The sequence below is a fragment of the Panthera pardus genome, unplaced genomic scaffold (assembly GCF_024362965.1).
Source record: "Panthera pardus isolate Hobbes unplaced genomic scaffold, ASM2436296v1 HiC_scaffold_12, whole genome shotgun sequence".
Taxonomy (NCBI): Eukaryota; Metazoa; Chordata; class Mammalia; order Carnivora; family Felidae; genus Panthera; species Panthera pardus.
Genome location: NW_026526677.1, coordinates 10,889,302 through 11,166,804, shown reverse-complemented (window position 1 = coordinate 11,166,804; position 277,503 = coordinate 10,889,302). Strand labels below are relative to the sequence as shown.

The 277,503-nt window shown below is 41.5% G+C and overlaps 8 protein-coding genes across 20 annotated transcripts; 5 read left to right on the top strand and 3 right to left on the bottom strand.

The window, feature by feature from the left end:
• Positions 1–745: 745 nt before the first annotated feature.
• Positions 746–20,129, bottom strand: LOC109246975 (membrane-spanning 4-domains subfamily A member 3-like). Its single transcript, XM_019415330.2, has 7 exons — positions 20,044–20,129; positions 11,850–12,006; positions 11,331–11,462; positions 10,496–10,552; positions 9,743–9,886; positions 5,748–5,849; positions 746–2,548 (listed from the first exon to the last, which is right to left on the bottom strand). Exons 1-7 carry the CDS (start codon positions 20,127–20,129, stop codon positions 2,429–2,431), a joined length of 798 nt encoding a protein of 265 aa, XP_019270875.2. The 3' UTR covers positions 746–2,428.
• A 22,595-nt stretch (positions 20,130–42,724) lies between these two features.
• On the top strand, positions 42,725–45,770 carry LOC109246504 (membrane-spanning 4-domains subfamily A member 4A-like). 2 transcript variants are annotated; one of them, XR_002071369.2, is made up of 6 exons: positions 42,725–42,894; positions 43,396–43,527; positions 43,722–43,778; positions 44,179–44,310; positions 45,079–45,177; positions 45,612–45,770. XR_002071369.2 is itself a non-coding variant. In XM_053899194.1 (5 exons), exons 1-5 carry the CDS (start codon positions 43,378–43,380, stop codon positions 45,684–45,686), a joined length of 513 nt encoding a protein of 170 aa, XP_053755169.1. In that variant the 5' UTR covers positions 42,725–43,377; the 3' UTR covers positions 45,687–45,770. The 2 variants fall into 2 exon arrangements, 1 of the variants encoding a protein (XP_053755169.1); XM_053899194.1 differs by having other exon boundaries at positions 42,725–43,527.
• Positions 45,771–57,701: 11,931 nt separating this feature from the next.
• On the bottom strand, positions 57,702–82,062 carry LOC109246507 (membrane-spanning 4-domains subfamily A member 6D-like). 6 transcript variants are annotated; one of them, XR_008421124.1, is made up of 15 exons: positions 81,887–82,062; positions 80,361–80,523; positions 78,692–78,826; positions 78,298–78,354; positions 75,426–75,635; positions 73,243–73,344; positions 72,261–72,457; positions 71,317–71,364; positions 66,173–66,278; positions 63,466–63,991; positions 62,883–63,014; positions 61,951–62,007; positions 60,894–61,037; positions 59,615–59,716; positions 57,702–58,363 (listed from the first exon to the last, which is right to left on the bottom strand). XR_008421124.1 is itself a non-coding variant. In XM_053899668.1 (7 exons), the coding sequence occupies exons 2-7, from the start codon at positions 80,505–80,507 to the stop codon at positions 72,362–72,364; spliced, it is 747 nt and encodes a 248-aa protein (XP_053755643.1). In that variant the 5' UTR covers positions 80,508–80,523; positions 81,887–82,062; the 3' UTR covers positions 71,871–72,361. The 6 variants fall into 6 exon arrangements, 1 of the variants encoding a protein (XP_053755643.1); XR_008421125.1 differs by having other exon boundaries at positions 61,951–63,014; positions 63,466–64,078; XR_008421126.1 differs by having other exon boundaries at positions 61,951–63,014; positions 63,433–63,991.
• Positions 82,063–96,294: 14,232 nt separating this feature from the next.
• On the bottom strand, positions 96,295–264,375 carry LOC109246511 (membrane-spanning 4-domains subfamily A member 4A-like). Of its 5 annotated transcripts, none has more exons than XM_019414523.2 (9): positions 263,954–264,375; positions 194,738–194,941; positions 163,130–163,231; positions 108,541–108,700; positions 107,312–107,440; positions 105,302–105,358; positions 103,946–104,104; positions 99,515–99,616; positions 96,295–96,593 (listed from the first exon to the last, which is right to left on the bottom strand). In XM_019414523.2, the coding sequence occupies exons 3-9, from the start codon at positions 163,204–163,206 to the stop codon at positions 96,522–96,524; spliced, it is 756 nt and encodes a 251-aa protein (XP_019270068.1). In that variant the 5' UTR covers positions 163,207–163,231; positions 194,738–194,941; positions 263,954–264,375; the 3' UTR covers positions 96,295–96,521. The 5 variants fall into 5 exon arrangements, with proteins under 5 accessions (XP_019270068.1, XP_019270069.1, XP_019270070.1 ...); XM_019414524.2 differs by having other exon boundaries at positions 264,150–264,375; XM_019414525.2 differs by lacking the exon at positions 263,954–264,375 and adding an exon at positions 236,650–236,785.
• MS4A7 (membrane spanning 4-domains A7) lies at positions 148,794–172,927 on the top strand. 2 transcript variants are annotated; one of them, XM_019414529.2, is made up of 7 exons: positions 148,794–148,912; positions 157,677–157,836; positions 162,717–162,851; positions 164,559–164,615; positions 166,340–166,546; positions 170,031–170,132; positions 171,230–172,927. In XM_019414529.2, exons 2-7 carry the CDS (start codon positions 157,690–157,692, stop codon positions 171,275–171,277), a joined length of 696 nt encoding a protein of 231 aa, XP_019270074.2. In that variant the 5' UTR covers positions 148,794–148,912; positions 157,677–157,689; the 3' UTR covers positions 171,278–172,927. The 2 variants fall into 2 exon arrangements, with proteins under 2 accessions (XP_019270074.2, XP_019270073.2); XM_019414528.2 differs by having other exon boundaries at positions 148,906–149,020.
• MS4A14 (membrane spanning 4-domains A14) lies at positions 178,712–200,576 on the top strand. Its single transcript, XM_019414519.2, has 6 exons — positions 178,712–178,985; positions 180,296–180,424; positions 186,371–186,421; positions 188,236–188,385; positions 190,972–191,070; positions 198,169–200,576. The coding sequence occupies exons 1-6, from the start codon at positions 178,851–178,853 to the stop codon at positions 200,386–200,388; spliced, it is 2,784 nt and encodes a 927-aa protein (XP_019270064.2). The 5' UTR covers positions 178,712–178,850; the 3' UTR covers positions 200,389–200,576.
• MS4A5 (membrane spanning 4-domains A5) lies at positions 218,094–237,614 on the top strand. 2 transcript variants are annotated; one of them, XM_019414530.2, is made up of 5 exons: positions 218,095–218,355; positions 222,275–222,403; positions 224,854–224,910; positions 226,120–226,272; positions 237,302–237,614. In XM_019414530.2, exons 1-5 carry the CDS (start codon positions 218,203–218,205, stop codon positions 237,401–237,403), a joined length of 594 nt encoding a protein of 197 aa, XP_019270075.2. In that variant the 5' UTR covers positions 218,095–218,202; the 3' UTR covers positions 237,404–237,614. The 2 variants fall into 2 exon arrangements, with proteins under 2 accessions (XP_019270076.2, XP_019270075.2); XM_019414531.2 differs by lacking the exon at positions 224,854–224,910 and having other exon boundaries at positions 218,094–218,355.
• On the top strand, positions 242,420–256,033 carry LOC109246509 (B-lymphocyte antigen CD20). Its single transcript, XM_019414521.2, has 7 exons — positions 242,420–242,596; positions 248,735–248,909; positions 249,329–249,448; positions 250,630–250,686; positions 252,192–252,431; positions 253,209–253,310; positions 254,198–256,033. Exons 2-7 carry the CDS (start codon positions 248,751–248,753, stop codon positions 254,414–254,416), a joined length of 897 nt encoding a protein of 298 aa, XP_019270066.2. The 5' UTR covers positions 242,420–242,596; positions 248,735–248,750; the 3' UTR covers positions 254,417–256,033.
• Positions 264,376–277,503: the final 13,128 nt, after the last annotated feature.

Genomic DNA, 277,503 nt, shown 5'->3' with positions numbered 1-277,503 from the left:
CCTTAGGCACCAGCACAGCCTGAGCAAGCCATCTAAGAATCTAAGAGAAAAGCCACCATATGTAAGAAAATAGGAGAAACACATACCTGTGTCCCCAAACATCATTCAATCTTAACTAGATGTTAGTGCAAGACTAGGGAACATCATTTTATGATAATCTATTTCTAAACCTTTCCCAGGAGGTTCCCTGAACACAGCAAGCGAATGTATGAGCTGATCCCTCCCAGGTACTTTATTTTTTTTAATGTGTATTTATTTTGAAGGGGGAGGGGTAGAAAGAGAAGGAGAGAGACTCCCAAGCAGGCATGGAGCTCGACATGGGGCTTGAACCCACAACCCTGGGATCACGACCTGAGCCGAAACCAAGAGTTGGATACTTAACTGACTGATCCACCCAGGCACTCCACATAATTGATTTGTAGTTTATTTATTTATTTATTTTTTAATTTTTTTTTATTTTTTAATTTTTTTTTAAATTTTTTATTTTTAAAAAAAAAATTTTTTTTTCAACGTTTTTTATTTATTGTTGGGACAGAGAGAGACAGAGCATGAACGGGGGAGGGGCAGAGAGAGAGGGAGACACAGAATCGGAAGCAGGCTCCAGGCTCCGAGCCATCAGCCCAGAGCCTGACACGGGGCTCGAACTCACGGACCGCGAGATCGTGACCTGGCTGAAGTCGGACGCTTAACCGACTGAGCCACCCAGGCGCCCCTATTTTTTAATTTTTAATGTTTATTTGAGAGAGAGAGAGAGAGACAGAATATGAGCAGGGGAGGGGCAGAGAGAGAGAGGGAGACACAATCTGAAGCAGGCTCTAGGCTCTGAGCTGTCAGCACAGAGCCTGATGTGGGGCTCAAACTCACAAGCTGTGAGATCATGACCTGAGCTGAAGTTGGACTCTTAACCGACTGAGCCACCCAGGTGCCCCAGATCTGTAGTTTAAACATACAGTTTTTTTATAGGTCAATTACACATTAGTAGAGTGGTGGTAAGCATCTGAGCTCTTGTTTTTTATTTCTATAAAGGTAAAAAGTGTATGACTTCAAAAAGGAAAATGCTAGATTTTCCCTCCAATTTAGATATATAATTGGGCAGATACATATATTGTCCTTCCCTTGAAGTGTGCCATAGGGAATCGAACCCTCACTGTAGTGCTGAGAGTTCAGTGAAGACTATTGCAAAAAAGAGTTGTAGGATGTGTCGTATGGAAGCATTGAATCACTAAATTCTACACCTGAAACTAACATTACACTGTGTGTTAACTAACTGGAATTTAAATAAAATCTTAAAAAGAAAGAGTGAAAAGATGAAAAGGTTCTGAGGGTCTGATATAAACCATGGCGACTATAGTTAATAATAGTGAATTATATACTTGAAATTTGGTAACAGAGTAGATCTTAAGCATTCACACACACACACACACACACACACACACACACACACAGCAACTATGTGGAGTGATAGATGTAGAGTTGACTTGATTGTGAAAATCATTTCACCATATATACATATATCAAATCATCATATGTACACTTTAAAAATACTACAGTTTTGTCAATTATACCTCAACAAAGCCAGGTTGGGGGGGAAGACTTAGAAGAAAAGGAACTTTGGGGTGCCTGGGTGGCTCAGTGGGTTAAGTGTCCAACTTCAGCTCAGGTCATGATCTCATGGTTTATGAGTTCGAGCCCCACTTCGGGCTCTGTGCTGACAACTCAGAGCCTGGATCCTGCTTCGGATTCTGTGTCTCCCTCTCTCTCTGCCTCTCCCCCACTCACGCTTTGTCTCTCTCTCTCCTTCAAAACTAAATAAACATTAAAAAAAATTTTAAAAGAGAAAAAGGAATTTTAAAAATTATATTGAGGAGGCTTTTGTAAGAGAGACTTGTGCTCTGGCCTCTTTATCCCAAGAAAAATAATCACCATAAATGTTTGATCAAAACAATACGTTACTAGTCTTTTACATTTGAGAAGCTGCCTATGATATTGGTAATGGCTGTAATGTTTAGCCAGACTTATCTCCATGAAAAGAGAATGAGAAATCCTTTATTGATTAGAAGCTCGATTGGTTAGAGATGATACCAACGATGGCCCGTGATGTAAACCTGTCTCTCACCTGTACTCAAGCCTCTACTGAATTGTAGCTAAACCCTTCAGTCTGTGTCGGTTTAATATGACTGTAATTGGCAGGGGTGGCTGTGACCTAATAGGTCACATGGAACATGCAGCTAATACGGTTAAGTTATGATAAGCACAGGTGTTTCAGGGATGAAATCTTATTACAGCATCATGGCCTATGCTGACTGATACAATAGTAGTCAACAAAGGAGGATCCAAAGAAGGTTTTGGCCTTATCTCATTTTATTCTTCCAGTTCCCATCTCCATGACTGCAGGTGGCAGAAGCATACTCTCACATCGGTACTTGTCTCAGGTGTTATAGTATAACAATGTGTCCTTCCTCTCAAGATTTTGGTAGAAGGAAGGCTGATTCAACAAGCCTTGATAAGGACTTTCGGAAGCCGATTTCAGGCAAGATAATGCAGAAACCTGTGAATAAGCCAAAGCATCATTCAGAATAGTTTCACCTAAATCCTCCGAGTTTTATTCCAGTCCTCTTCCGTAAGGTATACCCTGGACTCCAAGGCTACCCCATGTTACTCTGAGCTGCTGTGATTTAATACATATTCCCCAGGGAGGGCACAGTAGAGGTCAAGGTCAGTCACCACCGACACTGCCAAGTTACCCAGTGTCAGGATGTGTGTGAACGTTTTTCAGCTTATTTCCCTACATCCGTGAGATTTGTAGGAGGTAACGGAAAAAGAAAATTGACTGATATCCAGGATGACACAAACTAGGGAGAGATAGGAGATCGTTGCTTTCCTTTTCTGTCTTTAATGTGGAAAAGGCAGCCTGGATATTTCTGGGAACGCTAAATATTTACGAAGGCCTAGAAAATTAATCTGCGCCTGTTATATATATATATGTGTGTGTGTGTGTGTGTGTGTGTGTGTGTGTGTATGATTTTTATGTCTGCCTATATATACATGTGTAAAGATTTCATGAGAGAATATATATAAGATTTTCTATATGTATGAGGGATGATCATTGTGTTTTCCAAAAATGTATTTGGTACTTTTTAAAAGACACTTGTATGAGGTTAAAGCTACATTTTCTCTTATTTCCTTAAAAAAAAACATTTGCATTTATCTGAGCAAACGGCTACTGATTTGTGAGTTTAATTTTAAGGCTGTTTTCATCTCAGTATGGCCAGATTCTAAGACCTGGCCAAGTGGATGTAAGAAAAATTACTGTGAACCACTCTTGACTGGCACACTTAAAATACAGTGTGTGTGCTTCTTTTCTTTTCCTGCTGGCTAGAATACACATACAAGGGATGGAACTGAGAGAGCGCTCATGGATACAGACCTGAAATTCACCATTAAAGAGAACAAGGCTGGGGGCGCCTGGGTGGCTCAGTCGGTTGGGCGTCCGACTTCAGCTCAGGTCATGATCTCACGGTCCGTGCGTTCCAGCCCCGGGTCGGGCTCTGTGCGGACAGCTCGGAGCCTGGACCCTGCTCTTAGATTCTGGGTCTCCCTCTCTCTCTGCCCCAGCCCCGCTTGTGCTCTCTCTCAAAAATAAATATTAAAAAGAAAATTTTTTTAAAGTTGCCTCTTAGTAGTAAAAAATAAAAACATTCCCACCCACTCCTTAACATTAAACAGTTCTGGGGGCCCCTGGGTGGCTCAGTAGGTTGGGCGTCTGACTTCAGCTCAGGTCATGATCTCACGGTCGGAGCGTTCCAGCCCCACGTCCGGCTCTGTGTTTACAGCTCAGATCCTGGAGCCTGCTTCAGATTCTGTGTCTCCCTCTCTCTCTCTGCCCCTCCCCACTCACACTCTGTCTTTCTCTCTCTCAAAAATAAGTAAACATTAAAAAAAATTAAAAAAAAAAAAAGAGAACAAGGCTGTTCTACCATTCCTGATGGTTTAAAGATATTTTCTTTTCACAAGCTCAAAGGCCTACCTTGCAAAAACTTGGAACTATTTGGCATCTGAAACAATCCCCAGATCCCCTGCACCATCAGAACGTGGGGTGCAAAAATCAAGCAACCCCCAAAGAGGGCAAACTAATAATAATAAAGGTCTATTTAATAAATGAGAAGAGGAGAAAGCCATATCCTTGTTTGGGCTTCTCAACTCCTGCCTAAGCGAATCATAATTCCTATGGATGGGTAACATTAAGGTTATCAATGACTTGTTTTTCAAAGTGGGGATTTGTGTGATTTTTAATCCTCCTAATCAGCTATTATTTTTGGCTCTGAGTGGAAGCGAGGGCAGATAACAAGACTTCTACTCAGTAGCTTCTTAAGTAACAAGTAAGCAGTTCCAGAATTATAGGGGAAAACGGCAAATCACTCAGAAATCCTGTACTTTGAGCCAATTATAACAAATGCATGAGACTTTGGATTTTCCACCTTGATGATTTTCCAAAGTGAATGGGTGGTGCATTCACTTTGGGGGAGGGAAGTTGAATAGGGCATTCGGGTGGTCAGCGAACAGAGCGTGATAGGAAATTGTTTGTCTACCAGTTTTCAGTATTATCTGCATCCTCAAATAGCACACCTCGGAGGTTTAAACTACACAAACAACTGCCCAGCTTGTGGCTAAATTATGCAACAGCTTTTGCAATTCGGTGTGGCCATATGGCAAAGATCCGGCTGACGAAGGAAGGCCTCAGAGCAGCAACTTCTACAGGGAAAGAGAAGCCACACAACGAAGAAGCTAAAGCTATACCTCCAGATGTGGTCCGCTGACTTCTGAGCTGTTACAGGAAAGGAGAATAAAATTACAACTTTCAGGTACTTTGGAGATAGTCTGAGTTTCTACAGCACAATACCACGACAGTATAAGTTACCCCTTCGTGGGGTGTTGTTCCTAATTATGCTTTGAATTATTCAAGCGGAGGACTTATTTTTGTATCTTTTCCATGCCACATGGTGCAGTCCACCAGTAGATGTTCTGTGTATGATACATACATGAATCAATGAACCAATAAGCTAACAAAAAAATGGAATTACTCAGTGTCAACATGGTTGAAAGTTTCTGATTGTCTTAGGCATTAATCAGTGTGCTGGAAATATGGTTAGCATATAAAGAGTGGTTCTCATGGGGCTCCTGGGTGTCTCGGTTGGTTAAGTGTCCAGCTTTTGATCGTGGCTTAGGTTTATGGGTTCGTGGGTTCTCACGGTTCATGGGTTCCGAGCCCCTAGTTGAGCTCTGCACTGACAGTGTGGAGCCTGCTTGGGATTCTCTCTCTCCCTACCCCTCTCTCTCTCTCTCGAAATAAATAAGTAAACTCTTTTAAAAAATTAAAAGGGGTACCTCAGTGGCTCAGTTGGTTAAGCGACCGACTTTGGCTCAGGTCATGATCTCATGGCTGGTGAGTTTGACCCCCGCATCGGGCTCTGTGCTGACAGCTCAGAGCTTGGAGGTCTACTTCCGATTCTGAGCCTCTGCCTCTCTCTGCCCCCCACCCCTGACCGCTCACAATCTCTCTTTCTCTCTCTCTTTCTCAAAGATAATTAAACATTAAAAAAATGAAAAAAAGAAACGAGTGGTTCTCAGAAATTCTACACCACCCGTTTTGTCTTTGTTTCTCTCAAAAATTATGCAAATAATCATAGCCCACATCACTAAATAAAACAATCAGCTGCACCCTCATTCTCTCAAGAACTGCTACTTACCCAGTCAATTCTCTTGCCATCCACACTGTAGGTGAGCATGGACAGAGCAAGTGTAATTAAAAATTGCAGACAGTTCAGGATCATCAGTATAACCACAAGACCCTGTTAAAGAGAATGAAATTCCGTTGCATTGGATTTTCCTCCCATGGCCCTATGAAAACCCATATCCCAGAGCTTCACCTCAGGCCCATTGTGGGGAGCACCTTAGCATTATATAAAATGGTGATACCAGGTTGAATCAGAATTTAAAAATATATGTGGCGCTTTTGACAAACTGGATTTCAGAAGAAAAAAAGTCAACTGAATTTTAACACAACAGTGACTGCATTAAAAAAATAGCCTTGGTTACTTTCCTTTCCACAGTGATCACTTTATGTTGTTAATATTATAATATTGTTCATTCTCAGCTAGCAGAAAAGATGCAGTGTCTATAGGAGCAAGTCTTTTCAATGGATTTGGGGATTCAAGGAGAAACGGATCCAATCCCCCTCCTGAACCTGGTCTCCTAACCAAAACCAGAAGTCTCCTAGAGGTTGAAGTTTCTTTTATAGTAATTCATCAGAAAGATGGTTGAAATTGTCTACAGGGCCAAGTTGGTACTGGTTCTCATACATGATGTCAGTCCCTTTTAGCAGATGTGTGGTAATAGGTAATTGTGATGTTTAAAAAAATTTTTTTTAATGTTTATTTATTTCAGAAAGAGAGAGAGAGACATTGAGCAAGCAGGGGAGGGGCAGACAGAGGGAGACAGAGAATCCGAAGCAGGCTCCAGGCTCTGAGCTGTCAGCACACAGCCCGATGCGGGGCTTGAACCCACAAACTATGAGATCATGACCTGGGCTGAAATTGGACACTTAACCAACTGAGCCACCCAGGTGCCCAGTAATTGTGATCTTAATCTGTGTTTTCTTAATGACTAGTGGCATCTTTCCAGGTGCTTATTTGCCGTCTGTGTATCTTTTTTTGAAGTGCCTACTCTACCTTTTTCCCATTTTTTTCAACTTTTATATGGAAATAATTATAGGAAGTTACAGGCAGTTGCTAAGAGAGCACAAGGTGGTCCCATTTACCCTTATCCACTGTCTCCCTATGGTTATATCATATGTGTCTATGGTGCAATATCGAACCAGGACATTAACGTCGGAATAATGTGTGTGTGATTCCGTGAGATTTCATGATGTGCGTAGATTTGTGTAACCACCACCACAGTTAAGACAGTATTATTCCATCTCCACAGAGATATACCTCATGCTGCTCTCCTATAGACACACATACTTCCTTTCCTTCCACCATCGCTAACCCCTGTTAACCACTGATCTGTTCTCTGTCTCTATAATATCGTCATTCTGAGAATACTGTGTAAGTGGAATCATACAATTGGTGATATTTTGAGATTCGGTTTTTCACTCAGCATGATGCTCTTTAGATCCAGAGAAGCTGTTTTGTGAATCAATCATTCACTCCTTCTATCTGCTGAGTGGTATTCTGTTGTGTGTATGTATCATAGCTGAGTCATCATTTATCTGCGGTAGGACCCTTGGTTGTTACCAGTTTTTGTGTGTGACATAAAAAGTTTCTGTGAACAACCAAGCACAGGTTTTGTGTGGAATTCAGTTTTTATTTCTCTGAGACTAATGCCCAGGAGTGAGATTGCTAGGTTGCATGTTAAGTGTATCTTTAGTGTTTTAGGAAATTGACAAACTACTTTCCTGAGGGATACTTTCCAGAGTACCATTTTACATTCCCACCAGCAATGCAGAACACATCCCGTTTTTCTGCATCCTTGACAGCATTCTGTATTGCCACTATTTTTTAAATGATGCATATTGTGTTAGGTAGGTCGTCATACCTTGTAATGCTCTTAATTTATATTTACCTAAAGGGACGCCTGGGTGGCTCAGTCGGTTAAGTGTCCGACTTCGGCTCAGGTCGTGATCTCACAGTCCATGAGTTCGAGCCCTGTGTCAGGCTCTGTGCTGACAGCTCAGAGCCTGGAGCCTGCTTCAGATTCTGTGTTGCCCTCTCTCTCTGCCCTTCCCCTGCTCATACTCTGTCTCTCTCTGTCTCAAAAATAAACAAAAACATTAAAAACAAATTTATATTCACCGAAAGGCTAGTCTAGTCATATTAAATGCCTTTTCGTGTGTCCATTTGCCATATGCACATATTTTCTTCAGCAGAGTCTCTTCATATCTTTTGCCCATTTTTAAAATTGAGTTGTTGGTGTTTCATTGTTGAGAGTTCTTTATATATTCCAGAAATGTATCCTAGGTGCCAGTCCTTTGACAGACATGTGTTGTGCAAATATTATCTCCCAGTCTGGCTTCTCTTTTCATTCTTATTTTATGAATTCAATGACTATCTCGTTAATTTTTTCCAAAAAATCACCTTATCATTATAAATGACGTTTTTCACCCCTAGTTGTATACCTTGCTCTGAAACCTACTTTAAGGGGTGCCTGGGTGACTCAGTCAGTTAAGTGTCCGACTTTGGTTCAGGTCATGATCTCACAGTTCGTGAGTTTGAGCCCCACATCGGGCTCTGTGCTGACAGCTCAGAGCCTGGAGCCTGCTTCGATCCTGTGTCTCCCTCTCTCTCTGCCACCTCCCCCCCACCACACCCGACTTGCACTCTGTCTCTCTCTCTCTCAAAAAGAAATGAGCATTAAAAAACTAAAAAGAAAAAGACTGTCTTTCAATCATTGGTTTTGAGAAATTTCACTATGATGTGCCCTGATACAGTTGTTTTTTTGTTTTCTTATGCTTTATTCATCTTCTTGGATTCTGTGAGTATACAAGTATTACCAAATTTGGGGAAAGATTCACCCAATTGATTCAAATATTTTTTTTCTGTCCTACATTCGCTTTCTGCGGGGACTCCAGTTACATGTCTCTTCAATAATTTGAAGTTATTTCGTTGGTCACTGATGCTCTTTTAATATTTTCACGTGTATTTTGTGCCTCTGTTTTTTCCTTTGGATGGTTTTTAGTATTATTTCCTCAAGTTCGTTAGTATTTTATTTTCCTGAATGTTTAATTCTGTCATTAATCTTATCGGCCAGTTTTTCTTCTCAAACATGGTAGTTTTCTTCTCTAGAAGTTTAATGTGGGACTTTAAAACATATATCTTCCATGTCTGCACGTAACTTGAAAGGATGGAACACAGAATAAAGTAACTCTTAAGGTCATTGTCTGCTACTTCTAACATCTGTGTCTTTTCTGAGACTGTTTCAATTGATTCACCTTGTTATGGAACATATTATTTTGCTTCTTTGTATGTCTGGTCATTTTTTATTATGTGTGAGACATTGTAATGTTATCTTGTCAGTTACAAGACATTTTTACAGGCTGGCAGATGGAAACAGACTCTATACCTGGCCTTAGGTGAATGTTGTGTACTGTTCCCTCTAATCATTTGGGGTGATCCTTCCTCTGCCCTCAGGTATTTTTTCACGCACATGCACTGATAAGTACTGTAATTAATATTTAAAGGGACCTAGGTATAGATCTGGAATTATCTGTTTGCAGATCTCTCTTCTCAAGTGTGCTCTCCCACAAACTCGAGATGCCTTGGTTTCTCCTGACTCTCAGCTCCCTGCTCTCCTCAAATCAGAGAGTTTTCCTGGTTTTACCTGGATTCTAATTGTATACAGAATGCATATTTACTGTAGAAAATTTGTAGGAACATTAAAATATAAAGCAGACAATAGAAATCACCCCAATCACGGACCAAGAAGTAAATAACGTTGGTACATTTGTTTGCAACTTTTCGTGAAGGTATCAAATTGGCATAAAGGGATTTTGGGTTCCCTGCCCTTGTTCGTATTGAATGCAAATATTTTGTCTCTTGTTAAAACGACATCGGACTTACCTAGAAATTATGGATCCATTCAAATGAAGGAACCTTTTTTAGACTTGTGCCTATCATCTCTTATCTCCTGATCCTGGGCCTCATACGTAGGCAGGCTTTTCAGCATTCAGAAGAAAAATACTTACAGTTACAATTGATGTGACACCAGGACATAAATCTTCCATGTCACAGTTCATGAAGGTGATTTTTACTAAGTTGTGTGAAAGAATAAGAATTCCGATACTCGAAACAACTGTGCTGAGAGTGTTAGCTCTCAGATTTCCTCTTAGCTGCAATACAGAAAAAGTTCATTCACCGAAAATATTCAGGACCCTTAACTTCTGATTTCTTACAGGCCTCCATAAACCTTTCCCAGGAGAGATATTCACAAATAATTCTTAATACCTCTTCTGGGTACTAATTAACTGTGTCGCAGTTAAATTAAATGGAAACCCACAATTGAGCAAAGGAAAGCTGGAGGCAGCTGACAGCTGAATAAAATATGCCACAGGAAAAAGCATCAGTTGTGAGCTTTTATTCTTTCCCTTCCCTGATATGGATGAGCCCAAATAAATGTCTACCCTGTTCAAGCCTAAAGGGATTCATGTCTCTATATCAACGTTACTCCTGGCCATAAAGTCTGTCTCAAATTTTACTCATGGAGATTTGTGTTCTGAAAACCCAAGGGAATAGATCTTATCTAAACCTGAGGAGGCTTCTGATTGTATCCAGACCCAGAGTGATCAGATGAATTCGTGGAAAGAAAAGACATTTGTACTTGTCCTCAAATGTACTGGAAAACAAGGAACTTCTGGCTTATTGGGCCTTCTATAGGATATCAGAGTGTTACAAGGCCACACACTATTTATAAATGAAATATGAATTAACTGATACATTACCAGAGCTTTGGTTTGCTTCTTTGCAGACACAACTGTCATAGATCCAGAAATGATAAACTGCTCATGAGAGAGAAATGAGCTTATTAGCACTTCTTCCTGCACATTAACTGGCCATGTCTAAAGGATCAATTACCCTTAGTGTGTATTTTCTTTTCCTATGAAAATCCCTTCAAAACTTTGAGTAGGGCAGATTATTGAACTACATACAGTGCGTGACTAAATTTTCATGGCTGTCTTCGCGTCCTTATGAAAATAATTGACAATCCTTATCTAAAGGTGAAAATCCTTATCTAAAGCAGAGGGGATGAAATCAAAGGAATCCAGTGAATGTTTCCATGGAAGGTAGAGAAAAATTTAAAAAGAGAGCTAAATTTATCTTGAGTTTCAGAGAAGGGACTAAGTGCACTCATATCCCATGATTCTCATCTCAGTAGCTTTGGCCAGGAAAAAAGACAAGTTCAAAGGAAGAGTTGTTCACTACATGACCATCATCTTCAACACTTCAATATTCTATGCATATTTGAAGAGAACTCTGTGGGTGAACCAGGAATTATCTAATAACCCAACCCAATACAGTCTCTTAAAGGAAACGAGCAGGATTTTACTGTATGGCTGTATGCTACCTAGAATTTAATGAATAATCACCAACACATAGACCTTAAGGCTCCTATGACAATAGAAGGTCTAGAATGGCTGAGATTAAATATTGAACCTTAGATCGGCAAGTTTGAAAACTCTGCAGCCTTTGCAGGTGGCCAGCGCGCAATTTGATGGATGACTGAATGAAGAGTTAATTGACTATCAGTTATTTTAGGTATAAGTCAGATGTACTCACAGGTAAAGCTGCCCATATCGGGAAGCCTATCTGAAACAAGAAGAAACCGGCGTTGGGTGTTGCGTAATGGAGAACTGAAATTCCAATGATCCCATAGATGATGAATTTCACACTAATCATAATCTGAGCCACCTGGATAAAAGACAGAGTAGAATAAAATACAGACGTCGGTGAACATTCCAAGAGAGAAGAATTCTCTGTTCAAACACAGAGGCCACCCGTGGATTGGACCGTCAGACGTCACTAAGAAGAGCTCCTGAGTAGAGCTGGGTACCGTGGTATCTGCTCCCTGTACTGGCAACAGCTAAAATCACATCACTGTGACAGCTTGCCTGTCTCTTGCCTGGAGTCACCCCTACAGGTATACACCCTGGTGTCCTTCAAGGCCTCCTCCATGGGATTCCCAGCACTCTACTATCTCCCAAACTATCCAACCCCTCCCACCCCCCCACCCAAGATTAAACAAAAACCTTCTAGTTTCTCTTCACTAAAACTTCCACCTGGCTGAGGCTCACCTACCCCCAGGAGTTTGAGATGTTCCTTCAGGAATCTCTGCAGCTTGTTTGGTGTGTGTCCTGAGGTGTCAGGTGTTACAGCCTTCCCTAACCGGACACCGTGGTTTTGATTTGAGGAAACATCCACAGCTATCCCACTGGAAGCCACAATTTCTCTCATTCTGTGAAGAAACCAGCCGTTAACAGCATCAGATTCACTATTCACTACTCACTAGGCACAGTACTCTGTGCTCTTCTGTAAGAAGTTATCAGTAGGAAAGTAGACACTCGTGTTTCTGTTTCTGTAGACTTTATAGCTCATAAAGGAGACTTAGGCCAAGTCATGTTTGTCTACGATTGTAGATCCCAATACTGTGCCCACAGCAGGCCCTTCATAGCAAAAGTAGGAAAAAGAAAGGAAAAAGAAAATGATGGAGCCTTACAAAAGTCACTTAACAGGTGTCTGGGAAATTTTCTAGGTTATAGAAATATGTCACTCTGTGTCTGGGTTTCAACACGAGTTCTATGTGGATTAGGTGGCAAGATGGCCCAGGAAGAACTGCTCCATATTGTAGCATGGGCATTGCTTCCTTCTTTTTTTTTTTTTTTTATGACCATGGAGTATCCCATTGTAAGAATATATTACATTTTGTCTATCTGTCCATCAGTTGATGGGCATTTTGGTTGCTTCCACTTTTTGGCTATTATGAAAAATCCTGCTGTAAACAACGATGTGCAAAGTTCTGTGTGTACTTATGTTTTTAATTCTCTCGGGTGTAGACGTGGCGTAGAACGGCTGTGTCATCGGATAATTCTGTGTTTCACCATTTGAGGAACTGTCAAACTGTTTTCCGGGGTGGATCCACCATTTTCCATTCCTACCAGTAGTGTGTGACAGTCCCAGTTTCTCCACATCCTTGCCGACACTGGTTATTGACTGACCTTTTGGTTATAACCATTCTAGTGAATATGAACTGGTACCGCATTGTGGCTTTGATTTGCATTTCCCTATAACTAATGATTTTGAGCATCTTTTCGTGTGTTAATGGCATTTGCATATCTTCTTTGGAGAAATGTCTATTCCAATCCTTTGTACATTTAAAAATTGTGTCATTGGTCTTCGTATTGAGTTAAAAGACTTCCTTATTTTTTTCCATACAAGTCCCTTATCTCACATACGATTTGCAAATACTTTTTTTCTCATTCTGTGGGTGACTTTTCACTCTCTTGATGGTCTCCTCTGAAGACCAGCATTACTTGTGATGAAGTCCACTTGATCTGTTTCTCTTCTGTGTCTCATATTTTCAGTCTCATCTCTAAGAATCTATTGTTAAACCCAAGGTCATGAAGATCGAGACCTTCTAGAGAAAGAAATCTCTTAGATTTTTTTTAAGAGTCTTTTCTAAGAGTCGAATTTTAGCTTCTAAATTTAGATTTTAATCCATTTTGGGTTAATTTGCGTTTATGGTATAAGCTAAGGGTCTGACTTCATCATTTCATACATGGCTGTCCAACAACACTATTTGTTGGAAAGACCTTCTTCCCATATTGAATGGTTTGGGAACTCTTGTCACAGATCAGTTGAGTATAAACAGATAGATGAACTCATTTCTGGACTCTCAATTTAATTCTATTGATCTGTATGTCTATCCTTATACTGGTATCACCCTGTCCTGATTATTACTGCTTTGTATTGTTGCTCTGAAACTGAAAGTGTGAGTCATCCACTTTGTTCTTTTACAAAAACATTTTGCTATTCTGGGTCCCCTGCAATTCCATATGAATTTTAAATTTTTTTTTTAAACGTTTATTTATTTTTAAGACAGAGAGAGACAGAGCATGAACAGGGGAGGGGCAGAGAGAGAGCGAGACACAGAATCTGAAACAGGCTCCAGGCTCTGAGCTGTCAGCACAGAGCCCGACGCGGGGCTCGAACCCACGGACCGTGAGATCACGACATGAGCCGAAGTCGGACGCTTAACCGACCGAGCCACCCAGGCGCCCCCCATATGAATTTTAGAATCAGTGTATCAAGTTTTTAAAAAGTAGCTGGCTGGGATTGTAAGAGAGAGAATACTGAATCTCTATAGGTCACTTGGTGCCTATTGCCACTGTAAGAGCATTAAATATTCTAATCCATAAGATTTCTTTTCATTTAACTACACCTTATTTATTTGAATAATGTTTCTGTAGCGTTGAATTTTATGCTTCTTGTACGAAACGCATTCCTAAGTATTTTATTCTTTTGGATGTTTGTAAATAGTGTTGTCTTACTAATTTCATTTTCAGCTTGTTCACTGCAAGTGTATAGAATTACAGGGATGTTTGTATATTGATCTTGTACCCTGTACCTTCCTGAACTAGTTTATTAGTTCTAATGGATTTTAAGTGGAGTCCTTCGGATTTCCTACCTACACAACGATGTTATGTGCCAATAGAGACAGTTTTGCTTCTTCCTTTCTCATTTGAATGCTTCTCATTTTATTTCATTTTCTAATTGCTGAGCTAGAACGTCCTGCATAATGTTGACAACAGGAGGGGTGGCAACAGGCAACCTCGTCTTATCCCTACTCTTGGCAAGAAAGCTTCCAATCTTTCACTGTTAAGTATTGTGTTAGCTGCGGGATTTTCATAGATGCCTTTATTGGGTTAAGAAAGCTCCCTCTTATTCCTAGTTGTTGAGTGTTTTTATAACGAAAGGGTATGAGATCTTGTCAAATGCTTTTTCTGCATCTGTTGAGATAATCATGTGAAGTTTTTCTTTTTGATGGCGCACTTTTCTAGGTGACGGTGCAGTACATTAATTGATTTTCAGACTTTAAATCTACCTCACATTCCTGGGATACATCCCACGTAGTCATGGTATATCATTCTTCTACGAAAAAAACTTTTTTAACGTTTATTTATTTCTGAGAGACAGAGAGAGTGCAAGCAGGGAAGGGGGCAGAGAGAGAGGGAGACACAGAATCTGAAGCAGGCTCCAGGCTCTGAGCCATCAGCACAGAGCCCCCCACATGGGGCTGAAGTCATGAAATCATGACCTGAGCCAAAGTCGGATGCTCAACCGACTGAACCACCCAGGCGACCTTATCATTCTTTTATATATTTCAGGATTCAGTTTGCTAGTGATTTGTTGAGGATTTTTGCATCTAGATACCTAAGAGATATTAGTCTGTAGCTTTCCTTTATGGTAATATAGTTTCTTGTCTGGCTATCAGGGGAAGACGGGGCATATAGAATGAATTTGTAGGTGTTCCCTCCTCTTCTACTTTTTTGGAAGAGTTTATGAAAATTTGGTAGTAACTCTTCTTTAAATGCTTGGTAGAATTCACCCATGAGGCCATCTGGGCCTGGGATTTTTCTCTGTGGGCAATTACTTTTATTAAGAAGCCAATCAGTGTCTTTACTCTTTAGGGGCACTCAGATTGCTTTTTCTTGAGACTTTTCAGTAGTTTGTGTCTTTTAGAAACTCATCCATTTAAGCTAAGAAATCTAATTCATTTACATATAATTGCTTATAGTATACGGTTATAATCCTTATTTCTGTAGGATCGGTAGCAATGTTCCCTCTGTCCTTCTTAATTTTTAAGACTTCTACCTGTTTTTCTCGTTCAATGTGGCTAAAGATATGTCAATTTTGCTGGTCTTTTCAAAGAGCCAGCTTTTAGTTTCATTGCTTTTTCTGTATTTATTTTTGTTCTGTATTTCATTAATTTCTGCTCTGATATTTCTGCTTGCTTCAAAAAGAATTTTTTTAATGTTTATTTTATTTTTGAGAGAAAGAGCATGAGCAGGGGAGGGGCAGAGAGAGAGGGACACACAGAATCCAAAGCAGGCTCCAGGCTCTGAGCTGTCAGCACAGAGCCTGACACGGGGCTTGAACCCACAAACCATGAGATGATGACCTGAGCCCAAGTCACACGCTTAACCCACGGAGCCACCCAGGAGCCCCAAGATTGTTCCTCTTTTTTAAATAGGTATTTTCAGGTAGCAATTTCTCTCTGAACACTGCTTTAGCTGCATTTCATAAGTATATGTCATTTATCATGAATGCATTTCCTAATCTCCCTTTTGCTTTCTCCCTGACCCCCTGCTTTTTAGGAGTGTGCTACTTAGTGTGTGTGTGTGTGTGTGTGTGTGTGTGTGAGTTTCTCGAATTCCCTTCTATTATTAACCATTAACTTCATTCCTGGTGTGGTCAGAAAACATACTCTGTATTATTTCTATCCTTGTAAATATATTGAGGTTTGCTTTATGGCCTAGTTGATAGTCTATTATGGAGACTAATCTATGTTCACTGGAGAAGAAAGCCTTTCTGTTGTTGGATGGAATGTTCTCCATAAGTCTATCAGGTCTGGTTGGTGTATAGCTTGTTCAAGCCTCCTATATCAGTTTTGACCTTATGCCTAACTGTTCGATCCATTATTGGATTGAGGCATTGAGTCTCTAACAGTGATTGTTGAGTTATCTATTTCTCCCTCAACGTCTGGTTTTGCTACCGATAACACCATAACTTGGTGTTCCATTGTTAGCTGCATGTATGTTTGTAATTGTGTCTTCCTGGTGAAACTGACCCCTTTAGCATTATAAAAAGCTTCTCTTTATCTATGCTAATGTGTTTCTGCTTCTTTGCATGTCTTGTAATTTTTTGCTAGAGAATGGACATTTTAGGTAATATACTGTAGCATTTCTGGGAATTGTACCCCTCCTCGGCTTGCTATTTTTATTTCTTTGTTTACGTTTATATTCCCTGGCAGGACTATTTTAGTAAGCTTATTTCTCCCCACCCAGTATGAAGCCTCTGATGTTTCTCTCCAGGGAACAGAGCCGTGGGTGTGCCCGCAGTCACCCTGGGATGACCTTGGTTTTCTCAGGGCTTGCTTTGACTGCTTCTTTCCCTGCCCTCAAGCAGTGATTAATCTCCACTAATTGTAGGCTGACTGCTCTACTCTTTTCAACAGTGCCCTTTCAGTGCATTTTGAATGACTCCACAAAGGTATGCAATCAAAATCAAGCTCCCTTAAAATCTTTTTAATGTTTATTTTTGACAGAGAGAGAGAGAGAGAGCATGAGTGGGTGAGAGGCAGAGAGAGAGGCAGACACAGAATCCAAAGCAGGCTCCAGGCTCCGAGCTGTCAGCACAGAGCCCGATGCGGGACTCAAACTCACAAACTGTGAGATCATGACCTGAGTCAAAGTCGGATGTTTAACTGACTGAGCCACCCAGGTGACCACCACCCCCCCCCCCCCCCCCCCCGCCCCCAACACACACACATCAAGCTCTTTAAAGAGGTAGTTCTAGATGCTCTACATCACTCATCATCAGGGAAATACAAATCAAAACCACAATGAGATAGCACCTCACACCTGTCAGAATGCCTAAATTAACAGCTCAGGAAACTACAGGTATTGGCCAGGATGCGGAGAGAGGGGAACGTTTTCGCACTGTTGGTGGGAATGCAAACTGGTGCAGCCACTCTGGAGAACAGTACGGAGGTTTCTCAGAAAAACGAAAATAGAACTACCCTATGACCCAAAGGATACAAAAATGCTGATTTGAGGGGGCATATGCACCCCAATGTTTATAAGCAGCACTATCAACAATATTATGGAAGTGTTATGTCATGGAAAGAACCCAAATGTCTATTGACTGACAAATGGGTAAAGAAGATGTGGTATATATATATATATATATATATATATATATACACAAGGGAATATTACTCGTTGATCAAAGACAATGAAATCTTGCCATTTGCAACAACGTGGATGGAACGAGTGTATTATGCTAAGCCAAATCAGTCAGATAGAGATAAATACCATATGATTTCACTTATATGTGGAATTTAAGAAATGAAACAGATGAACATAGGAAAAGGGAAGGAAAAATAAAAACAGAGAGGGAGGCAAACCTTAAGAGGCTCTTAAAGACAGAGAACAAACTGAGGGTTGCTGGAGGGGAGGTGGGTGAGGGGATGGGCTAAATGGGTGATGGGCATTAAGGAAGGCACTTGTCGGGATGGACATTGGGTGTTATAGGTAAGTGATGAATCACTAAATTCTACTCCTGAAACCATTATTACACTATGGGTTAACTAAATTAAAAAAAATAAAAAAAGAAAGAAAAGAGTTCCAAGTCAGTGTTTGAAACTTGTTCCGGCCCCAGGCAGGCCTTATTCCATTTTCCCCTGTGAAGCTTGCCAGTGTATGATTTAGCATATATCTTCAGTTAATCTACTGATGTGTTTTCAATTGCCTTTCATTACCATCTACACTGTTTTTGAGAGAACATTTAGGCTTCACTTTCACACTCTATTTCAAATGAAGTTGCTTCCTCTACTAGGTATTTATCCAAGGGATACAGGGGTGCTGTTTCGAAGGGGCACATGCACCCCCATGTTTATAGCAGCACTATCGACAATAGCCAAAGTATGGAAAGAGCCCAAATGTCCATCGACGGATGAATGGATAAAGAAGATGTGGGATATCTATACAATGGAGTATTACTCGGCAATCAAAAAGAATGAAATCTTGCCATTTGCAACTACGTGGATGGAACTAGAGGGTATGATGCTAACAGAAATTAGTCAGAGAAAGACAAAGATCATATGACTTCACTCGTATGAGGAATTTAAGAGACAAAACAGATGAACATGAGGGAAGGGAAGCAAAAAGAATATGAAAACAGGGAGGAGGACAAAACACAAGAGACTCTTAAATATAGAGAACAAACAGAGGATTACTGGAGGGGTGGTGGGAGGGGGGAGGGGCTAAATGGGTCAGGGGCACTAAGGAATCTACTTCTGAAATCATCGTTGCACCACATGCTAAGTTGGATGTAAGTTAAACAATAAATTAATTAAAAAAAGAAAAATGAAAATAGAAAAAAAACAAAGTTGCTTCCTTTGGGGAGTGATTTGGAGACCTCTGTTCCATGGTCTACTACTCCCTACCCCCAGGCAAAAACAAACAAAAGTAAATCATAGCTCTAGTGCTGGGGTATAGGAATAATGACATACTTCTCTATGAATGACACCACTACTTTAGGAGCCACGTGCTCAGTGGGGTAGGGTAACAGACCCAGGTCCCCTCAGCTTGCCTCTCACAGTATGGAACGCAACTCATGCGTTGGAGTGGGGCAGTCAGGACCCAGTATTCTCAGCCATGCTGTGCCCAAGGAAGAGCCTTCATCCTCAAGCAGGGGGTCGAGAAGAAAAGAAGGAGCCTCACGTCTCAGGTACACTCACCTGGAGCTTAGCCTCACAACAGGTAGTGGGGGGCAGGCTGCCAAATGTCGAGGTCCTGCCCCCGGGTCAGGAAGATGGCCGTCTGAGTGGGAGCTGGGAGGGGTCACAGAGGGAGTGAGTCTAGATTCAAATACCACAGATTCTTGCTTTCTGTCCCTGTGTTTTCGTTGATTTGTCTTCAGTAAATAGTATTCATTTGCTCTCTGACCATTTGTAGACACATTAAATGCTTCTTAAGAATTTTTACCAGTTTGCCTGAGGAGAGCTCTGTAAACCTCCTCACACTTCCTGCTGGAAGGAGAACCCCTAAACCACTTTTTAAGTACGATTTTACCTCGTTTATGTGTTTTATTGGTCTTGTGTTTATACCGTGGCAATGTTTGTGAAACACTACCAACGCACCACCCAGCATCCCTATCTTGTCCATTCTGTACCCCACAGTAATTAAACTAATATTAAAGGATTCAGAGGCTAGTTTTGCCCCCTCTTTCCCCCTGCGTGGGAAAGGATGCTCACATGATCCAAACACGAATTCTCCTCGATTTGAGGTCCAAAAATATGTTACTGGAGGCATCCCACCATCTTCTGTACAATTATGCAAAGCCTATTTCCTACTCGATGAAAGAAAAACTTTCCCCTAATCACCTTGATAACAAACAACACTCCTGCACGGGTCCCCTGGGAAACACAACCAGAGGAAAGCTTATTTACCATAAAGGCAATTCCCTCAGGAAAGCGTAAGTGAGGATACAGGGAAGGGAGGCAGGACAGTAGGGAGACGAAATACCACGTAGCCCCTCTCAGAGCTGCCATTTTCCCGGGGAAGCAGACGCCTTGCACCAGAGCCCCAGCCCTTCCCCGGGCTCTGTTTGTCTCCAGAGTCAGGGTCCTGTCTCCACATCCCGGAATTTACCCAAGAAGCCCCTCAGGTGCCCTTCAGAATCGTGAAGAAGAGTGAAGAGCGGTGCATACCTGGTGTGTTCCAGAACACAGAGGTGGGGGCCTGGCGTCTCCTGAGGTGTTGGCTTCTCTTCCGTGTCTGGCACAGACTGAGTCATCACGTGGGGGCTCAGATCTCCACTCTGATCTCTGTGAGGCGCCTCGTTGGCTGCGCTCCCACATCCAGTACTCTCCAGATAAGTGGCTGTGATGTGCTGATACTTCTCAAAGTTCACTGCTCAGAATTAGGAGCATTCTAGCCTATTCCTTTACTAGCCACCCCTCAGATTCCACATTCTTCCAGTCTGCTGACTAAAAACTCTATTCATTGCCCCATCATCAATAAGTTAAAATGAGTCCTTCATCGGCAGCCTCAGCCTCAAGTCCATGCCTCATCTGGAGCATCTCCTCAGACACACCTTTGAAGGAGCATTGCCAGTAGTTGTCAGGCTGGTACCACGTCTCCTTTCTCTTGTTCAGAAGGAACTGACAGAAGTAAATGTGGGCAGACGGGATTTTAGAAACTTGGTGAAGCAGGTTTTGTGCTGAGAACTTTAGGAACATCATCTCCTCAAATCCCTCCAGGAGGACACTGAAGGGCAGTTGGCTCTTCAACAGGTTTGAACCATGGGGGTCCAGTTGTACACAGATTTTATTTTTATTTTTTTAATTATTTTTAAAAATATAATTTATTGTCAAATTGGCTTGTGTACAACACCCAGTGCTCATCCCAACAAGTGCCCTCCTCAATGCCCATCATCTATTTTCCTCTCTCCTCCATCCCCCCTCCCACCATCAACCCTCAGTTTGGTCTCTGTATTTAAGAGTCTCTGATGGTTTGCCTCTCTCCCTCTCTGTTTGTAACTATTTTTTTCTCCTTCTCTTCCCCCACAGTCTTCTGTTAAGTTTCTCAAGATCCACATATGAGTGAAAACATGATATCTGTCCTTCTCTGACTGACTTATTTCACTTGGCATAATACCTTCCAGTTCCATCCACGTTGTTGCAAATGGCATGATTTCATTCTTTCTCATTGCCAAGTAGTATTCCATCGTATATATAAACCACATCTTCTTTATCCATTTGTCAGTTGATGGACATTTAGGCTCTTTCCACAATTTGGCTATTGTTGAAAGTGCTCCTATAAACATTGGGGTACATGTGGCCCTATGCATCAGCCCTCCTGTATCCCTTGGATAAATTCCTAGTAGTGCTATTGCTGGGTCATAGGGTAGATCTATTTTTAATTTTTTGAGGAACCTCCACACTGTTTTCCAGAGTGGCTGCACCAGTTTGCATTCCCACCAACAGTGCACGGGGGTTCCCGTTTCTCCACATCCTCGCCAGCACACAGATTTGTTTTTTTACAAATACAGTACAGTACTAAAAATTCATTTTCTGTTCTTTATGATTTTCTGAACATTTTCTTCTCTTGAGCTTACTTTACTGTAAGAATACCAGTTATAATACAAATAAGATACAAAATATGTCGTAACTGTTTATGTTATCAGTAGGGCTTCTGGTCAACTGTAGCCTATTAGTAGTTAAATTTGGGGGGAATCAAAAGTTATACTTGGATTTTTTACTGTGTGGGGGGTCGATGCCCCTAACTTCTGTGGGGTCCAAGGGTCAACTATATTATTTTCCTTATTCTTGAGAGTGCTGGCAAGAGAAAAGTGGTTTCCCTTTTCAGAGCACAGAGTTACTAATGATTGGTCTTTGGGCTCAACTCAATCAGTTTCTATGATCTTTTTTTATTTTTTAAAACTAACCATGAGTTACATCTTCTCTTCCTTCCTTCCTTCCTTCCTTCCTTCTCTCCTTCCTTCCTTCCTTCTCTCCTTCCTTCCACCCATCATTCTCTCCTCCTCCTTCTTTTCTCCACCCCCTCTCATTTTTTGCATGCATAGGAATTTTTAGTTTAAAACTGGACATCATAGTTTTCTGTATTCTGTATTCTGTGCTGTTCTCAAGACTGCTGGCTTCTGGTGGTAGATAACAACACAATGATAAGGATTCAAATGTTGGACACCGTCTTTTCTGTAATATGCAGAAGCTTATATTTATTCTCTCCATTTCCCCCTGGCTACCGTAAGGGTCTTTTCTCCATACTCCAGTGGTCAACCAACCGCTTGGAAAGGGAGTATAAATTCAGCTAAAGCTGCATGAAGCTTGAAAAATTCACCCAGTAGAAGAATCCTCAATATAACAATCCTTACCAGAAGCAGTTCTGCCTTTCAATGATAGGCACCCTTTCAATATTGCCTTAGATCTTCTGATAACATGTCTATTTTTGAAGGAATACTCATCAGGTATAGTCCCCTCAGTACTTCATAAATTCCCATTTTTTTTTCCTTGCCTAGTGTGTATTTTCTAACGTGAAATTTGTTACCATCCATCTCTTTGTTTGTTTGTACACATTTCCCCCCCTCTGGCAACTCTAGAGATATTCTGATTTTTGGTTTTCAAAAAATTAATTAGCATATGCCTTAACAGGGTCATCTTTTCATTTATCTTCCTTAGGATATCTTGCATTGAGTCATTGGGCCCCCGATTTCCACCAAATTTACAAAGTTTTCTGCCATAGTTTTTTTAGTGTTTTTCTGTTCTTTGCCCTCATTCTGTCTTCTTCTTTTTTAAAAAATATTTTTAATGTTTATTTGTTTATTTATTTAATATGAAATTTATTGTCAGATTGGTTTCCATACAACACCCAGTGCTCATCCCAACAGGTACCGTCCTCAATGCCCATCACCCACCCTCCCCTCCCTCCCACCCCCCATCAACCCTCAGTTTGTTCTCAGTTTTTAAGAGTCTCTTATGGTTTGGCTCCCTCCCTCTCTAACCTTTTTTTTTTTTCCTTCCCCTCCCCCTTGGTCTTCTGTTAAGTTTCTCAGGATCCACAGAGTGAAAACATATGGTATCTGTCTTTCTCTGTATGACTTATTTCACTTAGCATAATACCCTCCAGTTCCATCCACATTGCTACAAAAGGCCATATTTCATTCTTTCTCATTGCCATGTAGTATTTCATTGTGCATATAAACCACAATTTCTTTATCCATTCATCAGTTGATGGACATTTAGGCTCTTTCCATCATTTGGCTATTGTTGAAAGTGCTGCTATAAACATTGGGGTACAAGTGCCCCTATGCATCAGCACTCCTGTATCCCTTGGGAAAATTCTTAGCAGTGCTATTTCTGGGTAATAGGGTAGATCTATTTTTAATTTTTTGAGGAAACTCCACACTGTTTTCCAGAGTGGCTGCACCAGTTTGCATTCCCACCAACAGTGCACAGGGGTTCCCGTTTCTCCACATCCTCACCAGCATCTATAGTCTCCTGATTTGTTCATTTTAGCCACTCTGACCGGCGTGAGGTGATATCTGAGTGTGGTTTTGATTTGTATTTCCCTGATGAGGACAGACACATAGACCAATGGAATAGAATAGAGACTCCAGAATTAGATCCACAAAATATGGCCAACCTATCTTCGACAAAGCAGGAAAGAATATCCAATGGAAAAAAGACAGTCTCTTTAACAAATGGTGCTGGGAGAACTGGACAGCAACATGCAGAAGGATGAAACTAGACCACTTTCTTACACCATTCACAAAAATAAACTTGAAATGGATAAAGGACCTGAATGTGAGACAGGAAACCATCAAAACCTTAGAGGAGAAAGCAGGAAAAAACCTCTCTGACCTCAGCCACAGCAATTTCTTACTTGACACATCTCCAAAGGCAAGGGAATTAAAAGCAAAAATGAACTATTGGGACCTCATGAAGATAAAAAGCTTCTGCACTACAAAGGAAACAATCAACAAAACTAAAAGGCAACCGATGGAATGGGAAAAGATATTTGCAAATGACATATCGGACAAAGGGCTAGTATCCAAAATCTATAAAGGACTCACCAAACTCCACACCCAAAAAACAATCCAGTGAAGAAATGGGCAGAAAACATGAATAGGCACTTCTCTAAAGAAGACATCCAGATGGCCAACAGGCCTCATTCTGTCTTCTTATGTGACCCCATTTATACATGTGTTAAATTTCTTGGTGTTCTTCTACAAATTACTGTAGTGCTGATTATTTATTTTAAGGCATTGTCTCTTTATGCTTCAGTTTGTATATTGTCTGTTTTTATGCCATCACGTTCACTGACCTTTTCCTCTGCTATATGTAATCTGCTCTTAACCCCATCCAGAGAAATTCGCATTTCAGAGAGTGTATGTTTTATCTCTCAAGGTTTCATTTCTTAAAAAATATATATTTCATTTCAATATACCTTATAGTCATGCTTATGTTAATCTTTGAGGATATTTATATTATTTATAATAGCTATTTGAAGACTTTGTCACGTAATTGCATTAACTCTTTCATTTATGGGTCTATTCCAGTTCATTGCTTTCCTGGCTGTAGGTCACAATTTCCATCTTAGTGTTAGGTCTGGAAAATTTGAATTTTTGTGTGGATAGTGCATATTGTGCATGCTACTTGGAGTGACTGTATTTTGTTTCTTCTTTTACGTAATGCTGGTCTTCATTGCCTTGGGCACTTCTCTTATGTACAGATCAGTTTGATGTTTTCACGGTTTGTTTTTATACTTTGTTAGTATGGGTCCTAAGTAGCCTTACCTTGGCAAACTTTATCCCTTTTACTCAGGCATGATCTTTTTGTGGTCTCTGCTGAATGTGCTGAGTGATTACCAAGGACTCTCCACACCAGCCCGAGCATCCTTCCCCATTAGACAAACTCTGGGAATCACTGGGCTTACTGGGCTCAACTTCTCCTTTGTCCAGGTTTGTGGAGTTTTGCCCTGTACCTCGTGATTTACTGTAAAGCAGACTCAGGGACTCCTAAGCAGATTTGCAGAGTGCCTTTTCCACCTAGCCTCCTCTTCCGAACTCCCCGTTCAATTTCTAAATCACACAAGCCTCCCTGAACTAAGGTCTCTGTCTTTTCAAATCAATAAAACAACTATGCCCCCATTTGATCTTGCTTTCTTCTCTGGGAGTTGGACTATTCCTCCGGGCAGAGATCCTGAATGTAGGGCTCATCGGGTTTGTTTTCATCCCCTCAGAAATGAAATCCCTGTGCTCCCTCTGTTACAGTTTCTGGAAATAATCCTTTCATAGATTGCCCCCATTTTTCTATTTTTTTCTATGAGGAGAGCAGTTCAGGTCTTTACCAAGGCTGGTTGCATGTTGGTTTTACTTCTTGTTTTCCAGTGAGGTAGAGTATCTATTTTTCATGTGTTTATTGGACACTTAAACTTTTGGTAGTGTCTATTGAAGTGTCATCTGTTTTTCCCATTGTTTTGTCTCCTTGACTTACTGATTTGTAGGAGGTGCTGATGCATGTGGAAATAAGCCTTTTATTGATTATACTTGTGCCAGATACCTTCTGTCATATAGTAGATAGCTTTTTACATAACTTCATGATATCTTTGATGAAGAATTTTGTATCTAATCCAGGCAATTCACACTGATACTGTGATACCATCTAATTCCCAGAACTACTCCAAAAATACTTTCCTTTATAGCAAATTTAGTTCCCTATCTCTTTGGTCCCCTTAGTCTAGAAGAGTTTTGTATTTTCTTTGCTATGATTTGGAATGGTTTTGGAGATTCCAAGCTAGCTGTTTTATAGACTGTTTCTTAGTGTGGACTTGTCTGGTGCTTCACCATGATAGAATGAGTGTATGTGCATTTGGGGTGGGGATATTACAGAAGGGTGGTGGGGTTTTCCTATTCCATCTTTTGGGTGGTGCGTGATTTTGATTCGTCACTTTACTGATGATGCTCTGATATTTCCCTTAATGATTACTTCAATACATACCTTGATGATATTACCACGGGACAGTAAATTTTACGTACTTATGTATTTATTTATTTAGAACATGTGAGCGGGGGAACGGGGTAGAGGGAGAAAGAATCTCAAGCAAACTCTACCCCAAGCACAGTGCCCTACATAGGACTCGATCCCACAACTGTGAGATCATGACCTGAGTCAAGATGAAGAGTTGGACACTTGACCAACTGAGCCACCTAGGCGCCCCTACTTCAAAAGGTAGGATGCAACCTTTTACAAGCGGGTGCTTTCAAATGTTATGCCAGCTAATCTTCTGCAGAGATTCAGATGGGGAAAACAGGTGGGTTTGGCAGGCCTACCTAAAAACAGCAGATGTTCATGCCAAATGGAACATACCTTCTGGAGCAATAGCAGTTTCCCACATCTAAAAATCTTTTGGGGCTCTATGCACATAGTCACCGGCAAGAAATCTGAATTTGAGTGGGTTCTTGATCAGAAGAGCCATTAAAATATTTATAGGGAGCAATCGTGTAGACATTCCTCCCCTGTCCTTATGATCCAACTGCTGGGATAATACTGGAGATATATCTGCAACCCGAACACAGAGTGGGACCTTGAGAAAAAAATCAAACAGGTCTACCCAGAGAAGGCGTTCTGAGTTTGGGTCTCAAAAACTGCCTGAGGCAGGGTCACCTGGGTGACTTAGTCAATGAAGGGTCTGACTCTTGGTTTTGGCTCGGGTCATGATCTCACAGTTCATGGGTTCAAGCCCCACATCAGGCTTTGTGCTGACAGTGCAGAGTCTGGGATTCTCTCTCCCCTCTCTCTCTGCCCTTACCGCACTCATGCACTCTCTCCTTCTCTCTCAAAAAGAAATAAACAGTAAATTTTTTTTTAATTTAAAAAATCTGCCTGAGGCAATTTCTTCTTGGAATCCATTTGAGAGACAGCTGGTTTGTCACTGAGTTGATTACAGCTGCTTCTGCAAGCAAAGGGTAGAAATATTTGGTGATTTCGGACAGATCTTCTGGGAGGAAGCGGCACAGAAAGACTCATTCATCGTGTGTGGTGGTATCTTCAAAGGCACACTGCGATCTGGTTGCTTCATAAAATAGGGAAGGGAGGAGCCCTCTGAGAACCTCCTTGTCCCACTGCTGGGATCTGAATCCTAATATTCTCTCCTGCTGAAGGTGAAAAAGTTCCCATAGTTTACTGTTGGGAATTCCTGGGTTAATGACTACATTGCTCTCTGGAAGGCAATAAAAATCTAGATGGAGTGAGACAGAGTAACTCAGAGTTGATAGCAATGTATTTAGCTGTGGAAGAAGAGTCTGACTCAGGCCTCACAGGAGGGTAAGATTAACACATACATGCATGTTGTGGAGGTGACGTTAGCCAACAAGCTTTCTAGATGATCAGGAGTATTGGCCCTAGATAACCGAACAAGAAGGATCATCGCCATGTGAGGTACTCTGTTACCGAAATCTACGTAGAAATTTAGAGGAAGAATTAATTTGGCTCCTCTTGGTGCCTCCCAAAGAAAAGAGAACAGAACAACAATAAAAGCACCTGCTGGCTCAGGAGATTAGAATATGGGGGTTGATGCCTTAGCTGACACTTCGATTCAGGAAATGAAAAGGCATATGGGTGCTCAGCCATGGGCCAACAGCCAGAGAGGTAATACATTCCCTTTAGTGTCATGGAAAGGCAAGTGCATGGAGTTAGAAGACCCCTCCTAGTAGTCTCTGAGAGTGAAGAATGGGTATTAACTAGGACTGACACTTATTCTATTCTTGACTTCCCTGTCCTGTAAAAGAAACAACCTGAAAAAGTAGAATTCATGAGTGGGAACAACGAATTCTTGGTCACTTTGGATCCTGTGGGTATATTGATGCTGGCCAGGTACATATTTTAATGCTACCTACGAAAAATGATTGGCAACATGGTTCAATGTTACGCTGACCAACTGTGCTCATTACCCTCGGAGCAGTGTTGTCCTGTGAAATTTGAATGAACAGTTGAAACATCTGTTATGCACAATGTTTTCTTTCTCTTCTACTTTTGTGGACAGGTTTTCATGGTTGGGAGAAGATCTTGTTTTCAATTATATTTCCCCAACAGGAGTAACCCTCCTGATATCATGCCCTCCTGGTAACAGCAGGAAAGATAAGAACAGAGACAGAGACAAATGACAGGTCATTGCCAGCCATGGTTTTCTCTCTCAGGTGCATTGGTGTTCCTTATCTGTAGATTCTTCTCCAGAAGAATAATTGGGGGTTTTGAGAAGATTGCAAGGAAGTATGTTTTTGGGGTTTTTTTAAAATATATTTTTTAATGTTAATTCACTTATTTTTGAAGGAGAGAGTGTGAGTGGGGGAGGGACAGAGAGAGACACACAGAATCTGAAACAGGCTCTAGGCTCTGGGTTGTCAACACAGAGCCCGATGTGAGGCTTGAACCCATGAACCATGAGATCATAACCTGAGCTGAAGTCGGTTGCTTAGGTGACTGAGTCACCCAGGCGCCCTTAGTTGTTGTTATTTTTAACTTATTTGTTTATTTTGAGACAGAGAGTGTGCATGCATGCATGAGCGGGGGAGGGGCAGAGAGAGAGGGTGAGAGAATCCGAAGCAGGCTCTGCACTGTCAGCACAGAGCTAAAGGCAGGGCTTGATCCCATGAAATGTGAGATCATAACCTGAGCCAAAATCAAGAGTTGGGCCCTTAACCAACTGAGCCACCCAGGCACCCTTATGTCATTATTTATGAGGTCAAAATTGAGTTCTAAAAAGCAGAGAATTCCCAAGAGAATGTAACTTCCACAGGGAATATTCCCTACCTTCTTCTCATGTCATGATTGTTCTGTGGACAAAGTGGTTTCTGATTCTCAAAATGTCAAGTTTTCCAATGCTGATAATTCCCTCACATAACCCACTATTGACTTCTTGGACAACTGGTAGACCAAAGAGGAAAATGTGTGTCAGGCTCTGGGAATCAACATTTGTAGGTTGTGATAAAGGTCTGAATGTTTCAAAATAAAAGCTAAAAGGCTATCTCGCAGAGACTCCACATCTTAACCCATCTTAATACCCTCTCTGGAGGACGTAGAGGCTAGAGGGTGCCTGTGTTGCATAATTATTTTCTTACACAACAGGGGAATTCAGTTTTGTTGAAGAGAAAACCTAGCATAAATGAGAGAAATGCCCAGCTACTTCACCACATTGTACCCCCCAAAGAGCCCAGTATACTGCTTCCTAGGGAAAGCTCTGTGCTACACCGATGCCTTACAGAGGTATCATCCTATGGCCCTGGTGGAACAGAATGATGTTTATGGGCCAAGTCACTACACATATGGCAAATCCTCTCCATTTGATAGAAAATAAGTTTGGCCCCAGGCCAATTTCTGGGGCTTATCCAAATTCTCTTTTTTGAGCTTCAGTTTTGAAATTTTGTCCAATAGGGGATACATCTTAGGAACAGATTATTCCTTTAAAGAAAGTTTACTGTGCTGAGAGTAATTCACTGAGAAGGCCAAACCCCTTTCTGAAACATTTCTCATTTTGGAGAAAACACTAATATTATTACCTTGCCACAGATTTAACGTTGCAAGTTCCAAACTACAAAGAATTCTTCTAGACCATGTTTTTAAAAGATCTCAGTTACTTATTTCCAATTAGCATTAGACCTTATCCATCAATATAATAGAAAACTGGCCAAGATATTTGCCTCGTAGCTATTTAGGGAACCAATATAAGCATCCCAGGGAATCATCTTGAGACAAGTATGAATCCTAGGAGTGCTCACATTGGTTAGCTAATGTGTGATTTTCCCTTTTACAGTCTCCCTCAATATTTGTAGAAAGATAATTAGTTTAGAATTCTTGTACTGATTTAAGACATTTCATCTAAGAGGGAGGCTGAGTTCAAGAATCAGTTTCGCTATATTTTCACTATCCTTGTTATAGAAGAAGATTGTCCTAATAATTGTGTTTAGCAATTGTGGAATTAGTGCAAAGAACAAAAAGAATACAAACTTTACACTCAGAAATCTCTGGTCAGGTTCTATAAAAGGGAACAGTGACATCATGTCTGTTGTCTCATCGTTGAACTGTAAGTGAGGAGCTCTAAATACGAAGATCAAGGCAACTGGAAGGCTGTGAATTGGGGTGTTTCACGAGAGAATGGTGATGATCTAACACAGGTAAGTACAATGTCTTCAAGATGTTTTGTTCAAGAATACAAAACCGAAGCAAGAACTCAAAAGCTGAGTATACAATTGGATGTGTAGCAGCTCAGTAGCAAGGATAGGAGCAAAGACAGAATATCGGTATATAACTGCTCCTGACTGCCATTACAACCTGCTGAACATTTGGAGAAAACTGTAGGTAACCAAGAGGATTACTTTCAAACCAAATGTATAGGCTTGCAGTTTTATCAGTGTAGGAAAGGAAAAAATTCTTTCTCTACCCTTCAAGTTCTTCCGGTGGACTTACACTTGATCTTAGCCAAAAGGCTGAGAAGCGATTTTCCGGTGGACTTAGAATGCAATCTACATGAGACATATTCATAGGAGAAAAAAAGCTCCAAAGTTTTACTACATGCCTATGGAAGCCCGAGAATAAAATTGAGACCTAAAGAAATGATCAAGACAGGAAATTTTTATACTTTTAGACAGACAATAAATCAGTGAGGAATTGACAGGACGAAGACAACTTAACTTTGGGAGCTTCAATTAGTAAGGAACTCTAAACAGAATTTGAGCTGGGGCAGTAAATTAGTAAAAAGTAACAAATGTCGTTTATACAGCCTCTTGGATCTAAATTTTCTATCTCTGGTGAAAAGGATATCTCTGTCCCTCCTGCTGTGAAAGGGTATCTTTCACAAGGGAGATTTCTTTCCTGATTTCAGGGGAGACAGAGGAGGGGCTGAGTGTCCTTCTTGTGCAGGCTGTCTCGTAAGTAACTTTTATTTAAAATAGTATGTTGGAAAAAATAAAATGATAAAATAAAATAAAATAAAATAAAATAAAATAAAATAAAATAGTATGTTTGGGCACTTGGGTGCTCAGTTGGTGAAGCGTCCGACTTCGGCTCGGATCATAATCTCACAGTGCGGGGGTTCGAGCCCTATGTCAGGCTCTGTGCCAACAGCTCAGAGCCTGGAGCCCGCTTCAGATTCTGTGTCTCCCTCTCTCTGTGCTGCTCCCCTGCTTGCACTCTGTCTGTCTGTCTCTCTCAAAAATAAAATAAAAACATAAAAAAATTAAAATGCTATGTGAAAGTGGCAGTCTATTTAGCCTCTATATCTGCTATGAGGTGGTGCACAGTAGATAAAGTCACTGATGAGGTGATACACACTAGATAAAGACGCTTATCATGTTGATAAGGAAAAAGGACATTAGTAGAACAATTGTTTTTGCCTTAGCTGGAAAGCGACAGCCTTAAGAACTTATGATCTTTATCTCTCAGCCAGATTAATGGCAACTGTAGGGTTCAGAACTAACTAATCACCTCAAGATATCCACTCTGGCATGCAGACTATTTCAAGCTGAAAACAAACAAGGTCCAAACCACTCAGGAAGAAACTTTGATCTTCCCCTTAACTGCCTAAAAGAATTTAGACAGAGGACCTTCTCCAGGAAGAGAGTTATCACCATAGATAACTACAGTGTAATATGAGCTAGGGGTGGTAGACAGAGAGAAATTTAGCAAAGTCTGTTTGTTTAAGTGCCTGTAAAACCTATAGATCTTTCTGCTTTCCAAACTACTTCTGTCCTTTAAGCCCCCTGAATAGTCTTAATAACTCTAACCCTGTTAGGTCTTATTAGGCCAAGATATTCTCTGTAAATGGGTTATCACCATTTTCTATGGCTCAGGTGGATTATCTGTAGATATCCCAGGGTGTGTATCAGAACAAGGGGTATATTTCTGTTTTGGATCTCCCAGCTCTAGATTCTAGATTGCTTATTGCAATTTTGTCTGATCTACTAGAAATGTCCTTATTATATTATGAATTAGAAGAAACACTGATGCGGACTATTGAACCCTTAAAAGTTACCACGGATCCTAAAAACCGACCAACCAACCACAAAATGTGATTCCTTCAGTAACCCGAAACAAGAAGCCACATCTGGTTTAGAATGAATTGTGCAGGATCTAAAACAAAGAAGGTTGAACATATCTTAGAGAAGCCTGTTTAAGAGTGGACAGGGGTCCACTAGCAAAGACACTTCGTGGAATAAGCTATGCTTGTTCAGGATCTCAGAGCTGTGAATAAAATGATCTCTTGCATTTTAACAAATGATTTCCAATCAGAAAATTGTTCTTTTCTTCCTCTACTTCAGATTCTGTTCATTTCATGGTAGTAGAGCTCCATTCTACTTCCATCATAATTCCTGGATGTGAAAAGTTTGCTGTCACTTAGGAAAAGCAAAAATCTACTCACACAGCCATACCTCAGGTTGTGTTACCCACACATGGCTCTCAGGTTGTAAATCAAGATGAATGGATAAAGAAGATGTGAGATAATATATAATATATAATATATATTATATATAATTATACTTATATAAGTATTATATTATATATAAAGTATATAATAATATATTAATATTATATATAATATAGTATATATAATATAATAATATAATATAAAGTATATAATACTTATTATATTATATATAATACTTATATACTTATAATATTTATATATAATACTTCTATATTTTTATATATATACTTCTATATTTTTATATATACTTATTTTATATGTACTTACTCAGCGATCAAAAAGAATGAAATCTTGCCATTTACAACAACGTGGGTAGACCTAGAGTGGATTATGCTAAGTGAAATAAGTCAGAGAAAGACAAATACCATGATTTCACTTATACTTGGAACTTAAGAAACAAAACAGATGGGGGCGCCTGGGTGGCTCAGTCGGTTGAGCGTCCGACTTCAGCTCAGGTCATGATCTCCCGGTCTGTGAGTTCCAGCCCTGCGTCAGGCTCTGTGCTGACAGCTCAGAGCCTGGAGCCTGCTTCGGATTCTGTGTCTCCCTCTCTCTCTCTCTCTGCCCCTCCCCTGTTCATGCTCTGTCTCTCTCTCTGTCCAAAATAAATAAACATTAAAAAAAATTAAAAAAAAAAAACAAAAACAAAACAGATGAACATAGGGGAAGGGAAGGAAAAATAAAATAAGATAAAAACAGACAGCGAGGCAAACCATAAGAGACTCTTAAATAGAACAAACTGAGGGTTGGTGGAGGGGCGGTGGGTGAGGGGATGGGCTAAATGGGTGATGAACATTAAGGAGGGCACTTGTTGGGATGAGCACTGGGTGTTATATTTAAGATATGAATCACTAAATTCTACTCTTGAAACCAGCACTACACTATATATATTAACTAACTTGAATTTAAATACAATCTTGGAAAAAAAAAAAAAAAGACTTGAACCATCATTTGAAGTAAATCCTACTCTTTTCCAATATATGGATGATTGAATCCTTTGCTTATCCTCTAGAAAACTGTCACTAAAAGACTCTCTTTTTAAAAAAATTTTTTTTTTTTTTTAACGTTTATTTATTTTTGAGACAGAGAGAGACAGAGCATGAACGGGGCAGGGGCAGAGAGAGAGGGAGGCACATAATCGGAAGCAGGCTCCAGGCTCTGAGCCATCAGCCCAGAGCCTGACGCGGGGCTCGAACTCACGGACCGCAAGATCGTGACCTGAGCTGAAGTCGGACACTTAACCGACTGAGCCACCCAGGCGCCCCAAGACTCTCTTTATCACCCTCAAAAAATTGCCTTAAAATCTTACCCTGATTCCACTATACAACTTTTCTAATATTAGACTTATTTGGGGTGTAGCATCTCTAAGACAATCAGATATCAACAGACCATTAATGGGGCATCTACTTTTTCTCAACCAACTTCCAAGAAACAACATGGGATTGTTTGGATGGTGGTAAGATATGGTCATCCTTAGGTCCCGCATTTCTTCTCTGAAGTAGCCTCCAGACTATTCCCTGACCAGAATTGAGGTGTTCAGTCCTTAAGGATTCCACTCCTGATGCTACCTCTCTGCCTAAAGGAATAGACTTTCCTTCCTAAGCCACCACTTTGGGGCTTCGGCAATACTGTAATGGTGAATAAAAACATTTAGAACTTTCCCTGTTGCCAAATGGAAATAGACCTCTCTCTTCCCCTCTCCCATCTCCTTTTTAAACCGTTTCTTTGAGAAACCTAGTATTTGTGAATCTTCTTCTGTCCCTTTGGTATGTATGTAAATGTTTTTTTAAAGGCTAAATAGACCTCTTGCCCAAATTACAACGCAGGAATATTTTTCTTACGGGCTTTAGAGCCATCTCTTTGAAATGTAAACAATAAGAAAGATAGTATCACCATTTCCTTGCCACTATGAGTGTTTGGCTTAGTGCCTTGCTCCAGACTGTAACCATCTGCCTGTCATAGAGATACCAGATTCTTGTTATTCCTTCACACAAAGACAGTTAGCTAGTACAGACGGCTATTCCGATGGCTAGATAAATTTAGTATGAAATAGAAAAGAATGTATGTGCTACCAAGTCCTCTTCCAGGAGTTCAGTGGTCTTTATTCCTGGGAACATGTCTCTAAAGGATCGTATCTGCTTAACTGTATAAAAATCCCGTCGGTGGATTAACTATGACTTGCTGGGGAAATATGATGAAAAATAAAATCTGCTCCCAACCCAGAAAATCTTTCCACAAAGGAGAAAGAGAAAAAAACCCATTTCATTAGTGAATAAACATCAAGCCAGAATGTGATGTGACGAACAAGTTTCTACTGAGTTCCTGTCGATTATATCAGTCACGTCACATTTACTGACAATGTAGACCCTTCAACAATTTTTACATTTCCCCCAATAATGTTTCTGAGATGTATGACACAAAGACATCCACGTATGACCATTGTGCAGGCTATCAGGAAGCAGCTTTGCAACCTAGTGAGAGCTGCCTCTTGGAGATGGACTCCTACCCTCCACAGGAACCAGGAGTTAAGGGCACTGTCTTGACGACGATTTTTCAAAGAGATGGTTCCCAGGTGCTTGAGAAAGACATTCCTGAGTCTTAAAACTGTCAAGAGACATATTTGCCTTTTCAAGACGATGCTGGCAGGCCGGATCTGGAGACCTAGAGGGGGTCCCGCGAGACCAGCCAAGAGGGTTCTTGGCTTCAAGAAGGATGGAAATCAAGCGTGAGCCAGGAGGAGGTGACAGAGTTTATTGAAGATTTAGACAGAAGAGATACAGATGGGCCATCCAGGAGACTCAAAGGAAAGGAGCATGAGCCTCGTCTTTGATCAGGGTCTGGGGGATTTATGGAGGAAGGAGGTCTGGTGTATGTGTCCTCTCAGGTATCCAGGAACCTGTTAGAACACAGATGAGGGCCCAGGTGTCATTTCTTGGAGCTAGGGGGCCTTGGCATCGAGATGTCTAGCGTCAGTGGTCTGGAATACACATACGATGGCTTTGTGTCCCGTCATTCTCTCACCTGGTCCTTCCTTAGATGTAATTTATTCTAGAGAAATCATTAACTCCTTGTCCCTTTCGAGGAGGACACACTTCTTCGCGTTCTGAGGCATGTGTAGAGTGAGGTAAGGGTGCAGGTCCTAGCGAGAATAGAAGCAGGAAAAGGAGCAAAGAGATTTTTATAGAGTCTTTCAGTTTTCCTGTCTCAAAAAGATGTACATACATTTCCATAAGACAGAGGAGGAACTTACTAGTTTTCTAAGGTAAATATCCCAAGGCGGGGTGGGGGGGAGACTTTTCCCTTATTGTCGCCAAGGCAAATTAATCCTTCTATTTCTAACTTGTATTTGCTCTTACAGATGCACTGGGTACACTGGCATATATGCTTGTTCAAAGTCAAACTGGAAAATGGTGAAGGGGGTGGGAGGTCCAGGCTTCCAGTTCTGGCCTGAATAAGTCACAGGAGTGAAAGGCCCAGCACAGAGAACATAGTCCGTGGTGCTGTAATCACCTGTGGTGACAGGTGTTAGCTAAACTTGTGGTGAGCACAGCCTAACATTGTAGGGGCCAAGGGCAGGCCACCCCCAAATGTACCGCAATGGCATATTGATTGTATTGAATGAAAGCTACTTGGGGAACAGTCACTGCCAGGACACTCAGACCCTCCTCTGTCCCTCTGAAAGCAGGAAACAAATCTCCTGTATGGAAAGGTACCCTTCCCGTACTAAGAAGAAAAAAAGACACCCTAGGCCTCCTGGGTGGCTCAGTTGGTTAAGTGTCCAACTTCGGCTCAGGTCATGATCTCACGGTTTCTGAGCTTGAGCCCCACTTTGGGCTCTATGCTGACAGTACGTGGGATTCTCTCTCTCTCTCCCTCTGTCTCTCTCTCTCTCTGCCCTTCACTCGCACCCTCCCTCTCTCAACAATACATTTAGAATTTTTTTTAAAGTAAAAGAGGGTTAGAAAAAAAAGAAAAGAAAAAAGACACTCTATCACCCGAGAAAGGGACTTTCACATTGAGAAAGGTGTAGAAATAAACCACGTTACTTTTTTTCCTAACCTTCTACCTCAGCCCAAATTCCACTTAGAATTCCTTACTCATTAAAGCTCCTATGTATCTATTTTCCTTCTCCTATAAATTCCTCCCAAATGGATCGCCCCTTTGTTTAAATATCTAAAAACTGCCTGCCTTGGTCATTTCTTCGGGCCTCAATTTCATCATCGGACCCCTGTGCACACATAATAAAACTGTTTTTTTCCCCCTCTTGTTAATCTGTCTCATGTAAATTGAATTCTTAGTCCAGCTGGAAGAACTTGAAAGGCAGAGGAAGATTCCTCTCCCCCACTGCAATGTGCAGACATGTCTTATCAGTATATTATACACCTAAGGTATGGTAACATTGTGTGTCAATTTGACTCATTTTCTTTTATGGGCAAAATTTGTGGATATTGTAGACTTGGAAATACAACTATAAATAAATTCAGTGGCATTAAAAAGAAAAGTAAAACTTGGGCACCTGGGTGGCTCAGTCAGTTAAACATCTGACTCTTGACTTCGGTTCAGGTCATGATCTCATGATTCTTGAGTTCGAGTCCCACGTCGGGCTCTGTGCTGACACTGCAGAGCCTGCTTGGGATTCCCTCTCTTTCCGGCTCTCTCTCCCTCTCTCTCTCTAAGAATAAATAAATAAACTTAAAAAAAAGTAAAGTTGTTTCCTGTATTTTCTGCTGTGGAGAACAAAGGCAAAAGGAAATATAGATAAAGCTAAATTTCCTTATAACTTGCAGCTCATTGGCAAATACTTGAGACAGGGGAGTTTGACATTCCTCCAGGAACTCCCTGCTGTCTTAATGGTAATACCTTGCTAGAAGGCAAAAACAACCTTCACTTGACAACAATCCTGGAAGTCTTCTTTAACATACGAAAATCCTTTTGGAAACTTCCTTTGTCTCTACTCCTCCCAAATTAAAAGTGTGTAATCAGTCACTCCTCCCAACCCCAGTGAAGCTCTTTCTGCCCACGGGAGCTATCCCTGTGCTTTAATAAAACCGACTTTTTCGCACCCATAAAACATCTTAAGAATTCTTTCTTGACCGTTCCCTCATGCACCCCGCATCAAACCACATCATTTCCCACATTTTGTGGAGAGGATTCTGAGTTGGCAGGATTTAAAATTTCCTTTCGCTCTCAAACCTGCTCTCTTTATCCAGACATTTGTCTCAGGACACACACATTCAGCTTTATTGGAAACTGCTAGTCAGTTTTCAAAAGAGGTGGCACAATTTTAGGATTAAAAGGCAAGAAGGAGGAAGGGGTGAATGGACAGGATAAGAATTGGCTGTTGGGATTGATGTGAGGTCACTGAGAACAGTGGTCAGGAAAGAACTCTGGATATGTCTCCGGTGCAAAAGGTGTTTTAGTATGCCCTGGGACGGGACCCTTGGGCAGAAAGAGCTGCATTATGATTGTGAGGTGCGACTGATGATATATTTTTAAGTAGGGGTGCGTAGAGATGATGAAAGTCTCTAAAGGGATTTCCTTATGTTAAAGAAGACTTCCAGGATCCTGGGGTTCTGGCTGTTGTCAGGATAAGGTTGCTTTTAGTCTCCGGCAAAGTATTAACATTAAGGAAGCTGGGAGTTCCTTGAGGAATGTTACATTGTGCATGTCTCGGGTATTAGTAGGTTGCCCGTTGTAAGGAAATTTCATTTTATCTCCATTTCTCTGGACTCGGTTCTCCTCATGAGGACAACCCATCTTTTTGGGATTCAGGAAAAACAGACCAAGGCAGATTGATAGGGAGCACTAGGTGCACGAAATTAGTTGAAGATCCCATTACCTGCTTATTGTTAGTGCCCCTGCTTAAAGCCTGATGTCTGAAAGAATAGGAGGTGATAGGTTTACTATCTGTAGCCTTCTGCCTCCATGACCTCCTGAGAAGAGTTTTATTTACTCAGAAATTGCTCGGTTAAAATCACTTCCACTCAAAAACTGTATGTATAGCAGAAACTAGGGCCAAAGGGATAGGAAATCCCCAGAGAATAGTGTGTAAGAATTAGGACACTTTCTGGAAAGATCAGCAGAAGGGCAGATCATTATTGACACGGATTATTAACATCACAATAAGGAGACAGATTACTAACTCTAGATACTACTGAGTAGAAAGGAATGTTTGGGGTGCATGATTGATCCCTAAGTGGAAGCACATTTTGAGCTCCAGATATTGTGACTTAACCTGTCACAGTGGGTAAAGGCCTGGATCCAACAGAGTTGCCCTCAGAGGAGAGTTCTTATGCATCAGTGTTGATGAGGGAGCATAAGGCAGGCAGAGGGCAAAGTACAAGCTAGCGCACCCCACCTCCCCAGGTGGGATATGTGTGATATCTCTGGGACAGTCCCGACTACCCCAAAACAGGAAAGGACAAAAAACCAAGTGGTTAACTGATAAAAGTCTCCAACAGTTTACAAGAAAAAGGCAATCCCATCAATAGCCTAAAGCCCAGGAACCCCCTGCTATCTTAATGTTAATGCTTTGCTAGAGGGAAAAACAACCTTAGCTTGACAATAGACAGGCCTTCAGTAAGTCTTTAGCATATGAAAGTCTCTTTGGAAACTTCCCTTTTGACTTTACCACTTCTGGCCCCAGAGTATATAATGAGCCACTCTTCACAAGCCCAGTGCAGCTCTTTCTGCCCACGGGTCCTGTCCCTGTGCTTGAATAAAATCACCTTTTTGCACCAAAGACGTCTTTAAGAGTGCTTTCTTGGCTTCAGCTCCAAACCCCATGAACCCCTCATCACCCAAAAACCTCATCAGGTATAGTGTAAGCCCTGACGTTTTTGTTTTTGTTTTTGGTAATGCACGCGCCTGCCAACCTAAGCTTTGATTTGGAGAGAGGCGTTCTTTCAAACAGGGATCCACTTCCCAGACAACCATCTAGAATAAACACACTGCCAGCCATCTGGTAAAGAGTCATAACACCTCTGGCACTGACCCCTTTATTTTAGAGATCTTTGGCGATTTCCCTAACTGATACCTTGGGCCGCTTGTTTTTTCTCTTCCCATGCTTGAAATTCCTACTCTTGTGTTTTAAATTCACCGGCAAGGAGTGAGTCCCCCAGACCCTAGCCCCCCACCTTGTCCCCAATAAGAGCAGAACCCCAGGCCCCTGCTCTCTCTTTTCCCCCCACCCTTGACTTCACATTGTGACCACGGTGTGCTGTGTGATTTCCTGGTCTTGTAACAAATCTTTATTTTTTCAGAGTTTCCTGATGAAGGCTTCCGAAGGGTGTCTTGCAATCATAGTAACCACAAAAGTTGGTCCATCCCTAACATTGGTTTGGAAAGGGGAGACATCTGTGGGAAGCTCACAGGGGCCCAGCTGAGTGTCTCCAGACATTTCTAGCCAATTGCAATACTATTAGATGGGCTGAGACCATACAAACCCCTGGAACTTCGTGGCGATAACAAGATTCACACCATGTAGGAGGGATTTGTCAGTATGAGGCCCAGAACAAAACACCTTTTCCAAGAGAGTAGGATTCTTGGGGGACTGCCGCGTAGGTTGTAGCCTAAGACCAAAACTGTGGCCTAAAGGCACCTTATCATATTGAAAAGGACCTGCTAGCCTAAATACGGACAGTAGAGAGAGCACTTTTTCAGGGGAGTGGTTATGGCTGGAAGTCCACCTACAAGGACCTCAGAGCTGTAGGGGAATTCGAGAGTTATTCTAACACATAAGCATCACCATCACGGGGCTTTTGCTATTATTCAGGAAATACTGTTGGATATTGGTTATGGAAGGTGATGCCTTCGAGAATCAGTGCATCAGCCTGTAGGAGGACAGGCTAACAGGAGAAAGAAGGAATTTGGGAGACAGATACCATCTGCATAAATGCTCACTGTTTCTCACAGGCACACATGTCACGGATAACTCGGAGATACTTCTTCCTCGTGGCGCATCCGGCTAGAATCGGGCAGAAGAACAACACCGCTTTCATTTTGTGAAGTGGGTTACAAGAGGTTACCATGGACAAGTCCAGAAAAAATCGACTTGTGATAAAGATTTCCCGTACAACCCAAAGTTTAATATGGAAAGTGTCTTGTGGAGTTGAAAATGTTATGTAATAAAATCAACTTCATTGCTCATATAAAGTAACATAAAATAGAATTAACTAAAACAGAGGCTGATGAAGCTTTGGGGTGATGGTGAGTGGTCTGGAGCCAACGGCCAAGAAAGAATTCTTGAAGAAGTCTTTGGTGCAACAAGGTGATTTTGTTAAAGCAAGGGGACAGGACCCATGGGCAGGAAGAGCTGCACTGGGGTCCTGATGGGTAACTCATTATATATCCTCAGGGAGAGGGTCAGGGATAGAGTAAGTCTCCAAAGAATTTTGGAAGTGAGGCTTCCAGGACACTGAGGGGTTAGCTGTTGCTAAGAAAACACCACTTATCACTGTTTAATAAAATCTCAATCATGAGACCCCTCAGATGCATCTCAGGGCGGGGGGCCGGGGGTGGGGGGGGGGTGTCGGGCATAAGTTTGGAGCATGATTGCCAGCATATATCCTGGGGCAGTTGAGATAAAGGAAGTAGACTTACAGGATCCTCGAGGTTGGGACAATGGTAAGCCAAGGTTCTCTTTTGCCCCCAGCAAAGCGTCATCCTTGAGGCAGCTGAGCTCCTGGAGGGAGGTCACTCTGTCGTCTCGAGGACTTGGCAATGGGCTATAGGCAGTAGGGAATTTAATTTGTCATTTACCTTAGTTTCCCACATCACCACGGCAAGCATTTAAACCCCTTTCCTTTGTTCTTGGGTAGCCAGGAGTGTCCGAGGAATATCAGACATATTCCACCTGGTCGGGGCTGGGGCGGGGGGGGGGGGGGGGGGGTGGAGGGTAGGCCAGCCTGTATTTGGCCCTCAGCTGGCCCCAAGCTCCCTCATCAGAGGCTTCAGCAAAGCCTTTATTTATGAAAACTCATCATTTGCATCCAGCTTCTACTACATCAAGCCAGGATAGTGTGTGATGTGGGAAACAGAGGCAGAAAGAAATGGCAGATAAAATTCAATTTCCTGATAACCTGCAGCCCGTTGACAAATACTTGAAGCAGGCAGAGCATAACATTCCTCCAGGAACTCCCCACCGTCTTAATGTTGATGCTTTGCTAGGGGGAAAGACAACCTGAGCCGGACAGTAGCTGGGCCTCCAGGATCCTGTGTCTTTAGCATATGAAAATCACTTTGGAAACTTCCTCTTGACTTTACCTCCCCCAACTCCAGTCTCTTCTCATGGTTCGATCCTGGGGCAGCTCTTTCTGCCCGCCGGTCCTGTCCCCGTGCTTTGATAAAATCACCTTTTTTGCACCAAAGATATCTCAACAATTCTTTCTCGGCCGACAGCTCTGAAACCCCACCACTCCAACAGCCCATCAGTGTGGGTCCCAGTCGTTGAGGATCTGGGCAAACACAGACTTCTGCCTAGTCCCGAAGAGGAGCACAGCAGTGGGGAGGAGCTGGTGTTGAGAACACGTGTGCCCTTTGATATAGTCTTCATGTGTGAGAAGTGGAGCTCGATTATTATCTTAGCTGAAGCACATCACAGATACTCATCTGGGAAGGTTGAGATAAGTCACAGGAAACAAATGGCCAACCCGGGACCCCGAGCAGAGTCTTCTTCACGCATCATACATCAGAGCAGGTCACTGTCTTTGAACGCTGTGAATTCGAGACCACGCCGCAGAAGGCACAACCACCCATTTGTGTGTTTGCTGAGGCGATGCATAGGTAGGAAGAAATCTTTTCTCATCTTTACCCCATGCTTTGTCTCCGAGAAGGCGTCTAGGTGGGAGGCATACAAGTGTCTGGACTATGGGGCATTCCGTAAGTTGAGCTAGAGAAAATTTGTGAATGGAAAAATCTTGCTTGAAATCTTGCTGTGAGCGGGCAGTTGCTGTTGCTTCTGGAATATGAGCGGAAGGTAAATATCTGGCTTTCAGTCTTACAAGGTTTAGAGTCTCTGCTTTAGGATCAATAACTGTGTGCACATTGCCAAGGAGAGGCAGCTGGAACGCAGTCTAGATTATTCTGAGCTGACTGCTTGGGTAGGTATGGGAACCGGGATAGAAGGAAAACTCTGGGTTATGCCAGAGACACCAAATCCCCTGTCCCTGGATTTTGCTGAGGAACAAGGAAGATATTTAAAAGTGAAATGCTGAGGGGGCGCCTGGGTGGCTCAGTCGATTGAACGGCTGACTTTGGCTCAGGTCATCAATCTTGCAGTTTGTGGGTTTGAGCCCCGCGTGGAGATGGCCGCTGTCAGGGCGGGGCCTGTTTTGGATCCTCTGTCCTTCCCCCCCACCCCCCCGCCCGTTCCTCCCCCACTTGCTTTCTCTCTCTCTCTCTCAAAAATAAATAAACCTTTAAAAAAAGTGAATCCATGCTGAGAAGTGTTTTCTTTCCTGGTATCAACAGAAACACAGGGACATTTGAGGCAGAGACAGCCCGGGACTACACGATAAACCTTCCTGAGAGTGAGAGTATAACCCAACCACACTGGCCAGGTACCTGGGTTTTGCCCTCGCAGCAGCAGAGTCTGCTGCTCTTCCTGAAGGGGCAGCCCCAGGTCTTAGGGGTGAGTGGGCCCGAGATCAGAGTGCAGGCTGTGGGGAGGGGCAGGCTTCCTGACACAAGACGGGTTTCCTCGCAATACCCCCATTCTCTAGATCATCGACGGTGGTCGTGAGCTGAACGGAACCATCCTGAACGGCACAGACCTTACAGATTCAGGAAGTGGAAAGAAATGGTGGAAAGCTGTCCACCACTGGAATTTAAAAAAAAAAAAAAAATTCTACTTACGTAGTAATTATATGAATAAATACTTTCAGACTAACGTCAGTGTCCTGCATTGGACAAGGAAAAAGATTCGCTCTGTAGACTGTCACCTTCCTGGGACCTTCTCAGGCTTGGGGTCTCAGCGGTGGGAAGAAGTTAACAGGCACTGATCTGAGAGAGAATCTTCCTCCTGAGAAGCTGCCCCTCATAGGATGTCTCTTACCTTCCAGGTGGCTCAGATCCTGATTGGGCTGATAATACTGTGCCTGGGTGTGACAATCAGTCCTTTCCCCCTATATGACTATGATTCTCAATTTTGCATTACCACTGAACTACGCTATCACCTATGGGGACCCTTCTCTGTGAGTATCAGTGATTGTTCCAGTGTTTCAAATTTTTCAAGGGTCTTCAAGACCTTCATCCTTGTCTCTCAAAAACCCATGCACTGCTGTTTAGGTCCTAATCGTGGGCTGACTGGGTAGATAACACTGGCAGGGGAGCGGGGGAGATCAGGTGGATGGGACAAGCTCTGAGTGGGTTTTCTCTCTCTGGTCAGTTCTTCATATCTGGAGCGCTGTCCATTGCTGCTGGAAGGAAAGTAACCAAGGGTTTGGTAAGTGTTTCCTTGCCAAGGCTCGGATAGGTCTAGTGAAGTAAGGAGCTGTTCAGCTACAAGGCTAAGGCACCTACAACTTGCTGGTTCTCTAGAGAAGGACCCTAGAAGTGGTTCCAGGGGGGTCCCTAGAAGTGCTTCCTTCGTGGCACTTAGGCAAGAATGATGGGCTTAGCTCTGTGCTCTGTGAGGTTCCACGTGCCCACGTGCTTGCTATACGAGAGCGCCTGAGGGAGTCAAAACCACAACTTTACCAGAAGTTCCTTTTTAAACTGGGGAAGATCTCCAAGTAAACTCCCAGACTCAGCTCAGATGAGCTGAATGTCCCCGACTGGCACATCTAACCTGGGAAGAACACGAGAAAGGTTCGCAACAACTCTTCTCTCTTATTCTCCTTCAGATCCAAGGCAGCCTGGGAATGAATACAGTCAGTGCCACCGTAGCAGGCATTGGCATAATTGTGATAATTCTTGAAGAAATAATCATGTATGACACAGTGATGTGGAGGTTTTCCTATGCAGTTGCATTTCTAGTAAGTATATCCGCTCCCAGTCATGGAAACCTGTTAACTGGTTTTGTTTGAATTTTTCTCTTAATTCTCACCATGGAATTGGCAGCCGTTGCTTACTTAGATTCTGGACACTCTCCTGAAGGCTAAGGGACCTAGCCTTTTGCGTCTTGCTGGGAGTACTGAGCAAAAAAAAAAAGTTAGCTTTTTAGTACCATTCGTGTCTGAAGGCCCCGATGTGTGGTCGGTGAGTGGAAAATTCCGCAAGAACTCAGTTTTCCCTGGGGCACTTTTCTCTTGATTTGAAAAGCCATCTGAAGAGAAAAAAAGAAAAACTGGTGTTCCCAGTGCTCCATGAACAACCACCTGATATGACTGGGGAGGGTGTGTTGGTATTTGAATTGCATGGTGTAACCAGAGTGAGGGAGAATTTCAGAGGGTTAACTGTAGGCTGTCGTGTGTCATAAGGAACAATGGCAGACGGACCAAAGGAGACGTGTAAGGCCCAAAAGTCAACACTGGTCATGAAAGGTGGGTAGCAATCAGGCAAACAAACCACCAGAAATCAGTATGGATACGCCCAGACTTACCTGACATTCTAGACCCTGTGAGTAAGAGTAGAATTCCAACAATCCATTTTCAAGTTGTTTGAATTGGGAGAAAATTCAGGAATCCCTCCTAAGGAAAGGGGTTCCTAGTGCCAGATGTGAAATTTTGCCAACAATTTTCTCTCTTAAAATACCTGCTTTTCTGTCTTCTATAGCCCGTGGGGGTTTTCCATGTGTTTTCCAGGGCATGCTAACCGGACTGCTGCTCTTGTCTCTGGCGGAAGGCTGCATTGCTCTGGCTCTCTCCATATTCGTGTGCAGGGCGGCCTGTTCCGTCAACAAGGTGAGTGTTCTGGGTCTTTATGGGGTCTCTCTCTCTCCCTCTCTCTCTACTCTGCTTCGTTCTCTGTGTGTGTCCTCTATTCTTTTTGTGGGGAAGATTAGGAAGAGGGAAAGTGCTGCTCCATGTATAAAGTCTTTATCATCTTTGAAGGAAGTAACACAGGGGGAGACACAGGGAAATAGCCAACCACACTCAGCCAAAGAACTATCCCTAGACACTGAAGAGTCCTCTTTTTCTCGAATGAAGGTCACTTCTGGCATTGTTGAAGAGGTGTAGGGAAAGGAAGGTTAAGGCAAGAATGGGAACCTAGACTTGCAAAGTATCAGGATTCAGAAGGAAGGTGCTCAGTGACCATACGGTTTCTAAAGCAAATGAGATGGTTTCTTTCTCCCTATTGTCGACTACAAGAATCTAATGTTCTGATTTTTCCACAGGTGGTGGTTTTCTTGCCAAATAATGACAACAGCCCCTCTCCTGACCATTTGTATGACGAGGTCGCATTTCAATAGATCCCTGTGGTGTGGCATTTCCAGTCAGTTTGACCTATTGAATCTCCCTCAGTTGGCTGTTTACCACATGGGACTAAGACTGAGAGTACATCTGTCTGACTGTTCTTAAGTTTACATAAATGGAATCTTGCTGTGACAAAACACAGGATAATAAAGACTGCTTTTATTTGCTGATGAGGATTATTCTTTTGATTCCCCACCGTACGATCTACCAGCTTTTCAAGGAATCAGGAAACAGTGTCATTTTAAGGTCTCCAAATCTGTGTAAATGGAAATAAGCTTCTTGATTCAGATTTTCTTGTATCAGTCCATGTCGTGCCGAATCTTTCACCAGAGGAAAGAAGTCCATGTTGGTTACTTCTTATTCCAACAGCTCCATATGTCCCTAGTTTTTTTTAGATTCTGCCCCTCTGGATGAAGATCCAGGACATTTCTACTGCCAATGATTTCTTAGCTAGCGTCAAGCAGAATATAACCTATATTTTTCTTCCTATGTTCCTTGTTAACACTCTCAGACAAGGGCAGTGTGGTACTCAGAAAAATCAGTCCTCAAAGCTCTTTAGATCCTGATTCCCAGAACCATTAAATATGTTACATGGCAAACAGGAGTCAAACATTGCAAAAAGAATTAAGAAGATTACTAATCCTGGATTGTCTTTCTGGCCCAATAGAATCACACAGGTTCTTAAAAGTAGATAAATTTTCTGGTTGTGGTCATGGAGAGTGATGTGACAATCAAAGAGTCACAGATGCAGTGTGAGAAGGGCCTGGCCTCCCACTGCTGGCTTCGAAGGGGCTCGAGCCAAGGACTGCGACTATATTGGGCCCAAGAGATAATTCAGGAGAATGTCCCCCCCTTTTTTTTTTAGAGAGAGAGAGGGCACAAGTGAGTGAGGGGCAGAGACAGAGAGAGAGAGAGAATTCCATGGTGAACAGAGAGAGAGAAAGAGAGAGAGAGAAAAGCAGGGCTCACCTGAAGCAGGGCTCGAGCTCATCCCATGTGGTATTTGAACTCACAAGCCATTAGATCATGACCGGAGCCAAAGTCAGATGTTTAATGACCACCCAGGCACCCAGGAATCTACATATTTTAAAGCAAGATGTAAACAACCCTTTACTAAGCAATCCTTACTTGTCCTGTTTGAGGAGACACTGGTTTATCTTCCAGTTAATAAACGATGGGTGATCCAGATGTACATTGTGGGGAAAATCCATGATGCTGGACCACTAATCTTAAGTGATCTTAAGGGGGAAAAAAGGTAAAATTGGACTCATAACTCACATCATTAAAAAAAGGCAATTCCACATGAATAATGGATTAATTTAGAAAAGAAAACCACTACAAAGTCTATAAGGCAGTGTAGAAGGATATATTATTATGCTGAGGCACAGAAAAATTTGTCAAACAAGATGCATAAAAGTTGCCCGAAGTATGTTTTATACAGTCCGTGAAAAATTAATTTTTCAATTAAAAAGAAATATAGAGTGAAAAATCAAGAAGTAACTTTCTAGAGTATAATTGTAACACACAAACCATCGACAGGATTAATGTGCAGAGTCTTTACAGATGGCCCCAAACCAATTTAAAAAGCAAACATAGAAAAGGGCAAAAAATATTAACAGGGACTTCATAGATGTGGACATGCAAATAAAAAAGAAACACAAGAAAATTCCCCTCATCAGTCTCCAGAGAAATGTCGGTTAAGTCCATAATGGGGCACAACTTCCCACTGACTAGGGAACCTGGTAACTCCAGCTGTTGGCGAACATGCAGACCAATGTGAATATTTGCTCTTATTTTGAAGGAGACATTTGATTTAAAAAAAGCACTTCGGAAAACCACTTTAAGTTTTCTCCTAAAGTTGCATACTGCATTTCCTAAGAACCAGTTCTTGCACTCCTAGGTATAGACCCAAGAGTACACTTGTACTCATGTAGACTGGGAGTCAGGCACCGCAAGGTATCTTAAAGGAAGGATAGCAAACAATTGAAACAATGCAAACATCCATCTATAGCATGGTGGAATATATATATATATATATATATATATATATATATACACACACACACACAAATACAAATGAAAAATTTGTCAAACAAGATGTCAAAAAAATTTTATTCATTTGTTTTTATATTTATGTATTTGAACAAATAAATGGACACACACACGCACGAGAGAGGAGAATATGTACACACTTAGGACCATTATAAAGCAGTGAAAATTAATGAACCACAACTCCATGTGGCAACCTCAGTAGGTCTATGATGGATGAAGCGAGGAAGGGGCCCTAAGTAGAACGAGGAGGGACACATCAGAGGAAGCAGAGTAACGGCGCATACGGTCTATCCTCACGGGGAGATGCCCAGACCACGGAGAGAGAGGATTCTGATTATTTTTGAAAATGATAATTAAGCCTACCCAATGATTCATGTTAGAGATTTCCTCATTATTTTCTTTTCTTTTTGTTTTGTTTCATATCCTTCAGTTAATCCAGTTATGAGAATCATTCTGTAAACCACCAGGCCATGATCTTTATGAGAATGTGCGTATTTGCAATACCAGCTCCTTAAATGCCTCAACTCACATTTCTTTGGCATAAAGCATGCCAAAGGGGGTTCTCTATTTCCTATGAAAAGCTAGTGTTGTTTTCTAAAGAATAGTGCATGAATAGATTCCCCCACAATAGATAGACTCGGGCATGAGCTATAGTCAAACTACTTATGAATGGCGTGACTTTCACCAGTGGTTTTTTCTTTTAAGTTTATTTATTTATTTTGAGAGAGGCAGAGAAAGAGCAGGGAGGGGCAAAGGGAGAGGGAAAGAGAGAGAATCCAAAGCAGGCTTCGCGCTAGTAGTGTGGAGCCCGACACGGGGCTCAAACTCAAGCATTGTGAGACCGTGACCTAAGCCAAACCCTAAAAGTCATCCAACTCAGTCAACTGGCTGAGCCACCCAGGCACCCCTTATAGGAGTAGATCTTATCTTTGCTAAATCTGAATTCTCCCATCTATAGAACAGGGGTAACTATTAGGCGGTGTGGTATGGCTGGAGGGTTGCTTTCTCTTCCAAGGGTGTTTCCTTCCTGGGGAAGGGAGCTCCACCAGAGCAACATTTCTGGCCTTTTTCTTATCCATCACTTCCTACTTCCACAGAAAGGAGGAAGCAGTCTGTTACACCAGGGAGGAGGAACCTGGCATCATGTAGAGAGTTACTGCTCCCTATGGAAGAATGGGCTGCTGCCCGTGACGGTGTGCTAACCCTGTGTGGGGCCAGCCTTGCCATGACTTTGCATGGTTGTGTCATTCTGAGACCCACTCTTGGGAAATCGAGCAGCCACCAGTTATAAGCCACATCTACCATTGTCAGACCTTTTGATCTTCTTCTGTTTTACTTCATTATTTTTCAAGAGGGTAGAAAGATGATGAAGGAAGATAAATAATATTTATCGGGTATTTCTCAAATCTCAGTACTTGGTGCTTAAGTCCGGACCACTCGAAAGAGAACAAAACTACTATTTTGGGTAGAATAATGCACACAGATGGTAACCTCCTGCAGGGACGTTACCTTTTTGGAGGAATTACCTTTTTGCTGCCCTGTAGAAGGGCCATGCAGGGTTTCTTCTAAGATAGCCATTGAGAGTATAATATCACGGTCCCTTGGTGGCTAGTTATATCTATAAACTATAATAGAACCAATAAGGGATATCTATAACTATTTCTGTATCTGTCTATGTATCCATGTATCTATCCATCTATCAATCAAGAGAGGAGAGAGAGATTTATTTCAAAGAACTGGCTCACACAATTATCAAGGCTCGCAAGTCCAAAACCTGCAGGGTAGCCCAGTAGTTTGGAGATCCAGCCCAGGGAAGAAAAGATGTTGCATTTTGAGTCCAAAGGCAGTCTGCTGCTTTCTTTTGGAAAGTCAGTCTTCTTTCTGCTAAGACTTTCAACTGCTTGGACAAGGCCCACCCACATTACCAAGGGTAATCTGTCTTACTCAAGTCCACCAACTTAAATGTGAATCTCCTCTAAAAAATGCCTTCACAGAAACATCTAGAATAATGGTTTGATCAAATACTTGGGGACTGTGGCCCAACCAAGTGGACATAACATTAACCATCACAGTAAACACTCGGGAGGAGTTTCTCAGTAAAGAAACTAGCTAAACCTGCCAAAGAAGACAGTAGGCTATCGGCTGTTGCAGGAAGAAAAGCGTTCCCTAGTAGTCTTTCACACATCACAGAGGAGAAAATTATTTTATCCTGCAGCTCAGGAGAGTCTTCTGTGTTTTCTGAAGCACTTGTGAGCTTGTAATTCAAATGGGCAGTCTGGTCTGGGAAGGCACCCAAGAAGAACGTGCACTGAGAAGCAAACAGAATAGGGCAATCTACTGAATTTGAACCCCCCAGGCTTGTACAGAGGTTCAAAAGTCATACTCAAAGATTATAACTGGGGGCGCCTGGGTGGCTCAGTGCGTTGAGCGTCTGACTCTTTATTTTGGCTCAGGTCATGATCCCAGGGTTGGGGAATTGAGCCCTGTGTCAGGCTCTGTGCTGAGCACGGAGCCTGCTTGGGATTCTCTCTCTCTCTCTCTCTCTCTCTGCCCCCTTCTCCCTCTTGTGCACTCTCTTTCTCTCTAAAATAAGATTTAAAAAAAGATTACGTCTGTGCATTTCTAAAGAGTATACCACTTTTAGATAGGCTGATAGACATTTACTATTTCCTGAGGTAATATGCAGGAGAAAGGTCAATGTTAAGCCTCTAAGGGAAGGCCTTCAGATGAAAACATCCTGCTAGCCTCTCTGTGTCAGAGAAGGAAGGCACAACTCAAGCGCCTGATAAAAGGTGCTTCTACAAAGGAGATGAATTAAGATACACACAAATTGCTACAGCATATGCCTCTGTGGACAGAGATGGGGGAAGGAAATGCTTCTCAAAACCTGGGGCATTCACGAGTTAAGAAAGGTAATGTCTTGGGGCGCCTAGGTGGCTCAGTTGGTTAAGCATCTGACTCTTAATTTCGGCTCAGGTCATGATCTCGTGGCTCGTGAGTTCCTGAGCCCCATGTGCTGGGGCTGACAGTGCAGGGGTTGCTTAAGATTCTCCCTCTCTTGCTCTCTCTGCTCCCCCTCCCCGTTCTCTCTCAAAAATAAATAAAATTAGAAGAGGGGCGCCTGGGTGGCGCAGTCGGTTGGGCGTCCGACTTCGGCCAGGTCACGATCTCGCGGTCCGTGAGTTCGAGCCCCGCGTCAGGCTCTGGGCTGATGGCTCGGAGCCTGGAGCCTGTTTCCGATTCTGTGTCTCCCTCTCTCTCTGCCCCTCCCCCGTTCATGCTCTGTCTCTCTCTGTCCCAAAAATAAATAAAAAACGTTGAAAAAAAAATTTAAATAAAATTAGAAGAAAGAAAGAAAAAAGAAAGACAGTGGCTTGAAAAACTCACGGTAGAAGCGTCAGGGACTTACTGGGGCCTTGAGCCAAATATGAAACAGGGGTTTCAGTGTAGGAATTTGGCGAGGGTGATTCTCCAGCAGAAACAAATGATGTGGTCAGGAAGCCACCGTCCAGGTAGGCAGGTTTCATGGGCTTAAATAATCCCTGGTTAGGAAACGGAAGCATTTATTGTGGTATAAAATTAAAAATGGCCAGAGAGGCCCTGCCAAGACACAGAATGCAAAGACAACACAGATGTGGTGGAAGAATGAGAAATCACTGCATTAACCTGGGTCTTCCCTCACTTCCTGTTTTCATCCAGACTTCCTGCTGAAAAAAGAAAAATTCCCGGAGGCGGAGCTAACCACTTTGGTCTTTGGATGGCATGAAGGGGACCGTATTAGACACTGAGCCTGGGTCAGGGAGAAGCATGCCAGACAAAATTTCAAATCCCCAAGGGTGACAGCGGAGACAAGATCGGGAGTTCAAGGTAGCAAGGGTGAAATGGCAAAACCAAGGAATTCATACTGGGAGAAACGAGAGGCACAGATGCGAGCAGTGCCCCGGTGCGTTCTTATGCTGGTGCAGTGCAGTGATGTGTGAGCCTGTAGGCATGGCTTCGGATGCTTGGACTCCCGCGGAGGACGAAGGGCCACCTTCTGGGAAGGGGTGGTCGGCCATCAACGTCTCCTTTCATATCTTCTCCAATGGCAAATCCAAGAGCGACTTGTAACTAAGCCCATACTGTATTTTTTTTTCAATTTATTGAAGTGAAAGTCACATAACATAAACATTTCTCCCCCATTTCTCCCCTCCCTCAGGCCCTGACAACCACCAGTCCACACGCTGTCTATGTGGGTTTACCCATTCTGCATATTTCCTATGCGTGGAATCATACAACATGTCTGGCTTCTTACACTTAGCATAATGTTGCAGCTCATACGTATTTTAATAGGAATTTAAATAAAGCACAGAATAAGGCAAAATAGAGAGCTAGTATCAGGCCTGATAGAATATTGGCTAATACTCACTGAGATTTTAGCATATGCCCGGCTTTGTAGATGTATAAAGCACCTTGCAGACAAAATGTACTTTGTAGAAAAAAATCTCATTTTTCCTCAAAACAGCCTTCTGATACAGGTCTACTATTGTCCTCTTTTAGAGACCATGGAGATAATAAGTAATTTTGCAAGATCACAGGCTAACGGCACTAGCATCTGATTCCAGGGCGCATTCTTTTAAAACTCATTCTTCACTTCAGTGGGTGTACCTTTAATTGCAGAACTTAAGAGAAAGTCAGTCTTGAATAAAAGTGGAGGAAGGAAAATGAGATTAGTTACAGGAGAGCACTCTTTGCTTCCAGATTGCCTTTGCATATTCAACTGGCCCATTCTCATCTCTACATGTATCTAATGTGTATAGATAGATTATCGGTTTTTTATATTCTCATAAGGCAGGTGACGGGTCCTTTTTCTCTCAGAGCAAATCGTTCCTGAGATCAATATGTACCTGTGCCTGTTATTTGTTTCCTGTAATAGGATCAGAGTCAGAGTGACTGGGTTTATATCCAGCCCACACTTAAGCCAGGGCCCTAGGAGACGATGGACTAGAAGCACATTCCACACTGACGCAGGCTCTCTACAGTCAACCTTGTTCACTGACAACATAGGGAACGGTCATGACACTGGCCCTACAGAGTTCCATTATTCTTGTAGACCAAGGACGTCTGCATGTTTCCCATTCCTCCCTTTTTGGAACTGTCGTTTCCCACCCTTGACTATACACGAATTAGAGTAGGGGGTGATGGAAAATAAACGGATTTGTTGTTGGTGTGCTGTTTTTTAATTCAGAGGTCTCTGACTGTGAGGAATAACAACTGGAACAGATGAAGCAGACTACATACACCCAAAGGTTCCGGTTCTCAGGACGAGTACGTTGACTGGGTGGAGTTGTTTCCTTTGATGAGAAGAGTGAGTATGTTTTGAGATGGGAAAATGCCAGTGGGTAATTTTGCCAACAGAATTAGAGGTGGTGGAGAAAACTTGCTCTTGCTCAGAGTCTATTTTGCCGTCCATTCTAGACACAGAGTTAACTACATTTTAGCATCCTCTGCAGGCAGTTCTATACTAAGACCTCATTCTGGAACATTACTGACAGGTCTGGAGCATGGACTCCCATGGTGACCTCCTCTGTTGTGCCTTCCTTACGGTTTACTACACATACGTATAGGGTTCTAAGGAATGGTGAAGGCCAGATGGATGAGGTCAGGGTCACTGGGTCACAACCTGGGGAAGAGCTGCTTCTGGCTAGGGGTGCTCAATGTGAATTATTGTGTGCCTGAGAAATGAATTTCTATTATGTGTAAGGAGTTAGACTTCCATATGTCTGTTTCAGGGTCTACCCTCATCACACCATTTTCTACTTCCTGCATACCATGTGTAAGGCACTTAACTTCTCTAGATTTCTTGTTCCTAACTGGTAAAAGCATTGTTTATAGGCACTGTCGTTGGATAAGAGTTGTGAGCATTGATTCATTTAATAGATTTGAACTCCTTAGGACAAATTTGGTCCTCAATATTATTCATTATTTCTTAAGGAAACTCCATTTGATTTCCAGAATGCTATGTCTTCAGAAATACCCCTTTGCCTTTGTTTTGTTTTGTTTTGACTTTTTTCCTCTAGTACTTTTCATTTTGCAAACATTTCCCATTTAATTTAAAAAAAAATTTTTTTTAACATTTATTTATTTTTGAGACAGAGACAGAGCATGAATGGGGGAGGGTCAGAGAGAGGGAGACACAGAATCTGAAACAGGCTCCAGGCTCTGAGCTGTCAGCACAGAGCCCGACGCGGGGCTCGAACTCACGGACCGCAAAATCATGACCTGAGCCGAAGTCGGCTGCTTAACCGACTGAGCCACCCAGGCGCCCCAACATTTCCCATTTTAGATAGATAGCTGTAACTGGGACCTCTGATTAATGGTTTGTTTTACTCTTAATTGAGTTGTTGTATCTTTCAAACTCTATAAACGATCAAGGCTGCAAGAAGGCCTGGTTCAAGGGACAGTCCAAAGATAGAAGATATCTAAGAAGATTAGTATGCCCTGTTTACTTGGTTGTGAAATATTCTGTAGCTGATGGATGGCATGATTTGCTCACGAGAGTTAATAATCTTATATATACATCTGACACTCACAATCAGATTAGGCCCTAAAAGGGGAACCTTCCAGCGTACCTCATCTGCACTAAGGAACACAGAAGATTTAAAAGTAGCATTTGTCATCTCTTGGTTGCAGGACCGGGGAAAGAATCAAGCTAATTTCCACTTCTCGCTCTCTTAGAGAGTCAATAACATGCTTGGTGGAGACCCACCCTGAGTGAGTAGTCCTGGGGCAGAGATAGCTCCTCCCTGTTGTCTGGATATTTGGAGAAGAGCTGTTTTCCTCTAGCAGGAGATGAGTTTAGGGAACTAAAGCGAGGTGTGATAAGATCTCACCCTCTAGATAGGGGGAGTGGATGGGTTGTGTGTAACCTGATATAACCTAATCTCCATTATGGAAAGCTAGAAACAAAGGACTGAGCAATCGGGGTCTAGTAATATGAGGAAGACTTGGAGCCTGAATCCAAACTTTTTGAAGCTACCCAACCAGATGGTAATGGTGTCTCACCTGCCAGGAAAGAGCATGTTCTTAGTTTTACCAGTGACAAGGGGTGATTTCTGAATTTCTGTAAAGAGAGCACTGATTCTCATGAGAGTAAAGGCAGCTAGAAAAGTTGTCTGAAGAACTGTCTTCATCTTAGCCATCTATCTAACTTCCGGCTTCTGCTTCCTGGAGGAAGAGTCCTCTGGCCTGTGAATAATGTCTTAAAAACAGAACAAAACTCTTTATTGAGGTACAACTGGTGTATAAAACACCATCATTGTTTTAAGACTACCATGCGAAAAGTTTTGACTTATATACACAACCATGAACCATCATCACAATGAAGATAATGAACAGAAACATCACTCCCCCCAAATTTCCTGCCCCTCCTCACCCCATCCCCATTACCATAAATTATTGATCTGCTTTCTGTTGCTATTTTATATAAATGGAATCATACAGCATGTACTTTTCCTGTCTTCTTTCACTTGGTGTAATTATATTGAGATTCATCCATGTTGCATTGTCTACGGATGGTTCATTCCTTTTTATTGCTTGGTGGTAGCATTCCTCTGTTTGGATACGTTACAATCTGTGTATTCACTTACTTGTTAACAGACACTTGGAGTGTTTCCGGTTGAAAGCTATTACGAATAAAGCTGCTATGAACGTTTGTGTACATATGCCTTTGTGTTAACATATACTTTTATTTCTCTTGGGTATTTACCCAAGAGTGGAATATCTGGGTCATCGGTATGTGTTCAGATTTTTAAGAAACTGCCAGAATGTTTTCCATTTCACATTCCCACCAGCTGCGTATGAAGGTTTCTATTCTCCACATTCTTGCCAATACTTGTTATGATCAGTCTTTTTCATTTTAGCCATTCTGATAGGAGTATAAAAGAATCTCATGGTCTTAATTCGCATTTCTTAACAACCTGTGATCTTGAGTACCTTGTCACGTGCTTATTTCTAATTGCTACATCTTCTCTGGTGAAGTGAAGATTCAGCACATCCAATTATTTTTCACATGTATTACTTGGGTTGTTTGCTATTTTGTTATTGAGTTTGGAGAGTTCTTTATGTATCCTGGATACATGACTATTATCAAATATATGTTTTATAAATATTTTCCCCCAGTCAGTGGCCTCTGTTTCCATTGTCCCAAGAGTGTCCTTTGATGAACAGAAGTTCTTAATTTCTTCCTGTTAGAATGCCAGAATGACTTCTTAAATATACTGCAAGACTCTGTCATACTCTGGGGAGTTGGGGCTTTGTCCTTTACACGGCTATATGTATCTCTGAGCCAGTGGCTATTATGTATTGTTATAACCCTAATGGATAGAATACGGTGACCCCTCTCAAGAAATATCCCAGTGATCCATTTGTAAAGTTTATGCTTTTCCCGGAAGTTTATTCTCTGCTGAAGTAGAGTGTTGGTTCCTATGAGGCAGGGGTGAGGCATTTATCAGGTACACCGTAAGGGTTCCACCAAAACTAGTAACAGTGAGTCATTTTGGAATCTTCAAACCAGTGAATCAGAAGAAAATGAAAGAAGGTACTCTATAGAACTCACTTTCTTCGAGGAATTAGTATTGCTCTTAAGTGACAGGGGTGTAAAGGATTATGTCAGGAACTCATGGGATTCACCAGGATGCCTCCTGATGTTTCCATGTCTCGTAATAACCACAAATAGGTAAATGGAACAACCATGGCCTGGAGGAGGCATGAAACCAGAGGCTCAGACCTCTCAAAGGAGAATGTCTGGGCTGTCCTAATGGAGAAGAAATTGAGACAATCAGAAGTACTGAGTGAGGGTGCGTGGAATCTAAAATGGAGCTTAAAAGAAGGAATTGATGGATACTATTGAAGCTTCAGAACAACTGTAGCTGTGGGTACCATTGTTTGTTCCTCTATTGCAATATTTTTTTTTTTTTTTGAGAAGTTTTCATGTGAAAGAAGGCTCTAGCGTAGGAAATGAGTGTAGTTGAGCAGGACATGATTTGGCCAACACTGGTCACTGACCAACCCATGTCCCACAGGCCTTGTTTCTAGAGCACACTCTTGATTCTTTGCCTGAGGACTTTCTCCAACCCCAGAGAGGTAGGTCCTACATATGTACATGGCAGGAAGATATTGCCAGGGAATTAATAATTCCTGAGAACAGCTTTTAAATAGTGACAGCTAGGAGTTGATATATAAATATAGTTCCTAGATTTTTCCTTCTAAACTAAGATCCACTTCGTATACAGTTGGAACTGGCTTGCTAAGGTATATTTTACTGGTTGCATTTTCTTGTTATGGGCTGAATTGTGTCCTCCTAAAGTGTATATGTTGAAGTTCTGATGCTCAATACCTCAGAAGGGGATTGTATTTGAAGATAGTGTCTTTTAAAGAGCTAATTAAGATAAAATGAAGCCATATTTTATGCAATCCAATTGTCACCGGTGTCCTTATCACAGGAGGGTTAGGACACAGACACATGCACAGGAAAGACCATGTGAGGACACAGCAAGAAGGCAGCCATCTACAAACAAGGAAAAGAGGCTTCAGGGAAAGCAACCCAGCTGATACCTTGATCTTGGACTTCCAGCCTCCTGAGCTATGAGTAAATAAATTTCCGTTGTTGATTCTGTGGTATTCTTTTATGGCAGCCTGAGCAGGCTACCCCTGCTATCTTCATTTGACTATCTTCTATCTTCTCTTCCTCCCTACTGATGTTTTTCTTCGCTTCTTAAAAAATAGACACACAAATCCTAATTCAAAAAATTTGCCTTTGATAAACCAAACCCTGGATAGTGCCTTATAAAACAAAAACAAAAACAAAAACAAAAACAAAAAAAACACCATGATACCCAGTCACCAAGAAGAAAGCAACATCATTAAAAAAAAAAAAAAGATTGAGCGGTAGGTTGATTAAATCAGCATTCAGGTAATAATGAGGTTGCATTAGATTTTTACTATGTGTCATACATTAGAGTGTGCATTTTGTATCGCATTACATTTTGTCAAGTTCACCTTGACACAAGCAAGGGAGACCTAGTACATTCAACAGTCAAAGAAACTTAGATTGGACCCAGTGTCAGATGGTATGCCACTACTCACCCAAACTATTTGCACAAAGATTTTTCACTTGAATAAACTGTCAACCCAGAGGGAAGTACAGTTTCTAGGAAGGAGTAAGTGGGTAACAACAAATTCCTCTCTGAGGCCTAAGAACTGAAATTGGCTCAAAAATGGTAATACCGTCCCAATGAAAAGAGGTCTATTAGGCCACGGAATGCTAATATTAGTATTTGCTGGTCACCTGTCAAAGTAAGCACATATCCGTGCTAATTGTGTCTGTGTATGTGAAAGTGCGTAATAAAAGACATGGGGAGCAGGGGATTTGTAGAAGATTCCTAGCAGATCTGTCTTTGGTTGCCATCATGGATCCAAGATGCCCTGGTGTGGTAAAAAATGTTTCGATGGTGTCTCATGGATGAGAGTGAACCTGGTCTATGTCTTGAAGCACTAAATCTTCATAAGTTTCAGGTTGAGTCAGTAAGTCTTGATAAGGATCTTCAGAATGTGATCTGATCAAGCAACTTAGTGCAGAAGCCTAGAAATAGGACATCACAACAACTACAATTACTTCAACCAGATTTTCAGTGATTTTTATTTGATCTTGTAAGTTTTTTGCTGCAGTGCTCTGTATAGCCCACTGATCCTCAACTGGTGGTACCTTTACCCTCCAGGGGATATTTAGCAATGTCTGAAGACATTTTGGTTGCCAAAATTGGGGGTGGGAGAAATTTTTGACATCGAGCAGGTAGAGGCCAGGGATGCTGCTAAACAGATCATGTCCCCTCCTCCCACCCCCCCCCCCCACCCCTCAACACGTAATTATTCATTCCAAAATGTCTACAATGCCAAAGCTGAAACACCCTGGCCGGCCAATGTTTTCACAACAGCCTAGGCAGAGATAGGGCAATTCTAGCCATGTCTGGAACCACCGTAAAATACATTTTTTTCGGTGATCTTGTCAGGTATTTATGTAGCCGACAGTCCGTGCCAGCATCTACAGGGATTTGAGTAGTAGCAAGAGAGACAGTCATTCCATAAAAAATGATAAAATGCTATCCGTGAACACAATGAGATATGTCCCCCTGACTTTTGTCCTAGGGACATGGAAACAGAAATATCAGTATGACATTTTGCATGTAGCAAAGGCCAACCATTTACGAGGGCTTTGCAGAATAAATATGGAGGAACGCACATGTGGTGATGTGGGAGACTACATATACACGTATGAATACGTCTGTGCGTGTGAGCACATTGACATGTTGGGGTGTGTATGACTGATGGGATTCCATGAAAAATTATGAGGTATGGAATTAATATCAAAATCACACTTATGTGTTCCTAGAGCTATTGTATCTCTTACTTGGCTGCTACTTTTTTCCTTAAGTATTTATTCGATCTATTATGACATCCACTTGTTAAAGATATGGGAAAAGCCACTGTTTCCCCATCTCCCAACACAGTAAATGTAATACATGTTCAGTATACTTTAGATGGATGAGTAAGAAATACATGTGTGAGTGAATGAGGGAAACTGACTATGAATGAAGTATCTGTGCAAAGGAATATTTCGAAAATGGAGTGGCTGGTGAATGTAACATGTAACTGTTGTTCTCTAACCTCCCATCTCCCATCTTGCCATTAAGAGGGTTTTGGGGGGGTGTTTGCTGTTGTTGTTGTTTTTGCCAATTCTCTATACAACCAGAGATTGAAGTTAACTATTAACACATCTGATTCTTTGTGATGCTTTAAATGCTTCCTCACCTTCTCAATAAAAAAGGCTACTCACCCAGCTGATCTCATTGCCATCCACGGTATAAGTGAGCCCACAGAGTGAGAACGAAATAAAAATCTGCACACAAGTCAGTATCATTTGAAGGATCACAATATTCTACAGAAGAGAAGGGCAAGAATTAAGATTTCCCCAACCAGCTTTAGTCTGCAATGTGCTCATCCTGGTTGTCCGGGGGGGGGGGGGGGGGGGGGGCAAGGGGCCAGGGTTAGTGGATATTTTGAGGACAATGCACTTCCTATCTAAGATATGCCCGTTCCATTGAGACACAATATTGGATCTGGCACAAACCTTGTCTCAGCGAGCAACCATAAATAAACTCCTACAGAAACAAATATGAGTTATAGGAATTCTAAATGGCAGAGCTCTGCAAAAGAACTCCCTTAACATTCTAGAGTTAGTTACTCCTATTTCAGCCATTTTTTTCACACGCATTGGTCAAACACTGAATACACCAGGACTTTTCTCTCTCTCTCTCTCTCTCTCTCTCTCTCTCTCTCTCCCTCTCTCTCTCTCTCTCTCTCTCTCACACACACACACACACACACACACACATTCATACACATACACACATCATGTGACTCAACTTTACTCACAGAAAGGATGGATTTACTAACATTCCATTGGTCTTTTATTTTTTTATTTATTTTTTAATTTTTTTATTTTAGAGAGATAGAGAGAGAGCATGGGGAGAGAGGCAGAGGAAGAGAGAGAGAGAATCCCAAGCAGGCTCCACACTCAGTGCAGAGCCCGATGCAGGGCTCAATCCCATGAGCCTGGGATCATGACCTGAGCTGAAATCAAGACTCAGATGCTCAACTGACTGAGCCACCCAGGCGCCCCTCCATTGATCTTTTAAATTAACATTAAAATGACTCAGACCAGCTCCCAAATTTTGTATCATTTTCACTACCAGAAATCCATAGGCCAGTCCTCAATGTTCCAGATCAGGTCCCTCCTCTCTGGGCACACTGATCTGTGAGCAGTCTTTTTATCATTTTTTTTTAGAACAGCCCATGTTCATCAGAGAAAATCTGGAATAATAAGAATACGTGTTCTTAAAATGACACACAGAAATGCACACACATAATTCTGCAATTCTGAAATCAGGTTGTTTCACTTTTTTTTTAAAACAAATGTCATGTTTATATTTATTTGTTTTCCTATCACTTTTCAACGTTTAGAAACTTCATCATAGGCTTTTAGTCGCTGAGGGCTGAGGTAGCTGAAAACAAACATCACGTGTGAAGACACCATCCAACAAATTAGTACTTACAGTTATAAAAGATTTAACCAACGAACATGCCGGTAACTCCCAGCATTCAAGTAAGACTATGTCAACTAAATTCACGGAGAGAAGAATTATCCCAGTGCTTGAAAGTAGTGTGCTGATAATGTTAGCTCCAATAGTGACTTCGATCTGGAAGAGAATAAAGCCTTTAATGGAAATACTCAGGGCCTTTTGTATTTCCAGACACATCTTCTGCAGTACCCTGGAGGCATGCCCTGGCTCTATGGGCTAAGGTAAGGGATCCTTCATGAGGAATTCAATTTCCTGTTTTACTGAAGCAGTTTTCTGGCAAGCCACTCTACATCATGGGAGAGAAGGGAAGAAGTGATCCTCCAGAAATGAAAGCCCATGGAGCCAACATCATGGGGGTTCTGTTTGTTCTGATATCACTGGTAGGAGTGATTTTCCATATGTCCACCCTGAACTAGAAGCTCCCTGATACAAACACAAACATGCACCCCTCTCCATCTTAGCCTTCCAAAATGCGTCTCTTCAACCATTGAAACAAGGATCTATCTGTAAAGACCCCCCTCTTTTGCTTCTTACTAGGCTAAAATTCAGACAGTTGGATACTTTCTCCTCTTTTTTTAATTTTAATTTTTATTTATTTTGAGAGAGAGATAGAAAGCAAGTGGGGGAGGGAGGGAGGAAGAGAGAGAGAGAGAGAGAGAGAGCGAGCGAATCCCAAGCAGGCTCTGCACTGTCAACACAGAGCCTGACACAGGGTTTGAATGCATAACCCATGAGATCATGACCTGAGCTGATGTCAAGAGTCAGATGCTTAGCCAACTAAGCCACCCAGGCACCCCTGGATAATTTCTTCTCTTAAAAAAGCTAAGTGTATGTCTCATTTTCTAAAGAATTAACAGATGATTGAAGAAAAAGTTGCAAGCCAATGAAATAGATCATTGAAGAAAAAGTTGCAAGTGAACGAAATAGACTGGAATATCCAAATCTTGTTTTGGTTTGGCCTCCTGTAGAGAGTCAGAGTCAACTGTTCTTGTTAACTCATTAAATGAGCAAAAGGGAAACTGATACTCACCAGAAATTTTGTTTGTTTTCTTGTACATGAGATGGTCAAAGATCCAGATATGATGAACTGTTCATAAGACAGGAAAGACATTAATGGGGGAGAATGCTTTCCTATCCACATCACCCACCTCCACCTTGGATGACTTAACCTGAACCCCACATCTCTCCCAGTCCAAAAGAATATTCCTAAAGAACAACGCATTGAATCGAACCAAGTTGAATGTGTGTCCATTTGGGGCATGTGGATGGAAGAATATTGACGTGGAGAGAAAGTGAGGCAAGAACTCAAGGTAGATGCCATTGACCGTGATAGAGTTGGATAGGATGGATGATTCTGCCCTACACACCCCCATCCTACCCCCATCCTGACCTATCCCAATTTATTCCAACCTGAAAGTTCATTTGCTTTCTTTAATTTTTTTAAACGTTTATTTATTATTAAGAGACAGAGAGAGACAGAGCATGAGCAGGGGAGGGGCAGAGAGAGGAGGAGACACAGAATCCGAAGCAGGCTCCAGGCTCTGAGCAGTCAGCACAGAGCCCGGCACGGGGCTCGAACTCACAAACCGTGAGATCATGACCTGAGCCGGAGTCGGATGCTTAACCGACTGAGCCACCCAGGTGCCCCTCATTTGCTATCTAAAGTACACCTGGATCCTCTCAAGTAGGAATGATCTCTCCCTTCAAAGGAGGGAGCATGGGACTCAGGAGCATTTTTTTTTTTCTCCAAACACTTACAATTGGTCCTGAGGCTGCTTCGTCACTTTCTCTCCTAACAAATTCCCTATCTACTTGGCACAGTGCCTCTAACAGAGTCTAAAAAGGAGTCTCAGCTATTGTCTACAAAAAGCGAGGATAAACTAATTACATATATTTTTCCTTTATTTACAAGTTCTAAATAACTTCTTTGATTCCCAAAGTAGTTCAAACAGATATACTCACAGATGCTGCAGCCCAGAACGGGTAACCAATATAAAAGCAGAATAAAAGATTCCTGAAGTCAGAGTGCCAGTAAAGAAAAATCTCAATGATCCCAAATAAGAAACATTTCAGGCCAATCATTATCTGAGCTACCTGGAGGAACAAAAATAGAATACAGGGGGGAAGTGGAAAAACTCTCTACATTCCAGACTTTTCTCCCTCGATCCCAAGGCCACATATGAATCGCATTTTTATCTTTTCCACCTTCACTGGGTCTTAAAAATAATCCTCGGAAGAGTGAAATCCAAAAAAAAAAAAAAAAAAAAAAAAAAAAAAAAAAGGTGTTGGTTTCCCAGGCCCTGTGGATGGATATTACCTCATGGGGCTATTATATTTGGGCACAAACATCCCATTTGAACTCTGGGAGCCTGAAACACCTTCAAAGCAAAACATCTGACCTAAGTGTACTCCCAGATATATTTTCCTACCCACTTTTTACCCAGTCTTATGAGCTGGCATAAAATAATTCACCCCCAATAAAGTTGTAGACCATTTAATTTTCCATACTCACCCCCTAACGTCTACAGGGCTAAAGGTAACTTACACCCAGGGATTGCAGATTCTTTTTAAGGAAATCACGCAGCTTGCTGTGTACACGTTGAGCTAAATCGGGTGCGTCTGCTCGTCCCACCTGCGCACTTTGAATTTCATTTGTTGAAATGCCCCCAGCAGTCCCCTCGGTAGCAACGGCATCACTCATTCTGTAAGAGACCTGTACTTGACGCCTGGATGCGGGGGGGGAGGGGGGAGGCGGTTCTGCAGCCCTCCAGGATGGAATCAATGGAATATGGAATTCTGGAGCACAGCAGTGGGAGACAGGCAGGGATGGGAAAATAGTACCACGGGGGCTTGGACAGCTTCCTTACACTTTCTAGAAGCCCAAGATGTTCACCACTGTAGAGCGGACGCCTCCGTTGTTTCTGACATATCTGCAAAAAAGAGCTGTGGATTGGACTGGAAGAATGCATACCTTAAGGTCAGGCACACCCTTGCGTGAATCGCGACTTCCTGTTATTTGCTCGGTGGCTTTGGACAATTCAGGTACATTCTCCGAGTTTCTATTTCTTCAGCTGTGATTTAGGAATAGCAACGTTTCTGTGACCTCATAAGGATTTTCTCACGTCATGTTAGACAATTCATCGAAGTTATTTAATAATCTGCAACGTGATGCACGTTTCCAGTTCGTTTCTTTTCTCCTCAGAAAAGAGCAATTTAAGCTTTCCTATGAATTCTTTGTATCATTGCCTAAAATTTCCATATGATGAATTTTTAGAATAGAACAGAATGGATCTCACTCGATTGGTCTTTTCCTCTAAGCCTACATTACTTTTTTTCTTCACAAAGCCATACTATTTTTCTGTATTTAACATAATGACTGCATTATAAGATTTTGAAAAAACAGAGAAAAGTTCACATAAAGGTACATTAACCACACACAACTAGCAATATTTGCCTTCATTCCAAGTCTTTGCTGATACACATAAATGGTTTTTGAGAGTTTAATTATGGTTTATGTGCACCTTTGTCTCTAAATGTTTTACATTTCACATTATATATTAAAAATCTATCCAAGTGTCTGTTAATTATCACTTTTCTGTTTGCACAATATTTTAAAAAAGAATAATGGTATGATCTATTAAGCATTTTCAAGATGCCATATATGTATATTTTCAAATTTTATTTATTTATTTTTGAGAGAGAGAGAACACAAGCCAGGAAGGGGCAGAGAGACAGGGAGACACAGAACCCAAAGCAGACTCCAGGCTCTGAGCTGTCAGCACGAGCCCGATGCAGGGCTCGAACCCACAAATCGTGGGATCATGACCTGGGCCAAAGTCAGATGCTTAACGGACTGAGCCACCCAGGTGCCCCCAGATGCCATATATGTTTTAAGTGACCTATTTTTGTTACTGTAAATAAGTATCCCTTTAACATTCATATTAATAAATTCCCTTTTGTGGGATTATTGGATCAAAGCATAAGGATAAGAGCAAGTCTTACACATCCTAAATTCCATGCCAAAAGGTTTTATCTATTTACAATGTCATTAGAAATACCTGGATTATCGGGTTATGACACCCTCAGTGAAACACCTCTCTTCTAACGATGAAATGAACTGCAGAATATTTCAAGTGAAATATAAAAAGTAGTAGCAAAATGTTTCATTTTCTGGCTGACATCCTAGTATACCAGGTTTTCTTGATCTCTGTTTCTTCAGCATCTAGAACAATCGCTCGGCATCTAATGGGAGAACATCCTTTACTTTTTAAATGAATTAATGGTAAACAATGAAAGGAAGATTGGAATCTATTGCTGACCTTGTAAAACAGAAACAAGTAACACTTTAATGGGTAAATTATGAATTCCAATGCAAAGGACGGACAGAAATTAAGGGTGGTACATGTTGCTCTAAAAGCTTCCTGAATTACTTCCATCACACACTTGCCTCCGTGTAAACCTTTCTGTGTATCTCAAGAGTTAAAAAAAAAAAAAGTCATATTCAGCCTCTGATGAAGAAGATAATCTTATTTTTCAAAACTCTAATTGTAAGGGGCGCCTGGGTGGCTCAGTCGGTTAAGCGTCCGACTTCAGCTCAGGTCACGATCTCGCGGTCCGTGAGTTCGAGTCCCGCGTTGGGCTCTGTGCTGGCAGCTCCAAGCCTGGAGCCTGTTTCAGATTCTGTGTCTCCCTCTCTCTGACCCTCCCCCGTTCATGCTCTGTCTCTCTCTGTCTCAAAAATAAATAAACGTTAAAAAAAGTAAATAAAACCTTGTCCTCTCATGTGTATGAACATGCATATACCTACATGTGGTAAAAGTCTTACATGGATGGGAAGGGAAAAATAATGATTGTCTCTGAGTTCAGAAGGAAGGAAAATGAGCTGGCGGCTCAGGGCTGAGGCTCCAACTCTGCCTACAAAGTTTTATTAATTTTTTTTTAATTTTATAACATTGAAGCAAATGAAGCAAAAAGCTGACCCTGGGCAATAGATAACGTATTTGTAATCATATTATCTGTGCATATATCCTTAGTAAAACAAATGACAGTAAGAGAAAATACTGCCACAGAGCCACTGCCAAGCTGGCAGAGAAAGACTTTTCTGCTGTCTCCTCCCCTCCCTGGATCCTCACTCTTCCAGCTTGGATCTGCTCCCAATCCAGGGATTTTGCCTATCCCCAGCCCAGACTCAAGCCCGGAATCATTGCCAAATTCAGCCAGAATATATACAACCAAAAATGAGCTGCACCTACCTTGATGTGTATCCCAGGCTGCCGGTGGGTTTTAAGTAGCAAGCTGTTCTGGTTTGCAACCTTGTGTTTCATATCTTTCATGGAGTTGCCCCCTGCCCTTGGCCCTCTGTGGAGAAGGATTGTTATGGTAGAATTGTTACTCTAGGCTTCTTTATTTCCAACTTTAGGTTAGATATAAGGGCGGTAAAGATAAGCTAGCCTTAATATTATCAGAAGATAATCAACAATCTACCACGCTCAGAAACAGAGATAACAGCTTTCTGAACTCTTCTGATGGTGCATATTCCACTGTATCGGTTTCCACTTGATTCTTTTATTTAGACCCAAACTCCCTGATTCGCGTTTATATTAATAGTTCTGTTTAATTCTAGTTCCGTTCTAAAGTGCCCCTACCAAAAAAGATGCCTGCAAACGCTGGCCTCTCCTCTGCCAAATGCTTTTTCTTCTTGCTGAGAGTATGCCTTTGAAAGGCTAAAATGTTTCCTTTTCCTTATCTCAGACATCTGAGTGTGATACCTATAGATCCAACGTTTATCAGAGGTATAGTGAATAGTGCTCAGAATTTCTTTTTCAGTCCTTACATGACAGACACAAGGATCTGCTTATTATCTATATATTAGAATTTAAAAAAAAAAAAAAAAGGAAGCTGAGAATTGATCCAAGATCACACAAGGAGTAATTAGTCAAACCAAGTCTGTCCAAACCCATGCCTGTGCTGTTGGGGTTAATTTCAGCAAGCCTGAAATAGACCTGAGAGGTTTTTCGGGAGTACCTGTGGGGCACTGACCCTTAGTCAAGGCATGGACACATGGATTCATTGTGTTGCTCTGTAACCAGGGGTCTGAGGAGTTTCTGGGTGGCTTGTGCCAGCTTGTCAGCATTATTTATTGATAACAGTGTGACTAGTGATGTGTATGTGGCTTCAGCGAGACCACAGAATGGTATGTTATTGGGGCTGGTTGCAATAACATGCCCATGTGACAAGCCAAGTATAAGAAGCCCCCAAACCAATACAATCTGGTCCTGGTCCTGAGGTTTTCTGTTGGGATTCCTTATCAAAAACAAACGTGCATCACAGGGGGAAAGGGAGGGCAATTGGAACACAAGCCCGTCATTATGGACCCCTTGCAATGAGGCAGTCATTAGCTGGAATGCACATTTTTAGTTTAACGCTGTTGCTATATCGTGTCCTAGTCCTGCAAAATAGATCTTAAAGTGGGACGCATAGTCCATTTGGATCCTATGAGTCTTCTTTAGAAATTAAAACCCGGGGCGCCTGGGTGGCTCAGTCAGTTGAGCGTCCGACTTCCGCTCAGGTCATGATCTTGCAGTTCCTGGTTTTGAGCCCCGCATCAGGCTCTGTGCTGACCTCTTGCTCAGAGCCTGGAGCCTGCTTCAGATTCTGTGTCTCCTTCTCTCTCTGCCCTTCCCCTGCTCACGCTTTGTCTCACTCTGTTTCTCAAAAATAAATAAATGTAAAAAATTTTTAAAAAAAATAAAAAGAAATTAAACCCTAACTGCTACCACTGGAACATTGGGCATCAGAAGTGACATTGCATTGAAGACCCAGATTCATCTTTAACTAAAAATATTGCTAAAGATTTATTTATAAGTAAAAAGGGTGGTTTTGATAAAGGGAATGCCTAGGTGGTTACTGAACCCCTTCGGTTTGAGGTGGCACAGGCTTTAAAATCAGTTGCTGATAATAGGACTTCCCGGTATAATATGGAAATGATAGAAACCTGACCTGAGGATCTAGCAAAATGGATGAGTAAGGAACTGCAAAAGAATGGCAAGTCAGCTGAACATTCCTTTTTAGTGTTCCTGCTTAACAAGACCAAGAGTGAGCTTTTCCCTCTTTGGCCAGTAGGAGGAGCGCCAGCCAAAGGAACCGGGACAAATCACACCGATCAATTGTCTACATCTATAAAAACGGCTCCTAAGAATTTAGTGTATAATGGACTAACGAAGAAGTGCATCATTTACACTCAAAAGAGGGCAAATGCTCTACTGTCCTTCCTTTGCCTTGTGATGGTCAACGCCTACTGAAGCCATGGAAATACCTCAAAAGCTGGCGGCTTCAGAATGGCTGTACAAAGACTCTATGAAACAAGCCCCCCAGGTGAGATGCCTCTTGCCTGGGTTATGACTGACACTGTGATAAAAGAGGTATCACCAGAATGGGCATCTTATTTGACTTTGCCCTTGTGACCTCAGGAGAATGGGAAAAAAATGGCAGTCTTGAGGCACATTATTCTGTAGCTTTCCTTTCTTCTAATGTCTTTGTCTGGCTTTGGCTCATGGAATGAGCTGAGACCGTCCCCTCCTTTCATTCTTTTTTTTTTTTTTTAATTTTTTTTTTAACGTTTATTTATTAATGAGAGACAGGAGAGACAGAGCGTGAGCAGGGGAAGGACAGAGGGAGAGGGAGACAGAATCTGAAGCAGGCTCGGGGCTCTAAGCTGTTAGCACAGAGCCCGACGCGGGGCTCGAACTCACGTACCAATGAGATCATGACCTGAGCGGAAGTCGGACGCTCAACCGACTGAGCCACCCAGGCACCCCCCGCCTCCTTTCTTTTGTGAAGAAGTTTATAATGGATTGTTATTATTTTTCTTTAAGTATCTGATATATTCCAGTGAAGCTATTTGGGTCTGAGCTTTTCTTGGTGGCAAAGTGTTTGAATATTATTTCAATTTCTTCACTTGCTATAGATACATCCATATATTTCTAATTCTTTTTGGATCAGTTTTGGTAATTTATGTCTATCTCACAGTTTCATTTATTTGTGTAAGTTGCTGGCATAAAATTGTTCGGAATTATATATAAGGGCTTTATAATGCTTTTAATTTTTGTAGAGTTGGTGATGGGTCTCCTCTTCCATAACTGATTTTGATAATGTGTGTCTTCTCTCTCCTTTCTGTTTGGTCTGTGTAGCTGAAGTTTGTTAATTTTCCTGGCATTTTCAAAGGACTAACTTTGCTTTCCTTAGTCTTTCTTCATTATTTTTCTGTGCTCTAGCCTTAATTATTTCCTTATTTCTCCTTCCTTTGGATTTAGTTTTCTCTCTCTTTTTCCTGTTTCATGGGAGGGGGCTTAAGGTTATGGATTTGGGACATTTTTGCTTCTGATATAAGCACTGAAAGCTATAAATTTTCCTCTAGGTCCAGGATTAGTTGTCTCCCATACATTTGATGTTTTCTTTTTTATTCAATTTAAAATATTTTCCAATTTCTTTTTTTTTTAATTTCTTTGACCCATAGTCAATTGAGAAATGAGTGATTTAAATTTACAGCTATATGGGGATTCCACAAAGTCTCTCTGCTATTGATTTCTTGTTTAATTCTGTTTTGTTCAGAGAACTTTATATTATTTCAATCTTATAAAATTTATTGTCTTAAGTTCCAGCATATGATCTATATTTGTTTTCTATTGTTGTATAACAAATGCATTACTACAAATAATATATATTATAGTATGTTAAGATTTTTAAAAATATTTATTTATTTTTGGGAGAGAGACAGAGCATGAGCAGGGGAGGGGCAGAGAGAGAGGGAGACACAGAATCTGAAGCAGGCTCCAGGCTCTGAGCTGTCAGCACAGAGCCTGATGGGGGCTCGAACCCACGAACTGTGAGATCACGACCTGAGACGAAGTCAGACGCTTAACCGACTGAGCCACCCAGGTGCCCCTATATTAAGATTTATCTTATATATATATGTGCATCAAGTTAAGTTGGTTAATAGTGTTCAAGTCTTTTATTTCCTTCTTGATTTTCTGTCTAGCTTTCGTATCAATGATTGAGAATAAAATATTGAAACCCACTTGCAGTTGCTGAATTCTTTCAATTCTGTCAGTTTTGGCTTCCTATATTTGGGGGTCTCTGCTGTTAATTACACCTTCATTTACCCTTGTTTCTTCCTGCTCTGTTGACCCTTTTATCATGATAAAATATCCCTCTTTCTCTCTAATAATGTCTCATATTAAGGCCTATTTTATTTCATAAGAATATAGGTATTCTAATATGTTTTCACTCTTATGTGGATCCTGAGAAACTTAACAGAAACCCATGGAGGAGGGGAAGGAAAAAAAAAAAAAGAGGTTAGAGTGGGAGAGAGCCAAAGCATAAGAGACTCTTAAAAATTGAGAACAAACTGAGGGTTGATGGGGGGTGGGAGGGAGGGGAGGGTGGGTGATGGGTATTGAGGAGGGCACCTTTTGGGATGAGCACTGGGTGTTGTATGGAAACCAATTTGACAATAAACTTCATATATTGAAAAAAACAAGAATATAGGTATTCTAGCTTCTTATAGTAATGGTTCGTGTCTTTTTGAAGATACAAATAATAAATTATTTCCAAAAGATGCATTGTCCCCTCTCACTGATGACATATGCAGACAAAGTTTGCAGGTGTGATTTTATACTGTCATATTAGCTGCCCACAGGGAAATTCTCCATGGACACTGAATTATTACCCTGGCTTGCCTTTTCTATTTATCTGGGGGGCTCGGGGGCGGGGCGGGGGGGGGGGGGGAGGGAAAGCATTTCTCTTTATCACCACTGGATGTCAGTAGAGTCACCTGTGCAGAAACTCTGAAAAATGCCTTTAATTCTAAAATCTTCCTTGGCAGCAAAGGGAAGAGAAAATAAATTGCTGCAGTCTGAGATTCTCTGTTTAGAGCCCTGTACAGACACTCTTGGAGGAATGAAAGATCTTAGGAGATTAATCAGTTTCAAAATCCAGAGGCAGACAGAGATTCAAATTGTTTAGAGAATCAAGTTGGCATAAGGGAAAAAGTTGGTGGGGCGGGGGGAGGGGGGGGGCAGTGGTGGAAGAAAACTGAAAATAAAACTCAACGGAGCATTTTCTATGTGAAACACACGTGTTTTCAATACATCTTCAGATCTCAAGGTAGACGCCAATCTCATTTCACTCAGGCTGGAGGGGCGTGGCCATAAAAGACACAGGTGGTTAACATGCTGGTTATGTTGAACCAATGGTAAGAAGTGACTTTGAGTGTTGCCTAAAGGGCTGACTGCCTTTTCTGAGAAAGGAGTCAAAGCTAAGAGAAGTCTAGCTTTGGGAAAAGCCCTCAGGGAACCCAAGGATAGGTTGGGGACCCTCCCCAAGCAGAGAAACCCACCTTATGATTGATGAGAGGATTGGAACTTTCAGTCCACCCCCCTGGCCTCTGGAAAGAAGATAGGGAAGAGAGGGGGTAAAAATTGAGTTTTATCACCAATGGGCAGTGATTTAATCAATCATGGGTATGTAACAAAGCCTCCATAAAACTCCAGAACAGGATTGGGATAGCTTCTTGGTAAAAACAAAGAGATTCGGGAAGAGTGGTCCTCCACAGCCTTTCCCATTCCTTGCCCTCTGTATCTCTTCCCTATAGATTTTCTAGAGTTATATCCTTTTATAATAAACTGGTAATAGTAAGTGAAACATTTCTCTGAGTTCTGTGAGCCACTCTAGCAAATTAGTTGAACTAAGGAGGGGGCTTGGGAAACTCCACCTATAGCCCGTGGGCCAGAAGCTCAGGTGACAATCTGGGCCTGCTACTGGCATCTGAAGTGGGAAGAGGGTGGTAGGGTCACAGTCTAATAGGACTGAGCCCTTAACCTGTAGTGTTAGATGCTATCTCCAGGTAGAATTGAGTTAATTGTTTGGTGGTATTGATAAAATACACATCACAGAAATCAAATAAAGATTTTATTTTGAAGCCAATTACTTACAGAGCTCCTGAGGTTTAATTGTAGGGGGCTTGTCTACATGTAGTGATGAGTAAAATCCTGTGAGGGAACACTACTGTCTACTATGAAAGAGTCAGAACACCACCGTAAGTCAGTTAACTCCTGTTGGCGATTAAGGGGGACAGGAAAGAGTTGTCTCCTTTACTTCGGCATGATCACTAAATCACACAATCCTATCTAGGTTTTTGGTAAATGTCTGACTATTTGGCGGTCTAGTCGATGGTAACTTACACATCTGTGCTTTTACCTAATGCCAAACCAAGACCCCCCCTATTGAGCACATATATTCAGCAACAAGAAAACAAACATATACATTTCCAGTGCTCATTACCTAAACGCTACATTTCAGGGAACTCAAACTTTGCTTTCTTGAGTTTCTCTGGCTGGTCTTCATACAGTATCATAAAGCCAAATTTCTGATGACTATTTCCCCTAAGAAGTTACTAGTTCTTCGTATCCAGGGTCACCAAATGCCTTTGAGGGTGTGCTGGATTTATTCTTGCAACTCTGAGGCAGGAAAAGCACACGCTAAAAGAAACAAAATATGTTAGTTCTTCAGACTTCACTAAGGTTCAGCTTAATATATACATCTCTTGATGTCATTTCCTCCAATCTGTGTGTGTGTGTGTGTGTGTGTGTGTGCATGTGTGTTATACAAGATGAGTGTAGCATGTCATTAAGCTCTTTAAATAAGTGCTGCTCATCAGCTCAGTATTCATCCTGCTTTCTGTAATAAAATTTTGGATAAATCAAGGCTTTTTAATTTGGTTAAATGAAGCTGTGAGTCTATGGTGGTGGGAGGGTGCTGTCCCATGGAATTTGAAACAAGTTTTTAAAAGTATCTTTTAGGTGAAAAAAGAATTTGAAGATCACAGGAAGGTGAAGCCAGAGCAAAGGACATTTGCCAAATGCAGTCATGTGCAAATATCTTTCACTGAGTCAAGACTGTTAAGGAGACTGGGGCTGTCTAGGGAAGACACAAGCCAAGTTCTAGGGACCCAAGCACAGCACGGACTCACACACAATGCCAGGCAGGCCACTTAACTTCCAGGTTTCTGCATTTACAAGACAGGAGACCGAACCGGTCCATTTTTCAGGTTCAACCATTCCATTTGGTTGACCCTCGGCCAGTCAGCTCCCCAGTCGTTATCTGCTTTCCTCATCTGTCTTCCATCCCCATCAAACCAGCTCCGATGTGTATCTCATGACCGACAACTGCCAGCCCGTCAGTCACCCTAGCTGACATCAGTCAACACAACCCTGAACCTGATATACACCTGGCAGGACTCGGGAAGGCCGGCCAGCACACTCACCCCGGGGAAGTCAGAGTGAGCCTCTTTCCACCAAATCACGGCAGAGAGCGCAGCCAGGCAGAACTCCAGCGCCGTATAAATCAGCATCACAGACAGAGTTCCCTGCAGCGGAGGAAATACAAGATTGGCGGTGCTTGAGTCAACTGAAGCCCTCATCCCTTGTTGGGCGGCGACTGTGGGGATGAAGGCCTCAACCATCACAGAGTGAAGAGCACACTGCTCCTGCCCAGCCTAGCAACTGGCTTAGTTTAACCCCTTTGCTTACTTAGACCCTTGAGAGGGAGGATGAACTGTAATTACATCAGCTACACATAATCCACTTTGTGCACCGTACGTCTCACTCGGAGACATAGCTGTATCTGATTACATCGTTGACGCAGCTAGTGGTATAATAACTCCCAGGGCTGGGAAAGGCCAGCTCCCATTCTTGCCTCAGCCTCACCTGTACCGCTTAAGCAGCTGAGTGAGCCCGAAGTCTCTACTTCTCTAGCTTGTTTCCTCATTTATCAAATGTGCACCATGATACTTCCTTCTCAGGGGGATCTGAGAACCAATGAAGTTTTGACCTCATTGGTGTAAGTCCTTTGTGAAAGTCAATATTAACACCCCCTCTGGATGGGCTTTCTTAGCCTTTCTTTCTTTTTTTTTTTTTTTTTAATTTTTTTTTCAACGTTTTTTATTTATTTTTGGGACAGAGAGAGACAGAGCATGAACGGGGGAGGGGCAGAGAGAGAGGGAGACACAGAATCGGAAACAGGCTCCAGGCTCCGAGCCATCAGCCCAGAGCCTGACGCGGGGCTCGAACTCACGGACCGTGAGATCGTGACCTGGCTGAAGTCGGACGCTTAACCGACTGCGCCACCCAGGCGCCCCTTTCTTAGCCTTTCTTGATGTCTGTGAGGGTTAGAAAGAACAATCAAGGCAATAAACACAGCATAAACAAAGCCGCCACCCTCACTGACAAAGCCAACCAACTCAAAAAAGATGCTCCACCAAGAGACTAGGTTCTACCATTTCTGTCCTGAGGCAGCCTTCATGCAGACCCCGCGAGATGATAGGACAGGAGAGCAAATGTGACTGCACGGACTTCTCGTCTATTTACACACAGTGGAAGAGGAAACGCAACTCGTGGACGTTAACGAGAAATTGTCCTAGCAAGCAAGCTCACCATAGTCCCTTTATTTATAAAGCAAAATTATCCCTCACCAATTCAGACTTTATTCATTATACAAATCCCTCCTCAACTTCTCTCCAGGATGATTCTCACCATGAGCTGATGATCATATCACGAACCTGGAGAGAAGCAAGTTCCTTGGGCCAGCTCCATAAGGAGTGGTGTGCAAGCACGTGCTTGACCAGCTCTGGCCAGCCTCCAGCTGTGTCCTTGACATCACCCACTTTTGTGACTGCAGGACAACAGATATTCTGGAGCCCCTTTATTCGCGTCTTTCTCAGGGTTTTCTGACCACACACATACCCTTCAATGCTCCAACCTAAGACATTATTTCTATTAGCTAAACTTCATTGCTTTCTTTTCCCTAACAGTGGCAATTTGTTATCAGTTGCCATTCTCCATCCTCCTATATATATTTCTCAATTTAATAAATTCCACCTCTGTAAGTTATAACAAAGAGCAATGATGCTGCTTTCTCACTCGATCAATACTGTTCATCACTGCGGTCACCGGAAGGAGAAGCCCTCACCTCCAGGGTCACACTTCCTACCCTCGACTTCTCAGTGCTCGGCCTGATGTCTGCTCAGGCCAAGTTAACACCCTAGTACACATACTTTCCATGCTTCCTGATCACTTACATCTTCCTGCTGTCTTTGCCTTTCTGAATTTACCTTTCCACGTGCCAAGATTTTTGGTTTGGCAAACTCCTATTTTATGACTCTAACAACAGAATTACTTTGATTATTAAGAAACCCTATCAAGGTAAGTTTTAGCTTTTCCTTATCACCTTTATTTGTCATTGCCTGTTCTACTCCATTTCACTGCCCCAGAGCCTACCCTGTCATCTCAGTCGGGCAGTGCCCCCCTCTTTGGGAAGACGGAGCCTTGGCCTTCCCCCAGATGCCCAACCCGGAAAGAGTTAGACAGATTCTCAAAAGAAGGGGTAATGACAAGTCAAGGCTTTCAGAAACCTCATATGACTGGAACAACCCATCTAAAAAATACTTACAGTCAGAGTGGTTTTGGCCGTGATGCATTCTTTGTCCATATATGGGTTAATATAATAGTTAAATGTAGTCCGTTCAGGTTTTCTTTGCTCTTTGTTGAAGGTACACTTCCGAAAGGCAGGATCCACAGCATCCAACGTGACAGAGAGGAGAATGAAACCCACCAGAGCACAAAGAGAGCTCAGAATGTTTGCAACCACGCTGCTCTGAACCTGACAGACAAATGCTGAGTTAAGAATCACTTCCGATGAGCAACCAGTGTTCTACCATCCCTCTCTGCCAATGCGTTGCAGAACCTTACTTTCTAATCTGTGTCCTTCAGGAAGTCTAGCGTGGGTAGACTTAAACCTGTATGTCTCCCCAGCACTTAGCAACATCTCTGAACCTAGAAGGTACATCTTGGCTAGGTGAATGAATAAATGAAATGTTTCTCCCCACGTAGGACTTCAGTAGGTGACAGAGAATATTCCTCTCCTGAATTCTTTACCCAGGACTGATGGCGGGGCTTCCTGAGGCCGTGTCTACAGAATCCCCTAAAAGGAATGACCAAAGGCAGATGTGATTTCTTTCTCCCCCAACTCATCCAGAAACCCCTGGTGGAAGCATCAGCCACAGAGAGGAGGCAGACAAAGCAAGGTGCTCCTCCTTGCACCCCACCTTCTTCAACGCCCACCCACCCAGATAGGAATATGGGGACATAGTGCAGTCAGGCTTAGGTGAGCCCTGGAGTGGACAGACAGACCTGGAGTGGACAGACCTGGAGTGGACAGAGTGACAGACCCAGGGCTCTGTATGAATGAGTGGTCACACCCAGAGCTCTGTATGAAGGAGTATATAGAGAGAGTTCTAGTCTTAGGCCCGAGGATGGTGTAGCACGTGAGTGGCAGGGTGAGGCAGAAGGTCAGACTGGATGTTAGGAAGCTGACATCATGGTAGTAGCTTTGCCTACGACCCTCTCAGTTTTCCTGAGTGCTCCGTTCCCCAGTTCCATTTTCCACTCTGGGTCTCGTTTCCACATGTACGAAGTGAGTGAGGGCAACAAATACACTGAGCTCAGAGATGTGGTCTCTTCTACCCCAACTCACAGGAAAGGGGACTCGAGCGAGGATGATCCTGAAAGCTATATTTATAGGTGAGTGTGGTCCAGGGAACTCCCAGTAGCCACAAATTAGAATATCACATAATCCTGTCTAGGTTCCTCTTCCTTTAGGGGCTCAGCAGTTGGAGATTTGGGGCACAGTAGAGAATAGGCAGGACATTTTTCTCCTCCTAACCCCCATTCCCTAAAATAATGACTAAGGTGCACGCTCCTGGGCCTCCCGATAACCTGATTTCCAGAGTATAGGTTTCTTAGAATAATTTAGGTTTGTTCTGGGACAGCACTCTCCCTCCACCTCAGAAAGGGCTGGTATAATGTGTGAACACAGTAGAATTCACTACAAGATTCATGACTCTGGTGAGCCTGAGTGCACCCAAAGCCCACACCCCCATGGCCTTGAGTTTGCTGCTCTGTTCACTCTGGTGTTGCTCTTCTCTGGGGTAAGGGTCCCATAAGCTTCCCCGATAATCTAGAAACATTAGTCTTTAAAAAAAAATATTTATTTATTTTGAGAGAGAGGGAGAGTGAGCAAGCATGTGCATGTGTGGGAGGGGCAGAAGGAAATGAGAGAGAGAATCCCAAGCAGGCTCTGCACTGTCGGCACAGAGCCCAGTGTGGGGCTTGATCCCACGAACCATGAGATCATGACCTGAGGCGAGGTCAAGAGTTGGATGCTTAACCGACTCAGCCCTCCGGGCGCCCCTAGAAACATTATCCAATACGGTTGTCACTAGCCACATGGACTACTTATATTTAAAGTAAACTGTAATAAAATTTGAAGTTCAGTTTGTCTATTTCACTGGCCACATTTCCTGTTCTCAGTTGCAACATGTGACTGGCAGTGTGATTGCTTCATCTCTGCTATTCCAGTAAATTCTATAGGACAGCACTGATCTAGCAGCTTGGGGGCTAGGTAAGGGTTCCGAGTAATCAACCTCTAAAGTCTGATGAGAGAGAGAGTGAGAGAGAGAGAGAGAGAAAGAGAGAGAGAGGGGGGGATTGGCATTGTCCTGAGCACTCACTCTAATTTCCTGATGCCTTCAGGAGATTTTTTTTTTAAGCAGAGCTTCCAAATGGAGTTTCTCTGTTCTATGGCATTCTCACATGTGACCCCCAACATCAAACTACTTGAGGGACCTAGGATTGAGTGAAGATTTAGTGAAACTTTACAGATTAGAAACCTCCCTACAATCATCTTTCCTCTCCCTGCCACTCCCAATCCTGGCTTTCCTGGAAGAGTTAAATGCAGGAAAATTTGTTTGTTTTTTTTTATCCAATACCAATAATTAATGACACCTTTTAGGACTCGAGAGTTTATACTCAGATCCACCAAAAGTATTGAGTTTTAGATCAGATAGATAAAAGAATGAGAGAGAATTCCCCACATAACAATTTTGACTGGCTTTTCTCAAGGGTTTGGACAGAATCCACAACACATAGACCTCTTTGTAACACTGTCACCGTCTTCGTCACTGAAGACTTAAATTTAAAGTCCAGTCACCATCAAAAGGGCATTATAAGGAGGCAGACTTTTTCTAGAATAGATTCCTGGGCACTGATCTAGAGTATAAGACAGTACCCTGAATGAAGTCTGTGACTGAGCGTGCAGTGACCGGAGGAGGGTGCACTGGACAGGAATATGGATAATCCAGACTCAGTTCCTGACTCTGATAAATATCTGCTCTGAACCTGCAAGGTGGAGACATTGACCTTGGAGAGTTCTCCCTAAATTTCATTTCGATCCATGAGTAGTGGGTCGGAGTTCTTATACTCACCAAAGGCTTAGTTGACTTTTTCTCCATGATGACTGACAGAGTTCCAGAAATGACAAACTACTCAGAAAGGAGAGACAACGGTGAGGTCAGTTTCTACGTATACACGAAGACGCAATGTTAGCCACTTGTGAAATCATCAAGGTGATGAGATGAAAAATAAGGTGATCTTCAGAAGAAATGATTATTTGAGCCAACCAAGACATAGATGTAGAATCAGGTGACTCCTGCTATCCCACCCGACTCAACTCTTCCCTGGGCTATACACGCAGGGAAACATGTTCTACCATTGACCCCTTGCTCCCGGCAGACAGTGAGCTGACAGGTGCACAGCCTGCCCTCCTGGCATCTTCTTCCCACTTCCACCCCACTTGTCCTCCTAAGGATCTCTACTCACACACAAGCCTCCCATGAATGGGTAAGCAGCCTTCAAAAGGGTGGAAAACACCGGGGTAAAGGATGGAGAGGACGGAACAGATACCAAAATGATCCCCAAACTCAACACCAACACCCCGCACAGGATCTGAATAGCCTGTTGGAAGAAGAAGAAGGGAGACAGAGGATTAAAGTCAGTATTTGGAGAGGCAAAGCCTCTTTATCTCTCCCAGGGTCCTCGCACATCATCAGGATCCTAGCAAGGATACAGACACTGTAAAAGGTCTGGGGTGGGGGCTCCGCGAAGATGTTGGAGGAGATGTTGCTGTGTCACAGAAAACTATAGTCTCGGGCCATCTGGCAGGTGCTCAGCAAGCCTTCGAGCATCTCTGCCTCTCTGGCTCATGGCCCTTGCTCCCGGCTCAGTGTTGGACTGTTTTCCCTGGCTCTCTCATTCTGTTACTACCAACTCTCCTGTCTCTTATGGAAACAGGGGAGATCTGAGAGCCCTCACACCGCCTTGGCACTGGTGATGTGGAAGTCCCTCCCCTCATCTCCCATACCCTGCTGGACACAACAGAGAACCTGACCCTCCGGTCGGCTCCTTGACCCCTCCAGTCCACGTCCCTACAGCTGTGGATCTTGGCTTCCAAGTGGCCAAGGTTGCCTCCTTGACACCCGCCGCAGATATTTCCAGCCCTGTGAATATTTGCCAAGCAGTTTTCCAAACATTATGTCCCACGAACCTCGTAGTACCCCACAGGATCATGTATTTGAGGCAAGGCAATGGGTCCCCCTAGGTTCTGCAGCCTTAGATCATATAACTGCAGAGATAATTCCAGTCCTACATATATCCCTCCCAGCTCTCCTCCCTTCAGTCCGCAGAGCTCTAGCAAATCATGCATGAGAGGAGAGAAGCTAACAAAAGACACATATCATCCCTGTTCTCAGAAGGGAAGGATAAAAGAGGGGAGAGAAGTTTATTTTTCTCATGATTTGTGGTGAGGGAAAAATTCCCTTCAAAAACATCAGTCAGGTTGCCTAAGCATGCAATTGGTGAACACATAGAAAAAAACATACATAAAATATGGAATTATTTATCACCATTACTCTGGTAAAACATGTAGACATATGGCTTTTTGTACTCTGATTACACTTCAAGAGAGTGATTTTGGGGGCTCCCGGGTGACTCAGTCAGTTGAGCGTCTGACTTCGGCTCAGGCCACAATCTTGTGGTTCATGAGTTCGAGCCCTGCATCAGGCTCAGTGCTGACAGCTCAGGGCCTGGAGCCTGCTTCAGATTTTGTGTCTCACTCTCTCTCTGCCCCTACCCTGCCCATACTCTCTCTCTCTCTCTCTCTCTCTACTAAAAATAAATGAAACATTAAAAACAATAAAAAAAGAAAGTGATTTTTTATAAAAAGAGGAGTGTGCTATTGCAAAACTATGGAAACATCAACAAAGACTCAATTGCTAGTATTCAGAAGAGGGGAAAAACATTTTTAATATCATCTTACGTCTGGGGAAGGTTTGGATGGCTCTACAAGTGGCTTCCATTGGACTACTCACGAACCCAGAGTCCCTCTGGCAAAACTTAAGAGCCACCATGGCGTAGTCTAAAGACTACGGTTTCTTTCCTGTACCCCGCCCCCCTCCCCATCCCATTCCAGCACGTTCCGAATTGGGCTTACCCCAAGAACTTTGACCTCTGCCTTTAGTTGTTTCTTGAGGTTGTATTGCCTCTGGTTGGTGGGTTTAGGCTCCCCTGTTTGGGGGAAGCTGATGCCATTTGGTGTCAGAACTGCAATGGCCTCATTGGTCATGGACCGTGATAGCATGATTGTGCCACGAACCCTGGAAGAGAAAATAAACACATTCAGTTCTTAAAAAGTATAGAGCTCTCAGGCCTCCCAAAATTGGAAGCCAGTATTTGCCCATTAGTCTGGACTTGACCTATTCTTTTAGGTAAGGAAATTTATACAGCATGCAGCGGTGAAAACCACAAATACTTGGCGTCATGAATATTTGTTTCCCAACGGCGTTTGGCACACCAATCTCGAAAGGCAGATGGTCACACAAAACTTGCAATACGTCGAAATCTCTCCCCTGGTTCTACCCACAACAACTGAATAGCCAAATATTCCAAGAGTGTCACCCTCAAACGTCCCTACCAGTTATGAGATGCAGGAAGGGTTCTATTCATCAGCGTTTTCCTATTTGGGTTCTGTACTTCTCATGCTACCTAACTGTTCATTTTTTAGCCCAATAATAATACTTATTAGGATTAATCCCAAGTATTTTTAAGTTGTCTTTTATTAGACATTATCCTCTAGTGCCTTTTTTTTAAAAGTAATCTCTATACCCAAAATGGGGCTTGAACTCATGACCCCACGATCAAGAGTCACATGCTCTATGGACTGAGCCAGCCGGGTGCCCCCACCCTATAATGCCTTTTTAATCCTTACAACAACCCTGTAGGTTAGTTGGTTCTTTACTTACCAAAACCATGCCGTAGTGAGGGAAACTCAGAATCAAAAAGCTTGTTGTGAAGGGAAATAAAACCCACTTTGCACACATGCGTGGCAAAGAGTTAATGCCGAAGAGAGATTTGCAGTTATGATGATTACTCAGGCATGTTCACATAACTGGAGAGCTGTAGAGCTGGGACTGGACCCCAGCTCCCCCTGAGTATGCAGCCTTTGCACAATTCACTAGATCGTGTGACCCCTTCATCCTTTCCACCTGGCAACAGCAGCCTGTGCCTGTGTTGACTCATTCTGGAGAGGCAGCAGCATGTAGAAATACGGTAACAGGACCAGAGTCATGAAAGCCGGGTTCCAGGCCCGAGCCTTCCACTTGCCAGCCTCAAGTGACAAAACTGCCTGCAGTATTAGTGACGAGCTCAGCCGGCATCTCTGCTCATAGCACCGTTCTCAGCCCCTGGACTGTCCAGTTTGTACAAGGCCCAAGAACAGTTGAAGGGGCCAGAGCTGTGCTCTCACTGATCACGTGACCTCAGGCAAGGGACTCACTGAGATCACACAGTTAGAAAACAGCAGCAAGAGTTAATCCAGAACTCCTTCCCTCTGCCTGCTCTATTTCCAAAATAATCTGGTGCCTCTTAACTTCTCTCCAGGAGCTTCCAATCCGATATCCCCTCTAAGGGAGGCACAGCAGGGGAGTCAGAAGTTGAAAACAGTCTCTGGACATTGCCTACCTGTGCCCGTGGACCAGCCTGTTGGTTGCAGCTGAGGTCTCTCAAGCTCCCAGGAGACTCTCGGTTCTCACACAGTCCTGTAGAATTTTCTACTGGTCTTCACCTTTTGAAAATCACCAGCCCTTCCTCAGTCCAGAGTTTATAGCCACACAGGATGTGATACTTACAGATTGTGGATTTGTGAAATGTGCTTGCACTTCCTTTTTTCCCCAAACTCCTAGCATCTTCAGCAAAGTCTCCAGTAGAAAACCTAAAGATTGGGAGAACGTGAGATTCCCTGAGCTCTGTGTGTGCATTGCCACCCCAACACTTCCTAGCTCTGTGTTATCAGACAAGTCGGTGTTCTTCTCTGCCTCAGTTTTCAAGTCTCTTAAACAGGGCAACAGTACCAACACTGGAGATTTGTTATGAATCAGTTTAGAGAAAATATTTATAGAAGGCCTTTACTGTTTCCAAGAGGCATTCAATAATAGTAACATTGATCGTGATAGTGATATTGATAAATAATAATATTAAATAACATATAGCTAACTATAGTCATAATAATAGTGATAATGACTGTGCTGATTTCAAGAGGCATTCAATAACATATAGCTAATAACAGTAATAATAGAATATAGAAAAAATGTTTTTGTTACTTATGTAAATTTTTCTTTTTCCAGTTCCTTAGGCTCTGGACAGGCTGAACCAGCCTCTCAGCACCCACTGCCTAGATGCTGCTTGCTATAGGGTGGTCTTTCTTTTCTGGTTTCTCTCTCTCTAGCAATGGATCTCTGTGTCCCAGAAAGGTTGGACACTTCTAGGAAGTGGTGAAACCAGATGGGGGCGTAGCTGGGGAAGGACCTGCACAGATTTAACAAACTCAGACTTGGGATGCTTTTGTGAAGCAGAGGGGTCCTATGCACCCTCAAGCATCCAGATGGACGTTCTTTGGAAGCCAACTTTGATATATCAGGGTGCTGGCTCAGGATGCCAGCACTGGAGCCAGTCATAGAGGCTGAACAGCCCCATTCCACAAGCTTCCTCTTTCCCTTGGGGGAGAGCCAGAAGGAACCCTGGGAACACAGTTGCAACCCATCACTGTCACCTCAAGGGATTCTGGGTTCTGCACTTAACTCCACACATTAAAGAGTTAAGAAACACCATTAAGGTTAGCTTAGTTCCCAGGACTAGATGGCACAGATTACTAATGCAATTATCTTGTTAAACTCGAGAGATGAGTCTGAGAGAAGGAACAGACTCTTGCTAATAACCAATGAATTCTATCAACCAAGCAAAGACTCCCTCTACAGTCTGTCTTCCTCTCTATACAATTATAGCTTCAAATAATCACAGAGGAGTTACAGGATTGCATGAAACAACACGTGCAAGGTGCTTAGTACCGGACCATACAGAGTGGTAGTCCAAAGGGCTTTATCTCCTGTCTTCCCTCCAATATCCACACCATTCAAACACCCGATTCCAATCTCCCTCCCTGCCTCCCTCTACCCCCTGCATTCTCCTCCTCCTTTTTCTTTTGGGCTTCAGTAATATCTGAACAAGAGACTCCTCTCTCTGTTTTCTCGACTTAGACCCATCCCACCTTGACCATCTCTCGTTTCCAGAGTCTGGACTCCACCAATCCAACTTGGAGGGAAAGGACTGACAGAGCAGTAACACCTGTGATTAATAATTTAGGACATCTCTTCTCCGGAGAAGCACTAATGACATTTTGGGTTGGATAATTCTTTTTTGCAGGGCAGGGGAGTCCTGCACTCTCTAGATGCCAATAACACTGCCTACCCCAGATGTGATAACTAGAAATGTCACCAGATATTGCCAAACGTCCCCCAGTGGAGAGGAGACAAAAATCGCCTCATTGAGAAACCATTGATCTAGAAGCAAAAAGTTTTTTTTCTGTGACTTCTGTGCAAAGGCAAGTATTCAAGAGACGAATCATTGTTGCTATTTAACTCATTGATTTAATTTTTAATTTTTAAAATTTTTATTATTTTTATTTATTTTCAAAATTGCATTAGATTATTTATTTATCTTATTGTATAGTATTTATTTGAGTGGAGGGCAGAGTGAGAGAGAGAATCGTAAGCAGGCTCCACACCCAGTGCAGGGCCCAATGCGGGGCTCGATCCCTGATCCTGGGACCATGACCTGAGCCGAAATCAAGAGGACACTCAACCAACTGAGCCACCCAGGCACTCCATTTAGTTTTTATATTTTATCTATATTTATATTTATAATTATATTTATATTTATATAACCACATAAAATTTACAGTTCACTAGTGTTAAGTACATTCACATTGTCATGCAACAGATGTCTAGAACGTTTTTCTGTAAAACGGAAGCTCTATACCTATTGAATGACAACTTCCCATTTCCTCCACCCTCAGCCCCTGGCAACTATCATTCAGCTTTCTGTTTCTATGAATTTGATTACTTTAGAGTCCTCACAGCCATAGAATCGTACAACGTTTGTCCTCTTTTGACCGGCATATTTCACGTAGCATGATGTCCTCAAGCTTCATCCACATTGTAGCGTGTGATAGAATCTCCTTCTTGTTTAATGCTGCATAATATTCCACTGTATGCATGTGCCACTTCTGGTTTATCCATTCACCTGCCAGTGGGTATTCGGGTTGTTTCCACCTCTTTGCTATTGGGAATAATGATGCAATAAATAATGAGTGTGGAATCTTTTTGAGATAAAGTAACCCATAGACCTTCTTTTCTTTAGGGTCAGTTTCTAAAGATTTACTTTGGTTTGGTTGGGCCATGCTTTCCTGTTCCTCTCTTTGCTTTGTGATCTGTTTTGAGATTTGGACATTAAAAACAAAAGCCACCTCCTCCAGTCTTTCAAACTGGCTTCATAACGGGGAAGACCTTTGCCAATCAGCATGGCTAGAGATTCTGGGGACCCCTCCAACCTTTTCTGAGATGCGTCTTCTCTGGGCTTGTACATGTAGACCCCCCAGTTAAAGAGGTTTGCCCACTTCTTCTTTGGAGCCCATACATCTTCTTCCCCTGATGTCTGTCTGAGGTACTACAGTCACTCTGCCGCTATGACAAGCCGCAGTGGTTGCCTTTGTTCTTAGTGACCCTCAACCTTGCAGCCAAACTGCCAGTTTCCATCGGCACTCTGAATCCAGTGAGACAGAAACCAATCCCTCTGGAAGCCCCTTGAAAATCCAGAGTACTAGATACATACTCTGCCTCCACTGTTCCTTCCCTCCTGAGGAAAGAGCTGGAGGAGAGTTTTCTCCCCATCATACCACACTGTGCCAGGGTGGGTAATATATCACATGCTTTTTCACACACTTAGATGCATCTTTCCTTGGCTTCGTGCTTGCCTGAGATGCTGTGACTTAACTGGTTTCCAGAAAGCTCACGAGGCACTTTGGCCCGTATATAGTTAATTTGGTGTCTTCATGGAAGAATGGGGGCCTGAGGCTTCCTATTCTACCATCTTGCTGCCACTCAAGTTAATTTCTTGTTATCTTATTCTGCTAAGAGGTGGGAAGTCTCCCTTCTGCCTGTGGCAGAGCTCGCAAAGCAGGCGTGTGTAAGTGACGAAGAGTTGGACTGGCGGGTAATTTTGGTGTTCATCTATCAAAGCAGGTCATTGTGATAAGGATCTCTACTTGGCAAATAAGAAGGCCCAAACTCTTCGGACCCCAGACAGCCATCTGGAGCTTGGTTGTTTTATCCAGGTCCCATCTGCCTTCTCAGCTTTCATCACCAAGCATTTGCCCCCTGTCTTCTTCAGGACAACAGGAATCTTCTTCAAGTCCCTAGGGACATCTGTTATTCTCTTTATCATGACTACTCCTTCCATTCCATTTCTCTTCGTGTACCCAAACACTGGGAACTTGTCTCTTTCTGAGCACTTATCATAACCTCTTTAGCGGTATCTTATTCTTTGGACTTTTGGAAAACAAAAGTTATAAACTAGGAGACACAATAGTCTTTTCCTTCCTCCATTTATACATATTCCTGTACTTCCCCCGCTATTTCCTCATCTCTAATTAGTAGGTTATCTTGAGGAAAAAGCTAAGAAAGTCCTAAATGCTTGGACTGGGAAAGAAAAAAAAACAAATATTATCTTGCAAGAATTTTAGTCTTGCTCACAGGCTGGGGATAAATGGCTTTTGGGCAACAAGAAGTCTGCTGATGAAAACACAGCCTGACCACCTGCTCTACCCTTCAAGGGATTTGGAGAAGGAAGGGCAAGAGCCCAGCACAAGCTAGTTCATGGCAAAGACTGAGACAATCCTACATAAGTGAAGAGTTTCTTCACATAATGAAGAAGAAGCAGGTAGTAGACAGTAAGAAAGGGGAAAACGGTCCTCCAACCGAGAATTAAGTGGACTAAAGTGTGTAGGATCTTTGTGATTTGAAGAAATGGTCCCCTGGCTCTGATCTCTGTGGGCAACAGGGCATATCTAATAGGATAAAACCTTGTTCGTTTTAGCTAAGGAATAGTCTCAGATCATTTGCTTTCTCTTTGTATTCCACATATATGGAAGTCTGTTGCATTTCTGTCCACTAATAATGAAGTAGCAGAAAGAGAATTTAAAAAGTGATCCCATTGTTTACAATTGCACCAAAAATAATAAAATACCTAGTAATAAACTTAACAAGGGAGGCAAAAAAAAAAACCCCTATACTGTGAAAACTATAAAACACTCATGACAGAAATTGAAGATAGCACAAACCAATGGAAAGATATTCCATGCTCCTGGGTTAGGAGAACAAATATTGTTAAAATGTCCATACTACCCAAAGCAATCCATAGATTTAATACAATCCTTATCAAAAAACCAACAGCATGTTTCACAGGACTAGAACAAATAATCCTCAACCTTGTACAGGACCACAAAAGACCCTGAATAGCCAAAGCAATCTTGAAAGTGAAGAAAAAAGCTGGAGACATCACAATTCCAGATTTCAAAATACACTACAAAGTAGTAATCAAAACAGTATGGTACTGGCACAGAAACAGACACATACATCAATGGAACAGGAGAGAGAATCCAGAAGCAAACCCATGACTGTATGGTCAATTAATCTTTAACACAGGAGGCAAGAATATGCAATGGGAAACAGTCTCTTCAACAAATGGTGCTGGGAAAACAGAACAGCAACATGCAAAAGAATGAAACTGGACCATTTTCTTACATCATACAGAGAAATAAACTAAAAATGGATTAAAGACCTAAATGTGAGAACTGAAGCCATAAAAATCTTAGAAGAGAGCACAGGCAGTAATTTCTCTGATATTGGCTACAGTAAGATTTTCGTAGATTGTCTCCTAAGACAAGGGAAACAAAAGCAAAAATAAACTATTGGGACTACATAAAAATAAAAAGCTTTTACACAGCAAAGGAAACTGTCAACTAAACAAAAAGACAATCTACTGGATGGAAGAAGATATTTAGAAATGACATAGCCAATAAAAGGTTAGTATCCAAAATATATAAAGAATTTATTGGGGCGCCTGGGTGGCTCAGTCAGTTAAGTGGCCGACTTGGGCTCAGGTCATGATCTCGCGGTCCGTGAGTTCAAGCCCCGCGTTGGGCTCTGTGCTGACAGCTCAGAGCCTGGAGCCTGTTTCGGATTCTGTGTCTCCCTCTCTCTGACCCTCCCCCGTTCACGCTCTGTCTCCCTCTGTCTCAAAAATAAATAAACGTTAAAAAAAAATTAAAAAAAAAAAAGAATTTATTCAACTCAACACCAACCAACCAACCAACCAACAAACAATCCAATTACAAAATTGGCAGGACACGAACAGACGTTTCTCTAGAGAAGACATACAGATGGCCAACAGACACAGGAAAAGATGTTCGACAGCACTACTCATCAGGCAAATGCAGTTCAAAGCCAGAATGAGCTATCACCTCACACCTTTCAGAATGACTAAAGTCAAAAACAGAAGAAACAAGTATTGATGAGGATATGGAGAAAACGGAGCATTCTTGCACTGTTGGTGGGAACGAAAACTGGTACAGCCACTGTGGAAAACAGGATAGAGGTTTCCGAAAAAATTAAAAATAGGATTACCATATGATCCAGTAATTCCACTAGTATTTACCCAAAGAATATGAAAATACTAATTTGAAAAGATATATACACCCTTATGTTTATTGCAGCATTACTCATGATAGGCAAATTATGGAAGCAGCCTAAGTCTTCAATGATAGATGAGTGGATAAAGAAGATGTGGTATATGTATATACGTGTGTGTATGTATGTATGTATATATATATATATATATATATATATATATATGGAAAATATATAGTGGAATATTGCTCAGCCATAAAAAAGAATGAGATATCTGTGTCCCACATATATTATTGGTATTCGTTTAATGGCTTATATCTGAAAATGTTTTGAAATATTTCCCTTCAAATTTAATGTGGCCCAACTGATAAAGACAGCAGTTTTATGGGCATGCCAAGGTTTATGGCTCTCTGAATAAGTCAATATCTGCATTCAACTTCCCAGCTTCTTGGGGAAACATTGCTCTACCTGAAATATATAAATGGGCTAAACTGTGCCATGACTGACTAACACAAGATCTAGGCTAATGTTTTCATGAAATAATAAACATTAAAACATAATTAGGATTAATTTATTTAAGAGAATTTGTTACAGTTATGCCTTCCCAAGAAAGATACAACATTTATAGCTTGATCTTAGAGTTTCTGAGGAACTACATACTGGATTATTATATTAATAAATTTTGGGATATAATTATAGTGGTAAGGTTATATAGGAGAATTTTAGGCTTAGATATGCCCTGGGTATTTAGGGACAAACTATCATGATGTCGAACACTTACTTCCAAATGGTTCAGCAGTATATGCATATATGTGTATATCTGTAAAACGGTTCTGACCATCAGTTCCAATGTGTGTGTTGTGGGGCGGGTAGGGTTTATAGGAACTAAGAACCATCTAATCAGAGGAAGAGGTGGAATTATTTTAGGATTTGAGGAAAGGTGGTATTTAGGTAAACTTTAAATGTAGTATTTTGATTGGCTTAAATCAAAGCAGAGCTATATATAAAGGGGTTACTGCTAAGTTTGGGCTAGAAGTAGATTCAGAGTCCTATGTCCTTGGAAACCAGAAAGTTAAGAAAAAAATGTGGAATGCTGAATCCCCCAAACCCTTATGTGGGTGACTGCTGTTTGCTTGTTTGTTTTCCTTCCTTTTAAACCGGGAATGAAAATTTCAATGCTGGTGCAAATTTTTGTCCCTGCATAGACAGCCTGAAGAAACTGATTAACACAAAGACAAATTTATGTGTATAGTACATATTAGGTAAATCTCTTCATATGTAATCTGTTTGCATTGAGGATGCAGAACCCTTATTTTTAAAATTAACTTTATTTTAATTAAAAATTTTTAATGTTTATTTTTGAAAGAGAGAGAGAGAGAGAGAGACAGAGACAGAGAGACAGAGTGTGAATGGGGGAGGGGCAGTGAGAGAGGGAGACACACAATCTGAAGCAGTCGCCAGGCTCCGAACTGTCAGCACAGAGCCTGACGCAGGGCTTGAACTCACCAACCGTGAGGTCATGACCTGAGCCGAAGTCGGACACCCAACTGACTGAGCCACCCAGGCGTCTCTAAAATTAACTTTTAATGGTCTCAGCCCAAGTTCTCCCTAAAACAGAGCTGGAGACAGGGATTTAATGTTGATATTTTAGTTAGAGGACTATCAAAAGTGCATAAATCATAATAGTCCAGCAAATCACCATGAAGGGAATACACCTACATTACCCTCTCCTAGATCAAAAATTAGACAAGTGCCAATGCTCAGAGGCACATGGCCCTTGAGCTCTCCTCCAGCCATTACATCCCCAAAGGTAACCACCATATTGATTTCTAATATCAGTGATTTGTTTTTCCTGGTTTTGATATTTCAATAAATAGAATCATATAGCATGTATTCTTTTGTGTTTGCCCTGGTAAAGGAGAAAACCACGGGCCCCTAATGGAATCACTTGTGTTAAAAATCCCCACATCAGCAAACCCAGACTTAACACCTAACCAATAATGTAACCTCTAACCAGTCAACATGGAATTTCCTGGTCAGCTCTAGGAAATTTACTGATAGACCCCTCCCATCCCCCCTCAGGATCATGACCTTGTCTAAAACAATGCATTCTTTGCTAACAATTTCCTTTTTCTGCTCCCTCTCGGCCTTTGAAAGCCTTTCCTTTTCTGTATGTAGCTTGATGGAGCACCTTTCTCTTTGTTGGAACGTGTGCTGCTTGATTCATGAACTGTTCAATAAAGCCAATTGGATCTTTTAAACTACTTGGTTGAATTTTGCTATTTAACAGCCTTCTCTTCAATGTTATCGTGTCATATCACTGGGTAACACATAACCTCAGGACGGAGGCATTAAATTAAATGTGTATTAACTCCCCTGAGTTTGCGGGTCAGAGGGGTTTTAGTATGGAGAAGGGAAGTTAATTATAATGGGGAAAATGAAGTTTAGAGATGATGTCAATTTTCCGTGGTCACTTTTAACTGAGAATTCTCCATTGAATGTGTTAAAACTGTAACTTTGGAAATAACTAGAATGTCAGCTCTGTGAGGTCTCAGACAGCTTGAGGAGTTCATTGCCACATGCTTGGCAGGTGGTGGGTGCTCAATAAATATTTGTTGAAGAAAGATGTTATAGAGATGGAGTTAATTTGCAGCCGTGCTGGGAAACCTCAATCTTTATCCCTGGGGATTCCTGAATGTCTGAATGAATGTCTGGATTTTGACTCCTGGTTGAGACAAGAACATTGGGGTTTACGATGTGCTGTTTAGAATCCCAAACTACCTTGGCGACCAGCCCCCCGCCACCATATCAGTTTCTTGACTAATAGTTTGCAACTAGCCTAACTGCTTTAATAAGCCTTGCCTGGACTACTTAAGGAGATACTGAGAGATTCTTGCACAAATCTGGGCAGTTCAAGCCAGAGCTAGCATGGTTCATGTATCTGGTTGGGTCAATGAGGAGCATTGGAATGTCTCCAACGCTAGCCTGCACTGACTCTTGCTGCACAGTACCTTTTGTCTTCAGATAAAAGTCTCATGGGAGACATTCTAGGCAGTCTGGTGAGTCCTTTCAAATGTGCAAACTGGTGAAGCAAGACTGATTTGGGAAATCTAAGAATAGAGAAGCAATAATACTTGCTAACAAACACTTCGAACCGATGTTCTTTTGGGCCAGATGTCTTCCAAACAGAAAAATAAAAAAAAAAAATTTGAAATATGAAACCCCCATTGGCTAGGTGAACTAAAACTAAAACAAATTTCTCATAAAACTTCTACAGAATTAAACTGAAAGGAGAATACTTGGGTTGTACGCACATGACGGATTTGAATGCAAATTTGTATCATTTGTATCCCAAGTTCATCCCTTGTTCCAAAATAAATTTAAGTAGAATGATATTCTAATTAACAAATTGTCGACTTTGAAGAGGTTCCAAAGGAAGCCAAACACATTGTCAGCTTTGTTTAGACCACATCTCAAATTTAGAAGTCATATTTTTCTCTATCCACCAAGAAATCAAAAGAAGGTGGCAATTTAACCAAGTGTTAAATAACAAAATTTTGTAGTCCAGATATAATTTTCATCTGGTAAAGATAGCCTTTGTCAACAAAAAAGGACTCTGATCTTATACCCAGACCTTGCCATGACTTCATAACTTAAAAAAAAATATATACACATATATAGTGTATACTTAAAATTTATGTGTGTGTGTGTGTGTGTATATATATATATAACATATATATTATACACATGTATATATGCAATATGCAATATACTTCATTTAAGAACCTTGTTATGGGCACAGCCTCTGTGGTTTCAGAACTAGAGGTAAAGTGGGAAAATTTTTATTGCTCTACATCATCTTTAATCAAATTTGGGAGGGAAGGAATACTTAGAAGAAAAAACAACTTAAAAAAAATATCAATTTTCAAAGGTAGTCAATATGGACTGAGGCACTCTGGTCTGGTAGCTGAAGGAGAACAGCCTGGATGATAGCTGGGCTGCAAAGCTCTGAGAGGTGCGTGACCCTCAGCCAGACTGTGACTCTCCTCCTCTTGACCGTCAGCCCACCTGGCCCAGCTGAAGAAGTCCATTCAAGAAGTGGGTGATTCTGTGCTGACTTCGCTGGGAACCTTCTTGGGATTCTCTCTCTCCCTCTCTCTCTGCCCTTCCTCCACTCATGCTCTGTCTCTCTCAAAATAAATAAACTTTAAAAAAAAAAAAAGAAGGGGGTGGTTCTGGTGAAGCTGTATGTGGTAACTGAGAAGAATTGGACCAAGATGTTTGACCTTTTCTCTGTGGGAAAATACCACACTTTGCTAACATTCACGATGAAAATGGGAACATCCACATCTGTAGGTGATCAGGGGGCAACCACAGGGACTTTCAGAACTTTCTCTGCCTGATGTCCATACTTATTGGACATGAAAAAAAATGTCTAAATTTTAGCCCTACAGGTTAATCAAAATTAGTTAAGTTCCTGGGAATCACATGAACTGTAGCAATCCCACCAAATATCAGACAGTAAAAAACAAAGTGTTGACCTTGAAGAAGTTCCAGAGGAAGCCAAACACACTGTCAGCTTTGTTTAGACCATACCTCTAATTTAAGAGTCATATTTTCCCCCATCCACCACGAAATCAGAAGCAAGTGACTTCATATATCTTTTCTGTGTTTATCATATAGCTATTTAAAAAATCAAACCAAGGAAATTTTGATTAATTCAAAAATTTAAATATTTGTCCAGAAATTTGTATAGTTTAGTCTCATTATGTTACCACCATTTGTGTTGGTTGAAAACAAAAACTTTTGAACATGGATCAAAACTGTCCAGATATTACTATATGAAGACATTGGAAAATATCAGAACTTAAATATAAAATAACAACTGAAAAGTGCAAGTGTCTTTCATGAGTTCATTCCTTTTTTTTTAATGTTTATTTATTTGTTTTGGGAGAGAAAGAGCATGAGCAGGGCAGGGTCAGATAGAGAAGGAGAGACAGAATCCCAAGCAGGCTCCATACTCAGCGTGGGTCCTGACATGGGGCTCAATCTCATGACTCTGAGATCATGACCTGAGCTGAAATCAACAGTGGGATGCTCAACTGACTGAGCCACTCAGGTACCTCTATGAGTTAGTTCTTAAGGAATCTAAATAGGGTGGCTTAAGAAAATGAGCATATGAAAATTGTTACACTTGAGCTCTATGGTTGAAGATTTTAGATGATCAGATGAGTATTGATTTAATGATATTACCAATTTAGACACCCTGAAATGAATTTTAAATATTGGAAAACAAAATAAAAAAAATACAACAACTATGTTTATAGAGATCCTTTTATAATTGAAGGAAAAAAAATCAATTCTTCCTGTCATCATGGCACCTGACTTCTTCTGCAGACTACTCTGTACAATTAGAAAACTGAAACAATTCTAAACAACTACTTTCAGACATTTGACAGAAGTCAATGCAGGGCTTTCAACATCTAGCAAAAGGTAACAAATGTGAATATAACAATTGTGGTCTGGTTTTCTGCATGAAGAAACTGTTTAGACCATGGCCGGGGAGATGGTTCCCTGCTGATCTTGCTATATTGAGAAGGCAGAATTCAGAGGTTGAGGGAGTGAGGGAGCTAGAATTAGTGAGTGGAGAACCATAAAGGAGGCAGCTGGGCAGAGATCAGAGTTCCCCAAACATGCAAGAAAATCCCCTTGAATTTGTTGTCAGATACTGAGCTGACATTTATGAGTTGAAATTGCAAAAGTCCAATCAAAGAATAACAGGTAGATAGTAGTTGCAAGCTTAGTGATTACCAGAACTCACACAGAACTGGGAGACATTCAAGTTCCTATAACTTGGAATGTAGAGTCTTCTATGAACACTTAAAATGTAAGGACCTCCAGAAAAGTTAAGCCTTAATAATAAATCTATGGGGCGCTTGGGTGGCTCAGTCAGGTAAGGGTCCCACTTCAGCTCAGGTCATGATCTCATGGTCCATGAGTTTGAGCCCCACGTCGGGCCCTGTGCTGACGGCTCGGAGCCTGGAGCCTGCTTCCGATTCTGTGTCTCCCTCTCTCTTTCCGCCCCTCCCCCGCTCATGCTCTGTCTCTCTCTCAAAAATAAACATTAAAAAAAATAATAATAATAAATGTAAACTGGCCTAAAATAATGACTCTAAAGCCTCCCTCTAAAGACTTTTAAAAAGATTAAAATATAGGCTTAGAAATGCCATATAAACCCAAAGCTATTTTTTTAATTTTTACATACATATATGTATATATGTAAATACATTAGCAAGTTAACAATGTTTATCTCTAATGGTAGGATTATTGGTGAGCTTTGTTTCATACATTCCTAGATTTTCTGTTTTTTTCTGTAGTGAACTAGTATTATAATTAGAAGAAAGGTAAAGGAAAAATATCACAAATCATACTTTACTTTCCTTATAAATTTTAGGACTTATAAGGACTTACAAGTTACAGTGTTCTGCTACAATAAAAACCTAGATTAGAGAAAAAAATGCCTCAAAAGAATCAGACTGGTCTACAAGTTTAACTGCCTCCCCAAAATGAAGTGTAATACTCCGAAAAAAGAAAGTTTGAGCACTCAACCACATAAAAATGACCGCATCTAGCATCCAATCAAAAGTTATTTTACATGCCAAGAAGCAGAAAAATGACAATAACCAGGAGAAAAACGAATCAATAGAAACAGACCTGTAGGTTACTGAGAAGTTTAAAATGATATGATGCGAAATGCGGCAGTCTTCTCTAAAAGTTAGAACCAAAACATCTTCCTCTAATAGGCTGGAATGTTCATACAAACTTTTTACAACTGAAAATGCACTACTCTTAGAGTGCTTATGTGAATATAAATATAAAAAGGTTTATGTATGCAAACATTCTTACCAAAGACACTCTCTGGCCATTTAATATGAACTCAAAGCAACATCTCAGCAAATATGAGTATAGGGTATTTTATAAAATCCAAAAACCAGCAAAGAATCAAGTGATTTAGGGTCTTGTAGGACTTAGTAAGAGCTTTGCTTTTCATGTTCAGTTATTTTTGAGGGAAAGAGAGACAGAGTGTGAGTGGAGGGGCATCAGAGAGAGAGGGAGACATGGAATCTGAAGCAGGCTCCAGGCTCTGAGCTGTCAGCACAGAGCTTGATGTGGGGCTTGAACTCATGAACTGTGAGATCATGACCTGAGCCAAAGTCGGATGCTTAACCGACTGAGCCTTCTAGGCACCCCAAGAGCTTTGGCTTTTATTCTGAATTAGAGAAGAAGCCATAGGAGGATTTTGTGTGGTTACTGCAGTACTCGAACAGATCTATTTTAATTTCTTTATATGTCTAAAACTTCAGGGATTGGCTTGACTCCAGAAGTTGGCCCAATTCCAGGGACACCTTGAATCAGAAATTTGAAGGACTTGTTAGGGACTAATCTTTCACTTGGAAACTCTCAGTGTTGCTCTCTTCTGTAAGCACTTGCCTCTGTTAGGACTCATACAGTAGCATGATGACTGCTAACAGCATCAGATTTCTATCGGCACAGCTCCAAGCCCAACAGGAAAGAGAAAAGAGGAAGACTCTCTTTCCTGGTCCGTGGGAAGCAAAAATGCTGGGATTAGCTTTGATCGGAAATGTGTCGTTTATACAATTGGTTTTTCTTAGGTCACTAACCTACTACAGAAACAGCCACTTTAGTAGGGCTGATGTAATTCTGCCATTGCCCATATCTGGGAGAAGTTGGGGGTAGAGTAAGCTTCACCCTGTGCATGAACTGGGAGTAAGGGAATGGTGGTTCTTTAGAGGAAATTCAGGTCATGATATCAGAACAAATGGGAATAAATGCTGTGCACCAAAAACTGTACAGTGTAAATGAAATATTGGAGAAAAAATGATGAGTGAGGGAGGGAGCTGTCATTTAAAAAATCAACACACATATGGGGTGCCTAGTGGCTTGGTCAGTTAAGCACCTAACTCTTGGTTTCAGCTCAGGTCATGCATGATCTCACTGTTCGTGAGTTCAAGCCCCACCTGGGGCTCGGAACCTGATTGGGATTCTTGCTCTCCCTCTCTCTCTGCCCCTCCCTGCTCGTGCTCTCACTCAAAATAAATAAATAAATAAATAAACATTGAAAAAAAAAACCCACCTTGCACTTCCAAAGGCAGGAGAAGAAAGTTAAATCAGAAGGAGGAGTGTTGGCCAGGGAAGCAGAAAAATGTAGTCTTCAGGGAGTCCTCATTTCAGCAATATCTTTTTGACCTTCTGCTGAATCTAACTTACCAACTTAATGTCCTTATCTAAAGTTTTGAAGATGGATAAAAACTTTCAAGCACCAGTGACTCATTAAATGCATGATTTATTTATTTAATTTCTGCTATTGTTGATAAAGAGCCAGTAAATGAGTTGTTGAGGTCTTGGGGGAAAATGAGAACATGATTCTGAAATATATATATATATGTATATATATATATATCAGAGTTGGATTCTGGTACTTCCCCAAGTGGTGTCCTTGCCCAACTGGCAGGATAGGTTTTCTGGAACATTTTGCTGTTGATCTGTTGGTGACATCAGACCTCTGTAAATGGTGTGGGAGATGCTGTTTCCGCCACATGAGGATTTGATGGCAGAATCAACACAACCTGTGAAATCAATCAGAATGGTGCAGGTGAGTGAGTCAAACAAGTAGCCATATCATCATCAGACCCTACTCTCTCTTCTCTGGATTCGATCTCTAGATCAACTTGGTGGGGCTTCTCTGGCATTCTGGAGATCAGACTGGATCTTGGAAAAATATGCATTGATAGCTCTTGGCATGAGATGCTGACAGTGACCCTGTAAGTGGATGATGCTGCCCAGAAAGTGGAGTAAACCAAGGTGTTAAGGGAAATTTAGTGCTCTTCTTCCAAATTAGGTTCTTTATGTATGATGGCAACAACACACCCAAATCCTGATTTGCTGGCCATGACTCAATCATTTCAAAAACTACGCCGACTCAGAATGGAAGGAATCATCAGGAAACGGAGGAAAATGCTGGTCTTTCTTCCACAAACTCAGTGTGAAATTGTGTGGGGGTGTAGGGGTGCGGGATGGGATGGAACCGGGAAGAGACGAAACTTAGGCATCACATGCCTCAAAGACCTTGCTCCTCCGGATCCACACCAAGAGAATTGTGGGAGCAGCATTTCCAGCTCTGGAACTCCAGGGGCAGAAGGGAGCTCAGGTCTAGACATTACGACACTAAAGCATTTGCTCCCTTGTGCAAATGCTTTGGTCAATGAAAATAAGACGCTTCACCTAATGAAATTGCAGTCATTACGAATTGCTGAAAACCCTAACTTCTAGGGCCTTGACATGCAGACGTCCACTAATAGAGTTAGTCCATCTCTCTTCTGTGGGGCAGGAGATGTGGTGAAGCATGGAAACCCCAAAAGAAAGTAAAAAGGCACAAAATGGGGGAGAAGAGCAAGAGAGAAATAATCTCTCCAAGTGATTACTGTCTTATGATTTGCCTTTGGGTAATCAAATTAATGAGCAGCTCCTGGCATTTTGATTCAGTTCATGGAAGGGATCCTTCTCCTTTTCTTCCTGGTGCCTCTTGGTCTTTTCTCTCTCTCTTCCCATGTACCAATCCTCTCTCTACGTGATGTTCTTTCTGCTCAGTGGCCAGGAAGATCTGCTGCCAGTCTCAGGGTAAGAGATGGGCAGATGTGTGCACATTGGTAGAAAAGTTTGAAAGCCTGACTTTCTGCAGTAGCCCAGGGAAGGTTGCTATGATAGGGGTAATGGGTCGAAACCTGGCACTCTCTGGGGTCCTCTCCATTGTGAAGTACTCTCTGATCTGGACTAAGAGAGGAGGCCCTTTGTGGGAGCGAGGATGGAGGAAATGAGCTTTTCTTTATTCACTGTGGTAGGCAAGATGCTAAGATGACACCCAGTGACCCATGCCCTCGTGTGACTCCCTCTCCTTGTGTATGGGTGGGACCTGTGTATAATGGGATGTCACTCCTGTGAGTAGGTAACCAATCAGTTGACTTTGAGTTTATCCAAGAGGATATTACTCTTTGGACATTTTGCCAAAGAAGACATACAGATAGCCCGTAGGAAAAGACGCTTAACGTCACTAAGTATCAGGAGAATGCAAGTCAAAACCACAATGAGATATCACCTAAAAACCTGTCAGAATGGCTAGAATGAAAAACGACAGGAATTAAGTGTTGACAAGGATGTGGAGAAAGGAGAACCCTTGTACGCTGTTGGTGGGAACGTAAATCGGTGCAGCCACTGTGGAAAATAGTATGGTGGTTCCTCAAAAAATTAAACATAGAACTACCATATCATCCGGTAATTCCACTATTGGGTATTTACCCAGAGAACAAGAAAACACGAATTTGTAAAGGTATGTGTTTACTGCAACATTATTTGCAATAGCCAAGACACAGAAGCAACCCAAGCGTCCACTGATAAATAAAAGGATAAACAAGATGGGTACGTATGTGTATATGGATGGAACACAGCTCAGCCATAAGAAAAGGATGCTGTCCTGCCATCTGCAGCAACACGGATGGTTACGCGAAGTGAAATAAGGCAGAGAAAGACAAAGACCATACGATTTCCCTTCCACGTGGAATCTAAAACACAACACAAAACCAGATTCTTAAACACAGAGAACAAACTTGTAGTTGCCAGAGGGGAGGAGGGTGGGAAGACGGGCAAAATAGACAAAGGGGATTAAGGGGTACCAACTTCCAGTTATAAAATAAATCAGTCATGAAGATGCAGAGTTAGGGAATATATCCATTATATTGTAAGAACCTTGTATGGTGACAGATGGTGACCACACTTCCTGTGGTGGGCACTGAGTAATGAATAGAACTGTCAAATCACTAAGCTGTACATCTGAAACTAACATAACACTGTATGTTAATTATACACCAGGGGTACCTGGGGGGCTCAGTCAGTTAAGCATCCAACTCTTGATTTCGGCTCAGGTCATGATCTCAAGGTTCGTGGGTTTGAGCCCTGCATTGGGCTCTTAGTTGACAGTGGGGAGCCTACTTGGGATATTCTCTCTCTCTCTCTCTCTCTCTCTCTCCTTCTCTCTGCTTCTCCCCCACTTGCTCTGTCTCTCTCAAAATAAATTAACTTAAAAAAAACTAAAAAAAATTATTCTTCAATTAAAAGAAGGACATTATTCTGGATAGACTTGACCTTATCATGTGAACTTTTTAAAAGGAACTGAAGGCATCAGAGGTTTTCACTCTCTTGCTGGCCTCAAAGTGGAAGTGAGTTGTGAGTTCCACCGCTGAGAGGAAATAAACTGTGTCATGGGAGCATGGAAGAGGACGGGAGGGGTCTGCTGAGACTGCAGCCCTAGCCCGCTTGTTGACTACAGGCTTGTCAGACCCAGAGCAGGGGGGCCAGCTGAGGTGTGCCCAGGCTCGTCACCCATGGAACCTGAGAAGTAATAAATGTGGGCTGTTTAAGCCTCTACGTTTCTGTAATGTATTACACAGCAACAGGAAACTAATACAGACAGCTTCAAGGGAAGCCTAATACTCACCCCGCCAGGATGACAACAGGTGACTTTGCATCCAAAGACAGATAGGGTCAGAGCAACGAAGAATTCTAGCACGGTTAAAAGGAGCGCCACAGCATCCAGACTCTAGGAACAGATGCATAGCCAAGAACCGTGAGGAACAGAGATGACAAGTTTAAAACACTGACCATCTGGGGTACCTGAGTGCCTCAGTTGGTTAAGCGTCAGACTCTTGGTTTTGGCTCAGGTCATGATTTCACAGTTTGTAGGTTCGAGCCCAGCATCAGACTTGGCACTGACAGTGTGGAGCCTGCTTGGGATTCTCTCTCTCTCCCCCTTTATCTCTGCCCTCCCTAGCTCGCACGCACTCTCTCTCTCTCTCAAAATAAATAAATAAACTTAAAGAAAAGAAAATAAATCAAGCGCTGACCATCTGATTACAATGCCAAAAGAGAAGCACTGGCCTGAGGTCAGAAAAACTGGCTCCTAATTGCAGCCATACCCTTGGCCAATTCTTGGCCTGTTGAGTACCACTCATGCTTCCAGTGTTTCCATTAATAAAATAATCACTTCTCCCTACACTCTACCTTCCACTGCTATTGTAGGTACAGAATGTGAAAACTATTTAAAGGGGCGGGGGAGGGGTTAGGGGCATAAAGATAACTTAGTTCTTTCAAGCACCAGAAGTTCCATAGAGTTGACACAACGGTATCATCTCCCGTCTTGGTAGTTATAGGCAGAGTCATAATTGTGGACAGAATATCGATAGACCAAAGAGGTCCACATCTTCTATGTCTCGTTACATAGCCAAGCAGAATTAACTTTGCAGATGAAATGAAGGTTGGTTATTAATTGACCTTGAGATGGAGGGATTATTCTGAGATTATCTGGGTGGGCCCCAAATAGTTAGAGAATCCTTCTAAGTGGAAGTGGGAGGCAAAAGAGTCAAAGTCCAAGAGACATTTGAAGATGCTGCACTGCTGGCTTCGAAGATAGGATTTGACCACAAGCCACAGAATGTAGGCAGCCTCGAGCAGCCAGCAAAGGCAAGGAAACAGATTCTCCCTCGCAGCTTCCAGAGAGGAATGTAGTCCTGCCAGCACTTTGATTTTCACCCAGTGAGAACCATTCCAAACTTCTGACTTCCAGAATTGTATGATGGTAAATTTATGTTGTCTCAGGTCACTAACTGGCAGTAGTTTGTTACAGCGACAAGAAGAAACTAACCTAACAATGAACACCCCGTTAGTCAGTCTGTGACCCATCTCCCCAGAGAACTGGCTTTGGGCTTATCTTCAGCCAATACATATGGTCAGATTTGAGAAACACTAGGTAGTCCTCTTACTACCCTAAAAATCTGAATTGGATGCCTGGAATTCTTTGCTCTAAATATTCTTTTTCTCTCCATGGATAGGGATCGTACCTATCTTCTGGTGGAAAAGTCAATAGACCCAAGAGTCCAGACACAGTGACACAGTGTGACACAGACGCAGCTGAGCCTTGAGAATATTTGCATTTGTCATTTCCTTATCTATTTACTCATCTCTTCAACATATTGTAGCCTCTATGTTTCAGGAATTGTCATAGGCACAGAAGACAGAACAGCAAATAAATAGATGATTTCCCTAACCTCGAGGATGCTACAATCTGGTAGGGTAGACCAGGAATTGACAAACTTTCTACAAGGGGCCAGCTAACACATATTTTAGGTTTTACAGCCCATAAGGTCTCTGTCACAAATACTCAATTCTCCAGTTATAGTACAAAAGCAGCCACAGATAATATGCAATCAAATGGATGTGGCTATGTTCCAATAAAACTTTATATTCAAAAAAAGAGTCAGGCTGGACTTCCAACAAAAAGTAGCTAAAATATATATAATACATGAGTTTGAGCCATATAAAGCCGCTGTCTTTCTAGATCAAGCAGAGTTGATCATTGGCAATTTCATACTGTTCTGCCTAATGACTCCAGATAGTGTGTGCTCTACTCTTTCCTACAAAGAGCTCACTTTTTCACTCTTCTTAGAATCACATTCAAAAGTAAGCCCTTGGGCCTTCATCAACCTCTAGCTGCTTTCCAATGTTTATTTCTTTTAAAAACATTTTTTAATGTTTATTTATTTTGAGAGAGAGAGGATCCCCCAAGCAGTCTCTGCGCTGTCAGAACAGAGCCTGACACGGGGTTCAAACTCACGAACTGTGAGATCATGACCTGAGCTGAAATCAAGAGTCAGATGTTTGGGGCGCCTGGGTGGCTCAGTCGGTTGGGCGTCCGACTTCGGCTCAGGTCACGATCTCACGGCCCGTGAGTTCAAGCCCCGCATCAGGCTCTGTGCTGACAGCTCAGAGCCTGGAGCCTGCCTTGGATTCTGTGTCTCCCTCTCTCTCTGACCCTCCCCTCTTCATGCTCCATCTCTCTCTGTCTCAAAAATAAACATTAAAAAAAAATTAAAAAAAAAAAGAGTCAGATGTTTGACCGACTGAGCCACCCAGGAGCTCTGTGCTCTCCAGTATTTCTATATTTTCCTCCAAGGAGCTTCCTACTGGTAGGAGCCTGGTCCCCTTCTTTCATCTCCCAGAGTGCCATCTGTAGGACCCACCATAAAATATGGGCTCACAGGTCTGTGGAATGACTGTGCAGGTGCCCCGGTAAGAACAGACCAGATACTTCAGATTCCAGGAACCCTTATGGATTTGCTCTGCTGTAAAGCCAGGCAGAAAAAGTGTTCACGCAATAGGGATACGTGACAGCCTCTAGGAGAAGGTGATTGAGAAGAAGGTGGAACCAGCTACTTTATTTATAGGGCCTCTTGTTCAAAAATTATTAAGAACTTTACGACGGCAACAGTAGAGCAGTAAACCAGGTGTATCACTCTTCTAACTGGTAAGCCCCCTGTGCCTGCGCGGGTCCCACACCCAGGCAGCCAGCCCCACGCAGCTGGTCCATTCCAGATTTTGTCCTCGTCTACTGTGCCCTTGTAGACCTCAAGTGGAGAGAACTGCAGAAACTGGAAGTAGGCTTCTTCTTCAGGAGGAGGAGAGAGGACACTTGAATATAAATACAAACAGAGGCATCAGAGGCAGGAAGGCACAGAATCTCATCTTGCCCTTGTCAACTTCTCACCATCTGATCTTAGGGGGGAAGCATCTAAGTTCTCGGAAGAAACCCTCTGATTCTGAGGAAGTGGCAGGAAATAAACTTGCGCTCCATAAGAGCTGTTAGAAATCTTAAGAGGAGTAGAAATTAGTTTAGCAGAGACACTCAAGAGATTATTTTGGTGTGACTGGATGGCACTCAGGATATATCTAGGACTAGAGGAGGCAGTGCAACTGATCTGCATTCGGGATAAGTTCGGAAGAATGCGGAGGTTCCACGTGTGGGTGAAGACAAGGGTCAGTGAGGGAGAGACGAGGCAGCACAGTGAAAGGCCGGAAGGTCTCATGCAGGAGAGACAAAAGGAATTCAGTGGTCCTGAGAATGGATACTAGACCTAAAAAAATTTTTTTTAAGTTTATTTATTTATTGAGAGAGAGAGACAGAAAGGCAGAGGGATAGAGACAGAGACAGAGATAGAGATAGAGACAGAGACAGAGATAGAGACAGAGATAGAGATAGAGGGGGGGAGAGAGAGAGAGAGAGAAAGAGAGAGAGAGAGAGGGGGTGGGGGAGAGAGAGAGAGAGAATATCCCAAGCAGGCTCTGCACTGTCAGCCTGGAGCCCCACACCGCGCTTGAGCTCCCAAACTGCATGATCATGACCTGAGCAGAAATCAAGATCTGGACGCTTAATTGATTGAGCCACCCAGGTGCCCCTAGACTTTTTAATAATAAAGATTCTATTGCATTTTGGTCACAGCTGTGCCACAATAGCGCCCCCCTCCCCGTGCTTACCCAGTGGCCCACAGCTTCACAACCCGCACACTCTGGTGGAAGCGGCAATTTGGAGAACAGAGCCATTACGATAATACCTAAGTGAGGGCAGGTGCTACAGCCAAGTAGTGAAATACAGAGTGGAAATTGAGAATTTGCCAGGAGTGGGATATTGAGGCTCAAAGGGCTTCATCTTTCAAGAGCATCCAGAGAGGTGGGGAGGGGTACTAGGTCATTCACCACTCATTGGATAATGTTCAAGACAATTTTACTCTATTATTAGAGAACCAGGTAACTCCATCAGGGAGCCCTGGGGACACAGATATATTGACATCTGGGCTCCCTTTTTACAGTGGATTGCAGAATTGGTGATTTCGAATTAAACAGAAAGGAACAACAACAACAAAAAGATGAGATGTGGGCCTGCCTTCTGAATAAAAGATGGCCCTATTCTTCAGTCATTTCCAATTTCCCAAAGTGAGTCATTTATCAGTTAGGGAATACAGTGTGGTACTTTTGCCAGGGCCAGGGCTCCTGTGCCTGGCTTCCCCTACAGTATCGCAGGAAGAGAGGAAGTGCTCACCATTATAATGGCCATGGCCATGGAACAACTCTCCAACCTTTGATAAAAGATGCAGGCAGAGACACCTGCTCGAAAGTCTTCCAAGGAGGAGATAGCGAAGGGGACCCCTACTCCGGCCAAGACAGAACTGAAGATGTTTAATCCTAGGCTAGTTTGAATCTAGAAAGAAAGGAAAATCAAGTCAACAATCCAACAGTATCCACGGGGGTGTTTCCATTAGCCACGTTGCACACATCACTTCTTGCCCGCCCCCCACCCCCGCCACCCCCCCCGCACCGGTCCCCCTTCTCTATCTTGATGACTGGACTGTCTCCTCACTTGTTTCTTCCCTGAAACACAAGCCCTTTCAGGTTGTCTCCTGCCCAAACACAAATATGATTCTGTTGTTCCCAAGCTTGAATCCTTCAGACAACCCCTAGGCCCAGGAGATAAACTCTTTTTCACATGCCAGCTGGACAGATCTGTCTGCGCCCAACTCCCACGGCCCTCTAGGTCAGGTGCCTGGCTGCACATTCTTTTCCAGATGCTGCTTGCCTCTGACGCCTCTGCGCTTTCTGTGGACGACCTCCCTCTGCTCTGCATTCCTTTTTCTACATTCTCTTCTCTTGGTGAAGTTGTGGAAGCTTCTTAGAACAACCAAACTTCTCCAAGAAAGCATGAGAGGCTTAATGTGGCTGTAGCGTGAGGGAGATTTTAACAGTTACAGCTGGACAAGATGCTAGGGAGACAGACCGAGGTCAGATTTGGAAAAACCATACAGATCATGCTCCATCGTCTGATCTTTATCCTTTGAGCAAAGAAAACTCAAATATGGTCTCTAGCCAGCAAAAACATTGGTTGAGATCTAGGCCTTTGCCTTTTACTGGCTTTGTGAAAGGCATATTGGCATGAGAGTTATGTTTGAAATTTGTTTTTCCTTACTGAACAGACTTAACGTGAATTCCTTCCCCTACCAACCAAAAGAAAATCCTTTCTGTACACAGTCAGAATACACATTTTAATCAATAAGTCAATAAATATTTTGCCACACCAGCACGTGGTGCCACTGTTATGGGCTGAGTCTCAAGGTGCAGGCTCTGTTTGACGGGTCCCATTTTGACATTCCTTTTTAGGAATTCTCTTTATTTTCATAAAGAGTTTCTCAGCAACTGCCTTCCCGTATCAGAAATTTTATGATCAGCCATTTTTTTATTATAATTTCTGGAAGACCAATGCAGCTATGTAAAACTTATAATCTCTCTTGATTTTTAAAAAACAAACTCTATTTTCTACTCGGGCAGAATACATACTTGGTTAATCCCTCTTTTGGAACAAAAACACACACACAAACAAATGAAGAAAGGAAATATTACTCACCAGACCTTTTGTAGTTCTAATTCCTGCTACAACTGACAAGGACCCTGAAATAATAAACTAGTAACAAGAGAAAAAAAATGCAGTTAAAAAACCTTTAAACAAAAATTTGAAATCCCAACTTACTAACACTTACCCCTAACTGGGATAAATATGTTAAACAGACCAATTATATTGGAAGAAACACCAGAGATTGCAAATAAGTCTCCTCTTTTCCCAGAAACAACAGAGAAATTTTACCAGATGGATTCACCGGAGAGTTTATCAAGGCTTTCAAAAAAAGTGTCTCTGCAATGGTATTTAAACTGAGGGCCTTGAAACATAGTGAAAGTTTCTAAATTCCTGACATGAAGGAACCCTAATATGGTACCAGAACTTAATGAAATATTATAAAACAAGAGAAACTAAAGTTTCTGTCTTAAAATATGACTATTAAAAGTTGTAAATAAAATAGTAGCAAAGAAAGTTTTTCAATTACATATTAGATGTTGATTATATTATTCCGTGGGGCTCCATCATTCGGGTAATTATTTTCCATATAGCTAAAACAGCTGGAATCAAGTTGATTAGACCTGCTGTCTTAAACTATTTGACTGTTGAATTTCTGGGTTTGCTTTCCAAATTTGATTTCAGGAGTTTCAAAAATTGTATCTTAAACGTTTTTTTTTTTTAATGTTTATTTATTTTTGAGAGAGAGAGAGAGAGAGAGGGAGAGAGCAGGGGAGGGGCAGAGAGAGAGGGAGACACAGAATCTGAAGCAGGCTCCAGGCTCTGAGCTGTCAGCACAGAGCCCAACGCGGGGCTTGAACTCACGACCGTGAGATCATGACCTGAGCCAAAGTCACAGGCTTAACCGACTGAGCCACCTAGGTGCTCCGAAAAATTGTATCTTAATACCAGAAAAAAGACTGATCTAATGAAACAGTTTGGTAGATTTCTTCAAACATTTCTCAGTACCAAGACATGGAAATGGTTAGGGTAAACTAAGTCACTTCTGGAAAAAAAAAAAAGCAGGGAGAATCATCCATCATATTATATGAGATGCATCATGACTATGTGGGGTATTCTTTCAAATGTCCAGATTTTTTAATATTGCATATTATTACAATTTACAAACACAGATTTGAGGAGAAAATTCACATGCTAATTGTTATTTATGTTTACAACGTGAAGACATTTTATATCATTCAACATTCTTATTGACTTAACCATTATTTATAAAACATGAAGAGCTTCATTTGCTGTAACATGATGGAACATTTGTCTCTAATATTAGACGTCTTTATCATGCTAACAGGGAAACACTAGGGCCATCTCTATGAGAGTCAAAATGAAGATAACGATGTAGATGGTTATGTATTACTCTCCTTAGTATATTAACCAAAATAACTACATAAGAGAGATATTTGAGGAGAATGTTTACAATTACTGTTAGTTAAATATGAATATGTTATACTGCAGACCTCCAAGAGTATCAATTAAAAACAACTATAAATGCTAGGAAAATTCGTTAAGGCACATGGGAAGAACATTATAAACAGAAATTATACACAAATATGCATGTATTTGTGTGTTTAAAGATAAAATTTAATAAGAGAACCTCATTTAGCATAGCAAAAATATATGAAGTTTCTGAGAGAAAAAAACTTAACAAGGAATGTGAACAATACAGATGAGTAAAACTTTACAGTGTTCCAAAAACCCACCAAAGTCTACTGGGTTTCTTGTTGTGAAATAATCAGTGCTTTCAGTGTTTAATCTATTCTGGTTTGGGTCTTTTGCTACATGCTGCTGTGATATCCTAATACATATTAAATATTTAATCTGCCTGGCTCTACGAGTCTTATGTTAGTATTCCTACCCGAAATATGAGAAAATGCAGTCAAAAGAAGATTAGATATCTTTTTCAAAGTTAGAGAACTACAAAATAGGGTTAGGATATAATTCCAAAGCTCAGGATGTTAGCAACTATGTTATGCTGTCTCCAACTATATCAAAAGGTACTCTACTCACCATCACTGGCCTCCCAATTATGTACACGTCCAGCCCTGAAACAGAATGTGTGTCAGAAAGTGGCAATATGGCGCTCATCTTTATTATTTGCAGGCTGAGGTTCGTCATGGCAATCAGGATCTGCACGACCTAGAAATGATGAAGCAAGTAAAAACTGATTAGCTACCACTCCCTTTCCGACCACCAGGTCACCCCTCTTCTCCGTCTTCTGAAACAGTCAGACGGTCATGATATTTCCCTGTCACTTTGCTTTCCTATAAAAAACTACGGATATGTTAATTCACTCAAGTAGTTTCTGGGGATGTCTATCCCAGTTGCCTCGGTCATTTTCAAGGTAAAAAGAATGTACCAGGACCTACCCAGAGGTGCTTTACTGACCCCCGGGGCTGCTAGTCCACCATAGCTGTTGATCTCCTTTACATACTACACTCTCAGACGGCAGTGACCCAGGAATCAGGAAGCAATTAAAAATTATTCGAGCAAGGGAAAATAATGTGAAGGAAGGAGTGTACAGGAGAAGAAAAAGAGAAGTGCAACGTGATACTTTCTCGGTGTCTAGGGCCTGAGGACACGACTGAGTCCAGGGCTCTAAAAATCAAAGTGCTGGAGTACGGTCATCCCACGGCATAAAAAGGAGCCAAAGTGTGTTGTGATGATTCTGTGTCCTTGGTTTAAAGCTGGGGCTAGAGATAAACCCCTGTACTCACTGTCCTTCCACCTGCACTAACCTGTGTCTTTTTCCTTAAACTCTCCATTTCTTTTAGGCACACCGCCCCGCCCCCAGACTCCAGACAGAAATGCAGAGGGAGCTGAAGAATTTTCATCCTCTGAGGAGCAGGTTAAGAAAATTCCCCAGAGATAGTAACAATGTGGGGCAATCACCTATCAGGAAGACGTGCTGGGTGGACACCAGCTGGCGGACATGTGGCCTTTTTTTTTCTTTTTTTTTTTTTTGCTGCCTCTCTCTGCTGAAGCTAAAGTTATCACAGATGACGCACCACCCTAGAATCCATCCCAAGCCACTATATTCTAAATACAACTAAATTAGAAGCAAGATATAACAGAATATCATATCATTTTTGAGTGATAGGGCCTGAACACCATATACCCAGGCCCCTAGGGCTGGCTGATGTATTGTGAGGCTAACGGGACAGAATATTTGGCATTAAAACTCATCGGCTATGAGTTTACAACCCGACTGGCCTCTCCCAGATCTGTAACTGACTTACCCCAAGGACTTTGGGCTCCCCCTTCAAAAACTTCTCTGGCATCCTTTTCCACAGATGTGACTGGATAACAGGGGGTTGCTCCAGCTGGTACCCACCAGGACCAGCCTCTGATATGGTCCCTTCCATTCCTTGTATGGTTGCCATGGCGGCAGAAAAGGGGCTGCGGTAAGAAATGTAATTTAGGATGAGGTCCTGGAAATGACAGGATAACCTGGGGTCTACATTCCCTTCCTGCATTATACAGCTATTAGAACATCTTTACAAAATGTTGTTCTTTTTTTTTTAATGCTTATTTATTTATTTTACAAAGGACTTTTTTTTTAATGTTTTTTACATTTATTTTTGAGAGAGAGAGAGAGAGAAAACGCAAGTGGGGGAAGGGCAGAAAGAGAGGAGGACAGAGGATCCAAAGCGGGCCCTGCGCTGACAGGGAGAGCCCAAAGTGGGGCTCAAACTCACGATCTGTTAGATCATGACCTGAGCTGAAGTGGGACGCTTAACCGACTGAGCCACCCAGGTACTCCAAATGCTTATTTATCTTTGAGAGAGAGAGAGACAGAGGCAGAGACACACTGCAAAGGGGGCAGAGGCAGAGGGAGAGGGAGACACAGAATCTGAAGCAGGCTCCAGGCTCTGAGCTGCCAGCACAGAGCCCAGCGCAGGGCTTGAATTCATGAACCACAAGATCATGACCTGAGCCAAAAATCGGATGCTTAACCAACTATGTCACCCAGGCGTCCTTGCAAAATGTAGCTCTTGCAAGAGCCAGCCAGGAAAGAGGAACAAGAAGCACCTTAAGGACAGAAACAGAGAGAGAGAGAGAGAGAGAGAGAGAGAGAGAGAGAGAGAGAGAGAGAGAAATGCCATGTGTCATCAAGATACCAGAAAGCACTGAAGAGAGGGAAATCCAGAGAGAACTGAAGTGAATACGCGGGCCCCTCAAATACATGGAGTCCGCACTTATTATCTCTGTCCCTGTTATTGTATATCCCCTTGATGTCAGCCATTTCTCCTTCGAAAGGTAAATTTTATGATAGGAATAAACTGTGTTCCTGTGTATTGTAAAATCTCCCTTTTTGACTCAGAGCACAGTTACGTTCTCTGAGCTGGAAACTTTCTCCAGTTTCATCTTTACTAAATATGATTTATTTAATCTTGGATCCTACTTTATAAACTCTGGACTTTGAGGAGAGAATTTACAATCCCAAATCACAGCCTTGGCACTGAGAATTTAAATCTCTTGCCCCCATTAAAATGTTTTAAATCCTGATTTGCTAATGCATAGCAAGGGCACATAAAATTATTTTTCTGAGACTCAGAGCACAAACATAACACTCTTATGCTGCTTCCTCTCCTCAATAAAGTAATCCCAGTCAGATTATGTGGCAATACATTTAAACCACCTGAATACTTTATTCATTTGCATCCGTATTCAGATGTCGCATGGCTCACATCCATAAATTTTGAGGGAAGTGAAACTTAAGTCTTTGCAAAGCCACCATCAATTTTGATACCATTTATGCTTCCCTGAAGCTCCATAAAAGTCTCAAGTTTGGACATGTGTGCTCTTTCATTTGTAGCACAAAGTCAAAGAGTGAACATTTTCTCTGGAAAGCATTATTAACCTTATTTACACATGCTAGGCCAAAGGAAATACATTATTAGTGATCTAGCAAAAAACCTGGTGGAAATAAGAAAAACAAATGAGTTCATTTCAGAAACAGGGGAAAAAAAGTCCAAATGAAAATAAAGATTAATCACTTAAAATATTAAGTTAGTTTTAGTGACATATGTTCAAAGTCTGGAAAGCAGTAAAATGAACAATACAAAAGAGTAAATCAGAAAATAGTAAGCAAAGTAAAAACCTTAAAAATAAGATGACAGAAACAAATAATTAATTAACTCATAAGGAATACGTAATATGAAGGAGAATAAAACAGAGGATATAACCCAAAAGTCATTGTTTCTTCTTCTGTTCTAGAAGATTTCCAAAAGTACTACAGAGAAAGAAAATCAGAACTCCATTTTGAAACTGGGACACAACTAAAATGATCATAACTCAGACGAAGTAATTGTCAAAAACAGTGAAGGTTGCACGAGGATGAGTTTGGGGCAAATGCAGAAAGAATATCAAAGCAGGAAGACACCACGCCTCGGATTTCAGAGTACACTTCTCAAAGACAAGAAGCCCGCTGAGGTATAAAACACACACTCTTGTTTAGCATCCTGAGAATGAATGCCACCTGCGGACAGCTGCAGCTTCCCTGGGCAAGCATAGTGCTGAGAAGTCAAAGTTGGGAACACCAGAGAAAACACATCAAAAGGCCACTTTTGTAGACAGCCATCGGTGTCTGAATAATTCTTACACAGGAGTCCTCAAAGAAGGAAGCAAGTATTCTTGATGGAAATCTCCAAGAAATCCTACAGATTAGATTCATCTGAGCGTATCATCAGAATCAAAGACCCGCCAAGTGCACAAAGACCAAGAGATTTTGGTGAGGAGAAACACCAAGTGCCTCAGATATTATGATAGTCAGATACAGAAGATGTAATAACTATGGATGAAATAGTCAAATAAGAACAGAGTCACAAAAATGAGAAAGCACAGATAAAGTGCAAAAGTGATGTGACAAATTCAAATGGGAAGAAAACAATGTTGATGTTAAACAAAACAAAACAAAACAAAACCAACTTGGTAAATGTGTTACACAGCAATGGACCACTGAAAACAGAATAAGTGAACTAGAAGATAAATCTGGAAAAATGACCCAGGAGCCACAGAGACAAGGAAATGGCCATAATAGAAGAGATGTGAAAGATTAGAGGTACAGAATTACAAGGATGTTGCACGATACGAGAAGGAATGGTTAACAAAGAAACTGGTAAACATGCATGGACACATATTGTTTGTACAAAAATAAGAACTACAATACCTAACTCATTAGGCTAAACAAAGGACAAAATATAAAATACTGGACCCCCCAAAAAATCAAAACTTGGGACTGGCATGATGACAATTGGTCTTCTAACATCCTTGTTTTATTTGGGTGATGGGTGAAGATAGTAACTTTAGATTTCAAGTAAGGGTAAAAAAATCAAGAGTTACCAATAAAGATAAGAAGTGGGTTGTGTAATTTTTTCAATAAAGAATGGAAAATATTATGACAAAAGTGAATGATAAAAGATAAATGTGCTCTAATCAGCTAAAAAGGCAAGAAGGGAGATAAAATAAACAAATAAAAACAAGACCAACAGAAAGCAAAAATATGGTAGAGGGACAATTGCCTCCAGAATTTCCCATTGAGGACATCTGAAAACCTACTCTTCTCTAAAAGCACTCAGATCCCCCCGGAAAAATGTTGAAAATCAACTTTTTCAGAACTCTAGACATTGAACAAGATCTTGCAACAATCTAAAAAGCATTTATCCAAGGAGAGTGGTTGAAATTTTGGTTAGCATATTGAACTCTGTCATTTTTCCTTTGTGGTAAAATATTCACAGGATATAATTTGCCATTTAAACCAGTTTTAAGTGTATAGTAGCTTTAAGTGCACTCACAGGATTGTGCAAGAATTATCACCATCCATCGCCAGAACTTTTTCTACTTGAAGCTGAAACTGTGTACCTACTAAAGTAACTCCCTGTGTCCACCTATCCCCAGCCCCTGGCAAAGATTACTCTACTTCCTGTGTCTAGGAACTGAATTATTGTAAAAATCTCATTTAAGTGGAATCATGCAACGTTGTTCTTTTGTTACTGGCTTGTTTCACCTAACAAGATGTCTTGGTCTCACCTATGTTGCAGCCATGCGTCAAAATTTGTTTTCTTTTTAAGGCTGAATAATATTCCATTGTATGTGTAAACCACACTTTCTTTATCTGAGTATTGCGTTGGTTCTATTCAATATTTACATCTTAGCAGTACTAAGTCTTCCAGTCCATGAACATCGAATGTCTTTCCATTTATTTGTGTTATCTTCGATTTCCTTTAGCAATATTTGATAGTTTTCAGTGTTGCATGTCTCATCTCCTTGGTTAAGTTTAAGCTTAAATCTTTTATTATTTCAATGCTTTCATAAACTGAATTATTTTTCTAACTTCCTTTTCATATTGTCCATGGTTAGTGTATAGAAATGCAGTTGATTTTTGTGTGTTGATTCTGTGTCCTGCAACTTTCCTGAATTTATTAGTTCTAACAGTTGTGTGTGTGTGTGTGTGTGTGTGTGTGTGTGTGTGTGTGTGTGATTGTTAGGGTTTTCTACATATAAAAACATGTCATCTGTGAAGAGAGATCATTTCACTTCTTCCTTTCCAATTTGGATGCCTTTTATTTCTTTATCTTGCCGAATTGCTCTGACCGGGACTTCAATTTCTATGCTGAATAAAAGTGGCAAAAGCAGGCATCCTTGCCTTGTTCCTGATCTTAGAGGAAAAGGTTTCATTCTTTTACCATTGAGTATCATGTTGGCTGTGGATTTTTTATATCTGGCTTTTATTATGTTGAGGTAGTTTCCTTCTATTTCTAGCTTTCTGAATTTTTTTTTATCATGAAAGGATGTTGAACTTTGTCAAATGCTTTTTCTGCATCAATTGAGATGATCACATGTGATTATTTATATCATTTTGTTAATGTGGCATATTAATTGATCCATTCTTATATGTTGGACTATCCTTACATACTAGGTATAAGTCTGACCTGGTCATGGTATATAATCCTTTTAATATGCTGTTGAATTTGGTTAGTTCTTTGTTGAGGATATCTGTATCAATAATTATAAGGGATAGGGGTCTGCAGTTTTCTTGTCATGTCTTTATCTGGCTTTGGTATCAGGGTATTTCTGACCTTGTGGATTGACTTACAGGGTGTTCCCTCCTCTTGAATGTTTTGGAAAAGTTTGATAAGGATCGGTGTTAATTGTTCTTTAAATGTTTAGCAGATTTTACCAGTGAAGCTATCTGGTCCTTGGCTTTTCTTTGTTGAGAGGTTTTCAATGATTCATTCAATCTTCTTTCTAGTAATAGATCTCTTCAGATTTTCTGTTTCTTTATGAGTAAGTCTAGATAGACTGTGTGTTTCCAGGAATTTATCCATTTCATTTAGGCTATCCAAGTTTTGGGGAACCAATTGTTCATTGTACTCTCTTACAATCCTTTTATTATTTCTATAAAATTGGTAGTAATGTCCTCTTTCATTTATAACTTTAGTTATTTGCCTCATCTTTTTGTTTTAGTTACTGTAGCTAAAAGTTTGTCAATTTTGTTGATCTTTTCACAAAACCAACTCTTGGTTTCATTGATTCTATTGTTTTGTTTTGTTTTGTTTTGTTTAGCTTTGTCATGTTTTAACTTTTCCTTTTCCCATTATCCTCTCACAACTGTGTTGCCCTGAAAATTAAAAGTCTTAGAACCATGGCAGCTATAGAAACCAGTCACTTAAGATCCTGTGGATGAGCTAGAACAAAATTGGAAATCCTTAAAAAGCCCCATCTCCAGAGAACTGTCACTGTTTGACCTGTTTGGAAGACATCTGGAAAAGCTCCACTTAAAGATCTTTACTTGAGTGACTCAAGGCTCATTCAGTGACAGAAGCCCTAGCCTCAAGGTGTTTGTTAAAAGCAATCATCAGAAATAGTTTAATTCACAGCTTCTTGAGGCAGTGATACAGTTGGAATAAAGAAAAATCTGGTTAAAAAAATAATTAAAGGAAATAAACAGGAATGATATTTTTGCAGGGATCTTTGAAAAATTCCTAATAAATCCCTGGGAATCTAGAAGGCCATGCACATACGTATGTTGTATGTGTGCCCAGAAAAGACCTGAGGATTCCCTAATTCCTCAACTAAGACTTATTTTGAGGCTCTGTGCAAACAAGAAGGAAAGGCTAAGTTAGAGTTATAAATTAGTGGAGCATTAAAATTGCCCAGTGTGTGCACACGCAGAAATAAGTGACATATAGAATTAAAAAACAATAGAAGAGATTAACCAAATTAAGAATTGGTTCTTTGAAAACATAAACAAAATTGACAAACCCTTAGCTAGACTAATCAAGGAAAAAAGAGAAAAACCCAAATCAACAAAATTATGAATGAAAAAGGAGACATTATAACTGATACTGCAGAAATTCAAAGGATCATAAGAGGCTTCTACACCGACAAACTGAACAACCTAGAAGACATGACAAAATTCTTGGAAACCTACAACTTACCAAGACTGAATCAGGAAGAAATAGAAAATCTGAATAGACCAGCTACTAGTAAGGAAATACAATCACTAATAAAAAAAAAATCTCCGACAAAGAAAAGCCCAGCGCCAAATGGCTTCTCTGGTAAATTTTACCAAAAATTCAATTAACACCAATTCTCCTCAAACTCTGTCAAAAAATCAAAAAGGGGGAAACCTCCCAACTTCATTTTATGAGGCCAGCATTAGTCTGATCCCCAAACCAGAAAAAGACACTACCAGTGAAGAAACCAGGGACCAATATCCCTGAATGATCCACAATTTCTCATTAAAATACGAGGAAACCGAATTCAGCATTGAAAGCATTGAAAAGCATTATTCACCATGATCGAGTGGAATTTATTCTTGAGATGCAAGGATGGTTCAACAGATGCAAATCAATCAGTGATACATCATAGTAACAGAATGAAGGAAAAGAATCACGTTCATCTCAATAAGATACAGAAACAACATTTGACAAAATTCAACATCCATTCACGATAAAAACTGTTAACATAATAGGCATAGAAGGAACATATCTCAACCTAATAAAGGCCATATGTAACAAGTCTATAGCTAACAACATATTCAAAGATGAAAGGTTGAAGGCTTTTCTTTTAAGATCAGGGACAAGACAAAGTTGCCCATTTTCACCACTTTTATTCAACATGGTACTAGAGGTTCTAGCTGGAGCAATCAGGAAAGAAACAGAAATACAAGATACCAGAATTGGAAAGGAAGGAGTCAAATTGCCCCTATTTGCAGATGACATGATTTTATATATAGGAAATCTTAAAGATTCAACCAAAAAATCATTAGATATAATCAATGAATTTATATAGTTACAGGATACAAAACTAATATATACAGAAATCAGTACTGTTTCTATAAACCAACCATGGAATTTATGAAGAAGAAATGAAAAAATTGATCACATTTACAATAGCATCTAACTAACTAGACTTAAAATAAAAATGTGACAAAAAAGACAATAGCATCAAAAACAACAAAATACTTATGAATAAATTTAACTAAGAAGATTAAAGATCCTTATGCTGAAAACTGCAAGACATTGATGAAGGAAATTAAAGACACATATAAGTGGAAAAGTATTCCATGTTCATGGATTGGAAAAATTAATACTGTTAAAATGGCAACACTACCAAAAGCCATAGTGCATTCCCTATCACGAGGCTAATGGCATTTTTTTTTTTTTTTACAGAAGTGGAAAACTCCTAAAATTTATATGGAATCACAGAAAATTCTAACTAGCCAAAGGAAAACTGAAACAAAGAACAAAACAGAAGGGATCACACTTCTGATTTCACACTTCCGATTTCAAGCTATACTATAAAGCTATAGTAATCTGTCAGAAAAACAGACAAACAGTCCAACAGAACAGAATTGAGAGCCCAGAAATAAACTCAAGCTTATATGGTCAACTACTGTTGGACAAGGGAGCCAAGAATACTCAATGGAGAAAGGACAGTCTCTTCAACAAACGGTGCTGCGATAATGGACGTTTACATGTTAAAGAATTACACTGGACCTATATGTTACACCACTCACAAAAATTAACTCAAAATATATAAAGACCTCAATGTAAGACCTCAACCCATAAAACTTCGAAAAGGAAACACAGGAATAAAGCTCTTTGACATGGGTCTTGATAATGAACTTTTTGACATGACATCTAGGGCACAAGCAGCACAACAATGAACAAGTGGGACTACACTAAACCAAAAGCTTCTACATATCAGAAGAAATCATCAACAATGTGAAAAGACAACCTATAGAATGGGGAAAAATATTTGCAAACCAATATATCTGATACGGGGTTAATGTCCAAAATACGTAAAGAACTCATATAATTCGATTGAAAAAAAAAATAACCCAGTTAAAAAATGGGCAAAGGATCTGCAAAGGCATTTCTCCAAAGAAAGGACACAAAAGGCCAATAGGTACATGCAAAGATGCTCAACATCACTAGTCATTAGGGAAAGGTAAATTGAAATCACAATGAGATATCACCTGACACTCGTTAGATGGCCATCATCGAAAAGACATGAGAACAAAGCTGGTGTGGATGTGGAGAAAAAGAAACCCTTGTGCACTGCTGGTGGAATGTAAATTGGTGCAGCCACTATGGAAAACAGTATGGAGGATCCTCAAAATATTAAAAAATAGAATGACCATATCATCCAGCAATTCCACTTTTCCTCTTCTGGGAATATATCCAAAGGAAACAAAAACACTAATTTGAAAAGGTATCTCTACCTTCATGTTCATGGCAGCATCACACACACACACACACACACACACACACACACTGGATTACTCAGCCCTAAAAAAAAAAAAGGAAATCCTACCATTTGCAACAAAATAGATAGACCTTGAAGACATTATGCTAAGCGAAATATGTCAGAGACAAATTCTGTATGATCTCACTTACGTGTGGAATCTTATTTAAAAAAACAAAACAAAACAAAACAAAAAACCCCAAACTCACAGAAAGAGATCAGAATTGTGGTTACCAGAGACAAAGTGTGAGGGAGGGGAGAAATGGAGGAAGGTGGTAAAAAGATGCAAACTTCCAGCTAACATGGCTACGTGAGTAGAGGAAAGGTGTTAAGAGAGTAAATTCTAAGAATCCTCATCACAAGGAGAAATTGTCTTTTTCCTTTTTCTTTTTTCTTTTTATTGTATCTATATGAGAAGATGGATGTGAGGTGAACCTCTTTTGGTAATCACTTCACAATATATAAATCAAACCATCATGCTGTCCTCCTTAAACTTATACAGTGATGTATGTCAATTATTTTTTAATAAAGCTGGAAAAAAGAAAACATGTCAGTTATTTCCTTCTTACATCAGAGAGGCCAAAAGTATTGTAAAGGTAACTACTGATAATTCTTCTTAGTCCAGCTGAATGGGTACTTTGGTGTACTTCTTTTTAATGCAAATAAACGTCTGCATTGATCTCTCAGACATACCTTCAGACTGAGGATTTAGGAAATGTAGATCGTGTCTTGTCTAACATCCGTGGTGGTTCTTCCTCTATATCTCATAAGACTGTGAGCTTCCCTGAGCAGACACTATATTAAAATAATGCTTTCAAATGACTCTAACGGTCTTTCCATCTTTCTGTAGTAACATACATCCTGGTTACTCGGGGCTGATGCTCTGGTCTTTCTAAAGAACTCTGCCTATAAATTTTGTATAACTGCCTACTATCTTCTTACCACAAAAATCCATGTGCTAATTACTTAGGGAAGGAAAATGCCCTAAGGACAAAGTGTGTTTACCCCAGGGGATTCAATTTCCCTATATTCAAATATGAAGGAAGCCCAAACAACAGAGAAATTTCAGGTAGGTAGTCTTTTCCTCCGGATTGAGGAAGATTCCAAACCACAGTCTCACCATATCATTTGTGACACACATTGGGCTATTGACAATTACAGCATCTTTCTGTTGTTGTTCCTGTTATAGGTGTGGAGAAACCTAACAAACTCCCCACTCTTCTACTGATACCAAATCTCCTTGTGGGTGAGCACGAACACCCGTCTCTTGTTTCCTAACATTTATCACCATTTTTCTCCTGGGTCATAACTGCCAAGGAGGGAACATGACAACGGAGGTCTGAAGGGGCCACCTCTCCTTCTTTGTTACACGTATAAAATAGAAGAGAGGTCCAAAAGGAGCCCTGAACTTGGACAGTTGGTTGGGGATGATAATGGGGTAGTAGAAACAGGAACCTGGGTAAGGAAAAAGTCTGGACTAGGAATCAAGACATCTGGGTTCCAGTCCTGAATCTTTTACTAACTAGTGTGACTCTGGATAAATCATTTCCCTTCTCTGGGTTTCACTGACCTCATCTGAGGAAAGTGCATTGGGCATAATTGCCTCCAGCTTCTTTCTGATCTCAGGGATGTCAAGAATCTACAAATACTCTTTCCTTAGTGGACTTCCTCGGTTTATGGCTTGGTGTCTCACGAACGGTGCCCAACAGGGTTGGGGAACTAGGTCAGGCCACAGCCTACCCCAGGGCTGGAGTGAAACTAGCCACCCACCTTTGCCTGACAGCATCTCCACCAAATTCTGCGTGAGGCAGAGCTTTTCCGAAGCTGAATTATAAAAATGACGTCAGAGACAGAGAATAAAGACCAGGAAGAAGGGGCCTTGTCAAGAGTACATGAAATATCTAGTGAAAGGCATGAACCACTGCTTTCAGCTTCCTAAGAGCACAGGGATGGAGAGGTCAAAAGTAACTGTGAAACCACCTCATCTAGCATCAGCCTTTTGGAGCCTGTCCTTACCCCCACCCTCTGCAGCAAAAAAAATGCTCCTCAGCCCTGCTCCCCAAACACACATTTGAAGGCGCACTACATGCACCCCAACCCAGGATACCAGCTCGTGCTGTGAGAAGGGACCTGATCCTCTCTCATTCAGCTCCCAGGGATCCTAGAACCAGCCGATGAGAAAACCATCAGCCCCAGAGCCCAGGAAGGCAGGTGCCTACCTTTCTTCAAGACCGCAATATCTACAGCGCGTCTTATGAGTGCCGGAGACTCTGGGCAAGTGCCTTCAGTCCACACACAATGCTTGCACCCGCTACACACCTCAGTCGGGTCAAATCTGCATTCCTCTCCTGCAGGTTTTCTGAAGCCCAAAGGCAGTGCTGAGTATTTCTGAGATGCACAGCTGGTTCCTTTTTTTTTTTTTCTCGGAAGCACTAACTGATTCAGTGTCCCTAAAATGGGTGTGGATGTCTTTTGTGAAATTTGCTGAACAAGCAGTGACTGCTTCATACGGTCTTTTATAGGAAAATAATAGCATGCGTGAAACTGTGTCTATAGTCTACAGTGTATTATTAGTATCTTATAGCAGGGGAAATCAGTGCTTGATGATTGACTGTGGGTCAGACTGCTCGAAGGTCTTTACATACACAAACTAATTTAATGGCATTTAAAACTCATTTCAAAAGCTCCTCTTCACAATTTCACACATTTTCACCTGTTCTCATCTCCCTAGAAAACTGCATGTTACCATTCTATACACAATTTAAATATATTATTTACATGAAAATCCAACATTAGGGATGAATGTCTGTAAGATGGCAACAAGTTCATTGCACAGCAATTAATAAGACACATTTCTAAATCGAAGAGGCATCCGATATCATAGAAAGAGCCTGGTATTTGACTAAGACAAAGCCGGTTCCAACCATTTATTCATGGCCTTATTATTTCTCTGAACATAAGACTCCTCATTTGCAATATGAACTCAATATTTTATATGGAGGAGAAAGCTAGTGGTGTTCAGTTCTTATTCATTAAACATTTTCTTAAAGAAAAATTACTTTGAGTCATCAGTGTGCTATGTACTGAAGATAAAATGGTGAAAAAAAGGGGTGCCTGGGTGGCTCAGTCAGTTAAGTGTCCAACTTCGGCTCAAGTCATGATCATGCGGTTGCTGAGTTCCAGCCCTGCGTCAGGCTCTGTACTGACAACTCCGAGCCTGGAACCTGCTTTGGATTCTGTGTCTCCCTCCCTCCCTCTCCCTCTCTCTCTCTCTCTCTCTCTGACCGTCTCCCATTCGTGCTCTGTCTCTCTTGCTCTTAAAAATAAATAAACATTAAAATTTTTTTTTAAATGGTGAAAAATGATAGACACAGTCCTGCCCCCGGGTAGCTTACAGACTACCAGGCATACAAACAAGTAAATACGCCACCATAATCCAGGATGACCAGTTCCCTGCAAAGTAGAGTAGAATAGTCTAAGAGAGCTAATAGAATTGGATTAATTAACCCAACTCTGGACATGCAGAAGAGACTTCCTGATGAATGAGCAGGAGAATGGAAGCAGAGTTAGGGGATGAAGGGCCTTCCAACACCATCAGTAAAATGAAGAAAAACCAAAGGGCAAGAGAGATCATGGGGCAGTCAAGAAACTGAAAAAGCTTCATAATCACTGAAGAGCAGAACAGGAGCAGACAGTAAGAATAGTCAGATAACCCAGGGCTTTACATCACCTTCAGGACTTTGGAATTTATTCTAGTAATGAGAATTTATAAAGTCTTCATGTTAACGAATGCGGTTAAATTTATATTTAAAATTGATGAGATATTTACTATGCATTAGGCCATATGCTTAAGATGTATGTCTACTTTGGTTTTCACGGAAGCTGAAATTGAACATCAGAGAGATGCATAGAATTGGTGCAGGTATGATTGAAATACAGTCCTAATTCAAAAGACTCTTGTTTGGAATCCGCTGGAGTTATCACTCTCCAAATGAAAAAAAAAAAAGAAAAAAAAGAGTTTTTCAGAAATATTGTCCTGGGCACCATGTAGAGAAACAATAGGAAGAAATAATACTGAAGTCACGGAGGTAGACTCATGAAAGCTACAGTTATACATGGAACAGATGATAGTTACTTGAACCGCCACTGGGGCTAATGAAGTTGGAGAGAAGCAAATGCATTTGAAAGATGATTGGGGAGTAGAAATGGTCGTACTTGGTGGTAGGATGGATGCGTAGGACAAAGATAAGGACAGGAAAGAACGACACTCAGATTCTGTTTTAGGGAGCTGAATGAGTGATAGGACCATTCACTAGGATAACAGACAAGGGCAGGGACAAAATTACAGGTACAAATAGTAAAATTTTGAGTGTGTATAGTTTGAACTTTGTCAAGACCTTCAAAGAGGGTTGGCAGTTAGGAGTTGGCTACCTGGAGGGAGCCAGGGAGTGAGAGCAGGCAGCTGTATCAGGCAGAAGGATGAAATCACCCAGACACAGAAATCACAGAGAAGACCAAACCCTTTGAGGGAAGATAAAACCAGTATTAGCAGAAGTAGAAGTTCTCAGAGGATAGAAAAAGGGAGCTAGGAAGGTATTAGGAAAGCTAGGAAAATGTGCCATCACAGATGCCAGAGGCGACAGAGAGTTTCATGACTTCAAAAGAGGCTGGGATGCCAGACTGATGGCAAGGGTCAGTCTCCTCTCCCACTCCAGATTGCATGAAATGCCAAAAAAGTTAGAGACAGCAGTAGCTGCCAAGTGATTTTGAAGAATTATGGAAACACAGTGAGGAGTAGAAATGACTTGACAGAGAAGCATGCATAGAATCTCTCTACCCCAAAGTAAGCACAGAAGAAAACTTCCATAGAAATAAGAGCAAACACAGAGTTCAAGTTCAGTGTCAGAAACTATAAATAACAGGGGGGTGGGGCCGAGCTCGGGGCAGTTGTTTAGGTCACTGATTTTTAAAATAATGTTGGAAAGATCTGGGTCAGTTGTCCCTTCATCCCTCACCCAGGCACTGCACAGCAATGTGGTTTAGCCCCAAGGTTGAGAACTGTTTCCCAAGCAAAATTACAGTTCTGCTCCACGCAAATACACAGGATGGGAGAAGCAGAACAGAGGCAGGAATAACTTCAAACCTCTAAAATAACAGGGGAAGAAGAGAAAGTAGGGAGGAGGGTCTTATGGAATTGGCGTGCACATGAAAGTCCTGACTATAATTATACCCTCTAGAGCTAGGATTCTGATGAAGGAGGCTCAGAGGGCACCTTGGTCTAGAGAAGCAGGGTGCTCTCCCACTTAAGTCACAATCTACCTGCACACATGACCAGGCTCAGGGCCTACTCCTCCCTCATGGTCATCAGATGTAGGCTGTGGTGAGCAGAATGTATATTCACTGACATGAAAAAAGCTATTACCAAGTTAAAGTGTGAATAGACACAGACAATTTAAGGAAATCAGTACCATAAAAGAGAGTAAATAGATTAAACACATGAACGAACACAAAGTGGTTTTTATTTTTTTGGCAACTGCTCTGTATTCTCTTATCTCCTCTTTATTGTATTATTTTCAATATGAGTATTTTTTCAGTATTTTTTAAATTATTGTATTTCTCCCTTCCATTAGTCTGACAATTGTATAGTCTTTGACTATGTGTTTACTTATAACTCTAAAAATCACAGCATGTATATCTGATTTATCTAATTCCGGTAAGAATTAAAACTTTTACTTTTCTTCCAGGAAAGACAATAGTAAGACTGTACATTTAATTCCAAATATATGAGTAAACGTATTATGTGTAATAAGTGACAAAGGTTTCAAACCAAATAAAAAAGCCAAAACTTAATTACTTACTATTTTAAAGGTAAATCTTAATAAATACAACATAGTAAAAAGTAAAAGAATGAGAACAGATGTATCAGGCAAATCCTAAACCAAAGGCTTATTAATATCAGACAAATTTAACCTTATAAGTTATATATAGTATATAAATATATAGATATAATATTTATATCTATATAGTATAAATTATATAATCTATATAAATTATTATAGTCAAAATCTCCAGGAAGATGGAACAACTTTAAATGTGTATATACTTAAAAGCAGAACCTCTAAAAATATAAAGCAAAACTTGACAATCCACTGAATATTAGATGACATTTTAAATATACATAATCAAGAAAGGATATACAACCATAACATAGAAAGAACTCATGTAAGTATCAGCTAGAAAAGAGACAACCCAGCAGAAAATTGTTCAAGGGACTTGTCCAGGCATATCACACAAAGAGAATACCCAAATGGCTATAAAATATATGAAAACATGTTTAATTTCATTAGTAATCAATAAAATGAAAAGTAAAACCAGAGTTAGACACCACTGGACATGCACCAGAATCAGCAAATGTCCTTGAATAAAAAGCATCCCAAATATCAGGCTCCCTTCTCTAAGTTTCCTTATTATTTCCAGTCATTAATGAAAAGTCCCCAGAGATGATGAGCCACCCTTGGCTCTATAAATTCTTCCACCTATCTCTCCTCCTGTTCTTCAATTCCTGCCACTGGTGAAGCCCAACCAGATGGCAGAGGTCACCTCGACTACGACCACTTGGTTCCAAGATGGATTATTCTGGTATTTCCAAAAGCGTTTCAACTGAAAACTGGTCTCTTGAGATACTTTGAAGGGTAAAATAGGAACGGGCAGATTCCATGGATCATTAAGGTTAGAAGGTGCAGAAACTTCACTACCTTCTGGAAGGACACAATGAACAGTAACTCTAAGAAGTCCTACAAAATATTAACACGCAAAAGCAAGGACAAAAAACGTATTATCTAAGAAACATCTGGACACAGAAGGCCACCTCAGAGTTGCTTTGAATTATTAAAGGATATAATCCAGCAAAAAGCTAGTATGAAATAATAAAACAACATGAAATAGCATTGAACATATAAAGCAATAAGACATTGAAGCGTAAGTGCTTTTTCATGTAAAATATAACATATACAACAACTAGAACTCAAAAACTGCATGATCCCAACATAAGAAATAGAAGGAGTGAGTATGGTATCCTAATACACCATTTGCAATTATGGAGGGGAACTTCTCTTTCTTTCTTTCTTTTTTTTTTAAGTTTTATTTATTTATTTACTTAGAGAGAGAGAGAGAGAGAGAGAGCGTGCACAAGTGGGGGAGGGGCAGAGAGAGGGGGAGAGAGAGAGAATCCTAAGCAGGCTCCACAGTGTCACTATAGAGCGCGATGTGGGGCTTGAACTCATGAACCTCGAGGTCATGACCTTAACCAAAGTTGGATGCGTAACTGACTGAGCACCCAGGAGCCCCATGGAGGGGTATTTCTAAGAGGAGAAAATCTGGATATGTTTTCAGAAAAAGTAGAAAATGATGCTGGTCAAGTCATAGCCACATGTCCACTCTTTTCCATTCCTTGAACATCTAGTTCATAGACCTACAACTATCAAAAGCTTTATTCATCATTAATCTATCTCTTCTTTTTAAAAATATGCACATCTAATATAATGTAACTATCCCCCAGAGAAACAAAAATGCCTTTTTCCCTCCCCAAGGGGAGATAAAGCATAGACAGATTCATCATTGCATGTAGTCTCATTATTCTTACCCAATGGTAAATTTCAACACCTTAACACATTCCACATATCACAGACGGGGAAAGGAAGACAAAACCGAAGACAACATGAAAACAACAGGAGGCAGATTGTGATTTTTCCTATTGGCCCTGGATTTATTTGAAACAAAAATCAGAAAATAACAAGTACCTCCAAATTAAAGACAGCTTTGGGTCCATTTCTCCAGAACTTAAAAAAGTTAGCAAAACTACTTAATGACCATCATACCCAACAACCCTTTTCAGAAAATCCTAGAGATTCATCATCAAGAAGGAGGATTTTTGAAGGGAATTTAAAGGAGTGTAGAAGTTTTTGGCATGTCTCATATTAGCCCTCACAAAAAGACAAGTGCATGGTCAGCGAGGGAACTCTCTGAAAGTTTTGGAGGAAGGGGTTGTCAGAAGGCAAGTGCGGAATTTTACTTACTGAGGTTCAGAAAACCGTAAGTCAGCCTCAAGCTGCCACCAGAGCAGAGCATAAGCAAGGTCGTGTGTTAACTGGCACATGACCATTTGAGTTGCAATGGCTTAGAGATTCTTGCCTAACTTGGCCCGGAAGATGTCTGAAGACAGGACACTGACACATTGCTGCCTATGGCAGAGGGAGCTAAAGAGTGGGGCAAACTACATTGGGATGCGTGGAATTCATATGGGCCAAGAGGATGCTGTAGGAGGTGGCCAGGTTAGTGTTATTAAAAAAATAATCATGGAAATAAATTCACATGGCAATTTTGAGAATCAAATTATCCTTAAAGGAAGAGAAAGGGCCAGAGTACTAGGAATCATGAGTGTAGAGTCTGGAATCACACAGAGCTAGGTTTGAATCCCATTCCTTGTGTGAGCTGGGGCTAATAAACTCTCTGAACTTCAGTTTTTTCATCTGTAAAATGTAGATAATATGTCATATGATTCTTAAGAAGATTATCTTAGATAATATACATAAATTGCTTAACACTGTTAACACAGGAAGAAATATTTCCAGTAATACTAAAGAATTCAGAGAAGCAAAACAACAACAAAATGTTCATTGGATTTAGCCTGAAGGAGGTCATTAGTGTCCCCTTACCCTGGTCTCAACTAATTTCCTTTGTCTAGAAGCAAGTATTTAAATTTTTAGTTGTTCTCTTTTTGTGTGTACTTCCATATTTCTAATGTATTAGAATTCAATGTATTTAATACTATTTTTAATTTTGGGCTTGTATAACTAACTCCCCACTATTAAAGACAATGGACTAACCCCTACACCCCCCCTCCGTTACTCTGGAAGCCCCCCCCATAACACTTTCTTTTCCCTCAATCTCCCAATAGAGTTTTATCATAATTTTTAGTTGGATCAATATATAGTGTCTTAGTCATTAGCGGCTAAATTACTACACATAATTGTATCTTCTTTCAACCATTTCTCTTCCCTGGAGTTAATAACTGCCTCACATTTCATACGCTTGGTTTTTCATATACCTAAAAGCAATTAATTCCCAAACATTCCACCATGAATGCAAAACTCTCAATGTCTACAGACTCAAAGGGCAATTCATCAGTTTCATTTTTTTCTGGAGACGTTCCTCTGGAGCCCCGTATTCTGCTGTTCCAGTTAGAACTGGTTACCCTCTAGGCCTGCTAAGATCTTAATTCATTCTTCTTAGTGAGTTTACTTAATTTACTGTATTCACTAACTTCTTAGAACCATCAATGCACCATGTCCAGTGACACATCCAACTGGGGGCACTCCCAACTCTTGAGTCTTACTGACTTCTACCAATGGGGATCACTCCTTTTCCAGGCTTCTAGCTCCTGCAGTCAGATTTATACTTTGTGTGCTGCTAAGTTATTGGCTACATACCCATCTGCTTACTGACATCTAAAAGAAAATGTGACACCATTTTCTCCCATAGTTTTTGGATTTGTAGATCTATAACTTTCTTCCTACCTCTTGCTATCATTTTTGTTAGGTTTCATGGGAGAACAGAATTAGATGTGTTTAATCCACCAAGAATAGCCATCAGTTTAAAATGATATTGTATCGGGGCACCTGGGTGCCTCAGTCGGATGTCGGCTTAGGTCATGATTTCGGGGTTCATGAGTTCGAGCCCCGTGTAGGGCTCTGTGTTGACAGCTCAGAGCTCGGTGCCTGCTTCAGATTCTGTGTCTCCCTCTCCCTCTGCCTCTCCCCTGCTTGCATTGTCTCTCTCTCACAAATAAATAAACATTAAAGCCAACTAAATTAAACTAAAAGGAAATTATATTGTATCTGTTTTCTTCCCAGTCTATTATACCTTTGAAGGTGTATCTTATTTATTTTTCTGATTTCACTTAGCGGTGCCTGATATCACATGGGGACGTTTCTATTGGACGTTATGTGGGTAAAACAGAGTCAAATAGAGGCCGTGGATGCAGGTGGTGCGTTAGGAGGCAGTTGAGGTAGCTGAGATATATCATCAGAGGAAATTATATTTCAACCTCAGCAAAAGAGAAAGGAAAAGCCTCAGACGTCTGCTATTAAATAGTAGAGCAAACAAAAAATGTGAGAGAAAATATATTAGAAACTGGGGGTCATGTAAAGTTGAGGTGATATATTTAAGCCCTGCTCTGCATTATTTTGAATCTAGGAAGGATATTGCCATGCTATCTCTCAAGAAAAGATTTTTTTCCCCAGTGTTTGTATAATTCCAAGTTAAAAACACAAACATAGCATATTTTTCTGTGTGGGCTTCCTCCATTATTATGGACAGAACAGTTTTGCAAAGAGTGGATATGCAGCAAAGAAAGGTACCTTTCTTAAGGAATCACTCTTGGGGCGCCTGGGTGGCTCAGTCGGTTAAGCGTCCAACTTCGGCTCAGGTCACGATCTCGCGGTGTGTGAGTTCGAGCCCCGCGTCGGGCTCTGTGCTGACTGCTCAGAGCCTGGAGCCTGTTTCGGCTTCTGTGTCTCCCTCTCTCTCTGACCCTCCCCCGTTCATGCTCTGTCTCTCTTTGTCTCAAAAATAAATAAATGTTAAAAAAAAAAAAAGAAATCACTCTTAACATGCTTAACATATAATCCCAGACACCTGTGCCTATACGTTACTAACACATAAAATAATTGTTAGAGATGCATAAGGACAGGGTCTGTTCAGTGACAATAGCCCAACGAACCCCTGCCCGCATCAAAGCAATGTACACATATCACAGTCTTCCTTACCATTGTCAGCTCACTCAACTGCGCTCATTTACTGCCCTGCAATCATTTTGCCGATTCAGCAAACTAGGTTTTTATCTCAACTTCTTAGAGAATGGATTTCAGACGAGTCAAACCACTGAAACTGAACAAATGTATATGTTTTAAAAGGAAACACAAGCATTGTTTCTTATTTTTTTCAAAAGATGAATTCTAAAGGCCTACAATTTTTTTTTCGATGTTTATTTTTGAGAGAGAGTGAGAGACAGAGCGTGAGCGGGTGAGGGGCTGAGAGAGGGAGACACAGAATCAGAAGCAGGCTCCAGGCTCCTAGCTGTCAGCACAGAGCCTGACACAGGGTTTGAACCCACAAACCATGAGATCACGACCTGGGCTGAAGTCGGAAGCTTAACCCACTGAACCACCCAGGCGCCCCCCCCCCCCCTTTTAAGTTTATTTATTCATTTTGAGAGAGAGAGAGAGAGCAGAGCAGGGGCAGAGAGGGAGACAGAATCCCAAGCAGGCTCTGTGTGCTCTCAGTGAGCACAGCAGGATGCGGGGCTTGAACCCATGACACCATGAGATCATGACCTGAGCCAAAATCAAGAGTCAGAAGTTAACCAACTGAGCCACCCAGGCGCCCCTAAAGGCCTACAACTTGAGGGAAATTTAATCTCCCTTTCTTTGAACACCGAATTCAGAGAAAATAATAATCACCAACAGTCTACGGCAAATAATTCTCCCCACACTTCCGTTTTATCAAGAGCGATAAAGACATTATTTTTGGTACATTGGATTTTATCTTGTGACTTTGCAGCAGGAAAAAATAAATTCCCAAAAAGCTAAATAAAATATCTTAGCACTTCTCCAAATCCATCTTCAGTGGCTTGATACAGTATTTCTCACAGTGTCATTTCCTCTGGCCCCTGAACTTGGAATGATCAGCTATCTCAAGCTTCCTAAAGTAGATTCATTAATCCAAAGAAATGCTACTCTCCAGCAACCATTCATTATAATTTGTTTTAATACATAAAATAGTAGGTGACTTAAAAGTATATACAATTTCTTTTTTTTTTTAAAGCTCAAGGGACTGGGGCTGTGAGTTCTGCCCCTGGATGTGCCATTGCAGTAACAGAAGTTGACTCAGGGTATCCGAATCTGAGAACTAGCTGCTGTTTATCGAGGGGCTCATCTGAGCAGGGCGCGAGACGAGATGCTTTACAGACATATCTCTGTTTAATTTCCTCAACAGCTCTACAAGGAAGGTTATCATTAGCTCCAAGTTAGAGCTGAGGCTCAGAGAAGTTAGGACACCAAGCTAGGATCACACAGCAAGGAAGTGCGAAGTCCAGATTTGAAATCAGATGGGTCTCTGAAGAACCCCCACTCTTCATGGGGGAGGACCTCTGCCTCTATGCCAAGCTCAGAGGGCAAGCCCTAAGAGTTCTTCACAGCCCCAGCACATGGCAATTTATCTGCCCTCCGCTTGAGCTCTGGCAAGGGAGGATCCTGTCTGTGATAAACTGAGACAAAGAACATCCAAGTGTTTTGTAAACTGTGGAGTGATATTCAAATGCAAACAGATTGAAACTTGTCTGCCCATTCCCGCCCCGCCCCTGCCCCCAGCACAAGAACTCTTTCAATTGAATTAGGACGTTGGATTTCTATATTTGATACTTCTTTTTTGAGAGATCGTTGACATAGGGCGTTATATGAGTTTCAGGTGTACAGGAGAATGATTCAACGTTTGCATGGATTGCAACAGGATCACCACAATGTCTGGTTTACGTCCCTTACTGCACACAGTTAAAACAGTTGTTTTCTTATCATGAGAACTTTGAAGATCTACTCTATATGGAAACATTTTGAGGGGCCAATGAAGCCTGAAAGCCTGATTCAATAAGATTTTAGCTCTTGCGGATGGCTTTTAGGAAAAGGGTATGAAAACCGTAGGAGCAGGAGCTAACAGGGGGCAGAGATGCGCAGTAGTAGCCAGAGAAAACCAGAACACAGAGAATCCGCTGGACTCTACCCCAGAACTCGTTTCTGTGAAGACTGAGGAGCAAGGGGGCCAAAGATGAGAAGGTACAGAACTGGGAGTGAGATGGCCCCAATTCTCATCTCTGCTCAGCGGCTACACTCAAAGCGACGTTGAGGTTTTTGTTTCTTCATCCTCCAAGTGAGGAACCGAAAGAGACACGTTCTAAGGACCAGCCCCCCGGCCCCCAGTGCTTCCACATTTGGTTAGCTGCCACATAGATTCTTGCTCCTTCCCATCTGACCATCTCTTTGTCAGTATGAACCAGCTGATTGGAACACCTCCTCCCCTGCCGTCTATACCACCTTCCACACAGTATCTCATGACTACTCCTTCTGCAGACCTGAGCCTCTCGAGCCATAAAGCCCAGGCCTTGATACACCCTGGGGCCAGCTGAACTCTTCAACTGGGAGAGCTCGAGCTTAGCTATCTGCAAACACAGTAGCATTTGCACACAGGACTCCAGGAGGTGAGGCCGACATCTTATCTAGTCGTGTGTCTCCTGTAACAAAGAGTAGATGGTGTCTAAGCCAGAAGCACCAGGACATTCTTCTCTGGTCTTTACCCTGTGAACCTGGTGGGGCTCCTGGAGGTAAACGGCACACAAGTGTGCCCCTCCCGCACTCTAAGTGAGCCACAGCCTTGACCCTCTAGAAGGTGACTCTAGACACAAGAACGACTACATAAAACATCAGCAATAGCAATGGAGACACCGAAGTTGGTTTTTAGACTCACTGCCACCTCTTTTTTTCTCCCTGGAGGGGCAGGAAAGGAGCGAGGGGATACCCTGTCTTCCCATCCACCCGTACTGCCGATTTCCACATTCATTAGCCCCGTGAGCCAAGGCCAAGTTTCATCTCATCATTTCTCCCAGGGTGGGACCCCATGTGGTACAATAGAAAAGTCCCAGGGCAGCAGATGTGAGCTCTAGACGTAATCTGGCCACTCGCCAATTGTGCCCCTGGCAAAATCTCAAATCTCCTATAAATTTGGGATAATAAAGGAAACCATGTGGCGTTGTTTGGAGAATTAGGGGCAAAGCATTTCTTCCCCTATGCTCTCCCTGCACCGGCACAGCCTCTGCTGTAGCTGTGCCCTTCACAGTTAGCCTGCAGACCATCTCCTCTTCCCCGACTCCTGCTCTCATTGGACTCCAGTAATGTGGTCGTCCTCTCCTGCCTTCAGCCTGAGAGGGGGTGCAGCTTTGCCATTTCTCATCTTGGGTGCCTTCCACCCCTTCTAAGTTTCCCTAATGGCCTTCATCAAAGCCCCTTCAAATGAATCCTGTGGGATGAATTGTTTCCTGGGGAGACCCTGGCTGATAACTGGGTATCCGATAAGGCTGAACGTGGGGAGGCGGAGGGGAAGAAAGAGAAGTGCCTAACCAGCCTCCCCAGGTTTGTTCTGAGCTGCCTCACTGTGGTCTGAACGACCACCCTCTCTCCTGGGCCACTACATAGCCTCCTGACCGTTCTCCCCACATCTCCTCTTGCCTGCCTGTGGTCTGTTTTCAACACAGCATGGTGGCAGAGTGATCCTGAGAACCCACAAGTCAGATCCTGTCTCTCCTTGGCTCAGAATCCCCTGACGCCTCCCATGTCACTCGGAATGAAAGCTCGAGTCCTCAGTATCTTTTTATGATCTGGCCCCCAGCCAGGGCAGATGGGCAGACAACATTGCCCTGTCCCCTTCCACCCCCTGGCCCTCCACTTCAGACTCACCACCTCCCCAGAAACACCAGGCACACACTGGCCTCAAGAGCTTTGCTCTTTCCATTTCCTCTGCCCAAAGAATTGCCGGTGAGCTCTAGGGATCTGTATTATCAGGTTCCAGAAAATTGTTTGATTCCACTCACGATGTCCAACATTATTAGAAGAATAATAGTACTTGTGCATTAAGTTAGATTCAATTTTATTCACCTCAATTCCTTGTGAAAAAAATCGTTTATTAGCTTTTCTTTTTTTAAATTTTTTAGAGATGAGAGAGTACGTGTGTGCTCAAGCGAGACTAGGGGAGGAGCAGAGGGAGAGAGGGAGAGGGAGAATCCCAAGCAGGCTCCACACTGTCAGGGCAAAGCCCGACAATGGGCTTGATGCCATGACTGTGAGATCGTGATCTGAGCTGAAATCAAGGCTCAGACGCTTAACCTACTGAGCCACCCAGGTGCCCCAATTAGCCATTTTGGATAGAGAGTGAGAACCGTAGGGGGCATTCGGGGAACATAAGGTGGTTGGTTATTTCATGGCTGGCCTAAGAAGGGGTGTGGGTAATCTAAAATTCCTGTGGAGGAGGCAGGGCTGCAGAAGAGTCAGCATAAAATGGTGAAGCTCTGCAGTGTGTGAAACAGCACAAGAAACCAAACGAAACAACAGAACACTCAACGGCGGTAACGGCCCAGCCATGAGGGACCTGGGTACTGCAGAACTATTCAAAGTCCCGATTTCATTTTACTTTGTAATTTCTTCCTGACTCTTCCCCTGGCCCACTCCATGGCATCGTGCAAGTCTGTTCTCATCTGTCGGCGTCATTAGAAAGGACCAGGTGAGCTCCATCCCTTCCGAAGACACCCCTAGCTCCAGAGATCACGAGTTACTCCAACAGCTCCTCCTTGACAGATTTCCATGGTGCGTGGTCCAGATGCCCAACTCCTGGCATGCAGGAGCCTCGGGCTCTGGTTCAAGCTGTTTCCTGCATCCGAGGCCAGCAGCTGCTCCACCAAGATGGAAGGAAGGAAGCCAGGCATTGGTGGCGCCACCTGGCCATTCATCCTGGAGCGTTCCTCAACCCTCACCTCCTGCAGCAAGGTCCACTTTCCACAAAAAGGACAAGAGGGCATGGCGGTGTTTCTGGTGTCCCATCCATCCACAATCCAAATCCCACAGAATATGAGATCAGGTGAGGTTTTAGTGTCACTCTCTCCTTCTACCTTAATTCAAGCCCACTTCCAGGCAGGTGCTCAGACTTTCCAGAATGTGGCGATGGGGAAGAGAGGAGACTGGAGCACGTAACAATCAGACAAAGTCCAAATGATTCCTTTCACCTACCCTCTAGAGGATGAGATGTAGAGGATATGCAGAGGATGAGATGGGATGGAGGGCACAAAAAAGTGCTCATTGAAATGAAACCCTTGTCAGTATCATCTGTCATCATCGCGAACACCTATCTTGAGAATCAACTCTGTGCTGAGCTTTTTATCTGCAATCTCAATTATCCTCACAAACAACTTTCTATACACTAGTATCTCTGTTTAGCAAACAGAGGAAACAAGCTCAGAGGGACAAATTAATTTACCCACTAAGTCCGCAGGTTAATATAGGATAGAAGTGGGATCCAACCAGATCTAGTACACACAACCCCAGCTGTAGGCCTGCCTTTCTGGAGAGTCTCCCTGAGCCTCCAGACACGGGGGTTAGGTGGAAATTCAGAGCACGTTTTCTTGCCCACCGCCTCCCTCTTGTGGCTCAACTGCATATATGAACTCAATGTGAAGGAGATGAGGCAGGTTACGGAGGAAAAGGAACGGTCAGGGAAACTGGGTTACAAATCCGTTACCTTCATGATCTGAGTTGCGTTCTTTCTTGGGGCCACGGTTTTCTCCTACTTCAGGTAGGGAGATCTCCGGGTCCCTTCTAGCCCTGATGTCCCATATTTCTAAGACGGATACTGGTCTCTCAAGTAGAGTCCAGTCCTGCACCTTTACATTCTAAGAACTGTGTGTGGTTGTGTACGCGTTTTAAGGGCCTCCTCAGTGAGGGTCTCCATGACATTAGCACTGCTCTGGCACAAAAAAGGAAGTGGAATGTGCAGGGCTCTGCATTCATCCAGTTTATCACAGGTTCACAAGGGGGCAACCCTGGGCCACTCAGGGCACTGCCTAACCGCAGCGAACTTGGTCAAAATGGCTGGTAAGTTGCAAGATCCAGGATTTGAACCTAGGTTTTCCGGCCCCAAACTCAAGTTTATTCCTTCCACACATATCTATTCTAGACTGAGTAAGCTTCAAAATGAAGGAGCTGCAGACAGAAAGAGGCACAAAGGGAACTAGGACGTACGGCGTGGCAAAACACCTCGACAGCACTATGAATGTAGGTCCACTATAGTATACAACACTAGGATTTACTCGAATCCTCTCTTGGGGTCATACAAGGCGTTAAACATTCCACGGATGTGAATCACGTACATGCTCTGTCACAGAAACAAAGCTTACTTAACAATAACTAGCTTGCGGAATTGTTTCAGGGCTAATGCAGGTCATAAGAAGGTGCTTGGCAAGTAGCCATAAAGATGATTGTTTGTTTGTTTTTCTAAGCTTCTAGAAAAGCTACCCAAAGGAAACTGACTAGGAAGTTCCATTGTGTAGGAAGAAAAAAAAAAACTAAAAAAACAGAACTCACAAAGAATCTTGAAGGAGAAAGAACGGGGTGTGGTGGCCCTGAGGTACAGGCTAAGCCAACAGGGGAAGTTTTGTGAGGGAATATTCGGGGACAAAGGGTGATGAGAGGGAGGGAGATGGCAAGAATCAGCATTACAGGGCAGGTGCTAGCAGAACTGTGCGTCTTTGTGTTGCTGGGCACTTGAAGACAGCGCTGTTTTCCACATGCCTGTAGTCAGTACGGTGCAGGCTGTGCCTTGAGCGCTAGAAGAATTCTCCTGATGCCAGAGTTTGAGTTTCTATTGCTTCCCCCATCCTAATTCGTCCTCCAAACCATTATTTCACACGTTTGTTGCAAATGAACAAAATATATTCACTTCAGATTTTAAGTTTGGTTATGGAGAGTTTAAAAATCTATACATTTTCATAAGTCTTGAAATTTTTTATAGTGGTAACAAATATTTGTGTTATTTATTTCCACTTCTCTTGCAATGGGGTTAGTGAATGTGACCTGGAGTTTTTTGTTTTTAATTGAATGAGGTCTTCTTGGGGATGAATTTATGGTGAATTATCATCAATGTACCAAGTGAGCTTAAAAACCATGTTTCCTTTATACTGGTTAAGTCAAGCATTTTATGATTCAAATACTGGGGTTTTTTTTGTTTGTTTGTTTGTTTGGGGTTTTTTTGCTTACGTTTCTCAAAACTTGCAAGACGCACGTTAAAAACTCTCACGACTGGTGTTTTTGTTAGTTTCTCATATCTCTAGGCAAATCTTCAAATTATTTTTTTTTATTATTTGTGTATTGTGTGTTTTGGTCATAAGGACTTTTTGCTGTCTAATATTAATATTACATGCTTTGCCCTTTTATTTTGCATCTTCTGACCTTCTTTGCCTCTCCTTGCCCTTGCAAACACTACTAATTAGGGACCTCTGGAAATACAATTGCCATTTTGTCATCACCGTGCTTAAATCCTCTGGTGGCTGCCGACTGCCTCCCGGACACAGCTCAGTGCCTGCAGGAAGCATTCAGTGCCCTGGGCATCCAGGACCTGCCTCCCTCCCAGTTAGGTCTCTCACTTGTCACTCTGTGTTAGAATCGTAACAAATTGCTTCTGCTTTCAAGGCGCTGACCTTTGCACACACTGATCTGGATGGACAATGGTGTGACCAAGTGTCAAATGCCAAACATCCAAGCTGCGTGAAGCAGGGAAGAGGAGAGGCAGCAAATCTGTCTTCGGGCACCTCTTCACTCATGGAACAAAATGCCAACATTTTAAGGGAGCAATGAAGTGACAGAGAAGATAATTTAAATTTGGAACAAGAGCGAAACAAGACAAGGTAGCAGTTGTAGGCAGCATACTTATTCGATATCAGCATTAGACATCCTCTTAACATATTTCTTTTGCGCCATCGAGCGCAAAATAATAAATAATCATGAATTGTCACAGTCTTTAGTGGATTCCTCAGCTTAGTATCAATTTTCTACGGCCTGGAAAAACCTACCAGCCTAGGCACCGTTGGGTGAGCCGAAATTCCTGGTGGGAGGGGAGCCCAAGTTTTCCGCTTGGTTGTACTAGAGAAGACAAACTCTACTGTCTCTCTCCATCTTTGCTTCCCATGTCTTTCCTCACGAACGGCTGGTTGCTGGTCTTCTCATTTTCTAGCCTTAATTTCTAAGGCCCAGTGTACAGTATTTAGACAATTTGCCCATCTGAATTGCAATTTGAATCAGAGAGACAGTGATCTTTGTCACAGTAAACAAATCATTTTTGTGTTTTTTTTTTTGTTTTTGAGAGAGAGAGACAGAGAGGGCACCAGTGGGGGAAGGGCACAGAAAGTGGGAGAGAGAGAATCCCAAGTAGCCTCTGCTCTGTCAGCACAGAGCCTGACCCGACAAGAGGGTGGGCGTGGGGGAGTTGATCCCTGAACTGTGAGATCGTGACCTGAGCCAAAATAAATCAAGAGTTGGGGGCTTACCCAACTGAGCCACCTAGGCGCCTCTTATCTTTGTGTTTCTAAAAGCAATAGAAAGCAATAGAAAGAAAGCACATTGTTTATTGTATAAAAAAAGCTTCATACAAATGTATAAGGCATATTTAATTAGTTTAAAATATTCTAGATCCAACAGAACACAGGTATCTCCCATGTTTCAAAAGTTTGTATTATGCCACTTGGCTTTTATGAGAGACCTACATTAGTATCTGTTTTCGCTCAACAAAATAAATTCGAAGAGGGTTTTTGCTTTTACAGAGGACTCTGTGGCTCTTAACCTCTTGAAGGTTTTGTTTCTTCGGCTACAGGAGGACCTCCCAGCGCCTGTTTTTCTAGTGCTGCACACCAATGACCAAAGGAAGCAAAAAGTGATATTCTGTATTTCTGACTGATCACACCGGAGATATTTAGGTTTTATACCAGGGTTGTGGGGTTTTTTTGGTTGTTTTGTTTTGTTTTATGTCTATTTTGGTCGGAAGTTTTAAAACAAGACTACTGACAATCATTCTGATTGGACCCTGCTGGGTCACATGTCCAGGCTGAACCAATCACTGCCATGGGAGGGATCAAAGGCACTGACTGACAGCCTCGGACTAGGGCACCCTGGAAGGGGGGGAGAAGTCAGCTCCTTAAAACCACGTGGATCTCCAACCACAAGTCACGGACTGCTGAGAAGCACAAAGTGGAAAACGGATCTGAGGAGACCAGTGTGTTACCCCATTTTCATCTGGGCCGCATTTTCTGATCTACCTCTCACCCAGGGATGCTTCCCTCAGACTCTGCATAGAGTTGGGGATCCTTTGGCAGCATTCCAACTTTCCTCTGCTCCACGTTTACAAAATTTAGAAAACAAACCCCAAACGAACCTTTCAAACAGTTATCCCATGAAAAGCTCTGTTTCCAGATTCCCCATAGGTAACCTAGATCCTACAACACCGTTTCCTAACCAAAGGGGTAACTCGGAAGTATCTGAAGGAAGGATGGAGATGGAGAAAAAGCAACCTTGATATTCATGCTCAAGGATGTCAATCAATTCTGGCTTTCTAGAATGGAAGATGGCTGAACAAAACTGAATTTGGGCACCTTTATTAAAATGCTGTCTGCGGTGGGGTGAGGGGGCATGGTGCTTTCTCTCTCAGGGTAAGCTTTCAGACATTATGGGACTATGTTACGAGTTCTCTAGAGAAACAGACCCAGTAGGAGGGAGAGGGGACGGGGGGGCGGGAGGGGGAGAAGGGGAGGAGGGGGGAGAGAGAGAAGATGTAGTGCAGCAACTGGTCACGTGGTTATATCCTACAGGCCGCTGCCCGCAAGCTGGAGAGCCAGGAGAGCTGGCTGTGTCCTTCAGTCCCAATGGAAAGGCTTGAGAAGCAGGAGTGCCAATGTCTGAGAGAAGAATAAACGGATGCCTCCGCTCAAGCAGAGAGAGCACAGCCACCCTTCTTCTCTGTTCTGTCAGGCCCTCGGCATATTCAATGAGTCCGTACTTAGCAGTGGCGGCCATCTACTTCACTTAGTCACCCGATTCAAAATCCAATGTTAATCTCTTCTGGAGACACCCTCTGGTAGGCAGCCACAGAAATAACGTTTTACCAGCGCTCTGGGCCTCTCTTAGCCTAGTCAGGTTGACACATAAAATTAACCATCACAGGTACTTCTGCAAAACATAGAAATCTGTGGTCACCCCAGGTTATGAAGTCACTCCGGTGGCACTTCTGTCCCATTGAGCTTATTCAGAACCTCTTTGTGTCCTTTTCCTCTCTGGTTTCTGCATCCCTGGAACCCCCATGCTGCATCGAGTGTGAGATCTCTGTAGCGGTATGGTCTTTTTCCACAGTAGCTGTGCCCACTTTCTCTTGCAATGCAATCACTTAGGCCTATAAAACCAGGCTCGTAGGTGCAGTTTCCCTTGTCCTCATTGTAATTCAGCCAAAGAATCCCTCTGATGGAAATCCTGGACTTAAACTTCTATCTATGCCTGTGAAGCCACAGGCTGGGGGGGAGGCTAAGGAGGGCCGGACATGGGGCTCTGGGGCTCAACCTCATGACTGTGAGATCGTGACCTGAACCAAAATCAAGAGTCAGATGATTAACTGACTGAGCCACCCAGGCGTCCCTTTTCTTACCTTTTAAGTCCACAGGCGTTTAGTATGGTACTTCACACTAAAATACCATGGTCTCTCAAAGTAGTGGAAATGTTTCTTTTCTCTGCAGCCTCTTTTTCTGCAGTAATCACATATGACCCTAATATTCTATATCCTTCTTTCCTACTTTCTGAAAGACTCCACTGAGCTACGCCTCTTAAATTGGCCCATTCCCTTATCTATTCATGAAAGGTTGACGTTGTTCGTTGGTTAGACTATATTCTGTTTTCCTTTCCCTTATCTTCTGGCCTGGGCATTTTTGTCTTCCTACCATACTCCTGCTATTAGCTTTTAATACTCTCAACTGTCCCAGAAGCATCCATCGTCCAAATGAGGCTTGGTCATCTCATCTCCCAGCATTACCTGACCCGTCAAAGAGACATATTCTCATCTTGCCAACTTCTAACCAAGACTGAACTCAACTGATTATTGACCTGAAGCCACCCAATCAAGGCTCCAACACATGCCTCAAACTCCCCCAAATGCCAGTTTTTACTTTTATTTTAAAGTTCCTAGTCTCTGGAGACAGATTTTAGGGGGATTAAGGAACCACTAAAAAAATAACCCTTTCTTCTCATCCCATGGTTAGAAACCACTTGAAAAATAAGAGCAAATATTCAGGTGAAAACAAAACAAAACAAAACAAATCACTTTATTCGTGGCAAGCTGAAAGAAAAGCATTCCTTCAGTTCAAGGCCAGATAGAATTTAATCGATGTAACCAAACAATCACTGGCAGAGCTGAGACAGTACAGGTCTCTCCTCTAAGAGGAAACATCTAGCAGAAAAGGAAGGAAGGAACGAGCGAACAAATGAACGAATGAAGTCATGGGGGCTGAGCTGTATGAACCCAATCCCTGATTCCAAACTCTGCAGTTACACATATCACTCCTTCTCTGAAGGAGAGTTGGGGGTGAAGGAATGGAAAGAAGGTGTATTTCTCTATGGGAAGTTTTGCCACAGGAAATGTGGACTTAGAGATCAAGGAAGTTCCCTCCTCACTATGGACACCTCTAGGGAAGGAGGAAAGGAGACAAAAATAGAAGCTTTAAGGCTGTGTGCAACCGTTAATTTCTGAGCAGGGAAAGGGTGGATCTAAATAAATACAGAAAATAAATAATGAGAATGCTTGAATCTCTAGGGTAAATATGTAGCTATCAGTTTTTATCATTTCCTATACTTGTGTGTATTTTTTAAAATTTTTTTAATGTTTATTTATTTTTGAGAGAGAGAGAGAGACAGAGTGAGAGAAGGGGAGGGGTTGAGAAAGAAGGAGACACAGGATCTGAAGCAGGCTCCAGGCTCCGAGCTGACAGCACAGAGCCCGACGCGGGCTCGAACTCACAAACCGCGAGAGCATGACCTGAGCCGAAGTCGGACGCTTAACCGACCAAGCCACCCAGGCGCCCCAACTTGTGTGTATTTCAAAAATGTCATTAATTACAATATGAACATTAAAAATTCTTCTCAAACATTTATCATCCTACCGTTCTGTGAAGCAGACCTGATCCTTTCAGAACCACTACAAGAACAATAAAAGAAGAAAAAAAGAAACTATAAGTCTCCTATGGACACTGGAATTATGTCATTATTGTTTAACATACCAGTTTCATACTGCTTTGCAGCTTATGAAAGTCTCTGAATGGCATGTATAAATATTTTAAGAAATTTAAGATATTCAAGAAAGAATGTCAAACAAGAAGCATACATATGTGTGTGTAGACATATATTAAGTACATGTGTTAGGTGTACATAAATAATATATATACTTCCTTTTTAAAAATTTTTTAATGCTTATTTATTTTTGACACAGAGAGAAAGAAAGAGAGACAGAGTGCAAGTAGGGGAGGGGCAGAGAGAGAGGGAGACACAGAATCTGAAGCAGGCTCCAGGCTGCGAGCTGTCAACATAGAGCCTAACATGGGGCTCGAACTCACGGACTGTGAGACCATGACCTGAGCTGAAGTCAGACGCTTCACTGACTGAGCCTCCCAGTCACTTCAATAATACACATACTTCTTGTTTGGTCTTCTTTCTTCCTCTTCTGTGTTTCAGGGTACCCTCCTGAACAACAGTGAGAGTACTCTTTGCGGGACCAGATGTCATTGTCATGCACGTGAATCATCAAAGGCAGAGGGACTGCTCGCTTCAGAACTGATGGGAAAGAAGGCTTTCAGCCTCAAAGATACTTTACATTAATCAAGCAGTAGGCTTCATCTCAAAACACTGAAAGTAGTTGGAAGAGGAGTCTCATGAAAACATATCAAGTTTCCATTCCCCAACAGTCAGATACAGTCATGCTTTCCTTTCCCTCTTCACCCCCCGCTGAGACAGGATAAATGTTTTCCCGCAAACTCAGGAGGCAAAGACGTTCAGTCTCAGAGGCATGCAGTGACCAGTAGGTGACATTCTGCTGTGACCTCCGGGGTGAGCGCTAATGACAGAGTTGCAGCCGGCTTGGTGTAAGATTTGTTTCTATTTTCGAAGGCAGAAGCAAAGGACACTCCCTTCCTCATGCCCTCACAGAAAATGGAAATTGCTCACCTGCATTCGTTTCTGGGGGAGCCGCAGCAGAGAGAGAGGCTGCTCGCGTGGGCACGTCCTGTCCTGGAACCTCGGGCCGCTGACCTGGGCATCACCGTGAGTCCCTCTGCCAAGAGTGTCCTCCCAGAGCTCACTCAGGGTCAGGATGGGCTCAGAGAAGGCAGGGCACGCATGTCTAACCCCGCGGATCGGATGCCTGCGCACCTTCCCTCCAGAAGCCTCGCCATTTACTTCCTCGGACATAAAACAATCTTATCTTGGGTGAGTCCCTTCACTCCCCCGTGTCTTCCTCTCTTTGCACAATAGGGAGAGTGAAGGGGGTGAGAAAATAATGAGCCGATGCTTAACAACAGTGCCCGGCACCGTCCTTCCTCTGTACGCGTGAGCTGCCTTCTCCTCTTCCTTTCCTTCCCCGCTGTGCTCTCCTGGACAACAAAGCGAAGCCCACCCAGCCACAGCCTGACTCCTTCACTTTCTCCAAAGCGTCCCGCCTCCTCCTTCCCCGCTTCCCGCTCAACACTTATCCGGAGGCCCACCCAAGTGATCTCCTGGCACCATTCCCGCTAGGCCAAACGAAAAGAAAAGCAAGGTGGAAGATTTTCATGGAATTCTTTATATGTTAGACGAAGCCAAACGTTCCATGTGCTTTCTGAGTTGCGTGTACGCCCGCGCGCACCCGCACAGCAGCGCCACATAGGAGTGCGCGCTCGCACACCCATCTGTGAGGTTCTTCACTTTCGCAACCATCACGGATTTATGTGCTTTTCACAGTTTCCCAGCAGATGGCAGCAAAGGGTCCCGCGGAAGAGCAGAAAGTATTGGAAAGGCTAGAAGCTGAAGCTTCCTTCCGGATGTTTACAGGACTCACACAGCAGGGGATTGTGCTCAGGTTCCAATAGATGGCCCGGCGTCCTGCCAAGGACGGAGCAGACGGGAGGGATCTGCCCAGGAACGGGCCGCTTTTATTTCAGAATTTAGATCAACGAAAGATTTTTTTTTTCCCCCGGAGAGTATTTTATTATCGGTATTGTTTAGAATTGCTTACACGTGGATGTTATAAGGCGGATGGCAGTTTTGTTATTATTTTAAAAATTTCTACAGGCCATGCTTCCCCTTACTTCCTGCACTTGGGGGGACTACTCCCAGCACCATCACCACCCCCTTCTTGATTTGCCAGGGGACTTATTTGATGATTGCTCCCTATCTACAAACGGAAGTGCCATTCACCGGAGCAGAAGTTGCAAAAGAAATAGCCAAAAATGGTTTTCTCAACCAGCCTATAAAAGAAATTTAAATATGGAGTTGAAACTCAGAGAATTTCATTAGCAACAGACTGTCACTTGAAAACTTTACTGACAATCTAACCGGAAGAAAATCGTGGAGGTTCTCTGAGTTTCCCGCCCTCCCCCTTCCCACTGTAGGAGAAGGAAGGAGAACTCCCTCATCTCTAGGCTCAGAGACAAGTGGCAAGGGGACCCCCCCGGGGGGAACTTAATGTGGAGCCTCACAGTTTGGGGAAGTTGATAGACTTGAGTCTAATACACTCTGAGGAACTAAAAGAGGCCAGGGCTAGGGCTTTTGACCCTGATGGCCAGTGTATTTATCTATCACTGCATACAAATTACCACAGCCTTAGAGGTTTGAGGCAACATGGCTTTATCATCTCACAGTTTCTATAGGTCAGGACTCGGCAGGGTTTAACTGGGTTCTTTGCTTCAGGGTCTCACAAGGCTGCAATCAAAGTGTTGGCAGTGCTTTGGTCTCAACTGAGGCTTGTCTGGGAGAAGGATTCATTTTCAAGTTTCCCCAGTTGGTAACAGAATCCAATTCCTTGCAGCTGTAGGACAGAGGGACGGAGCCCCACCCCACCCCCTGCCCACCATTTTTTCTTCCCCCCTGAGTAATTGCCTGGAAGTCTTTGTAGGCTGTTGGTTAGAGTCTACTCTTAAGTTCCTAAAGGCAGCCCACAGTCCCTGGCCACGTGGAGCTCCTCAACATGGCTGCCTGCTTCCTCAAAGCCAGCAAGAAAGAGAAAAAGATGCCAGGAAGACATGCTGGCCTCCTGTAATGTGATCATGTAATCACATGCACATAATCACACACATTCTGTCACTGTGCTGTATTCTATTTACTCAAAACGAGTCATAGGTCTCACCTATACTCAGGGGGAAGCAATCCCAAAAGGGCCAGAACACCGGAAGCAGGAAGCAATAGAGCACCCTAGAGTCTGTCTGCCACAGCTAAGCGGGAACAATAGTATTGGGATGGCCTGTCCTTCCACATGTAAGCCATGTGAAAGAAACCACCTGAGTGGTCTTAGACCTTGCTGCAAAGCGACATCAGGTGAAGCAAGGAGACCTGAAGAGAATGAGACTGGAGATTTTCGATGAACAGTCTGGGGTGGGATGTAGGGGGGAATCATGAGCACCTAGCTAATAAGTGCCTTGGAATCCCAAAGGTGCCAAGCCAAGGAATCCCAGTGATGGACCCCCAGTGCACTCAACCCCTACCAGCCTGACATCAAGGTGGGAAGGTACCAATCGAGGAAGATGTTTTCTGCCCTTCAGCTCTCCTCATTTCTGCCCCTTAGTCTGCAAGGAACAGAAATCTCCCTTAGCAAGCTGGGGAGGAGTGTCAGACAAAAAGAGAGAGTACTCTTTCCTCCAGGAAGGAGGTGTCCTGTCTAAAGCAGACCCAAACTGAGAGGTGTTTTCACAGTAAATGACAGTCGAAATTTTGATTCTTGCTACAAAAGGCCATATTTCATTCTTTCTCATTGCCAAGTAGTATTCCATTGTGTATATAAATCACAATTTCTTTATTGTGTACGGAACTGGAGAGTGTTATGCTAAGTGAAATAAGTCATACAGAGAAAGATACCATATGTTTTCACTCTTATGTGGATCCTGAGAAACTTAACAGAAGACCGTGGGGGAGGGGAAGGAAAAAAAAAGAAAGGGAGGGAGTCAAACCATAAGAGACTCTTAAAAACTGAGAATAAACTGAGGGTTGATGGGGGGTGGGAGGGAGGGGAGGGTGGGTGATGGGCATTGAGGAGGGCACCTGTTGGGATGAGCACTGGGTGTTGTATGGAAACCAATCTGACAATAAATTTCATATTTAAAAAAAAATAAAATTTGATTCTTATGTAAAACAGTACATTTTAAATACTCAAGTGGCTTGAACTCTTTACTCCCTGAAAACAACTTGCCTTAGATTTTAAATAAGAAGCTGGGGAGATGCAGTCCTATTGAGGATGTTTGGACAGAACTGCTGTGGGGAAAGAATAAGATTGTTTTCTTTGCATTCTTTGAATCCCGCTTTTTCAAGTACAAGTTACAAAGATTTTGAAAAGCCAAAGAGAAAAAGTGCTATATTATTTTTCTTTTCTTCGTATTGCTACTATACTCATGCTTGAGGAATTGAGCTGTTAAATTCCTTAACACCACGGGATGCTCCTTAGAGAAGAATTGGGATGTTCTTCCTCAGAAAAAGTGCTGTAGCCCCAAATTCTATAATTAAAGAAACATGACTATACACCAGTAGTAATTTACCTATTTTAACTAACTCACTTTTTCTACTTAAATAAATGCATTAAAATAATGTCATCACTGTACATATTGGGGCAGTATTATTTACTACAATAAAAATAATCACAAGTAAGTGTAATTTTAAATGAAAATCATTACAGATTAAATAAATAAGAAATATCTGTAGCAGTAAATCTAGTTGACTATCGAATGCCAAGAATTAGTATGATTATAATCAGTTAAGTGGTGAAGGGGTTTTGTCTGAATCCCACTTACTTAAAATGAAGGTGACATTTCATATCAATAAGATAGCTTTTCAAAATTCAATATTAAGAATCTCACATCACATGTATATTGAATCAGAAAGTTCATAAGATTTTAATCCCATTATCTGGTAAGATTTGACATGTGTCAAAGAGTAAAATAAACATCATCAGAGCTACCAAACATGATAGAGAGAGACAGAGACAGACAGAGAAAGAAAGAAAGAAAGAAGGAAAGAAAGAAAGAAAGAAAGAAAGAAAGAAAGAAAGAAAGAAAGAAAGAAAAGAAAAGAAAAGAAAGGAGAGAGGGAGGGAGGAAGGAAGGAAGAGAGAGAAAGAGAGAAAGCAAGCAAGCAAGCAAGAAATCTGCTTTGTGTTTATACATGTGCCTGTAAGGAAATACCCCAGAGAGGAAATTCATTAAGAAATCACTGAGTGGGGAAAGTCAGGGTTTTTCCAACTGCTAAGAAGGCCGTTTCATAGTGGTTATGTAAGCTGAAGACTGAAAACTAGCACTCTTGATGGGGAAAATGAGTTTAGAATAAGTCTTACTATTCAAAATTTATAATCATTTATCAGCTTCAGTGGGTTGAATCAGTTGTTGTGAGACACTATATTCAGTTTTGATTTATTTCCTAGAAATATTTACCTTTCACACTCAAAATTAATTGCTAGTCAAAATTATAGGAAAAAACTGACGAAGAAATTTTTCTCTTTAAAATGCCATTAAAATTTGATATAACGTAGGGGTGTGTGTGTGTGTGTGTGTGTGTGTGTGTGTGCGTTTAAAAATGAAATATAAAATTCTTCCAAATTCATTTTTTTAAGTTTATTTATTTATTTTGAGAGAGACAGACACAGTTTGAGCGGGGGAGGGGTAGAGAGAGAGGGAGAGAGTGGATCCCAAGCAGGCCCCATGCCACCAGCACAGAACCCAATGTGGGGCTCAAACCCATGAACCGTGAGATCTTGAACTGAGCCAAAACCAAGAATCACATGCTTAACCGACTGAGCCACCCAGGCATCCTTCAAATGCCTTTTAATAATATCTGCTAAGTGATAGTAAAATGGTTTCATATCCTTACACAGCTACCATTTGGTTTAAGAAAATAGAAAGAAATCTTATAAAGTCTTAAATGTGTTGTTTCATAGTTTTTCAAATATTTTCAGCTATATCTTCAAATGAGTTCATAATCAGCTTATGTGACCCCTACAAGGAATCTAGCTCACCAAGATGAATACACATACATCAATAGAAATTATCTTGCAAATTCAACACTAATTGTAAGAAGATAATTTGCTTCTTCATTCTTGGGTCTCCCTATCTTTCTTACAGACTCATGGTGACTTTATTCAAGAATGGTGTAGTGCACAGCTAAACATACACACACACACACACACACACACACACACACACACACACACACAACAGTATTTTCTAGCCTTCCTTGTGGATAGAAATGGCAATGTGACATGGTTCTAGCCAATTAGACTTAAGAAAAATTTTGCTGGAGATTCTTGGGAATGCACTAATTTCTTATTTAGGTGCTAGGCTTCCTCTTTGTTATCTTTCTTCCTCCCCCTGAGCACCCAACTTGCTCACTGATGATGAAAATCTACATTATGGATAGCTGAGCAGAAAGACAGAAAAGAGGAGCTCATCTGGAAAACAGTCTGGAGGTTCCTCAAAAAATGAAGCATAGAGCTACCCTATGACCCAGCAATTGCACTACTAGGCATTTACCTAAGGAATACAGGTGTGCTGTTTCAAAGGGGCACATGCACCCCCATGTTTATAGCAGCACTATCCACAATAGCCAAAGTATGGAAAGAGCCCAAATGTCCATGGACAGATGAATGGATGAAGACGTGGTACACACACACACACACACACACACACACACACACACACACACAATGGAGTATTACTCGGCAATCAAAAAGAACGAAATCTTGCCATTTGCAACTACATGGATGGAACTGGAGGGTATCATGCTAAGCGAAATCCATTAGAGAAAGACAAATATCATATGACGTCGCTCATATGTGAAATTTAAGACACAAAGCAGATGAACAGAAGGGAAGGGAAGCAAAAATAATATAAAAACAGGGAGGGGGACAAAACAGAAGAGACTCTTAAATATAGAGAACAAACTGAGGGTTGCTGGAGGGATTGTGGGTGGAGGGATGGGCTAAATGAGCAAGGGGAATTAAGGAAGACACTTGTTGGGATGAGCACTGGATGTTACATGTAGGGGACGAATCACTGGAATCTACTCCTAAAATCATTATTGCACTACATGCTAACTAACTTGGATGTCAATTTAAAAATAAATAAATATATATATTATTAAAAAAAGAAAGAAAGAAAAGGGGAGCTCAGATCCCAAAGAGAATAATGAACCGTGCTCTGGGAACCTCTCCTGGATAGTCAGAGTCCCCTATTTCTGGAGAAAAAAAAAATGTCAGTCATCTCTGTTCAAGGTCATAGAGATCTGAGATCCACTTCTATGTTTTCTAACTTCACAGTCAGCCTGGGGTGGAGAGGGTGGAAAATTGGGAAATCACTAGTCTGCACCCTTGAAGCAAGCTCAGCACCATGAATCGTTTGCCGTCTAGAGCACTAGAACTCTGCAAAGGGCTAAGGATATTTCAATCAATACCCAGGAGGATGGATTTAGAGTTAATGTAGAAAAACTATTGAGACCTGAAATACACTTTTCTGTAAAGAGGGTGGGAGAAGATGTTGGGCAAAGAATACAGATTTTTTTGAATTCTAATATATGTCAAGACTCTCTGCTGAGCACAGTATATAGACTTACATACGTGACAATATATGACTGAATCCTCACAAAAATTCTGAAAACCTTTTCATTATCCCTTTATATATGAGAAAACTGACTGGATATTTAACTGATTTTCCCATGAATTCCTTCTCAGACTTAGAAGAGATGTGAGAGAAGCCCAATGACCAGCATCCTCCTTTGACAACTTGTTTAGTAGTTAGCAGACCCAGAGGAAGGTCTGGACCATGAAGGTTTTCCTCAATGACGATGACATTGGCCATGGGGATGAAGACGATGACAAAGTGACAGACTGTTGCCCTGGTGCACACCTGGACCCAGCTGCCAAAAGCCTTGGATTCTAGTCCCATGATGAGTGACCTGTGGTGGGCTCCTCATCTGGAGAATAAAAGGATTGGACTAAAATTCTTTCCAAGTATCCTATGAGTTTCTTAAACACCCCTGGCTTAGGTTTGCTCCTCTCCCAGCAGAGAGCCTTGCCGCCATCAGGAAACTGAGAAAGTATGGAGAATGTCATGCTGCCTGCTGTTGCTGCAGGCCACACTTCCTAGAATGATCTGAGCAGAGGGTGCTGTGCAAGCAGTAAAAAGGCTTTGACAAGTGGCAACAATGTCTCCCCAACACCCAGTACTTCCCAGAATGTGAGCTTGTATGTAGCCAGGGGCTCTGCCTCTGACCCCCATCCACTGAATCCTTCCCAAGATGTGCCTGGACTTCCCAGAGCACAAAGAGATGAAGCCAGAGGCACAGAACAAAGAGGCACTCAGAGAAGTGACAGTTGGGCAGCAAGTCCCCATAGGTTGCTTTCAGTCTGCCCTAAGAGCCTGGGAAATGGGGAAATATATAAATTCTCCCAAATCCAAAATGAACATCATTGTTATCACTGGTTATGGAGTGCCTGGTTTTTGTAAGCTTTTCGCATCCTTTCTCTTTGATTCTCCCAAAAGCCAACAGTGGAATTATTATTGTCCATCCCTATTTAGTAGGCAGAAAACTCAGGCGAAGACAGAACTGATTGACTTACTTTTACGATGCGGGGAATAAATTCTAACTGGGACCATCACTAGTTTTCACAAGCTCTTTATTCTTAGGTGTTACTTGTAGTCTGTGTTATTTTCCAAACTTTGAAATTTATAAAGAGGAAGCAGAGGTATTTTTCATGTGTTGAATGTAAGTACAGTGAAGCCCATATCTTGTGTAATCATAACTACTATTCTGAGAAAAGGGCAGGAAGTCTCAGGCTGGAGAGCAAAGGACCAACAGTGTTCTGGCAGGAACAGCCAGTAGGAGGTTCTGGCTGAGAGCTCCCAAGCAGAAAGCTGGCCCGCCAGCCACCACTCAGAGGACTGGGCTCCAGGAACAGGTGGGCATGTTCATTTGCATCCTGAACTTTGGGGGGAGATGACTGTCCTTGGAATAGCCAGCCAGGAATCAGATTCTTACTCTCTCTTCTGAGCACCTGCATGAACTGGTGAGTCAATTCCCTGCTCCAGTTTGTAGTTTACTCACTTTCCAAACAAGAGAATTGGGTGAAACAATCCTTAGGTTTCCTCCAAGACTTGAGGTGACAATTCTCTACAATTCTCCGCATTTCTTGGTATGTTGCTCAGTCTTACACAGAATATGCTCTCGGAAAATACTGTGCAATTAGCCTGGATCCTGCATTAGGATGCTGTTGTTCAATCTATTTCTGTCATAGAGAAAATCGCTGTATGCAGAGCAGTCCTCTAAGCTATGATTTATCTCCAAAATGGGGGTTTTAGAACCATCTGGAAATGTGGTGGGCCACCCCAAGTTTTCCTCCACTTGAATGTAGAGGGACAAAGTATCCCTCTCAGAGTGTGGAGTCTGAAGATGATGGCATTAGTCTGGGGACTTCTTGTGAAACCATACAGAATCCTGGTTCTACAGCATTCCCTCTAAAAAGCAGCAATACAAGTATCATAGCCTTAAACTCAGTAAATCCACTTCTAAACGTTACTCTAAGGAGATGACTGAACAGGCGAGGCACCACAGAAGTGCAAAGATGTTCACTGTAGCACTGTTCATAATGATAATAAAAAGAAGAGAGAGAGAGAGAGAGAGCGAGAGAGAGAGAGAGAGAGAGAGAGAGAGAAATAACCTAAATAACACGACTGGTTAAATGAATCTTGAAACGTCTATTAATTTGAATACAGTGGCTTTTTTCTCGTCGTGATGAAATATATGTAACACGACATTTAGCATTTTAACCATTTATAAGTGTAGAGTTCGGTGGTGTGGTACATTCACATTCTCGTGCAACCATCCCCATGACTGAACTCCAGAACTTTTTCATCTTCCGGAATGGAAAGCCCATGATCATGACCATGGAGCACTAACTCCACATTTCCCTCTCCTCCTAGCCACTGGTGTCCATCACTCTACTTTCTGTCTTGAGGGACTTGGGTACTCTGAGTGCCTTCCAGGAGTGCAATCAGACAACATCTGTCCTTCTGTGACTGGCTTATTACTTCACTTGGCATATTGTCTTCAAGGTTCATCCACACTATATCAGGTAGCGGAATTTACCACGTAGCTTTTGAGTTTAGGAGTTTTATTATCTGCATACATGACTGTCAGAGATGTCCACAGACTAATGTTGAGTGCAGAAAGATTTCTAAATGGCCTGTATAGAACCACTCTGTTTATGTAGAACAATGAATGTGTGTAAACATACAGAGAGAAAGACAGGGAGAAAATGAGGGTAGAAAGGATATGTATGAAACGCTAGTTATTGGGTGGGAGCTGAGATTTAAGGAACTTCCTTTTCTTCTTCAAAATGTATTCCCTATTTTGACTGTAATTGCTATGTGATACACTCTTTTAAACAAAACAATTAAAAATAATAAAAGAAAATAAATGGACATGTTATCAAGAATCTGGTAAGGGTACCAACCAGGCATCCGGGTCCTGGCTAGATGTTCAGGACTAGAACCCAGTAGATCCTGTAGTCCCTGGGTATGAGGACTGAAAAATATAGGAAGGAATCCTATAGGAAAGAATCCAGAACTACAGAGATTTTGTTTTTAAATCCTGAAGTTGGGAGGCAATCTTTTTTCTTTCCTTCCTTCTTCCCAATTTTATTCTTTTAGGTTTTTATTCTGGTAGGAACACTTAACGTGAGATCTACTGGTTAACAGATTTTTAAATGCACAGTCCAGTATGTCTACCTGAAGGCCCAGTGCTTAACAGCAGATCTTTAGAACTTATCTTGCACAGTGGAAATTCTCTACACATGGTACAGCAACTCCCCATTTCCTCCTCCCCCAGAACCTGGGAACCGCCCTTCCAGTCTTTGCCTTGCACATTTGGGTTAGCAAACCACAGGAGTGCAGCAGAAGTCAAGTTTCCAGAATACGGGAACAAATCTCCAAGGTCAGAAGATCTCCTGTCGATGAATATGGAGAGTGGCAGTCAATGGACCTTGGCTACAAGGGAGGGAAGACAGAGGGGCTGAGCATCATGTGTGGCTAGATGGGCACAGCACACCCACCCACAGAAGAGCAATGGCATTACACTGCCCGGGTTCAAGGCTTGCTTCCATCATATGCTAGATATACAGTGCTATGCAAACTATTTACCCTCTCTGAGCCTCATTTTCTTTCTTTTTTTTTAAAATTTAGATTCCAGTTAGTTAACATGCAATATAATATTAGTTTCAGGTGTAGAATTTAGCAATTGAACACTTACATATAACACCCGATGCTCACTACAAATGCCCTCCTTAATCCCCACCACCTATGTAATCCACCCCACCCACGTCTCCTCTGGTAACCATCGGTTTGTTCTCTATGGTCAAGAGTCTGTTTCTTGGTTTTCCTCTCTTTTTTCCTCCCTGTGTTCACTTGTTTTGTTTCTTAAATTCCACATGAGTGAAATCACATGGTATTTGTCTTTCTCTGACTTAGTTCGCTTAGCATAATACTCTAGCTCTATTGATGACACTGCAAATGGCAAGATTTCATTCTTTTTGATGGCTTAGTAATATTCCATTGTGTGTGTATATACACCATATCTTCTTTATGCATTCATCAGTCATGGACATTTGGGCTCTTTCCATAATTTGGCTATTATTGATAATGCTGCTATACACATCTGGGTGCATGTATCCATTTGAATAAGTATTTCTGTATCCTTTCGGTAAGTATCTAGTAGTGCAATTGCTGGGTAGTAGGACAGCTCTATTTTTAACTTTTTGAAAAACAATTTATTTATTTTTGAGAGGCAGAGAGAGACAGAGCATGAGCAGGAGAAGGGTAGAGAGAGAGAGACACACAGAATCAGAAACAGGCTCCTGGCTCTGAGCTGTCAGCACAGAGCCCAACGTGGAGCTCGAACCACAAACCATGAGATCACGACCTGAGCTGAAGTCAGACACTTAACCGACTGAGCCACCCAGGCGCCCCTCTATTTTTGACTTTTTGAGGAACCTCCATATGGTCTTCCACAGTGGCTCCACCAGTTTGCATTTCCACAACATCCTTGCCAACACCTGTTGTTTCCTCTGCTGTTAATTTTAGCCATTCTGACTGGTATGAGGTGATATCTCGTTGTAGTTTTTTTTTTTTTTATAGTTCCAAAAGTATTTTATTCCATATTTACATTTTTTTTCTACCAGATAGTATATATCTGAAATCTCTTTTCAGATTTGAAATCTCTTACATTCTGAAATCTTTTATGCAGCTTTTCAAGATCTCCAAAGGCAAATATGGTGCCTAATATAGGATAGGTATTTGATAGTACCCTCTCTTTTTCTCATTGTCGTTTTGATTTGAATTTCCCTGATGATCAGTGATGTTGAACATCTTTTCATGTGTCTGTTGGCCATCTGTATGTCTTCTTTGGAAAAATATCTACTCATGTTCTCTGCCCATTTTTTAACTGGATTCTTTGTTTTTTGGGTATTGAGTTTTATAAGTTCTTTATATCTTTTGGATACTAACCCTTTATCAGTTTACCATTTGCAATTATATTCTCCCATTCTGTAGGGATGGGAGCTTCACTGTACAGAGTTTTTTATTTTGATGAAGTCCCAATAGTTTATTTTTGCTTTTTTCCCTTGTCTCAGGAGACATATCTAGTAAGAAACTGCTATGGCTAATGTCAAACAGGTTACTCCTCTAGGATTTCAATGGTTTTCTTTCTCACATTTAGGTCTTTAACCCATTTTGAATTTATTTTTGTGTGTGGTGAAAGGTGAAAGGTGGTCCAGTTTCATTCTTTTGCATGTTGCTGTCCAGTTTTCCCAACACCATTTGTTGAAGGGACTTTTTTTTCCACTGGATATTCTTTCCTGCAATGTGGAAGATTAATTGATCGTATAGTTGTGGGTCCACTTCTGGGTTTTCTATTCTGTTCTATTGATCTATATGTCTATTTTTGTCCCAATACCATACTGTCTTGATCTCTACAGCTGTGTAGTATAACTTGAAGTCTGGAATTGTGATGCTTCCAGCTTTGCTTTTCTTTTTCAAGATTGCTTTGGCTATTTGGGGCCTTTTGTGGTTCCATATAAACTTTAAGGTTATTTGTTCTAGCTCTGTGAAAACTGTTTGGTATTTTGATAGGGATTGCATTAAATGTGTAAACTGCTCTGGGTAATGTAGACATTTTAATAATACGAACCATATTTGTTCTTCCAATCCATGATAATGGAATGTGTTTCCATTTCTTTGTGTCATGTTCAATTTCTTTCAGCAGTTTTTTATAGTTTTCAGAGTACAGGTCTTTCACCCCTTTGGTTATTAGGTTTATTCCTAGGTATCTTATTGTTTTTGGTGCAATTGTAAATGGGGTTGATGCCTTGATTTCTCTTTCTGCTGCTTCTATTATTGGTGTACAGAAATGCAACAGATTTCGGTATGTTGATTTTGTATCCTGCAACTTTACTAAATTCATGTGTCAGTTATAGCAATCTTTTGGTGGAGTCTTTTGGATTTTTTATGTAAAGTATCATGTCATCTGCAAATAGTGAAAGTCTTATTTCTCCCTTGCCGATTTGGATTCCTTCTATTTCTTTTTGTTGTCTTATTGCTGTGGCAGGGACTTCCAGTACTATGTTAAATAACAGTGGGGAGAGTGGATATCCTTGTCCTGTTTCTGACATAGAGGAAAATCTAAGCCTCATCTTCTTGAATTTAAAAAAAAAATTTAAGTTAATTAATTAGTTTTTAAATTTACACCCTAGTTAGCATATAGTGCAACAATGATTTCAGGAGTAGATTCCTTAGTGCCCCTTACCCATTTAGCCTATCCCCCCTCCCACAACCCCTCCAGCAACCCTCAGTTTGTTCTCTGTATTTGAGTCTCTTATGTTTTGTCTCCCTCCCTGTTTGTATATTATTTTTGCTTCCCTTCCCTTGTGTTCATGTGTTCTGCATCTTAAAGTCCTCATATGAGTGAAGTCATATGATTTTTGTCTTTCTCTGACTGACTAACTTTGCTTAGCATAATACCCTCCAGTTCCATCCACGTAGTTGCAAATGGCAAGATTTCATTCTTTTTGACTGCTGGGTAATACTCCATTGTGTGTGTGCGTGTGTGTGTGTGTATGTGTGTGTGTGTGTGTGTGTGTGTGTGTGTGTATACCACATCTTCTTTATCCATTCATCCGTCGATGGACATTTGGGCTTTTTCCATACTTTAGCTATTGTTGATAGCGCTGCTATAGACATTGGGGTGCATGTGCCCCTTCGAAACATAATACCTGTATCCTTTTGATAAATACCTAGTAGTGCAATTGCTGACTCATAGGGTGGTTCCATTTTTTAATTTTTTGAGGAACCTCCATATTGTTTTCCAGAGTGACTGCACCAGTTTGCATTCCCACCGGCAGTTCAAAGGAGATCCTCTCTCTCTACATCCTTGCCAACATCTGTTGTTGCCTGAGTTGTTAATGTTAGCCATTCTGACATGGGTGAGATGGTATCTCATGGTGGTTTTGATTTGTTTTTCCCTGATGATGAGTGAAGTTGACCATTTTTCATGTGTCGGTTGGCCATCTGGATGTCTTCTCTGGAGAAGTGTCTATTCATGTCTTCTGCCCATTTCTTCACTGGATTATTTGTTTTCAGGGTGTTGGGTTTGATAAGTTCTTTATAGATTTTGGATACTAACCCTTTATCTGATATGTCATTTGCAAATATCTTCTCCCATTCCATCAGTTGCCTTTTAGTTTTGCTGATTGTTTCCTTTGCTGTGCAGGAGCTTTTTATTTTGATGAGGTCCCAGTAGTTCATATCTACTTCTGTTTCCCTTGCCTCCAGAGACATGTTGAGTAAGAAGTTGCTGCCGCCGAGGTCAATGAGGTTTTTGCCTGCTTTCTCCTCTAGGATTTTGATGGCTTCCTGTCTTATTTAGGTCTTTCATCCATTTTGAGTTTATTTTTGTGTCTGGTGTAAGAAAGTGGTCCAGGTTCATTTTTCTGCATGTTGCTGTCCAGTTTTCCCAACACCATTTACTGAAAAGACTGTCTTTATTCCACTGGACATTCTTTCCTGCTTTGTCAAAGATTAGGTGGCCATACATTTGTGGGTCCATTTCTGGGTTCTCTGTTCTGTTCCATGGATCTGAGTGTCTGTTTTTGTGCCAGTATCATACTGTCTTGATGATCACAGCCTTGTAATATAGCTTGAAGTCCAGGATTGTGATGCCTCCTGCTTGGGTTTTCTTTTTCAAGATTGCTTTGGCTACTGGGGTCTTTTCTAGTTCCATACAAATTTTAGGATTGTTCTAGCTCTGTGAAGAATGCTGGAGTCATTTTGATAGGGATTGCTAAGCCTCATCTTAAAGATGTGCTGGAATGCTCATCCATGGCCTCTTTGCCCCAGATCTGCTGCAAAGGATTCAGTGTCAACACTACTTCCCTCTTCATTCATCTTACCTCAACCATACTTCTGTCCAGACTCCAAAATCCCCCAAAGTGAAAATTATCTCCTTAGACAGGGAGAACTTTGTTTTTAATAACTTTTCAAATTAGGTACTTGATGCCCAGAGAGCATGAGAAATGACCAGGGCACAGATCTAGGAGCAGAAATGGAGTGGAGGTCACCAACCTTTTATTGAGCACAATGGAGCACCTGATAAAGATCACAGAGACACAACAAAAGGCACTCACCTAAATCACCTCATCCAAATCCTCACAAGCATCCTTCATGATAGCCTTATTATCCCTATTTTGTAAGTAATGAAACTGAGGATAAATGAGGGGAAATAACCTGCCTGTGGCCAACTAATAAATATCTGAGCTGGATTCCCAATGAGCTTTAGCTATAACTAATACGTATTGAAAGTATATCATGTGCCCTGCTCTATACTGAACCCATTACATGCATCATCTCATCTCTCCCTCACGGTGAACCTGTGAAGTGGCTAAAAACAACTTGCTTATCGTGAGTTTAGTAATAATTGGTAGGTCTAGAATATGAGCATGGGACTGGACTCCAAGACCTATGCTCAGACATGCAACTAGATGCTGAGGCATTGGACTTCCAGCCCAGTGCCCTTTCCCATCACCCTCACTAGTAATGAGATTGTGGGTGCCAGTTCTGATTTTTGTATGTTATGCATCCCATCCAAAAGAGCCCGGACATTGAGGAGAAGGATCAGGGAGCAGAGACGTGTGGTACCACCAGATTATCACAAGCCTTTATCCAAACTATGACTTTCAAGAGGGAGGATGTTGTGCTAAGAACAGACCTAAGGAGCATCCCAGGGGCTGGACTCTGCTACCCACATCACAGAGACCAGAAACACTGCTGAGCTGGTGGGCAGCAGATGCTATGCTCCTTGAGTCTATGTTGAAATTGCCAATGTTAGGAAAGAAGAATGGAAGATGAGGAGAAGTAATGTGATATTTAGAAAAATATCACAAGCTTCTGAGCTATACTGACTTGGTTCAGACATTTGTGCAAACACGGAATAATAATAATTATATTTGGGGCACCTGGGTGGCTCAGTCAGTTAAGCGTCTGACCTCTTGATTTTGGCTCATGTCATGATCTCATTGTTCGTGAGATCGAGCCCCACGTGGGGCTCCATGCTGACAGCACAGAGCCTGCTTGGGATTCTCTCTCTTTGCCCCTCCCTAGCTCACATGTGTGCATGAGCTCTCTCTCTCTCTCTCTCTCAAAATACATAAATAAACTTAAAAATAGTGATTATTATTATATTTGCTACCACGTGTTAAACACTTTCAATGTGCCAGGCTAGGCACTTTGTGTATTTGAACTTGAACTTATTAGTCCCGAGTTTCCAATGTATACAGTGAGGTTAATAACACCTAAGTTGCTTTAAAGACCAGAGTTACAATGGCCTAGTTCCTGGAATTCAGCAAGCATTAAATAAATGTTCATATTAACAATTATTAAGCTAATATGGGCAAGGGAGTCATTCTCTGTGGGACAGGACATATACAAGAAAGAGATGTGGAATAGGGTTAATCAGCATCTTTTTTAAAATGTTTATTTATTTATTTTGAAAGAAAGAGAGAGAGAGAGAGAGGCAGCGTGAGTGAGGAAGGGCAGAGAGAGACAGAGAGAGAGAATCCCAAGCAGGCTTCATGCTCAATGCGGAGCCTGACACAGGGTTAGATCTCATGAGCCCTGAGATCATGACCTGAGTTGATGTCAAGAGTCAGATGCTTAACTGACTGAGCCACCCAGGCCCCCCAGCGAATCAACATCTTAATGGAAAGAAAACGAGACTCTGAAGGAAGACTGAGCAGCAAAGGTGCAGCATAAAGGTACAATCCTGGGGCGTGTGGTGTGGGAGTGCGGCACAGGGGAAGCAGAGGTACACAGGAATGAGAGGGATGTTGGAAGCAGGGGCCATTGGAAGGACAGCGAGGTGGATCCACTCAAGGCCGCAAGGAAAGTTCTATATGAATGGTTCACCTCTCAATTGTGTTCACAGTTTTCTCCCAGTGACACGCTTTCTGTCCACAATGGATGGACTGTGCCAAGCACGCTAGCTTTCCAGACTGCTCCCCACATTAACTTTTGTTCCTAAAGGACAGGTCACCTCTTGGACAATGGAGAAAAATCTTAGATGGTTTCATATCTTTAAGTCGAACCTCAGGCCCTAATTGAGTTCACTGCCTCTTCCAGCATCGTCAGGATCATGCTATCAAAGCCCAAGACCAAGGGAGCCTTTGACAGCTTTACTCCAAATGGCATCATCATCCCCAAAAGAGAGAAACCTAGACACAGCTACCAAAAAGAGGACAACCCACCAAACACTCTGCAAAAAGAAGCTACAGTCCTTGGAGTAAGTCCACGTCACTGGAAGGGAGACGCTGTGGAAAATACTGCAAACATACCCACACTACATATCTACAGTGGATCTGGGAGAGTCTCTCATTTTTTTCTCTGACTCCAGGCCAACTGGGACATGAAATGGCGCTTTATGGGAAGACTGTGTCCTCCTCAGGCCTTTCTATAAACTAAAACCACTAGGTCTCCACTTGAAATCTACATAAGAAAGTCTCCTGTAATTTGTCTTTATTGTAGTAGATGTTGGATTTAAGCACATGATTTTACTCAGTGTGATTAAATTAGATCTGTCTATTTTGAGCTCATTTCTTAACCATTTTGAGATGAGACGATCTGGACTAACCTCACCATACATTTTTCTCCCTGTCTGCCTCACCGTAAGACATCCGAATGTCCCCAGTCATCATCCTTCATACTCAGGACTTTAATGTCCACCTGGTTCTGACTATCCCCTTTTAAGACCCAACTCCTATTCATTTCTGACTTTGGAAACCTGCCTGGTTGTATCCTCTAGAATTCAGGGTCCGTTAACAGCATGATCCGATTCATTCCTGGATTTGTTTCTCAAAGGCCTCCTCATCAATCGTGCAAACAGGAACCTAGCTCCCAAGGGCACTGTTTCCACTGTGACCCTCTCTTCTGGGCATAGAAGTGAAGGCAGTCTCTTTGCTTCTCGGGGCACTTCCAGATCAGTCCTCTCCTCTCAGTCTTTAAAAGCTCCTATTTTAGAATCTCATGTCATCCAGGGGCACCCGGGTTGTGTAGCTGGTTAAGCGGCTGACTTTTAATCTCAGCTCAGGTCATGATCTCACAGTATGTGAGTTCAAGCCCCGCATCGGGCTCTGCACTGATGGCATGGAGCCTGCTTGGGATTCTGTCTCTCCTCCTCTCTGCCCTTTCCCATCTTATGCTCGCTCTCTCTCTTTCTCTCTCCCTCAAAATAAATAAATAAACTTAAAAAAAATAATCTCATGTCATCCAACTAAGTAATTCACTCCCACTTAAAAAAGAAAAATAAAACAACATAGTTACCCTTTTTATGTAGTATCTGAAAAGTCCTACTTCAGTCTTCCTCCCAAAAGAGATATTTTTAAAAATGTGACCTATATTTTGAGCACTGGAAACAAATAATTATTTCAAGTAATTGTTAATAGTCACAAACTTCAAAAGTTCTTTTAGATAATCCTAATATTAGGACTAATCAAGAATTGATAGGAGAATTAAAATTTTAGAAGAATGAGTTTCATGTAAAAACCTAAAAACAATCAGTGTTTTAGAAAATAACATTAAATGACGTAGCGGCAATTTTGAAAAGTGATCATCCTTAGAAAAATCAGTTTATGACTATGTTGCTTGAAAATAAAACCAGTTAATGTCTGTCATTCTATCATTTACCAATACTCACTCCTTAATTTACTTCTTCCAGACAACTGGTTCTGTGTAGACCTGTCCTGCTCCCTACAATCTAGCTTACCTATGGCCTAGAATCACAAACACATTTCACTGTGTGCTTCGGTAATCAGTAAGAAATACTTGACATACATTTATTCATTTATATATTCAGCTGTCATTTTTTGAGCACCTTCATTGTGCCAGTCACTATTTTACACGCTTAGGGTAATAGATGAACTATACAGTTAAAAGAAAAGAAAACAAAACAAAACAAGAGAGCCCCATTCTCACAATTCTCTTGCTCTATAGAAGGATTCCAGGTCATTGCCACTATTTTTGCTCTCCTGGATAACGTGCCTTTTATCTTCAAGATACTGACTCCTCAATCACTATCACTCCCAGGGTAGAGTTCGTATCGTAAGTCTTGGCTATTTCAATACTCATGTATATGATCCCTCCAATATCATGTCCTGTCTGCTCCTTGACCTCTTCTCCCCAGGTATGTTGCCCATCCTTCCATAGACAAACATTTCCTGAGTCGTACCCTGGACCTTACCAATACCAACGGCAATAAACCCAACATTATCTACATTTCAAGCATCCCATAGTCCATCACTTCTGATCTTTCCAGATCACTCCCTCCAACTCTATGTCGATGCTAACTTTCTCTAACCTCTCTGGGAGTTACTGATAATATCCCTATTTCATGGAGCCTTCCTCACCTAACCACGATCAACAGCTTTGTCCTCCTTAAGGAAAAACTGCCACATTGGTTTAATTCTAACTCTGCCCCTTGGCCTATTCTGCCCCTGAACCCATGCAACTAACCTTGGCAAACACACACACGGACTCCACTTTGGATTTATGACCATAACCTCAAAGGGACTGTAAAGGCTGCTTAAAAAGAACACGGTATTTCTTTCATCCATTCACTTTCCTGCTACCCCAGAAAACTATTTCAATAGGTTTCAATCCTTCTCCATTGATTACCTGGCTTCCTAACATACTAAGAAAACTGAGGCAATCTGGAGAGAAGGTCCACAAGCCACCACACATCTGCAATTACTCCCATTGGTGCCATATACTCTCTCTCCCTTCCCCATTACTAAACAAATGCCCATCTTCTAATTAACGATGAGCCTCCCTTGTGCAGTGAATCCCATCCCTCATTACTCGTTCCAGTAATCCTCCCCATGCTCTCTGCAAATGTTTTACGATCAGTTCCATGAGCACAGAATCTTCCTGCAATTTCTCCTATCTTGAGAACAAAACAGCAGAAACAGACACTTATAACTTCGCAGGCCCTCTAGCTAATGCCCCACCAGCAACTTGCCTTCTCAGCAACACTCCTCTATGGGGTGGGAAGTCTAATGTTTCCAGCTCCTCTTGAATGATATTCTCTCTTGAAACACATCCAATGAGATTTGTCCCCCTTGCTCCACATTAGTAACCCAATTTCCAAGTCTCCACTGTTAATGTTCTTGAACTAATAGAAGTGTTTGATGCAGCGACTACCCTCTCCTACTTGAAACATTTTAATCATATGGCTTCTTGGACATCACATTCTTCTGGTCTTCCTCCTTCCCTCTTGGCTGCTTCTTTTATACGCCTTGATTGTTTCTATTTATTTATCTGACTCTAAATTTGGAGTGCTCCATTGCTCAGTCCCCATTTTGTTGCTACATCTGCTACAGTGGTAAATTCACACAGTAATATAGTTTTAAATATGATCTTCACTGATGACTTGGGAAGAAAAAGATTATTTCCCTTACATGGCTCTCTCCTCTAAAGTTAAGACTCCTATAACCAACAGCCTATGTACGTTTCCACTGAGATATCTACACCTCTCCCGTAACCTGTCCCAGACGGAAATCCTCATTTTTGTCCCCCAACCCACCCCTCATACAACATTCCCCATCTCAGATAAATGTCAACACCATCATTTCAGATGCTCAAGCCAAAACCCTTGGAAGCAACCTTCATTCCTTTCTTTTATAATCCACATGCAAACTGTCAGCAAATCCTAGAGGCTTAATCTTCATCGTGCAACTAGAATCCAACTACTTCTTACTACCTCTACTATGAATGTCGTTTTCAAGTCAACATCATCTCACCTGTGAATTACTACAATGCCCTCCTTATTGATGTCCCTGCTCTGTTTCCTTATAATCTATTCTCAATGGGGCAAGCATTAGAATGATCTTTTAAAAATAGAAATCACTTTCTCAAAATTATCCACTTCACTTCCCTTTTTACTCAGAATGAAAGGCAAAGTTGATAAAATAGCCTACAAAACCCTACAGGGTTTGCACTCTGTCCCCAGTACTCCTCGGGCCTCCTACTACTTTGCTCCTAACTAATTCCACTTTCCAAGGAACATCTCTGTAAAGGACATAATACATGGCCAGTGGCAGTGACTTTCATCTGCTTCATTTCCCTGGTGCTGGCACAGGACAGATATTCAATAAATATTAATTGTATGAATGGTTGAATTCTCTTGACTTTACATTATTTCTCCTATGTTTTTGTATCATCTTTCAATTGCATATGCATTAAACAGTGGGTAAGAGTGTGGATTCCAGATCAAAGTAATAGGGCAAAGTCCTAGTTCCTCCACTTGGCCATTTGTGTGGGTTTGTACAAGCTATTTAAACTCCCAGTGCCTCATTTTTCTCATCCATAAACAAGATGAGATAAATAACCAGAGTGTAGAAAGTGTTCAACAGGGGCGCCTGGGTGGCGCAGTCGGTTGGGCGTCCGACTTCAGCCAGGTCACGATCTTGCGGTCCATGAGTCCGTGAGTTCGAGCCCCGCGTCAGGCTCTGGGCTGATGGCTCGGAGCCTGGAGCCTGTTTCCGATTCTGTGTCTCCCTCTCTCTCTGCCCCTCCCCTGCTCATGCTGTGTCTCTCTCTGTCCCAAAAATAAATAAAAAACGTTGAAAAAAAGAAAAAAAAAAATTTAAAAAAAAAAAAAAAAAAAAAGAAAGTGTTCAACAAATGTAGACTATTACCACTGGTGTCATAAAAACAGTAATTACTATCAAAATTCAATGATGAAGAAGATAAGATGAATTATGGCTTTATTTTATTTCAATTGAAATTGAGCCCTTTATTAACTCTCCCTTGGTAAGTTTGCTTTCTACATCCATCCAACTGGACTATTGTCCAGAACAATTTTCTCCACCTACTTTTCCTAGAACAACAACAACAAAAAATGTCAACTATATTTTTCAAAATAAAATTAAAATGTACATATTATCACTTCCTGATTTGCTAGTTTACTAATCCTATCAGAAAGGAAGAAGTTAGGTATACATGAGTTTCTCTTAGAGAATGCTTACTGGCTCCTTGTAATACTCCCCCCCTTTTAATATGACACATTATAGCATATTTTATATTCCTTATAAACACAATGTACATTCAAATAATCACTTTCATCTGTTCAAAGTATGTTCCTAGCATTCTCCCTCTTCTCTCTTGTAGATTATACAGATTATGTGCTGCCTGCTGATTTCAAGTTTGGGGGCGATTTTGGTTTCTGCTCCTTACTCTTCTCACTTCAAGCCAACAACTTCCACCATTTTGATGTCTGGGTACCCATTTGTAGCAGCTACATGTGTGAGTAGAATGGGGTCTCCAAGAAAGGATATGCTCTTTAAACGCTAAGTGGGTACTAGATCATGGAGTGACTCAGTCCCAAGAGGTGGGGAGAAAGGAGCAGGTGGCCAAGGCCTCTAGCTTTCTCTCTGTCATCATCCCATGTCACGTTTCTCCCATTCGGGAAGAGCAGCAGAGGAGTCTAATCCCTCCTCCTGTGTCACCATCCCAGGGAGTAGCTGGCCAGGGCAGGAGGCAAGAGGGTAATACAGTGGGCATACCAGCACAACACTTCTTACCTGGCCTCACAGCCGACCTCTGGAAAAGTAGAAGATTTTTCACATTCTTCTTTGGGTCTTTGATGAGGCCATTGCATTCCCTCCAGTGTAAGAATAATCCACCTGTCAGGTAAAGAGTGAAAATATCAATTTTAAAATAAAATGAGCACCATGGGTAAATGCCACAGGTCTGCAGAGAATCAAACTGGTGATGGTAAGATTCATGGGAAGCAAGGACACTCTTGCTATGTGTTCAGAAGTAACCCTGAGAATTTGGAAAACTTTTTTTTTTTTTTTTGCTACTTTCCATCTAATGGCTCATGGAAAGGGGTCCTTTTCTTTGGAGACTAGCCAGGGTCTAGTCATGCCTCCCACAAAGGGTCACTTCTTTTCCATGTAGTATCCTACACAAAGGAGGAAAAATCATGCATTCTGGGCAGATGAATTCTAACAGGGCATCACCTCTGTATGGATACAGCCTTTATGTGAACGCAAACTATGCAGTGATGCAGGCCCTGCTCCTGACCCCAGAGCACAACTTATCCTTACTTCTCTAATCAGTGGTTGAGCTCCCACATTCCCTTATGAAAGGCAGGAACAGCTCATGCTGGACCCTCTTTGTCTGTGACTACTACTAATCCCTAAGGCACAAGCCTAACCAATGTTCCAGCTTAGAACATTCTCCCTCCACCAGCCAGATCCTTACACTACTGGGCTCAAATACTGACTTCTGGGGGCACCTGGGTGGCTCAGTCGGTTAAATGTCCAACTCTTGATTTTAGCTCAGGTCACGATCTCATGGTTCACGGGATCGAGCCTCTCATTGGGCTCTGTGCTGAGTGGGGAGCCTTCTTGGGGTTCTCTCTCTCTCTCTCTCTCTCTCAGCCCCTCCCTGCTCTCCCCCCCCCCAAGTAAATAAATAAACTTAAAATACTGACTTCTGGGGCTTCAGGATGAGAGACTCTTCACACCTGACCCTGTACCTCCCCCTTTCTTCAACTCCCAGTCTAACTCAGGCCCCCTACACCAGTGCTTGAAGCTCACGTGTTTCTGTACCTTCTGTCATCGGAGCCCCTTTCCTACGTGCTTCTGTCGGCTGCTCCCACCTTCATATCCCTTCAAGTCATTGGTCTTCCTCAACCTCCTCTCTTCCCACCTCGTAACTTAGCACTGTTCTTTTTCTGCGTATACCTCCGCTCCAGGCCACCTCAGCTCACAGTGATTTTCGCTAACATAAATCCCAATCCTCTGTGCATCTGCCCTTTCTCTAAAGTCAATGTTAAGCATCCTGAGAGTAGAAATAAGGCCTCTCTCTTAATATGGACCGACACCATTCCTACGGTGTTATCTCTCTAAGAGTTTTACATTACTTATTGATTGATGGATAGTAACATGGTGCACACATTTCCACAAGACAACTGAACTGATCATTTCTCTCTTCTCTGAGCAGTTTGCCATTACTGGATCCCTCTCGATCATTTCTGGGAAAAAGGCAACTATGCCCTTTGTAAGTATGAGAGCCGTCGAATCTCAGCTCGCCGGAATAAAAAGAACTTCAGAGGCAATAACTCTAGTTCAAAGTGTCCATTTGACAGCTTAGGGAAATAGGGCTCTGAGCAGGGGAGAGAGTTCTCACTGCTGGTCCGGTGACAGAACTGGGTGTAAACGCCAAATTCCCTGTTTCCTAGACCAGTACTCTTCCCCTATGTAATGTGCTCCTGGGTCATATTTCAAGGTTTACTTCAGTTGCTTGAATGGTAGACAATTTTAAATAAACCATGGAGTCTTTGCAGTTTGTTAGCTTGTTACCCTGAACAGGGTAGATGACCTTCTAGAACCTAGACTTCCTTTTCCGGAAAAACCTGTCTCAGAATGAGCCAATTTCCCTAAACGGCAAGGTCAGAGGCAGAGGTGTGTGGGCTTAGATCCTGTGGCTAGCTCCCCCACCCCCTCAGAAACAAGGAATTAACAGACTGTAGCCACTTTCCTGACAAAAGTCAGGAGTGTGTGGGTGGGGTCTTTGATACTCTAGCAACCTTTCCCTCTGCCTTGCCACACACTCACAAAGATGACTTAGGGAAGGGCCACATCCTGACTCAGGAAGATCCAAGATCTAGTTAACTACGGTTGAGGGCACAGAAGATGGTGTTCTGAGGCTGGTATATGTTCCTTATACTTGAAGCTAGAATCTAAACCCCAGAACCAGAGGACAGAGTTCACCCCACTGGATGGAGTCAGAGTTCTGGACCCAGCACCAGGAAACTCTCGTCTCAGATCTGTCACTCAGATCTGTGTGCTTGAAAAAGTTCCTTCCTTTTCTGGGCTTCAGTTTTCTCATTTATAAAATGGGGAAGAGGAACATGTGGCTGTGGCTCTCACGGGTGGCTTCCCAAGCGTCCTGAATACCCTGAAAGGGAAAACCATACTTGGGATGACCCAGCATGATGTGGGCTCCGCACGCAGGACACAAGATAGTACGTGGGCTCCAGTGCGCACGTGGCAGCTCTGGGCAAAGGCGCCGCCCATTCCATCGGCACTTCCTTTGGGAACTCAGCACTTGAAGCCACACGGCTCCCAGGCCAAGGGAGAAGGAAGGGCAGAGCAGTCATTCCCCCAGACGCACAGTATCCTTGAATGACGTTCAAAGAGAAATGAGCACATGCTGGGAACCTGGCACAGAGTCCGGCACCTCAGTGTCTTTGCAGAGGCATCATATTCTGCGAGAACCCTTTGCCCCAAAATATAGAATGTGACCCAAATCAGAATGTGGTGAACGTGGTTCTTGGGCCTGATCCACCTATAGGTAGGTATTCTAGCTTCTCCAGTTCTCTCTTTCATGGAAATAAAAGCCATAGACTGGTGTAGAAGGGACCAAAGGTCCTATTCTAGAAGGGCTGAAAGCAATAGAACGACTCTAAGGCTGTTGGGGAAGTCGGCAAGCCATCTCTGTCTTCAGTGCTGCAGAGAGCCAAGGATCCAGAACTCCTATACCGGAGGAGGAGTTACGTGTGCATTCTCTCACTCGACAAACATTTACTTATTGTATCAGGTGATAAACCAGGTAGTGAAGAGGGATACAGAGGTGAATAAAACATAGTCTGTGCCCCCTACGAGTGCACAGATTACCAGGGAAACAGACTCAGGGAAGCAAGTGTAGTACAATGGATGGAGGGTTAATAGCATCACATGCTGCTCCTGTTGTGACATCCCAATGCAAATTTTCTTTCTCAGGCCATGAGCACCCTGACCGCAAGTGCAGCGAGTTCTCTAGCTGCTGGAGCAGGCCTCTTCCTCCTTGCTGACAGCCTGGTAGCCCTGGAGACGGCCTCTCGACCGTGTGACTCAGAAAGGGAATACCTATCCTCACTGCCTTATTCGGGGTACTATTATTCAACTTATGAATTCAAGGACTGTCTCCTGGCTAGTGTCAGTCTGACGGTAAGTAGTTTCAGACTGAATATCTTGCCCGTGAAATTCTTAGTTTCTCTCCTTTGCATAATCTCTGCTTTTTCAGCAGTCTGTGCCTTGTTGATCTGAATGGCTGGAAGCAGACCAAAAAAAAAAACCCCAAACTGTGGTGGAGTCCTGTCGGCAGACTGCAAAATATAGGCGATGCATTGTGCCAAGTCAAAAAAGGAAATAAAGAAGACTTGTGGGTTCTAGACATGTCTCCCCTGGCATGAGAACTAAGCAAAAATAAACTATTGGGGCTACACCAAAATAAAAAGCTTCTGCACAGCAAAGGAAAACATAAACAGAAAGACAACTTATATTTGTAAATGATAAATCCTACGAGGGGTTAATGTCCAAAATATATAAAAACTTATACATCCCAACACTAATAAAACAAATAATCCAATTAAAAAATGGGCAGAAGACTTGAATAGACATTATCCCACATATGACATACAGACGGCCAACAGACACATGAAATGATGGTCAACCTCACTAAGCAGCAGGGACATGCAAACCCAAACCACAGTGAAGTATTACTTCACACCTGTCAGAATGACTAGTATCAAGAAAATAAGAAATAACAAGTGTCGGAGAGGGTGTGGAGAAATGGGAAAACTCGTGCACTGTTGGGTGGGAATGTATAATGGTGCAGCCGCTGTAGTAAACAGTATGGAAGTCCCTCATAAAATTAAAAATAAAAATACCATACGATCCAGCAATTCCATTACTGGTAATTGACTCAAAGAAAACAAAAATTCTAGTTTGAAAAGATACATGCACCCATGTATTTACCGCAGCATTATTTACAATAGCCAAGATACGGAAGCAACCTGAGAGTACACGGGTAGATAAGTGGATAAAGAAGATAAGGTCAGCAGTCTTTCTTGCATAGAAAACATTCCATTCTCAATAGGTTTAGCTCTCGGAGTGCCTCCTTTGTTGAAAAGGCATTTTCTCCCCCCTCGACGCAGGCAGAAATAGCCTCTTTATTTGAATTTTATCCACATTAAGTTAGCTACAGAATTTGGACTTTTTAAGCCCAAACACATAATTATACTTTGGCCCAGCTGGGCTGGCAGAGTGAGAAGGGGCTGGGAGATGAGCCTCCAATGGATTCAAATCCTAGCAGAAATGCCATCATCTCTGCAACATTTTCTTGCCACTTCCCCCCCCCCCCAACACTGGATGGTCACCAGTGGTTGACGATAAAAATATTGGCTTCGTCAATTCTCTATATACAGGCTCATAGTTTTAAAACCATAAACTTTGGCCTTTTAGGGAGAAAATTTTCTTCCTTTGTGACTCCTCTAGCAGGAGCCAGGGAGATAGATGAAATCTCTCTTATTCCCTTGGACGTGTCTCAGGAATCCCAGAACATGTGTGCAAGTTTCCAGACTCACAGACTTCTGTGAGTCTGCCTGTGTGACCCAGAGGTTGCCAAAAGCAACCCCCCTGATACAGGAGCTTGAGGAAGTGGAAGGGCACAGAAATGCATCTGGTTAGAAATCAGTGCGAGGAAGCCCAGGATATGGCATCAGCCTGGTGCAGAGCAAAGCCAGGAGGGTGAGGGAGACATCCTCCCTGCTGGGGCATGAGGGCTTAACTCAATGGAAACTAAACTCAATACATCAAACTGACTCCTACTCTGAGACAACCAGAGAACTCCCTGCAGAATTGGAGAAGTTGCAGTAGGACTTGACTCCAAATGTCCGCTCTGTATTAACACAAAGATAACCTGAGCAAAGTAACAGATCAAAAGATTCAAGATGTATATCTGAGGTTGGAAGAAGGAAGGAAGAGAGGGTGGGAGGCAGAAAAAGATCAAGGAAGAAAGGCATCGTTGGTTCCAGGAGCTAAGAAGGATCCTGCAGCCGGGCAATCAAGTTAAGAGCTGAGACCAGAAAGCCAGGGAGGCCTGGATGGGAATATAGGTGTTACAAGCTGGGATAGTGGCATTTCAATGTCCATGACAAATCTGAAGCTCTTCAAGCCCACACTGAGTGTCCTGCAAAAATGTTAGAAGCAGAGACTGAATATGTACCTTATTTATGAAAATAAGACAAGGAAAACTCTGCCCAACATCCCAAGGAGCTTAAAGAAACTCCACCATAAAGGTTTCTAGGATGAAATCATCTCACCAAGCCATGTGCAGGGATGGACAGTATCCAAATCCAAATTCCATATAAAACAAACGAACCTCAAATACAGGGATTCACTTAAAAACTGTTCCTGGGTCTGGATCTCCTGAGGTTCTATCAGAATCAAACCTAAAGTTTCCATCTAGGGAGTCATCCATAAACCCAACTAATCGGTCTGTCCTACATATCAAAAAATCCTCCCCCATCTCTCTCTGCTCCTCCCCTGTTCATGCTCTGTCTCTCTCGGTCTCAAAAATAAATAAACGTTAAAAAAAAATTAAAAAAAAACAACTTGGTCGGTTAAGCATCCAACTTCGGCTCAGGTCATGATCTCACGGTCCATGAGTTCGAGCCCCGCCTCGGGCTCTGTGCTGACAGCTCAGAGCCTGGAGCCTGTTTCAGATTCTGTGTCTCCCTCTCTCTCTGCTCCTCCCCTGTTCATGCTGTCTCTCTCTGTCTCAAAAATAAATAAACGTTAAAAAAAAATCCTCCCCCACGCACCCATATACTGACATCATCTGAGAGGAAAAATATTTTGAAAAACCTAAGAAAAAAACGGGTTACAGCAGCAAATATGAAAGTTTAGTTGCTCAAGAATTGGAGGTTATATACCAATTTGGAAGACCATAATGAAAACATATTTTCAACAATAGAGACATGAAGAAAAGGAATTAAAACCAACATGAGATAACATGACAGCAAGAAAAAAAAAGTAGATTTGAAAAAGAACTAAGCAGTAGGATTAGAAATGCAAATTATAATCTTTGAAATGAACCATTTAGTGTTATCAGTTAAAAAGGAGATTCAACATATCCAAAGAAATAAACAGTGAAGTGAAATTGAGGTCTGATGAAATCACATGGAGCACAACACATCGCAGTAAAAATCTGAAAGATATGCGTGACGGGTTAACAGACAGGTAGGAGGCAGCGAACTGAAAAGAACCAGCACACATCTAATGTGAGCCCCAGTAAGCCTGCCAGGGAGAGAGGACGTGTGCAAAGAGAAATAAGTGGGGTGAATTTCAGAATTAAAAAAAAACCAAACATGAGATTTCAGATGGAAAGGATGAACTGAGACCATTTCTGGATAAGTAAAAGCAAATCCACACTAGAAATATCACACCAGTGAAAACAACTAGTGATAAAAGGAAGGGTTACTCTTATCTCAGAAGGTGGGATCCCATGGTTCTGAGAGGAAACCGTTGCCGCTTATTTCTCTGCTTCTGTGCCTTATTCTCTCCACGGCTAGAGCCTTCACCCCCAGTCTCCTCTCAGTCAGGCACAGGGCTAGCTGATGGCACCAACTGTTCCTGTCTTGATTCACAGGGGGTGCTGGTGGTGATGCTCATTTTCACTGTGCTGGAACTCTTAATGGCTACCTACGCTTCCATCCTTTGGTGGAAACAGCTGTACTCCAAGAACCCAGGGGTGAGTACTCTGACATGTCACATGACACCTGCTGGGTCCCAACATTGGAGCTGTGATGTTCCGGGTCTAAACAGTGGCAGAAAGAGGAGGCAATGAGGTTCACGTAGCAGTCAACCTTCAGAGTGAGGAGAGAGTTCTATGAATGGGCTCCTTCACGATGACACTGGTATCTGAGATTATTAGTGCCTTCTGGCCCGCAAACCAGAAGACCTGCTTATTAGAATGGCTAAAATGGTTTTAGAAATCACCTGCCCCAAGGGCGCCTGGGTGGCTCAGTCGGTTAAGCGTTCAGCTTCGGCTCAGGTCATGATCTCGTGGTTTGTGAGTTCGAGCCCCGCATCGGGCTCTGCCCTGGTGGTGCAGGGCCTGCTTGGGATTCTCTCTCTCTCCCCCTGCCCCTCTCTCTACCCCTCCCCCATGTGTACTCTTTTTTCAAAATAAATAAACTCAAAAATAAGAAAGAAATCACCTGCTCCAACCCCTTATAAAAGAACCAAGGCTCAGATAAAATCACAAGGAGAACAAATGATGTAGGCTGACGGGCTGAGAATGAAAAGCCTGTATCTCCTTCTTCTTGTCATGAACACAGCCACCTGCCTCCCTAGAGTCTCCATGACTCCGTTCCCTTGCGAATGCAGTCGTATCTTACTAGGGCATCTCTGTTCTGCTGATGGTGTCCTGTGTTCTTCCTTACTTCCCCTTAGGTCATGACTTTACAATTTGAAAATGCTGGTCTTTTCTCTAAAACCCATTTTTTTCTACAGAAATTACTTACAGGGCTTAGATCTCTGGAGAATGATCTCCTCTGGGCCCACCGGTGTAAAATAAACCTCCTGCCTTCCAAGACAAAAAAAAAAAGAAATTATTTCAAGGGAAGGAATACATTATGACTCAATTATGATCTTATTGGTAAATGGTAATATGATTAGCAGATCACAGCATAGCATTTGTTCGAACTAATACTGATGCATTTTATATTTTGGTAAAGTTGGAAAAGCTACTACCATACATTTGGGGGAAATGCATTTCAAATATGGATCAAAAAAAGCTTCCAAAATCAGAGTTTAAAACCCACTAATAAACTTTATCTTTTCCAGAGTACATTTTCCATGCCTCAATCACAAGGTCATATCCAACATGTCTAAAATCCTTCAAGGTCATGCATAGGAGTAACGCCTCAGAAGAAAAAGGAGAAAGCCAGGACTCCTGGCAAAGTGTGGTTAGACTTTCCTGAAATTTCAGCTACTTTAGACGCTGAAAGAAACCTTTAGAAAAACGGTTTTTGTTTTGCACTTGCTCAGTCAGAGTCATTTTATTGCTCTTGAAAGTAATCTCTTGGGGTGCTTGGGTGGCTCAGTCGTTAAAGCGTCCAACTCCTGATTTCTGCTCCGGTCATGATCTCATGGTTAGTGAGTTCGAGCCCCACATTGGGCTCTGCACTGACAGTGCAGAGCCTGCTTGGGATTCTCTCTCTCCCTCTTTGTTTCCCTTCCCTGCTCATGCTCCCTCTCTCTCTCTCAAAAAAAAAAAAAAAAAAGAAAAGAAAAGAAAAGAAAAGAAAAGAAAGAAAAGAAAAGGAAAGAGTCTCTCAAATCCCAGGTGGGTAAACTGAACAGAAAGTGGTTCACCCACCCCTAAATAAGAAGAGAAAATGTGCACGCTTGTGCTGGTGCAAAGTGGCCAAGTCACATGGCTATGCAGTCTCCACTTCCGTATTATTTTCACACTCATATTGCTTAAATGTTATATAGTAGGGATTGCAAGAACTTTTAAATTAAAAGTACTTCAAAAATATACAGCTCCGTTTCTGTCAATTGAATGAAATGCATGTCTGTCAATTGAATGTGGCTCAATATTCTGTCTCATTTAATGACTTTATTCTGAAATATCTGGCTTCAAAGATTATAACTTACCACAATGCTCTTCCCCATCTAAGTTCTAGACCAAAGAAGAAATTAGCCATAATTTTATTACTGTACTGGAGTAAACAACCTCACCTACCCAGTAAAGACCCAATAAAGGCCTTGGGTCCTATCCCCAGGAGAATATACTACAGACATGCATACACGTGTTTTCCAAAAACATGTACAGAAATGGTCATATAAGTAATACACATAATTGCCTCCAAAAGGAAACTATCTAAATGACTATAAACAATAGAAGGGAGAAATAAAAATTCTGGTATATTCATACAATGGAGTACTAAACAGTAACATGAGTGGACAAATTATAATTACATGCAGCTATATAGATAAATCCCACAAACATAATGTTTGGGGGGAAAAGGTCATGCATAAAAGAGTCCATTGACGGATGAATGGATAAAGAAGATGGATATTACTCGGCATTCAAAAAGAATGAAATCTTGCCATTTGCAACTAGGTGGATGGAACTGGAGGGTATTATGCTAAGTGTAGTCAGCCAGAGAAAGACAAGTATCATATGACTTCGCTCATATGAGGAATTTAAGAGACAAAACAGATGAACATAAGGGAAGGGAAGCAAAAATAATATAAAAACAGGGAGGGGGACAAAACAGAAGAGACTGTTAAATACAGAGTACAAACTGAGGGTTGCTGGAGGGGTTGAGGGTGGGGGAGGAGCTAAATGGATAAGGGGCATTAAGGAAGACATGTTGGGATGAGCACTGGGTGTTATATATCAGAGATGGATTGCTGGAATCTACTCCTGAAATCATTACTGCATTATATGCTAACTAACTTGGAGTAAACTAAAAAATAAATTTAAAAAATTATAATAATAAATAAAAAGAAATTGGTTACATAAAAAGAGTACATACGGTCTGATTCTGTGTATGTAAAGTTTAAACACAAGCTAAGCTAATAGTGTCAGAATAGTGGTTACCTTTGGGAGTAGGTAGTTACTGGAAAGGAACCCAGAGGGTCTACGGGTTCATGGAAACATTCTTTTCCTTGATCTGGATGCTGGAGTTATATACATATAACTGTGTTCTCTTGTTTCTGTGTTATAATTGAATAAAAACACTTTTGAAAAAGCTACTTTGGACCCCTTGGCCCATCTAGTTATTGAGCCATCCCCCACTTCTCCATAGTCAAATCCCTTTAAAACATGATCTTCCAAAAACCTTGGGGTCATCTTTGGCTCTTCTGTTTTTTTCACACACCACATCCAATCTAGCATTAAAACTTGCTAGTTTTAACTTCAAAATATATTGAGTCTGATTGCTTCTCACCATCTCATGAGCACTCTGGTTCATCATCCCCCATTGGCATTATTGCAATGAGCCAACTAGTGGGGCACCTACACCACTCGGTCTGTTCTCTGCATGGCAGAGAGCACATTTTTTTTTCCATCTCAAATCAGATCATATCATTTCTCTGCTCAAACCCACTCCATTTCATTCCAAATAAAAGCCAGAGTCCTTAAATACCCTTATAGGATCTGAACTCTCATTTCTGCTCTGACCTCTAACTATTCCCCTTTGCTCTCTCTACTCCAGTCACTTGACATATTCTTTCTTTAGAAATTTTACATCGGGGGGCGCCTGGGTGGCTCAGTTGGTTAAGTGTCTGACTCTTTATTTCAGCTCAGGTCATGATCTCACGGTTTGTGAGTTTGAGCCCTCCATCAGGCTCTGTGCTGATTCTCTCTTTCTCTCTCTGCCCCTCCCTCTCTCTCTCTCTCTCAAATATAATAAACATTTTTAAAAAGTTATTAAAAATAATATTAAAAAATAAATTTTACATTGGTCGGCCCTCTGGCTGGAATACTTTTCCTACAATTATTTCCATGGCTTCCTTTCTCACTTCTTTTGGGTCTTTCTTCAGATAGCTTAGCTTCAGTAAAACTTCCCCCACCAACCTACATAAAATTACAGCTCTCTCTCCCTGTCACTTGCTTATTTTTTCCTCAAATCACAATGATCTGACATACTATGTATTTTATTTGTTTGTTAATTGTATGTCGACCCCCACTAATCTAGAAGCTAGGGCACTCACTAGTCTCTTCTGAGGTTTTCAACCCCTATTTGTGTGTTTTCAAACGTGTGTGTATTAGTATTTTTACACTGGGGGTGGAGGGCCTTGGAGAATCTTCCTCCTTCTGTAAGCCAAGCAACACAATAAAATATTTTTTTAAATTTATTTTTAATGTTTATTTATTTCTGAGACAGAGCATGAGTGGGGGAGGGGCAGAGAGAGAGGGAGACACAGAATCTGAAGCAGGCTCCAGGCTCTGAGCCGTCAGCATAGAGTCCGACGCGGGGCTCAAACCCACAAACCGTGAGATCATGACCTGAGCCGAAGTCGGTCGCTCAACCGACCGAGCCACCCAGGAGCCCCTAAAATATTTAATCCAGGATCCATTTCTTATTTGTTTGTTTCTCTGGCAACAGAAAGGTTCTTAAGAATATCTGGAGAACTATATTTGGAATTATCTGGAATAAGATTTCAGTAAGATTTCAAATAATACTATCTGGCATATATTCAGAATTATCTGGAATAATATTCCAAACTGACAGCAGGTGCAGTCAAGACATTGTGTGTTTCATTTGCAACTTCCCTCCACTCCCCCCACCTGGTTGTCTTTCATAAATGGTATGTCCATCTGTTCAATCTCTAAAGCTAGGGATTTGGGCGTCATTTTTTACTCCCTCTTTTGTCTCACTACTGTATTCACTTTGGGAACTCAATCAGGCAAGAACCACTACCAAGAAGGTCTAATAAATTCTCGGCAAGAAAAGGGGTGAACACTTTCGACCCAGTCTAAGCAGACATTGCACATATTTAACATGCATATTAGAACTCTGTGTTCTCTCAACTTTTTAGAATAAAATTGCAGGTTCCCCAAAAGGTAACTCACAATTACTGGCTGAGCCACACATACTCAAATCCATACCACGAATTCTTTATCCTTCTTCCCATCTTCACCAGCATGGGTGAATATACTCCCTGGTGGCCTGATGGGAGCGGTCATGTTGAGAAAGCCGGGAACTGAGGGCAGCCAGCCAGCAAAACCCGGGGCCCTGAGTCATACAACCACAAGGAAATAAATTGTGTCAATAACCTGACTGTGCTTGGAAGTAGGTTTTGCCCACTTGAGACTACAGATGAAAATACGGCCTGTCTGACACCTTGATGATAGGTATCCATGTGAGACCCTGAACAAAGGCTCCCAGCTAGGCCCTGCTTCAACCCCTGATCCATGAAAATGGTAAGATAACACATTTGTGTGTTGTTTTGAGCCACTATATTTGTGGTAGTTAATAGCAATTAAAAAAAAAAAAAAAAAACGAATACAGGGGCATCTGGGTGGCTCAGTTAAGCGTCTGACTCTCGATTTTGGCTCAAGCCTCGCATCGGGCTCTACACTGACAGCTCGGAGCCTGCTTGAGATTCTCTCTTTCTGCCCCTCCCCTGCTCACATTTTTTCTCTCTCCCTCTCTCTCTCTCCCCGCACCCCTCTCTCTCAAAATAAATAAACTTAAAAAAAAAAAAAAAAGAACACACACACTAGATTGTTGCATGGAAGATGTAAGGGAAAGCCAAGCTCAAATTTCGGCCTCAACCCTTACCAGCATTAACGTTGGACCTGTTTCCTCCTCTTTAAAATGGGTGTGATAATAAAACCTACCACCCAAAGTTGTTGCGAGAGTGACATGGTAGGACGTGCACAAGGGTGACTCTAGGGAGGGAGTATCTCATGTTATTTAAAGCAGCATTGGCACATGCTAAGTGCTAAATGTTTCCTGCCAAACACTAAGAGTGGTCTTCTGCAGGTTGAAAGCAAGAGGGAATAGAGGGAATACCATTTCCACCCAAAGAATATCATCCAGTTGGCAGCTGTCCCACAGAGATCCTCTCACCTCGCCTCTCCGTGGAATAGGCTAGTTTCTGCCTTCTGGTCTGAATTCATAGACTGAAATATTATCAAAGGACCCATCTTTAAGAAGAAGCAGGGGGAAAAGGCAGAGGCTGACAACTATAACCTGCTCAAAACAATAAAAGGAGATGTGTTTTTTTGAAAGGACCAAGGCAGATAAAATTGTAAGTGTCTCCTGTTTATCATCAGTTATTCTTTCCTAAAAATCAGGTGTTCTTCATGAAGACGCTTCTTTCGCATCATTTTACAGGAAAAACCATATGCTATTAGTCAGCCCAAGCTCCCATACAATTTCCCCAAATGTTAAATAAAAGGCAATAAAATATCTATGTGTGAATGGCAAACCAACATGTCAGGTTGCAAAATGCTTAATCTATTGTAATTCCTTGATTGCCAAATAATCACAATGTTGGTAACAGGTGCTTTTCTTGCAGAGTGTGGCTGCAGTGTGAGTCAGCACTGCCCTGGGTCCACCTCCCTTTTATTGCCACGGCATGCTTTTCATGACTTCTCCACGTGATTCTGGTGATCTGTCACTTCTGGTTAGAATTTAAGTACAGACCTGTCCCACACTTTGTTTCGTTTAAAATGTTGCCTTGCCAAAAGACATGAATAGACACTTCTCCAAAGAAGACATCCAGATGGCCAACCGACACGTGAAAAAATGTTCCCCATCACTCATCATCAGGGAAAGACAAATCAAAACCACCATGAGATACCACCTTACAGCTGTCAGAATGGCTAACATTAACAACTCAAGCAGCAACAGATGTTGGCAAGGATGCGGAGAGAGGATCTCTTTTGCATTGTTGGTGGGAATGCAACCTGGTGCAGCTACTCTGGAAAACAGGATGGAGGTTCCTCAAAAAACTAAAAATAGAACTATGCTATGACCCAGCAATTGCACTACTAGGCATTTATCCAAGGGATATAGGTGTGTTGTTTTGAAGGGACACATGCACCCCCATGTTTATAGCAGCACTATCGACAATAGCCAAAGTATGGAAAGAGCCCAAATGCCCATCGATGGATGAATTGATAAAGAAGATGTGCTTATATTATATATATATATATATATATAATATAATTATATATATTATATATTATTATATTATATACTATATTATAATATATATTATATATAATTATATTATATATAATTATATTATATAATTATATATAAATATATATTTAATATATATTATTATATAATTACATTATATAATAATATATTATATACAATTATATTATATATATATACCTCATATACTCATATACTCATATATTCATATAACGGAGTATTACTCAGCAATCCAAAGAATGAAATCTTGCCATTTGCAACTACATGGATGGAACTGGAGGGTATTATGCTAAGCGAAATTAGTCAGTCAGAGAAAGACAAAAATCACATGACTTCACTCATATGAGGACTTTAAGACACAGAACAGATGAACACAAGGGAAGGGAAGCAAAAAGAATATAAAAACAGGGAGGGGGACAAAACATAAGGGACTCCTAAATATGGAGAACAAACTGAGGGTTACTGGAGGGGTTGTGGGAGGGGGAATGGGCTAAATGGGTAAGAGGCACTAAGGAATCTACTCCTGAAATCATTGTTGCACTATATGCTAACTAACTTGGATGTAAATTTGAAAAATAAATAACATAACATAACATAACATAACATAACATAACATAAAATAAAATACGTTGCGTTGCACTTTGGGCACCTAAATTAAAATGTATCTGAATAAATGTTGGCAGAAAAATGCTGTATTGAGAAATACATACTCTCTCTGGAGTCTGGATGTGAAAAGGAGTCATTTTATCAGGAAAAAAAACAGAGAACACAGTCTGCAATTATTTCTCTACGTCAGTGGTTCTCACCCTGAAATGATTTTGTTCCCCACCCCCAAAGGACATTTGGCAATGTCCGGAGACAATCTGGGTTGTCATAGCTGGGGATGTGGGACCGGCATCTAATGAGCAGGGGCCACAGACGCTGCCAAGTGTCCTACAGTGCACAGGACAGGTCCCCACAACCAAGAATTATCAGGCCCCAAATGCCAGCAGTGCCGAGGCTGAGAGACCCTGCTGGCCATGGTTGCCACCAACTAGGAAATACTCAAGATGACATTTGTACATACATGGTTTTTGGGTTTGTGAAACCATTCGCCTTTATGGTTTAATACTTAAAATCAACAAATACAGGACTACAAAGAAGTAAACATGAAAAGCAAAATTCCAAAAGGCACTTTATGTTCCTTTCATCATACTTGTATTGTTTAAACCACAAAGGCCTTGAGTAGGATGAGCTTTAGGCCTTTTGGAAGAGGGTGGAAAAAACACAAATTTTAGAGACAGACAAGTGGAGTCTGGCTCCTTTCCCTACCCATTAGTATGTTACTTTGGGCAACGTAATATTTCTGTACCTCAGTTTCAGCACTACAGAACTGTTAAAAGACTAAACGTTAAGAGATATCAAAACAAAACACTATCTACAGAATCTAGAACAGAATAGATATTCCGTAAGTTTTAGTTCCTTTATATCTCATGAGCATAGGTACTGGGATTTGTTTTCACGTACACCATCTTTTTTGTGTGTGTGTTTGCCACCTGTTTATACACAAACTGACAAGAAAGTAGGTCTTCTGGACAAGTGGATCCCAGGGGCTGGATGTGCTCTAGAATTCTAAGACTCTATGACTCAATGACTGTGATTCTGTGGTGGTAGGAGTGAGTAGGGCAACTGCTAAGGCTCATTGCTAAGGACTCCATGGGAGGCTAGTGGAAGACCATGACTCTAGCTGTGCTTTTCAATCACTTACTCTTCTAATAGAGCTCTGCCATTGAATCATGGAGTCTTCATCTGAGGACCAAAGATCATCCCACATCACGATACAACCAAATGAAACAGTACTGACTGCCCTTCCCTATGAGCCTCAGAGCTCTCTGCTGGATTTCCTGAAGGGAGAGCCAAAAGTCTTGGGGGTAAGTGCTCTCCTGTCCATGGGTTTTCCTCGGAAGGGAGAACAGAAGCTATTTTTCCAGGTGTGTCTGAATAGACACAGGAAGGGACTTGATTCCTTTTCAGGAAGGGACTTGATTCCCCTTCTTTTCCCTCACGTTTTGCCTACAATGTTTCCTTCTTCATTAATCATAAAACCCCCTAAGTTATTTGCTTGTACAAATAAGCAGATCTTCAGCAGAAGAGCCAATATGTAGCCAATAATACCATTTTCCTAGATTTTGATGAACAAGAGAAATAAAAATTCTGTTTAGAAATGCACACAGAGTGCCTTAGAAATGTCTTATTTATGAACATGTCTTAGAAATGTTTCTTGGTGGGGGGGGCTCATTTAACCCTGCAATTAATAACTTCCCTAACCCTGAGGAAATCCTAGGGCTGTTTCATGTGGAGTTAATACTGTTCTTTGAATCCTGGCAGAGAGAAAGGCAGGAAACTGGTATAACTTCCCCCAAATATTTTATTGAGGAGGTGACCTCAGGGCGTGGTGGCATGTCCCTTGGAGCTAAAAGCCATGTGAGGAGAGGTTAAACTTCCCCTTTGTGCTGTTCCAGGCGTTGGGGGTTCTTTGAAAACTCTCTTCAAAGCTTCACCGTGAGCCACAATGTGGACATACAGACAAAACATTTTTCAGTCATGCATGTACCGAGGGGAGGGCTATGTATACAGCCTCTATCTTTAGTACAAGAGTAAAAGTACCACTTTGGGTGGTGCCATAGAGGTGTGGGCTGGGGGAAAAACCCAGAATGCTGGAGGAGAAGCTGTATCCTGAGAAGAGCCACCAGCCCTGCCAGACCACCAACGGTGCAGATTCCTCACAGGCCCGTGAGCCCCACTGGGTTACTCTCACCTCTGGACAGGCCCTTGCCGGAAGAGCAGACGAGACATAAACCTCACCCCAGCCCCTCCACTCTAGATCAGCAAACTTCACAGATTTCAGAGAATGGGGCTGAGCCGTAATTCCAAAAGCACAGACTGGATATGGAAACATGTACTCCTATCTGTCCGGCGCAAGGTAAACTGGTAATACAGGGGCTATAATAAGCAGTGAAGGGTGAAAGTGAAAGACGTGAACCTGTAGAACCCAGGTAAGCGAGAAGAAGAAAGAGACACCGGACTTTCTGAAGCTCTGAGGGCAGTGGGCAAACGGAAGAGGAAGGCATTCGTGTCGAGGGAGGTGTGACATAAGCATAGTGGGATGTCCCAGGGGCCCGGGAGAGTCCCAAGAGGCTGGGGCACCAGTGACCTCATGTACCCATTTCTCTCCTCCCAGGCTCTCCAGATCCTGCTTGCTCTGATCATTGCGGGTGTTGGAAGCATATTTGCATTCAATTACTTCCATTTCTCCCAGAGATTTCCCCTCGTTTTCCTCACGGGATATCCATTCTGGGGAGCATTTATTGTGAGTACTACCAGTTAGGAGCTTTTGCGAAATTACTATCAAGACTGGTTTGAACTGCGTCAAGTCAGGTCCCAGGATGAAGAATCCCATGAATATGGTCCCCAAGGAGACCAGATAGTCCCTTGTGTGGCAAGAGAAGCAACTCCATTTGGTCATTGCATCTACCATCATCACAGTAATAACTGCTCTTAGGCATACAGTGTTTAAAAGTTTCCAGAGCCCTGTGTGTAGAGTAAGTCATCTGCTCCTTACTACCAACCTGGGAGATCAGATGGGTAAATATCCTACCTTCTCTTTTGCAAATATGGAAACGGAGGTTGAGAGTAGACAATCTTTGAGTATAGCCAGCAAAAAATGTTCCATTAGTTTCAGGTGTACAATACAGTGATTTGACAAGTTTATACATGATGCTGTGCTCACCCAAGTGTAGCTAGCATTTGTCAACATACAACACTATTACAGTGTCACTGACTGAATGCCTTATGCTGTGCCTTTTATTCCTGTGATTTATTCATTCCCCAACTGGAAGCCTGTATGTCCCTCTTCTCTTCTCTTAACCCATTTCTCCATTCCCCCTACTCCTCCCCTCTGGCAACTGTCAGTATGTTCTCTGTATTTATGGGTCTGGATCTGTTCTTTGTTTTGCTTATTCCTTTTTTTTTTTTCCTCAGATTCCACATATAGGTGAAATCATATGGTATCTGTCTTTTTCAGTGTGACTTATTTCACTAAGCATAATATCTTCTAGTTCCGTCCACACTATCTTAAATAGCACAATCTCATCTTTTTTTTATAGTTGTGTAATATTCCATTGTATATATACTGCGTCTTCCTTTTCTTTTTGTCTATTGATGGACACTTAGGTTACTTTCATATCTTGGCTATTGCAAATAATGCTGCAATAAACACAGGGTGCATTTATCTTTTTGAATTAGTGTTTTTGTTTTCTTTCGGTAAATAACCAGTTGTGGAATTGCTGGATCATATGGTGTTTCTCTTTTTAATTTTTTGAAGAAACTCCATACTATTTTTCACAGTAGCTATACCAATTTACATCCCCACCAACAGTGTACAAGCATTCCTTCCTTTTTCTCCACATCCTTGTCAACACTTGTTATTTCTTGTCTTCTTTTAGTCATTTTAACAGGTGTAAGGTGATATCGCATTGTGGTTTTGTTTTCCCTGGTGATTAGTAACGTTGAGTATCTTTTCATGTGTCTATTGACCATGTATATGTCTTCTTTGGGAAAATGTCTATTCAAGTCCTTTGCCCATTTTTAAATCATATTGTTTGCTTTATTTGGTGTTGAGTTGTAGAAGTTCTTTATATATTTCAGTTATTAACACCTCATTGGATATATCATTTACAAATGCCTTCTCCTATCCAGAAGGTTGTCTCTTAAATTTTTTTGATGGTTTCCTTTACTGTGCAAAAGCTTTTATTTTGATGCAATCCCACTAATTTATTTTTGCTTTTGTTCCCCTTGCCTTAGGACACATGTCCAGAAAAATGTTTCTGTGGCTGATGTGAAAGAAATTACTGCCTATGCTCTCTTCTAGGATTTTTATGGTTTCAGGTCTCACATTTAGATATATAATACATTTTAAGTTTATTTTTGTGTATGGTGTTAGAGAAAGTAGTCCAGTTTCATTCATTCTTTTTTTTTTTACATATAGCTGTCCAGTTTTCCCAGCATCATTCATTGAAGAGACTATCTTTTTCCCACTGTATATTCTTATCTCCTTTGTCACAGATTAATTGACCATATAATTATGGATTTATTTCTGGGGTCTCCATTCTGTTCTATTGAGCTATGTGTCCACTTTTGTGCCAGTGCCATACTGTTTTGATTACTATAACTTTGTAGTGTATCTTCAAATCTGAAATTGTGATACCTCCAGCTTTGTTTTTCTTTCTTAAGATGCTTTGGTTATTCAGGGTCTTTTGTGATTCCACACAAATTTAGTGCTTTAGTATTATTTCTTCTGGTTCTGTGAAAAATGCTGTTGGTATTTTGATAGGGATTGCATTGAATCTGTAGATGGCTTTGGGCACTGTTATTAGTGTATAGAAACATTGCTGATTTGGGGGTATTAATTTTGTATCCTGAAACTTTACTGAATTCATGTATTACTTCTGGTTGTTTTTTTTTGTTTGTTTGTTTTCTTTTTGTTTTTTTTTTTGTTTTTGGTGGAGTTGGTGGAGTCTTTAGTATTTTCTACATGTAGTATCAGGTCATCTGCAAATAGTGAACATTTAACTTCTTCATCAATACAGATACCTCTTATTGCTTTTTATTACCTGATTGCTCTGACTAGGACCTCCAATATTATGTTGAATAAAAGTGGAGAGAGTAGACATCCTTGTCTTGTTCCTGACTGTAGCAGAAAAGCTCTCAGTTTTTCACCATTGAGTACGATGTTAGCTATGGGTTTTTCTTACATGGCCTTGATTATGTTGAGGTATGTTCCTCTAAACCCACTTTGTTGAGTGTTTTTATCATGAATGGGTATTGAATTTTTTCAAATGCTTTTTCTGCATCTATTGAGATAATCATATAATTTTTATCCTTCATTTTGTTGATGTGGTGTATCATGTTGATTGCTTTGCAAATATTGAACGATCCTTGCATCCCTGTAATAAATCTCACTTGATCATAGTGAATGATCCTTTCACTGTATTATTGAATGTGTCTTACTAATATTTTGTTGAGGATTTTTTAAATAATTTTTTAGAGTTTATTTATTTATTTATTTTGAGAGAGAGAGAGAGAGAGAGAGAATGGAGGAGGGGCAGAGAGAGACAGAGGGAAAGAGAGAGAATCCCAAGGAGGCTCCACACTGTCAGTGCAGAGCCCAACATGGGACTTGAGCTCACAAACCATAAGAGCATGACTTGAGCTGAAGACAAGAGTTGGATGCTCAACTGACTGAGCCACCCAGGCACCTTTTTTATTGAGGATTTTTGAATCTATATTCCTCAGGGATATTGGCCTGTAGTCTTCCTTTTTTTTTTTTTGGTGTCTTTGTCTGGCTTTGGTATCAAGGTAATTCTGTCCTCATCAAATGTATTTGGAAGCTTTCTTTCCTCTTGTATTCTTTGGAATAGTTTGAGAAAAAGAAATACTAACTCTTCTTTAAATGTTTGGTAGAATTCACCTGTAAATCCATCTGGTCCTGGACTTTCACTTTTATTATTATTATTATTATTATTATTATTATTACTGACTCAATTTCATTACTGTTAATCAGCCTGTTCAGATTTTCCATTTCTTCCTGATTCTGTTTTGGAAGATTGTGTGCTTTTAGAAATTTGCCCATTTCTTCTAGGTTGTCCAATTTCTTGGTGTATAGTTTTTCATGGTATTCTCTTATAATCCTTTGTATTTCTGTGGTGTTAGTTGTTACTTCTCCTCTCTCATTTCTGATTTTATTTATTTGTATCCTTCCCCTTTTTTTCTTGATGAGTCTGGCTAAAGGTTTAGCAATGTTGTTTATCTTTTCCAAGAACCAGCTCTTGGTTTCACTGATTTTTCCTATTGTGTTTTTTAGTCTCTATGTCATTTATTTCTGCTCTCATCTTTATTATTTACTTCTTCTACTCACCTTGGACTTTGTTCTTTTCTTTTTCTAGTTCCTTTAGGTGTAAAGTTAGATTATTTATTTGAGCTTTTCCTTGCTTCTTGACGTAGGCCTGTATCACCATATATTTCCCTCTTAGAACTGCTTTCACTGCATCCCAAAGATTTTGGACCACTGTATTTTCATTTTTATTTGTCTCCGTGGATTTTTAAAAGCTTATTCTTTGACTGCTTCATTGACCCATTAGTTGTTTAGTACCATGTTGTTTAATCTCAAGAACAGATAATAATTTAAACATATCTAGCTAGCACTCATAGAATCATATACTCTCATAGCTTAAGGAGAATTTTAAAGATGACTATTGTTGTTTAGTCCCCTTATTATTCCCAGAGACAATTTTATGAGTGTCACTCATCTAGTTATTTATAGAGCCATAATTATAATTCTTAGTGTACTGCTAGTTCCATTCAATCCCAACAGCTCTGGTTCCTAATCTTGTGCCACAATATTTAAGGGTACACTCAACACAGCTTTCCTCACTAGAACATACCCTCCCAAGATGGCAAAAGTATTATCTATTTTAGTTTCTGTTACATTCTCAGAAGCTAGAACCATGCTGCATAGTAGACATAACTCAATGAACAAAGGAATTACATAATAATTCATTAAATAATTAAATGAGACTATTGTCTCTGTTAAAAACCTGCTCTTTCGACAAACATAAATATTCCATGCTTTTTCTATAATCTCCAGGTCAAACACAACTAGTAGTATTTTCATTTTCCAAATAGAAATACTGTAATATGAAGTATAATCTTCAAACTACACATGCCACACTGTAGAGAAACAAAAAGACCAACTCCCCACCTCCTTATTTCACAACAAAATTTCCCCAGTGTGACTCAGTGTGGCCTGCACCGATGGATTCTAGTGAGGTTCTGGCATGCTGCTCTTTAAAACTCTACTCTTCACTGAGAAGATATTTACTGAGCACATAGTCTATCTCTGGCAGTGTTGTAGGTGCTGAGAGGCAAACAAGGCCCTCTTAGGGAGGTGGTGAAATGCTCCTCTTAGAAACAGATGGGGTTTGCCATATGATAGGGAAGCTGGAAGTGGAAAAGTAAAATTGACTCCACAGATATGTTATTTCACTTGCACTAAGTACTCTAAGAGACAAGTTCCAGATGCCCTGTGAAGATTTAATGGGGCATTCACCTGGCACGGAGGTCAGCGAAGTCCTTTGCACATAGGTGTTCACTGGGTGAAGTGCAAGGAAAGCCTCCCCTGGCAAAGGCAAAGCATGAGTGAGAAGCTTGATATGGGAAAGAACAGCAGAAAGAAGACCAATGAGTCTATGGCACTGGCACAAAATGAGACCAAAACTGTAGGATGGAACCAGGTTGTGCCAGCCCTTGTGGTCATATTAAGAATGTGGCCACTCTAATATGAGAGCAAGGGGAACCCACTGATAATCTTTAAACACGAGAGTGACATTTGAAGACTTGTTATCTTTAAAACATCATTGGGTTTTCTGAGCTGTAAACAAATTCAAGGATGGTAACACCAAACCTGGGACAATCAGTTGAAAGGAGGCTGCAAGAATCCAGGGGATTCCCTGACCTAGACGGGCCGCAGTGGAGATAGAAAGAGATGGGAAGCTTTGAGAGCGATTTGGAGGTAGAATCGATCCAGTGGTCATCTGTTGTGGGCAGTGAAGTGGAGGGAGGAATCAAAGGTAACTTTCTGATCTCCGTGTGTCACCTTGAGGTCCCGAACACTGAGACCCAGATGTCCTCAAGGTCCAATACCAATTCCGACAGAAGTTCTCATTCCCAGAATATTCAAATGAGTAAGGGGCTCCACTTTGGGTGACAGAGTTCTCCGTTTTCCTTGGGTTGTACAAGACTCTATGTTCCAGATACAAGAAGTGGCTGAGATAACTATACTAGATTCCAGCCCTGATATCAGCCGTTAGAGAGTTCTGCCCTGAACGTCTTCCTCCATCTGCTGAGAGCAGACACAGCTCACCATTCCCTCTTCCAGGCCCAGAGTCCAGGATTACCTTTCTGTGTAGAGCCCAGCTGGGCCAAACATCTGGGTGGTATTTTGTGGACCTTAAAGAAGGGCCTGCCTCTCCCAACTGACCCTGGCAAAGGGGTGTTGTTCAGTGCTGGGCATATCCAACACAGTATTTCTTCTTACATCAGTGCCTGCCCTCCTTCCTCCCTGATGCTCAGGGGGAAAGACCATATAGTTGGGGAGATTCACAGACATAGAGATTACAATATAGTCTCTGAAGGAATTTATACTGTAAGAGAGTCAAACACACTACCTGTTAACTTTTATCTCTTTTCTTCTTAATAGTTTGTTATTACGGGATACATCACAGGAATCAATGAGAAGAAAAAATGTATGGTAAGTTACTTTCATGACTTCTATGTAGTTTAAAACCTTCTGCTTGCTTTGCATCATCTTTCTATATAAAGCCTTTAAAACAAAGCGTCTCCCAAGAAAATCTTTAGACATCAAATTTGCAGTTCAGGTCATCCCTACCTGCCAACGTCACCATTAGCTCTCACCCCCACCAACAGAAGTTTTTCTTGGGGACCTGCCCAGGGTCTGAAAGAAAGAGTCTGACATTGATAGCAGATCATTCTGGGATAGAATCAAGGCTATCACTCATTGCTGTGTCAACTTGAAGAGAAAAGTACCTTCTTCAAAAGGTTATTCTGAGAATTTAATAAGATATTACATAGAAAAGACACTTAGAAGTCTGTACTACCTTCCAATGACTCGTTTTTTTTAAGGCTATGGATATGTGAGTCTTCTCTTAAAGCCATTCTGACACTGTTTTTTATGGTCCTCTGCCACTTCCCTCTAAGAATAGCTACAGACTATAGGAAAGTTCTGGGGGAACTATGGGAAAGCCCCCATCTTTCTCCACCCATAGAAATAAGCACAGACACTACAGATAATGACCCAATGCTGTTCTTTTCTCTGTATTGGTTCCCTTAAGAGCTGAGGAATAAACTAAGGATAGGCAGACCTAACCCTGACTCACTGAGAGCTAGGTAGACAGAGGCAGGCATGATGCCTTGAATAGATATGTTCAAGTTATAAAGGAACATATATATATGGAGTGAGTAGGAATATATATATACATATACATACATATGTATGTATGTATGTATATGGAGTGAGTAAAGGGAATTTGGTAGGGCAATCTGGTAGGGAATTTGGTAGGGCAATACCTTCCATGCTGGGACACTGAAATCAAGAAAGGAAATCATTAAACCCCAGTCCAAATTTGTAGCGATCTGTAAATATGTTAGTGATTTGGTTGATTATTGTTTGAATCCTCTGGGGGAATGAATATAAGCCACAGGAAGGCAGGACCTCATCTACTGTGTTTATTTTTGTGTCCCAGGGGCCTAATTCAGTGCTGGACACATAGTTGGGGTACACTAAACATTTATTAAAATAAATAAATAAATAAATGGATACTGCCCTAAAATTAGGTGACATTATTCTCATTTCTCGAGGTAGAAATTGAGCTTCCCAGAGATTAGTTACCTTGTGCAAGGTCCTAGTTCACTAGGACTCAAAATTAGGTCTGATTATAAGGCCAAGATATCTTCTAACACACCATTTTGCTTGTAGATTATGAAAGATGATGCATTAGGATAAAATGAATGTCTTCTTTAGCATTAACCATACAGCACTCCTTCTCTACCCGTTCCCTTTCGTGGCTTCCTGGCTCATTCTAAAACGTAGTTTGTCTGCTGACTTTGATGAATCAGAATTTGAGTTGTCTTGCCTTTTAAGTATACTGACCTGATGGAACAGTTCATCCTTGAGGCGTATCTGGAAAGACAAATGCACTAAGAATTTCTTACAAGGAATTTTTTTAAATTTTTTTAAGCACATGTTTTCTTAAATTATTTTTTTATTTTGTTATTTTAGAGAGAGAGAGAGAGTGCAAGCAGGGGAGGGGGCGGAGTGGGGGGGGGGAGAGACACAGAGAGAGAGAGAGAGAGAGACAGAGAGAGATAATCTTTAAGCAGGTTCCATGCTCAGCACAGAGCCCAGTGAGGGGCTCAGTGCCATGACCTTGGAATCATGGACCTGAGCAGAAATCAAGAGTTGGATGTTAAGCCAACTGAGCCTTACAAGAAATTTTTTATTTGGTTTGGTTTTTATTTAATATTATTTGAAAACCTATTTTCTAGGGACAAGGTGTCACAGCCATGAATGTCATCAGTTCCTTGGTTGCGGTGGCTGGGATTACTCTAACCATTATCAGCTACAGGTACCAGCACAAGTACTGCCAGATGCCTTCCCTCGAAGGAATATGTGTTATAGGTAGAAACCTGTTCAATGTAAGTGGTCCTACTCCATACGGTGACTCTGTATGATCTTATCTAAGCTATGTTCATGATGCATCAAGTCATTAATTTTGATTCTAATAATGGAAGTCGAGTCAGCATTTGAACAGACTCTTGAGAAGACACTGTGATTCAGGATCTGAACCCTGCTTGTGTGACTTACACACTTGTGACCTTGGCCTAATATTGTAACTTGCCTAAGCCCCAGTTTTCTTTGTGTGGAAAATGAAGATAATAAGAATATCTCCCTCATTGGGCTGTTCTGAGGGTTACTTAAATTAGAACACTGCCTGGCACAGTGTAAACAGTCAAATAGGTTTTGGCTATTACTATTAGTACGGACGTAGATTAGATTAAATTTTACCTTTCTAGAATTAAAGAGGAACAAAATGATCTAAAGAGTTTACTCAACTAATACTAGAAACAAAATACAGTGGGAGAAGGTGTTTAAGCCACTTAATATGTATTCTAATAATTTTAGAACATAAACTATTTTACATAAATGTAGCAATGTTACTCACTACAGCAGATGAGATGTATCTTTGCCAGGAAATGCAACTGTAGGTGTAATTTTCAATATTTATCTAGTAAGTATTCAGTGACATTATTTTTATGCATGTCAGTGATTCCCAGAGGCCTCTCCCTTTACTTCCCCAAGTACATACTAGGCTTTCATTCTATTTCCGTCAGCCACATCTTGAAGGCTTTGGTCCCAGGATGTTAGTGAGACTTGACCTTTTGGATTGAAATGAAATAGAATCATGGCAAATTGTATCCCCAAATGAAGAGGAAAGAGAAAAGAACTACCAGTCACTGCATATGAGATCTTTTTAATCCTCATAATCACCTGTAAAAGCGAACCTAAGAACAATCCCATATATTCTGAGGTCAACTCCAGAATTAGACTCAAAAAAACTTACTAAGGAAAGCCAGAACACTACGTAAGGAACACAATCCTGTCCTAATTGGGCCAAGAATACAATATATTATAATCCCTTACTCTTTTTTCCAGTGGACAGGAGACCACTACTGTTCATTATGTTAGTATGAATCAGGGAGAAACCGTGTACCAAAAGGGTTAAATCTCCAGATTTATAAAACTCTGCTGTCTACTTTCAGCTCTGCACAGTTAGGGATTTTGCAGGATTAGTGCCTACATGCAGAATCATGAACAATCCGTTCCAAGACCTCATGTGTATACAACTCCACAATTCCTTAGTGTAATTCAAACATCACAAATAAGCTTTAAAACACACACACACACAAGCCAGAACAGTGGGCTCTAGACATCTCCTGAATGGATGTCTTCTGTCTCAAAGACAAATCTACTTGTGTACTACACTGTGGCCAGAGTCATCATTTAAAAATGCAGATCTGAGCACATTACTAAAGGGCTTCTTGTGAAATACAGAATTAAGACCCAAATCTTAAAAGGCTTACAAGACCCTATAACACCTACCTTGCCTACCTTTCCAACATTATTCTGCATCATTACCCTTCCCACTCCACACTTCTGGCACTTCCCCAAATTCCTTAATGTGTTAAATACCTACTGTCCCAGGACCATAAGACGAGCTTTCCCCTGCTTCCAATGTTCCCCAGCCCAGTGCCTACCCTCTTCCACCTACACAATTAAAATTACCCCTCATTCTTTAACCTCGGTTTGAATTTCACTTCATTAAGGAGGTCCATCCTGATCCCGCTTCTACCCTTCCCAGGGCCGACCTGTTCAGATCTCCCACTATAGTAGTGCATGGCTCCCAATACTTTTTCATGGCAGGTAATGCAACGTAGTTAAAAATAACTGTCTAATTACTTGTCACTCTTTGCCCCCCTTATTTGATGCAAATCCCACAATGACCAGGAGCAGGTCTATCTTGTTCAACAGCAAATTTACAGTAGGCACTTCATATATTTCAGTTTTACCAACAAATGGGGGGAAAATCCAGGCTTCTGAATGGGTTATAGGGAAACCAAGAATTACAGACACAGTCACGCGACCAAGTTAAGTTTGGCCCGACTGCACCCAGCTCTTTCAGTCTTCACAGTCTAAGCTTTTGGACACCATGCTATTTCACATGCTGCTTCTTCATCTAACTATTATCTTGAAGCAGAGTGTGCAAAACAGCAGTCTGTGAGCTGCATCCAGTCTGCAGATAGGCTCTATTTGCTTCCCACAAGTGAAGGAAAAGCTGGAGATTTTCACATTAAAAATCTGTATATCCAGCTTCCTTAGGAAAGAAGAAAGACCTCATGGGGTCCTTGTTCCCACACGGTAACTATTGCTCAGAACTGGGAAATGGACACATTCTAGGAATATCTTTATTCTCTACTGTCTCCCCTTCCATTTCACTTATTTGGGATGGTTGCCTGGCCCCTACAGGCATTAGGGTTTGTTATCTCTGCTTGTCAAAAAGACATAAGATGAAAATTGTTCAGTCACTGATGGCTGTGGGGCATCTAAAATATGGGTTTTCCCTTCCTTACTTGGTCATACAATGTAAATAGTCCTTGGCTTTTACCTTTAAAATGATACAGCTTTCATTCCAAATGCCATATATTTATCCTCACTCTTTGCAGGGAATTTTGTCAGTCTTACTGGTCATCAGCATAGTAGAGCTCGGCATCTCTGTGACTATCTCCTCCTTCAGAAGCAAGTGCTGGACAACCTCCGATGAGGTGCGTTGGATATTACTGCAAGAATGGGTTCCTGTGGGGACACTGCAAGGTGACCCCCAGCCTATTAGTGGGCAGAGCAGTATTCTCAGATGTTGAACTACAACTTCTGAGGTGAGGCAGGTCAAGGAGAGACAAGCTTAACTAACAGCGATGGCTGGCTCACTCCACCCTTTGAGGCAGCCATCCTGCCCTCTTTGCCATCCAGTCATCTCTGTTCAGACATAGCTCCTTCTCTCCCTGCCAGAGTATATGAAGAGAAACAGACTTAATGGGAACCTATATTACTGTGACACAGAGAGCTTCTCCCTGGGCCACAAGGCTGTGTGAGTCAATCCCCTCACCAGAGGAGAGGCAGAGAAGAAAAATATTTCAGAGCCATACTCCTGTTATTTATAATTGTTACAGCTTACACTTACTGAATGTTTACTCTGTCAGTCACTGTTGTAATCACTCAGCACCAACTTAATCCTAACAAAACCATCAAGACTCCCTTCCTTTACATATGAAAAACTAAAACACAAAGAGTAACCTCTCCAGGTTCACAGAACATCAGGATTCTGACTCAAATAATGTGGTTCCAGGGATGCCTGGGTGGCTCAGTCGGTTGAGCCTCCGACTTCAGCTCGGGTCATGATCTCACGGTTTGTGGGTTCAAGACTTGCATTGGGCTCTGTGCTGATGGCTCAGAGCCTGAAGCCTGCTTCAGATTCTGTGTCTCCCTCTCCCTGCCCCTCCCCCTGCTCGTGCCACCTTTCTCTCTCTGTCTGTCTCTCTCTCTCTCTCAAAAATAAGTGACCATTAAAAAAATTTTTTTTTTAAATAATGTGGTTCCTGAGCCTGCTCTCTAAATCCCAAAAGACAATTCCAGGACCCGTGTTAAGTGGGGTTTTTCCCCCACTTTTCTTTTACATCAACTTCGTAGAAGTATAATTTACTAACAATAAAATGCACCCATTTTAAATGTATGTAATTCAAGGGGCTTTGACAAATTGTACACCCCTGTTTAGCTACCATTATAATCAAGATATAGTGAATTCCTATCACCCCGAAGGAGTCTCTGGAACCTCTTTGCAATCAGTATCTCCATCACCTCGATTAGTTTTTATTTTTTCAAACTTCACACATATGGATCATAAATAAGTACATTTTTGTGTCTAGGCTTCTTTCACTAAGCAGCATATTCATGAGATTCATCCATGCTGTCTCATGTATCAATACTTTGTTCCTTTTATATGAGGGCACACCACAATTTGCTTATCCGTGTACTTCCCGATGGGCATGTGGTTGCAATGAACATTTGAGTTCACATCTTTGGGTAGACATATGGTGTCATTTCTCTTTTGCATTTCTCAAATCCATGACCTGGTTGCTAGATGGGATGGAAAATGGATGCTTAACTTTGTAAGAAAATATCAAATGGTTCTCCAAAATGGCTGTATCACTTTGCATTCTTATAAGTAATATGAGGGGTATGGCTGCTCTCTATAACCAGCAACACTGGGAATTGCCAGTTGTATTAATAATTTTGTTATTCTAGTGTGTATGTAGTAGAATTTCATTGTAGTTTTAATTTGCATTTCCCTGATGGCAAATGATGATGAGATTCTATGTGTTTATTGTCCTCTTTTTTTTTTTCTTGAGATGTGTCTCTTTAAATTGTTAGCCAACTTTTATTGCATTACCTTATTGAATTACAAGAGCTTAAATGATTCTTAACACAAGTCCTCTTTTGAGATATATGTATTGCTACTATTCTTCCCAGCCTTGGCTTGCCTTTTCATTTCCTTAATAGTTTCTTTCACATAACAACTTGTGATTTATTTTCTTTTATGGTTAGTCCTTTTTGTGTCCCAACAAAGCTTTGCCTACAAGACTGTAAGGATTTTTTTCTCTATTTTCTTGTGGAAATTTTATAGCTTTAGCTTTTGTGTTTAGATCTTTAACAGATGTCAAGTTAACTTTTACACATTATATAGCTCTGAGGTGAGAAGTTCACGCACCCCTGCCATGGAGATATATAGCTATGCCAACGTTATTTGTCAAAAATGCAATGTCTTCCCCCATCACCTTGGCACCTTGGTTGAAAATCAATTGACCTCATATAAATATTTATGTTTATATGAGGTCTCATATGACCTCATATTTATATGAGGTCTTTTTGGATGCTCTATTGTGTCCCAGTGATCTGCATGTCGATCCTTTCACATATTCCATGCTGTCTTCATTTCTGTAGCTTTCATGTAGTAATCCTTTTTTAGTGGCAAAATATACATAATATACTATTTATCATTTCAGCTACTTACAAGTGTACAATTCAATGGCATTAAATTCATTCATAATGATGTGTAACCATCAGCACTATCTATGTCCAAAACTCTTTCATCATCCCCATACAAACTGCGCCATAAAACATAACTCCCCCTTTCCTCCTCCTTCCAGCTCCTCATACCTTCTAGGTTATGTCTCTACATCTACTTTCCATTATCTACTGATGATTCACGTTTCGTGAGACCACAAAATGTACGATCATAACCTGAGCTGAAATCAAGAGTCGGATGCTTAACCAACTGAGCCAGCCAGGCGCTCCCATGAAAGGGTTATTTTTTAGTCGCATGGCAATGTGAGAAGTACAAAGAGAATGCAAAGATGTTATGTAATATGCACCCTGATCCCAAGAAGAGGAAAGAGTTATTTATCAAACAACTTCTCTGTGCAAACCACCGTGCCCCAAACATTATTTTATATAGTCTTCAGTAATAGCCACTCTGGAGTAAGGTGTAACTGAAGTGGTTATTATAAAGCATATATCAGAGATGAGAGGGGAGGGGAGGGGAGGGGAGGGGAGAGGAGAGGAGAGGAGAGGAGAGGAGAGGAGAGGAGAGGAGAGGAGAGGAGAGGAGAGAGAAAAGTGCAGGACCTCGAATTCAACTGCAGTGTATGACTCCTAGCCTCACCAGTTAATAGTTCTGTGACACTGGTCAGGTTACTTCACATCTCGGAATCTCAGCTCTCTCAGTTATAAAACAAGGAAAATAACCTCATATGAATGTCATAATAATTACTTGAGATGACTTTGGAACTCTGTCCAGCACCTGGCAATCACTGTTACCATTAGAGAGGAGTACATTTAAAATCATACACTTAAAATCTTGAATAAAGTTAAAGAAATTCCAATTCATGCCTCCAAATCTTTCTTTTATCAAATGAAAAAAAATTACAGTTCAAATGAAACGAAAGTTTTAGGGTAAGTGAGAATGCACAAATCTCCCCTAAAGTACTATTTATCCTCACATAAATATCCCTCCAATGGTGATAAAATATAGATGTGAAAACAAATTAGAAGGTGGGGAATGACAGTGATCATACAAGAGAATGTGGCAGGCATTTTATTTTAGGCCTGCCATCAATCAGAGAGGTAACCATCATTAGGTCATTTAACCACTCAGAGTTCCAATCACTTCATCAAACAGAACAAGTAGTCTATTCTGACTCTATGGATGACCTTAGGAAGGACACAGGATGGCAAAACTCAGCAGACTGAGGCTGTAATGACAGCCCCTTTCAAAAATAAATAAATAAATACATAAAGACTGGGAAGCATTGGCTAAAGGTTGTATCAGATGCTGTCACTTAGTTGTTTAAAAAAACTTCAATAGATCTCATTTACCTGTAAAGGAAGGTCCAAATTTCCTGGCCTAGTGTCTTGGTACCTTCAGGCTGCTATAACAACAATATCATGGACTGGGTGGCTCGAACAAGAAAAAGTTCTCAGAGTTCTGGTGGCTGGAAGTCCAAGATCAAGATGCCAGTAGATTCAGGCCTGGTGGATTCCAGATGGTTTACAGATGCCATCTTCTCACTGTGTGCCCACCTGGTGGGAAAGACAAAGGCGCTCTCTGGGTTTCTTTTATAAAAGCACTAATCCCATTCATATAGGCTTCACCCTCATGATTTAATTGCCTCCCAAAGGCCCCAACTCCGAACACCTTCGTGCTGTGGATTAAGTTTCCACTTATAAATTTGGAAGGGGCACACTCAATCTATAGTATTCCATCCCTGCCTGTCCCCCAAATTCATGCCCTTTCACATGAAAAATATATTATTTCCACCCCAACAGCACCAGAAGTCTTTATCTTGTTTCAGCATGAACTTTAAAGGCTAAGTCCAAAGTCTCATCTAAGTATCATCTAAATCAGATAGGAGTGAGACTCAATGTAAGATCCATCCTGAGGCAAATTCCTCTCTAGCTGTGAGCCTATGCAACCAAATGTGTTATGACACCAACCTTCCAAAATACGGTGTTGTGACAGGCATAGGATAGACATTCCCATTCCAGAAGGGATAAATCAGGGGGGAAAAGGTCAGGTTCCAAGTAAGTCCAAAACCTAACAGGACAAACAGACCTTAAGGCTCAAGAGTAACCCCCTTGGGCTGGATGCTCTGGCTTCCAACCACACGTGGCTCAGCAGGAAGGCCCCACAGGAACTCTCCGCCTGAGCTCTGCCCCTGCAGCAGCTCTCTGCCTGGGCCCTTTGACTCTTCCAGGCTGGAGTCCCATGCCTGTGGCTCTGCTGGGGTGGGGCCCCAAGCCCATGCTCTGTCACATGGCAGATTCTGAAACCTCAGTGGGGGTGGTCACGCTCCCACGGCTCAGCTGGTTGCAGCCCATGCGGTGGTGCCCACCTCTGAGACACTGGGAGGGGGCATTCTGGCTTGGCTTGAACCAGAGAGATGGTCCTAGCCTTTGAAATCATTCTTCTTCCAGGGCTCTTACACTGTCAGCCCCAGTAGGAGTGGCAGCCCCTGAAGCTCTCAGAATCACCTTTGGTGTCATTCTTCCATTGCTTGGAGAATAGGTTCTGGCTATTGTTGAGATGGCTGATCTATACTGATTTCCTTATCAAACAAGTCACGGCCATACTCTTAGTGTTCTCATTTTTTTTTTGCAGAATGGACAGACTTGGTCCTGCTTTCTTTTTGCTTAACAATTCCATTTTTTTTTTTTTTTTAATTTTTTTTTTTTCAACGTTTTTTATTTATTTCTGGGACAGAGAGAGACAGAGCATGAACGGGGGAGGGGCAGAGAGAGAGGGAGACACAGAATCGGAAACAGGCTCCAGGCTCCGAGCCATCAGCCCAGAGCCTGATGCGGGGCTCGAACTCACGGACCACGAGATCGTGACCTGGCTGAAGTCGGACGCTTAACCGACTGCGCCACCCAGGCGCCCCAACAATTCCATTTTTAAGTAATGTCTCTCTTCTCATATTTTACCATTAGCTAGCTATCTGAAGGACTCAAGCTTCACTTTCAACACCTCTTAGGAATAGCTTAGCTAGGGGTGCCTGGATGGCTCAGTTGGTTAAGCATCTGACTCTTGGTTTTGGCTTAGGTCATGATCTCATAGTTCATGGGTTCGAGACCCATATCAGGCTCACAGAGCCTGCCTGTGATTCTCTCTGCCCCTCCCCCACTTGTGTTCTCTGTGTCTTTCTCAAAAAAGAAAGAAACACTTAAAAAAAATAGCTTCAGCTAAATTTCATTATTACATAAAATATTTATCATTCATTATTAATAATATTATTTACTACATGAAATTCCATCATTTCCTTCACTATTGTAAGTTCTACCTCCCACAAAACATTAGGACACAAACAATTCAGCCATGTTCTTTGCAACTTTATAGCCAAGATCACCTTTCTTCCGGTTTCCAACAACATATTTCTCATTTCTGTCTGACACCTCATCAGGATGACCTTTATTGTCCATATTTCCAAGAACATCTCGTTCAGGATTACTTAGGTATTCTCTAAGAAGACTAAGGCTTTATCTACAGCTCTCCTTTTTTTCTTCCTGGGCTCTCACAAGAATTGCCCTTAATGGTTCATTCATAGCAATATAAGTTTTTTCTAGTATGTAGAACTCAAAACTCCTCCAGCCTCCAAACATTACCCATTTCCATATATACTTCCACACTTTTAGACATTTGTTACAGCAGCACTCCCATTTCCTGGCATCAATTTCTATCTTAGTCCATTTGGGCTGCTATACCAAAGACAGAGTGGCTTAAACAACAAAAATGTATTATTCATAGTTTTGAAAGCTGGGAAGACCAAGATCGAGGTACCGGTAGATTCAGAGTCTGGTGAGAACCTGTTTCCTGGTTCATAGCTGGTAGTCTCACTGTGTCCTTACATGGAGGGAAGGGCACGGGAGCTCTTTGGGGTTCCCTTTTATAAAAGCACTAATTCCATTTACAAGGGCCCCACCCCCGAACTAATACCTCTCCCAAACATTCTACCTTTAAATACCATCACACTGGAGATTAGGTTTCAACGTAGAAGTTTGAAGGGACACAAACATTCAACTTACAGCAGCTAGCATACCACCCAACAATATCTGTTTATCATCTGCCTTCACACTATGCTGCATCATAGCCTTGTTTTTCTACCCACTGCCTCTTCTACCTGCATTTTGACTCCTATCTTACTTCATCTTACCTTTTTGCCCGAGGAATTCCTGTCCACCCATCAAGACATTGATCAAACATTCCTCAATGAAGCAATTTCCTGGCCCTCAGAATTAGGTCATGACTTCTACATTCCCATAAAGCACTTAGCACCTATTTCTATAATAGCATTTGCTAAACTGTATTACTGTCTATTTATATCTTGGTATACCTATAATTGTGAGCACCTTATAGACAACACCCACATCCAATTAGTTTTCATCTCCAGTATCTAATTCACCTAGCAGGTGAACAGTAAATCATTATAAAACTGAATATATGAATGCTGAGAAGATTATTTTAAATTTCTTAGAAGCTTTATAATATTAAGTACGGGAAGAATATTTCAGACAATCTTAACCAAATTCCCCTTTTCAATATTTGAGGTAATAGTGATAAATAGTGATAAAACCAGTGAGTCGATGGTAAAGACAATGTTAGTACTGGTATTTGTTTTCTAACTCTTTGTGTAGATGTTGTGTCCTCCCTACTGTCTTAAGGCAGAGGCGAAAAATAATTTGGGAATACAAGAAGAAAAGAACATCCAAGGTGATTATTCCATTAATGTTTTCTATACCCCTTGGTTTTATAGATTGTATTTTTCTTGCCTTCGGATGTTACTCAAGAGAGTGAACTCTCTGTCCCTGAAGAAAATACTGCAGTACAATTTGAGCTTCAAGAACAGTCCTCCACTGCTGATTCAACGACAAACATACAACCTGTTTTCATTGGAGGCTATACTTTCTTCAAGTTAAGAGTCACAAGAAATCCTTTAGCCTTCAGACATTCAAGGAGGAGAAGCAGTAAAACTTACTACACATCTTCCGTGTCTGTGCTAGATGAACAACAGAAAAGTATTTCTCCACCTTCACAAGTTTATGAGGAAAGACCTAAGCTGAAACCTTTGCTTCCCACATTGCTGGAAAGGTCCACAGAAAAGATCCCATATGCCAAACAGCTGAAAGATGAAGACCTAAAATCTGCTATTGCACAACGCCCAGAAAATCAAACCCAACTTCTGCAGTCCCGCGCTTTGCCACTCCAAGTTTTCCCATCCAGTTACATAAAAAAACTCCAAATGTTACCACCCCAGGCTCTGCCAGTCCTGGCATCTCAAGCCCCAACATACCATGACACACAGTCTCAAGGCCTGACATCAGAAGACATGCCATACCAAGACATATCATCCCAAGAATCACAATACCAGAGCATACCATCCCAAGATACACAAGCCCTAGACATGCCATATCAATATGCCCCATCCCAAAACACACCCTCCCAGAACACATTAGCCCAAGACATGCCATCTAAAAATATATTATCCCAAGACATGATATCCCAAAAGCCGCCATCTGAAGGCATACTTTACCAAGATCTGCACTCCCAACTACAAGCTCTGCCAGCACAATCCATGCTACTTGCAGCCCCAGCATTTCATGCAGCCCAGTCCTCTAATATGCAACACCTAGATCAGCAAGCCCTAGATCTTCAACATCGAAACCAGCAACTTGCACGTGTATCATACCAAGACATGCAATCAGAAGTCCTGTTACTGACCCAAGAATGGAAATCTCAGGAGGAATTCCAGAGCAGGAAATCCAAAAAGTGGCAATCCCTAGACTGGCAAAATGAAAACTTGCAATCCCGAAAGTCACATGATTTAATCAGGCAAAACAAAGGCTGGCAAACTCCAAAACAGAAATCCCAGGACTTGCAAATGCAAGGCCAGCAATCCCCAAGAAAGAAATCCCTAGACCAGCACATCAAGGACTGGCTATTCCCAAAGAGGCACTCCGTAGAGAAGCAAACCCAAGTTAAGCAAACCAGACAGAAGTCCTCAGATCAGCGAACTAAAGACCAGCTGCTGGTCTTAGAGGAACAATCCCTAAGGCAGCGATCCCCAAGTGGACAACGTAAATATCAAGAGGACAAAGAGGAAAAATCCCCAAAGGAACAGCCCAAAGATAGGCAAGATAAAGCTCAACAGACTGATACGGAGAAATCCCCCAAGAAGCAAACCCAACAGGAGCACCCTAAAGATCTGCAAGTCCGAGAGGAAAAATCCCCAAAGGAACAGCCCAAAGATAGGCAAGATAAAGCTCAACAGACTGATATGGACACATCCCCCAAGAAACAACCCCAGTATGAGGAGGTTGAAAACCTGCAGGCCCAAGAGGAGAAATCCCTGAAGCAGCTACATCAAAACTGGCAATCCCAAATCCAGGAATACCAAGCTTGGCAATCTTCAAGCCAACAATTCCAAGACCGGAGAATTCAAGGCTGGAGAAACAAAGAGTGGAAAGCACAAGAATTGGCACTTGAAATGCCACATTCCCTGAGGTGGGAATCCCAAGCCTGGCAAACCCAAGATCTACTAGAGAAAGAGTTCCTAAAGCAGAAAGCTCTATACCAAGAAGCCCAAAATGTGCACGTCATAACTCGACGTCAGCAATTACAAAGCATTCCATTCAACGACAGTCAGTATCAAGATGAGGAACAAGACCTTAAATCCACAGATATCCAAAAAGAAGGTATGCGAACAGAAACCGTGCAAATAAGAGACAACAAACCAGAAAGCACGAAATACCAAAACCTACACAACCAGCAGTCAGAAGACAAAAATCCAGATTGTTGTTTCTCCTGCCAAAGCTCAGTACAAGACACAAATCTGGCCTACCTGTCTGATATAAATTCAGAACAAGATGTGCGAAAAAACATTTCAATTTGCTCAGCTTCATACCAAGATGATATGACTTTAACTTCTACCTCGTGTTCCCCAAAAGACCAACAGCAATCTGAGGACTCTGACTAACATGGAAAATCTACCCAAACGCCACAATGCTCCCAAGCATGCAACCAAAATAAGGAAAAACAATATAGTCTCCTCCAACCTATGTTCTCAAGTATGGTTGCTACCTATTCACTCGCCAGAAAACAAAGGGCCTGCAAAACACTCAAAGGATTTGCCCTTAACTAAAATAAAATGACAACAAACATTAACACCATAGTAGAATTTTCTGGGTTTGAAGGAGTAACTCACATTTAAACTTTGGTGTCGGTGTTAGTCTTTCAACTTATGATCGCCAACTCGTTTTACAGCTTAATACATTTTTACTGAAGTATAGTTGACACACAATACTGGCTGCAGGTGTACATCGTAGTGATCTGACAATTCTATACATTATGAAATGCTCACCACAGCCAAGTGTGGTCACCGCCTATCACCATGCAAAGTTATTACAATATTATTGACCATATTCCCTCTGCTGTACTTTTCATCCCCACGTCTTATTTACTTCAAAACCAGAAGTTTGTACCTCTTAATCCCCTTCACCTATTTCTCACACCACCCACCTCAACCACCGGTTTCTTCTCTATGAGTCTATTTCTGTTTTACACCTTAATACTTAATGGACCTGCTTTTCTATGGCGCTGATATTCCTCGCCTCTCACTCTGTGTATTACAGGGGCTCAGTAAGTCAACCAGAAAGAAGTCTGTGTACGCTCTCAAAAGGTGCAAGAACCAAATGAGTCTGTGGGAAATAAAAACCAATCCCACCACTCCCCTGGTTTGCCGATTCCAATCACCCACTTTACTCCCTGCTCTGCAAATCTACGTGGAGGATATATACTCTAAGTTTGCCCAGTTATTAACGAGGTATAATGTGGCAATGAGTACAGAAGTAGTGGACAGGGAGAGAACAAAATGTACTTAGAGACAGGGAAGTAGGAGGCAGGGGAGGGCAGGGATGCAGATGTCAAAACAGAAAGTAGGACAGACTGTGATACACTGAGCAAACTTCTACTCCCCTCCATATGCGTACACTCACTTCTAACTCACTACACTCACACATCTAATTTCATCCTCAATGGTCAAAGAAAATCGACCTTTGATGGTCAAATTTTCTGGTGAAAAGCCAGCAGTTACCCTGTATCCTCCAAGCTTAATAACATTTTTTCAATCCTCTTTCTCCTCAACTTCTCTGATACATTTGGACCTGGTAACCCTCCTTTCTCTTCATCTCGCTTGTTGGCTTCTGCATTTTTCTTCCCATTTCAAAAAGTCTAAGTTAAGTATTTCCAGGGATCTCTCTCCAACCTCCTTCTTTTTTGAAATCTCACACTCTTTTAGTTCTCTCACATCCTTGTGAGTCACCCCATACTGGGTCATATCTGTGTCTTCAGAAGAATCCCACACAAAAACTTGTTTTCAAGTCTTTTTCAAAGGCATTCAGTCATTTTTAAAAACATAAACTCTCCACTTAGAGGTGAGTGAAGTTATATGCAGTAGAATAATGAGGCATAGAGCCAGAGACACTGGTAATCTGCTCCTTGTTGCCTTTGCCTCTGTAGTAAGGATTAGCCCCCTGAGCTTCCCAAGTTGGTTCAACCTTGGTCAGGTCCCTACCTGAGTTGGCCTCCAGTTCCTAAATGGTTGCCACTTTGTATTCAACTGGCTCTGGAGAAGAATCCAACATGGCAGAGAAGTAGGGGGACCTGAACTCATCCCTCAAACACAGCCAGAGGATTTGTAATTCCAAGAGTCTGGGCCGCAGAGTGACAGAGACGTCTCCAGGGGCCCACAGGGACAACCTGGTGGGCCACAGGTGCATGATTGTGAACTGGGGGAGATAAAACGGGCAGCGTAGGCACAGAGGGGAGTGATCCCCTTCTGTGGAGAGACAAAGGGAAGAGAAAGAGAGGCTGTGGAAGGGCAGGATTGTATTCAACTGACTCTGAGTAATACTAATAAATCTCCCTTTTGCTTCAGCTAGATTAGCACATGTTTACATGGTGCTTATGTGATGTGTTTCAGTCCGCAAACTTGGGTGTGGACTGAAATATTTGTAATTCTTCATCATATTCTTTAAGAATCCAACCCATGCAGTCAGTTCTGCCCATTTTTCTCCATACCCATCCAACAAACTCACACACACATTGATGCACCATGTACCATAAGGTCTTGGGGTCTTAAAATAGTGCAAGTCCTTGGAGAGGTGATTCCTGTGGCTAGTCCACACCACTTACCACTGAGAAACTCATTGCTTTGGTTCATATTAGACCCTAAGTGTCCTGTGAATTTGATGCTTCTGTACCACACTTGGAATACAGGATCTTTTTCCAAAATTGCAAAAATACAGTGTCTAGGGTCTGGACTTACAATGTAAAAATGTAAGAAAGATAAAAACCATCTTCTGAGAGGTTTTTCCGTCCCACTGAGAATGATTCTAGGAAGCAAGTCAGAGGCCCCTAAAGCCCCCTGGGGCCCACAGCAACTTCCCAATCTGCAAGAATTCCACTTTTCTCTGCTTTTCAAAGGCAATCTCTCCCTCAGCTCCCCTTTTTGAGGTACCTTGTACTGTCCCATCAATGAGTTTGAGTCTAGAGCTGACAAAATCAAATGTGTTTAGGAGCCAATAAAGGAATGTAAATGTGTGAAGGAGCTGTTTATAAGACCAGGTGAAAAGGCTATAGGGAGCCAGAGCACTGATGATTTGCTTAAAGGAAATCTAATTGTTTTTTTTTTTTAACTGTCTTACTAAACCTAAACCTTACCAAACCTAACCTAGGTTAGGTTTTCATAAAATTGGAAGAGTTGATTTTCTTTTTAATATGAAATTTATTGTCAAATTGGTTTCCATACAACACCCAGTGCTCATCCCAACAGGTGCCCTCCTCAATACCCATCACCCACCCCCCCTCCCTCCCACCCCCCACCAACCCTCAGTTTATTCTCAGTTTTTAAGAGTCTTTTATGGTTTGGTTCTCTCCCTCTCTAACTTTTTTTCCCCCTTCCCCTCCCCCATGGTTTTCTGTTAAGTTTCTCAGGATCCACGTAAGAGTGAAAACATATGGTATCTGTCTTTCTCTGTATGACTTATTTCACTTAGCATAACACTCTCCAGTTTCATCCATGTTGCTACAAAAGGCCATATTTCATTCTTTCCCATTGCCAAGCAGTATTCCATTGCCAAGTAGTATTCCATGGTGTATATAAACCACAATTTCTTTATCCATTCACCAGTTGATGGACATTTAGGCCCTTTCCATAATTTGGCTATTGTTGAAAGTGCTGCTATAAACATTGGGGTACAAGTGCCCCTATGCATCGGTACTCTTGTATCCCTTGGGTAAATTCCTAGCAGTGCTATTCCTGGGTCATAGGGCAGATCTATTCTTAATTTTTTGAGGAACCTCCACACTGTTTTCCAGGATGGCTGCACCAGTTTGTATTCCCACCGACAGTGCAAGAGGGTTCCCGTTTCTCCACATCCTCCCTAGCATCTATAGTCTCCTGATTTGTTCATTTTAGCCACTCTGACTGGAGTGAGGTGATTATCTCAGTGTGGTTTTGATTTGTATTTCCCTGATGAGGAGTGACGTTGATCATCTTTTCATGTGCCTGTTGGCCATCTGGATGTCTTCTTTAGAGAAGTGTCTATTCATGTTTTCTGCCCACTTCTTCACTGGATTATTTGTTTTTTGGGTGTGGAGTTTGGTGAGTTCTTTATAGATTTTGGATACTAGTCCTTTGTCCGATATGTCATTTGCAAATATCTTTTCCCATTCCGTTGGTTGCGTTTTAGTTTTGTTGTTTCCTTTGCTGTGCAGAAGCTTTTTATCTTCATGAGGTCCCAATAGTTCATTTTTGCTTTTAATTCCCTTGTCTTTGGAGATGTGTCAAGTAAGAAATTGCTGCGGCTGAGGTCAGAGAGGTTTTTTCCTGCTTTCTCCTCTAGGGTTTTTGATGGTTCCTGTCTCACATTCAGGTCCTTCATCCATTTTGAGTTTATTTTTGTGAATGGTGTAAGAAAGTGGTCTAGTTTTATTCTTCTGCATGTTGCTGTCCAGTTCTCTCAGCACCATTTGTTAAAGAAACCGTCTTTTTTCCATTGGGTATTCTTTCTTGCTTTGTCAAAGATTAGTTGGCCATACTTTTGTGGGTCTAATTCTGGGGTTTCTATTCTATTCCATTGGTCTGTGTGTCTGTTTTTGTGCCAATACCATGCTGTGTTGATGATTACAGCTTTGTAGTAGAGGCTAAAGTCTGGGATTGTGATGCTTCCTGCTTTGGTGTTTTTCAAAATTACTTTGGCTATTCGGGGTCTTTTGTGGTTCCATACAGATTTTTGAATTGTTTGTTCTAGCTTTGAGAAGAATGCTGGTGCAATTTTGATTGGGATTACATTGAATGTGTAGATTGCTTTGGATAGTATTAACACTTTAACAATATTTATTCTTCCAATCCATGAGCACGGAATGTTTTTCCATTTCTTTATATCTTCTTCAATTTCCTTCATAAGCTTTCTATAGTTTTCAACATACAGATCTTTTACATCTTTGGTTAGGTTTATTCCTAGGTATTTTATGATTCTTGGTGCAATTGTGAATGGTATCAGTTTCTTTATTTGTCTTTCTGTTGCTTCATTATTAGTGTATAAGAATGCAACTGACTTCCGTACATTAATTTTGTATCCTGCGACTTTGCTGAATTCATGTATCAGTTCTAGCAGACTTTTGGTGGAGTCTATCGGGTTTTCCATGTAGAATATCATGTCATCTGCAAAAAGTGAAAGCTTGACTTCATCTTTGCCAATTTTGATGCCTTTGATTTCCTTATTCCCTTTTCTTGTCTGATTGCTGATGCTAGCACTTCCAACACTATGTTAAACAACAGCGGAGACAGTGGACATCCCTGTCGTGTTCCTGATCTCAGGGGGAAAGCTCTCAGTTTTTCCCCATTGAGGATGGTATTAGCTGTGGGCTCTTCATAAATGGCTTTTATGATGTTTAAGTATGTTCCTTCTATCCTGACTTTCTTGAGGGGTTTTATTAAGAAAGGATGCTGAATTTTGTCAAATGCTTTTTCTGCATCGATTGACAGGATCATAGGGTTCTTATCTTTTCTTTTATTAATTCGATGTATCACATTGATTGATTTGTGAATGAATGTTGAACCAGCCCTGCAGCCCAGGAATGAATTCCACTTGATCATGGTGAATAATTCTTTTTATATCCTGTTGAATTCGATTTGCTAGTATCTTGTTGGGAATTTTTGCATCCATATTCATCAGGGATATTGGCCTGTAGTTCTCTTTTTTTTTGTTGGGTCACTGTCTGGTTTGGGAATCAAAGTAATGCTGGCTTCAGAGAATGAGTCTGGAAGTTTTCCTTCCCTTTCTATTTTTTGGAAAAGCTTGAGAAGGATAGGTTTTATCTCTGCTTTAAATGTCTGGTAGAATTCCGCAGGGAAGCCATCTGGTCCTGGACTCTTACTGGTTGGGAGATTTTTGATAACTGATTCAATTTCTTCGCTGGTTATGGATCTGTTCAAGTTTTCTATTTCTTCCTGCTTGAGTTCTGGAAGTGTGTGGGTGCTTAGGAATTTGTCCATTTCTTCCAGGTTGTCCAGTTTTCTGACATATAATTTTTCATAGTATTCTCTGATAATTGCTTGTATTTCTGAGGGATTTGTTGTAATAATTCCAATTTCATTCATGATTTTATCTATTTGGGTCATCTCCCTTTTCTTTTTGAGAAGCCTGGCTAGAGATTTTTCAATTTTATTTTTTCAAAAAACCAACTCTTGGTTTCATTGATCTGCTCTACAGTTTTTTTAGATTCTATGTTGTTTATTTCTGCTCTGATGTTTATTATTTCTCTTCTTCTGCTGGATTTGGGGTGTCTTTGCTGTTCTGCTTCTATTTCCTTTAGGTGTGCTGTTAGATTTTATATTTGGGATTTTTCTTGTTTCTGGAGATAGGCAATTGCAATGTATTTTCCTCTCAGGACTGCCTTCGCTGCATCCCAAAGCGTTCGGATTGTTGTATTTTCATTTTTGTTTGTTTCCATATATTTTTTAATTTCTTCTCTAATTGCCTCGTTGACCCATTCATTCTTTAGTAGGGTGTTCTTTAACATCCATGCTTTTGGAGGTTTTCCAGACTTTTTCCTGTGGTTGATTTCAAGCTTCATTGCATTGTGGTCCGAAAGTATGCATGATATGATCTCAATTCTTGTATACTTATGAAGGGCTGTTTTGTGACCCAGTATGTGATCTATCTTGGAGAATGTTCCATGTGCACTCGAGAAGAAAGTATATTCTGTTGCTTTGGGATGCAGAGTTCTAAATATATCTGTCAAGTCCATCTGATCCAATGTATCATTCAGGGCCCTTGTATCTTTATTGACCATGTGTCTAGATGATCTATCCATTGTTGTAAGTGGGGTATGAAAGTCCCCTGCAATTACCACATTCTTATCAATAAGGTTGCTTATGTTTGTGATTAATTGTTTTATATATTTTGGGGCTCCCATATTTGGCGCAGAGACATTTATAATTGTTAGCTGTCATGATGGATAGACCTTGTAATTATTATATAATGCCCTTCTTCATCTCTTGTTACAGCCTTTAATTTAAAGTCTAGTTTGTCTGGTGTAAGTATGGATACACCAGCTTTCTTTTGACTTCCAGTAGCATGATAGATAGTTCTCCATCCCCTCACTTTCAATCTGAAGGTGTCCTCAGTTCTAAAATGAGTCTCTGGTAGACAGCAATTAGATGGGTCTTGTTTTTTTTTATCCATTCTGACACCCTATGTCTTTTGGTTGGAGCATTTAGTCCATTTACATTCAGTGTTATTGAAAGATATGGGTTTAGTCATTGTGATGTCTGTAGGTTTCATGCTTGTAGTGATGTCTCTGCTACTTTGTGGTCCTTGCAACATTTCACTCACAGAATCCCCCTTAGGATCTCTTGTAGGGCTGGTTTAGTGGTGATGAATTCCTTCAGTTTTTGTGTGTTTGGAAAAGGTTTATCTCTCCTTCTATTCTGAATGAGACTTGCTGGATAAAGGATTCTTGGCTGCATATTTTTTTCTGCTCATCACATTGAAGATTTCCTGCCATTCCTTCCTGGCCTGCCAAGTTTCAGTAGATAGGTCTGACACTAGTCTTATGGATCTACCTTTATAAGTTAGAGCCTGTTTATCCCTAGCTGCTTTCAGAATTTTCTCTTTATCCTAGTATTTTGCCATTTTCACTTTGATATGTCATGCAGAAGATCGGTTCAAGTTACATCTGAAGGGAGTTCTCTGTGCCTCTTGGATTTCAATGCCTTTTTCCTTCCCCAGATCAGGGAAGTTCTCAGCTATGATTTGTTCGAGTACACCTTTAGCTCCTTTCTCTCTCTCTTCTTCTTCTGGAATTCCTATGATACGGATATTGTTCTGTTTGATTGCATCACTTACTTCTCTAATTCTCCCCTCATACTCCTGGATTTTTTTATCTCTCTTTTTCTCAGCTTCTCCTTTTTCCATAATTTTATCTTCTAATTCACCTATTCTCTCCTCTGCCTCTTCAATCCGTGCTATGGCCACCTCCATTTTATTCTGCACCTCATTTATAGCATTTTTTAGTTCCTCATGACTATTTCTTAGTCACTTGATCTCTGTAGCAATAGATTCTCTGCTGTCCTCTATGCTTTTTTGAAGCCCAGCAACAAATTTTATGACTATTATTCTAAATTCTTGTTTCGTTATATTGCTTAAATTGGTTTTGATCAATTCGTTAGCTGTCTCTACTTCCTGGAGTTTCTTTTGAGGAGAATTCTTCCATTTCGTCATTTTGGGTAGTCCCTGTGGTAGCTCCAAACTGCAGGGTACTTCCCCTGTGCTGTCCAGAGTAACTTATGTTGGTGGGCGAGGCCGCAGTCAGACTGGTGTGTACCTTATCTTCCCCTCTCCCAGGGACAGGACTCACTGTGGTGTGGTGTGGCCCCTGTCTGGGCTACTTGCACAATGCCAGGCTTGTGGTGCTGCTTCCATGGGATCTGGCCAAGGGCATATTAGCCGGGGTGGACCCACAAGGTGCACAGGGGCAGGAGGGGCCGGGTTAGCTCGCTTTGTCATCAGAGGTCCCCTGTGGTAGAGGGCCCTGCAGCACTGGGAGGGAGGCAGGCCCGTGGGAGGGATGGATCCACAGAAGCACAGTGTTGGGTGTTTGCACGGTACAAGCAAGTTTGGTGACGGGCACTGGTTCCCTTTGGAATTTTGGCTGGGGGATGGGAGAGGGAGATGGCACTTGACAGGGGAAGAGTTGATTTTCTTTTTTTTCTTTTTTTTTTTTTTAACATTTATTTATTTTTGAGACAGAGAGAGACAGAGCATGAACAGGGGAGGGGCAGAGAGAGAGGGAGACACAGAATCTGAAACAGGCTCCAGGCTCTAAGCTGTCAGCACAGAGCCGGACGTGGGGCTCGAACTCACTGACCGCGAGATCGTGACCTGAGCCGAAGTCGGACGCTCAACCAACCAAGCCACCCAGGTGCCCCGAAGAGTTGATTTTCAAATATTACCTTATACCTACAGTTCCTAAGACCCTGGGGGAAAAATGAGCTGACTGTTCACAAGTACACTTTCATTTGCTAGATTAAATTTCCCACTTACGGATGATGGCAGGTGAGAGGGATCTGAGTGGGTGAGAAGGTAATCACCAGTGGAATGTCGGTGAGGCAATGCTCACCACTCCTAGGCTTGGCTCCTCAAATCCCCTGTATTTTTCTCATAATCTCTCTTCCCTCCTGTACTGGCCAGATGCAGAGAATCCAGGACCCAGAAGATGCTAAGATGTATGGAGAACTGACCCAGTTCATAAATAACTGCATACATTAAATCCATTGCTGAACATTCAGTTGGCTTGTGACCTAAAAAAGAAAACTTTTATGGTACTAGGCCAAGGAAAGCATGGAATTATTTGTCAGAGAGGTTAGCCTCCTCAGAGTAATAGAACTGCTAAGACAAAAAACCTTGTTCAAAATGGTTAACAGCCTTACCTTTCCCCCTTGTATTAGCCATTGATGTGTGACACATTAACAGACACGCAGCTTCTTAAAACAGCACAAGTTTATTATCTCTGTTTCTGTGTGTCAGAAGTCCTAAACAGTCTGGTTAGATTATTTGCTCAGAGCGTCACTTGGCTAAAATTCGAGTACTGGCCAGGTTTGTGGTCCTGAGGAGTGCAGTCCTCTTCCAAGTTGGAAGACTTCTTATTGGAAGAACACAGCTCCTCACATCTGAGGTCAGAGGACCCTGCTTCCTGGCTGAATGCCACCTGGGGGCTTCTCTCTGCTCCTAGAAGCCACTTCCATTTCTTCTCATGTGGCCCTCTCCATCTTCAACACAACCATGACTTGTCAAATCCTTCTCAAACTTCTCCTGCTTCTAGTTCTAAGGGGTCCCAGGATTACATGGCACCCACTCAGATAATCTAGGATGATCTCCCTATTTAAAAGTAAACACAGTAAAATTCCTTTTGCCATTCAAGGTAACCTATTTTTGGGTGTGATATCCTGCCACATTCACAGTCCTGGGAATTAGGGCATGGAATTTTCTTGGGTGCCACAATTCTTCTGATCACATCCCTGATGCACAATAAAGAAAGAAGAAAGATGATTCAATATATCTTGATGCATTATTTTTCCTTTTGCTACATGAACTTGACTTGTCACACACGCAACCAAAGCAGTCATTTTCTAGGGTTCCAATAACCACAGTTCTATATTCACATGATTTTAAAGATAACTAGTCATACGACATTATCTTGAGTAACAAGTAGCTCCACGTGGAACTCTAAACGCCTCTAATTCAGCCACACACCAGACAAATACCATTTTATATGAATGCCTTTATGTGAAGAAAGTGAAGAAGCACGGATCTCCTCATTGTGGGAGATCAGAATTTAACTCCCTTTCCTCTTTCCAACCCCCAACATGATGACACAAATAAATGTTCCCCATCCTCCATTCTCTCTATAAACTCATAGTTTAGGCATAGAGACATGTGTTTTCTAATCTCTTTATACATGCCACCAGAACTGAGCCACTTAATAAACTATTCTTTCTCTTGCAGTGTTTTGTCCTCTGGAATGGTGTTTTTCTTTACTTGCTTGCTTGCTTTTTCTTGTTTCTTTCCTTTTCACCTTCAAACTCTCCAGCTTTCTAAATTTCTTAACACATTGATTCATATCACAAATCATATCCATTTTTTCATTTTGAAGGAGTTTCTCCTGGAGAAACTTCTCCTGGAGAAGCCTACCCACCTTCTATTGCTGGTACACAGCTGTCATCCCCAAATCTCTTTTCCATTATCCCTGGATTTTTTCCACAGCCTTTTTTTAAATTTCACTGATTTCTCGCTTATCCTCCCTTGTTATGAAAAATAAAACAAAAGAAAGTACAGTAGACTTTTGCATCCTTTTGCCACATATGGGTATAACACATTTATTGATTTAAAATTTTTTTATTTGAGTATAGTCGATACACACTGTTACATTACCTTCAGGCATACAACATAGTGATTCAACTTCTCTGTATGTTACATTGTGCTCCCCACAAGTACAGCTAACATCTGTCACCACACAACACCATTACAGCATCACTGACTATGTTCCTTATGCTGTGCCTTCTATTCCCATGACTTACTCATGCCATAACTGAAAGCCTGTATCTCTCACTCCCTTTCACTCATTTCCCATCCCCCTCTCCCTCTTCCTTTTGGCAACCATCAGTTTGTTCTCTGTATTTATGGGTCTGATTCTGCTTCGTATTTGTTCATACATTTCTTTTGTATTTTAGATTCCATATATGAGTGAAATTGTATGGTATTTGTCTTTCTCACTCTTGTTTCACTTGGCATAATTAGACCTTCTAGGTCCATCCATGTTGTTGCAAATGGAAAGATCTCATCTCACTTTTTATGGCTTCATAATGTGTGTGTGTGTGTGTGTGTGTGTGTGTGTGTGTACACATACACCATATCTTCTTTACCCATTTATCTATCTATGGATCCTTAGGTCACTTCCATATCTAGGCTCAATGTAATCCCTATCAAAATATCAACAGCACCTTTCGTAGAAGTAGAACAAATAATACTAAAATTTGTATGGAACCGTAAGAGACCGTGAGTAGACAAAGCAATCATGAGAAAGAAGAACAAAGCTTGGAGGTATCACAATCCTAAATTTCAAGATACACTACAAAGCTGTAGTAATCAGACAGTATGGTACTGGCACAAAAACAGACACATAAGAGACTCTTAAAAACTGAGAACAAACTGAGGGTTGAGGGGGGGTGGGGGGGGTGGGTGATGGGCATTGAGGAGGGCACCTGTTGGGATGAGCACTGGGTGTTGTATGGAAACCAATTTGACAATAAATTTCACATTAAAAAAAAACAGACACATAGATCAATAGAACAGAATACAGAACCCAGAAATAAACCCACACTTACGTGGCCAATTAATCTTTGACAAAAGAGGTGAGAATATACAAAGGGGAAAAGACAGTCTCTTCAACAAATGATGTTGGGAAAACTGGACACTATACAAAAGAATGAAGTCAACCACTTTCTGACACCATACACAAAAATAAACCCAAAACAGACTAAATGCCTAAATTGAGACCTAAAACCATAAAAATCCTGGAGGAGAACACGGGTAGTAATTTCACTGACATTGGTCACAGAAACATTTTTCTAGATACATCACCTAAGGCAAGGGAAATGGAAACAAAACAAAATAAAGCAAAAACTACTGGGACTACCTCAAAGTGAAAAGCTTTTGCACAGCAAAGGAAACCATCAACAGAATAGAAAGGCAACTGGCTGAAGGGGAGAAGATATTTGCAAATGATATATCTGACACAGGGTTAATATCTGAAATACGTAAAGAATTTATAGAAGTCAACGCCAAAAAGCCCCAAACAATCTGATTTTTAAAAGTGGGCAGAAGACCTGAAGAGACATTTTCCCAAAGAAAACATACAGATGAACAACAGACGCAGAAGATGCTCAACATCTCTAATCACCAGGGAAATGCAAATCAAATACACAGTAAGGTATCATCTTACACATATCAGAATGGCTAAAATAAAAAAGACAAGAAATAACAAGTGTTGGCAAGCATGTGGAGAAAAAGGAATCCTTGTGCCCTGTTGGTGGGAATGTAAACTGGTACGGCCACTGTGGAAGAGTATGGAGGTCCCTCAAAAAAATACAAATGGAAATACCATATGCTCTAGTAATCCCACTACTGGTTATTTAGCCAAAGAAAACAAGAACACTAATTTGAAAAGATATATGCACTCACACGCATATCACAGCATTATTTACAACAGCCAAGATATGGAAGCACATTGATTTTAATGTTCCTAAGAACTGTGTTCTGGATCATTTTCTAACATAAAAATAAAAATTAATACCCACATATACTTTATTTTGGTACATACCTCAATAATATATATTTTTTTACTTTTCAAAGTCTGTGAAGTTTTTTTAACTTTACATTTTGAAGTATTTTTAGGCTCATTCAAAATTCTTTGAAGCTGCAAAGATAAGTATCTGATGTATCCCTTCACCTACCTTCCCCCATTGGTTATATCTTATATATCTGTAACACGATATCAAAACCAGGAAACTGACACTGGTACATTTACAGTGAATTAAAATTATTCAGTTTCTGACATCTTTTGTCATCCATTTGTGTGTGCATGCATGTGTTTAGCTGTGTTTAGCTCCATACGATTTTATCCTATGTATATATTTCCGTAACCATCACAACAGTCAAGATACAGAACTGTTTCATACCCACAAAACAACTCCTTTTTGATTCCTCCTTGTATTATCACCTCACCACCAACCCTACCTCTGTCTCCTGGCAACCACTATTTTTCCTTCCCATTGCTTTGCTATTTCAAGAATGTTGCCTAAATAAAATTATACAATATTCAAGCTCTTGAGAGCTTTTTTTTTTCACTAGGCATAATTCTCTTGAGGCCCATTCATGTTGCTGTGTGTATCAGTAGTCTATGCTTTTTATAGCATTCCATTCATTGTATGCTCCTACCAGATTTTAAGCATTCATCGACTAAAGGACATTTGGTTGCTTCATGTAGTTTTGCATCATGAAGAAAGCTGTTAGAATCATTCCTGTACAGGTTTTTCTGTTAACGTGAAGTTTCATTTCTCTGGGATAAATGTCCAAGAGTGCAATTCCTGAGTTACAAAACCTGCCAAACTATTTTCCAAAGTGACTTTACAATTTTTACATTCCCATCAGCAACGTATGAGAGATCCAATTTCTCTGCATCCACACTAGCATTTGGTATTATCACTTTTCTATTTTAACTGTTCTAATGAGTTTGTAGTGATATATTATTGTGGCTTTAATTTACATTTTCCTTAATGGCTGATGAGTTCGAATACCCTTCCATGTCTCCAGTGGCCCTGTGAAGAAAAGCACATGGAAAGTAACATTTGGAAAATGTGTATGTCTGAAAATGTTTTAATTTAGATATCTTCAAAAGTTTGATGGGTTGTCTTGGCTATAAATTATAGATTAGAACAGCTTTTTCTTCTGAATGTTTAAGGCTTCACTGTCTCCTCAATTCTGCTATTACTGTTTGAAAAGTCCAAAGCCATTCTGGTGTCTAGTCCTTTAGGTGTGACTCAATTTTTTCCCCTCTTGGAATCTTAAAGGATGTTTTTGTTTGTACCAACTATACTGAAATTTATTCATGTGGGTCTATTTTCATCAATTCTGAGAATTTAATTGCAAAATTTTAAATGATTTTCTCCTCTGTTTTTTCTCTTTTCTCTTTCTGTAACTGCTATTGAATGTCCTGAATTAGCCAGTTTATTGTTATTATTACTATTGTATTTTCTCTCTTTTATATTACCTTGCTCTTTTTTTCCCTACATTCTGGTTAATTTTCTCTACTACATCCCAATACTTTTACTGATATTTTCTTTTTGGCTATCAATTTTGTTTTCTTTCTTTTTTTTTTTTCTTTTTTAAGGTTTATTATTTATTTATTTATTTATTTATTTTTTTGAGAGAGAGAGAGAGAGAGAGAAAGAGAGCGCATGAGAAAGCACATGCTAGCAGAGGAGGAGCAGAGAGAAAGAGGGTGAGAGAGAATCCCAAGAAGGCTCCACATTGTCAGTGCAGAGCCCAACATGGGGCTCAACCCCATGAACCCGTAAGGTCATGACCTGAGCCAAAACCGAGAATCGGTCGCTTAACCGACTAAGCCACCCAGACGTCCTTCATTTTCATTTTCAAGAGATCTATTTGTTCTCTATTTCCATTGTGTAGTGTCTCTTCCCATTTCATGGATGCAATATTTCTTCCTACATTTCTGAGTATATTAATGGATTTTTTTGTCAAGTTTTCTTCTCTTACACAGTCTCTGACCTTTTTTTCTTTCAGTTTCTGTATTTCACATTTCCTCTTATTTCTAGTAATTTTTCGTCGTCTGCTCACATGATAGAGGGAAATATGAGAAAAGTTTACCTTTGAAAGGTTGGAACACACAGACAGTATTCACCATCTGTAAGCTTCTCTGTTAGATATACTTACTTTATCACTGGTTTCAGAAACCCTACATTTCAGGGGCACCTGGGTGGCTCAGTTGTTGAGCGTCTGACTCTTGTTTTAGGTTCAGGTCATGATCCCAGGGTCTTGGGATGGAGCCCCGCATCCGGCTCCATGCTGAGCGTGAAGCCTGCTCGGGACACTCTCACACTCTCTCTCATGCTCTCTCTCTCTCTCTCTCTCCCCCTTCCTCCCTCCCTCCCTCTGCCACTCTTTCCTGCTTGCGCTCTCTCTCTAAAATAAATAAAAAATAAAATAAAGTAAAAGGAAAGAAACCCTACATTTCAGTATCTTTCTTACTTTCTGATTAGAGGCTTTATTTTTAGTTTCTGATATATTGTATGTTTTTACTTATATGATGTTCTGGGAAATGATTTTGTTTGCCCCTTAGTCTCTGGTTAAAATAATCCCCTTCCCTCATATCCAATTACCCCTTCCGAGATATACCTGGGAGGGGCACTGGGTTTCATCAATCATTCATGGGATAAGATCTCTGTAATTGCAAGAGCAAGAGAAAACCAGAGGATCTGCAAACACCTAAGCAGGTGACATCTGGTCTCAATAGTTAGCTGCCACTGCCTAGAGTATGAATATGCATCTTCAAAAAGGGGAAGATTTTGCACCAGAGAGAAAGACAATAAATTTAAAGGCAAAGTTGAGCTTCAGCTACAGGAAGAGAGGGATAAGAGAGAGCACAGAGGGCCTTTCATGCAACTTTCCAGCATGGGAATTAGGGAAGCTGAGGGAAGAAGAGACTTGACCCCAGTAACTGTGAATCAGAGAAGGTCGGTCGCTTGGATCATTGCAACTTTCCTGGAAAAGCCAGCAGTAAGAGGCTTCAAATGAAGCTTGATTTGGGAACATTGAGGAATACAGGGGTATTATACATTATTCCATAAGCCACTTTAGAACGAGAGCATTTTTCATGGAAATTGTAGGTTTTAGCATATTGGAAAATGAAAAGAAATGGAAAGATATAGGAAGAAAGAAAAGCAGTGCACAAATTTATCTCATTCGTGTATCGAAGGGCCTAGATGCTTTATTATCAGGAGGGCTACAGCATTCCATGGCCACCCTGAAATGTAGAAACGAGGTAAAATAACTTCTGACATTTCTAAAGCTCCTATAGCTAAGCTCACAAAAATCCGTTGAACACTTATCTGATAAAGAGCCAGCCAAAATAAACTTTGGAAATACTGCAAACACCAAGTAAAACAAAGCATTTAGCCACCATGATTAAAACAGCAATAATAATAAAAATAATGCTAACTGCTGCTATTTTTATAATTATAATTTGTTTAGCATCCACTACCTGCCAGATATTTTATAATTCACTCACAAAAGCCCTACAAGGTAACAATTTTTATTCTCATTTTTAGATAAAAGATGCAATATTTTAATAAATAGGTAACTTAATATGAATATGTAAGTTAATATATCACTTAGCCAAGACCTCATACCTAGTTAATAAAAAGCCTGGGAATTAATTCTAGGTTTTTATGTTCCAAGGATTGAGACTTCCAGAACTGCATCTCCAGAATTCGCTTGCATGAATTAAAGCATAATCAAAACTTCAGGTTATCTTTCTACCATTTTATGACTATTACAACATTGTGCCAATCATCATGCTGAGAGAGAGAGAGAGAGAGAGAGGGGGAAAGACTGAAAAAGGTTTATAGGAAAGCTACAACATGAGTAATGGGGATGAAATGGTATTACAAAGTATACTGGAATAGAGTTTGCTTAACTGAGAGAACACTAACCCAATATCAAAGGATTTTCATAAAGGAAGATCACCATTAGGATTCCATGTTCTGAAAAACTGAATGCAAGAAAGTAAATTCAGAAAAAAACTATAAGGGGATTGGTACTTTAGTATGTTCTAACTGGAAAGTGGCTAGAGGCTGTCACGTCAGGATTTTCAATTTAGGGAGACCTGATCTTATTAGGAAACACCAGGGGCACCTGGGTGGCTCAGTCAGTTAAGCATCTGACTCTTGATTTCAGCTCAGGTCATGATCTCACAGTTTGTGAGTTAGAGAGCCCTGCATCAGGCTGTGCGCTGACAGTGCGGAGCCTGCTTAGGATTCTCTCTCTCTCTCCCTCTCTCTCCCTCTCTCTCTCTCTCTCTCTCTCTCTCTGCCCCTCCCCTGTTCATGTTCTCCCCCCCCAAAATAAATAAATAAACTGTAAAAGAAAGAAAGAAAGAAAGAAAGAAAGAAAGAAAGAAAGAAAGAGGAAAAAAGGAAACACCAGAGGATGACAAAGGAAAGTATATAAATGAATACAAATTTTTCTCCTCCCTTCATGCAGGTCCTTGCATTATGACAGTACAGATCTTCCCATGAAGAGACGGAGTCTGTTTTCTTATCCTTAAATATAGGCCATCTCTGCAGTTTGCTTAGGTCAATGAGAGATTAGCACACACGATTCTGCAAAAGTTTAGAAAACATTGTGAGTTAGAGAAGAACCAAGAGTCTGTCAACTGCCAGCTATGTGACCGAGGTCACACTAAATCATCTAGCTTTGGCCACCCCACCAATTGACCACAGATGCAGAGAAAACCTGGCTGGTAAGAGCTGAGCTTGACCAGACCAGTAGGAACACCCACATGACCCATGGAATTGTAAGCGAAATCAAATGGTGATTGTTCCACACCATTCAGTGTTGAAGGGGTTTGTTCACAGATAAAGCTAATAAAATCCGGTGGCAAAAACAAAGTGACAACCTAAACAGCCACTATATACTTCAAGAGGTGGATTATTGATTAATTCTAAGGGCCTGAGAGCTCTTGTCCCCTACCTCCTGAAGACAGAGAACTAGAATGAATGTTCCTAATACTCATTTATTTGGGAAGGAAAACGTCCTCACAGATCATCTAGCCCAGCCTGATCAATGTGAATATATGGAGTCTGAAACTAAGAGAGAGCACATGACTTGTCCAAGGTCATGGTGAGGTTCTGACTGCACTACAACTACTGGGCAGGTCCTCTGACCCCCCGTCCTGGAAATTTTACTCACTAACCTCGAGATCTCGGCCAATCCTGATATTCTATGACTCTATGATGCTGTGGTTCTACAATTCCAAGACAAAGCACAACAATGCCAGCGCTCCAGACAGCCTTGGAACAGAAGAACATGGTCTAGACTGAAGTAACAAGAACATTTTTTCATTTCAAAATATCAACTACACCATCATGAATTCAAACTCTGCACACAGTCCTGTGTTTCTTGTATTTCCTCCGGAGATCACTGTTTCCAAGCTTCAGTCACCAGAGTTTATAGCCACAACCTATGAATCTAGCGGCCCTTTTCCAAAATCACTTACCACAAAAATGAAAACCTTAGGGGTAAGTAAGATCTGCCCTAATGTATACTCTACTGAGGGTGTGTTAGGGACTGAATGTTTGTGTTTCCCAAAATTCATAGTTGAAACTGTAATTCCAATGTAATGGTGTTTGGAGGTGGGATCTTTTCGGGGTAATTAGTTCATGAGGGTAAACTCTCATGAGTGGGATTAATGCCTTTATAAGAAGAGGTCAGGGAGGTAAGTAGCTCTCTTTCCACCATGTGAACTTACAAAAGACAAGTTTCCAGCCTGTAACCCAGAGGCGGTCTACATCAGAACCCAACCTTGTGGCACCCTGCTATCAAACTTTCAGCCTCCAGAATCATGAGAAATAGATTTCTGTTGTTTATAAGCCATCCAGTCTATGAACCATGGGCTTAATCAGCCACCTCATCAGGGTATTATAGATTCTATTACTTTGTTCAGAAGCCTAAACTAAGATGGGGGTTGGGGGGGGGGGAGAAGAAAGAGAAAAAAATATTTGGTGGTGCAATGTTTCAAGGTAGGAGCTAATTCCAACTTTTATTTCCACTCAAATCAGGAAGTGTCACATTTCTATACCAACTATGTACAAATTTCTATGGAGAGGAAAAGAATCCTCTGGGCTCTTGAAGGTCACAATTAAAGTAAAAATCTCCAAAATGACCAACTAGGAGTTTTTTCCTAGTCAAGTTCAGAGAAAAGGAAGAGAAAATCAAGTAGAAGTCAATAGATCAGGTTCTATATCCTGGGTTACTGAGTTGTACGGTTTTATATTTTCCCAATCAGAACTCAGAATTCATTTTGATAACATGATATGGTATTTTTATATGCGGGGCTTTTGCAGAAAATCCCCTTAATACTGTAAATGCTCATCTCTCCACCCACCTATCCATTTCTTGAATATTAATTATTTTTTATTTACCAATCCTCCTTTCAGACAATGTGATTCAGTATGTTTGAGGCTGTGACAGGGCCTGTATCTCATAACATATTTGTCTTTTCAATCCCAAGCCTTCAAGGATGGAAAATAGGAAAAATTTTTTATTTTTTTTTCAGAAAAAAAAAAACAAAGTAGAGAAAGAGGGCCCACTGACATGCAGGAAAGGGCCAACAGTCTAAACTGCTTTAACATCTATTTAAATATAATGGTACTCAAACTTCCACTAAACAGTTCATATTACTTTAACAAATATGGATTGAACTATGTGCAAAAAATTATGTTAGACACTATAGGGGGTTACAGAAATAAACACAACCCACTTTCTCTCATTGAGAAGAATAAATACATAATTTAGAAATAATAAAGTGACAATATTAAAAACCACATTTCAATGTAGCATCTTATAGGAGCCATATATGGTGGTGGGGGGGAGGGGGTTGGAATCCAGAGAAGGAACAGTTACTTCTACCTAAAAGCAATGAGACTGGGGCTCCTGGGTGCCTCAGTCGGTTAGGCGTCTGACTTTGGCTCGGGTCATGATCTTGTGGTTTGTGGATTCGAGCCCCGCGTCGGGCTCTGTGCTGACAGCTTGGAGCCTGCTTCGGATTCTGTGTCTTCCTCTCTCTCTGCCCCTCACCCGCTTGTGCTCTGTCTCTCTCTGTCTCTCAAAAATGAATAAATGTAAAAAAAAAAAAAAGGTTAAAAGCAATGAGACAACATCATAGCAAATTTGGCATTTAATCTGAACCCTGAAGGAGTGATGGAATTTTCTTAAAGTTTTTTTTTTAATGTTTATTTATCTGAGAGAGACAGAGCATGAGTGGGAGAGGGCCAGAGAGAGAGGGAGACACAGAATCCAAAGCAGGTTCCAGGCCCTGGCCCATCAACACAGAGCCCCACGCAGGGCTCGAACCACGAACTCTGAGATCATGACCTGAGCTGGAATCGGATGTTTAACCGACTGAGCCACCTAGGTGCCCCAGAAGTGATGGAATTTTAATAAGTAGAAATGAAGGGAAAGGAAGAAGGCAGAATTTTCTAGATAGAGAAAGCACTGTGAACAAAGAGCTCATGGTGGCGTAGTTTGGGAATGGCAAAGAAGAGCTGGGAGAGAGCAAATTAGACTTGAAAGATTTAAGGGGATTGACTAAAAGACAAAAAAGAAATAAGAAAAATCAGGATGGATAAATAAACTGTGGTACATCCCCACAAGGGAATGTGACTTGATGGTCAAAATAAATAAGCCATCAAGCCATGAAGAGACATATGGAGAACCTAACATATGCATTGCTAAGTGAAAGAAGCCAGCCTGCGAAGACAACAAACTACATGATTCCAAGTATGTGACAGTCCGGAAAAGCCAAAGTACGGAGACAAAAAGATCAGTGGTTGCCAGGGGATGAAGGGAAGAGGTAGGGTTGACCATGTGGAGGGCAGGATGTTTAGGGAAGGAAAACTATTGTGCACAATACTATAATGGTGGATACACACCATTGCACATTCGTCAAAAGCCACAGAACGTACAACACCTAGAGTGAAGCCTAATGTAAACTATGGACTTTGATTGACAGTGATGTGTCAGTGTTGGTTCATCAATGACAACAAATGTACCAGTATGGGATGTTGGTAGTGGGGGAAGGCAACAGGAAATACATGAGAACTCTGTACTTTTCATGCCATTTTGCTGTGAACCTAAAACCGCTTTTAAAAGTAAAGCCTCTTAATTTAAATAAAATGGTAAGTACGGTAAATTTTGTTATGTATATTTTACCAAAACTATTTGAAATGTGAAAAATCACCTTTAGGAACTAACTGGGAGAGAAAAGGAAACAACCAGGAAGGTAATTTGTGGAGACCTAATTGCCAAGAATCCTATATCCCACCCCTACTTTGATTTTACAATATAGACAAGTAGCTTCCAATCTGTGAAACCAACAAATTACCTAAGGAGCTTTATAAAATATATACCTCAGGTCCCTGGGCCTTGTTCCGGAACCACTGAACAGCGATTTTGAGGGTGGTGGTGGTGGTTGAAATCTGTAATTTTTAAACACTTCTCTGAATTGGATGACCGCCAGATTGGGCAGCTTTGTTTCAAACGGATTGGTTCTGTCTTGCTATCCTACTTCAGCACTGACACAACACTGGAATAGAGAAAAAGGAAGCTGGTGCGGAAAAGCCAGGCAGGAAACAATTTTAATAGTTTAGAGGACTGGGCGGTGGCTATTGTGTTGAACTTACTCAAAGGAACCTGGACTTGAGGAAAATGATCTCATTCACAACTCACCTACTTAAAGGTCATAGTTACCATGGGAGTGAATGAGATTACTCAGACCGAGAAGACAGACGGAGAATAAGAGGGCAGAGAAAACAGATTCACACGCGGTACACCTTCCATTCTTTATGTCACGCTCACCAATCTTCCCTAGCAGTTGTTAAACCCTGGCTTTATTTGTATTCATTATTTGCTTTATTTTTAATTTTTGGAGGAATCTCCATACTTTTTTCCATGGTAATACATCCCCACCAACAGGGCAGCCCATCCTCACCAGCATTTGCTCTCTTGTCTTTTTGATGATAGCCATTTTAACAGATGTGAAGTCCTATTTCCTTGCGGTTTGGATGTGCATTTCCCGGATGCTTGGAGTTTGACATGGACTTCTCAGCCTCACCTGGAGATTCTACTCACTAAGTATAGGATATAGGATACAGGGCCTGAGAGTTTTCATCTCTAATTCCCAGCAGGTCCTAATGTTGCCAGTCCATGGACTACATTTTCCAGAACACTGATTTAGATCACTTTACCTATTACAAAGTATCAGATAAAGGGATCAAGAAAACACCTGGGAGTATCATAAAAGGGCTTCTGCTATCCTTTCCTTATTTATAAGGAAGGTAATTGCCAAATCCTTTTAACCAAAAGAGGATCATGCACATTTTTGAAAAGGGAACCCACCGTTTTGCTTTCTCCTTATCATGACTTTTCCTCTATTTACAGGCTATCCAGATCCTGTTTGGACTGCTGAACTTTTCCTTTGGAGTTGTTTTCCTTTTTACCCTTGAAAACCCATACCCAAGGTTCCCCTTTATATTTATTTCAGGATATCCATTCTGGAGCTCTGTTTTGGTGAGTATAGGCAATGGAGTTAAATTTGAGGCCATGCCAACAGGAATACTAGGGAATTCTTAATTACAAAATTAGCTGCATTCAGTGCATGATATGCTTTGAAAAGTTAAAATAAAAATCAACTTTGTTGAAATTTTTTCCCCATTAATTCATCAGAATTGCTGATGTTCCATCACTGGGCCTTGAAGTTCCTTTGGGAACATTTCCTTGGATCTTGACATTATTTGTCCATTAATTCATTCAAAATAAGTTGCCATCTTTATAAGCCAGACACATGGAGGAAGGCAATGAGGACCCAGAGGTTAATAATACATGGACCCTCACTATGAAAGACGGTATGAAGTTTCCTCAAAAAATAAAAAATAGAACTACTATATGATCCAGAAATTCCACTTCTGGAAATATATCCAAAGGAAATGAAAACCCTATGTTAAAGATATATCTGCACCTCCATGTCCGTAGCAGCATTATTCAAAACAGCCAAGATATGGAAACAACTTAAGTGTCAATCAACAGATGAATGGATAAAGAAGTGTATATACATACTTGTGTGTGTGTGTGTGTGTGTGTGTGTGTGTGTGTGTGTGTGTGTATTACTCAGCCATAAATAACCAAGAAAATCCTGACACTTGCAATAACATGGTTAGACTTTGAGGGCATTATGTTAACGTGAAATAAGTTAGACAGGCAAAGACAAATACTGTACAATCTCACTTATATTTAGAATTTAAAAAACCTCACAGAACTAGAGCTCAGATTTAAGGTTTCCAGGGGCAGAGAGTGAGGAGAGAAGGGATGGAGGGAGGTGTTCAAAAGGCACAAACTTCAGTTATGAGATAAATAAGCATAACTTCAGTTATAAGACAAATGTATGACAGGATGACTACAGTTAACACTGCTGTATGATACATATAGAATTTTTTAAGAGAGTCAATTCTAAGAGTTCTCATCACAAAGAAAAATATTATTTTTCCTCTTTTTCTTTCATTTTTTTGGGGGGGTGGATCTATATGAGATAACTGATGTCAAGTAAACTCATTATAATCATTTCACACTATGTTTAAGTCATATCATTATGCTGTACGTCCTAAACAGCACTGCATGCCAACTATATCTCAATTAATCTGGGGGGGGGGGTGGGTAATAAACAAACAAAAAGAGTAATACATGGGCACTTCCTTCAAAGGGCTCTCAATTTACCAAGAAAGCAAACATGTAAACAGGTCATTTCAAGGTACTGGGATTAATGATACCACAGAGGGTGCAGACAGTGCTTACAGAAGTCGAGATGAAAGTAAAGTAGGGAATTCTTAATCAGAATTTTTTAGAAAAGTCAAGAAACTTTTTAGAAAAAAGTTTTAGAACTTTTTAGAAAAGTAAAGAAACAGAGGTATCTTTGAGCTGCACAGAGACATTTAATCACATTTCATAACATTCAATAAACATTATTTTGGGACCTAGTATAGTGCCAGAGAATAGTGTGTGGGAATTCATAGAAAAAGCAGTTCTTGGTCTCGAGGTCTCTCAAGTGGAGAGTAGGATAATTACCATACGGTGTGATGAGTGAGAACAGACAGGCAAGCTGCCTCTAGAGGAAGGGCACCCACAAAAAGGAGGGGAGACTTCCCAGGGATACTTCCAGTCTGATGGGAGTTTTAAAGGGCCAGTGGTTAAGCAGGAGGAGGGCACACACAGAGGATGGGAGTGGGGAATGGCTGGGGGTAAGGGGTAGGGATATCTTGCTGCCAAGGGAGGAGGGACACTTTCTATTCTGAGAACTGTAAGAGTTCAGCACAGAGAGTGAGGGTAAGAGGTGAGGCTGAAGCAATACCAGGCGGTGGGACCAGAAACTTAAAAATGGGTGTGCTGTAATCCCATCTGGAGTTTCTGCCAGGTAATGATGCTACTACTATGTATGACTCACCTCCATGAAAATCCTGGGGATTTTTTTCAGAATGCCCAGCCTATTAGCTGGGAGAACACACTGGATCGCACATGGGCATGAAGGATGTTTCTTTTTATTTTTTTAATATGAAATTTATTGTCAAATTGGTTTCCATACAACACCCAGTGCTCATCCCAACAGGTGCCCTCCTCAAGGAGGATGTTTCTTAAAAGGATCACAGAACCTGATCTTATTGGCTGTGAACTGATTTGACACCAATGTGTCGTGACATCAAAGCTGAGTCCACAACAGCTGTAAAAGGAAGATGGATGAGAAAACTAAAGCCCAGTGTTCAAATAGATAGTTAAGACTAAAGCTACTTTCTAGTTCAGTATTTTGTCCGCTACTCATTTGTAGATAGTCATCTGAGGCATCTTGCTCACTGCTTTGAGGATCATAGGAATTAGGAAGGCATGTACAAGAAACGCGGAGAGGTCTGTTCTCTGAGACCTCTTTAGCATCAGCTAAACAAGCCCATCACTAAGATATTTATTCTTTTTAATAGTTCATTAATTCTGGAGCCTTCCTAGTTGCACTGGAAAGAAAACCCACAGGAAGCCTGGTGAGTTAGATTTCTCCTTTCCTAAAAAATGTGTAACATTGAAATAATTAAGTCTAGCCTTGAAAATGAATTTGGAAAATCTTTAAACCACTACAATTCCACAAACTGTCAAGTACTGATACCAATTGATGGCATTTGGCTTTTTTTTGTCCATAGAATCATAAAACACTAATGCCAGAAGAGTTTTCTTTTCTTTTTTTTTTTTTTAAATTTTTAGTGTTTATTTTTGGGAGAGAGAGAGACAGAGTGCAAATGGGGGAAGGACAGAGAGAGAAGGGAGACACAGAATCTGAAACAGGCTCCAGGCTCTGAGCTGTCAGTACAGAGCCGACGTGGGGCTCGAACCCACGAACTGTGAGGTCATGACCTGAGCCTAAGTTGGACGCTTAACTGACCGAGACGCCCAAGCGCCCCTAGTGCCAGGAGAATTTTCTAGGTAATCCAGTTTCTTATTTATGAAAACACTGAAACACAGAATAAATCTCCAAGTTCCTAAGCCAAAAGGTAAAATGGGTCTCAGCATTTCAGTGACACACTCAGTCATTCTTTTTGTAAGTATTTGTGGTCCCATCTCCTGCCAGACATTTCAACAGGCACGAGTTTATTAGCTCACATGACAGGCATACCGTGAAGACAATCTAATTAAACCTTATAAGCAAAAGTTCAAAATAAATAATATAGTGTTAATGAGTGCGAGATTTTAACTTACAGATAAATTATAAGTAGAATATTTTTACTTTTCTCAAAGAATCAAAAATGTGAGATATTAATTAAGAAGCCAAGAAAGTAATTCCAGCCCAGGGTGTCCCCTGCAGGTTTCAAGTTTGGGGAAGAACTAAAAATTGCAAAGAAATACAATGTTTAGTTAGAGTCATGAAACAAAAATGTAAGTAGGTCATGACTTTTACCAGGGCATCAAAATGCAATGCAAGGTGACAACGCCTAAGTCCCTTTTTGTCCAGTGTGCACTCCTTCCCCCAAGTAAATGGGAGTTAACTCGGGTACAGATCATGGAGGACAGAAGGATTTTTCAGAGCTCCCTGGATCCCATTATTCTGTGGCTGAGAGCCCGAAGCCCGAAGGGATGAAGTGTCTCACAGATGATCACACAGCTGCCTAGTGGCATTGCAATGCTGTGACTAAAACCCTCTCCCGGTCTTCCCACTGCTGCTCTGCCTACAGCCTGCGTGTTATGTTCATCTCTTTCAGGTGAAGACAACCCAAGCAATGAATTCTCTTAGTGCCTTGGCAGCAACAGCCGGAATTATTCTCATCGCACTTGGTCTCGTTCTAGATCAAAACTACTTTTGTGGCCATGAAGACACAAATGGTCGGTGCTGGGCCATTAATACCCTATTCATTGTAAGTATGCCACATTTTTACAGTAAGGGATAATGGGGGTAATCGTAAAGATTTATTAGCACCCGATCAGCAAAATCTAAATAACATTGTAGACACATGTATTGTCTTTTATTTACGAACATTTACAGAAATAATAGGATCTTCTAGGTTATACCAGGCATTGTGGAATAGAAAAATAAACGCATTACGACCCCCACCTTTAGGATTTCACAGATGAGTAGAGAAGGCAAAATGTGTACCAATGAGTAATATAAAAGACCGAGTGTTACAAGAGGAAAACTACAGGTAGAGCAGTTCGGTAGTAATTCATAGCCCTAGATGTACATTAGAATCACGAGGGGAATGTTTTTATGGTTTTGGTTTTGGCTTTAATATTTAGTCTGGACTTCTGACAAAACATGGTATACATTGAAAACAGAGATTTACTTCTAATCTTTCCAAAACACCACTAATATTAGTTTAAGGTAATGTAAAAGATGTAAATCTACAGAAAAAACAGTCAACAAGACCCATCAAAATGTGCAGAGAAAGCTGGAAAGTAATCACCTGAGGAAAAGGGAGTCCTTACAGAAGTAAAATATGGTGGGGCACTTGGGTGGCTCACTAGGTTAAGTGTCTGCCTTCGGCTCAGGTCATGATCTCACAGCTCATGAGTTCGAGCCCCATGTCGGGCTCTGTGCTGACAGCTTAGAGCCTGGAGCCTGTTTCAGATTTGGGTCCCTCTCTCTCTGCCCCTCCCCTGCTCATGCTCTGCTTCTCTCTCTCTCTGAAAAATGAAATTAAACAATTTTTTGTAAAAGTAAAATATTGGGGTGCCTGGGTGGCTCAGTTGGTTGAGTGGCTCAGGTCATGATCTCCTGGTTTATGGGTTCAAGCCCCGCATTGGGCTCTGTGCTGACAGCTCAGAGCCTGGAGCCTGCTTCAGATTCCGTGTCTCCCTCTTTCTCTGCCCCTCCCGCAATCATGCTCTGTCTCTCTCAATAATATAATAAATAAATGTTAAAAAAAAGTAAAAAAAAAAAAAAAAGTAAAATATGGACATTGCAAGAGCAGACATCCTTCCTCATCTTTTTCCTGTGCTTAGAATGAAAGCATGCATGGGGCACCTGGGTGGCTCAGTCGGTTAAGCATTCGACTTTGGCTCAGGTCATGATCTCACGGTCTGTGAGTTCAAACCCCACATCGGGCTTTGTGCCGACAGCTTGGAGCCCGGAGACTGCTTCAGATTCTGTGTCTCCCTCTCTCTCTGCCCCTCCCCTGTTCATGCCGTCTCTCTCTGTCTCAAAAATAAATAAACATTAAAAAAATCAAAAATATAAAAGAATGAAAGCATGCAGTTTTTCATCATTAGGTATGCTGTCGGCTGAGGGTTTTTTATATGGACTTGATCAGATTGAATAAGTTTTTTCTCTTCCCAGTTTGTTAAATGTATTTACCATGTGTGTTGAATTTAGTGAAATTCTTTTTCTAGATCTACTGAGACAATCATGAGGTCTTTGTCCTTTATTCTATTATTATGCTGCATTGCATTGATTGCCTTTTTGTCTTAAAGAAACCTTACATTCCTAGGATAAATCCCACTCAGTCATGGTATATAATCCTTTACAAATGTTATCAGATTCAGCTTTCTAGTACTTTGTTAAAGATTTTTGCATCTATATAAGGGATACTGGCCTATAGTCATCTTTTCTTGTGACGTCTTTTTCGCGTCTGGTTAATACTGGCATTATAGAATGAGTTGGAAAATATTCCTTCCTCTTATACTTTTTGTTAAATTTTGTGAAAATTGGTATCAAACTTTCTGTAAACGTTAGGAAGACTCACTGGTGAAGTCTCCTGGGTCTGGGTTTTTCTTTGTGGGATGTTTTTACAATCACTGTCATCTGTGTATTTAGGTTTTCTATTTCCTCTTGGACCAGTTTCAGGAGCTTGTCCCTTATTGTTGGCCTGAGTGAATGAAGAAGCATGACAATACTGATTTTCAAAGAAGGTTGCCATGGTAATACTGTGTATGTAGGGTTGTCTACCAATAACCTAGCACCTTGAACTAGCACAGAGGAGATAAAATAGCCAAGGTGATAAGCCCATCGCCATCAATGGCATCTGTCATTTTGAAGGGGGAATAATTTTGTTCTGGTCATCTTGAGCAGAGGAAGCAGTCTAGTTCCTAATTGTGAGGAGCACAGGGCCACCTGTGCATTAGCTGTCCTAATCTTTTAGACCATTTGCTTCCGTGAGGTTTCTAGATTATAGCTTGATGTCTATAATAAGTGTGGTAGTGGTGGTGGTGGTGGAGGTTTCCATAAGATCTTATGAAAAAAGACTCAAGTGTACTCTTTCCCTGATGGTATTTCCAAAATAACCAATCCCCTGCCTAAGGTCACACAAAAACGATTAGCTGGCTGGCAAGGGAAAGTAGTCCACATCTGTTTGGGGGGGGGGGGCAAGACAAATTTTATAATCAGTTATCAGAAAAGAAGTTATATAATTCACTGAGATATAACACAGAATCAATTTCTGAGGATTTAGTCAATGATTACCAGGAAGTAAGAAGATATCAGGGACAGCAAAGGCCTTAGAAAATCTACCCCTGCCTGCAGATACAAGGAATCAGCAGCCTCCAACAGGTGGAATATATGAAGAAGAGTCTCTCCTACAGCCAATTTCCTACACATAGACAAGACTGGAAAAGGTTTCTTACAAATTTTTACTAAGCGATCCAAGGTAATTGGTCCTAGAGAGGATACTGGTCAAAAAGACATTTTACTCATTAGCCCTGGTGGCTGAATAAGAAGACAGAATTTTAAATCTATAATTATTCCTTCCCTAAGATTTATTCTTTTTTTTTTAGTGTTTATTTTTGAGAGAGAGACACACAAGAGTGAGAATGAGGAGCGGCAGAGAGAGGGAGACACAGAATCTGCAGCGGGCTCCAGCACAGAGCCCTGTCAGCCCTGTCTGTGCCCTGTCAGCACAGAGCCTGATGCAGGGCTTGAACTCATGAGCCGTGAGATCATGACCTGAGCTGAAGTTGGACGCTTAACCAACTGAGCCATCCAGGCGCTCCCCCACCCCATGATTTATTCTTATAGATACACAAAAACATAGATAAAAGGCAGATGGGCAAACAGGATGGTTAGTGGCAAAGCTTTGGCAGACTGTCTTTTTCCTCCCCCACCAAGTAAAAAGTAAACAGGAACAAATGTGAAGGGCTAATGAAAAAGTCCTGGGAGACCTGATTTCTAGGACAAATCAACACTATTCAATAAAAAGTGCTAGACTCCCCTCGTCAACAGGGATGTGCAAACCCTGCACAGGGTTGCTCAAACAGATTCAGTGGAATAGTCACTAAATGAGTCAAAGGACCAGGACCAAAACGGTGAGGGGTCTGGCTAGACCTCTCTGGGGGTCTCTGTGACTGTCTGGCACCTTCAAAGACCACCAGGAAAATCAAAGGCAGTTAAAAGCTGAATGTATTAAATCTGCTAATCACAGGAGAGCATAGGGTCTCAGGTGCAATAAGGGGAACCAGAAAAGAGCATTTATAGGCTTTCATCAGCTGGAGTAGTCACAAGGTAATTTTAGGGGAGAGGAACAGTAGTCTGGAAAGGATCTGGTTAGAGTTGCAAACTAGAATAGTTGCAAGGATAGTCAGTGGTCTAATTTTTGGAAAACATTAATTCACATGGAATCACCATTAAGACATTTCTCTGTGGTCTTACCTTGAACATAAGGCTCTGAGAAGCCTTATGTTAAAACCTTGAACTTAGATATTTGGTCTTGCATCCATTATCATGCTTTGGTGCACCTCAATTTGCTGAGTCAAAGTACAGTTACTTTTCAAATCATGGTTTCTTTCCATGATCAATTCTTAATAATCTTAGCTAAAACTAAAGACTATGAAAATTACCAAAAGGAAAAAGTAGAAGCCACTGGACTAACAGTTAACTTCTCAAAAGCAACAATAAAAGCCAGAGACTGAACTGATATCTTCAGTGTTTTGAAACAAACAAAAAAATACCAACCAAGAGCCTGTCATTCATGGCCCATTAAAACATCTTACAAGAATGAAGTGAAATGAAGTCTCTTCAGAGACGCAAAATTCAAGCTTGTCTCCTGCAGAGCAGCATTAAAGGAATAATAATGAACTCCAAGTACAAAGAAAATGATAGCACAATGAGACACAAGAAGGAAGGAAGAACAAAGAATGTGATAAACACATGGACAAATACGAGTGAAGGCTGCTTGTGTAATACAGCAACAATAAGATACACTGAAATTAAAAATAAAGTATTTAAAATACCAGTCAGGGGGCGCCTGGGTGGCTCAGTGGGTTAAGCGGCTGACTTCAGCTCAGGTCATGATCTCGTGGTCCATGAGTTCGAGCCCCATGTCGGGCTCTGTGCTGACACCTCAGAGCCTGGAGCCTGTTTCGAATTCTGTGTCTCCCTCTCTCTCCGACCCTCCCCCGTTCATGCTCTGTCTCTCTCTGTCTTAAATATAAATAAACGTTAAAAAAAATTAAACAAAATTAAAAATAGAATAATAAAATACCAGTCAGAATTAACATGTAAATAGAGAAGGGAGCAAATCGTGTTTTTGCTATTTGAGTTTGCTAAGGGCCTGAGTTTTCCCTGAGAAGAGGGTGAAGGTTTGAAGAACTTTAGACTTTGATATGTTTTAAAACTTAATGGTATCATCAAAAGTAAAAAACTAGCTCACAGATATATTTTGTCTACTATTCCAACAACAACAGAATACACATTTTTGTAACACACACAAAAAAATGATTATATATTGGTAAATATGACAATTTCAGATTAATACCAAAGGTTGAAGTCATAATGTATGTCCTATGCAATAAAACCATAAACAATGATTTAAAGTAATTTCAAAAGCCCCTACGTGGTTGGATATGAAGAAGTGTGCTTCAAAGGAATTATCGGATCAGAGAAAAAATTAAAATATAAATCCAAACATGTTCTGAAATGAAAGCTCAAAACCTTGAGGGCAGAAGGTAGAACAATACTTTAAGGCAATTCATAGCTTAGAAATGTAGATACTATAAATTATGAAACTTTGAAAAACAATGGTCCAAACATTAATCTCAGGGATTAAAGGAGAGAAAAGTTAGTCCAAAGAAAGAAGAATAAATTAATATATAGTGACAAGAATGGAAATTAGTAAAAAGAAATCATGCATACATTAGAAAGGAGTAAAACAGCCAATGACTGGTTTACAGAAAATACTCATAAAATATACAAATCCTTGGGGCACCTGGGTGGCTCAGTCAGTTAAGCGTCAGACTTCAGCTCAGGTCCTGATCTCACGGTTTGTGGGTTTGAGCCCCGCATCAGGCTCTGTGCTGACAGCTCAGAGCCTGCTTCGGATTCTTTGTCTCCCTCTCTCTCTGTCCCTCCCCTACTCATGCTCTGTCTCTGTCTCTCAAAAATAAATAAACATTAAAAAGAATTTTTAAATATACAAATCTTTTTTTATGGTTATGACAGAGTAATTTATATCAGAGCATCCCTCTAGTGAAAACCACTTTAATTAAAAGCTTATTAGAATTTCAAAACATTTCCAGCTGTTTGAATATACATGAAAGATACCACAGCCGCCAGGATTTGAAGTGCAAGGATCGTGTAAGAATTGTACACATTGAAGTAAACCCAAAATGCTCCATCGCGTTCCTCCACAAGTTATTTGCTGACTCCTAACGTGTAGGATGCAAAGCTCAGAAGCCAAGTTGATAGGAAGCTAAGAGGCTAAAAGGCCAAGAATAGATTTCAGCAGTCATGCAGTGCTGGGGACAGACACACAAACTGTTCAGAGTCCACCAACAGCAGTGGTGGAGTCTAGTAAACACCCCGAAATTTCACTTCTGAAGAAAGACTACACCCTAGAACCAAGGACAAAAGAAACAGATCAGCCATCCCACAAAACTGAAATCCATCCTTGGAATTATTCTGATCAAGGTAACCTTCCCCTAATCTGTCTGATGGAAGAAAATTACATCATCTCCAGAGGAAGACAACATAATTTAGAATTTCTACCATTTTTTGCATATTACGTTTAAGTGTAAACAAACAAACAAACCAACAAACAAACAAAAACCAGACAGAACCACTCATGCCAGAAGATAGGACATCCCATTCAAAGGAATAAAGGTAAACTTCCAACTGACTTCTCACTTGGAGGCCTGATAAAGGCCGCAGGACAGCGGAATGACATTTTTAAAGTGCCAAAATAAATAACGCGTGGAATTCTATGTCCAGTGAAAATGTTCTTTAAAAGTAAAGTTGAAATAGAGATATCAAACCAACACAAACTGAAAACAATTGGCATTGGCAAATTAGCCCTGAAGAATATTGAATCAGTAATCAAAAACCTCCCAAAAGAGAAAAATCCAGGACCAGATGGCTTCGCTGGCAAATTCTACCAAACATTTAAAGAAGAATTAATACCAATCCTTCTTAAACTCTTCTAAAAGGTGGAAGCATCCAAATTCATTTTATAAGCCCAGGAATACCCACACCAAAACAAGACAAGTACACCACAAGAAAATTGCAAGCCAATATCCCTGATGAATATAGATGTAAAAATCCTCGACACATTATTAGCAAACTGGATTCAAGAGTATATTAAAAGTCGCATACACTATTATCAAGTGGTGTTTATTCCAGGGATACCAGGTTCAACATATACAAATCAGTCAATGTGATATACCACAATAACATAATGAAGAATGAAAATCATACGACCATCTCAATAGATGAAGAAAAAGAATTTGACAAAACTTAACATGCAAAATTTAAACATAATTTAAATTCTCAACACACTGAGATAAAGAAACCTATCTCAACATAATAAAGGCCATATATGACAAGCCCACAGGAACAAGACAAGGATGCCTACTCTTAACACTTCTATTCAACAAAGTACAAGAAATCCTAGCCAGAGCAATTGGGGGAAGAAAGGGAAAAAAATGAAAAAAAAAAAAAAAAGAAGAGGGGAGGGGACGGGAGGGAAGGGAAGGGGAGGGGAGGGGAGGGAAGGGAAGGGAAGGGAAGGGAAGGGAAGGGAAGGGAAGAGAAGAGAAGAGAAGAGAAGAGAAGAGAAGAGAAGAGAAGAGAAGAGAAGAAGAGAAGAGAAAGCACCCAAATCAGAAAGGAAGAAGTAAAAATGTCTCTGCTTGCAGATGACATATTATACACAGAAAACCCTAAAGATTCCACCAAAAAAACTATCAGAACTAATAAAATGAATTCAATAAGATTGCAGGATCCAAATAGCAATATATAAAAATAAGTTGCATTTCTACATGCTAATAAAGATCTATGAGAAAGAAATTAAGAAATCACATCTGCAATTGCATCAAAAAAGATAAAGTACCTAGGAATAAATTTAATCAAGGAGGTGAAGGAACTTGAAGACATTGATGAAAGAAACAGAAGGCACAAATAAATGGGAAGATATCCCGTGTTCATAGATCAGAAGGGTTAATATTGTTAAAATGCCAATACTACCCAGAGCAATCTGCAGATTCAATCAATCCCCATCAAACTACCGATGGCATTTTTCTCAGAAATAAAAAATAATCCTAAAATTTTCATGGAACCACGAAAGACCCAAAGAGCAGAGCAGCAATCTTGAGAAAGAAAAACAAAGCTGAAGGCATCACATTTCTTGATTTCAAATGCACTATAAAGCTATGGTTCTCAAAAACAGTAAGGTATACAAACAGACGCACAGGTCAATGGAATGAATACAGTCATAAACGTATGCATGTATGACCAATTAATTTACAACAAAGGAGGGGCGCCTGGGTGGCTCAGTCAGTTAAGTGTTCGACTTTGGCTCAGGTCACGATCTCACAGTTCGTTGGTTCAAGTCCTGCGTCAGGCTCTGTGCTGACAACTCAGAGCCTGGAGCCTGCTTCGGATTCTGTGTCTCCCACTCTCTCTCTCTCTCTCTCCCTCTCTCTCTGCCCCTCCCCCACTCATTTTCTCTCACACTCTCTCTCTCTCTCTCTCTCTCTCTCAAGAATGAATAAATGTTAAAAAAAATTTAAAAACATTCACAACAAAGGAGCCAAGAATATATGACGGGGAAAGGACAGTCTCTCCAATAAATGGTTATCAGGAAAATTAAAAGGCCACACACAAAGAAATGTAACTAGACCACTATCTTACACCATACATAAAAATCAATTCAAAATAGATAAAATCTATCTATTTTGAATGAATAGAAAAATCATTCAAAATAAAGACCTGAATGTAAGACCTAAAATCATAAAACTCCTAGAAGAAAACATAGGTAGTAAACTCTCTGATATCAGTCTCGGCAATGATGGTTTGGATTTGATACCTGAGGCAAAAGCAGCAAAAGCAAAATAAACAAGAGGGGCTACATCAAACTAAAAAGCTTCTGCAAAGCAAAGGAAACCATCAATAAAACGCAAATGCAACCTACGGAATAGGAGAAAATATTTACAAGTCACATATCTAATAAGGGGCTGACATACAAAATATATAAAGAGCTTGTACAACAGCAAAAAAAATTAAAAAGTGGGCAGGGGATCTGAATAGACATTTTTCTAAAGAAGACATACAGATGGCTAACGAGTACATGAAAAGACACACTATATCGTGAGTCATCAGGGAAATGCAAATCAAAACCACAATGAAATATCACCTCACATCTGTTAGAAGGCTATTATCAAAAAGACAAGAAATAACAAGAGTCAGTGAGGCTGTGGAGAAAAGGGATCCCTTGTGCACTGGCGGTGGGAATGGACATCGGTGCAGCCACCATGGAAAACAATACAGAGGGTCCTCAAAAAAAAATTCAAAATAAAACTACTATATAATCCGGCAACTACACTTCTGAGTATGTATACGAAGGAAGAGAAAACACTAACTCAAAAAGATATGAGCCACCTTCATATTCTTTGCAGCGTTATTTACAATAGCCAAGACATGGAAACAAGCTAGACGTCCATGAACAGATGCATATGTGGTTCACTTACAATGGGATATTATTCAGTGATGAGAAAGAAGGAAAGCCACCTGTCTGTAACAACACGAATGGACTCTGAAGACATTATGCTAAGTGAAATCTCCATCCGACTAGATGGAGGGAAACAAGTACTGTATGATATCTCTTACATGTGGAATCTTACAAAGCCAATTTCATGAGAACAGAGAGTGGAATGGTGGTTACCAGGGGCTGCGGGGTGGAGAATTCGGACAGATGCTTGTCAAAGAGTACAAACTTCCAGCTAGACGATGAATAAGCTCCGGAGGTCTAATGCACGGCAATGTCAATATTACTAACAATACTGTATTATATACTTTAGTGTTGCAAAGAGATTAGATCTTAAATATTCTCACCACCAAAAAACCCCCAAATTGATAATTAGGTGACATGATGGAAGTAATTAGCTAACCAATGTGGTGGTGACCATGCTGCACCATACAAGTGTATCAAATCAACATATTGTATACCTTAAACTTAAACAGGCTTATATACCAATTATAACTTAATTAAAAAAAAAAGTAAGTGAAAAGGCAAGGCACAGAATGGGAGTTAATCTCCTCAATACATCTATCTGACTGAAGACCCATATCCAGAAAGTATTAAGCACTCCTGAAAATCAATAATAAAAAGACAAAAAAAAAAAAAAAGTAGCACTTGAACAAGCTCTTCACAAAGAAAGACATGCCAATGGCCAGTAAGCACGTAAAAATTTGTTCAACCTTATCAGTTATGAGAAGAACGCAAATTCAAATCACAATATTTGTATGCACACCAGAATGACTTTAATTACAAGGACTGGCAAAACCAAATGTTGGCAGGAATGTGAAGCAAATGGAATTCTTGTACATTTTTGGTGGGAATGTAAATGGCTCAACCACATTGGAAAACTATCTGGCAGTTTTTATGAAAATTAATCAGGCCTCGTTTATGTCTCCACAATATACATAAGAATATTCACAGAAAATCTATTCTAATAGTAAAAACTAGAAACAATTCAAATGTCTATCAACAACAGAGTGGCTAAAGAAACAGACTATTCAAACAGCAGGATATTACTTAAGAAACAAAACAGAGGGGCGCCTGGGTGGCTCAGTCGGTTAAGCCTCCGAGTACAGCTCAGGTCATGATCTCCTGGCTCGTGGATTCGAGCCCCGCATCGGGCTCTGTGCTGACAGCTCGGAGCCTGGAGCCTGCTTCGGATTCTGTGTCTCCCTCTCTCTCTGCTCCTCCCCCGCTCACGCACAGACACACTCTCTCTCTAATATAAATAAACATTAATAAATAAAATAAAAACCATGTGACTCTAAAATAAACAGTTTGTCAACCTATACTCACACCACATAGACACGGTTGCAGAACAGAATGTGAACCCTATGATCTTCACAAACTTTCACTGGCAGAACACTGCGTGTCTAGCCTCTGGGCTCCCAACAAAGTGTATATACTGTTCGTGCTCTTTGGTGCCAAGATACAAAGCATTTTAAGGGTCTCTGGCAGTTATAAAAAGAACGGAAGATGGTACTATTAGCCTATGCTTCGATCTGTATGTCTTTTTCGACATGTTCCTCTTTTTTCTGGGCCCTGTAGGGTTTTCCCCTCTCTTCTTTCTTTCCTTTTCTATTTTTGCTTCTATTTTTTTTTCCTATTTCTTAATCTTTCTCCTTCAACAGACTACTTTTTTGATATCATTTTTTATATTGGTATATATTTATGAAATGGAGGCTTTCCTGCCTATAATACAGAAAATGTATTGTTTTGTATGACTTTCTCGAAGAAAATAATAGGCCGTCCTGCGCGGTGTTAAAATGCCTGTATATTCTTACGATCTTGCACTAATTTACTTCGTAGGCACGGGATGCACTTGAGACACGTGGGAGAGCTTTTCCCACCTGGGCATTTCTACCTCACTGTCATCAGAAAAATCATTATTGTGCTAATACCATGATTCTCCATTTTTTTCCTTCTTCTTCTTTTTCTTCCGCTGCAGGGAATTTTGATCATGTTGATGGCCTTCAGCGTTATTGAATTATTCATCTCTCTGTCGTTCTCAATTCTGAAGAGATGCTTTTATTGTTGCAGCTGTGACTAATGGTGCTGAAGCGTACTGTGGGAATAAAGATGTGTTACAATCTTTAGGTGAGTTCCTCCTCACCTCCTAAAGAGGTGAGTTCCGTGTGGGAGAAAAAGCCAGCGGGAACATAGAACCTGAAGGCTGGCAACTGTCTGAAGCAAAAGGGGAGTGACTTCAGAGGGTGGGCTCTGGGAACATTCTGGCTAATAAAACACATCCTTGCCAGGTCCTCCTCTCCCTCAATCACATGGTCACCTTGCTGTCGCCTCCCGTTATTCATGCATCCGCTGAGCAACACAGCATCGCCACCGTACAAATTGAGAAATGAGCCAAAGCCCACGGTGTGGGGTGAGCGGGTCCGTGACGTCTCCCGCCGATCTCTCCAAGAGACTCTACCTTAACGGCTCCTTCTCCATGGTTGTATGGAAAAATGAGGTGGTCTGGAAGAATGGCTCGACCCACACATTTTACAATGATACTGCAAGATCATTAATGTTAGCCACTCATAATAACCAGAATAGTTAACAATGAAGGTATATATCGGTAAAAGCCACTAGAGCGGTCCGGGCACTGTGCTAACTGTTTTAGGTGTGTTACTCATTGAACCTCACAAAAAGTCTAAGAGGTGAATGTTATTGTTATATTCATTTCATGGGCCAGGGAGCTGAAGTCAAGAGAGGGTAAGTAAAGTGCCCCCGGTGACAAAGCCCACAATGTCAGAGCCATGACAGCAACAGGCGGCCTGGCTCCAGAGTCCAGGGTTTTGATCCCTACACCCACGTACCAACGTCCCTTAAACTCTTGGTCTCAGAACCCCTTTACACTCAAAACAATTATTCAAGACCCATCACACATAATACAAGTAACATTTTATTAACACAACATTTTATTAACATGACATTTTTTCCAAAAGAAAAAAGAAAATTAGTGTGGAGAGTGGTGCTGTTACATAGTTTTACAAATCCTCTTTTTTTTTTTTTTAGGTTACTTAACATTATTTTATTTTTATTTTTTAAATGTATAGTTTATATACCAAAAAAATGCACACGTTTCATGTATGCGTATTCCCTGATGCCATCCCCATACCCAAGGTACTCAGCATATCCATCACCTCTAAAAATGTTCCTGTGCTCTTTTGAGGGTTTTTTTGTTTGTTTTTTTGTTTGTTTTTTGGCAAGAACACTTAATGTGAGGTCTATTCCCTTCACATATTTTAAAGTGTACAATTCTGTATTAGTAACTAAGTACTCTGTTGCACAGATCTCTAGAACTTACTCATCTTGAATAACAAAAACTTTATACCCATTGAGAATCAAATGCCCATTTAACTTTACTGCACATTCAAATCACCCGAGCAACTTTTATAAACGCCCCCCCCTTAATGCACCACCCCACCCCATGGCAATCAAATAAGAATGTGGTGAGAGCTGGGCATCAATAATTTGTAAAGATTTCCAGGTGGTTCCAGTGCAGAGCTTCTCTCTAGCTTAATGGAAGGCAACTAGATTCTGGTAACTGCTTTCGCAGCCCGTCTGATGTGATGGCTCATGTTCTGTGGCCTGTGGAGAGACCGCTCTAAACTTGTGGAAAGGGGAACTAAGGTCTCAGTATTATTATGAAAGCGATCTTGAGGTCACAGACCCCCTGAAAGAGCCTCAAGGACGCCGGGAGATTCCCAGGCTGCATGCAGAGACGGCCGCCTTACGCTGCATTTCCTTCCGCTGACACTATCCGCCAAGTACTGGGGATCTTCCCGCTGTCTTTCCACCTGCCAGGACAGCCCTCTGAGGGAGCTCTGTGGAGCCTGCCCCTTAGGCATGAGAACCGAAGCTCAAAGCGGTTGAGTTTTCTGAGACTACAAAAGGGAGTAGGATTTAGAACCAGGATTTGAATCAAGACGCCAGACTCCAAATCTCATCATCCTATGCTGCTTTGGGCGCAGAAAACGTTTAGCATATGCAAAGAAATACACTATCAGGTTTTCGCTTCTGCCATAAGCTGGAAGGAGAAAGGCCTATGCGTACATGTGTGACGGTAGGAGACGGGGGAGCAAGATTCTGATGAAAAATAGTCATTTTATTTACTTAAAATATCTATTTCCAGTGGAGTCATGTTCTGATGAAAAGTACGTGGCAGCCGAGTAAGGCTGAGATGTGTGGATATATGAGATCTATTTACGGGTGGGAACACCATCGCCTAACGGTAAGGGCTTTTAAGTCAGATCCAGGTCTCAGTGTTAGTTTTGCCATTTAAAGCTTAAGGACTTGAACAAGTTACTTAACCTTTGTGAGCTTTGAATTCCTAGACTAAAATGCAACAGTAATACCTACCTAATGGGGTTGCCGTGAGCTTTAAATGAAATGTGAACTAATTTAACCAGAGCCTAGAACTTAAAAATCGCGTCGTAAATGGCAGGATTTCTTTCAAATTTGTAATTGAGGGTGTCTTGCTTTCCCAACGTCACATTTCATCACTTATGTGACTCGGGGCCAGTTTCCCTCATTTCCTGAATGTTCGTCTCCACAATCCTAAAACGGAATCAATACTACGGGTGTTATACGGACAGTGCTTGGCATATAAGTAGGTGCTCAACTAGCAGTATTTGCCTGTTAAAAATATAAAGTAGTTCCTCGGATCAGAAGGAAGACCTCGCAAACTCCAAAGCTCTTACGCACTTGAGTTTACGTTTTCCTTTGGTATCAGTGATTTACAAACACAACAGTGACATTTTCCAAGTCATGACCAAGATCTATTTGCAGTAAGATCTTTAGTTTCACCTCTCAGGAACCCTGCTTCTCCCTTACCAATTCTCTGAAACCGAAACCCTCCAACACCAGATAATTCGGGGTCCCCGATGCCTTGCTGAGCAGCGCCTTGTCTTGGGGAACACACCATAATATTACCTCCTGATACTGGAGAGAGCATTGTGATAATCATCTGGAGGGGGAGAAAGAACCAAAACAGAACCACAATCTCTCAACAATCAGAAAAACTGGCCCTGCTTTCAAGGGACGTGTAGTAAGGCTGACTGAGTAAGGCAAGGACAGATATCATTGTGCTGTAGAATGTAGTTTTCATAGGAGAGGCAAAATGTCCCAAGGATTAAAAAAAAAAAAAAAAAGTAGGAGTGTTAGGAGGTGGGGGGATAAAAGGAAGGCAAACTGAACTAAATTAAAGTTTAGTTAATAAACTTGTGTGTAGACTTTAAGAGAGAGACCATCATCAGGAAGGAAGAAAGCCACTAGGTAATGACAGGAGGTTGCATTCAGAGGGGGAGAGATTTTAAATGGGTGGCAGACCCAATATCCTCAAACATGACAGAGAGAAAAAAATTACAGAGCAAGTGCTACCGACAAATCCAAACTGTGGTGGGGATGTCGACACACTCAAGCACTGAAAGGTCAATCAATCCAAACCAGCAAAGGTAAAGCCAAAATGTGTTTGTTTACGCAGAATCAAATTCAAGTTTATTCAAATTCAAGTTTATTTATTATAGAGCCGCCTAACTGATCTCACTGGCCACCGAGAACAGGGTAGCAAACCCTCTAAGCCAGACGTGGGCAGAACAGGGCCGACACGAGAAAAGGATGTGGAATTCAGGTTGTGCAAACCCAGTCCGAGCCTCACCGATGCCATACGTGAGCAAGCCCGGACCCTGTTTCCATGCTCACTGAAATGAAGGTGCGCTCCACTGACCACCCACCATCCTGGACTCCAGCCTCACGCCTCCCCAGCATCCACAACTCCGATGTCACGTTAATGATCAGCCCCGGCACCGACCGTTCAAGCACTTCAGCGGATCCTCAGACCCACAGCCAGAATCTAAGATGGATGGTGGAGCTGATGGTCCCACTTCCCTTCTACGAAATTTATGGGAGGTGACTGCGTGCCTTTCACGTGTGGACACTGATGACAGCAAGTCCTCTATTCAAATGGCAGCCCGTTCCACTGACGACCTGCTTCAGTGGTGGGGAGGTGTCGTTTGTTTTTATGTTGCACCCAGACCAGCCACTCCAGAACGACTACCGCCCATTGCTTATGACCCTCCAGTCGGAACCATCTTAAAGAATAGAGAGTGAGAAGGAGAAATAGAGAAGAGAGGAGGGAGGGAGGAGGAGAGGGAGGAGAACAGAGAGAGGGACAGAGGGAGGGAGAGATGGAGGGAAGATAGGAATTAACTCAGATTTGGCAGGAGCGCTGCCTCCTTTCATCACTAGATGAAGGCAAACAATTGCTTAGTTACAGCCCTGACTCCCTAATAAGATAAAGCGATGCACAAGGAAACTAAAAAGCAATAAAAAAAAAAAAAATCCAACAACATGAACATAGGGGTTGTACAGGTGGAGGCAAGGGGTACGAAACCTTTGGGCAAAAATTCCTTTCCCAAATGTTCACACTTTCCTGGCCACCGGCTTCTTCCATCCCTCACTTGATCTACCCCTAGCACAGCTCCAGGCCAGACTGAAGAGAGAGGCGACGCAAGAGAACCAGAAAGATGGTGGGAAAAGTGAGTCTGTAGGTAAAAGTCCTACTTGAGTTTGTATCCCCAAACACGCAACTCTCGCCTCAAGCTTCTGGGTCTGTGCTCTACAATACCAAAGTATATTTTTTAGGCCATTTCTAGTAAATTCCACACAGGACATACGTGGTCCCACGAGGACCCTAAGTGCGGGCAAACGTGGACAATAGTTGCAGAGGGATACCTGCAATACTCCCGAGCAACCGGGCTTACTGATTCCTGAATCTCTCTGCTTGGATGACTTCTTCCCACCCACTCACTCCTAAAAGTGAAGTAAAAAGGTAAAAGTCCTAGCAGCCCATCTGTAGAGAGTTTCTAGAGCCCTTCTTGCCCTTGGGGACCCACCGTCCACACCTGCTTACAGGGTGGGGGCTGCAAAGTTCTTCTAATTAGGGGAGCGTAAAGTACGCCAGGCAGTCCCCTGGGATCCTTTTCGAGAAGTGAAACCTCGTGGTAAGGCAGAAACTTTTTTGTATATCCTTTGGCTCTGGCATGTGTGCATTAAACCAAAGTGATTGGGGCAAAGGCCAAGGTAGCAGAAGCCACTGATTTCCTGTCACCTGGTATCTATCAGAGGCCCCAGGCCTGCCCTATGTCACTCACCTCCTGTGTACGTGGGACACCAGCAGTGGAGGTGAACTCGGCAGCCAGCATCCGAGTCAGCCTTGCGACCTAAGGCCTCAGACACTCAGGTAAGCAACCAGTTTGCTTTGTTTAAGCGACTAAAAAGGGGGCGTCCGGGGGGCTCCGTCGGTTAAACGTCTAACTCTTGATTTCGGCTTCAGTCATGAGCTCACGGTTTGTGGGCTCCAGCCCCGCGTTGGACTCTGCGCTGGCGGTGTGGAGCCTGCTCGGGGTTCTCTCTCTCTGCCCCTCCTGCACACTCTGTCTCAAAATAAATAAAAACTTAAAAAAAAAAGAAAAAAGACTAAAAGGGAGTGACGCGTAAAGCATAGGATGCTTTTGGAGACTCGAGTTTCTCGGCTTTCACCCGAGGGCTTCCCCGGTCGGGTTTTCTGACAGTGTCACAAGTTGAGGAGGGGTACCAGGCTTTGCTGCCCACCCGCTTTCTGAACCACTCCCTCCCTCAAGAAAGGCGCTGGCCAGTGAACTGGGTGTCCTGAACAAAAGCAGCAGACTGTAGCACGTAGACGAGAGCGTGGTTACCAATCTGCTGGGCTCCAACCGGAGCTCCACCGCCTATAAGGTATCTACAGTGGTTCACTTCCACTGCTGGTGTCCCACGTACACAGGAGGCGAGTGACACAGGGCAGGCCTGGGGCCTCTGATAGATACAGGCAAGTCACCAAACCTCTACATCCCTGGTTTTACTCACGCACAAGATGGGGGTGACAGTTAACACCCGCTGCTTTACGTAAGATTAAATGAGCTAAAATCCTAAGGTTCTCAGAACCACCTGACACTGAAGAAGAAAATAATCAGCCGTGGTTATAATGAAAATATTTCCATTTCTCTTGCTTTGAATGATTTGGTCTCCAAAGATATGCTGCTAAATGTGAATACCCCAAATGTTGTTAAACCTCGCAGGCTAACATGTTCTGGAGGGGACTGGACGACGGGGGGGGGGGGGGGGGGGGGAGATATGAAACGGAGCATCAGATCCCGCCTCAAATCCATCACAGAAGCCTGCAGTGAGAGTGGGCACTGCAGATGAGGAAGATCTAATGAAGGGCAACAAAGATGAGCTTTAGCCATGTCATAATTGTTTCCTGAACCAGTATATAATGTGACCATCTTTCCCTGTTTTCCACAAAATGGCCTGATGTCACTGATCATCAGGTGAGGTGACATGACCACCTTTTGGTCCAACATCCGGCGGGCTCACGTGGGAATCTTCGCTGAGGAAGTCGTTCGGTTTAACATCTATTGAGCTCGTAGTACATGGAAAGCAGGTTCTCCACGTAACCCTAGCAGGACAGCCCTGGGGGAACATACCCTCAGTTAGAGGAGAAAACAGCTGAGGACAAGTAAGGAATACAGAGAGCTGGGGCCTTTGAAGGAGTCCGTGCCGGGAACAGTCCCAAGGAGGTGAATGTCTAATGGGGAGACCGCGAAGGGGGCAGGAGGGGAGCATTTCAAAGCGGAGAGGGAAGAGAGAGGAAGATACCTCCAGACCAGCGGTCCAGCGGGGAGCGGTGCGGCGTGGCTTCCAAATGGGATGCCACGATGCTCCGTGAAGGCCATGGGGTGGGGGGGCCAGGCGCAGGTTTTCCCAGGAAGCCAAGACAGACTAGACAAAGAGCTGAAGCTCAGGTCGAGCAGGACTTAAAGCAGTGATTCGGGGCCTGCTCTAGCCGCCCCTGTGGAGGATGGATTAGACGAGAGCAAGACTGAAGGCAGAAGAGTACGATTTTTGTGCTCAACCAGCGGAGGAAATGAGAAACTCAGGGGGTGACACTGGAGGTAGAAAGTGGTCCGCATGCAAGAGAAGACACCTTACAGAGGAAGAAGCAGCAGGACTTGGGCCCTGACTGGGCGTGGAGGTGAAGGGGCTGGAGAGAACCGCGGCTCCAGCTCTTGGAACCTGGGTGCCAGGGGGACAGAAATAAAGCCATCTGAGTGCTCACGCCTGAGGAAAGGCCGCTGACTCTGCAGGGCAGTCCTTGCACAAAGTGGCCTCAGCCCAGCGGCTCTGCCCACCTGCTGCGAGGCCCCCAGAGGGGACGGGTGGGGAAGAAGTGGAGGAACAGAGTGGAGGGGCTCTGAAGACGCCGGGGATGACAGAGGGGGGCCTGGGCAGTGGCTGCTGGATGAAAGGAAGGGGCTTTGGGAATGGGGACGCTGCGGTACATCTCAGTCCCACAAAAGACACAGTTATCCTCTGAGCGTTTACTACATTATAAATTGCAAATTCTCCCACGTTCTCAGACAGTACTTTGAGTAGCGAGGTCACAGACGTGGCAGGCCCCAGAGCTGGGACGGGCACTTTCTGTGGCACGCGAGTGCACACGGACTGAAGACACAAGACCCGCTTGCCCTGAGGGGCTGCCATCCTGGAGGAAGCAGGGGGGCTGGAGAGGGGCTGAGGAGCCCAGGCAGAGGGAATGGAAGTAAGAACATTCCTCCTCAGAGCTCAGCGCACAGGACCAGAAAGGGCAGAAACCCAGAACTATTTTGAGTGGCAGGGGAGGAAGTGGAGGTAACGAAAGCTAGGCAGCTTTGAACTTCTCATTAAGTGATGTAATTACTGGACCTAAACAGTCATTATTCAAACCCAAACCCATACAGGCTGTGAGACTGTCCTGCAGTGGATGCACCCAGAAACAGTGGTGCCTTTGAAAAACCAGAAGAGATTTGCAGAAGTCGCTGTAATAGAGTGAGGCAGTGTCAGATAAACCGAGCCCTGAGGGTGATATAGTTTAGTGAGCACAGAATCCTGCTGTTACCACAGTTTGGCCAATGTGCTCAGTCACCCCTGCGGATGTACGAACCGGGCTTTGAGCAGAGCTGTGTGCCGGGCACTGTTTTAAATCACCGTGAACAATTAAGAAACAACCACAGGGCAAAGCTGCGGGAATCTACAATATCCTTGGGAGTATGTGGTCTAATTTTACATATTCCCATACAATGAAAATTTTCAGTTCCTGGTCGACAATGCCCTGGCATTGAAATATGTACATATTTTAGAAAGCTTATTTCCATACAAAATGATGGGTATGTTTGTGTTTATAAACTATTTTACAGTAATATGTGTTGAAGCCTTCACAGGAGTACAGTTGCCATAATGAGACATCATTTTTTTAAGCTTATTTATTTATTTTGGGAGAGACAGAGAGTACAAATGGGAGAAGGGCAGAGAGCGAAAGGGGGAAAGACAGAGGTTCTGCAGCAGGCTCCACACTGACAGCAGAGAACCCGATGAGGGGCTTGAACTCACGAACTGTGAGATGATGACCTGAGCTGAAGTCAGACGCTCAACCGACTGAGCCACCCATGCATATTTTTACCAGTGAAATAAAATATGTCCCCCCAGTGGTCATTACTGCCATTAGCCATTACAGATACAGCCGCAGCAGAACTTGCTTACGTTAAGAGGTTTATCTCACCAGTAACAGTGACACAGCCTCAGGCAGCTGAAAAATAAGGAGAAATTCAAACCACACTAGTCCCATCATTTCCTTCTGTCCAGATAATTGATGACCTTTGCTCTTTAAGTTGTCCTCGCTAAAATGAGCCCCCTGGAGAGGAATGTGGTGACTCCCAGCCCATTCCCTTCCTACAAATGGGGAAACGAACCAACCCCTCTGAACCTGCATTTCCACACCTGCAAAAAAAGACAAGATGCCTTCTGGGTAAGACAGGTGTTGGGCAACCTGGAACTAGATGTGCAGTAACCCCGGCACATAGAGGATGCTCCATAAACAACTACACGACATGGTCTGGCTGTGGGGCCGCAGAGAGAGCACCGGCCTCAGAGCCGCAGTGACTGCCTTCTGGTCGGCTCTGTCACCAGGTGCAAGGTCTGTGACGAGGTGCGGCCCATCTCTGGGCCACAGTTTCCTCATTTATCAAATGGCCACAATGGTTTCTGAGCTTCTGACCAGCTCCCAAAGTTCTGCCTGCTGGCCAGAATCAATCTGGAGGCTCCTTAGAGGCCTACCTTAGTACACTCCTTTTTGTCAGTCATCTTGTTGGGTGTGGTTTGTGGTGCAAAGCACCGAGACCTCCAAGACCGCATGACATCTGGTAATCGGCAGGTGGGGTGAAATCAAGTGCAGAGCACCCAGCCGAAGTCTCCTCTGTCCTCCTGACAGGGAGTGTGTTTTCAACTGCTTTATAGTAGTCATCCAAACGGCACATCCACCTGAAGTAGGGAGAGGTTCATAAGTGAAAGGCTGAACCCCTGGCCTGCACGGGGGGCAAAGCAGCCATAGATGCCTCGTTGGAGAGGTCCGAGCCCTCACTTTCGATCTCCAGTAGTCATGTAACTGGGAACAAGGGACTAACTATTCTGTGCCTTTGCCACCTTTTCTACAAAATGAAAGCAACAGTTCATCCCTTGTCTACTCTGTGAGGCTTCAATGAACTGAGGATGCGAAATCTCTTTGTAACCACACACTGGGTGCAAACGTAAGGCCTGGGTGACTCCCAAGGACCTGTCCTATACCACAGTGCCGGGCTTGGTGTGACTTCAGTACGATAAGCAAGCTGGACAGACAGTCTTTGTCTCCAAGGCTCCTTACGTGACTGACAGCCAACAAGGACGAGACCAAAGGTGCATCTCTAAGGAGAGTTCCAGGGCCCAGGAAAGACCCGATAGAATTCACGTAAGTAGCTGACGCAAACATAAATTCCAAGACGAAGCACGAGACGAAGAAAACTGGGCAGTCTTAAAACATGAGAGCTGGAAAGGGTCTCAGTAGTAATCACCATCTAACTTCAGAAATGAATAAAGCATGAATTCTGAGAACAAACAGCACTTGCTCCTTTCTCCCCATGTAGGAGGCATTTTCACGTCTGAACTTCTTTCTCACAACATGTCTGCGACAGGGACGTTGTTCTCATTTTTCCAATGGGGAAAAACATAGAAACTAATGCTTACAGAGGTAATAATAGTAAAAACAAGAATAGCGACAAAAACAGGCAATAATTATTCAGACATGGGTGCTTTACATGCATTTATTTCCTCAGTAATATTAAGAAACTATTCAATCCAGGCCCCATTTAGATACTGAACAAGACAGATAAGGTCTCTGCTTTGAAGGGATTTATATTCTAGTGGGAAGAGACTGACCGTAAACAAGCAAGCAGATAATCAAGGTAATTCCCTGCAGTGATACGGGCCACGTACAGAAATAAAACGGGTGGTGTGAAAAAGACTGTGCTATGGACCGAGGATTGGGGGAAGGCTTTTCTGAGAGGCTGACATTTGAGATATACCTAAATGAAGACACCAGCCACACACAGCTCATCAGTCCATTTGAGTCTTACAGAAACCCTATACCGTAAGACAAGAATTATTATTCCCATCTTACAGCTGAAAAGCATAAGGCCCAGAGTTTAAAGAATTTTCCTGTAGTTTCACCGCAAATAGAATTTGATTTAAACCTAGGCAACCCGTGTCAGGAGGCCACAGTCTTACATACAACCTCTGAGAACCTCCTTAAAGTGATTACTCAAGGTTGCAGAGTTGGTGGTAAAGGAAGACTAGAATCGGCCTCTGTTGACTAAGGACGGTCCTCATCTGACTCTCCCTCTCTCTCTCTTTTTAACATGTTTAAGTTAAAGAGACATTATGCCAAATTTAATGTTTTAAAATGTTTTAAATTTAATGTTATGTTAAATTTAATGTTAAAGAGAGAGAGAGACAGAGACAGAGCACGAGTGGGGGAGGGGCAGAGAGGGGCTCGAACTCGTGAACCGCGAGATCATGACCTGAGCCGAAGTCAGACACTTATCTCTCATGATGCCTCTGGCCCATCACAAGGACAAGGAAAAGTCAGTACAAAATACACTTTCCAATATGAGAGCGTAAGAAAAGCATTCAGGGATGAGAAACAACCAGGACATGTTTCTTCTCAACAAACTGTGCTCAAACAGGACATGAGCATGGTGTTCTCTTCCATGATAAAGTATGCCCCAAACATTGTTGTCAAGAATACCGGCAGGATTTCCAGGGGCCCTATGTCCTTGCCTGAGATGCTAGAACATAGTAGTGGGCTTTGCCTCAGACCCAAAGCCACTGGGAAAAGTCCATGCCTATCCTCAACGACACTCACGGAGAGAATAAAGGGAAAAGTATGCCAATGCATGAGACAAAAGACCGCTGAAAATCCTATTCTCTCTCTCCCCCGTTTTATTATTTTTAGGAGTTCTGAGGGTGAAATGGCGACACCCAGAAATTCAATGAGTGGAACTCTCCCAGCAGATGCTATGAAAGGTCCGACTGCCATGAATCCCGTTCAAAAAACAATTCCCAAAAAGATGCCTTCGGTGGTGGGCCCTACACAAAACTTCTTCATGAAGGAATCTAAGCCACTGGGGGTAAGTCAACTGTGCTCCGTTCCATATCGGCGAGACTCTCTGGCCTAGACAAGCAGAGGCTATAGGCCAGGTACAGGATGCAATCCAACGTGAGGTGTCCTTTATGTCGGACACAGCGTGCCAAATCAGGGATGTACAGAGAAGTTGTCACGGTGATCTTATGTCTCCTTTTGATTTTGCGGTCTGCATATTTAGGGGTCTCCCATCCCAGTTTGTCACCAGCATCCCAGACATGTCTGTCTTGGAAATGCCCCAGGTGGTGAGGAAAGCGGATCGCAACAAGACAAAGATCTTGGCACCTTCCCCACTTCCTTTAGGCGTTTTACACAGCCCCGGGTCCGGAATCAGGGCTTCCAGCCTTTGCTTTCTGACTTGATGAGGACTTGACTTCCTCATCAGACCCCTAATTCTCTCTCCAGGCTGTCCAGATTATGAACGGGCTCTTCCACATGGCCCTAGGTGGCCTCCTGATGATCCACATGGAGGTCTATGCACCCATCTGTATGACTGTGTGGTACCCTCTCTGGGGAGGTATTATGGTGAGTAACAACTAACAGCCCTTTGGGCAGTGATGCAGACAAAAAGCTTTAAAAGCTCCACAACAGCATGCTAGATTATTTCTGTGTTGAGGCAAGTATGTGGCTGGGAAATAGGTTATGAGGTGACAGTAATTTAGCGGAAGGAGAGGTTGACGGAACCGAGTATGAATCTCCCTGAGTCAGTGGTCACACTTCATGTACATTCAGAAAGAGGTGCCCTGCATGGATCTACACAGGGAAGGAAGACCGTTCAAAGCAGGACTCTCCAAAGTCAATGTGGAGAGGGGTGAGAAGGGCACTAGACATTTGGACTGTGCGGCGGGGTGTTTCCGGAAGCAGGAAGGAGCAGGCGCATCCCATTTCCTCCCACCTATTCCTTCTTCCTACAATTCTCTTTAGCTACTATCTCAGGTGGTGAAATCAGTCCCATCGCAAATGAATCTCCTTTGGCTGACCAGCAGAGCAGCAATCTGTCATGAGCAATCCCCATGACTGTTTCGTGTACATGTTTTCTAGCCGCGTCTGGGTGTGGTACAGAGGAGTCATGTTTATATCCCCATTAGACTTTCACAGTTACTACTAGAAAGATACGCCCAGGACTGAGATTTTCAAAACAAAGAGAGATGGATGAGAGCAAGCGTCCCCTCCATTTCATAGCTTGAACAAGGAAGATGGGAAATGATCACCATCAATTCCTGTAGCAGCAAACGTTTTAATGGCGTGTGCCCGTGGCACTCAGGCCACCTTGATTCATTCTTCCCTGGCATCACAATCAGTGAAATCACTGTGAACTCCAAAGAGAAATTCCACAAACTTAAAAAAGAAAAGAGAGAAACTAAAAATAAAGCTTTTAAATTCACAGTGTTAGTATTCGTTGGCACAAAAACTTGTGTTCTGCCTCTGGTCTTACTATATTCCTGGTCGCAGCTCCCCAGTTAGTTGCATAAAAGGCATCAGCTGAATATAGCTGAGCATGCAAAGAGGAGAACTATGACTGCTGAAAAATGAATGAATACTGCAAAAATGGCTGCACAGTTTGGTGAAAGTGGTTGGAAATGTGGATAGCTTTTTAACAACCAGTTCTCCATGTTAAAAGCCATCTCCCTCTCTGCCTCCCTCCCTGTCTGCCTCCTCTCCCATCTATCCCATACCTTCCCCACCCACCACCTCTCTTTTCACAGTATATCATTTCTGGATCACTCCTGGTAGCAGCGGAGAAAAACCCCAGGAAAAGTTTGGCAAGTAATCGTATGTCCTTCTTCCCCACGCATCCGAGAAATGCCTACTTTCTCAGTTGAAAACAAAAACCATTACACACCTTTGGAATCACAGTAGCACTGAGTTCTCTCTCAACCCCAAAAGGCAAAAGATTCTCTAGAACGCTGTTGTGATTTTATTCATGAAAAACTTGGAAATGAGGCCTACCTGAATTATGTCCGCGGAAACAGAATTAAAGGCAGACCAAAGAACAGCCACATGCTTATGGTCTTATGAATGTTAAATGTGTGAGACTAACAGGTCTCTTTGAAAGCCGTGTACTTTCTCTCCGACCACCGTTGAGGAAAACTCTAATCAATACTGTGATTAACTCAATCCTCGCCAACTTTGAGCAAGTCGGTTTGCCCCTCCGTACCTCTAAAAAATGGTGGTACCATATGGTCATGAGTATGTAATGGAGTAACATACGTGCAGGTGCTTCAGAGGCTATATAAGGAGCTACAGAGGGTCTTGTCCTATAGCCCCCCCAACACACTTACACCCAGGTCATGAGCTTACCAGCAAGTTTCCTCCCCCAAGTTTTTTATACTGACTAATAAGCTGTTACTGACTTGTGGCACTTCCAAAGCCCGTGACGGATGGAGTGGATGGAAATGGCTCCTCTCAAGAGGTGGTCTGCTAAACTCAGTTTTTGAAGAAAAAAAAAATATTTAGGAAGATCAAGTTGTTTTTATTCTCCAGATACAGCAAGTCCTACTGACTTGCAATCTGTAGGTCCTACAGCCAGGGATGAACTATATAGGTCTTAAAATAACCATCAATAATCCCATACTATTACGGTACGTGTCACTTATATTTTCCTGGTTTGACCTTCTATCATCCCTGCAGGTAGAACTCATTCTGACACCCTTCACCGGTGCTACCCCGAGGCATCGGCCCTAATTATGTTTTGAAAGATGGTACACTGAGGCTGACTGCAACCCATGTCAATAGGGAGTAGGTGGTGGTGTTCTTGCTACTGTTAGTTTCCACTTGACGGTAGAGACCCAGAGGGCTCTATCTGCGCTCTCCCTCCCTACACCCACTTCATGGGGATGCAAGAACCTCCTTCCCTTTCTTCCCTGTACCTTCTAATGCAGACATATATAACCTGAAGACTATTTACCTTCACTTAGCCAGTATTTACCGAATGCCACCAGCGTGATGGTAGGGGCAGTGAAAGGAACTGCAAGGATGCAAAATAGACGAATTTAGGAGTATTCCTAAAATTTTCTCTTGATAAACTGATTGGATGTGACAGGGTAAAATGAGATGAGGAAGACTGAGGAAGGAACAGGAATGAGAGATGAAGGTTTTCATTTTACGGTGACAAGGACATTAAAAACCACTGAGAGAAGTGTGGCTTAGGATGATTTGGGTGCAGTGCCTTTATGAATGGGAGGAATGGGATCTGGAATTCCTTCCTAGCTTGTATTCTCCAAATGAAATCAAACCCCATTAACATGTCTTTATGTCTCCATTTCAGGTCAAAGGGAAAATGATAATGAACTCACTGAGCCTCTTTGCTGCTATTTCTGGAATGATTCTTTTGATCATGGACATATTTAATATTGCAATCTCCCATTTTTTTAAAATGGAGAACCTGAATCTTCTTAAAAGTCCCAAGCCATATATTGACATCCACACCTGTCAACCGGAGAGTAAGCCCTCTGAGAAAAACTCTCTGTCTATAAAATATTGTGACAGCATACGATCTGTTTTCTTGGTAAGTGTGAGACTGGATTTCTTCTCAGGAAAGAAGTCTGGCATTTTTATTACGAGTGCCAACTCTGGATCCAGCCTGGCTACATCTGCTACTTACTGCCTATCTGGCTTTGGGGCAAGAATTTTAACCACATTCTGCCTCAGTTTCTTCAACTGTAAAATGGGGAAAGTGCCAGTACTTACCTCACAGGGCTGTTTTGAGCAGCAAGTTAACACATACAAATACATTTAGAACTGGTACACAGAGGGTGCTACGTGTTTGTTTAACATTTTTATATTAGTATCGGTTAACATTTATTAGCTTGATTAAGGTGAACATTGAAGAAGCACCTAAGTTTTATGAACACCTTTTGCCTCAGTGAGTTTTTAGTGGAGACTCTGAAGGGGAAAAATGCATCTCCCGAGTATAGACAGGTTTCCTTGGTTGTGATACCATAACACCTAAAAAGCTGGATACAACTTAATTTGGGAGTCACTGATTAATTTTTCCTACATAGAATTGATTCTTCAACTAATTGCTGCTACCTTATTTCCTATCGGCAACATGCATTAACCGTCTGTGAAGGCAGCTGTGCTAAGGGTCGGGGTTATGAAGATAACTAGTAGTGTTTACAGTTGGTCATTACTCACCTATAGAATTCATCTTCTAAAGAACCCGTCTTCTATAGAACTGATCTTTTAATCATTTAATTTTAGCCAAGAGTCATTTACTGAGTACCAACCATATTCTTTAAGCTGTTACCACATTCTTGCCTTCACTTTTTCTGTCGTTCCTCAGAGCATTTTTGCCGTGATGGTGGTCTTTACCTTATTCCAGAAACTTGTGACAGCTGGCATTGTTGAGAATGAATGGAAAAAACTGTGCTCCAAACCTAAAGCTGTGAGTAGTAGCCATCCTGTCCACTAAGCCCCTCTAGGAAATCACGTCTACAAAAACTCATTTCTGGAGAATGTAATCTGACGTAACTTTGAGACTAGGAGCTTCGTGAAAAGTGGTCTTGGCAGATTTCTGGAAAGCAGAGAATACCAATAATGAGGAAAAAGTGTCTTGAGATTTGAAGCCAGTCTAAAGGTTAGACAGAGGATACAGCCCTGCAGTACGTGTGCTCACGAGCCTTCAGCTCTGCCCCGTTCCAGGCGTCCATCTTGATTTCGTGATCCCACATGTAACGTGCGGAAGCCGGACAGGCTCATGAAAGCACTGGTTCGTCCACTTCATTTCCCAGCATTCCCCTCCCCACCCTGCCCCACCGCCACCCTTTCATCAGATCCCACTTCCAAAACTATGGGTCAAAGAGGCTCCACAATTGGGAGATACGAATATCCCCGTGACAGAGCTGCATCAACTGCTTCAGAACCACAGAATGTTAGATTCCCGACACAACCTAGAGGCTGTCACAAGTCCTTCATTTTGCAGATGAGAAAAACAGGACTAGAGAGAAAATTACCTTCCCAAGGTTATAGGCAATAAGAGGCAAATCAAAACTCGAATCTAAATTCGCCCATTACTGCAGCGTTCTTTCCCAAAATACTGTGTGATCATTCCAGGCAAAGTGGCAAATATCTGCTGATCTTGCAGATGAGCTTTGATGGGTGATTTGGTGAGGATCTGGGCACGTGGGAAATCAGTCCTGGTATCTGGAGGCATATAGGAAAAAGCATAAATGGCACAGAAAACAGGAGGTCTTTGATAGACATTCACAGACACTGCTGACAAATGCACCAAAAGTAAAGGTCCAGAAACGCTTGTTTAATTTTGTATTCCAGGATGTAGTTGTCCTGTTAGCTGCCGAAGAAAAAAAAGAACAGCTAGTTGAAATAACAGAAGAAGCGGTCGAGCTGACTGAAGTATCTTCCCAACCAAAGAATGAAGAAGGCATTGAAATCATTCCAGTCCAAGAAGAGGAGGAGGAAACGGAAATGAACTTTCCGGAACCTCCTCAAGACCAGGAACCTTCACCGATAGAAAATGATAGCATTCCTTAAACTATTCTTTTTCTGTCTTCTGTTTCCTTTTCTTAGGCATTAGTGTTCACAGCTTCCAAGAGACGTATTCACCCTCATTTCCTGAGGCCCTCTGCAGGCACCCTCCACATGTCTCTCTGGCCTTCGCACGGAGTGACCACAGCTCACTGGCACTCGCTCGCGCTCGCTCGCTCTCTCACGCAGAGAATCCAGCCATGGCAGGCGACTATGTCGGCACGTTTCCTGTCTGGGGCAGCTTACTGAAATTCAAACAAGGCAGAGCAAGGGCTGCACCTCGGCAGTGCTCACCGGCCTCCTTCCCGGGCGAGGCTTTGCAGTAGCGGTCGGAGTAGAGGTTCCACCTCGTCCCTCTGCAACAGAGAGACTCTGCCCCTGATGAAAAAGATAAACCACTGTGCAGGCCATCCCTACACTTCCTTTAATTCCTTCCACATCTACGTATGTTGTGGAGTCCCTGGTGCACCACTGTCCTAAAGAGAGTAAAAAGTAATGGTAGGGAGGTGAGATAAGGAACTAGTCCAGCTATCTTTCTACGGGGCTGACACTGTGGTACACTCTTAGAGTGCCTACACCCCACCAGGGAACTTCTTAGTGGCCAACACCCAGCTCTTCCTTCGTACAAACAGCGCAGCTTATAAATGGGCATGTCTGTATCTGTCTTAACTTTCCCTAACTCCTGCTCTAGGCTCTTGGTTGCACTGTCTACCTACTTTCAGCCTTTAGGCAAGAGAAGAAAGAATCAAAGAAGATGCCATAATGAGTACCCACATCTTAAATGATAATCAATGGTTGCATTTGTAGAGTAATTTCCATTTCACAGAGTAGTTTATCAAATAATTACATTTGATCTTCCATCATCAAGAAAAAAAAAATCCCTATCCATATTTTTACAAGTGATTCAAAGAGGCTAAGTAACTTAAAAATAAGTAAAGGTAATTTGCTAATGGTCACAGCTAGTAATTTTGAGAGCCTTCTTTTGTACCCATATCTTCCTACTCTAATCCTAAAATGTTTTAAATAACCAAACAGCCTGTATAAACTACCTGAGCAAAGTCAACAGGTTTTAATAAGCACCTACTCTCTGATTAGCATAAAATAGGTGTTCGGAGAGACACAGAAGAGTCAGAAATCAAGTTTTGCTTCTCAGGGATAAAAAACACAGACATCCACAACATTTGGAAAACTACTCACATCATTAATATATACTTGGTTGTTAGGTTACATAATGCAGACACTAAGTACTATGGACATTCTCAAAAAAGATCATGTTTGAAAATAATGTAATTAGTTACAATGCCAAATCTCAGGCAATCGCTACCCTACTTCTCAATTCCTGTTCATATTTAGAGATACTAGTACCTTACATAGGAAGAATGTTTATAATCTATCAATTACATTTGGGCATTTTCTATACGATAAACCCTGCCAGATTCTGGCAGGTCAACAGTCAAAGCAATTTCCATGCCTTGTGATATTTCTACTTTGTTAGGGACCACCGATAGAAGATCTTTCCTGTGCTTAGAAAAAAAAAAAAAAGAGAGATGAAACATCTCTATATGTAAAGTCCTGAAAATTAGCCTTAAATAAATAAAACTATATTTGTGTTCTTGTCTGAAACAGATGATTCCAACACAGTGTTTTCCCAGTCTTCTCTATTCTTGTAACGTCAGACCACAAGGGAGGCTCCTATAGCCTTAAGTTTATATTCACATAATCCCAATACAGGTTTGAACTGTGGGATGTCAGGACATTAACTATGTATATCAGTGTATTCTTTTTTTTTTTAATATTTATTTTTATTTTTGAGAGAGAAAGAGAATGTGGGTGGGGGAGGGACAGACAGAGAGAGGGGGACAGAGGATCCGAAGCAGGCTCTGTGCTGACAGCAGCAAGCCCAATGTGGGGCTCAAACTCATGAACTGTGAGATCATGACCCGAGCCAAAGTCCAACGCTCAATGGACTGAGCCACCCAGGTGCCCTCGGGTGTCAGTGTATTCTTACACACATGCATTCCCAAGGAAAGTTTTCACGGAAGATTTAATAATCGAATAACTGATTTCTCACATTGAGCACTCTGGAATGTGCCTGAAATAGGCGGCAGGCACTCCTGCCTTGAACTAGAGGAAAGGGAAGACAGCAATGGCAGACCAAGGAAAAAACTAATGAGAAAACCTTCAAAGAAGATAAGCTCTGTCTTCTATCTTATTTTCTCCATTTCTGAAATATATGTGAGGATCCCTCTCCAAAACCATTGTGTCTTTAAAAATTTTATTTTATTTTCTTGGGGCGCCTGGGTGGCTCAATCGCTTAAGCGTCCAACTCTTGGTTTTGTGAGTTTGAGACCCTCATCGGGCTCTGCGCAAGCAGCATGGAGCCTGCTTGGGATTCTCTCTTTCCCTCTCTCTCTCTGCCCCTCTCCACTCATGCTGTCTCTGTCTCTCAAATAAATATATAAAGAAAAAAGTTTAAAAAAATAAATTTTATTATATAGATGTATTTTTGTTCAAGTATAATTAACGTAATGTTATATTAGTTATGTTATTCATTTTTATGATCTCAAATCATAATCAGTTTGTACTAACCTCACATAACTCCTTTTGAGACACCATTAATGTCTATTATTAAAGAAGAACGAAAATCATTGCTATGACTTTTCTCCCCAATTATCCCTTTGGCAATTTGTTCCTTAGAGGGTGACTGACCATCCCAGTCTGTCTGGGACTGAGGGATTTCCTGAGATGCAGAACTTTCAGTGCTAAAACCTAAATAGTCAGAGGCAAACCAAGAGGGTTGATCACTCCAGTTCATAGTAATACATAATTGTACCTGGCTGCAATCACTACATAATATAATGTTTTTTTATAATTAACATTATATCATAAATATTGTTCCTTATTGATATATAATTCTCATAAGCTATTTAGTTGCAACTTAGTACTTCACTAATCAATACAGAATAATTCAATATTCCTCTATAAGTGAGTACTAAGGGCCTTTTTTTTTTTTTTTTTTTTTTTTTGCAAATCACTTTTGGAGCTGCAGAATGTGATTTTACACTTCAAACATTGACAAAGTCTGTCAATAGGAAGTAATGACATATGTTAAAAGCCAGGAAATTAATTTTACGCTTTGACAGGTAAATAGTCAAAGATCCAATACATATAAATGGTAGCTTCAGACTGAGTTAGCACGAGTTCATTTATGGATTTGATATGTTTTAAAAACCTAAAACATTGATGGGGAAGGTTCAAATCAGAAATTTTCCTACATTAAGTCTGCAGTGCTTTTTAACTTTTATTTATTTAAGTAATCTCTACACACAATGCAGGCCTCAAACTCACAACCCTGAGATCAAGAGTCGTGTGCTCTTCTGACTGAGCAAGCCAGGTGCCCCAAGTCTAAAATTCTTAAACGGGTTTCCTTTAATTTAAAAGCTGGTTGTATGTTCTGAACTAATGAGGACCAAGTAATATAAAATGAATATGGTAGGATCATATGGTGGCAAAAACAAAGCTAATTTCAGATTATTCTCTGGAATTATGTTTGCTCTTCACTCATCACTTCCCCTCCTGACTTACTAGAAAAAACTTATTCGTGCCTCCTATGCATTCTTCTGCAAGAGAGAACAAAAATCCTAAAGTAATTCATTCATCCAAAAATATTTGTTGATCTCAGGCTTCTGATGAGCAAAAATAAGCAGAGATCCCTCCCCTTAGAGCCTCACTATCTGATTGGAGAAACAGACAGTAGCAAAATATCCACCAGGCACCTAATATGGTCAAGGAATACTGTAAAGTATAGAGGGGTATACCTAAAGATAAGAGAAGCTCCAAGTCCTCAAAACTTGTAGTGCTTAATTAGAGATGATTTAAAAGTGTACCTATTATAAGCAAACTCTCAACAAAGTTGGTATAGAAAATATGTACCTCCACATAGGGGCACCTGGGTGGCTCAGTTGGTTAAGCGTCCGACTTCAGCTCAGGTCACGATCTCGCGGTCCGGGAGTTTGAGCCCCGCATCGGTCTCTGAGCTGATGGCTCAGAGCCTGGAGCCTGCTTCTGATTCTGTGTCTCCCTCTCTCTCTGTCCCTCCCCCACTCATGCTCTGTCTCTCTCTCTGTCTCAAAAATAAATAAACGTTAAAAAAAAATTTAAAAAAACAAAAAAGAAAAAAGAAGAAGAAAATGAAACAAGTGAAAATATCTTAATAATATGTTTTAAAAATTAAAAAAAAATATGTACCTCCACATAATAGAGCATTTATGACAAACCCACAGCCAAAATCATACTCAACAATGAAAAAAATGAAAGCTTTTCCTCTAAGATCAGGAATAAGTATGCCCAGTCTAATTACTTTTATTCAACAATGTATTAGAAGTCCTGGACATAGCAATTAGGCAAGAAAAAGAAATAAAGACATCTGTATTGGAAAGAAAGAAGTAAAACTGTCACTATTTGCAAACGACATGATACTATATATAGAAAACCTTAAAAATTCCACCAAAAACTCTTAAGCTAACAAATGAAATATGTAAAGTCAGAGGACACAAACTTACCATACAGAAATCGGTTGCATTTCTATACACTAATAATGAGCTACCAGAAAGAGAAATTAAGAAAATCCCATCTACAACTGCATCAAACAGAATAAAAGACCTAGGAATAAATTTAAATAAGGAATTAAAAGACCCGTACCTGAAAACTGTAAGACATTGATGAAAGAAATTTAAGATGACACAAATAAATGAAAAGATACACTGTGCTCATGATCTGGAAGAATTAATGTTGTTAAAAATGTCCATACTACCCAAAGTAAACTATAGATTCAATGCAATCCCCATCAAAATACCAATTTTCGCATTTTTCACAGAACTAGAACAGAGAATCCTAAAATTAGTATGGAACCAAAAAAGACCCAAAATAGCCAAAGCAATCTTGAAAAAGAAAAACAAAGCTGGAGGTTATCACAGTCTTTGATTTCAAAACTATAGTACAAAGCTATAGTAATCAAAGCTATAGTAATCAAAACAGTATGGTATTGGCACAAAACAGATATACATCAATGGAATCAGACAGATATACATCAATGGAATAGAATAGAAACCCCAGAAATAGACCTACACTTCTATGGTCTATATTCTTGTCCCATATAAAAAAAAAATTTAATGGGCAGAGGACTTAAATAGACATTTTTCCAAAGAAGACATACAGGTGGACAACTGTCACATGGAAATATGCTCAACATCACTAATTATCAGAGAAATGCAAACGCAAACCACATCAGATATCATCTCACACAGATCAGATTGGCTATTACCAAAACAGACAAAAAGTAACAAGTGCCGGTGAGGATGTGGAGAAAAGGAAATCCTCATTCACTGCTGGTGGGAATGTAGACTGGTGCAGCCACTATGGAAAACAGTAAGGAGGTTTAATTTCCTCAAAAATTAAAAATAGAACTATAATACAACCCAGCAATTCCACTTCTGAGTATCCAAAGAAATAAAAAAATTTATTCAAATTTTCAGAGATATAGGCAAGTCCATATTCATTGAAACATTATTTATAACAGCCAAGATATAGAAGCAACCTAAGTGTCCACTGATAGATGGAGAAAGGTGTGTGTGTGTGTGTGTGTGTGTGTGTGTGTGTGTGTGTGTGTAATGGAATATTACTCAGCCATAAAAAATAATGAAATCTTGGGGCATGGGGTGCCTGGGTGGCTCAAGCAGTTTAGCGTCTGACTTGATTTTGGCTCAGGTCATGATCCCAGGGTCATGGTATTGAGTCCTGAGTAGAGCTCTGCACCAAACATGAAGCCTGCTTAAGATTCTGTCTTTCTCTCTGCCCCTCTCCCTCTCTCTCTTTCTCAAAAAAACAAAAAGAAAGAAAGAAAGAAAGAAAGAAAGAAAGAAAGAAAGAAAGACAAATACCACATGGTCTCATTTATATGTGGTATCTAAAAGACAAAATGAATGAATAAACAAAACAGAAACAGACTCATAGCTACAGGAAGCAAACTGGTGGTTGCCAGAGAGGAGGGATTGGGGGGGGAGGGGTAGGCAAAATAGGTGAAGGGTATTAAGATATACAAACTTCCAGTTATAAAATAAATAAGCCATGGGGATGTAATTTGCATCACTGGGAATGGAGTATAGTTAATAACACTGTAATAACTTTGTATCGTGACAGATGGTAACTAGACTAATTTGGGATCATTTCAGAATGTATAAAAATACTGAATCACTATATGTATACCTGAAACTAATAGGATATTATATGCCAATTTTACTTCAATAAAAAATAAAATAAAGTCAAATAAAATTAAAATAAAATAAAATAAAAACTATTTTGTTGGGGTAAAAAAGATAACCAGCACAGGTTCAGGAAAATTCGATGGAAAAAGAATAATCTTTTCAATGAATTGTGGTGGAAAGACTGGTCAGCCACATGAAAATGAAATTGGACACTTACACCATGCACAAAATTAGGTCAACATGGATCAGAGTCCTAAACATAAGAGCCCAAACTAGAAAACTCTTAGAAGAAAACCTAGGTGGAAACTTCATGATATTAGATTAGGCAATGATGAAAAAATAAATTGGACATGACTGAAATTAAAAACTCATGTGCTTAAAATAAAACTTTTGTGCCACAAACATCACCATAAAGAAAGTAAAATTAGAATCCATCGAAGGGGAGAAAACATTTGTAAATCTTATGTCTGATAAGAGTCTAAAATCCAAAAGTATCAAGAAAGCTTACAACTCAACAATTAAAAAGACAAATACCGGGGCGCCTGGGTGGCTCGGTCGGTTAAGCGTCCGACTTCGGCTCAGGTCACGATCTCACAGTCCGTGAGTTCGAACCCCGCGTCGGGCTCTGTGCTGACAGCTCAGAGCCTGGAGCCTATTTCAGATTCTGTGTCTCCCTCTCTCTCTGCCCCTCCCCTGTTCATGCTCTGTCTCTCTCTGTCTCAAAAATAAAAAATAAACGTTAAAAAAAAAAATTAAAAAAAAAATAAAAAAGACAAATACCCAACTTAAAAAGTGGCAAAGGATCTGAATACATATTTCTCCAAGTGAAACATACAAATTGTCAATAGGCACATGAAAAGATGCCCAGCATCATTAGTCACTAGGGAAATGCAAATCGAAACCACAATGAGGACTACATCACACCCACGGGGGTGGCTATAAACAAAACGGAAGTAAGAAGTGTTGGTGAGTATTTGAAGAAACTGGAAACCTCATATAGTGCTAGTGGTAATAGAAAATGGTGTAACGTCTTTAAAAATGTCTTTGGCAGTTCTTCACAAAGCTAAACGTAAAGTTACTATAAGACCCAGTGGGCCACCCATAGTCTCAAGAGAACTGAAAACATACGATTACACAGAAACGTCTACACAAACGTTCTCAGGAGCATCATTCGTAACAGGCAAAAACCAGAAACAATGCAAATGTCTACCAACCGATGAACAAAGAAAATGTGGTGTATCCATATAATAAAACATTATTCAGCCATCAAAAGGAACAATGTACTGGTACATGCCACAACATGGATGACCCTTAGAGACTTCACATTAAGTACAGGAAGCCAGATACAGAAGCCACAGATTTCTTATTCGATTTATACAAAATGCCCATGATAAGCAAATCTATGGAAACAGAGAGTAGATTAGCGGTTGCCAGAGGCTGGGAGGAGGGGAAAATGTAGAGTAACTCTCAGGTTTCCTTTGGAGGTGATGAAAATACTCTGGAATTGATAGCGGTGATAGTCATAAAACTTTGGGAATGCCATTTAAAAACACTTAAAACAGGTGAGTTTTACCATGTGTGAATTGTATTCCAATAAAAATAATTTTAAAAGAGATAGAAGACAGCCAGGAGGGACTAAATAACAGTCAAATGCCCTAGTTCATAGCACAAAACAATTGCTCAATACTGTTACGGGATAGGACTGAGCTCTATGAAGTCTTAGCACATCACAAGAAAATCTCATGGAATGGGAGGAATTTGAGTTGAACTGAGAATAGGTAGAAATTCTATAGTAAGAGAGTAAGGAACAAATACTCCAGGTAAGTGGGGCAATACCTATACAGGATGAAAACAGAAACATCCTAGTTGTGTTCAGAGGCAATAACAGAATCACCTAGATGGATTGTGGTTAAATTAGTGGGTAATTAGACTCAAGGCAGTAGAGAAAGGCCGAGGCCACGCTGTGCAGAATCTTAAATCCCCACAGCATCCAGACTTGAATTCATAAGCATTAGGGAATCGCTGCAGATGTTTGAGTAGGAAAGCAAGAAATTATAATTAATAGGGGCGCCTGGGTGGTGCAGTCGGTTAAGCGTCCGACTTCAGCCCAGGTCACGATCTCGCAGTCCGTGAGTTCGAGCCCCGCGTCAGGCTCTGGGCTGATGGCTCGGAGCCTGGAGCCTGTTTCCGATTCTGTGTCTCCCTCTCTCTCTGCCCCTCCCCCGTTCATGCTCTGTCTCTCTCTCTGTCCCAAAAATAAATAAAAAACGTTGAAAAAAAAAATTAAAAAAAAAAAGAAATTATAATTAATAGTGTAGAAAATAAGAGAAACAACAGGAGTAAATAAGAAACTAGTCCTGCATTAAGTAGAGAGAAGGGCGAGTGTGTAGAGATATTTCAAGTGTATTTAAAGATATTTGGCGGTTAATGGATGTGAAGGACTTTATTAGCTATAAAAGGGAAGTAATCAAAGATCTCTCTCAGCTTTGAGTTTGCATGATAGGGGTAGGAAGGGCATGAAATGGGGACAGGGCTAGTGGAGAGAGATGGGACGCCGAGAAACCGGAAGCTTGGGAATTGGATCACGAGCTCAGACTGGGCTGGTTCTACAATTTCACACTGCAGACTGAAGGGTCATTCTGATATGCAAATACCTGCAAATACAAGTTTGAAAATCAGATGGGAGAACAGGATTGAAGATCGAACTGCACAAAAGATTCACTCACAAATTGACAGAGTTAATGAATGGAAGCTCCCAGGAGAAGGTGACACTTTGTAAAGAAGGCCCAGGTTTAGCTGTTGTCGGAGAAAGTGAAATCAGTAAAGATGAAATTGAGGGCGTCCAGGAAAGCAGGAGGGGGACTTAAGAGAGTGTCCTGTTTCGGAAGCTGAGGAAGGACAAGTGTCTCAAAGGGGAAGGAGGCAGCAGAGCAGTGTTGCCGGGAAGAATCCTAAGGAGTGAGGACGAGTAGAGGCCACTGGGGTCAGGAATTGGGAGGTCACTGGCAGCGTTAGGAGGGACAATTGTAGAAGACAGTCAGGAAAGACGACAGACTGCCATCCACTGAAAAATGGATGTGGCAGGAAAACACTGAACCTGTGAGAGGAGACTCTGCTTTGGGAAGTTTAGTCATTAAAGGAAGGAGAGAGATGATTCAGTGGTTTGAGTGACGAGCAGGGAAGGAATCGCCCTGAACGGAAGACGGCCTAAAACCTGCAGGCACAGGTACGCATGAGGCTGCGTTCATTTAACAAGTTCAAATATCTGCTGAGCACCTACCACGTGTCCTGTTCTACGTGATGAGGCCGTAGGCAGTGAGCAGCACAGACAGACATCCCTGCCTTTGTGGGGTCTACTGCGTTCAGATGCATTGACCTGCTGTCCCTCGTGAGTGGTGAAGAGGACGCGGCAAAGCGGGGACGCTTGTGTTTACTCAAGAGCTGGGGTTCAGTTGTAGCACTCCCGGCTTACTCACAGAGGCTTTTACAATACCCTTGATCTTCACCAGTATGTTCTCGGCTTGGTTAGGAACGACCAACAGGGAAAGCAGTCAGACCAGATTTGTGGACCAGGTGAGAGGACGGTGGAGAGATGTCGCTGGCCCTAAAGCGTCTAGAAAGCTCTCCTAGTGTATATAACTGTGGCAGCATTTCTCAGCAGCTCCTGCGGTGAACGAGCTGCCGAGAGATCCGTCCACAGCTCTGTGCCTTCATCTTCGTAGGAAATGAAACTTGGCTGAAGTTACCCTTTTGCGTTCGCAGGAAACAGCTGCAGTGAATCTAAGTTCATGACAGGAACAATCCAAGTCACAAGACGGTAGAAAACTTTGTTAAAGCTTACTGAATGAGGCAGACACACGAGTATTTTTCTTTTAATTAAACTGGAGCATTTTTCAACTCTCACGTGATTCTAATGTGCTTTGGTTTCAGGACCATTGGTCTAAATTCCTTCCATGGAATCCAAATCATTAAGATCAAAGAATTTAGGTAACTTCTTATCACTTTAAACAGTTTCTAAAATGCACTTTTGAATTGGAAAGGCATTATTTCAAGAATTTTGAAGGAATGATGGAGAAGAAAACAACATGAAACTTAGTTTTCTGACCACCCGATTTCACCTCGTTCTCTACACACTTCATTGTAACTCTCCACTTGGCACTTGTTTGCCATAATCTGACATGTCTGTTTGTTTCTCCTTCCTAGAACACAAATTCCTGAGAGCCGGGACTTGTGTATGGTGTTTATCACTGAACTTGCAGCACTTAAGAGTGTGTGGTACAGAGAAGGTCCTCAAACAATATTTATTAGATAATGATGCTTGAAAATCAGTTCTGCTAATGGTTATTTGTATTCCTGTTAATTGACATACTCTTTTCTCCGCATAACATTTCTAATGTGTTTCGTGTATGTATTTTCATCTTTCTATAGTTTCATGTTATTTTTTAAAAATTGTTCTTAACGTTTATTTATTTTTGAAAGAGAGAGAGAGAGACAGAGCATCAGCAGGGGAGGCACAGAGAGAGGGAATCTTCAGAATCTGAAGCAGCTCCAGGCTCTGAGCCATCAGCACAGAGCACGACACAGGGCTCGAACTCATGAACTGTTGAGATCATGACCTGAGCTGAAGTTGGACACTTAACTGACTGAGCCTCCCAGGCGCCCCTCTCTATTCTCATTTTAATGGCTGCACTAGAAATGCCAAAATTATTTTACCCAACTGTCCTGTTGGTGAACAGTACAGTTGAATCTGGCTGTATGCTCTACCTAGATATCTATTCATCTGTGTATCTGTTTTCTCATTTAATGCTAAAATACGCTCAGTTGTATTCTCCTTTTATCCCTTTATTAAATAAATTTACCTTAGAAGTCAGGGTAATACTGAATCAAAGGGATTTCAATACTTTTTCTCACATGTGACAATTTGTTCCATATCGTTTGTAGAAAAGATATACAGTCACCCTAAAAGATAGGTGTACCCTGCTCACTAAATTTAGAATAGTTTTAATAAATTTCCACTCTCTCTCATATTGTCTTCCTTATTAATTCATTAAGCAGAAAATTGTATGTCAGCTTAATAATTTATTGTTAGTGAAATGGAAAAGCATTCTAATAGCATTTCCCTTTTGTGTGTGTTATTTGTGCACCAAAATGTGTTTTACCTTTGTTTATGCTTTTATTAAGTTAATAATATCAAATATTTGAAACACAGTGGAAATACAAGACATAACAAAGCATAAAATCCATATAGTGTGGAATAAAGCTATGTTCCTTTCTCTCTTTCTCTTTCCTTCCTTCTTCTTTGTTTTTCTTGTTTTTGGTTTTGGTTTTTTTTCTTTTTTTTTTTTTTTTTTTTTGGAGAGGGTGCCTTTAAAGAAGGTAGATGCTATAATTTCTGAATAAATGAAATAAAAGAAATAATGAAGAGGTAATTTAATAGCGAGAGTAGAGTTGGTGACAGAAAAGATACAATGAGCTAAAGAAGATATGATTAGAATGTTAGCAGAGAGAAAAGAGAAAATGAAAAGCCAATATTTAACCACATTCTGTAGCATTACCTAAGAGGAAGACACTGAATGTAGGGGATAACCTTGCTGAGCCAAGCCGCTGTCCATAATAGAAAAAATGAGAGTTGCTCTTTTCAGATATTCAGCAAGCAGAGAATGAGGTGGCCCACGGGAGATCTTAGAGGCAATCAGAGATTACGATGGAAGCAGACAGTCTTAACAAGAGGAGGCAAAATCAAGGACTAGATGAGACAGCCAGAGGCAAACGGCTGAGCCCATCCCGCTTCCGTCTAGGTTCAAAGCAGTCCAGGTAATGAATCTGTCGGGTAATGGCCACTGAAGTCTCCATTTCAACCAGCAGGGCAGGAATGAGAACAAAGAGCAAAGGGACAGCAGTGGCAGGAAAGAGCAACGGTCTGCTCTAAGACTGCTCTTCATAAGGCATCTCCGTTTAGAACCATGCCTGCACATCACAGGACCAAAACGAGGAAATGCACTTAATACAAGAAATATAAATATAATAGTTCAAATAAGGGGAAGAGAAACTACATTTTGTTAAACATACACCATGTAACGGGCATTAGGAGAGAAGCATTATACCCAGTAAATTATTTACTCCTCACCTCGACCCAGCTGCAGTGGTTGTGATTCCATCTTACAGACAAACAAATGGAGTTTAAAGAAATGTCACTTCCCAAGGTCACCCATCTGGTAAGAGGGGAGCTGGGATTCACACTTCAGTCTGATCACAAACGCCTCATCTCTTCTCCTACTGTCTCTCTTAAGGCTAAAAAGGAAAATCTCTGTCTTCCTTCTAAAGATGTGCCATCTTATATCAATTCTATAATTTAATGATGTGACAGAGTCAATGAAATATGATATAGGACTGCCTCTTGATAGAAGTTATGGCAGAGATATTTTTCAAAATAACAAAGCCGGGTGCCTGGGTGGCTCAGTTGGTTAAGTGTTCAACTTGATTTTGGCTCAAAATCAATCTCGCAGTTCGTGACTTCAAGCCCTGCATCAGGCTCTGCACTGACAACGTGGAGCCTGGTTGGAATTCTCTCTCTTCCTCTCCCTCTGCCTCTCTCTCTCAAAATAAAAAAATAAACATTTTTTAAGTAAAAAAATAAAATAAAAATAAAATAACAAAGCAGTTTAGATTTGAATATGCACTCTTGGATGGATGGCAGGGGTCTGGAACTGAAAATTTCTGAGAGATGGCTTCTTTGTTTGGCTATGTTCTTTACACTTAAATGATAACTCTTCTCTCTGAAATATTCTACCTTCCAATAACTGGCAAAAACCATTTTCTACAGAATCTCTTTTGCTTTGCTCGTCTGAAAAAAATGAACATTTTCTGATAGACTACACCCACAAAAAGAGTCTGTTATTAATAATGCAAAAACTAAGGTGTACTTGGTGGCGGGGGGGGGGGGGGGGAGGTATCTTGTAAAATCAAAGAAGGATCTTGGAGGAAAAAACTCAGGGCCCTCAAGAGACTAGGCCCACACCGTACCTCCCTCACCTCCTACTCCAGAAAGCAGTAACTCACGGGGGAGGGACAGGAAAGGAAGTGTTTCACGATGTCCACTGGGGGGTGCAGATAGGGGCTGACCAGTCTTGTGTGCCCCCACATCCCTACCTCTGTTTCCTAACACAGGGAGAGGGTGGGCTCCCTTTCTCCCGCTCAAAAACCCAGGGGAGATTATGAAAAGTGATCACCAAACATGACCGCTCGTCCTTCTTCATTGATTCTTTTGGGGAAGAGTCAATGAGTAAGAGAGCAGAGGCCACTAATGGTTCCCAGTATTAGACAAAGTTATATTCTCATGCTGCTGCTTTTAAACAAAGATTGCTTCTTAGCTCCAGGGATCCCATGGACCCTCTTACCTCGGAGGAAGTCCTGCTCAAAGGCAAGTGCTTTCCCCACCAAGCACCATGAATTCTTATCTGATGAACTAGTTGGATTTCAGAGTAACTGCATATTTCACTGACTTTCACTCACTTACTCTCCCATTAGGATATCAGCTGTCTGAAGGTAAAAGCCATTTTTCATTCACCCCAGCATCCCATCTCCTGCTCAATCAATCCTTTTTGAATAATTATGTTAGACTTTATTCTTTAAGAACCTAGTGGAATCACCTCCGAGAATCACCTCCGAGACAGCTTCCATCAGCAACACTAACTTCTCAGGGCGCTCAGATTAGAACAAAAGTAAACATGTCTTTGTCTTCTACACAACTTTCCTCTTTTCCAAGTATCCCCGACATCAGTTCCAAGTACTTGAGCTTTTATTCTCCTGGCTCAAACTTCCGGAGAGGTAGTTCAAATCGCTACCTGTAGCTAATCCTGTTATCTGTACCTTCTGAGCCAACCGTGTATTCTCCTAGTCTTCCAGGTTGTATTCCTCCCCAACCCGGCACCCCTCCCCATTCCCTGCAGGGTGTTTCTGTCCATCCTCTGGTCCCCTGCACTTGCCCTTGTTCCCCCAGCCACTCTAACCCACATCTCCACGGTTCTTTCCCCACCTCTCTGAGTCTTTCCCTATGTATCAAACACTATAAGAGTGTTTTGTAAACATAATCCCTTCACTGTCACCATAAGCCTTTGGCATGGATACTATTTCCCCTTTCCCATGATGAGCTGACTAAAGGACAGAGAGGCTAACCAACTTGCCCAAGGTTACAACTAGCAAGGGGGAAAACAGGAATCTGAACCCGGAGTATCTGCATTAGATTCCACCATGGGCTCGGCCTTCCTTTTCTCTTTTCAAACGCCATCTTTCACATTTATAGCCTCACATCCGCCTCGGTTTGCTTTGTCTTTTGTTTTTACTTTTTATCTTGAAATTCTTTTAGATTCGGGAACAGACCACTAACATAGCACAAAAGCTCCCTGGCACCCACCTCTCACCTTCTCCCACGTTCTCATTTTATATAATCTTAGCACAATTACCAAAACCAGGAAACTGACATTTGTATGATACTATTAAATAATAAGCCTCAGAACTTATTTCACCAATTTTTCATACGGTATTTTTTATGTTTATATAGTTTATCGCGTGCATAGATTCATGTAATGACCAGCACGGTCAAAGCATCCCCAAAACACTACCTTGAGAATATAGAACGCTTCCATCACCACAAAGAAAGTCCCTCATGCTCTCCCTTCCTAGTTACACCCTCACCGCTAACCCTGGCAACCGTAGGTAGTCATTTTAAGACTGTACACGCTATAGATAAAATCATATGGTATGTAACCTTCTGAGATTGGCTTTTTTCGCTCAACATAATACTCCTGAGATCCATCAGCTGTTGTAGACACCAACAGTTTATTACTTTTTATTACTGACTAGTATTCCACTGAATGGGTACACAGCTTATCTGCCACGAGAGCTTTTTCCAGCCCCCTATGCTTCTGCTATAATAATCCAGTGATTCTCAAAATATGGTGGCCTCCCTTCAACTGGGAGTGATTATTAAAAACTCTGAACCCCATTTCAGACCCATTCAATCTGACTATCTGTGGGTTAAGACCGGGGGTTACGATATCTATGTTCAAATACTTCAATTCACACTGTAAAAATGGTTACTTTTTAGCTGTATTAAGCTAGACACCAAGTAGCTACTGTTGACATTAGAAATGGCGATGGTTAACTGGAATTCGGATTATGAAACACATTCTCCGGAGGCAATTAGTTACAGTGATTGACATTAGACCTTCTGCTAATTAGAACAATAAATGTCATAATTTTTCTGAAAACGGGTGGCTTATTCCACAGCATTGGCATGTTAGAAATGGGTTCCCACTGGTGAAATGAAAGGTATTAATACTTCAGAAACTCCCCCACCCAACCTGACCCGAACAGAATACAAGTATCTGAAAATGTCTGTAGCCTTTACCCTTACTTATGCCATCAACTTGGAGGGCTCTGATGATAGGATCCTATCTTAGGAAGAAACTTGGTCTGCTCGGCCGAAGCTTTAATGCAGAACAGTAGGAAGAGAAGCACCTAAAAGACACAGAACCACAGAGTGTGAAAGTACTTTCTGTCATGTTCACTCATCAGAATGCAAGGCAGTGTCGGGCCCTGAATCGGCCCTCAGTGAATATCTAGTGAATTTTTAAATGTGCTCTGTTCTTCTGCACTTTAATAGTGTTAGCTAGAGTCACAAAACCAATTTAACCCTTACCTACTAGAATTCAAGGTCTTTCATAGACAAATGCTTTTAGGTTCAAGATATGTGAACCAAATAGACATACTGTACAAGCATTATTATAAGATTCCCAACTGTTGATGATTTTCTAGGATTGTACAATGTCAGGGGAGAAGCAGAAGGACATGTGTTCTTGTCTCTGAAGGTTCCACAATAATGTCCTGATATTCCAGAAAAAGAATTAAAACTGTAATGCAAAAAAAAAAAAACAAAAACAAAACAAAAAAAACACTAAACTTGAAGGCCATCTGGTGATGAAATCTGTCACTTTTATGTCACAGTTACTTCTCCATACTGCACTTGTCACTTGAGGCTACAACTCAGGCTCAGAAACCACACACACACAGTTTCCAAGCCTTGTAAAAAGCCACACCATGGAAGCCACATGCGTTCATTCATGAGTGCACCTGGCCTCTGGCTAACTCCCCTCCTCTTGGTTGGCTCATATTTGACCTACAGTCTCAGAGACCCAGTTCACTGGAGGGGAATAATCTGAATATTTCTAAGCCAGGAGGACTGCAAAATGTTTTACAATGAAAAGATGAAAGGGCAAAAGCAAATGCCAGTGAGTTAGAAAAACAGTGTTTACAGACAGTGATGGCAGGTAATCTAACTTAACGGCAACCAGAAAGGAAATGGTGGATGGTTTTGACATTAGCATATCTGCAAAAAGCCATGACAAATCACCTTATGAATTTTATATCCCATCAAAAGTAGCTCCATAAATCAACAGTTAATCTTTCCAGAGTCCATTTTTTTAACCAAAAGAAAAAAAATAGTTACTCTGTAACTGCACTGGATAAACTGTTGGAACTGACTACTGATGGCTTGAAGACGTGCACTGAGAATATGGCATCAATTACCTTATTATAAATGTTAAAATAACTATTGTGTATTTGCTGAAAATATTCTAAATCTCTCCTTTTCCTATAAACATACTGCTGTGTGATTGATTTCTCTACTCTGAGTATTATTAAAACAAAACAGAAACAGCTTAAAAATACATTATCCTCTGCAAGTAGCATTGCCTTCAGTACAATTTATATTAAGCAAACTAATAACCATGAAACAAGCTCATTTAAATGGGGAACTTTAGAAGCGCCTGGGTGGCTCAGTCAGTTAAGCGTCTGACTTCGGCTCAGGTCATGGTCTCAAGGTTCAAGGTGAGTTCAAGCCCTGCGTCAGGCTCAAGAGTCTGAAGCCTGCTTCAGATTCTGTGTCTCCCTCTCTCTCAACCCCTCACACTTTGTCACTCTCTCTCTCTCAAAAATAAGTAAATATTAAAAAAATATCTTTTAATGTGGAACTTCGAATTTTTAGTGACACACATAATGTGTGTTCCAAGCATGAGTATAGATTTTTAAAGTGGAAACTCTTGATTTACTCTGTAACTTTTCATTCAGCTTCAAGTTTGAAGACCAAAAGTTATGTGCAATATAATTATATTAATTGCTTATGAATCAGCGCCTTCAAATTTGTGACTCTTCTATTTTCCTATGTTATGACTGCTTTATTTTTATTATAACAATTTTGCGCCCACTGATTCTAACAAAAGAATTGGGCTTGACTTGTTGTCTTTTTTATTTTTCCTAGCGAATAATTCCTTTCACATTCCCCAAAAGTGTTAGTTCCCAATGGATGGAAAACACTTTTTTTTTAATGGTCTTTCTTCGCAGGTAGTTTGCGAAGCGCTGACCTGGAGGGCCGTTCTTGGCCAGTGCTCTGGTTCCTCCACTCCAACCGCAGAACCAGGGTGCAGCCTCACACCTGCCCAAAACCAAGCCTGTCTGAAATTCGGACCGTTGGTTCATTTCTTAGGAATCCGGCTCCACGATTTCCCCAGACCTGAAACTTTTAAAATGATCACTTACCTCCTAGAAAAGCTAACTAGAGAAGCGTTTTTGTTGTCCTTAAGTTATAATGACAGGGCTCTGGTTATACAATACAGTTCTAATAAGTATACTCAAGTGAAAATTTCACTGCCTAAGAGAACAAATCATTTGATTCCATAATATTTTTGCCATGTGAGTTCACTCAGTTACTTATATGCAAAACTTAGAAGATTAGGATGTATGCAGTTTCATAAACTGGCCACCAATTTAACTGTTACTGTGTGACAAGGTGTCTTTTTTTTTTAGTTTTATTTATTTTTGAGAGAGGGAGCACAAGTGGGGGAGGGATGGCTGTGGAGGTGGGGGGGGGGGAGCAGGGAGGCGAGGACAGAAGATCTGAAGTGGGCTATGTGCCGAGAGCAGCAAGCCTGATGCGGGGCTCGAACTCATGAACTGCAAGATCATGACCTGACCCGAAGTCCCGACACTCATCCACTCATCCAACTGAGCCACCGAGGTGCCCCAACAAGGTGTCTTTATACAGGAACAAACAGGAGAAAACAGTAAACAGCTAGCCACTTTGCAGTATAAAGAAGCCACCTGAACCACTAGCCTGCACCGCTCAGAGGCTACATAAGACAGACACTACTTTGTGAATATGCACGGTGCTCTCTCACAAGGACCATACTACTCCTCCGGTCGTTTGCAGGTTTTGAGAAACCAGGTAAGCACAGATTAATGTACTTCTAAAATGATAATCTAGTGACAGCATAAAATCAGTGAAATGGGCTATTAACTTGCCATAGAGATTTGGCAGGAAGAATTCAATGCAATACTGTTCCCTTTTTAGAGAAATGGAGTAGGGGTGTACTTTTAGTTGACCAAGAAATTAATATAGTTGATATGAATTACATGTGAATATTTGAAATCATGCTGAAAATCCAGAGAAAAACAGCAAGGGTATTACCCTGTTGACAAAAGAGAAGTAACTCTTTAAGAAAGGCGTGTTGGCAAATATAACTCGTGTATCAACATCTTAATTTCCTTCTGTGAAACAAAGGGATGTGATCAAAAAAGAGCAGATGAGAGAAATTTCCATTTGTGACCTGGTTACCCTAGGGAGTACCCCTAAGATAGGGAGCCTAGTGAGAGAACTGCACTCAAATGTGTCAAAAGGAAAATATTTGCATATTGAAGGGTCCAGGCCCAGTTTCCAAGCGATGTTACTACAGACAGAGAGCAGTCTGACTTCACTATGAAAGGCAGGTGTTACAACCAATGTCCAAGTGGTATTTGTGGAGACTTAGTATTTAGCATTTACTAGTTTTAACACACTGGGCAAGTTACTTAACCTCCCTCTGACTCAGCTATAGAAAGTTCCCTCTGACTCAGCTTTAGTAATTGTTAGCTACATTATTATCATAATAATAGCAACTACTATCACATATCCCTTGTTTAGTTGGAAGTTCATTATCTAATGATATTAATTCCCACACTTTCTCTGGAGATCCTTTCAGTCACAGATCATATCATTGCAATCCCATGGGATACCACCATGGGCACAACCTTCTCTTAGCTAGTGGAGAAGATCACCGAAGGTAGAAAACACATGTTGTGGGGTGCCTGAGTGGCTCAGTCGGTTAAGCGTCCGACTTTGGCTCAGGTCATGATCTCGCAGTTCATGGGTTCCAGCCCTGCATCGGGCTCTGTGCTGACAGCTCAGAGCCTGGAGCCTGCTTCAGGTTCTGTGTCTCCCTCTCTCTCTGCCCCTACCCCACTTGCTCTCTCTCTCTCTCTCTCTCTCTCTCAAAAATAAATAAACATAAAAAAATTTTTTTAATAAAAAATAAAAAAAAAAAAAGAAAACACATGTTCTGAAATACTTGTCTTTCTTGGTAGCCCTTATTTCGGAACTCTGAACTCTGAATAATGAGTTCCATATTCACTTAAGAAAGAAAGAAGCTTTTTCTTCCCTTATAAAAATGAAGTAAGCATTTTATTTTAAATAACTAGTAACATCTGTCACCTCTATTTAACGTTAAACTCGGTTTTACAAGAATGTTTTAAGCTAGTGAGGCACAAGGCATTATGGGACCAGGAAGGAGACACAACAATGCAGAAGTCTACTAATAAGTAAGATTTACTGCATGGAGGTAGGTCTGGAAGGCCACAGGAGAAGGGAAGGCATTCTAGGTTTAAAAAACACCATTTATTTTCACCTTTCTCCTTCCGTTGTCTGGATAACATGAATCATGTTAGTCATGTGATACTTTGCCAGACAAGTATCACCATGCCTCTGTGGCCTTTCTAAAATAACGCTGATTTCTTGTTTCTTTAATCACTTTCAGTCTTTGAGCAATGTTATTGCCTGAAACTGTCACTTTCCCAAGTTCACAGCATTCATAAATTTTCAGTATCTATTTTTCCATTTTAGAAAAATATATCAAAATGTAAAAACCACAAGAGAAAGAAAACTTCAACAGTACAGATAAGGAAACAGATAAGGAAAAAAAAAAAACATAGAAGAGGAATCTGTATTCACTCCACTAAGTCATTTGACATACATTTAATGAATCTTATCATGGTTGAGATGTTGTATAATACACAGGGCTAGAGATGGGACATTGGTCCCTGCCCAAGGATCTCTGCCCTCAAGGCATTCAGGTGTCACTGTGAGACAGTCCTGAAAATAAATAATCGAAATGTAATAGGACACTTCCCCAAAAAGGGGGTACCATGTCACTATTAAGAATTACAATAATGGGGTGCCTGAGTGGCTCAGTCGGTTAAGTGTCCAACTTCGGTTCAGGTCATGATCTCATGGTTTATGAGTTCGAGCCCTGCATCGGGCTCTGCTCTGACAGCATGGAGCCTGGACCCTGCTTCAGTTTCTGTGTCTCCTTCTCTCTCTGCCCTCCCCCCACCCCCCGCCCCAACTCATGCTGTATCTCTCTCTCTCTCTCTCTCTCTCTCTCAAAAATAAACATTAAAAATTTTTTAAAAAAGGAATTACAATACTTATGAGCTTACTGACATGAAAAGACGTTTAAAAAACATGAAGCTAAAAAATCCGGTTACGAAGTGTATATGCATTCTGATCCTAATTTAGGATCCTAATAGGATCCTAATTTCATCCTAATTTATGGTCCAAAATCATAAATGTCTCTATGTAAAATATGTATTTACAAACAAAATATTAAAAATCTAAATGAAAATATTATCATTGATTACATGTGGCTGGTGGGAGTATGGATGCTTTTCTTTGTTTCTTATCTACATTTTCCAATTTTGTTCATCTAACTTAAAAGGCGCTGAAATGCAGTAGGATGTTGCACTAATGAGTATCAGAGAGCGCAAGGGGCTGGAAAAAAACGAGCACTTACGTGTTTGGGTGTGTCGGAAAGGGCTTCCCAGGACAAAGGGGAGGAAAGCGTAAAAGCGCAGCCTATTTCCAAGTTTACAGTTGGGCCCGCGTATCCACTTGGGGTGGAAGAGAGTCAAGGACAGAAGGACTTTGGAATTAAATAAAAAGAGGAGACAGCTTGATTTGAAGTAAGGAAGTGAAAAGTGCCTCTAATAACCAGATAAACATCTCAGACTGGCACAGAACTTGGAAGAAAACGAGGAAGCAGATGGGTGCCAAAGGAACGGAGTAAGTCCACTGACACATCTCTGTCTCTTCCCCCAAATCAATGGGCGGAAAGAGCAGCGCCGGTCTATCCCCAGGTGGGCTCTCTACAGCATCCCGTTCTCTAGGCTGGAGGGATGAAGCTAACTCTGGACTCCAAGTCAGGCCAAGCAGATAAGTGAGGGAAAAGAGACCACGAGAGGGAAGAAGTGAAATAAGGGGAAAATGCAAAACAAGACAGAAATGAAAAAGAATGTCAGTTGCCCTAACACAGGATAAAGATACTTCAAGGGGGAAAAAAATCAAAAGTTAATGCTAAGAGAGATGACAGAGGAGGTTCAAATGTGTGCCATTCCACGAACATTAATCAACAAGGGGAAGCGATGTTCCATTTGTGAGCAATCTGATGATAATGCGGCTACCACAGGACTACAGAGCACGGCAGAAATACTGTAGCGCTGCTTCTGCAACACTTTTTGATCGAGGCGCTTTGTTACGGGGAGAAAAAACCGTGGTGGGGAAGATCACTCATTTTCACTAGGTCTGTATTCCTGTTTATGTATGCACGGGGGGCGGGGGGGGGGGGAAACGCCGTAGAAATGATTTAGAACTATGATCCACTGTGTGCTACAACCTCTTCTCAAAGATGGCGGTCATCCTCACCCTGTAACGTTAAAAGTGACATTCATGTGGAAGGGAGGAAAAAAGAAACTAGAATAAAGTAAACGTTTCCAATTTTTATTTGCAACAGTCCTGTGCTTTTGATCTCATTGGACCTATTTTTTTTTTTAATGTTTACTTATTATCTTGAGAGAGAGAGACAGATGCAAGCAGGGGAAGAGCAGAGAGACAGGGAGACACAGAATCCGAAGCAGGCTCCAGGCTCTGAGCCATCAGCCCAGAGCCCAATGAGGGGCATGAACTCACGAACCACGAGATCATGACCTGAGCTGAAGTCGGACGCTTAACCGACTGAGCCACCCAGGCGCCCCTCATTGGACTTATTTTTGATGTGTTCTTTGGGTTTACAAATAATTACAGTTGCCCTAATTTTTAGAAGAAAGGACAACTGATAGTAAATATTTTACCAACGGTCAAGAAAAAATATCGCACAAAAGGCGCTATTGATGAAAACAGTCATTTCATTGGTTTCCCTTTTCCTCCATCATTTTCAGGATTATCTACATTTCAACTGAATTATTATTTAGTTATTCCCCTGAGCATTTTCCCTTCCCTTTGTACCAACTAGGTAACCAGTAGAGCTGTTTGTACATTAAGTCATTTTAGCATAAAGTCAAAGGATCGAGACTGGCTCAGCTCTTTAAACCTTTTTCTACAAGCAGTACTTGCCCCCATAAGAATGCATCTAAGACTAGCATACTCTTTATAAACTATTAATAGTCTGGATTCTATATGGAACACACAGGCCTTAGTCCAAGAAGTAAACAGCAGATATGAAATCAAAAAATGTTGATAAATAAATGAAAAACCTTGAAATTTCTTATTAAATTTCCCAATGAAACAAACAAAAATGACAATGATCAACAGGAAAGGAAGGAGGTAACGAGAGCACCTCCATGCACAGATCATTTAATTGCTGTAACACTTAAAGAAAAAAATCTTAAGAAAAATTTTGTTCTGGTTAA

What these genes read in the sequence shown, in the direction of transcription:
- LOC109246975 (XM_019415330.2), bottom strand. Translation starts at nt 20,129, where the DNA reads ATGACTCAGTCTGTGCCAGACACGGAAGAGAAGCCAACACCTCAGGAG. An exon ending in TGTGTTCTGGAACACACCAG is followed by an intron (nt 12,007 to 20,043) that starts GTATGCACCGCT and finishes GTTTCTTCACAG; the next exon opens with AATGAGAGAAATTGTGGCTT. An exon ending in CGATATGGGCAGCTTTACCT is followed by an intron (nt 10,553 to 11,330) that starts GTGAGTACATCT and finishes TCTCATGAGCAG; the next exon opens with TTTATCATTTCTGGATCTAT.
- LOC109246504 (XM_053899194.1), top strand. Translation starts at nt 43,378, where the DNA reads ATGTCTCTTACCTTCCAGGTGGCTCAGATCCTGATTGGGCTGATAATA. An exon ending in GGAAAGTAACCAAGGGTTTG is followed by an intron (nt 43,779 to 44,178) that starts GTAAGTGTTTCC and finishes ATTCTCCTTCAG; the next exon opens with ATCCAAGGCAGCCTGGGAAT. An exon ending in CCTATGCAGTTGCATTTCTA is followed by an intron (nt 44,311 to 45,078) that starts GTAAGTATATCC and finishes TGTGTTTTCCAG; the next exon opens with GGCATGCTAACCGGACTGCT.
- LOC109246507 (XM_053899668.1), bottom strand. Translation starts at nt 80,507, where the DNA reads ATGCTATCACGGTCCATGACCAATGAGGCCATTGCAGTTCTGACACCA. An exon ending in CAGAGGTCAAAGTTCTTGGG is followed by an intron (nt 78,827 to 80,360) that starts GTAAGCCCAATT and finishes TTCTTCCAACAG; the next exon opens with GCTATTCAGATCCTGTGCGG. An exon ending in CTCACTCTGACTTCCCCGGG is followed by an intron (nt 72,458 to 73,242) that starts GTGAGTGTGCTG and finishes TGTTTCTTTTAG; the next exon opens with CGTGTGCTTTTCCTGCCTCA.
- LOC109246511 (XM_019414522.2), bottom strand. Translation starts at nt 141,044, where the DNA reads ATGCCCAGGTCAGCGGCCCGAGGTTCCAGGACAGGACGTGCCCACGCG. An exon ending in TCCCCCAGAAACGAATGCAG is followed by an intron (nt 108,701 to 140,952) that starts GTGAGCAATTTC and finishes TTCTTACCGCAG; the next exon opens with CCCCTTTTCTGCCGCCATGG. An exon ending in TAATTGGGAGGCCAGTGATG is followed by an intron (nt 105,359 to 107,311) that starts GTGAGTAGAGTA and finishes TCTTGTTACTAG; the next exon opens with TTTATTATTTCAGGGTCCTT.
- MS4A7 (XM_019414528.2), top strand. An exon ending in AAGAAGCTACAGTCCTTGGA is followed by an intron (nt 157,837 to 162,716) that starts GTAAGTCCACGT and finishes TCTCTCTTGTAG; the next exon opens with ATTATACAGATTATGTGCTG. An exon ending in AAAAGGCAACTATGCCCTTT is followed by an intron (nt 164,616 to 166,339) that starts GTAAGTATGAGA and finishes TTTCTTTCTCAG; the next exon opens with GCCATGAGCACCCTGACCGC.
- MS4A14 (XM_019414519.2), top strand. Translation starts at nt 178,851, where the DNA reads ATGGAGTCTTCATCTGAGGACCAAAGATCATCCCACATCACGATACAA. An exon ending in CATTCTGGGGAGCATTTATT is followed by an intron (nt 180,425 to 186,370) that starts GTGAGTACTACC and finishes TCTTCTTAATAG; the next exon opens with TTTGTTATTACGGGATACAT. An exon ending in GCTGGACAACCTCCGATGAG is followed by an intron (nt 191,071 to 198,168) that starts GTGCGTTGGATA and finishes TTGGTTTTATAG; the next exon opens with ATTGTATTTTTCTTGCCTTC.
- MS4A5 (XM_019414530.2), top strand. Translation starts at nt 218,203, where the DNA reads ATGAATTCAAACTCTGCACACAGTCCTGTGTTTCTTGTATTTCCTCCG. An exon ending in CATTCTGGAGCTCTGTTTTG is followed by an intron (nt 222,404 to 224,853) that starts GTGAGTATAGGC and finishes TCTTTTTAATAG; the next exon opens with TTCATTAATTCTGGAGCCTT. An exon ending in GAAAACCCACAGGAAGCCTG is followed by an intron (nt 224,911 to 226,119) that starts GTGAGTTAGATT and finishes CATCTCTTTCAG; the next exon opens with GTGAAGACAACCCAAGCAAT.
- LOC109246509 (XM_019414521.2), top strand. Translation starts at nt 248,751, where the DNA reads ATGGCGACACCCAGAAATTCAATGAGTGGAACTCTCCCAGCAGATGCT. An exon ending in CTCTCTGGGGAGGTATTATG is followed by an intron (nt 249,449 to 250,629) that starts GTGAGTAACAAC and finishes CTCTTTTCACAG; the next exon opens with TATATCATTTCTGGATCACT. An exon ending in GCATACGATCTGTTTTCTTG is followed by an intron (nt 252,432 to 253,208) that starts GTAAGTGTGAGA and finishes GTCGTTCCTCAG; the next exon opens with AGCATTTTTGCCGTGATGGT.